At 41.7% G+C, this 261,908-nt stretch overlaps 2 protein-coding genes across 2 annotated transcripts; both read right to left on the bottom strand.

The window, feature by feature from the left end:
* Positions 1-31,926: 31,926 nt before the first annotated feature.
* On the bottom strand, positions 31,927-151,380 carry LOC122556571 (organic cation/carnitine transporter 2-like). The gene is made up of 10 exons (XM_043703391.2): positions 150,576-151,380; positions 126,772-126,875; positions 117,731-117,885; positions 102,530-102,701; positions 67,427-67,553; positions 52,225-52,325; positions 49,423-49,637; positions 46,023-46,205; positions 39,805-39,940; positions 31,927-36,489 (listed from the first exon to the last, which is right to left on the bottom strand). The coding sequence occupies exons 1-10, from the start codon at positions 150,963-150,965 to the stop codon at positions 36,396-36,398; spliced, it is 1,677 nt and encodes a 558-aa protein (XP_043559326.2). The 5' UTR covers positions 150,966-151,380; the 3' UTR covers positions 31,927-36,395.
* A 29,455-nt stretch (positions 151,381-180,835) lies between these two features.
* Positions 180,836-248,712, bottom strand: LOC122556567 (organic cation/carnitine transporter 2-like). Its single transcript, XM_043703380.2, has 10 exons — positions 248,224-248,712; positions 240,916-241,019; positions 234,294-234,448; positions 227,146-227,317; positions 215,130-215,256; positions 212,622-212,719; positions 207,989-208,203; positions 203,968-204,150; positions 197,434-197,569; positions 180,836-187,783 (listed from the first exon to the last, which is right to left on the bottom strand). Exons 1-10 carry the CDS (start codon positions 248,611-248,613, stop codon positions 187,747-187,749), a joined length of 1,617 nt encoding a protein of 538 aa, XP_043559315.2. The 5' UTR covers positions 248,614-248,712; the 3' UTR covers positions 180,836-187,746.
* Positions 248,713-261,908: the final 13,196 nt, after the last annotated feature.

Here is a 261,908-nt window from a genome sequence, read left to right as displayed (position 1 = left end):
ATGGGTCTGGGTAGGATAATCTTCAGAGGGATGGTATGGACTTATTGGGCCAAATGGCCTATTTCCACACTGTAGGGATTCTATGATTCTATGCCCACAGCCCCATTAACAGACATTGGCATTGGACTCATACCAGCCTCACTATAACTTCATGGCAAGCATGCTATCTTAGTGCTCCCTAGAGCTGAGATGTACTGAATGCATCCTACCCAGAGGCAGGTTCACCCTCCTCAGCTTGAAAACAAGGTTGGGGATGGTCAACAGGATGGAAGTGGAACACTCAACCATTTCTGGATGTCATGAGAGATTCTTTTGTGGGACCTGCATTGGGTTCCTCCTCTGGTTGGGTACTTCTGATACAACCCTGTCTCCTAGGGGCACCTAGAGTGAAATCAATATTCCTTGTGCCCTGTTGCCTTGCCACTGATGCTGAGCATCATAGACTCATGCAATGGAGTTCAGGTCTGTGTATATCCCCAGCAGACACGGAGTGTGCAGAACCTGGATCTCCAGAGAAGCTCTCTATGGCAATAGCCATACACTCACATTCCAGAGGTGGAGAGAGAAAGCACGATACAAACATCTGTGCAGTCTTCCAAACTTCAGGTCAGTTAACCCTAAACCTCTGACAAACCTCCTGATGCTCCAGTGTCTGTGTGCATTCCTATGAAGCTGTTAGTTTCTGCCAACATAGGGTCCGTGTCAGCCTGGGAGTGAGCAGGTATGTAGTCTCTGGCAGTCCTCCAAACACCTAACTCTGCTACTGCACCCACCCTCACAAAGGCTCATCATGGATCATTCTTACTGTGAATGCAATATCTTCCATCAAACACTCTCACCCCCTCAACACCGGGGGACTATTAACCCTGCGTGGCCTCTGCACCCGACTCACTTGCTTTCCCCCACCTGCACCAGCACGGACATCTGTGCTAGATACTTTGATCTCACTCAATTCCTCCTTTTTTCTTATTCCAGGAGAAATGGCCCATGATAGGACAGAACAAGCCAAGACAGGGAAGTGGTGTTCCCAACATTCAGCTCCTTATACACTACAAAGCGACCTTCCTTGACCTAGCCAGTGATGACCATGACCGTTCCAGTGATTAGATTAGATTACATTACATTACAGTGTGGAAACAGGCTCTTCGGCCCAACAAGTCCACCCACCGAAGCGCAACCCGCCCATACCTGATGCTGAAACTTCCTTGACCAACTGTGGGACATTCCTTCTTTGACCAACTGTGGAGATGTGGCAGTGAGGTTCTCAACAGAAAATGTTCCCAAATTTAATCTCGCTGAAGTATCCACTGTGGTGTCCATACCTGAGCTGGTGGTTGGTAGAGAAGGCAGCCTTGCTGCTGATTCCTTAGAGATGGAGGAGGAGATGTCTTGCGGAGCCACCCTCTTGCTGGCAGAGACAACTGGTGCTTGCAGGTCACAGAGGAGAGAATGAGATGTTGAAAAAGGACAGCATTTCGTGCATGTTAAGAGTGCAACTAGAATGATAGCAATGAATGAATGAATGATTTTATTGTTATGTGTATTTTACAGTGAGAAGAACAGTAAAATACAGTAAAAAGTTCTTCCATTGTCACCATGATCCAAAGTCACTTTGAAAAGTTTTAAGAACAAAAGGAAAAAGAATAATATAGCTTAAAGAGAGTCCATCAGTGCGGAACCAGCTCATCATCAATGATACCTGTGCCATCGTCCCTCCTCCACTGCCTCGCCACCGTTTACACCAGGCCCAACCAACACTGAAGTCCCCTAACATCAGGCTCCATCTTTCGCTGCTGGGCCTATTCTCCTCAGCCACCACCTGTGCCGGGTACACCAAGGCCAGAGTTGCATCTCTTTCTACTCGGCCCACCTTGTCAATGTTGCTGTGATGTCCTTCCGACTTCTCCACTGCCGGTGCTGGACCCAATCAAAGATGAAGTTGCCAATCCTTTGGCCCCATCTTTCACCGTTGCGTGTCACCCACACCAATATAGCAGAGCACCAATTTCAGTGCCAGGTCCCAAGCTTGCCCTAGGAAAGTAAGTAGCAGGCCACTTGGGTCCACGATGGGATCACCTGCTGCTACAAGGTCTGCGCTGGGATCACTCAAATCCATACTGAGCTCATTCCCTGCTGACAATGCCATCTGAGCTCAGGGCAAGAAGGAAATTAAGGAAAGTCGAAGAAAGAAAACAATAGAGAGAAAAAAAAGAAAAACAGTCAGAGCAGATGAGCCCCAACTCAGGAATCCTACTCTGCCGCCATCTTGGGAGAGCAGCACAAACTATGGACAATGATCTGTTACCTGGACAAGGAAGTTTCAGCATCAGGTATGGGTGGGTTGCGCTTCAGCGGGTGGACTTGTTGGGCCGAAGAGCCTGTTTCCACACTGTAATGTAATGGAATGTAATCTAATCACTGGAACAGTCATGGTCATCACTGGCTAGGTCAAGGAAGGTTGCTTTGTAGTGTATAAGGAGCTGAATGTTGGGAACACCACTTCCCTGTCTTGGCTTGTTCTGTCCTATCATGGGCCATTTCTCCTGGAATGAGAAAAAAGGAGGAATTGAGTGAGATCAAAGTATCTAGCACAGATGTCCGTGCTGGTGCAGGTGGGGGAAAGCGAGTGAGTCGGGTGCAGAGGCCACGCAGGGTTAATAGTCCCCCGGTGTTGAGGGGGTGAGAGTGTTTGATGGAAGATATTGCATTCACAGTAAGAATGATCCATGATGAGCCTTTGTGAGGGTGGGTGCAGTAGCAGAGTTAGAATGAGCGTGAGGTGGCAGAAAGAAGTCAGTGTCAATTACCCTCATGAAGTACAGAACATTATTGACTTACTTGAAGCATCACTGTGCTTTCCACTGACTGTGGAAACAGCACTGACCCAGGTGGCAATGCTAGGCTAAGCTGGCAAGGCTTGATGGCATGGTCTCTGCTGGAAAGGACCGAAGGAAAGGGACAGCCCACCTCTACACCACCTTGTCCATGATGACCTCTAGGCCTCTGTTGGCAAATCAGGATGCTAATTGTCCTCTGTCAGTGTTATCTAGGGAAATTCTTAAGATAAGGGTATGGTGTAGGCCGGCTCTGGGATGGCAGTGCTTAACCTAGTGCACAGGCACATTTTAAATATGACATGTGCAACGGGAGTCCTGGAAGGATCTGGCTAGGGTGAATTCTTAAGCCTGTGGCAGGAGGGAAGGTACGCTGACTGGAGTGCCTCAGAGGTTTGACGTAGTGTTAATAAAGTGAGTCTTGGAATAGCTTGAGAAATCTTACCAGGCCTTACGTAGAGGAACCTTCCAAGAAACTCTTCAAAATTGATACTGTAAAATTCTGTCTCTTTTAAAGGACCCAGCACATAGAGGCACCGAACATTAAACAGGAGTGCTGTGAAGATTATTGCATGGATTGGATTTTCAAAATAGCTTCAAATGTTACTGGGATATTTTGGGGAGTGTGTCTGAAAGAGGCTTTGAAAGAGCCTTGGTGATTATCTGCAGTGTATCTGTGTTAAACTGTGCTGTTATTGAGTTTCGTGGCAAAATGAGTGAATATTTGGGGATGTTGTGCAGTCAAGGGGCCTACTTTATCCTTGGTAATATCAGCTTGAGTTTTGCACTCATCTACGCAAGTGGGGAGTAATTTTTTATACTCCTGTCTTGCGCCTTGAAGATGGTGGCCTTGTGTGTCAGGAGCATCTTTAGCCTCTGACCTCTCTTGTCGCCAAAATATTTGTATGGCTAATCTTGTTCAATTTCTGGTCAATGGTAATCCCCAAGCTGTTGAGAGTGGTGGTTTCATCAACATTTGATTGCCAACAACTCAATGTTTAGATTCTCTCTTGCTGGAGATCACCATTTCCCGGTACATATGTGCTGCCAATGAGACAGGATAATATTAAGCTAGAGAAAGTTCAGAAGACATTTACCAGGATGTTGACAGGTGTGGGAGGTTTGAGTTATCAAGAAAGGCGAGATAGGCTAGGACTATTTTTCTCTTGAGTAAAGAAGGTTGAAAGGCAACATTATGTAAGTTTTTAAAATAATGAGAGTATAGATTGAGTTAATGGTAGTTGTCTTTTTCCGAGGATGGGGGATTTCAAGACTAGGTAGCACACTGTTGAGTTGAGAGGAGAGATATTTAAAAAAGACACGGGAAAAATATTTTTCACAGAAGTGGTGCTTGTGTGGAGTCAACTTCCTGAGGAAGTGGTGGATGTTGGTACAATTACAACATTTAAAAGGCATTTGGATAAGTACATGAATAGGAAAGGTTTGGAGGGATATGGACCAGGAGCAGGCAGGTGGGATTAGTTTAGTTTGGGATTATATTTGGCATTGACTGGTTGGAAGGAAAGGTCTGTTTCTGTGCTGTATGACTCTATGACTTTAATGCCTAAATTCACAATTGATAGAATGGAAGATATTTCCACTCTTTGAAGTGTCAACTATGGCCAGAACTTGGACCTTAATGTTACAGAATGTTTGTGAGGTACAGCTATGACATGTATGCCAGCTTGTCAGAAGAATGATCAGACATTTGTAGAATTTGCAATAGGAAGAAAATTTTGTGGGATCTCTGAAGTTACATTTAAAAAATGGAGATTGTAGTCATGGTTATGAAATACTTCAGATATGTTATTCCGGTTAACATTAAAACTTATTTCCATCAGCTCCAGGTGCCAATGATCTAAGAAGCAGTAGTTCTGGCATACACCTATGATATCTCAACTAAACAGTTCCACATGGGGAACTGGTCATTTGGGAATCCAGAAGGAATTTATCAGAATAGAAAATCTGTGGATCAAAAAGCTGTTAGTGTGAGAGAAAAACAAAAGGATGTGGAAGTAATAAAGCAGAAAGGAGGCCTAAAATGATATAAAGAAAATAATATGCTTTCATGGTAGCAAGATTTGATATAGCATGTGCTGGGGTTAAATGGGAGGCCAATTGTAGTAGTATTTTCAAAGACGTTGTCCATAATGGTATCAGGAAAGGAAATGGATATTAAAACTGTCGCTGTAGTACAAAGAGAAAATCTATTAAGGAGGGAGAGATAGCTCAAGACCATCAAGAATACTCTCTCCCAACTATTGATAAAGTGAATTGGGTCACTGGAGGTTATTTTCCTCAAAGACTGCACACTTGCTAACAGAAATATTAGATGATGGAGCAAGAGACACTAAGCTTTGGGTTCACTCGACAATAACCCATACTTAATTATCCAACAACTTTGCAGTGATAGTTATTTATACAGACCAGAATAGTTTGATGAATCATACAACAGCTTTTAGTTCATAGCAATCTGTCAATAAAGCTGAATTGTTTTAATTCAGCTTCCAAGTTGAGAGAGTTACAGAGTCATAGAATCATACAGCTGAACAGGATGGAAACAGACCTTTTGGTCCAATTTGTCCATGCCAACCAGAAATCCCAACCCAATCCAGTCCCACTTGCCAGCACCTGGCCCATATCACATTCAACCCTTCTTATTCATATACTTATCCAGATGTCTTTTAAATGTTGCAATTATACCAGCTTCCAGCACTTCCTCTGGCAGCTCATTCCATACATGCACCACCTTCTGTGTGAACAAGTTGCCCCTTAGGTCCCTTTTAAATTTTTCCCCTCTCACCTTAAACCTATGCCCTCTAGTTTTGGATTCTGCTACCCTGGGGAAAAGACTTGTCTATTTACCCTACCCATGCCTCTCATGATTTTATAACCTCTATAAGGTCACCCTCAGCCTCTGCTGCTCCTGGGAAAACAGCCTCAGACTATTCAGCCTCCTCCTTTACCTCAAATCCTCCAACTCTGGGAACATCCTTGTAAAACTTTTCTGAACTCTTTCAAGTTTCACAACATCTTTCCTATAGCAGGGAGACTAGAATCGCAAATAATATTCCAACAGTGGCCTAACCAATGTTCTGTACAGCTGCGAAATGACTCCCAGCTCCTATACTCAATGCACTGGCCAATAAAGGCAAGCATACCAAATGCCTTCTTCATAATCCTGTCTACCTGTTACTCCACTTTCAGGAAACTATGAACCTGCACTCCAACATCTCTTTGTTCAGCAACACTCCCCAGGACCTTACCATTAAGTGTATAAGTCCTGCCCTGATTTGCCTTTCCAAAATGTAACATTTCACATTTATCTAGATTAAACTCTATCAGTCGCTCCTCCACCCATCAGCCCATCTGATCAAGGTCCCATTGTACTCTGAGGTAATCAGTTGAACTATCAACTTTGGCAGGTGCGTAAAATGAGCAATATTTCACATCAAGCCAAAGCTGGAAGTTCCATCCTAATACCTAAACTTAGAGTTTCCTATTCTTGAATCATCAGTATATCAGCCACAAAACATGGAGATGTTGTGGCTGATATCTCTTGCAAGCCCATCCACTACATGCTACGCTTATCCCTCTTAATACTCCACATAAGTGAACATGATGATCTGCACATTTGTTTTGCAGCTAGTAAAGTTGTTTCTTGGCAAATTCTGCAGCAAACTACAAAATAAAATCAATTTACATTATCTGTTTCCACAGAATTTCAAAATAAGAAACTGATTTTTTTTAGAATGTGCTCTAAGAGAGCCTGGGAGGATTTGAGGGTAGAAGATAGGGAAAACATTCAGATTTCAAAGCTCTAATGATGAATGAAAATGACTCTTCTCATTGCTAATAATAGAGGCTCAAGTTACTTATCATTATGCTATGTAACTGTTCAGTTTATATCTTGATGATTTCTTATATATTAAAAAATCACAACACTACATTCTCAACATTTAGAAAATAATCAATGTTACAAATATATAAAAGTGGTATGAGATCAGTAATGCATTCAGAAGCACATAGTAATTGTGAAAAGCTGATGTGAAACTGATTGTGTTGCTATAATTATCTGTTGCTGAGTTGGTGGAATGAACTTGTCTACTACATCACCAATTTTGGTGTCATCTGCAAACTTACTAACTCTACCTCCTATGTTCACATCCAAATCATTTATGTAAATGACAAAAAGCAGTGGAACCAGCAATAAGCCTTGTGGCACACCACTGGTCACAGGTCTCCAGTCTGAAAAGCAACCCACTACCACCCTCTGCCTTCTACCTTTGAGCCAGTTCTGTATACAAATGGCTTGTTCTCCCTGTATTCCATGTGATCTAACCTTGCTAACCAGTCTACTATGTGGAACTTTGATGAATGCCGTTTGGATAGAAAAATTCACGTTGCTCAAACTGGAAAGCAACATAGAACTGTATGCCTTTTTTACCACCTTACCCTCTTATGTTGCTAGTTTCTTCCTAAGGGTCTGCCATTTACAGCATACTTTCTTCTTGCATTTGACCTCCCAAAATGCATCACCTCACTCTTGTCCAGATTAAACTCCATCTCCATTTCACTACTCAGCTTTTTAGCTGATCGATATCCTGCTGTATTCCTTGATATCGTTTCTCACAATCCACAGTTCCATGAATTTTTATGTCATATGCAAACTTAATAAGCAGGCCATCTAAATTTTCATCCAACTGAATAATATATATTGCAAACGACGGAGAGCCCAGCACTGATTCTTGTGCAACACAATTGTGGACATAGACATCCAATTGGAAAATCACCCCTCCATAACTACTCTGTGTCTTCATAAGCCAATTTTGAATCCAGCTTACCAACTCACCATGGATCCCATGTAACTTAATCTTCTGGACCAGCCAATGATGAAGGATCTTGTCAAATGCTTTGTAGACAACATCCACTTCCCTACCCTCGTCAATCATCTTTGTCACTTTCTCAAAAAACCTAATCAAATTTGTGAGTCCAGATCACCTCCCATACAAACCTATACTGACTTTCCCTAATAAATGTGTTTGTTTCCAAACGCAAGTAAATCCTTTTCCTAAGACTCTTTACCAATAATTTCCATACCACTGATGTAAGGCTCACCGACCTATAATTTCTTGGATGATGCCTGTTACACTTCTTAAACAAAGCAACAACATTGGCTATTCTTCAATCTTCTGGGACCACACCTGTGGCTAAAGAGGATACAATGATCTCTGCCAAGGCCCCAGCCTCACTTATCTCCTTCAGTATCCTGAGATAGATCACATCAGGTCCTGGAATAGATTACACCTTTCTCATCCCCGAGCTCTACCCTTGCTGGATAAGCCCTCCAAGATGTCCTCACGTAGTGCAACTGTGACATTCTCCTTAACTAGAAATGTCACACTCCCACTGCTTTAACCTCCCTTTCTTTCATGCCTGAAACATCTAAATCCTGGAACATTGAGCTGCCAGTCCTACTCTTCAATCAAGTGTCTGTAATGACTACCACATCATAACCTCATGTATTAATCCAGGCTCTACATTCATCTGTCATACCTGTTATAGTCCTTGCGTTAAAATAAATGCACTTCACACCACCAGTCACACCATGTAACCTAGCCTGCATATTTTTCTTAGTAGCCTTGACTTAACCTCTACGTTTTCCTCAATTACTCCACATGCTGACCTACTGCTCTGGTTCCCAAACCCCAAACTACTTTAAGTCATCCCAACAAGAGGAGTGGTGCCCCTCCGGTTTAGGTGCTAAATATTAGGTCATCAGAATTGTGAAAGGTTCACACCAGCTGACTAGAAAGAAACCATAAAATTGTGTTGCCTGTCTAAGGAGAAGAACTGAGTCATTTAAATAAAAATTTAGAGTTGAGATTGGATTTGAGTATTTCTGGATTTGAATATCTGTAAAAGGACAGTGTTGGGGAATAGGTTGAAACTTGTTTTGTGGTTTATATTAAGATCATGCTAACTGTACTTTGTTTTCTTCTTCTTTTGTGTAATAACGTTAGATACTGATAAAGAACATATGCACCCTCATATGAATAAGTTTCAATGACTAAGCACCATGGTAACCAACTGCAGAAATCAAACATAAAATCTTTCAAAGCCAGTTTCATGCTGAGATGTGACTTGTCCGGTCTTACCATCAGCTGGTATCATAACAGGTGATAGATAACATTTTGAAGATATTAAGGGGAAGTGATTGAAGAGTTAGAAAAAGACTATTTCTGCTCATTGGGAAATCTAAGACTCAGAGGCATAATCAAAACAATCAGAGCTAGACCTTTCAGTTGTGAAATTAGGATACACTTCAAAACGCAACATTTGATCAAAGTTTGGAACACTGCTTGTATTGATTGCTGTTACATCAATTGTTAATTTTAAATCTAAGATTGGTTAACAAAAATCTATCAAAGGTATTCAGGAACATGACACAAAAACAAGGCTGTTAGGTCATTGCCAGTTGTGATGTCATCACATAGTGGGACAAGATCAAAGGGTTAAATGGCCTACTTCAATTCCCAATCTTTATAGCCCAAGAACAGAAGGAGAAGCAAGCACAAACAGAAAATGCTGGAGAAACTTACCTGTTAACGTTTCAAGCTTGATATGACTGTTTTTCAGAACCATGGAAGAAGATTCAAAATGAATATAAGGTCACTGTGCAATTTAATATTTCATCAACAAGGCAATGATTAATGAAACCGTTACCTTGAGCACATAGAGGTCGTGAATGTTTTTGATGGAACTGCCCACAGCAAAATGTTAGCAAATCATAAACTGTATTCACAAGTTAGAAAACAACTTTTAACATTAACACCTGCATCAGGTTCATTGGGTTAGGCACATTCCAGGATCAATACAAAGAATGCAATGTACCAAGTCTTTGCAGTAATGGGTTCATGATATTCTTTCCTAGATCAGCATTATTTGCTTAATTTAAAATTACTTGATGTGGCCATTTAAAATAGTTGGAGCTGACTCTTTGATTCTTTAAATAAGGATATAACATAATGCATAAGATTGATTATTATCATCCTTTGTTAGCAGATATAAGCATATCTGGACTCAAACAACATGGATGATGGTGATAAATCTGGGTGACTTGCGAGAGAAGTCCCAATGAGGTCTATTTTGAGGGTTGGGATTCACTAGGTTCATTGTGAACACAGTTACAGGCCCCATAAAAGATTCTCGCTGGGCACTAGTGAGATGTGTTTTAACAGGGAAAAATGTTTGATGTCAGCCTAATTAACTCCACATCAAATTAACAGCCAGTGTCCTATCCTAACATTACCAAGGAAAACTAGATATTAAGAATTCTCACATAAATGTCTGAGGAGGGATCTGGCAACTCCAGCTCACTGCTTCCTTCTAAGGGCATCGATATTTCCCCTTATCCACCATGTCCAAAACAAATGTCAGGAACCATGCATGGTGTCCACAGCCTAACAGTGCTTGTTCAGGTGCACAATGGCCTTTTAAAGATGTTGCCCATTCCAGGGATGCTCGTCCATTTGGGGATATTCTGACTGTGGCAAGTTCTTCTGAGCACAGCCAGTGGTAGATTCAGGACAACAGTACAATAGAAGTACAATAGGAGTGGGTTAGGTAGTTAATGAGGCAAGTTTGAGATTATAGCAAGAAAGACTTGGTAGACCTCACAGCAAGAAACATTCTAAGAAACCTTATGAAATTGACACTTAGCCAACAAAAATAAGATTCGTGTAAACATGCCCATCATCTGAATCTCTATTAGCATTGCAGTGGGTACATATACAACTTATAAAATCGATCTTCAAAGTTGGATGTGTAGTTTGCCTTTAAGAGTTCACCTTTTTGGACTCTGCCAAATTTCTGCCTGCCCATTAGTCAGTGTGGGTTTGTAGACTGTACAATCAAAAATCAGTTGATTTGTTGTAATGCCTGCTCCATAACTTGACTGTTCTAAAAACATCTTAACTCACAGAGTTCATCAATTGCTGATGAGTGACTGATTATTGGATGATTGTTATCTACATGACAATGTGCAATGTAAAATTCCACATGATTTTTCTAAATTTTATTTTGGCAGAAAATCAGCAGAAACGTACAAAAATAGCAGAAACAACTGTTTCTGTTTAGCATTTTTCCAGATTTTTTCTCATGTCTGCCTCAATTTGGGAAATTGGGAGGAATCCTACCTAAGTTTTGGTGGCACCCAACATTTCTCTAAACACTAAGCCAGGATACATGTTCGGTCAGGACTTCCTAGGCTTCTTGTAGTGCAGTGGTTGTGTCCCTACCTCTGAGCCAGGAGGCCTGGGTTCAAGTCTCATTTGCTCCAGAGGCGCATAATAACATCTCTGAACAGGTTGGTTAGAAAACATATAGGACAGGGCTTCCAAAACTGTGGATCTTGGGCTCTGATGAGGTCCTCAGATTTTAGGGTCATGACCTCCAAAGCAGTAAGGGCTGTCATGTTAGTCAGACTTACTCTTGACAATTGCATGGCCCTTTTAAAATACTCTCACTTGTTTCTAGTGAAAGGCAAGGCCTAATCAATAACTTATTGAGGCATGATTCCTGCTGTTGGGTAAACCTGTGTGAAAAGGCACGTGTTTTTAACGTCTGTGTTTTCATTGACTCTTTCACAAGGGAGATGGGAGAAGGGTGGGCCTGAAATGGGGGAGCAATCCGGTGGTGTTGAGGGGACAGCAAAGATATTTGGTGAAGGTAATGTTGAAATGGTGAAGGGAGGAACTGACAGAGGGTCATGCTTATCTCCTGTTTCCACTGCTGTTACAATAGAAGCCCCCTCATCTCCAGAACCCTGCTCAGCAACTCCTGTGCCCACCCTAAATTTCACCTGGAGGTCTGAGGCATAAAAATGAGGTCAATCTCCAAAAATGTTTGGGAAGCACTGACTTAGCGCACAGTAACTTTTTCAAATTATCATCCAGTGAAAATATATAGGTAGAAATTACAAATAAGAAAGGAAAGATCACTTTGATGGGATTGTATTAAGGCTCCCCCAGTAGTAAGAGGAAATTGAGAAGCAAATATGTAGGGAGATCTCAGATATATGTAAGCATAATAAGGTTGTAATAATGGGAGATTTTAGTTTTTTAAATATTGATTGGGACTACCATAGTGTTAAAGGTTTGGATGGTGAAGAATTTTTTGAGTTCAAGAAAATTTTCTTTATCAATATGTGGATGCTCTGACTAGAGAAGGGCCAAACTAGACCTTCTTTTGGGCAATAATGCAGGGCAGGTAAAAATGGGGGAACACTTTGGGTCTATTGATCATAATTCTCTTAGTTTCAAATGGTTATGTGCTGAAAATGTGTTGCTGGAAAAGCGCAGCAGGTCAGGCAGCACCCAAGGAACAGGAGAATCGACGTTTCGGGCATAAGCCCTTCTTCAGGAACAAATTCCTGAAGAAGGACTTATGCCTGAAACATCGATTCTCCTGTTCCTTGGATGCTGTCTGCTGACCTGCTTAGCTTTTCCAGCAACACATTTTCAGCTCTGATCTCCAGCATCTGCAGTCCTCACTTTCTCCTCGAAGATTTTAACCTACTGCGAATCCTCTTGCAAGGATGCCTTCCTTGAAGAAGCTCTCTTCCTCCCTCTACAAGATTCCTGAAGAAGGGCTTATGCCCGAAATGTTGATTATCCTGTTCCTTGGATGCTGCCTGACCTGCTGCACTTTTCCAGCAACACATTTTCAGCTCTGATCTCCAGTATCTGTAGTCCTCACTTTCTCCTCAAATGGTTATGTGAAAGGATAAGCTTTTTACAAAAGTTGAAGATTTTAATAGGAGTAAGGCAAATTTAGTGAGACAAAAACTTTCAAAAGTTGATGAGAGTAGACTGTTCGCAGGTAAAAGGATATCTGACAAGTGGGAGGTGTACAAGAGTGTGATGAGGAGAGTTCAGAGGCATTATCTTCCTCTTAGACTGAAGGGTAAGGCTGGTAAGATTAAGTAACAATGGATGAATCAAGATATTGAGGTTCTAGTTAAGAATTAAAGAGCATCTTATTTTAGATAAAGACAACTTGGTTCAATTGAATCTCTTAAGAATGTTCCCACACTCTTGTATTGATCAAGAAAGAAGTCAGGAAGGCAAAGAGGGGCTATGAGATAGCATTGGCAGATAAGGTTAAGGGATAATTCAAAAAGATTCTACAAATACATTAAGAGCAAGAGGATAACTTGAGAGAGGATAGGACCTCTTAAATATCAAGGAAGTTGTCTTTGTGTTGAACCTCAGGAGATGGGAGAGATATTAAATGAATATTTTGCATCAGTTTTTACTGTACAGTTTTTAAGACACAGACTCTCAGGAATGCCGAGAAATAAACTTTGATGTTTTAATAACAGTTCACATTACAGAAGAGGAAATTTGAGAGGTGTTGAAGAATAGAAGTGTGGATAAATCTCCGGGACCTAATCTAATGGGCGGTGTGGGCTTGTTGGGCCGAAGGGCCTGTTTCCACACTGTAAGTAATCTAATCTAATCTAATGTATCCAGAATATTGCAGGAAGGGAGGAAATTGTGAGACCCCTTTCAGAAATATTTGCATCTTCTATAACTACGGGTGAGATGCCTGATGACTGGAAGGTGGCTAATGTTGTATCTTTGTTTAAGAAAGGTTGTAAGGAGAAACCAGGGGATGATAGACCTGTGAGTCTGACTTCAGTTGTAAGTGAATTATTGGAGGTGATTATAAAAGATAGGATTTATGGACATTTGGAGAGTCAAAAACTTATCAGGGATAGTCGACATGGTTTTATGTGTTGAAAATCATGTCTCAAAAACTTGATGGAATTTTTGAGAACTTACCAAAAAGATTGCTGATGGTAGTGCAGTAGATGTTGTTTATTTGGAGTTCAGTAAAGCCATTGACAAGGTTCCACATTGTAGATTAATTAGTAAAGTTAGGTCAAATGGAATTCAGGATGAGCTTGCCAATTAGATACATAACTAGCTTAATGGCAGAAGACAGACATTAATGGTGGAAGGTTATTTTTTGGATTGGAGACTGTGACCAGAGCTGTTCCACAGGAATCAGTTCTGGGTCCTCTTTTGTTTGCTATTTACATAAATGATTTGGATGAGAATATGGAAGGCATGGTTAGTAAGTTTGCAGACAACACCAAAATTGGTGGCACAGTAGACAGTGAAGAAGGTTTTCTAAGATTATACAGGGATCTTGGTCAAGTAGGTCAATGGGCTGAAAAATGGCAGATGAACTTCAATCTCAATAAACACAAGGTATTGCATTTTGGTACAACAAACAAGGATGGGGCTAATATAATTAATGGTAGGGCCTTGGGCCTTGTAGAACAGATGGACTTATGAGTGCATGTACATAATTTTTTGAAGTTTGCATCACATATAAACAGGGTGGTTAAAAAGGTGTTTCACAGGCTTACCTTCTTTGCTCAGTCCTTTGAGTTTAGGAGTTGGAAAGTCAGGTTGAAGTTTTACAGGATGTTGGTGAGGCCTCTTCTGGAATATTCTGTCCAGTTCTGGTCCCTCAGTTATAGGAAGGACATTATCAAGTTGGAGAGGATTCAGAAGAGATTTACCAAGATGTTGTCGAGTATGGAAGGTTTGAGTTATAAAGAAAGGCTAGATAGGCCGGGACGTCTTTCACTGGCGCACAGGAGGTTGAGAGGCAACCTCATAGAAGTTTATAAAATAATGTGAGGTACAGATAGAGTTAATAGTAGTTGACTTTTCCCTAAAATGGGGCAATTTCAAGACTGGGGAGCACATGTTTAAGATAAGAGGAGAGAGATTAAAAAAGAAATGAGAGGTAATTTTTTTACACTGAGGGTGGTTCACGTGTGGAATGAACTTGCTGAGGAAGTGGTGGATTCGGGTACAGTTATAATGTTAAAAAGACATTTGGACAGATACATGAATAAGAAAGGTTTGGAGGAATATGGGCCAGGAACAGGCAGGTGGAACTAATTTAATTTGGGATTACATTCAGCAGGGACTAGTTAGATCAAAGCATCTGTGTCCGTGCTGTTTGACTCTATGACTCAAAACTCAGTTGTAGGTGAGCAAAATTGATTGCATAGACTGCAGTGTAAGAAGACAGCTCACCACCTACTTCTGGATGATAATTGAGATTGGGCAACTAATGTCAGTGACACTCATAACCTTTGAACAAATGTAAAAAAAATACTGAATGTGCTATATCATGCTAGCACCCATGCATTGCCAGAGAAAGTATCATTTTGAATTGGAGTTGTGACTTAGCTTCACAGTATTGCTCAGCATGGTCGCTGTTTGCTCTATCTACATAGACTTGATTAGCATTGTGGCAGTGAGTGTAAACAATTTTGTTCCCATTTTCTTGAGATTTTGTCATGCCGCAAGTCAGATATTAGTTTAGTCCTCAAATTTGTTTAACATCCAGCCATATTTGGATGGAAAATGTATTGTCCACAACTGTGTGCAAGCATTTTCCTTCATAAAACATAGTCTTAAAGTTTTTATCCTTCAATTTTTCAATGAAATTATGTGAACAGATCATGAAATGAAATTTAGTTAGGCTCTGTAAAAGATGGGAGATCCCTCTATCACATTGATACTCAGAAGAGGAAAATCTAACGCCTTAAGGATCTCCCATCGACATAGAACTTTCAAATCCCTATGCCATCTTCTGAAATTCCGCAATCCCTAGTGTAAATATATTCCACATACTACATATTGACAACAGCCCCAACTCTTGATGTATCACCAAATGCAACATGGTAACTGACCTAAATGATGAAGAAGGGCTTGTGCTCGAAACGTCGATTCTCCTGTTCCTTGGATGCTGCCTGACCTGCTGCGCTTTTCCAGCAACACATTTTCAGAGTAAATGATGAAGCTCCAGGTTTCAATAGTATATGGAAAATCTGGATAACCCTCAAAGATTTGATGAGGGAAGATGTGAATACTTACTGCAGAAATGCAATAGGAAGAACAGCTCAAGTTAGGACTATAACTATCGAGGCAGGTTGTTGCCCATACACTGGTCTCCTGCTCTGAGGGATGTGTTTCAGGAGGTATGACAACCATTCACACAGCATCAGGTGAAGCCATTGAATAGAGTGCTAAATTCAACATTGAACTGCAACTCCTTCCAAAGGCATACAAATGAAGATAAATCCCACTGGATATGCTTTTTGCACCAGCAATTGCCTGTGTGGCATCACAGCAGTGACTAGATTGTGGATTGACCTAGGCCTTGGAAACTGACTGAACAAATCCACAGCATTTTCCTTATAGTGATGATCTAAGTGTTATAAGGACCATGAGTTAATATCAGACTTAAGTTTTCTGAAATATTAAATTGCTACCCATTATAACTGGTCAGGTCTAAGTGTTGATAGATATTGAACCATACAGATAAGATAGATCTCACGTTCAATCCCATTCCTATGGCTAAGTAACAAATCTCAGTCAAGACAGTAATGAAAGCTACAGGTCAGGTAGTTCCAGGTGGTTAGTAAAGCATATTGGATACTTAGAGAAAGTGAGGACTGCAGATGCTGGAGATCAGAGTAGAGAGTGTGGTGCTGGAAAAACACAGCAGGTCAGGCAGCATCCAAGGAGCAGGAGAATTGACGTTTTGGGCATAAGCCTTTCATAAGGAATGCTTCTTGATGAAGTGCTTATGCCTGAAATGTCAATTCTCGTGGTCTTCAGATGCTGCCTGACCAGCTGCGCTTTTCCAGCATCACGCTCTCAACTCATATTGGATATTTGTCCTTTATTAGTCAAGGCATTAAATACAAGAGCAAGGAGATTGCAGTGGAACTGTATATAATGTTAGTTAGGCCACAGCCTAACTGTGTGCAGTTCTGATCACCAAACTATATGAACAGTGCAATTGCAGTAGAGAGGTGTTGACTGGGCTGGAGTGATTCAACTACAAAGAGAGACTAAATTTTCTTTAAGGCATAGCACCCTGAGGGGGGAGTTGATTGAGGTGTACAAAGTTCTGAGTGGCACAGACAGGGTTGCTAGGGAGAAACCCTTCATCTGAGTAGAGGGGTCAATTGCCAGGAGGCACAGTTTTAAGGTAAAGAGCAGAAGGTTTTGCAGAGCATTTGAAGAAAATGATTTTCGCCCAGACGATTATGGGCATTGGTAACTCATTGCATAAAATGGTGGTAGAGATAGGAACCTTTAAGATATTTAAGGACTATGTAGATGAGCACTTCAAATACTGTAGGACATAAGGCTATGTACTAGAAAATTGGATTAGAAAAGAAGAACATTTTATGATTGTAAAGACATAATAGGCCAAAGGTCTTTCCATGTTGTAAAATCCATATGACTCTACAAATAGTTACAATGGTACTGAGCAAGAATATGTTGTGGAGAAAGTATAGAGAATCACCAGGAGATGCAGAGAGTTCTTCAAGAAGTAGGTCTTTTATTTGCAAACAAAAAACCGTGAGACTGAGAAAGCAGAATCTCGAATGCCCCTGAACCTCAGGGTCTATGGATTTTTATTTTTTTTATCATGTTTTTGTTAGCTTATCAGCATGTCCAACTATATTAATCAAAGTACCTCACTCTAGCTACACAATAAACCAGTGATGTTAGTTCCTATTATCTCTTTAGTTGTACATTCTACTTAATGTTATTCTAATGTCACGGTTAGATATTTATTGCTAACTGTGCTACAGTGATCTTCAATTCCAGACTAACCTGTCATGATAGATATTTAGCTATTCCATCTGTTACAATAGTCTCCTGTCTCAAGCTGACTCTACTAACTATTAATTAGATATTTTAATGTCATGTCCCAAATATTTATTGTCCCAATCCTGCCATAATAACACTTAACATAGAAACTTGCTTTATTACTTGTGTCATCTCATCTCACCATAGTGACCTTTCAGCCTTAACCTCACTCTGCTAATTGGTGTAAGAATGTTCCACTGTGGTTATCCCATCCCGCCTTCCACAGAACACAGATTGCCAGTGGTCTTCATGCTTTAACCCTTCCCATGCTTTGATGTTCTTTATTTTCCATAAATACAGCAGACTCAATTGGAAGTCTTCAAGTGATGCCCATTGAGTGCTTGATACAACATCATACTTGTCTTACCACAGAGTGGTAGTATCCCTGTCTGAGCTAGAAAGCCTAGGTTCAGGTGCCATCTGCTCAAGGTGTGTCATGACAAGTCTGAACAGGTTGAGTAAAAATATCAACACCAACATCAACAGTAAACCAGAATTAGATAAAGTTTAATTGAGATGATTCCTACAGTTGAATGATCTGTTGGCACTATGCATGAAGAATATGTTGCATGAATATGAACTACTCATGGAACTTTACCTCAATGTGTGTCAATACTTCCAGAATAAAAGGGGGAAAATAGGGAAGCAGTGGCTTTACAATTGTTCATCCACTAACAGTATGTGCTTTTGCTCATTTATAAATATTTGTATTGACAAATTTTTTGCAATTAGATTGAGAAATCTATTCTTTAAATCAAATTTCAAACTATCAAATCATAATTCTAATGCTTGTGCTAAGTATATAAATTTCTATAAACATCCTCCCATGAAACTATGAAGCAATGTATTATAATAAAGGAAAGGCCCCAAAAGCTGCACAGGGCTCTGCCTATTCTTGTAAATCACGTGCCTTTCAGAAGGCTCGTCTTTTGGACACGCCCACTTTATTTTTAGCAGCAGCTTTTCCCCTGTCAGCAGCACTGCTGTACGTCTCCAGGCATGACACAGCTATTAGCAATGACTGACTGGATATTTGCTATGACTGTGTTACATGAGAGGATTTTACATTACAGGCAGCGAGAGACCAGCTACATATTCAATATTAAGGCAAATGGGGTTAATACTGGAAATGGTTTTTGAACAAGATTTTGTTGAAGCTTTGTCAAACCAGGCAAACTAAGGCAGAGTCCAAACATTCTGCTGTTCAAAGGGTGGGTGTGTGGTGCATTAGTGCTTCAGTACAGTGTAACATTGGACCAGAGGTCAGACCTACTACATTTCAATTACTTGCCAATTCCCACATAAATTATACTGATAGAGCTTGGTCTGGACAGTGCTTTCTCTGCCCACTCCACTTACATTGAAAACAAACTCTACGGGAATGTTTGAGGGAGATCCTTAACCACATCAATAATTCTTTCCAGCCTCCTCTCAGAAGTCCAGAGGAACCTATGCTTGTTGGGAGCAGTTTACCTACCGTACCTTGGCAGAAAGAAAACTAAAATGAGAGAAAACTGGGATTCCAACCTTGCTGATCAAGGGAAATATTTTATCATTATTTACCTAATCATGAGCTTTCATCATCATAATGAACCTCTATCACACCTTAACATTCTTGACTCCAGTGTAAAAACTCTTACATCTCAAATCTTTGCACAGTTGTAATTCCTCATTCTTAGTTGTATCGCAGTTAATAAATGTTGCACACTTTTTATATGTTTCCTACAATTAGGACACTGAGAAGATCAACAGAATATTCTAATAGCAATCTGAATGAGATACAGTACAAGTTTAACACTGCCACCTTGTATTTTAAGAGTAGAAGTTAAAGCTTTATCCCACAAATGTCAAAAGTTGAAGGGTTTGAGATCCATACCGTATCAGAAGGTTATAAAGTGGTCTATAAATATTGGGTTGATGGCTGGCTAGAATGATTTATGATTCAGTGGTAGTATTTGTGCCTCTGAACCATCCTGGCTTTCGGCCCACTCAAAGTAGCCCTGTTAAGTAGGCTTCTCAATTGACAACTGACTGACACCCAACAGGATTATTTATTAGACCAATACTAGGTGACATGTTAAACTGCAAAGATAGCTTTTTTTTTAGCTCTGGTTGTGGCCTCATCAGGAGCAGCTCATCTAATGAAGAATTCAATGGGACCCCACTTTTGATTCATTTTAACAGCATTATGTCATATAAAGGGCATGGGAGCAAAGAAGATCTTTCCTATTGATATGCAGATATAATTAAAACTAGATTTGCATCCAGAAATAAAAAGGAGAAAACGTGCTGTGAAAGGTTATGTTTTACATTGGTTTTAACAGGCTTGGAGATGACTTCATGGATTGTTTGCTGTATTGACAAAAGTCACTGTGATATTGACAATGGCACAATGAGTTGTGAATAGAAATAAGCACTGTTTGTAAAAATGTCAGTGGAAATTATTATCACAAATATCTCAGCACAGAATAGGCAAGAAAAAGTGTGAAGAGACAATGTCTCTGGTTGAGACAAGGACATTGGTTAAGTTCCTTTCAAAGTTGAAATTAAACAAAAACGTTCATTGTCTTAGCATTTCCTTTTGAAACTCTACAGCACGAAACTCCCTGATTTGGAATAATAAAACCATTCCAGATGAGGTTTTGGAAATTCCAGCTTGCATTGTTACAAGTTATTTTAAAATTCAATACATCACAGCACCCTCTGCAGAAATTATTTGATCATTACAAATCGCAAGTGCACAAAAATCGATGTGCTGAAAATCCGAAATAAAATAGAAATATTCAACTGAGCAGTCAGTATTTGACACGACAGCTGCTAAGTTTTTTTTGTGCTATTTGAAGCATTCTGTCAGGTGGAAGTTCTATATTTGAAAAGTTCATTTAACATTCTCACACAGATACCGGCTGATCCATGGGAAAATGTCTTATAACAACATCTGCATCTGTATACCATATTGGAGAGGTTTGAGCTCTTTACAAGGGGTGATGCTGAAAATATGACAGGAAGGTGGGTGGGGAAAGCTATCCGCTGTCAGTGACTATACTAATAGCTCCGTCTTGGCAGATTTCATGATGTCGCTTGCATTAGAAGCTTAAAAGAAGGTTGTCTAAGGTTAAAGGAAGTTCTTAGTTTATTAAAATACATAAAAAAGTAAGAACACAAAATATAGTTTAAATGATTGTAACTTTATGATGTCTGCAATAGATTTAATTATGCTACCCATGCCAACAGGTAAAGTGGATAGCACTGCTGCCTCAGAGCACCAGGTCCCAGGTTCGATTCCAGCCTCAGGTGACTGTCTGTGTGGAGTTTGCACATTCTCCCCGTGTCTGTGTGGGTTTCCTCTGGGTGCTCTGGTTTCCTCCCACAGTCCAAAGATGTGCAGGTCAGGTGAATTGGCCATGCTAAATTGCCCCATAGTGTTAGGTGCATTAGTCAGAGGGAAATGGGTCTGGCTGGGTTACTCTTCGGAGGGTCGGTATGGACTGGTTGGGCCAAAGGGCCTGTTTCCACACTGTAGGGAATCTAATCTAATCGAAAAAAAAAACTAAAAAGGCTATTAACTAAAAAAAAGAAGTAAATTTTCTTCATGCACCTAAACATTTGATGTAAATATTTGTAGCTCATTAGAAACTGATCAGGGAAAGTCAAAATGGATTTAAAAAAGAAAAAACATTTCTGACTAAATTAGTAGAATTCATTGAAGACATTACTAATGTAGTGTATAAGGCATCCTCTATGGAGGTTACCTTTTTGAAATTCCAGAAGGCATTTGATCGGGGTCAGTGTCAATGATTATTAATAAAATTGAAAGTGGATGGAGTTGGAGGCAACTGGAAGTAACTTGGGATATAGGATATAGTATGGATAAAGGCATGCACTCTGATTGGCCAGATGTAGAGACTGAGGGGTGACCTTATAGAGGTTTACAAAATTATGAGGGGCATGGATAGGGTAAATAGGCAAAGTCTTTTCCCTGGGATTGGGGAATCCAGAGGGCATAGGTTGAGGGTGAGAGGGGAAAGATATAAAAGAGACCTAAAGGGCAACTTTTTCACACAGAGAGGGTGGTTCGTATATGGAAGGAGCTGCCAGAGGATGTGGTGGAGGCTGGTGCAATTGCAACATTTAAGAGGGTATATGAGTATATGAATAGGAAGGGTTTGGAGGGATATGGGCTGGGCTCTGGTAGGTGGGACTAGATTGGGTTGGTATAACTGGTTGGCATGGATGGGTTGGACTGAAGGGTCTGTTTCCATGCTGTACATCTCTATGACTCTATGTAAAAAGTGGTGGATCTTGGGAAACATATGAATGTTATGAATATTCTTCACATTTATCAAAGGTTCACAGAGTTATTTTTGCAAATAGTACTGAGCTAGGTGTCACAGACGTTGGACAAATGAATGTAAGTTACAAAAGGTTCAGACAGATTTAAGTCCTGATATTCCTATGTGAAGGTAGCTGTTGCAGCTGAAGAGAAAGGAGTTGTGCATTGGGAGAATGTGGAAGTCCAAACCAAATTGATTTAGCAGGAACTTGAGAAAATTAAAACTTCTCATGGGTAATCATCCAGAATCTGAAAAAATCCATAACTCTGAATGAGGAGTTGGAGACACATAAATGGTTCTATCTGACATACCTGAATAGTTAGCCAGGAATAGATAGAGGAATTAAAATCTTCTCTACCACTTGAATAACAATAGTACTAACCCCAACAGTTCATCATTGATGTCTTCCACTGATCACACCCTGACACCTGCGCTCTTCCTCCATCCTGGTACCTTGCTCACTTCCCTCCCGTCCCCAACACAGCTGCAAACCTACCATTCCTACTCCTAGAAAGGAACAAAACTGAATGTTACTTGCAGACTTTGAACCTTTGATGTTGCGGTGCCAACCAGGTCTTGCAAGCCCCAATTCCCAGCAGTGCTTAGTGATTTTCCTGGATTTCTCTGCTTCTGGGACTCCTGGACATTAAGGATAGAATCTGATATTGACAGCCCAATCAGAGAAAGTCACTACTACTGCAGGTCAGAAACCTTAAAGAATGAAAGAACAGGATAAAGTTTTTAAAAAGTAATGCCCTAGGGTGAAAGGTCCTCCGAATCAGCAGGAAGACCTCTTATAGGTGGGTGGTGTTGTCATTGGAATCATAGGAATTAGCTTTCCTGCCACTGACATTATCTGGCTGAGGTTGTTTACCAGGCTACCACAGGGAAACTGCGTCCATAAAGCTAGCAGCACCTCCTTCTGGTGGAAGATCATCGCACTGTCAGGACCTTTACAGGGTGTTTACTTCAGCTAGCTGGCTGTCTGATTTGGTGGAGTTAGCTGATGATACGTACCTCATCCCATCTCCTCTGGGAGACATGAACAATGTCAGAAGATGTCCCAGTTCAGCTTCTTGTCATTTCTCTGTCCCCTGCCCCATCCAACATCTCTGCTCATGCAGGGGGCTGGTAAATTCAGCCCAGTATTTCAGACAATATGCCAGATGCATAAAGCCAAGGAACAGCATGGTTAGTGCAGACTACAAGCATCATCATTCAAATGAACAGGCAGCGTGAAACTGCTCCTCATTCCTGAAGAAGGGCTTATGCCCGAAACGTCGATTCTCCTGCTCCTTGGATGCAACCTGACCTGCTGCGCTTTTCCAGCAACATTTTTCAGCATGAAAATGCTGCACTGTTTATATTGCCTTGACTGTCCACAAGTTAGCATAATCCCTATGCCAGTTTTTAGGGTTATGTAAATTATTCCACATAGAAGGTTTTTCCTGTGTTGTGGAAATTGAGAAGGGGAGTCCGAGCATCGACACTGGGACAGAAGGGGAGACTGATGATCAGCACAGGGACTGAAGGGGAGACTGAGGATCGTCATGGGCAGTTTAATGAACAAGCATACTATCAGAGGCGGAACTAATTAGGTGAGGCAGATATGACGAAAATTGAGCAGGGTACAACTTTGCCACCTAGTGGATATATATCGACATAAATACGGCTAACTATTGTAAAAGAAAGACAAAAAAAAGGTAATTCAGCTCCTTGAGAAGTACAGTGAAGATGTTTCAATGCCACCATCAATAGATACGAGTATCCAGGTGCAAAGACTCAATAATAAAGTAGAAAGAAATAAGAAACAAAGTTAAAAGTTAAACATTGCAGTCACTCTTAGAATGAAGTTGAAAAATAAAGAAATAAAGCTAAAAGTTCAAATATTGCATTTTTTTCCTAAGTACTTAGACATGTTGGGATTGCACTTCCTACAAGGGCTCAATCTCCTCCGCATTGGCACATTTTCCCTGCACTGGCTCAATCTCCCCTGCTCCTGTTGGAGGAACCTCCATCGCTGAGTTGATTTGCTCCTGGGAACTCAGGCATCTGCGCCGGGCCTCGGCCTCCCCTTCAGTCCCTGTGCCGATCCTCAGTCTCCCCGTCTGTCCCTGTGCCGATCCTCAGTCTTCCCGTCTGTCCCTGTGCCGATCCACGGTCTCCCCTTCAGTCCCTGTGCCGATCCACAGTCTCCCTTTCTGTCCCTGTGCCGATCCACAGTCTCCCTTTCTGTCCCTGTGCCGATCCACGGTCTCCCCTTCAGTCCCTGTGCCGATCCACAGTCTCCCTTTCTGTCCCTGTGCCGATCCACAGTCTCCCTTTCTGTCCCTGTGCCGATCCACAGTCTCCCTTTCTGTCCCTGTGCCGACCCACAGTCTCCCCTTCTGTCCTCGTGCCGATCCACAGTCTCCCATTCTGTCCCTGTGCCGATCCACGGTCTCCCCTTCAGTCCCTGTGCCGATCCTCAGTCTCCCTTTCTGTCCCTGTGCCGATCCTCAGTCTCCCCTTCAGTCCCTGTGCCGATCCACGGTCTCCCCTTCAGTCCCTGTGCCGATCCACAGTCTCCCTTTCTGTCCCTGTGCTGATCCTCGGTCTCCCCTTCAGTCCCTGTGCCGATCCACGGTCTCCCCTTCAGTCCCTGTGCCGATCCACGGTCTCCCCTTCAGTCCCTGTGCCGATCCTCAGTCTCCCTTTCTGTCCCTGTGCCGATCCACGGTCTCCCCTTCAGTCCCTGTGCCGATCCACAGTCTCCCTTTCTGTCCCTGTGCCGATCCACGGTCTCCCCTTCAGTCCCTGTGCCGATCCACGGTCTCCCCTTCTGTCCGCGTGCCGATCCACGGTCTCCCCTTCAGTCCCTGTGCCGATCCACGGTCTCCCCTTCAGTCCCTGTGCCGATCCTCAGTCTCCCTTTCTGTCCCTGTGCCGATCCACGGTCTCCCCTTCAGTCCCTGTGCCGATCCACAGTCTCCCTTTCTGTCCCTGTGCCGATCCACGGTCTCCCCTTCAGTCCCTGTGCCGATCCACGGTCTCCCCTTCTGTCCGCGTGCCGATCCACGGTCTCCCCTTCTGTCCCTGTGCCGATCCACGGTCTCCCCTTCAGTCCCTGTGCCGATCCACGGTCTCCCCTTCAGTCCCTGTGCCGATCCTCAGTCTCCCTTTCTGTCCCTGTGCCGATCCACGGTCTCCCCTTCAGTCCCTGTGCCGATCCACAGTCTCCTTTTCTGTCCCTGTGCCGATCCACGGTCTCCCCTTCTGTCCCTGTGCCGATCCACGGTCTCCCCTTCTGTCCCTGTGCCGATCGTCAGTCTCCCCTTCTGTCCCCGTGCCGATCGTCAGTCTCCCCTTCAGTCCCTGTGCCGATCCACGGTCTCCCCTTCTGTCCTCGTGCCGATCCTCAGTCTCCCCTTCTGTCCCCGTGCCGATCCTCAGTCTCCCCTTCAGTCCCTGTGCCGATCCTCAGTCTCCCTTTCTGTCCCTGTGCTGATCCACGGTCTCCCCTTGGACCACGTGCTGATCTACGATCTCACTTTCGGTGTGTGTGCCAATCTTTGGTCTTCCCTTCTGTCCCCGTGCTAATCCTCGTCACTCCTTCGGTGTGTGTGCTGATCCACAGTCTCCCCTTCGGTGTGTGTAGTGAGCCACAGTCTCCCCTTCTGTCTCCACGTCCATCCTTGGTCTCCCCTTCAGTGTGTGTACCGATCCACAGTCTCCCCTTCTGTCCCCATGTCCATCCTTGGTCCCCCCTTCAGTGTGTGTACCGATCCACAGTCTCCCCTTCTGTCCCCATGTCCATCCTTGGTCTCCCTTTTAGTCCCCGAGCCGATCCTTGGTCACCCCTTCTGTCCCATGCTGATCCTCAGTCTGTCCTTCAGTGTGTGTTCCGATCCATGGCCTCCCCTCCGATCCCTGTTCCGATTCTTGGTCTCCCCTTCGGACCACGTGCCAGTTATTGGGAACTCACCAAGAGTCCCAAACCAAGCCCACGGCCACTGTCTCAGACTGGATATCTGGCTGACTTAACAAATTCAAAGAGCCCAATGCAGCCGCCACCCCTACTGCAGCCTCCCTCCAAATGGTGAGTTAGTAGAAAAAAACTAAAAATATATCAAAACTGAAAAGATCAAAAAATGAGAAAATAAAAAAAAAGAAAAGGAAGAGAGCAGATGATATGGACGACGCCACTTTGCCTCCATCTTGCAGAAATGTGTACAGAAATTATATCATTATTAAATTATATCAATTAGATTATAGATCTTAACATCATTTACCCATCTGATTCCAAACCCTTTAAAATATTTACCTAATAAAACATTATGAATCTTTGCTATGAAATGTTCTCAATGCCAACTCCTCTTTAAGGTATGCTTCCTGTCATCACTCTAGTTCTGATTTCAAGTTTATGTCTGTTATTCCTGACCAGAAATAATAGTCTGTCATATTGTTTAATTGTTTTAAATGACTTCATTTAATCATGTCTGAATCTATTCCCAAGGAAATAGATTAGATTCCCTACAGTGTGGAATTAGGCCCTTCGGCCCAACACTGATCCACCCAGACATCATTTGCCTCTTACTAATGCACCTAACACTATGGGCAATTTAGCATGGCCAATCCACCTGACCTGCATATCTTTGGACCATGGGAGGAAACCTGAGCACCCAGAAGAAACCCATGCAGAGAATGTGCAAATTCCAAACAGTCACTCAAGGTTGGAATTGAACCGGTGTCCCTGGCGCTGTAAGGCTGTAGTGCTAACCACTGAGCCACCGTGCTGTCCTAGTCTAGTCTAGTATATGTAAAATATAATCCTTTTAGTGTGGAAGCATTAATGGTGAATCTGGAATATGTAACATTTACTTATTTGATGTTTGATTATGTTAATCCGATATTGGTCCTTTGTTCTGTGTGTAATCAGTTATCCCTGGGAATGGATGCTGCCTGATTTGAGAAAAGTACATGAAATCGCGGACAACCTGCTGAACACATAAGAGCAGACATTTTAAAGCATGGAATAAAATTCCTGTACACAGAATATGAAGTGCATCTCTCTGCATATTTCTGAGATATAAAACATGATTTTCTGGGCAAATACATTCTTTCAGGGGTAGCTGCCTGGAAGACAGCAGTATTTCAGAGGATGTATCCTTGTCTAATGCAATCCTCTGGTGAAAACTATGAGATATTAAATTGATATGTACATGTGATGAAAGGTCATAAGCTGATGGTGGATAACTCAATTTATATGTTAAATATGAAATGCGGCAGATGAGTACTGGAGTTGGAACTTCATGTTGTGGCTGTACAGGACATTGGCAAGGCCACTTGCAGAATACTGCTCACGATTCTGGTTGCTCTGCTCTAGGAGGGATGTTGTTGAACTTGAAAGAGTGCAGAAAAGATTTACAAGGATGTTGCCAGGGTTGGGGGTTTGAGCTATAGGGAGAGGCTCAAATATATCTGGTTGGCGTGTATAAGTTGGATTGAAAGGTCTGTTTACATGCTGCATGACTGTTTGATTCTATGACTCTATGTGTGAGGGACAGAACCACTGTGCTGCCAATTGTACTGTAGTGATAGCTGTAATGAAGTGATAGACATTGATCACACACAGGGCATCTGATGGAGATACCTGCCACCCAACCTTTTGTGTGACAGTTCTCTACGTTGCCAGTCTTACAATGCTGACTCACACTTATAGGTGCGTGAAGCTTTGAGTAGACTGTTTTCCATACTGTGTCAGAGTGCAGCAGTTCATCCTTCGTTATGTGGGTGTTGGCAATACATATTATTTACCAATTTTGAGAAAGTGAAAATGGAAAATTTGGACAATTCCTCAGTTACAAAGGATTTACCATGGGACTTTCAGGAACTCAGAAAGTCAAGGAGAACTTTGGAATGGCTGCTATTTAAAGAAAACCAAGTGACTTTGCGGAAAAATATTTTAACAGATAGATAAGAGATTGTTTTATGACCTGCAATGGTTGACCAAAAGAAGGGATTTAGGGAGGGTCCAGTACTGGAGGTTTCCTAGCAACAACCTCTGAAATTGAAATTGTTGTATCTTCCAGTACAATAGTTTTAGTCAGTTGGAAAAAGACCTCCAAGGGGGGAAATAACACATTATGTCTCTTCTGAAAAATGGCAACTGGAACATTTCCAGAAGGAAAACATTTCCTCGATCTCTGTCAGTCAAAGAAAAAATGCCCTTAGACTACAACCTGTTAGGAAGCTCCTTTCCCATAAGTAATGAGTTTGAAGAAAAAGATATGGTTTCAGATTTCAGAACATCTAATGGATTTCCAGTTAAATTTGAAATGTGATCTGAGAATCTTGCATTCCTTTCAATCACAGCAATTTATCTTGTTAACAGGAAACCTAAGGAACTATGAGAAGTCAACTCATTTTACCCTATTGTTTGAACTCTTGATCAACTATGGTGCTCTTTGCTACAATTTTCTCAGACCTATTACACTCTGAAGAGCTGGGTTATGTTGTCATGGCTGTCTATGAATATATGTGTGTTGGATTAAGGGGATACAAGTCGGCATAGTATCTTAAATTTGTCACGTTTTTAAAGATTAACTTTGTTCTTAATAAAGATTTTCTTGAGTTTATTGAAGAAACTTGATGAAAGTCTGTTTTGCACTAGGTAGCAGTAATGAAAGGAAACACTTTGATTATTTTGATGACAAAATAAGACATTTACATTTTTGATACCCTTCATGGAGTAGTGGTGCTTGATTTCCAATGTACCCCTCTCTGAGTTATGACACATCAATAAGCCTGGTCCCCTGAACTGCCACAGGCACTGACCTCTGCAGTCCCTCCTATCCAGGCTGCCTTCCTCCGTTGGGATGTTCTCCTGTTGCCATCCACTGGGAAAACCACACACCTTCTCTCCCAGACAGCTTTAATGAGAACCACGAGGGAGACATCTGCAAACCTTTTTCCTGGTCATTGACATCTCCAGGGGTTGGCTGGAGTGATGAGCAGAGGTTGTGTAATGTTGCGATCTTGTTGAGTGGGCGCTGTCAAGTTTCCTTTTAAATATGGTTCAGGATGTTGGAGTTAGAATGATCCAGATGAGTTTTAAAACTGCCTTCGGCCAACTGAGAAACATTTGGTTCTTCATGCATGCATGAATATACAGTGTGCTGCGAAGAAAATGGGCTGGATCTGCCCTGCTCCTGCTCAGAAGTCCCTCCTGCCTTTATGCCCACCTTCACAATTAGTCTTGAATAAAGAATATCCTGCCCAAAGAAAGAGGAGGAATTTCTAAAATGAGTTCAGGAGAACCATCTTGGCTAATCTGCAACTAGGCAGGAGGTATTGTTGGATCTGGGGGAATGAATGTCATAGTGACTCAATGGTAAGCACTGCTGCCTCCCAGTGCTGGGGACCCAGGTTCAATTCCAGCCTCAGGTGACCATCTGTGTGGAGTTTACACTCCGTGTCCTCCCGCAGTCCAAAGATGTGCAGGTTAGGTGGATGGGCTATGCTAAATTGCCTATAGTGTTCAGGGACGCCTAGGATTATAAGTAGAAGGTGTGAATTTGGATTGGATGCTCTTTGCAGAGTCGATGTGGACTTGTTGGGCCAAATGGCCTGTTTCCACACTGTAGGGATCCTATGATTCCATTCTATGAAAATGAATGTCTATCAAAGAACACAAGGGAAGGGTAATCACTGAAAAATAAGGCTCAGAATAGTAATGAAAACAGGAGGAACAAGCTAAAGTTGAACTTGGAAATTGGATGACAGATGATTTTAATGGGATAAGAGGAGATTTAATCAGCATAAAATTGAACCAAAGACTGACAGGAAAACCTGGCAAACAATGGGTGATCATTGAGGTAGAACTGATTCAAGTGAAGATTCAATCTACTTCAACAACAGAGGAACTGGGGGGAGTGGGGACCAAGGTCAGCGTTCCTTTAATTACAAAGGAGATATAAAATGTAAAGCAACAAAATAAAAGATATATGACACATCCGTTTAAACTTTTAAGCTTAAACTTTAAGCAAGGCTAAAAGCAATACATTGAGAGGATAAGGTGAAGAGGGAAATAAAACTGCCAAAGAGAGAAAAAGAGAGAATAATGAGAGTTAACATGTAGCATAGAATGTAACATAAAAATCTTCTGACAGCATATAAATAATAAGTGGATAGAAAGAGTTGGGTGGGGCCTATTTGTGGAAAAGACAGTGATGTATTTTAAAAGTGTATGGCAAAATACATGGCAAGGCACGATGACTAGTTGGTATGATTATTTACTATGGAAGAGGAAGCTGGTAAAATATGGGTTGAAGTGGACATTGGTAAAGTTGATGGGTTGAAAATTGTGAGGCAGGTTGTACAAACAAGATTGGGGAGAGTCAGAGTGGAAATGTTGACTGATTTGGATGACTTGGTTTTCAGGTTGCTACGACGAATAAGGACAGACAGACTGGAATGCGCAAAATCATCTCATTTTAATGTAGGCATATGCCGATGTCCTTGTTAATGAGAGTTCACATATATTACTACGGTTTCCATATAGATTGAAAGGAGAAAGTGAGGACTGCAGAAGGTGGAGATCAGAGCTGAAAAATGTGTTGCTGGAAAAGCGCAGCAGGTCAGGCAGCATCCAAGGAGCAGGAGAATCGACGTGGTCATGGTTTAACTCCCCCTCCCACTCCAAGGACATGCAGGTCCTTGGCCTCCTCCATCGCCAGACCATGTGGGCAGCACGGTGGCACAGTGGTTAGCACTGCTGCCTCACAGCGCCAGAGACCCGGGTTCAATTCCCGACTCAGGCGACTGACTGTGTGGAGTTTGCACGTTCTCCCCTTGTCTGCGTGGGTTTCCTCCGGGTGCTCCGGTTTCCTCCCACAGTCCAAAGATATGCACGTCAGGTGAATTGGCCATGCTAAATTGCCCGTAGTGTTAGGTAAAGGGGTAAATGTACGGGAATGGGTGGGTTACGCTTCGGCGGGTCGGTGTGGACTTGTTGGGCCGAAGGGCCTGTTTCCACACTGTAAGTAATCTAATCTAATCTAAAAAATAAAAAAATGACGCCTGGAGGAAGAGCACTTCATCTTCCGCCTAGGAACCCTCCAACCACAAGGGATGAATGCAGATTTCTCCAGCTTCTTCATTTCCCCTCCCCCCACCTTATCTCAGTCCCAACCCTCGGACTCAGCACCGCCTTCTTGACCTGCAATCTTCTTCCCGACCTCTCCGCCCCCCTCCCCCTCTCCGGCCTATCACCCTCACCTTAACCTCCTTCCACCTATCGCATTCCCAACGCCCCTCCCCCAAGTCCCTCCTCACTACTTTTTATCTTAGCCTGCTTGGCACATCTTTCTCATTCCTGAAGAAGGGCTTATGCCCGAAACGTCGATTCTCCTGCTCCTTGGATGCTGCCTGACCTGCTGCGCTTTTCCAGCAACACATTTTTCAGATATGGATTGAAAGGAACTGATTAGAAAATTAGAACATGTCTGTATCAATAAAATAGAGAATTGGGAAATGAATAGGATTAGCATTTGCAAAGTGTGGAGCTTTCGTAAACCAACAACCTCAGAAAAATACAGCACAGTTGGAATAAAGATGTCTCTGTACAATGCTTAATTTCATATGTGCCAAAATAAACCTAATTTAGTGTTAAATCATATTTATTTATATTAAAGAGCATTTCTCTACAGTCAGGAGGTACAATCACTCATGAGGAAATTATTTAGAACAAACGACATTATGGTCACATGAGCTCGATAAGTTTGCCTCAAAACTGTGAACTGTGATATATTATTAAACAAAGTAAAACAAAGTTAAAAATCACACAGCACCAAGTTATACTCCAACAGGTTTATTTGGAAGTACTAGCTTTTGGAGTGCTGCTCCTTCGTCAGGTAACTAGTTACCTGCCGAAGGAGCAGTGCTCTGAAAGCTAGTACTTTCAATTAAACCTGTTTGACTATAACTTGGTGCTGTGTGATTTTTAACTTTGTCCAAATACCGGCATCTCCACATCAAGAATAAAAGTATAAACATAAACATCTATTCACTTAAAAAGGTGTAATCTCGGTTTGCATTGAACTTGCAAGTAAATCCCAGACAAAATTAAGTTCATAGTAATCCTACATCATTTTCAATTACTGTTATTAAGTCTAAATTAATTACAGAAATTAGTCGCTAAATAAGTGAAGAGGTTTCATTGAATTCCGTACATCATGTTAGACTCTTACAATTTACCTTAACAATTGAAACACTCAAAAACAGTTGAATTATTTATATTCATTTATCCATTATTGCATATTTAATAATCAAACTCCTAAGGAGAATAAATAATCATCCTGCGATCATAGCAAAAACATTGCTTAAAAGAATGAAGGAAAATGAAATAAGAATTAACCAAGCATTATCAACATAATCAAATAATGGCTGCCAGCAATCATCTAGATCTAGTTCTGGGAGATGAGTAATGTTTAAAGAAATTATGTTTACAATGTGCACCATGTCTGAGATAGACACTGACCCAAAATATTTGCACAAGGTATATTATTATGCTTTAATTCAAAAAATGGTCACCTTCATGTTGTTGACCACTAATGTAATTTTTTCTGCTCTTTTTCATTTCAGCCATAATATTTTGTGTCTGTTATCACTCCAATTATGTAATAGTATTTTGAACAAAAGAACGCATATTTTGTTTTAAATTTAGCATGGGTGGGAAAACAATGTCCAGCCTTTACATGTGTGCATTTAAATGCAGAAACCCAAATGTTATTGTCAGTGATTCTCTTCTCCTCTGAACATGTATGGTAAACTTCAGAAATCTCTGTATTTACAGGAACTTCCTCAACACTGAAATATTAAGCAGAAACGAGGGCAGAGCATAGTCAGGGGCATATTTTTAAGGCGAAAGGACAGAGATTTAAAAAAGACATAGGGGCAATTTTTTTACACTGAGGGTGGTTTGTGTGTGGGTTGAACTTCCCATGGAACTAGTGGATGTGGGCACACTCACAACATTTAAAAGTCACTTAGATAAAGACATGAATAGGAAAGGTTGGGCAGAATATGGGCGAGGAGCAGGCATGTGGGACTAGTTTAGTTTGGGATCATGTTGGGCATGGATTAGTTGGACCTAAGGGCCTGTTTCTGTGCTGTATGATTCTACGACTTGATGCCCTCTGCAACAGACTTCCAACATTACAAAATATACTTTTTATTTCAATTATAATAGAAAATTAATATCTTTCTTTAAAAAAAAACTTGATTTAATATATTCCAGCTTCTAGTGTGTATAAACCAATCTTTACTTTGCCCTCTGTAAATTTAGATTAGATTAGATTACTTAGATTACTTAGTGTGGAAACAGGCCCTTCGGCCCAACAAGTCCACACTGACCCGTCGAAGCACAACCCACCAGACCCATTCCCCTACATTTACCTAACACTACAGGCAATTTAGCATGGCCAATTCACCTAACCTGCACATTTTTGGACTGTAAGAGGAAACCGGAGCACCCGGAGGAACCCCACACAGACACGGGGGGAATGTGCAAACTCCACACAGTTAGTCACCTGAGGCGGGAATTGAACCCAGGTCTCTGGCGCTGTGAGGCAGCAATAATATTTTACTTCTGAGTTTACTGATTATGAGAAATCTTCATTATGATAGGTTGCAAATATGATATCATTATTGTTAGATACCTGCAGATCCCTTGAATTGTCATTTTCAAATTGAAGGTGTTAGGCCAATGTGAAATTAATGTCTTGGTGATGATAAGATCACTGTACTCAACTTCCTTTGAGATCAGTGTGTGATGAGTGTTGTCACATTGTTATTGAATGCAAATTTTGAGTCAGGAATGCCCAGGGAGAAATAAAAAGTGAAGCAAAAATCATCTAAGGAGGAGAGCAAGGGAAGACTGCAAGATATGTTCTTTATTGTAGTGTGCTGCCTTTATTTTAAATGCAGGCTCTTCAAATTAGTACACATGGACAATAAATTAAAGAGGCTGATTCACATACACTTGTGTGGGAACATTAGCTTTGCTGCATGACAGTGTAGCTGTTATGGTAAAACTTTGGATAAAAGCATACTCCAGGTCACAAATGGTATAGAAATAGCTCAGATGCAGAAAAAGTCAGGAAACCAAAAGAACTGATAAAAATGAAAACAGAAATGGTGAAAAATTGTGAATAGAATAGTTGAAATTTTGAGAAAAACAATCTCAGGTCAAAAAGGTTTAGAAGGATCACTTCATGAAATAAAAACCAAAAAAACAAGCATGGGTGATAAAACAAGCAAATTAGAGGCACTAACCACAAATACAGGCTGTAATATAACGATTTTCACTGAGATCTCGTAATCACTGAGACTGGCTACAAGATGGGCATTACCAGGAGATAAATAATAAAAATAACTTTAAATGGACAGGGGATTTGTAACAGATGGAAGAGCAGCAATATTGATAAAGGAATCTATTGTAATACAAGAAAGAAGAAGTGTGAAGAAGCGATCAGAACTGTTCTGGGGAGATTTGGGATGTGGAGATCTTGTGCAGTGCACAGCTTCTCTGCCTCACAGCCAAATCTTCAGGTTTGAGTGCCACTTCAGGATTTGGTGACCATGGAAGATGCATTTGTAATGTGGCCAAACAGGCTGATACCAATCTCTAAGTATTTCTAATGCTTCTACGGCAAGCAGTAAGAGCAGAAATCTCTCCTGGTCACTCATGCTTGATGAAGCGTGTAGCCTCTTGGCAATGAGAAAGCCTAGACATAGTAACAGATCTAAGCACATGTTTTGTCTGCCTCATGCATCATCAGGTGTAGGAATTATAAAAAAAAGATTTGTAATAGAAAAAGCTACAAGACTTGGAGGGAATTACCAAAATATCCCCTGAAGCACAAATATGCCAGAGATGAGCACTGAAATGATGAGTCAAGATTCTATAGACCAGACTTGAATTCCCTTTAATGTGGAAGATCCAAGTGAAATGCTTAAAATAATTAAACAATTTGACAAGATAGACAGAGAGAAATTATTTCTTCTGGTGGGAGAGAGCAGAATTAAGAGGCATAAGTCTGAAATTAGACATAAGCAGACCTCAGTGGTGATGTTAGGCATTCTGTGGTGAGCAACTCACTTCTTTACTCCCCAAAACTTGTTCACCATTTACAACACACAAGGGCAATATTCTCCACTTGCTTGGATGAGTGTAGTTCCAACTTGGATGAAGAAGCTTAGCATCATCTACATGATTCACTACAGCAATTCACCAAGCCTCCTTTGACAGCATCTTCCAAACATGCACACTTAATCGTCTTGACAAGGTGGATGTGGGAAGGATCTTTCCTCTTGTGGATAAGTCTTGAAATAGGGGTACTGTTTAAAAATCAGGGGCCAGCCTTTTAGAACAGTGATGACGAGAATTTTTTTTTCCTCTCTCAGAGGGTCTTGCGATTTTGGAGCTCTCTGCCTCAGAAGATGATGGACAGAAGGTCATTGAATATTATTAAAACATAATCAAAGGTTATCCTGGGTAGATGGAATGTACAGTTCAAAATGCAAACAAATAGGTACAATCATATGGAATGGCGGAACAGGTTTGAATGGCTGATTGGCATACTTCTGCTCTTTGCATGATCCCTCCATGTCTCACACATTCCTCACTTAGAATCATAGGTCAAAACCCCAGGAAATTGTCCCAGGAAATTGTGGATGTATCTGCACCACATGGACTGCTGCTGTTCAAGAATGTAGATAATTACCATGCCAAAGGGAATTAACAATGGGCAATAAATGCCAGTGGACTTCATAAATGAATACAAAGCAGTTGAAACCTTCAACTCTTACTCACAAAATGTATAAGCTGAAAATGATAGGTTTTATTTAAGCATGACAAATAAGGAGTATCAGGAGGTGGTTGAATAGATGGAGTTAAAGTTAATGTCAATCATGATTTAATTGAATGCTGAACTGAATGACATTTATGCCCCAAGTTCTAATCTGAAAACATATTTCTAATCTTACACCACCGGTGAGGTTTAGACCCAAAGTTGGTTGAATGGAGCTGAGGGGACAGTTGACAGATAGCAAAAAGCACTGACTGAAATAATTTTATTTCTCTGGTGCTGATATTTGTTTCAGTGTCTTTAGCAAAATTGTATGATCAGGAGGAACCTATCCAATGAGCAGAGGCAATGAGACGTAAGTTAGCAAAATAAAATGCAACAAACTGTTTGGCTAAGACCCCATAAAAAGTCCAGGCCGGTGAAGTTTTTATTAAAACCTTGTATAACATATGAAATAATGCTGCATGCTTGGCATTTGAGAATTTGACTATGGCCATGGATTGTCTATGTTGCATTTTTAGATATACTTACCATACAGTGAACACTGTGGCATAAATTGAAAATAAATGATGAACATCTAGTGCTCCATTGCTGAGATCTTTCACCAAAACTGGGTCAAAGTTCCTCTTTCTTAATAGCCATACAATTAACTTCTGTGGTTGTTTCGTTTGTATTAAAATAGTAGCGGTGCTTCCAAGCATTTTTGAATCTGCAATAGAGTAAACAACAACTGTGTAAAGGAATAGACATTATCTGTAATTTTTGTATCACATTTCAATTGTAGATACAGTCACTTTTTTTTGCTTTATTTCATTAATTCAAAAATGCTCAGTATCAGGTTGTATGAAAATGTAGTGTGCAAATGCCCTAATACATGATTATTCCAGAGAAGAGGTGGATCATGCACAACCATGAGATTTTCACAGAAATTTATGTAATCATATGCTAAGCCATTCCAATCTGGTTCCTGTATGAGGGAATTGCAGTACTGAAACATGTTAGTGAATGCCCAAGGTACTTATTTAGAACTAAATCCACTCAGTCATAATGATCTTGGCACTTGGAGTTTTTCCAGCAGTGTTTTCATGTTTTATTTTGAATAGAATGAATAGAATTTCCTTTATTGTCATGTGTACTCAACATACAGACATACAGAAGTACATGAAACATTTTACAATGTCACCTCTTATGATGCCATCTGAGGTACAAGTACCGAGGTACAAATCTTAGATACAAAAAGAGGAATGAAAAAGAAATAAGACATAATTAAAAAGATAGTCAATTACAGTCATATAAAGAAATTTCAAATAAACATTACATTACGGTAGCTGAACACAGGGGCTTCCACATGAGCACTCATGCTAGACCCCACTCCAGTAACTGTCCCTGCTCCACTCTAAGCGTCCACTCCACTCCGCACTGGTTCTCAGTTGCTCCAATGTAAGTTTTCTCTGGGACTGAATTCCCCTCACTGGCCCCTGCTCCGGGACTTGATTCCCTTCGTTGGCCTCCCCTCCAGGACTGGCCTCCGCGTTGGGACTGAATTCCCCTTGCTGACTCCCGCTCCGGGACTGGATTCCCCTCACTGGCCTCTGCTCTGGGACTGGATTCCCCTCACTGGCCTCCTCTCCAGGTCTGGATTACCCTCACTGGCCTTTGCTCCAAGACTGGATTCCCCTCACTGGCCTTCGCTCCAGGACGGGATTTCCCTCACTGGCCTCCACATCGGGACTGAATTCTCCTTGCTGACTCCTGCTCCAGGACTGGATTCCCCTCACTGGCCTCTGCTCTGGGACTGGATTCTCCTCACTAGCCTCTGCTCTGGGACTGGATTCCCCTCACTGGCCTCTGCTCTGGGACTGGATTCTCCTCACTAGCCTCTGCTCTGGGACTGGATTCCCCTCACTGGCCTCTGCTCTGGGACTGGATTCCCCTCACTGGCCTCTGCTCTGGGACTGGATTCCCCTCACTGGCCTCAGCTCTGAGACTTGATTCCTCTCACTGGCCTCCTTTCCGGGTCTGGATTCACCTCACATGAGTAAAGTGCAAAAAACTTTTCATATTGCCTTTAACATAAAGTTCTACAGTGATTTGTTTCAACTGTGTTAGCAAAAGAATACAAAAAAATTATAGTTTGGGAGGGATAATGGGGTTCAGACTTTGCACTTGTGGGATCTACATTTCTCAATTAAGTTCAGGGTGATAGGAACTCAACTCAAATGAGAGAAAAAAACAATCACAAACCATCCACATTCAATAGTAAATGGGCAGCTGACTAGCAACTGGAAAAAAATCAGGCTAGTGTTGTGAAGGTGCATTTTCAAAAATACTAATTTATAATAAAATTGACTGCACAGATACTTATCGTGATTATTTTGTGGAGAACGCTTAGCAAAGCAAATGACACACGCTTTAGCAACAGTAATGTTGCATTTTCAAGGATTAAGCTGCTAGGGTGGATGTGCCAGTTGGCACACTTTGAAAATGAGATCACATTACCCAGCTAGTGTTGGAAAAAAGTTGCATTTGATCACACAGAGTAAGAGCGATAAATTCCCTGGAACAATATCCTTTGCTCCCCCTTTCTCTCTTTTATCCGAAACCGCTCTCATCCAATCTCATTGGAGGATCTGATCACAACAAGTGGAAGGTTCCTAAAAGAGATGCCTTCATTGTTGCAATCTACACCATAAGCACCAAATTATCCCAAGCTCTGCAATATGCATCCTGTTCTCTAAAACACTTTACTCACCTATTATTCCTTCCTTACTGAGGTATATTGACACTTTGGAAAAAATGAGGAATGCAGATGCTGGAGATCAGAGTCAAGACATGTGGTGCTGAAAACGCACAGCCGGTCAGGCGCATCTGACGTTTCGAGCGTAAGCCGTTCATCAGGAATGTGGGGGGAGGGGGGGTGGTCCAAGAGGGCTGAGGGATAAATGGGAGAGGGGTGAGGCTGGGATGGAGGTAGTTAAGAATACGATAGGTAGATGAAGGTGGGGGCTAATGGTGATAGGTCGGAGTGGAGGGTGGAGCGGATAGGTGGGAAGGAAGACGGACAGGTAGAACTGTTCAAGAGGGCAGTGCTAAGTTGGAGGTTTGGATCTGGGATAATGTGGGGGGAGGGGAAATGAGGAAACTGGTGGAATTGACATTGATCCTGTGTGGTTGGATGGTCCCAAGGTGGAAGATGAGGTGATCTTCCTTTCAGGCATTGGGTGAACACCTCCAGGATCTCCTCCACCGCCAAATCCTAACCACCTGACGCCTGGAGGAAGAACACCTCATCTTCCACCTTGGGATCCTCCAACCGCACAGGATCATTGTCAATTCCTCAATTCCTACCACCCTCTTATCCCAGATCCAACTGTCTAACTCGGCACTGCCTGCTTGAACTGTGTCTTCCTTCCCACCTCTCCACTCCACCCTCCTCTCTGACCTATCACCATCACCCCCTACCTTCATCTACCTATCATATTCCTAGCTACCTCCCCCCACCGGCTCCGCCCTCTCTCATTTATCTCTCAGCCCCCTTGGCTGCCGCCCCACCATATTCCTGATGAAGAGCTTATGCTCAAAACCTCGATTCTCCTGCACCTCGTATGCTGCCTGACCGGCTGTGCTTTTCCAGCGCCACATGGCTTGACTCTATATTTCCACTTTGTTTGATTGTGGATTTTGTTTAATATTGACAATCTTATATGAAAAACCACCCACAACTTCTCCTCACCATAACACTGCAATTTTCTCCAAACCAATGTATCTTCTTCTGATTATCTAATCTTGACCTGTTTCCTTCCCTCTCGCCCTGCCACTCTGTCTCTAAATACTCTATCTCTTTGAATCTCTGCCTATATATAGAAGACATGTATTTATCTGGTCTTTTCACCACATAATTATGGCGAATTAATGCCGTTCTTTGGTTTCTGTGAAGCACCTGGGAAATATTCAACATTAAAACATTGCATGATCACTTAGGAAAGAAAGTTTAAAAAACCTGAATCATAGAGACTACTCTTACCCTTTCATTCTCTGCATCTGGTCAATGGTGTCTGGGAGAGGGAAATTTATTGTTTCAGGCAGTAACAAGATCAGAAGTGCTGAAAATATGGTCAAACTTCCCATCAGAATGTAAGGCAGAAACTCATAGTAAGCTCCTGTGAAAATATAGAACATACATTGAAAGGTTAATATTAATTCATCAACATAAGCCTATTGATAGTAAGGTTAACACAATGCTTATAGTCAACAATGTAAAGACCATATCTCTATAGTTCTGTATTTTTGACTGTGGACAGAAATGGGGAAAAGCCTATGTTAAAAACGAAGGATGATGGAAATGATTCCTACATTTTTTTAAAAATAAGCTACCATCACTTATTATAAGTGCTGCTGCTTGTTTAAGTAGTGGGGAAGGTTACTATAAATGAGCTGGGGACAAGGGGATGTGCACAAAGGGAAATTTGGTTGGCAATAAGTTATTGATTTGTCTGTGGAATAGTGACCGGTTATCTATGGCAAAGGCTTTCTGTCTGCGGCCAAGTATGTGTTTGGTTCCCAGGTAGCTGAACAGTTTGTGTGTGACTGTGTGGTCACAAGTAAGTGGACCTCGTAAAGAAAGGACTTGCCCTTTGCTGTGCAGTAAAAAAACACTTTCAGCCTGAATAAAGCCAAAATATTTCCCTTCATCAATTGCTGCAACCTGTGGCTTTAACCAATAAATCAGGGATTTATTAGAGTGAACAAGTCACTCTGTCCCTTCTGCGAGCAAGTTAAACCAACTAGAAAAGATCAAGGACAATAAGACCTGACAAGCATCTCAGAGAACCCTGTTGACAAGTAAACTGTGTTCCCAGTCTTTCCTTTCACCAATGACATCCAACTTGTTTTTTGTCCGTATATCTGTGTAGGCGAGTTCTATAAAGGGAAAGAGTTTTAACTAGTAGAGTTTTATATTATCAGTTCATAATTGTTTACCTGTAGCTAGAATCTATCTATTTGCAATAAATAATCATGCTTGTTAAGTACAGAAACGAGGTCTGTGTTTTTTTCTCAACTTGAGTCTAAAAGATAGGTAAATTCCTGAACTCCCTTTAACTTTTTTGACAACCCCAGGAATAGCAGGAAATAAGGAGCCCACCACTCTTGTCGGATGTAACAACAATCACTTTTTAATGTACATAAGTACATTAAAAAGGGAAGTATTTTGTTCATTTCCATTTTTGAGATTTATTATTCCTGTCTGTTTTGACGTGTTACCCGTCAACATTCCCAGTGATGATTTATGTAACTTGCTCCAAAGAACAGCCAGAGATGTCAGTCTATTGGTTTGGAATAATTTTGAGTTTTCTTTGCAGGCTGTACAAAAGCACCAAAAGTCAGAGTCATACAGCACAGGAACAAGCCCTTTGGTTCAACTCATCAAAGCCAACCAGATATCCTGAATTAATCTGGTCCCATTTGCCAACTTTTGGCCAATATCTGTCTAAATCTTTCCTATGCAAGTACCAATCCAGATGCCTTTTAAATGCTTTAATTGTACCAGCCTCCACTACTTCCTCTGGCAGCTCATTTCAGGGCATCACCCTCTGCTTGAAAAAGTTTTCCCTTAAGTCCCTTTTAAAACTTTCCCCTCTCACTTTAAACAGATGCCCTCTAGTTTTGGACTCCCCTACTCTAGAAAAAAGGCTTTGGTAATTCACCCTATCCATGCCCTCATGATCTTATAAACCTCCATAAGGACACTACTCAATTTCCGATGCTCCAGGTAAACAGCCCCAGCCTATTCAGCCTCTCCCTATAGCTCAAACCCTCCAAACCTAGCAACATCCTTGTATATCTTTCCTGCACTCTTTCAAGTTTAACAACATCTTTCCCACAGCAAGCAGACCAGAATTGAATGCAATATTCAAAACGTGGCCTTACCAATGTCCTGTACAGCTATAACATGATATCCCAACTCCTATTCTCAATGCACTGACCAATAAGGGCAAATGTACCAAACACCTCCTCCACTACACTGTCTTGTGAATCCACCTTCAAGGAACTGTGAACCTGCACCCCAAGGTGCCAAAGACTTTCGTTTGGCAACACTCCCACCTCCAGGACCCTACCATTAAGTATATGAGGCCTGTCCTGATTTGCCATAACAAAATGCAACACCTCACATTTATCTAAATTAAACTCCATCAGCCACTCCTCGGCCCATCGGCCCATCTGATCAAGGTCCTATCGCACCCTGAGATAACTTTCTTCACCGCCCACTATACCACCAATTTTGGTGTCATCTGCGAATTTACTAATCATACCTCCTGACAGGCCTTGACAGATTAGAAACTGTTTTAAGGGTAATTATAAGATCAAATCATATCCTATCATTTTATTATGCAGTCCAGCTGGACACTAATATGTTGTTTTCAGATAGTTTATATGTTTGGTATGGAATGTTCAGCTTGCAGTGAATGCAGTCATTGACTTGTTTATTGTTTTCTTTGAGGGCATGAATGCGGAATCTGCCACTTTTGACTGTAGATTGTAACAAAATGCTAACTGACAACAAAATACTGTTTACAAAGTTTCATCACAAAATTTGTCACAGTATGTTGGGTCCCTGCCTTAGAATGCAGCCCCGAATTCTGTTCCTTAACTATTGGACAAACATCTTTTACAGGGCACCAATTTATAATATACAACATGCTGTATATCATTTTCTGCACACTGTAGACCAATTCAACTCTTCTATGTGTCAAATCTCAAATAGGATGATGCTGTGACCCAGCAATCCACATGGGTTGAGAGAGTGTCAGGAAATTGGAGGGGCATCAGATTGTGAAGTCATCCCTTCATTCAACATAAATGTGTTTCCACTGTAAATACTTTCGATATGAACGTTGCATCTAACATACAGTAGTAACATACAGTAAGATCATGATGTATCAAGTTTGGATCAGCCACATCTCCAGATGTGGCAAAATTGTCAGCAGTTCATCGCAGACCAGGAAATACACGAGAAGGATGTCTTATCATAAGCCAAAGTGCTGGACTCCTCACTTTGGATAATAGAACTTTGCAGGTTTTAACATGCAGTGGTATAAAGCCACACTTGAGTGCAAATCAGCAGTGCTGGCTGCAAAATGGTCTCACCCACATCCTGAACAAGTTTGCAGCAAATGACATTTTTAACACAGATGAAATTGAACCTTTTACTGTGCTTTGCCAGATCGCTCTTTAATATTTAAAGATGAAATGTCAAATGGTAGAATGTGAGACAACAAAGATGACATTGTTATGGTGTGTGCCAGTATGGATGGCACTGAATAATTGCTGCTTTTTGTGATAAGTAACTCCAAGAAGCCACATTGTTTTGTGAATATCAAAACACTATGCAGGATGAGGCTAACAAAAACACCTCAGTGTCCTTCAGCATTTCAGAGGTGTGGATCAGGAAAGTGGACTACATCAACAGAATAATAGAAAGATTATCACATTGACGACTCTGAAGAATCCAGTGAATACCTGCCTGCTCACCTGCCTGTTTCCTTAACTGAAGCCACAAAAACCATAGAGATGCAATGAGATCACATAAAAATATGGAATACGTTTTACTGCATTGAAGATGTGGCAAAATGTTCAAAGACATCATGCTGAGCAGAAAATAATTACTGGATTTTGCCAGAGCTAACTCCCAATACTTTTTAATGACTTTTACTGTACAAGATCAGGCCAATGCAAGGTATTAACAAATTGAAAAATGAAGAAACCAAAAGAGAAAATGCTGGAAAATCTCAGCAGGTCTGGCAGCATCTGTAAGGAGAGAAAAGAGTTGACGTTTCAAGTCTAACTGACCCTTGGTGAAGACATTTTTTCAGAAATTTACTATGTCAATGTGTTTTGATATTTTTCCCATAGATTGCATTTATAGGAAAATATGATTACATAGGGACATCATCAGCTATCTCGAAGTTCTACTTAATGTAAATTTCTGGGTAATCCGTCTTATGAATTTACTGTAAATAGATGAGGAATTGCAAATCTTTTAATCATAATCTTTCAAAAATATCTTGATTCAGGTAATAGCCCCTGAATTTAAAAAAATCAATACTACTCCCTTATTTTGTTTAATTTCATTGAAAGATAAGTGAGAGAAGACATGTTATTATAGACCTAGTAGTCTAACGTCCTGTAGAGAAGTTATTGAATCTGCATTAGAGACAGGTGCCAACCTTTTTAACGGTTTCACTAAAGTAATTAAATATCTATTTGCTTAATTCCCCTTTACGATAGGCATTGCCACAGTCAAAATCAAATTAGCAAAAGTGCTTGTTGTAAGGGCAGCAAAATAATAAAATCTAAACAAAACAAGAGGTAACATATTAAGTCAGAATATTATTCCATGAATCGACTATGAGTGTCAGTCTCTCTGGTGTCCACTCTTTGGGGAAATACTCAAATGTGAAGGTGGACAATGAGTGCTTCCTTCCCAGGAATGCCTGGATCAAAAAAAAATGTTGATTAATTTCTGCCTCAACCTGGTGTTATTGGTCACTTTGTCCTGACTCAATTGCAGAGTGAATTTAAACTGCAGTTCAGCCAAATTGAAGTGGCAGCCCCTTCAGTTAGTGGAACCAGGGTTGCAACTTCTCAGTCCCTATATAAGTATGAACTGAGGATTCCAGCAGATTTCAAAAAGTCTGGGAATCTTTGAATAGGCTGAAAAACCAATTGGAAGGGAATTCTGTATGAAACACTCTGTTAGACTTCACCACATTGAACTATTTGTATAAAGTTATAGGCTAAAGTTATCAAATTGTCCTGTATAAACTTAATAATAGAATACTCTACTTATAGTATTGGAATGTTGTTAAGAAGTCTTTAAGTTGGGATTTCTTTCACTATCAAATACAGAAGTGTATCTTTAGGGAAGTTCAAACACAAGAGCAAACTGGGTTTTTAGTTAGAATACATTTTCATTCAGTTTCCAGTGAGTCTGGAATAGCAGTAAACAGAAGTCAAAACAGTGGTACTGTCAAGAACTAGGTTGTTCACCCTCTTTGTGCACACATTTTTTCTCTCACTCTCTGGGGTTGGGGAGGGAGGATGGTGAGCAAACTTCAAAAGCGGAAGGTTTGGTGTAACAGGAATTTCAGAGAAAAAAATATCGAGCAATGCATTAACAATTTGAAATAAATGAGTAATTAATGAAAATAACCACTAATAAATATCAAGTGGCAGAACTAACTCATACTTTTTATTTACCTTTCAAGTTAAGAAGCCAAACTAGAGCTGGATTAAGCCCCAAAGTATTAATTGCAAGGGAAAAGGGTGGGGACTGGGGTGAGCTAAGGAATTACTTTAATCTAAAGTTCAGAGTGGTGCTGGAAAAGCACAATAGGTCAGGCAGCCCTTCCTCCTGATAAAGGGCTTTTGCCCAAAACGTCGATTTTCCTGCTCCTCGGATGCTGCCTGACCTGCTGTGCTTTTCCAGCACCACTTTAATCTTGACTCTGATCTCCAGCATCTGCAGTACTCACTTTTGCTTAATCTAAAGCTCATCTTGTGTTCACCTTTGTCGGTGTACACTGTGAGTTTGCTTTGGCAAAATTCATTCAAAAATAAGGGTTGGAAACGGGAAGCATTTCAGTCTGGGTTTTTTGCTCCACTCCCAGACTGCATTGCAGATAAATTTTTGGAGATGGTTAAGTCTGCCTCTGGGTCACACTCAAAGTTCAATCACTCTCCTCTTTTTCCTTTTCTACTCGTGCACGCACTTGTTCCTTTTCCCACTTTCTGTATTTCTATCCCTTTTAGTCACACTGTCTCTCCCTCTGTCACTCACTCATGAACCTTGTCCACACCCCCCTCCCAGTGCACCTATCATCATCCCACCTACCTTCCCCCCCAATTTATCTCTCAACCCCCTCTCCATCCCAAAACATCAATTCTTCTGCTTCTTGGATGCTGCCTGACCTATGCTTTTCCAGCGCCACGCGTTTTGACTACAGTTCAGTCATGACCAATATATAATCACAGATCACCACAGCTGAAGAAATTTATGACTATATTAAAATTTGGAAAGGATAGAAGGTCCATTCTAATGGGATTTGAAGTTGATATGTGAAAGAGTGTCCGAACCGATGGTACAAAAAGATGCCTAGGTTTTATGAATGGCCTGAGGGTATCAGAATAGTGCCAAAAATCCTTACATTAGGCCTACATATAGAGGAAAAACTGTTATCTTACCAAGGTAAAAAAAGTAAGGTGAGATGATACTGCCCAGCCTGGAGGCCGTCAAGCATACTCCAACACTTGTGTTTCTTATCACAGTTGCATAGAGTTCAGCAGTATAGGTATAAATTATGGCAAAAGCACATGTGTTTGCTAATTTTCCAATCATCACCAGCATTGTAGCGAGTATTGAAATACCTAGAAAAAAAACAATAAGCAACAGGAAGCTGAGTGAAATTTGCATTGGTTTACACATCCCTATCTGTATTGTGCTTTGCACACAAGACACTTCGGCTGATTTTCCCATTACAGTATGTGGTTCTGGTATGCCACTTCATCAGCTTGGAATACACATTGGGAATTCATTTTGAGGACCCCCGTTAAGTAAAGTAATGAATGAAAAGTCATGCGCCCACAATTTCCTGATGTATCTTGTTAACACAAGTTTGGGTGAGTGGAACTAACTGACTTGTTCATTTAAGGAGCCAGCTCAGATTCAATGGACATTCTTCTGTCATGCAACTACCCTAAGATTCTAGCAACAAGTGCTATAACATTGGTAGTATAATTAATTAACAATGTGGAAAAGAGACACATTGAATAAAGGTACTTCACCCATTTTTACCAGGTCCAATAAAATTGATAATCACAATAACAGGCATTTATGTAGCACCTTGTAATGAGAAAGTCTCAATCTGATTCACAGAGACATTTAAACAAATACACACTGAACTGACGTGGAGAAATTAGAAAAATATTTCTATGGACAGGCAGCAGGATTTAGGGAACAAAATACAGGCAAACAAACAATGCAGAATATTCTGGAGAAACTCAGTAGGCCTGGCAGCATCTGTGGAGAGAGAAACGGTGTTAAAGTTTTGAGACTGGTATGACTCTTCTTCAGAATGTTGGCCTCTGGGACAGGGAGTGAGAATGGGTTACAGAGAGGAAGTGGTGAGGCTATAGAGAGAACTTTAACTTTGAGGCATTGGGAACTTTTGTCAATATAAGTCAGCCAGGGCAAGGGTAATTGACCTGAATGGTGTGATAAACGAAATAGGCAGAAGAAAAATGAACTAAAGAACATAGAGGGTATATTTTGGGAAGCTGGTCAGGACAAAAATTGAAGTATTTAACAATGCCAGTGACAAGAAATGATGGCTTTGCTTGTAGAAGAGTTGAAGTAGGGCCATAGATGGTCATTCACATGGAATAAAAACTGGTCTTTGCAATGAGAAGGCTGCAAATGTGACAGACACCACCTCCAGGTGACAGAAAGAAATAAACAAAAGCAGAAATTTATTGAAAAACTCAGCAGGTCTGGTAGCATCTATCGAGATAAATCAGAGTCAATGTTTCGGGTCCAATGACTCTTCTTCAAAGGTCTGAAACATGAACTCTACTTTCTCTCCACAGATAATGCCAGACTTGCTGAGTTTTCCCAGCAATTTCTGTTTTGTCTCTGATTTCCACAGTTCTTTGGTAATCTTAGTTCAGACAAAAGGAATGCACTTCCACAAAAAGGGTCCCAATGCTATTCTAAAGGAATAAAAAGTAGCAGTCAGCCTCAAAGATGGTGCTAACAGACTATCTGTGTGGTCCAGGACTTTAAAGCCTGGATTATAACCTGTATTGCATGTGAGTGTTGAAGTCAGATTATGATGCTCCAAAGGGTAGCTGTCTGAGCAGTGGCACTATACCAGTGACCATCCATGGATAACCTGGAGATTGGATGAGGGGGTGGTGATGGGGAGCAGCAGATAAGATCAGTAAAGATGCAATACATGGGCAGATATTTCCTGTGGCCTTTTGTGGTGAGCTGGTGTTGCAAGCGTGATGGCGATTTGGCATCATGGATGATCATTATTTAGAAATACACGTTAAGAACCTCAGCTCTAGATCAAATAAGAAATCAAAGGCATGAACAGTATGGTTCAGCCAGAGACTGAAGGAGGCTAAGAAGGAGGAGGGAATCAGTATTGAGCACTTGGTGAGGCTGGAAAATGATTACTTTGACCTTCCTCATCTTTACCGAGAGGAAATGATGACTTGTCCAAGATTGATTGCTCAACAAGCAATATGATAACATAAACACCAGTGACAAGTTTGAGGATGGGTTGCATAGATATGAAAGCTGACCCCAATTTTGTGGATGATGTCAACCGTGAGCTAATGAGGAGGAGGAGAGTCTGGATGAAACCTTGGGTTGTTCTGAGGTGATGCTGTGAGGTGCAAAGTGAATGATATAAATTCTCAGGTTATGATCAGATTAGACAAGAGCTCAACAGTGCATGAGAGACACTGAAAGCTCATGGATTGTTTGGCTTATGGCTACGTGGAGGCTGGGGAAGGTAAGGAAGAATAATACACCACTGTTATACTCTCAGTGAATGTTGAATGTGACTTTGCTTACAGCAGTTTTGGTCATGGAGCAGATATTAGGTTGTCACAAGCATGAATTTGCAGCAAAAATAATTCTAAATCCTAAAGGAGAAATACATTTAATGAAGGCAAGATTAGATGGTAATTTGCAAGGGTAGAGAGCCTACTGGAGATACTTTAGAAAATGGAAACAAGAACTATGATTTTTGTAAGGAGTGGTATCGAGAAAGAAGGAATTGAAGCCTAAGAAGCAAAGCTGTGCGTTCAGGATAAACATATGGTTTTCCTCAAATAAAGACAAGGCTTCTTGCCAATAGACTTCTTCCTATACCATTAGACATCTTATGGGCATGTCTATCCTTAAGTGTCAGCCCTGTGAAACTCAATGGATATCAGAGCACATTGTGTTCATGGCACTGTTCTCCCAAGAAAACAGATGCCTGATCTGTTTACTGATGTAAACCAATAGCATAAGTTACACCAAGGGCATTGTGAATGCATCATTAAATTCATTAAATAAATGCACAAAATTTACTGCTTCATGTGGATCCTCTGTAGCTGTGTGACATGCAGTTAATGGTCAGATCATGAAAGCAGTATGCACTAGACAGTTCAATGCAAGAACAGCAATTTAGATGTTGATGTTGTTGAATCCCAATTTCCATTTTGAATAGGCTTAATGTTTGAATACTGTGGCTGCCAAATGGTTGGAGAAGATGCACATAGTTAAAGGGGGTAGATCATTGCCAAACATTTTCAGACACTATCATGATTTTTCTACTAGGTAGAAGAGCTAAAACTTTGGCCAGGAGCTCATCTTAACAACATGGCTAAGGGCATTGAAGTTCTGATGGGTGAGAAAGAGTAGAGGAGTTCTTAATCAGTTTGTGAACTAGTGCGCCACAGAGTTCTGAAGAAGTATCGGACTTGAAATGTTAACTCTGTCTCATACAGATGCAGTCAGTCCTGTTGAGTTTCTCTGGCATTTTCTGTTTTTATTCAGGACAATTCCAGATGCAACGTAAACATTTACTTGAAGGTATGAGCTGGACAAAGAAGAGGACAATTCCACCAAAAAAAAGTGAGCCCGAGAGGCTCAACTTGCGAGTAAACTTCTGGAGGAAAAACCAAGCTGCCAGGTTGGCCGGAATTTCGATGGCACCAGAGATGAAACAATTCAAATAGTCATCACCATGGAGATTGGGTGTGTTCAAAGACAGACCATAGTATCCAATTGCTAAAATGAACCTGCAACAGAATTACAAATGTTTCTTGTAACACTGTTCTTTAAAAATATACTGTCCAGTTTTGTTTAGCTGGATTTTCTCTTTCATTCACATCAGTGTCACCCAACTGACCTGTCTTGTGTTGCTACTGTGACATTGTTTTTGCTACAACCACTGACAGTAGTAGAACATTTATTACATTAACACAATTAAGTAAATGCAATTTAATGCATAATTACCTCAAATTCTCCACTGCCATCATGACACAATGGGCAGTTCCTCTGCCTCACCAGGAAGAAAAAGATAGACAAACATCTTCATAAATATGATATATTTTACATGTTGAATGCCAGTTCCATTTTTGAGGATTACAGGCAAAAAGGAGAAATTGAGAACAATAGTAAAAGCAAATGAGGAAAACCTGGACAACTGAACTCCAACAGTGTCTGAGATCTCTGTGCTTCAGGGTTACATCTACAGAAAATGAACTCATTCATTCAATGTGTTCAGACTCAGGAATTCCCTCCTAAAGGAGTTGGGATGGGTTTCACAGGGGTTGGGGATTGGGTAGTCAGATACAGTGGGGGCAAGATGCTGGCAGTTGGGGGGAGCAAATCAGGTTCCGTGGTTGAGTTGGGATGGGTAGGAGTCGGGTCTCAGGTAGGTGAAAGGGTGTTCTCAGGTCCCAGGGCGTGGATATTGATATCCAGATCTTGTGCTGGGTCTCGAACATGGGTGTTGACCCCTTGGTGGGGTATCAGGTTCCAGGAATAGGGTATGTCAGGGCTGAGGTGGGGGACGGGGGGGGGGGGGGGGGGGTATTGTGCTATCAGCTCCTAGAGTGGGGTATGTTGGGTCAAGGGAGTGGTGTCGAGTCTCCTGTGGGGGTCTCAGTTCCTGGGGTAGGGTGTCATAGTTGTATTTAATTTTACTGGAGACATTTGAACAATTCCAGGTACAGAGGAATTACCCAGAGGAAAGTTAAATTTCCTGCAAAATTAATTCAGAATCTGCTGTAATGGGATTCAGCTGAGTCCCTTTTATTTCACGGGCACAATGACTGTCTGGCCAATGGAAAATCTGCCTCAATATTTATTTGTCTGTGAAAACTGAATTTCACAGGTTTTATATCTGTAGCTAAATTGAGGGGACACTGTGATCTGAACTTGACATGACTAAAAGTGTAGCAAACTGAATTTGAGGAAAGAACATGGAATCCACATTGTTTTCTAGCAGTAAAGTTAGAAACAATTCAAACAAGGAATCACAGAACCACAGAAAGAGGCCATTTGGTCCATTTTGCATGTATTGGAATTAGTCTAATACAGGCCCTATAGTACAATATTGATTTTCGAGGTGTAGTGTGAGAAGAACATAAACCAGAACATTTCAATTTCTGATTTCCTTCGTTTTTTTTACACTTCATTGTTCATTGTGTAACCTAGAATGAATTAATCATTGTTAAATATTAAAATAAGTGTAAGGATTCCTAAGATTTTCAACTGAACACAACAGAAGAGGCTTACATGGATTCAGGTTGAATGAATTAATGATGTATGTGCTAATAGTTTGTGATACTGTGGACATTATGAGGTGAAATCTATCCAGTTCAAGGATGTCAATTCAGATTTGTTCAGCTGACTATTTTTTCTGGTTTAATATCATAATCGCTATTAGTCCCTCATGTCTGATAAATCTTGCCACACATTGAAAATGTTGAAGTGAGATGATTTCAATGTTGAGTTGGGTCTCGACGGAATTCTAATCTAATTCTGACACAGATCTTGCTATTGTCCAAGTATCTCAGAAATCTATAAGATTCCGTGCATTGAGTTTATATCAGCAGAATCTTATACAGGCCTGAGCAATGTAGACTATGGTAAGATTTGTTGCAGAATCGGATTAGGAGTCGGATGAGACCTATATCAACAGTGGAAGGCACTTGTTACATTTTTATATATTCGCTGGTGGCAGGCCAGTTTCTCACTAGGCAATGTAAGTTGTCAATTAAGGAGGAACTATAGTTTGTTAATACCTGATTAACAGTACAACTCATCTCACTAACATTCAACATTTTAGCTTACCAAACTGAAAACTGAACAAGCTAGATATTGAAAATCCTTGACATGGAAGGATTTTGCAGGGCAGCTCTGGACTAACTGAGTACACAACTGCCTGTTAAAGATGGCACCTGGGCCAGGCATGTTGATCAATTCTGGGATATCCTGGCAGTAGCAAGTTGTTCCAAAAATGATGCATGGTAAGATGAGATTACAATCGGGCATGAAGGCACCATAGCAGGGGTTAGGTAATTAATGAGGTGTGTTTGGTGAGATATGACAAGAGCATTCTCTAGGCCTCACAGTGAAAAGTCCTCCAAACCCTCAATGCAACTGACATTAAGCAAAAGAAATGTAAGATTCAATCCTAAATATCTTTTGTTCAGGAAGAAAATAGAGAGGTGGTTTAGTTTTCTGTAGCCCTTTTGTGTTGATACATCATTGAATCCTTAAGATATCTATGAATGACCCTCATGATATCCTGAAGGCAATGGACAAGAAACATATATTTGATAAACATATTTGCTTTCTCTTAGATCTAATACTTACCACACTATAAGGTTTGTAATGGTGATGCTTCGAATGTTATGAGTTTTTATCAAGTGAGTAATTGAAAAAGACTTTATATTTTTATCCTTTATATCTTCAAGCTAGGAAAAAGAAACAGAAGTTTCAATATGATTAGAAAATATCAACATTATCTATTGTTATTAGTTTGTTTTGAGTGTGGCTGATCCAGAAGTCGGTTGGCTGGATGGATGGCTTGTGATGCTGACAGTGTGGGTTCAATTTCCGCACCGACTGAGGTTACCATAAAGGATTCACCTTCTCAACCTCTCCCCTTACCTGAGGCCTACTGACTCTCAGGTTAAATAACCATCAGTTGATTCTCTCTAATGAGACAGCTGTCCTATAGCTTGGTAAGACTATGACATTTTTCCTTTTACCTCAGAGTTGAAAAAGTTCCAATTCATTTGATGAATGTTTCCTGATTCTGCATTTTAATTCAAAATAGAGCACAGAATGACTCCAAATATTGTGCATCAGAATCAATGCTTAGAATTCAGTAACTCATTGAAAATGGTGCAGTACAAACTCTCTCCATGGTGATTTTTTTCTTTCCCTTCCACCATCACATATTGCAATGACTCAACATCACCTGGAGGTGAAAAAACTGGATCTCAGCACAGACATAATAAAACCCCGATTTTAATGATGTGTTGCTGCAGCACAGTTCATGATACTGGTTCAATTTTCAGAGACTATTATTCACATCATATCATTTTCAGTGTGTGCTTGGGCGAGTAAAGATTTTTCTGGGTAATAGAAATTGTAATGATAGTATGGTCTCACTTCAGATTGTTTCAATACAGGCAGAAGAGATACAAGCAGGAAGTAGAAAACATCTTTACTGGCTTGAGAAAATTCTGAACATTTGAGCTCTATTTGCATTTGTTTCCTGTTGTTGTGGTGGAATTCTTTCTCAGATACTTATCTCTAACAGTATAATTCACAAGAGTGTAATATGATCAGTAACACAATGACATTCGCAAGTGACACGTATTTTTAGATCCTAAATGTTATAAGGGGAGGGGACATTTTGTAAATGACTGTGGCAAGAAAAGTCTTGAAACTATTGATTTGTAGTAACTGCAATTTTGCAGTGTTGTATTTGCCATTTGGACTAACTCTAGGCTTAGGAAGAAAATCTTCACAATATCATTTGCTTATCAATATGATTGCAATTATAGAATTAATCATGTATCTAAATGTGCTTCTTCTAAAAAAATGAAGTAGCTACTTTAACATATCATTGGTTAAAGAGCAATCAAAATTAGAATTGTCTTAGGTTCAGTTTCCCACTCTATGGGTAGTTTAGCTGAGATGGAATTATAGTGGGAATGAGAAATAATTTCTGTATCTCTGGGAGAAATTATTTGGAATAGCGATTTTGTGAAATTGATGAAAAATAAATCCTTAGAATTCAAGCAATGAACTACAATTATTGAATGAATTGGTGAGTATAAATATCTGCTAAAACAACATTGTCTGAAAGTATGAGAGTTATGTGTGATGAAGCAAAAGGAAAGCCCCTAACAACTGTGCAGGGCACAGCCTATTCCTGGAAATCATGTGAATTTTAGAAGGCCAGGCTTTTGGATGTTTGCCCAATTATTTTCCCAGTAGCAGTCTCCACCCCGTATGCAGTGCACAGCACAACACAAGGCATTACTCAGCATTGTTAATCATTTATAAAAAAAGAAAACTTACAACTTTCTTGTAACAATTAGAAATGCTCTCTCTGGATGTACTTTTGGAGATTGCCTCTCATAACTTCCTATTTGCCCAGTTAAACAGTCTTTCCCAATCTCCAGTATTTTTATAACTAATAAACAAACGTTTTGAAAGAAAATGTATAGAACACACAGGACTAAAAATTTAACTGATCTAGAGAATAACGCATGATTAACCTATGTTCATTCAAGGTCATGCAGGCAGCCTGGTAATTGTAATGATAGCTATGTGTAGTTTAATGCTAATCACATTGCTGGGTGGCTGCATTTCTCAGCAGTAGGCATAACTAGAGCCAGTTAAAGCTAGCCTGCACTGCAATGCACTGAAGATGGGGTGGAAGTCACTGTGGAAAGGTTTATGAGATGAGAGTGGAAATCGTGCAATGGGCTAGAAGATTCAGGTGAAACCTGCAATGAGGTAGAGTACAGAAAGAAGTCATTGGATTGTACACATGGCAATAACCGTTCATTGCCAGGCCTTGGCAGAAAGCTTATTGTCACTGATAAAGATGATTGAACAATCCAGTTCCAATTTGGCACAGGACTTTGGATAGAGATTCGAGACCATTCTTTCCAAAGTGCAAGTATTAGGTACCTCCATGAGAGCATTATGGACCATCATGGCTCCATTCTCAGTTTCCGTAGTAGCACAAAAAAAATTACTCAACACAGTGGGAAACACAGACTGTCAGGCCCCCTCAACCTTTAATCGACTATCCTCCCAACCACCCAACTACACCCTCAACTCCACATTATCTTCCTTGGCCCCCAACTATTCCACCTGGCTGTTTTACTGCATCTAACCACACTAGCCCCTGATGACCTTACCACTCCCCACTGCTCTCCTCCCAAGGAAACCTGACTCGCTCCTTATCTGATGACCCCACCCTATCTGAAGGCTATCTCTCCAGCCACAAGATTGCCCCCTTGATCCAATTAATCACACCCAGCCCCTGTCAATGTATCCACCTCATCCCAGCACCTGTCATTTCATCCAGCTGGGATGTTTATTTACATCAGCCAGCATACCCATTTATCAACATACGAATGTAAAATTAGGTGCAGGAATAGGCCACTCAGTTTCTATAGCCTGCTCTGCCATTCAATAAAATCATGGCTGGTCTAACTCACCCATACTACTCACTTACCTCTACATTTACCCAACCTGCTCATTCACTCAACCATTAAATAACATTTAAGAATACCTTTAAAAAGGGAGCATGTCCATCAACTCTCCCCAACATCCCAACCTTCCCCAACTCCCCAATCCTCCCAAACTCTAACCTTCTGTGCCAAAGTGCCTCAATGAGTGGTGTGCTCCACATTTCCAGAAGAGCCAGGCTGAGAAAACATGTCAAGAGATTGAACCGTCAGTGGACTGCTTGATCTGAGCAGCAGTCCAATGATGATTAGACTCTTGACGGATTCAGAATACATGTTCAGAAGTTGATGGCCTTCAAATTGTTTGTCCTGTTGAGCAGGTGACTTGCTTCTGTCAGAGGCTCTGATGAAAGGAGGAATAGCCATCTCTACGGGTTATCCCTTGTCCCCTAGGATCTGCTCACAGACTTGGGGGTGGAAGTGAAAACCTGTGGCTGCCTGGCTTGAAAAGGATAAATGAATCAAGGCAGATAGGACAGCCTACGCGGAGGAAACTCTCACATAATCACTGATCAGTTGATCATTGAGAGAGCTGAAACGGTGAAAAATATCACTGGCTTAGCTTAGTGTTCACGTGAGCAGAGTCCATCATGAACCTGAGGAGCTCCAGCAATTGCAGTGAAGCCGGTACTCTAATGGGGTTAACATCAGAAATATGTATAATGATAATGTGTATTGATGTAACAGGCAATGTTGGAGTCACATGATTAAGTAGAAAGAACCAGAAGGGAGCTGGAGCTCTAACCTACTACTGACAGAGTTTGTGTACTGATTGAACTGTAACTTTACAATTCTTCCACAAAATTCCATGGACTCTAGCAGCATTAGTTTTAGAGTCATAAAGTCATAGAGATGTACAGCATGGAAACAGACCCTTCAGTCCAACCCGTCCATGCCGATCAGACATCCCAACCCAATCTAGTCCCACCTGCCAGCACCCAGCCCATATCCCTCCAAATCCTTTCTATTCATATACCCATCCAAATGCCTCTTAAATGTTGAAATTGTACCAGCCTCCAACACTTCCTCTGGCAGCTCATTCCCTCTGTGTGAAAAAGTTGCCCCATAGGTCTCTTTTAAATCTTGACCCTCTCACCCTAAACCTATGCCCTCTAGTTCTGAGCTCCCTCACCCCAGTGAAGAGACTTTGTCTATTTATCCTATCCATGTCCCTCATGATTTTATAAACCTCTATAAGGTCACCCCCTAGCCTCCAACGCTCCAGGGTAAACAGCCCCAGCCTGTTCAGCCTCTCCCGATAGCTCAAATCCTCTAACCTTGGCAACATCCTTGTAAATCTTTTCTGAACCCTTTCAAGTTTCACAACATCTTTCCGATAGGAAGGAGACCAGAATTGCACGCAATGTTCCAACAGTGGCCTAACCAATGTCCTTTACAGCCGCAACATGATCTCCCAACTCCTGTACTCAATACTCAGACCAATAAAGGAAAGCATACCAAACGCCTTCTTCACTATCCTATCTACATGCGACTCCACTTTCAAGGAGCTATGAACCTGCACTCCAAGTTTTCTTTGTTCAGCAACACTCCCTAGGACCTTACCATTGAGTGTATAAGTCCTGTTAAGATTTGCTTTCCCAAAATGCAGCACTTCACATTTATCTGAATTAAACTCCATCTGCCAATTCTCAGCCCATTGGCCCATCGAATCAAGATCCTGTTGTAATCTGAGGTAACCCTCTTCCCTGTCCACTACACCTCTAGTTTTGGTGTCATTTGCAACCTTACTAACTGTACCTCTTATGCTTGCATCCAAATCACTTATGTAAATGACAAAATGTAGAGGACCCAGCACCGATCCTTGTGGCACTCCACTGGTCACAGGCCTCCAGTCTGAAAAACAACCTACCACCACTACCCTCTGTCTTCTACCTTTGAGCCAGTTCTGTAAAATGGCTAGTTTCCCTGTATTCCATGAGATCTAAACATGCTAATCAGTCTCCCATGGAGAACTTTGTTGAACGCCTTACTGGAGTCCATATAGATCACATCTCTCGCTCTGCCCTCATCAATCCTCTTTGTTACTTCTTCAAAAAACTCAATCAAGTTTGTGAGACATGATTTCCCATGCACAAAGCCATGTTGACTATCCCTAATCCGTCCTTGCCTTTCCAAATACATGTACATCCTGTCCCTCAGGATTCCCTCCAACAACTTGCCCACCACCGACGTCAGGCCCACTGGTCTATAGTTCCCTGGTTTGTCCTTACCACCCTTCTTAAACAGTGGCACCACGTTAGCCAACCTCCAGTCTTCCGGCACCTCATCTGTGACTATCGATGATACAAATATCTCAGCAAGAGGCCCAGCAATCACTTCGGTAGCTTCCCACAGAGTTCTAGGGTACACCTGATCAGGTCTTGGGGATTTATCCACCTTTACCTCTATAATTTGGACATTTTGCAAAATGTCACTATCTATTTCCCTATAGTCTATATCTTCCATATCCTTTTCCACAGTAAATACTGATGCAAACTACTCATTTATTATCTCCCCCCTTTTCTGCGGCTCTACACAAAGGCTGCCTAGTTGATTTTTGAGGGGCCCTATTCTCTCACTCGTTACCCTTTGTCCTGAATGTATTTGTAAAAACTCTTTGGATTCTGTTTGATTCTATTTGCCAAAGCTATCTCATGTCCCCTTTTTGCCCTACTGATTTCCCTCTTAAGTATACTCCTACTTTCTTTATACTCTTCTAAGGATTCACTCAATCTATTCTGTCTATACCTGACATATGCTTCCTTCTTTTTCTTAACCAAACCCTCAATTTCTTTAGTTATCCAGCATTCCCTATACCTACCAGCCTTTCCTTTCACCTTAACAGGAATATACTTTCTCTGGATTCATGTTATCTCATTTCTGAAGGCTTCCCATTTTCCAGCCGTCCCTTTACCTGCGAACATCTGCCCCCAATCAGCTTTCGAAAGTTCTTGCCTAATACCATCAAAATTGGCCTTTCTCCAATTTAGAACTTCAACTTTCAGGTCTGGTCTATCCTTTTCCATCATTATTTTAAATCTAATAGAATTATAGTCGCTGGCCCCAAAGTGCTCCCCCACTGACACCTCAGTCACCCGCCCTGCCTTATTTCCCAAGAGTAGGTCAAGTTTTGCACCTTCTCTAATAGGTACATCCACATACTGAATCAGAAAATTGTCTTGTGCACACTTAACAAATTCCTCTCCATCTAAACTCTTAACACCAAAGCAGTCCCAGTTTATGTTTGGAAAGTTAAAATCCCCTTCCCATAACCACCCTATTATAAACCCCAAAGAAACAACAAATCAAAACCTAATGTAAGTGCCTGCAAGGACCCACTTGCAATGGAATTTATATAATTCCAGCTCTGGCGTATAGGGTATCAGTAACCATTGGTTTGATGCCACTGTGATCAACAGCCGATCTTGGAAGGAACCAGAACTGAAGAGGTCGAAGGTTAGTGACTTTGCTGGCTACTGGTGGAACATGCTAACTGAAACTGGAATGTTCAAGATGTTCAGTCAAGAGTGCCTTTGTCACTCAGGTTCCTTCTTGCTCTCCTGATGTTTGGGGCTTTGTCCTTCATGTGGAAGGTGCTCCCTCTCAATGCCACTGGATACAAAATCCAAGAGCCATGTCCCCATTGTCAAATATTGGGCTCAATCTTACTTTTTTTTGGTCAACAGTCAGTTCCTGGAAAATATTTTTGGAAGATGTCTTACAATGTAGCTGAATGAGATTTTTCACTGTGTTTTACCAAATCTGCCACATTAAATACTTGCCCTGTTCTGTCTTGTCAGATTCCGGCCGCATCCCACCATTTCCCATACCCGGAACAACTTGCCACTCAGTGGATATCTGCTGAAAGAGTGGCATCCTTGGCACTCCACGATCTTTAAAAGAGTGCTGCACATCTGGACAAATATTCAGAATCCTGTGGTGCCCTTCACTGGCAGTATAATAACACAGCAGCCACATTGCCCATGGCACAGAGCTGGGACAGTTGCTACTCCTTCCTTGATACATGGAACCCCATTCTCTCAACCTAGACACTTTTAAACCACCAAGTCACACTTGCTTGAACAGACTGACAGCCGGTCCACAGAAACTTAACCTGTTAATTCCTTTCTATACTGCTGAAGAGATTAAGTAATCTATAGACACTGACTCTGTCCCCTTCCCTACTCAATGTCTTAAACTGAACTAGACCATTCAGATTTCAGGGATAAATATAACTGTTTTAAAGGAAGTTCCTGATGATAGGTTGAAAAGCTAGGACCACCTCACCATTCTGTTGGATCCTGCTCATCTTTCAGGGATGACCCTACTGAGTAGTTGAAATTGAGGTTGACATCCCTTTAAACCCGGGGTTGTGGCCTCTGCTCAGACTCAGCCTGGAAGAAGAGGACCTTGTCAAAGCAGATCAACCTCCTCATCAGGTAAGTGGGTGTGGGGGATCTAGGACCAGTCAGACAGGTTCCTTCACAGAGACTGGGTGAGGTGAGAGTAGGAGGACTGTCATAGAGTTGTCACTGCTTCCGGAGGCACTTCACTGGGCTGCAGAGCACTAACTAACACTGAGAGGGGATTCTCAGTCCAACTGGGCCAATGCACAGGCATGTCAGAGAGTGATCATAGGCACACTGTGCATTGAAAGACTCACAGCCACCTCCTCCTGTCATTATTCAAACATTTCCCAGCATACAGCACCTCCCAATCCCTACTGGAGAGACATTTGAACCTGGCATATTCGTAAAACACTCATGCATCTATTTCCATCGTATCAATCCTTCAGTTTCTCCTTTAGCAGGACAAAATTAGCCCCAAAGGAAGGAGAGGGCCCAGTCTGGTGGAGGGATCACACATTTGGATCATTACCTCTTTCAAAGTGCAGGCTTCAACACTGACAAGGGAGGACAAAGTCTACTCCTGAATGGATGAGGAGACAGGAATGTTACTCAAAGCCAATGTGGATGTTAGCAGTCTGCTCTTTCCAGATGTTCAGACATTGTCAGACTTCGGTCTCCATCAGGGACCCTGAATCTTCACCAACTGAGTCTTTCTGTTCTCCAGCAGAAGAGATCAAAGCACAAAAAGCCAGAGCATCACCCCAGCAGCAGCTCCACAACGATTCCTTATGAGGACGAAGTATTTGATACCTCTGAGGAAGCATTGGCCTGGCACTCTCCACCTGGCTTGGGGTCACCGTCTGGTGAACATATAACTGACACAGATCCACAGTCAGTAGGCCAAACAAGGCCCAAGGTCTGTGACCCTTGGAGAACTCCTGGAGACCAAGCAGGACCTCTTGCTGAGGCCCATGTTGAAGACATGTCCTTTGTACTGGACATAAGCAACATGTTGAACATGCAGGAAGGAATCATCAGAGAATTATACAAGATGCATTCACTACATGTGAGTGAGAGATAGAGCAATTTGACCAATTTCTGTTGATTTTTATGGTCCTGAAAGCTTGCTTCCCACCATTGAAAGGGTGATAGCCATCTTACAGTCTGCAAGAGGGTCAGAAGATCTGTAGAACATTCATTGGCTGCCAGATATGTATTTGGACCTGCAAACCATCACTGTGGCCATGGTGGTGCACAACATCAATGACAAGGCAAGTGGAAGATGAGGCACCTTAACTGCTCTCCAGGTGCTCCTTCATCTCAGGGGGATATGGAAGTGGCAGCAGGCACACACTAAGAGGAAGACCATCTGCCAGAAACCCCAGGAGCTTCATCTCAGGAAACTCTGGAGATGCCCTGCCTCTTCGTTTTCCCATCACCCCACTCTCTGTGGCAGGTCAGGCTGAGGATGGTGCACCTGTTTCTGTGCAGGAAACTCTCAGTGTGCCTTGAAAGGATGCCTGCTAAAGCGGGCACAGTCACTAGGAGGCAGCAGTCAGTAGGCTCCCACCACCTCAACTGGGGATTTTGGCAGCACCTAAAGGTAAGAGTAGGCAAAGGAAGAAAATCATGATTCGAGAGCTTATGGTGGCATGGGTTCTCTATGTTTTATGCAGCTAGTCTGCACTTCTGTAAATAAATATTACAGTTACATTGCTGTAATATTTCTGTCATCTCATTATGTCACTACATGACTTTCTGAAGTGAAAAGGATGGAGCATTTTCCATCATAAGGAAATGCTGTTCCTCTATCGAGTTCACCTTTTAGTGTCTGACATCATTGCAATGTCCAAGGATCTAACATTTAGGAATTGTGGTGAGGCTTTCTGAGATTTTCATCAGGGCGACTGACTGACCTGAAGAGGGCAAAGTGAGGACACTGGGCTTGGGATTGTGACATTTCAGACACCTCACACTTTATCTAAGTAACACAGAAATGAGGCAGGGATCTGCAGCGTGTAGGAAGGAAAGATTTTTCCCTTGGCCTGGAATTCTATAGTCATGTAAAAAAATCCTAGTGTATGAGGTAGACAATGTACAACACAAGATTTGAAGGAATGCATTCTTTCAGGCAGATGGGAGGAAAAGATTTGGATTTGTGAAGCCCATAGAAACGGAAGAACATTCACTCACAATGTTAAACCTTTACAATAGTTCATTCCAGAAGATTGTGAGGATGGTGAGGGAGAAAGTCAACTAGCCTCATCAGCATGATGCAGGATGCATGCTTCCCAAACTGCCCTTCTCTGCTTCAGGCAAGGCTCATCATCCTGCTTCCCTGTAGGGCCCCGTTCGCAGGAGTACATTTGGTGCTGCAATCATAGTCAAGTGCATAGCTCAAAGGCTAGGTTTGTGCACACGGGTTGACACTTCTAACTGATCACAGTGCCAGTACATTGACATTAAAAAAGAGACTCCACTTATTAACAATTGTGCAAAATGAAAAGGTTCCCAATCAATGAGTGACGTCCTAAAGAATAAACAATGTTCTTCTAAATAGCTGGGTTTTCAAACAACAGAATATGAAAGCAAACTTATCCACGTCAATCAATTGCCCAAGAATCAATTTGCTACAAAGGTTGTCACAGTCCTTTTGCCCATTTTCCTGGCTTCTTCTTGTCTGTGAGTGACATGCTCACCCATGTCAGGGTTTTCACCTTCACCTTCCTCATTGGAGGAGACCTCTCACTCCTCATTTCTTCCAGGACATCTCCTTTCTGTTGAGAGAGGTTGTGGAGGGTGCAGTACACTGTGATGATACGGTGTACCCTTTAGGGTATGCTGCAGTCCACTGGCTGAGTGGTCTAGGTACTGGAATATCATTTTCAGGCCATCTATGGTGTGTTCAACAATGGTCCACGTGCAGAACTTTACTTCTCCTCAGCATCAGTTTGAGGTTTACTAACAGGTGACACAGCCAGGGGTTGAGAAGTAGTCCTTGCCTCCCAGTAACCAAGCCTGTATTCATTGAGGGGTATTGAAAGATGCAGTTCCCGAGATATCATGGACTGATCTAGAGTATTTGTGAATGTGGACATGAGTGATCTGCGCATTTAGGTAATGAAATGACTTTCTATGAACAAACATAGCTGGCTATGATGATAATATGGGTACAGCTGTGAGATGCCAGCTATGGCAGCAAAGCCAACTGCCATGACTGCTTGACTCCCAGCATGAAAGAAGTGCACAGCTTGGTGCACTTTAGTTAGGTGGTCATCAGTAACCTCTCAGATACACCCACGAGTGCATACCTGAGAAATTCTGCAGACGTCCTTAGTGGCTTCCTGAAAGGTGTCGAGTGTGGTGCTGGAAAAGCACAGCAAGTCAGGCAGCATCCAAGGAGCAGGAGAATTGATGTTTTGGGCATAAACCCTTCATCAGGAATTCCTGAAAAGAGCCAATTGCATAAAAGTTGAGGGCGGTTGTTATCGTCAAGGCAACTTGCACAGGACTTCTACCAAATCATCAGGACTGCAGGTGCCCTTTTGGCAGCTGAAAGGTGTAGTAGACATTGACTTTCTGTCAGTTACAAGTAGCTGCATTGACATGTGTGGTTGCAGTTTCTGGCCAATGCTTGCTGACAGTGAGGCCCCTTCTGCCCGGGTGTTAACCCTCTGCAGACTGGACTGCAGCTGATAGCATCTACTCTGCTCGATCCGATCATCTGCAGCAGCAAGATCACCAGCAGACCAGGAGGATTGATCTATGCCATTGTACTATGGGTTTCAGAAGAGCTGTGAAGTTGGTAATTTGACATAAACAGTCTTCCGTCTGTACAAGATCCACCCTGCAATTTTGTTCCATGATACTCTTGTTAAGTCCTTCACCTAGCACTTGGCCTTCTCATCAAACATCATGCATATCATGAAAAGCCCCATTTTGTATCTTTTCAGAGGACGTTTTTTAAAACAAGATTGTCAAGTAAATGGAGCCAGTCCACATAGGTCTGGGTGCTTTAAGTGTATCAGTGAACCTTCAGGAAGGTTGCAGGATAAACCCTTTTAAAGTTGCCTTGGTACATAGAGCCACTGCTGCCTCTCCCCCACTCTTCTTGTTGCCTGGTTGGAGATTCCAATTGGATCTTAAGAGCTTGCAATACTTGTTGGCCTTAATGGCCTCTGCCAATGGTTAGATTGTGGGTTAATTGCCTTCATCCTTTCACCCCTGGCTTCATGCATTTCTGAGATATCACAAAGTGGACGTCTGGCTACATTATACTTTGGCTCCATGATGTTATGGAATCTCAGAAAGTGATGCAATGAGTTGTGAAGATATTATTTATGAAGTGAACCCAGCTGACCATTATTTGCCATCCACGGGACAGATGATTGACGGCGTGCCTTTCAACTGGCCTGAAATTTTGCGTTTTAACTCTCCCTGTTCCAAAAAAAAGTATAGTTTTCCCTCCCACTTTGAGTAAAGCCTTTTTGAAACTGGAAGAGATTTGTGAAGTTGTTGCAACTGGTAAAGTTCCAGTTCTATATTTTTTTTTCCTATTTCTTATTCCCTGAGTGACTTGTTATCCCTGATACCCCAGTGATGCTGTTCCCTTTGCCCATTTTGGCCAATCTCATTCATGTGTTTATTAACTTCCCCATTTTGCTTCTGAGCTCATCATTGGTGCTTTTCCCTTCATGTTCGAGGTCACCTTCACATTTCAGTCTTTGAGTCTGTTTAAGGTAGAGATTGATAGAATTATATAATCTCTATAGTGTGGAAGCAGGCTATCCAGTCCATTCTGACACTCCAAAGAGCATCCCATCCAAACCCACCCCCTACTCTAATCCCTGTAACCCTACATTTACCACGGCCAATTCACCTAACCTGCACATCCCTAGCCACTATGGGCAATTTAGCATGGCCAATCCACCTAGCCTGCACATCCCTAGCCACTATGGGCAATTTAGCATGGCAAATCCACCTTGCCTGCACATCCCTAGCCACTATGGGCAGCATGGCCAATCCATCCTAACCTGCACATCCCTAGCCACTATGGGCAGCATGGCCAATCCATCCTAACCTGCACATCCCTAGCCACTATGGGCAATTTAGCATGGCAAATCCACCTTGCCTGCACATCCCTAGCCACTATAGACAATTTAGCATGGCCAATCCACCTAACCTGCACATCCCTAGCCACTATGGGCAGCATGGCCAATCCATCCTAACCTGCACATCCCTAGCCACTATGGGCAATTTAGCATGGCCAATCCACCCAGCCTGCACATCTCTAGTCACTATGGGCAATTTAGCATGGCCAATCCACCTTGCCTGCACATCCCTAGTCACTATGGGCAATTTAGCATGGCCAATCCACCTAGCCTGCACATCCCTAGCCACTATGGGCAATTTAGCATGGCAAATCCACCTTGCCTGCACATCCCTAGCCACTATGGACAATTTAGCATGGCCAATCCACCTAACCTGCACGTCCCTAGCCACTATGGGCAGCATGGCCAATCCACCTAGCCTGCACATCCCTAGCCACTATGGGCAATTTAGCATGGCAAATCCACCTTGCCTGCACATCCCTAGTCACTATGGGCAATTTAGCATGGCCAATCCATCCTAACGTGCACATCTTTGAACTGTGGGAGGAAACCTGACCTCCTGGAGGAAATCCACATAGACACAGGGAGAATGTGCAAGCACCACACAAATAGTCGCCCGAGGCTGAAATTGAACTTAGGTCTCTGGCACTGCCAGGCAGCGATGCTAACTACTGAGCCACCATGCTGCCCCACATAGATATCTGATTACAAATGATGCACGGGTTTGTGGGGATGGTCTGGGTAAAAGGCAGTGAAGTATTTTGCCAGCCATGATTGCATGGAAAGGCATGCCATGCGTTACAGGCTGAATTGCCTCTTCCTGTTCCTGTGTTTCCATGCCAATACCTCCACTGTGAAGTTGCTTAATCTCAGACCCTGATATACCAACTCTCATCCTAGCACATTTAATTTTCCCCGCCCAGACACATTTCTATACTTGAGCTTCTCACAACAAGGTCCACTCCCTGGACACCAATCACTTTGTGACTCCTCCTTTCCAGCTATGGCTTCAAACTACCCAAGACACGACAGAAACTGTCGTGCTGTGCACCTGTCCGCACTCCCCTGGACAGGCATTGTCCAATTTCTGGACTGAATGTACCCACCCATGTCCCACTGATACTCCCTCCCCTTTGCTGTTTATGTTCTACCATGTCCTTCAGCCATAACCTTCCTCTTTCCTTTCGTCATTTGGGCGATATGGACTCAGCCTACTTTCCTCTCCTTTGATGCCTCAAATGGACTGGCCAGAATATATACAGGAAGGATGTTCCTGAGGACTGAGGAGGCCAAAACCAGGGTCGCGTTCGAAATATACAGGCTCAGTTATTTAGGACTCAGATGAGGAGAAATGTTTTTCACACAGAAGGTGATGAATGTCTGGAACAGGTTGCCAGAGGTAGTGGTGGAAAGCGAGTACAATTTTAAGAAACATTTAGACAGGTACATGGATGGGATAGTTATGCAGGGATATGGACCAAATATAGGCAAATGGGACTCGTTTAACTGTGAAAACTGGAAGCCATAGGCCAGTTGGGCCAAAGGTTCACTGGAGACATTTTTGAATCAATGACTCTATGAGGGAAAAGCATGTAGAATTCTTTGGCTCAGAAAGTGGTTGAGCCCAAAACGCTGAATATTTTCAAGAAGGAAATTGATTTAGTTCTCAATGCTTAAGAGATCAAAGCATATGGGTTGAAAGTGGGAACAAGATACAATGGATTGAATGGTTAGCCATGATCATATTGAACTGCAGAATGGGCTGGAGGGGCCAAACAGCCTACTTCTGTTCCTATTTTCTGGGTTTCCCTCAGTAATTTACCCAGAAGTAAAACATGCATTTATGGATGAAAAATGGAGGCTGACTCCTAAACATCAGTAAAGCAAATTCCGCATGAAAAGGGAGATTGACTTGAATGCTGAGTATATATAAGAACAGATGGAATTGAAAACATGACAGGTCACCTCATATACCAGGGCAACATTGTGTTTGAGAGTGAGAGACAGAGATGATGGGGGAGGGGGTATGATGGTACCAGTTCAGAATAACATTAAAAACTTGGGTTCAATCTTTGTTCTGGCTGACGTAAAGCAGGGTGCTTGCCTCCTCACCCTATCCCATTGCAAAAAATCACAGAACAGGCCATGGTTTGGTGAACCTCAAATAATCAAGAATGCCACTGGTTCAATAATCGTACCTAATAAACAGGTAAGATATAAAGTACAGCCCTGGGGCTGTATTGAATTATTTGTAGTTGGGTTAAGATGTTTGGCTTCCATAAGAGAAAGAATGAGAGAAAATTCTGTGTCAATATAACTTGCTTGTGCAATTGTTGGCACTCCAGTTGTTTTAAGAACCTCAGGAATCTCAGTTCTAATGACCTTGTGTTGAATTCTGCTGGAAATGTGCATTTGCTTTTGGGTGAAGGTGGAATGGGGCTTTATTGTGAGAACCTGGATAGCCAAATACCCTGATTATTTAGCACTCATTATTTAGACTCATATATGAAAAAGAATTGTCATGTGGACAAGGAGATAGCTGACATCTACTGAATTCTAACATAGCAAAAATGTATTCAATGCATTTAGTGCAGAAGGTGGTTAAAAAAGTTGGACAATTAAAGAGCCAGATGAAGGATGAAGGACTTATGCCTGAAGCATTGATTCTCCTGCTCCTCGGATGCTGCCTGACCTGCTGTGCTTTCCCAGCACCACACTCTCGACTATGATCTCCAGTATCTGCAGTCCTCACTTTCTCCTAATTAAAGAGCAGGCTTATGTTAAAGAGCTGAAAGAAAGAAAATGAAACATAAGCAAGCATTATGTGTGCTAATACCTCCAAATCACTGAAGAGCACCTCTGGTAGAGTGATACCATTTTTTTTTGCAATGTGATGGAATATTGCTTCTGCCTCCTGTACCCTCCCCTTTGATAGCAGCCAGCGTGGAGATTCAGGAATAAACCTGGGATTAAAAGTGTTATTTTAATAAATGAAAATTGCATAAAGGACTTGCAAAGATACTATCAATATTAAAATTGTATTTAGTAACGTACAAACATGTAATTGCATTCCAACTCAGAACCAGCAATGGCTTATTTGATATGGAGTTTGCCATAAATTTTGGGACAAACAGAAATATTTGGACAAGTGCACCATGACGAAGGGTTTCCAAATTTTGGACGTACTCAAACCACAACATTTAATTTGGGCCATGCTTGCCTTGCTCACTGGTTGGAGAACAGGCCACCATCACTGGCCAGTGGTGGGCCCTTTCTGAGAGTTAGGAGCTGGGAGTTTACAGGTCGCACACCTAATCAGAGACTGGCACCTCCTTAATGATGCCAGTGGGAATGCTGACAACTGCTGCTTATGCCTTCTGGGCTACTGTAGGGGTTGTCACCAAATCTCCAGGCGCAGGTGAGTGAGGAGGGATGTGAGTTTTAAGAAGTGGGATGTCAGAGAGGGTGTCAAGAGATAAGAGACAAGGTGGTTTCCCATGGGCCATCCCTTCCTAATGCCAACAGGGTTTTCTGATGATCTTTGGTAAGCATGGGAGAGCCGTGCAACTCTCAGTTAATCACTACGCTACTCATAAATTCTGGTGGGCTTTGGGTTAATTCATGAATGAACCAAAATGGCTTCCTGCCATGCGTGGATAAATTGCACACACTGGACACTTCCCACCTTCGATTTAATTCTGTGAAGGTTTGAGACCACCCATAGACTGATACACAGCCTTTCCTGAGACTTAGTAGATCTGGGCTGCTTTAGTTTCCCACCATGACAGGATAGATCCAATTTAACACTGTGTGTGTGTGTGTGTGTGTGTTGGGGATGTTGGTGATGCTGCAGCTTGATAAAAGTGAATAATCAGAATAAATATTGCTTAAAAAAAGACAGGAGATTAAAACTTTTCATCCTGACTCATATGAACTAGGGTACAAGAAACAGACTTGACCAAAAGAGACACTGATTTAAACAACATGAGGGGAGGGTTGTGTTTGGCTGGAGATGCAGCAAGAACAGTTTGCTGTTAGTCTTAATTCTCAGACCAGGCATGGTAGATTCTGATTGGTCAGGGCACTACTAATGGAATGCAGCAGAGTTTCAGAAGGGCAAGTTCAAGCAGAGAATTTCATTTTCTTATATTTCCAGGAAGAACCACAGGAAAATTCCTAAGTAATTATGCATGGCACAAGAATAAATCCTCAAATAGCAGAACTGAGGAAATATGAATGATGCTGTCAGTTGAGGAAATATAAATGGTGCTCTAATACAGGAACCCCTGAGGCCTAATGAAAACATCCAAGCTCTCATCAACAAGTTATACATTCTATAGGCAGCTTTCCCATTAAATTGAGAACAAAAATCTGTAGACACAGATTGAAGTGCTGCATACAATCCTATGGAAACCACCAATGAGAAGGGAGGACCAATGTCCAGAGATCCAGGATAAGGTCAGGGACAAATTACAGATCCAGGATATAGCAGGAAAGATGAAGGGCTTTTGCCTGAAACGTCGATTTTCCTGGTTCTCGGATGCTGCCTGACCTGCTGTGCTTTTTCAGCACCACTCTAATCTCCAGCATCTGCAGTACCCACTTCCGCCTAGGAAAGAAAATTGCCTGAGTCAACAGGAAAGCTGTCCTTCACTAAGGAAATATTAAACGTTTTCCAATTGTTGCAGTGGAACAATTGCCTGTTATGTCAGGGAAGACACATCTGTGAAAGAACTAATGACATTCAAGTGCCTCCAGTCAAAAGTGATATTCAACCTCACACTGTCAGGAATGGAAATAAAGTCAACAGTTTTCAACAAACATTCCAAGGCCAAATAAAAAGCATTCTAGGAAAGTAATGAACCACCCAGAACAGCTGAATTTGGAAAGCCAGAGATGTAGGGTGGAAGTGGGTGGGTGGTAAATTTATTTATATATGCCAATATATAACACTAAAAATGAGAAATAAAAAAACACTTTGAGGGGGAATGTTGTTTTGGGGTCTGAAAGGATTAGTACCAAAGAATACCTGAAGTATCACTCACTATGAAGATGTCATTCAGGTCTGGTGAGAAAACAGTTTAAGATCTCAAAGAAATTAGACCTGCCATTTAAGTCCTCCTCATAGTCTCTGTAGCAATGCCATCATGTCAGCTTGAACTTAGTTACTATCAATGCAATGAACTACATTTTGTTTAAGGAAGGGTCTCCTTTCGTTAGACCAGCAAGTGGCTTTTCTCTATCACATTTGACCAAACAAGCCCTGCAGATCCAAACAAAGTGTTAGCAGCAAACATACCTAGCAGCCGTGACAGCGGCGAGGAGAAAATGGACCCGATGACCGATATCCAAGACATCATGCCAGCACTCCACAGTGGGTGGTGGGGTGGCTCAGTGGTTAGCACTGCTGCCTCATAGCACCAGGGTCCCAGGTTCAGTTCCAGCCTCAGTTGACTGTCTGTGTGGAGTTTGCACATTCTGCCTGTGTCTGCATGGGTTTCCTCTGGGTGCACCGGTTTCCTCCCACAGTCCAAAGATGTGCAGGTCAGGTGAATTGGCCATGCTAAATTGCCCATAGTGTTAGGTGCATTAGTCAGAGATGGGTGGGTTACTCTCTGGAGAGTCGGTGTGGACTGAAGGGCCTGTTTTTAATGTTGTAGGGAATCGAATCTAATCTAATCTAATACCCCCGACAAGCAATAATGCACACAGCCTACTACGACACAGTGAACTGTTGTAAAGATTCTCATACAACAAATAGTGAATGTTGAGAGGGTGTTCCCACTTGTGGCAGAGCCTCAAAAAATAACTGAGAACACAGTTTCAAAGTAGGGGATGATCCAAGAGAGATAAGGAAAAATAACTTCTTCCAGGATTGTTGGTCTCTGGAGTTCTCTTCCATACAAAGCATTGGAGGCAAGGGCATGTTGAATATGAGAGGGACCGTATTATTGATGAGGAGATTATGGAACGGACTGGTAAACTAGAGGAAGGAAGATGTGTTGGACATTTTGAAAAGCTTGAGGATAGACAAGTCCCCTGGGCCTGACGGGATATATCCTAGGATTATGTGGGAAGCAAAAGAGGAAATTGCAGAGTCGTTGGCAATGATCTTTTCATCTTCACTGTCAACGTGGGTGGTACCAGGGGACTAGAGAGTGGCGAATGTTGTGCCCCTGTTCAAAAAAGGGAATAGGGATAACCCTGTGAATTACAGGCTATTTAGTCTTACTTCGGTGGTAGGCAAGTAATGGAAAGGGTACTGAGGGATAGGATTTATGAGTATCTGGAAAGAGACTGCTTGATTAAGGACAGTCAGCACGGATTTGTAAGGGGTAGGTCTTGCCTTACAAGTCTGATTGAATTCTTTGAGGAGGTGACCAAGCATGTGGATGAGGGTAGAGCAGTGGATGTAGTGTACATGGATTTTAGTAAGGCATTTGATAAGGTTCCCCATGGTAGGCTTATGCGGAAAGTCAGGAGGCATGGGATAGTGGGAAATTTGGCCGGTTGGATAGAGAACTGGTTAACTGGTTGAAGTCAGAGAGTGGTGGTAGATGGTAAATATTCAGCCTGGAGCCCAGTTACAAGTGAAGTTCCACAGGGATCAGTTCTGGGTCCTCTGCTGTTTGTAATTTTTATTAATGACTTGGAAGAGGGATCGAAGGGTAGGTCAGTAAATTTGCAACCGATACGAAGATTGGTGGAGTTGTGGATAGTGAGGAGGGCTGTTGTCGGCTGCAAAGGGACTTAGATATGATGCAGAGCTGGGCTGAGGAGTGGCAGATGGAGTTTAACCCTGTCAAGTGTGAGGTTGTCCATTTTGGAAGGACAAATAAGAATGCGGAATACAGGATTAACGGTAAGGTTCTTAGTAAGGTGGAGGAGCAGAGGTATCTTGGGGTCTATGTTCATAGATCTTTGAAAGTTGCCACTCAGCTTGTAAGAAAGCCTATGGTGTATTAGCGTTCATTTGCAGAGGGATTGAATTCAAGAGTCGTGAGGTGATGTTGCAGCTGTACAGGACCTTGATAAGGCCAGATTTGGAGTACTGTGCGCAGTTCTGGTCACCTCACTTTAGGAAAGATGTGGAAGCTTTGGAGAGGGTGCAGAGGAGATTTACCAGGATGTTGCCTGGAATGGAGAATAGGTCATACGAGGATAAGTTGAGAGTGCTAGGCCTTTTCTCATTGGAACGGCGAAGGATGAGGGGTGACTTGATAGAGGTTTATAAGATGATCAGAGGAATAGATAGAGTAGACAGTCAGAGACTTTTTCCCCGGATACAACAGAGTGTTACAAGGGGACATAAATTTAAGGTGAAGGGTGGAAGGTATAGGGGGGATGTCAGGGGTAGGTTCTTTATCCAGAGAGTGGTGGAGGCATGGAACGCGCTGCCTATCGGAGTGGCAGAGTCAGAATTATTGGTGACCTTTAAGTGGCAATTGGATAGGTATATGGATAGGTGCTTAAGCTAGGACAAATGTTCGGCACAACATCGTGGGCCGAAGGGCCTGTTCTGTGCTGTATTGTTCTATGTTCTATGTTCTATGTTTAAGCCTGAGTTATTTATTGACAAGGCACTGGCTGTGGGGAATTGACAAGAAAGTACAGTTGAGGCCACAGCCAGATTAGGGCCTACTCCTGCCCCTATGCATGTCCATTTATATATTGGTTAGCTGGAGATGAGCGAATCAGTGGGAGTAGTGACTAGAAATTTTAAATTAACATCCAATTGCAAAGAGAAAAATGATAGAATGCTGTACTGATGAAGAAAAGATGGAAGGGGAAATTGGCATTTGTTTTTAAAGCAAATGTGAAAGGACTAAAGTATTTTTAATGGAATATATGAAAACTACATGCAGATTTCAGATGTCAGGATAAGTAAAAACAATGAAATTTCAAGAAGAGGACCTATGAAAATTATACGTAAAATAATTTTTTTTTTCAAAGAATAACAGGTGAGAGGAAAACTTAAGTGTATAACATGAGAAACTAAAATCAAAAAGGACTAGTAACTTACTTTAACAGTTCCAGTGAAAAGAAAATTACTAAAGGTCAGGTGAGACTGCTGAGATGAGAGAATTGTCAACTTGTGATATTCAGTAGTTCTTCTGTCACAGCAGGACCACAGGGAGGGCGTTCTCTGTAGATGAGCAACATAAGAGTTCAGACTCACAAGCTAGTCCAGGGTCTTGCTTAGGTCAAGCAGGTAGGCCCAGGTGAGAGGGAGTGAAGGTCAGAACTCATATGGTGGGTGCATGAAATACCTCAGATACCTTAGTGAGGAGAGGCCTCTTCGACATCACTTCCTTGCTTTATACTCTTATTAATAGTACTCTATACTCTTATTAATAGGGCCAATGATATAGTCTGACACCTTTCATGATCTGTGCATAACCTTAATCCAGAATGCTTGCCATATTTTAATGGGGGGCTTGGACACTTGGTGTCATCCTTCTTCACTGTGACTAAGAGCCTAGTGGCAGTGGAGGTGGGTGGTGAGGGGCACCTTTAAAGTGGTCAAAACTTAAGGAACTAATTTGAGAGAGTGGACTGGAAGTGAAATGCCTATTGGCAGGGATGGGTGGTGTGAGATTACACCATTACTATGGCACCAGATTCCATACCATACCTTTGACCGACCACCTGGCCCAGAGTATAAAGTATTGCCTATGTTTCACGTGACTATTGAGTATGACTGTGTGCAGGAAAATGTCCAATGTTAATAACGGAGACCTAATTTCAGTGATTAGAGTCCAGCTGGCTCAACATCAGTGGCAAGAAATATTTTAGAGATTTCTCGAGGATAACAAAGCTAGATATAAAAAAATGAAAAAATTCTCGCTGCAACTTTTCAGTGTTCCATTAAACATGCTTCTAGCACCCACTGCTGGAATGTAGCTGAACATACAACCATCCACATACAACACAATGAACAATTTGAATTTATTTGTAATGCTGACATGTATCTTTGAGTGCTTTATACAGAATGCTGGAGAATATGAGCCAGGCAACAGAAGATGAATTAGGATGGGCTATAGGTGGTGGGAGTGGGAGTGGGTACGAGAGGGAATGATCAAAGCCATATTTGAAGAGAAAGATATTTTATATAATTTGGAAGGAAGGAAGTCCCTTAGCCAAGCAAAGAGGTTTTGAGGAGAATTTAAAAAGCTTGGATGGAGCAGTTAAGTTTGGAAAGCAGGCTTTAATTTCACACAATCATAGAATTGTTTTGGTGCAGCAAGAGGCCATTCAACCCATCAGGCATCATTACTTGGTGCCAATCTCTTGGTTTCTCCCCACACCCTTTCATATTATTTCTAACCAAATACCATCCACTGTCCCCTCGAATGTCTCAATTGAACCTACCTCCTCCACACCGCCAGACCTTAACTACTTACTGAGTGAAATGGTTTTTTCCTTAAATCACATTTGCCTGTTTTGCACATCTTTTCCAATCTATGCCGCCCTGTTCTTGGCCCTTTTCCAAGTGGGAACAACTTCTCTACTCTGTCCATACTATATTATTTTAAGAAGCTCGATGAAACTTTTTCTCAGCCTTTTTTTCTCCAAGAAGAATGGCAATATAACATCTTAAAACTATTCTCATTACTAAAGTTTCTCAGTCCTGGGACCATACTTATAAATCGCTTCCGCACTCTCTCCAAGTCCATTCCTCATGGCCATAATGGCTGTGGTTTTAGTGTAGGCTTCACTGTTGGCGGGTCTGGTCCGTTCCTCCTGGTGGCTGTGCTGCGGGTTCTGTGGTGGTGACATGGTGGTGCTGGTTCATTCCCCGTGGCTATGGCAGCAATGTGGTGGCTTCAGGCGATGACTGAAGTGGTGATGGTGAGTTGGTAGGTCCGGTCTGTCCCTGTTATGGTGGTGATGCAGCAACTTTGGTATCAGCTTCGGCAATGGCAGTGTGGTGGGTCTGCTCCGGGAATCCTTGCTTCGGCAGTGGCAGTGTCGTGGGTCTGGTCCGGGAATCCTTGCTTCAGCAATGGCAGTGTGTTGGGTCTGCTCCGGAAATCCTTGCTTTGGCAGTGTGAGGAGGTTTGGCAGCGGTGTCTCATAGCCACTCCAGAAACCCAGAAGCCGTGGAGAGAACAAAAGATGAACTGTGATCTAACTTTGTCTCAATGATTTCTTTTTGTAACTTCAGTAATTAAAATGGTGCCAAATTGTGCTGACTTACATACATCTCATGGTATCTTCATAAATACAAGGGACAATAAATTGCTATATGTCGCTATATTACAATGTAACTCATGACTCTATGCAGTACTCCGGCTGAGGTCTCACAAGTGTCTTGAACAAGTTCAACATCACTTCCTTGCTTTTGTACTTTATACTCTTATTAATAGGGCCAAGGATATAGTCTGCCACCTTTAATGATCAATGCACATATACACTTAGGTTCCACTGCTCCTGCACCTCCTTTAGAATTGTATCCTCTGTTTTACATTGTCTTTCAAATTTCCTCTGACCAAAGTGCACCACCTACACATCTTTGCATTGAAATTCATATGCAATTTATCCATCCACCCCACCCATTAGGTGATGTACTCTTGGAGTTCTACACTGTACCCTCACAGTTTACAATTTTTCCAAGCTTTGTGTCATCTCCAAAGTTTAAAATTGACCCTGCGCATCAAGATCCAGATCGTTAATATATAACCTGAAAGCAAAGGTCCCAATTCTGACAGAATTCCAGACAAACACCATCCAGCCTGAAAAATATCCATTGGCCATACTCTCTGTTTACTGTCACTCAGCCAGTTTTGTATCAAAATTACGACTGTCCGCGACCTGTAACTTTCCTCAAAAGTCTGTTGCATGGCACTGTATCAAACACCTTTTGGAAATTCATGCATACCATATTAACAGCATTACTCTGATCGACCCTTCATTCTAAATTGCAAAAAATATGCTTTATTCAAGAAATAAAATGTATAAGTACACATAAAAAGATTTCCATTCTGATCAATACAATTTTTCCAATGAGGAAAAAGAAACACAAATCATACATTGAGATTTTACCTCCCAAAGAACTACAGTGCATGTGCAAATATCAAGGGCATTTTTACCTCATGCCGGAATAAAATATTTACAGCTTGAGATACCAAGAGGGTCCGATAACTGAACAGACCCTCGTTTTACTTTGGCAGAAAGACCTTAGACAGTGGTCTTTCCCCACTGTGCCTTGACGGCAGCTGCCCCAAGCTTTAGCTTGTCCTTCAGCACCTTGTCTTGGATCTTGGAATGTGCCAGCCTGCAACACTCGGTTAAGGTCAACTCTTTACGCTGGAAGACTAACATGTTTCAGGCAGATCAAAGAGCATCTTTCACCGATTGGATGGTCTTACAAGTGTAGTTGATGTTCGTTTCAGTGTGCGTCCTGGGGAACAGACCGTAGAGCATTAGGTCCTGTGTCACGGAGCTGCTTGGGAGAAACCTTGTCAAAAAGAAGAAGGCTAAGAGGCAATTTGATAGAGACATACAAGATGATCAGAGGATTAGATAGGGTAGACAGTGAAAGTCTTTTTCCTAGGATGATGACGTCAGCTTATATGAGGGGGCATAACTACAAATTGAGGGGTGATAGATTTAAGACAAATGTCAGAGGCAGGTTCTTTACTCAGAGAGTGGTAAGGGCGTGGAATGCCCTACCTGCCAATGTAGTTAACTCAGCCACATTAGGGAGACTTAAACAATCCTTGGATGAGCACATGGATGATATTGGGATAGTGTAGGGGGACGAGCTAAGAATAGTTCACAGGTCGGCGCAACATTGAGGGCCAAAGGGCCTGTTCTGTGCTGTATTGTCTTATGTTCTATGTAAAACCACTGCATCTTTCTCCAGGCCTTGGTTGCATAGGCACATTCCTGTAGGAGATGTGTGTCAGTCTCTTCACCAACACAGCCACTTTGAGGGCAGCGTGTGATGGTCAAGAGAGTTTGGGTGGACATGATGATTCTGACGTGTACTTCCCTTCTAAAAACCAGCCAAGCTATGTTGATCCTTTCTGTTACCTCTTCAAAAAGCTCCATCCAATTAATTAAACATGATTTCCACTTTAGGAAGCCATGCTGACTCTCTCTAATCAACCTACCTTTTCCATGTCACTACTAATACTATTCCAAATAATTGTTTCTCGTAGTTCTCCCCTGGGCTATAGATTGCTAGGAATCTCCTTACAACTTTTCTTGAACAAGGTTGTAATATTTGCATTTAAATTGAAAATTCAAAGAGGTATACTGGGATGCGACCAGAATTTCTGAGGATGAAATGTTTGCTCAATGATGAAAGGGTGAGTAACTTGGACCAAAGCACACTGGAGTGTAGAAAAATAAAGGGTGACCTCATTGGATCTGATAAGATCTGAAAGGGGTTTGGTAAGTTTGATGCTATTTCCACTAGTTGTGGAATGAAGAACATGGGGCGGGTGGGCACAGTCTCAGAATACTGGATGGCACAGTGGCTCAGTGGTTAGCACTGGTTCGATTCCAACCTTGGGTGACTGTCTGTGTGGAGTTTGCACATTCTCTCTGTGTCTGCGTGGGTTTCCCCCAGGTGCTCCGATTTCCTCCCACAGTCCAAAGATGTGCAGGTCAGGTAAATTAGCCATACTAAATTGTCCATAGTGTTAGGTGCATTAGTCAGAGGTAAATGGGTAAGGGTGGGTTACTCTTTGGAGGGTTGGTGTGGACTTGTTGGGCCGAAGGGCCTGTTTCCACACTGTAGGGAATCGAATCTAACCTAAATGAGGTAAAATTTCTTCAAAGATCTATGAAACTCTCAAGGGCTTTTGATGCTTCCTGGATCAGTAAATTCCGATCCAGGATGAGCAGGTATACAGCGGTGCCAGAAAGTGAGATTGAGGCAGAGTTCAGCCACGATCATATGGCATAATGGAATAGATTCAAGGATCTATCGTCTTAAGAATGTGGAGGAACTGGATAGGTCCTTAAAGTTGATACAGAGTCATAGAGATGTACAGCACAGAAACAGACTCTTCGGTCCAACCCATCCAAGCTGACCAGATATCCTAAATTAGTCTAGTCCCATTTGTCAGCACCTGACCATATCCCTCTAAACCCTTCCTATTCATGTACCCATCCAGATGCCTTTAATGTTGTAATTGTACCAGCCTCCACCACATCCTCTGGCAGCTCATTCCATAAACGCAACACTCTTTGTGTGACAAATTTGCCCCTTTAGTCTCTTTTAAATCTTTCCTCTCTCACCCTAAACCTACGCCCTCTAGTTCTGGACTCCCCCAACCCAGGGAAAAGCCTTATCTATTTATGCTATCCATGCACCTCATGATTTTATAAACCTTTATAAGGTCACCCCTCAGTCTCTAACACTCCAAGGAAAATAGCCCCAACCTATACAGCTCAAATCCCCCAACCCTGGCAACATCCTTGTAAATCTTTTCTGAACCCTTTCAAGTTTCCTTCCGATAGGAGGGAGATCGGGATTGCATGCAATATTCCAAATGTGGCCTAACCAATGTCCTGTACAGCCACAACATGACCTCCCAACTTCTACAGTCAATGCTTTGACCAATAAAGAAAAGCATACCAAATGCCTTCTTCAATATCCTATCTACCTGCGACTCCACTTTCAAGGAACTATGAACCTACACTCCAAGGTCTCTAAGTTCAGCAACACTCTCCAGGACCCTACCATTAAGTGTATAAGTCCTGCTCTGATTTGCCTTTCCAAAATGCAGCATCTCACATTTATCTAAATTAAACTCCATCTGCCACTCCTCAGCTCATTGGCCCATCTGATCAAGATCTCATTGTACTCTCTGGTAACCTTCTTCTCTGTCCACCCCACCTCCAATTTTGGACTCACCTGCAAACTTACTAACTATACCTCTTATGCTCACATCCGTTATATAAATGACGAAAAACAGTGGACCCAGCACCAAACCTTTGATAAGGTTAGATTCCCTACAGGCCCTTCAGCCCAACAAGTCCACACTGACCCTCTGAAGAGTCACCATCCTTGCCCTATATTTACCCTTGACTAATGCACCTAACACTGTGGGCAATTTAGCACAGCCAATTCACCTGACCAGCACATCTTTGGATTGTGGGAGGAAACAAAAGCACCTGGAGGAAACCAGGTGCATAAGTCACAGGGTGACATGCAGACACAGGGAGAACGTGCAAACTCCACACACACAGCCTGAGGTGGGAATCAAACCTAGGTCACTGGCACTGTGAAGGTGCAGGGCTAACCATTGAGCCACCGTGCCCCCACCCCCTTGAGGCACACCACTGGTCACAGGCCTCCAGTCTGAAAGGCAACCCTCCATCATCATCACCCTCTGTTTTCTATCTTTGAGCCAGTTCTGTACCCAAATGTCTAGTTCTCCCTGTATTCCATGCAAAAAATAACCTTGCTAACCAGTCTACCATGAGAAAACTTGTCAAACACCTTACTGAGGTCCGTATAGATCATGTCCATCATTCTTCTCTCATCAATCCTCTTTATTACTTCCTCAAAAAACTCAAACAAGTTCGTGAGACATGATTTGCCATGCACAAAACCAGTGTGACTATCCCTGATCAGGCCTTGCCTATCCAAATACTTGTAAATCCTGTCCCTCAGGATTCCCTGCAACAACTTGCCCACCACCGATGTCACTGGTCTATAGTTCCCTAGCTTTTCCTTACCATCTGTCTTAAATAGTGGCACCACATTAACCAACCTCCAGTCTTCTGGCGCCTCACCTGTGACTATTGATGATACAAGTATCTCAGCAAGGGGCCCAGCAATTACTTCCCTCACTTCCCACAGAGTTCTAGGATACACCTGATCAGGTCCTAGGGATTTATCCACCTTTGTGCATTTTAAGACATCCAGTACCTCTTCCTTTGTAATATGAACATTTTTCAGTATGTCACCATCCATTTCCCCATATTTTGTATCTTCCATGTCTTTCTCCAGAGTAAACACTGATGCAAAATACTCGTTTAATATCTCCCCCATCTCCTGTGGTCTTTGAGGGGTCCTATTCTCTCCCTAGTTGCCCTTTTGCCCTTAATGTATTTATAAAATCCTTTGGATTTGCCTTAACCCCAAAGCTATCTCATGCCTCCCTTTTGCCGTCCTGATTTTTCTCTTAAGTATACCCTACTGCCTTTATACTCTTCTAAGGAATCACTCGATTTCTGCTGTATATACCTGACATGTGCTTCCTTCTTTTTCTTAACCAAAACCTCAATTTCTCTAGTCGTCCAACATTTCCTACACCTACTAGCCTGGCCTTTCACCCTAACAGGAACATACTATTTTATGGCTTTCCTCCAATTTAGAACTTTGACTTTTAGATCCTAGTTATCTTTTCTCCATCACTAATTTAAAATTAATAGAATTATGTTCTCTGACCCCAAAGTGCTCCCCCACTAACACCTCAATCACTTACCCTGCCTTTGTTCGCAAGATTAGGTCAAGTTTTGCACCTTCTCTCATACTAATCAGAAAATTATTCTTGTATGCACTTAACAAACTCTGATGAACATGGAATCAGAGAGGCTGGGGTGGTCTATGTGTGGTGGAAGACATGGAATACAATATTATAACCAAAGAGGGTGGTTCAACATTTCAGGACTTTGAAAACTGATGTGCCAAAGAACCAGTATACCATTCTATTGTGCCTGCTTTGTAGGAACAATACTTGCAAATTGTTATAATGCAATGTCAACTTTGGTTGGGGAAATGGTCTGAAATGTCTTAAAATTTTGTTTAAGCTTGATTACTGGGAGAAAGAAAGGACTGCAGATTCTGCAGAAGTTCGAGTCGATAAAGTGTGGTTCTGGAAAAGGCACAGCAGGTCAGGCAGCATCTGAACAGCTGATGAAGAGTTAAGCCCGAAACATCAACTCTCTTGCTGTTCAGATGCTACCTGACCTGTTGTGCTTTTGCCAGTGCCACACTTTATCAATTCTAAGCTTGACTATGCCATATAGAATGCGGATACTATACTGGGTGCTGGGAAATGGATTTGAGCTGACACAAATGCTTAGCTTGTGTAAATTATTAGCTGACTTGTACGCATGGTGGCTACAAAATTCAGCTTCGTTGTGTTTCTACTGCTCATGCTACAGAGGCCCAGAACAATCAAAGAGTTAGATGGATCACTCAGAGTCATAGACCTGTCAGTCCAACTCCTCCATGCCGACCAGATATCTTAAGTTAGTCCAGCATTAATTTGTCAGCATTTGGTCCATATCCCTCTTAACCCTTTCTATTCATATACCCATCTAGATGCCTTTTAAATGTTGCAAATGTACCAGCCGCCACCATTTCCTCTGGCAGCTCATTCCATTCATGCACCGCTCTCTGTGTGTAAAAGTTGCTCCTTAGGCCCCTTTTAAATCTTTCCGTCCCACCATAAACCTATGTCCTCTAGGTCTGGACTCACCCACCTCCTGAAAAAGACCTTGTCTATTTACCCTATCCATGTCCCTCATGAACGTATAAACCTCTATAAGGCCACCCCTCAACCTCCGATGCTCCAGGGAAAACAGCCCAAGCCTATTCAATCTCTCCCAATAGCTCAAACCCTCCAACATTGGCAACATCCTTGTAAATCTTTTCTGGCACTTCCGCAATAATTGTAATGATATGCTGGTAACATACAGTTATAAGGTTATGATGGCACAGACGGAGGCCATTAACCTCATTACATCTAAATTTGCAAAGTGGGATTAAATATATTTGTGCTTTTGTTACATGATATGCCCCCATGCTTCAGGCAATTACACAATTATGCACCAATCCTTGTGCTGCTACATTGTCATCTTATGCTGTTTGAAAGGCAAGTGGGATTCCCAGGTCTTCTGGGTGCCACTGACTGTTGGACCTTTGTTCTGCCATTTTACCAGCCCTTCCATTTAGGAGCTCATCTCTGCAGAACTTGCAAATTTTTACCCTTGTGTGACTTCTTCCTGTGTAGCAAGGGGAGCGGGGCATTGGTCACTGGATATTACATCCTGTAAGCTGTCACGGGGTTGGACGGCTCTTTGATGTTCCAGAGGTGCTGTGGCAAATTGGATCTGGACTCCTCCATTCTCACTGTCAGCAATAAGAGCGTCTGTGTCAGGCCAACAAATGCACTATGCATTTGTAGCATTTGGCTCTACTGCCAAACAGCCCATACAAGTCTTCAGTCTGCTGCAGAAGACCTGCATCTTTGCTGTATGGGAGCTGCCAGATGAACAGCTGAAGTTGATGCCATCTAGTGGTGGGATTAAGTTGTGGATGCCAGTTTGATTGGTTGAGATGCACAGGGTGCGGATCTCACCACCTCCCCACTTCATCCCAATTATATTTATGGAAAGAGGCCTTATGGTGGTCTTGCAGATTCCAATGGTGACCCTTAATTGGGCAATTAATACTTGCTGAAAACACTTGCCCCACCTTTTCCTCCAACCCTCCCCTCGATTCACTATGCCCCATCCTGCTGTTACTCACCCTTCTCCATGGATTCGAAGATGAATCCTGGTGAATGCTCAAGTTTCTGGCAACAGCCACTTTTCCTGATTTTGCTGCCAACCTCTGTTTTTCCAACAACTCTTGCAGGCACGATTCCGTGAGGAACTGTGGTTCCACTAGCCCAGTGGCAGTGGGGTGCCCAGAGATCAGGTGCTTCAGCTACCACCAGTTTTGGTGATGAATGTTTCGTCCTCCACTGTCCTGTTTAAATGCCACACAAACTGTCCTTACTGCCTGGCCTGGATGTGGTCCACTCCTGAATAATGACTTACCACATAGAGATCCCAAAACTCTAAACTCCCCACTAATGTGTATTCAGTACCAGTTCCTGCGCTCCAAGTGACTCTGCTTCTTTAAAAGACCTCTGCTGAAGCATATACCACTCATGATGAGGATGTCTTGACAGACCTGAAGGCTTCAGACCTGAAGTAATTAGAAAGCAGAAATACTAACACTGTTGTATGGAACATCATCTCCTCCAAAGGCATCAGGCAACTGTTTGCTCCATGGGCTCCTAGCTGATCTCTCCCGCAATGTCTGACCTTATTCTGCACAAAAGGTCATGGAATGTGTTGCGATATCTTTGGGTGATGTGCTTGCCATAGCTAAATACATGTGGAAGTTACAAGAGGTGAATGAGAGGTTGGTAGAACATGGTCTTTGAGGCTGAAGTAGAGCATACCGATGCTAAGCATGTTTGATTGATGTTGGGTGGGTAATGGGGAGGTTAGCAGTGTGAGAATGATTTGATTTGCATAGTGAGTAGGAGATGCCAGTGGAAGATGCATTGGCCACCTCCATTGGACATGTGAGATGGGTGTGGAAGTCTCTCTGCCATCCTGGGCAGGTAGTCAGCATGAGACTCTCAGAGTTCACCTGCTCAAATTCTGTCTGCAGATTGTGCGTTGAAGGAGGGGAACTGATCAATGACATTGCCATTGCACTGGATGTAAAAATTCACAGTCCGTGGCAAATCCCAAAATCCCACTGATTTTCTAAGCAACCAGATCTCTGAGGTAAATGAAAAAAATCAGTTCTATACTCCAGCAGCTCTTCGTCACTGCTTATGTATTGATCAGATTTTATTGGCAGGTGAATAAGTAATGTCAGCCTGATTTCTTAAACAATAGGTCCCTTTATAAATTAACATATTGAAGGGAGTACTCTGTATCTTTCCAGTTTATTAGAATTGAACAACTTGTAGTTGTTAATAGTTAAGCCTGTTGTTATCTTTTATATACAGAGAATATGCTGTCCATCTTTAGAACATAGAACATAGAACAGTACAGCACAGAACAGGCCCTTCAGCCCACGATGTTGTGCTGACCACTGATCCTCATATATGCACCCTCATATCTCTGTGACCATATGTATGTCCAGGAGTCTCTTAAATGTCCCCAATGACCCTGCCTCCACAACTGCTGCTGGCAACGCATTCCATGCTCTCACAACTCTCTGTGTAAAGAACCGGCCTCTGACATCCCCTCTATACTTTCCTCCAACCAGCTTAAAACTATGACCCCTCGTGTTAGTCATTTCTGCCCTGGGAAATAGTCTCTAGCTATCAACTCTATCTATGCCTCGCATTATCTTGTGTACCTCAATTAGGTCCCCTCTCCTCCTCCTTTTCTCGAATGAAAAAAGTCCGAGCTCAGTCAACCTCTCCTCATAAGATAAGCCCTCCAGTCCAGGCAGCATCCTGGTAAACCTCCTCTGAACCCTCTGCAAAGCATCCACATCTTTCTTATAATAGGGCGACCAAAACTGGACGCAGTATTCCAATTGCGGTCTAACCAAAGTTTTATAGAACTGCAACAAGATCTCACGACTCTTAAACTCAATCCCCCTGTTAATGAAAGCCAATACACCATATGCTTTCTTAACAACCCTGTCCACTTGGGTGGCCATTTTAAGGGATCTATGTACCTGCACACCAAGATTCCTCTGCTCCTGCACACTGCCAAGAATCCTATCCTTAATCCTGTACTCAGCTTTCAAATTCGACCTTCCAAAATGCATCACCTCGCATTTATCCAGGTTGAACTCCATCTGCCACCTCTCAGCCCATCTCTGCATCCTGTCAATGTCCCGCTGCAGCCTACAACAGCCCTCTATAGTGTCAACGACACCTGCAAACTTGCTGACCCATCCTTCAATCCCCTCATCCAAGTCATTAATAAAAATTACAAACAATAGAGGCCCAAGGACAGAGCCCTGTGGAACACCACTCACCACAGACTTCCAGGCAGAATATTTTCCTTCTACTACCACTCGCTGTCTTCTGTTGGCCAGCCAATTCTGTATCCAGACAGCTGTGTTCCCCTGAATCCCATTCCTCCTGACCTTCTGAATAAGCCTATCATGGGGAACCTTATCAAATGCCTTGCTGAAGTCCATATACACCACATCCACAGCTCGACCCTCATCAACTTTTCTAGTCACATCCTCAAAGAACTCGATAAGGTTTGTGAGGCATGACCTGCCCCTCACAAAGCCGTGTTGACTGCATTTAATCAAGCCATGCTCTTCCAGATGGTCATAAATTCTATCCCTCAGAATCCTTTCTAACACCTTGCAGATGACAGACGTGAGACTTACTGGTCTGTAATTGCCAGGGATTTCCCTATTTCCTTTCTTGAAGAGAGGAATTACATTTGCCTCTCTCCAGTCCTCAGGTATGACTCCAGTCCTCAGGTTTCCTCCCACAGTCCAAAAATGTGCAGGTCAGATGAATTGGCCATGCTAAATTGCCCATAGTGTTAGGTGTAGGGGAATGGGTCTGGGTGAGTTGCTCTTCAAAGAGTTGGTATTGACTTGTTGGGCTGAAGGGCCTGTTTCCACACTGTAAGTAATCTAATCAAATGGTAAATCTTGCATTTGATCAATCCTTCAGAAGTAATACCTATGTCCTACTCAGAAAGAAAATTGCTTTTGTTGTGTGCTCCATAATAAAGATGTCACATAAATTCTGAACTTAGTCATTTAATGCAGTTCCCAATAATAGATCCTCGAAAATGTGTGGAACATTTTCCATGTCTTGACTGCCTCCTTTCATTGAAGGTGGCCAAAAATGACAAAACTCATTATTGTCTCCAATTTGCTAGCTCAGACTTTGGCTAAATGATGAAAAGAATATTTGATGAAATGCATCTTAAATCTGAAACTAAAGTCTTGTATTACCACACATCAGTGATCCCCAAACTCCTAAATGCCTTGGAGACTTGGACAACCTGCTGTTGGCTCTTCAAAGCACTGCTAGTGCAACCATACTCCCCTCTCCCAGGGACATTGGAAACTCTTTTGTGATGTCCTCAAAGCATTTCTGAAGAGGTCAAACACCCCAGTTGACTCATGAGAGTCCCTGGCTTGTAACCGACCAAGATGGGAAACTCAGGGGGCACTGGACAAATTGAAAGAATCCTTTAAGGTTTGTGGAGGTGGAGTCAAAGTGTCATCCATCCATCCAATCCTGCATGCACCATCTGTCCCACATGTGGAAAATCTGCAGATTATGCAGTGGGCTTTTCAACCATTTCATAACCTATCCAAGTCAAATGGAAGCAAGTCCCAAGGAGGAAGACGAGCGGATTGGCCATTTAAAGCTGCTACCTTGCCAGCTATCAAAGAAAATATTCCTAAAGTAACCTCACCAACATTATCCTGATTACTGTTACAGTCAGTGCTTATTTGTTGCTTGGTTTATTAACTCAAACCATCCATTACAACTTGCTGTTCAACTCTTACACTTGCTTATTTGACTTCATATTCCCAAACTTAACTTTCCTATTCGCTGTATGTCTCATTGTCTCCCAGACAATTTGGAAAAAAAAGGAATGAACCACCTATGACGAAGCTTGAGGATAACTTAATAGAGGATTATAAAAATACAGTAATGTTTATTCAAACTGGGTAAAATATAACTCAGTTCATGAACCAAGTCAGGTAGCCCTTCACTGGCAGGTTACTTGCTGAAGATTCAAAGGATAATATATTATAATATAATATAATACAATAATTCATCTTTATATAGTTCTTCAGCACATATATCAGAATATCAAATCACAGCTTTCTTCGGCCCATGAGGTAAACAAAACATTATAAATTTTAAGCTATTGCACAAAGCCATTCTTAATAAAAGATGATTAGTGAGTGCTTGGCTTCAGCATTCAGTGCTATACCAGTAATAGAGATATATACTAGAGGAGCAGTCCCTTTAAGCAAAGATTCAAGTAGGTTAATCAGTAAATGTTAGCCCCTTACCTGGTTTATACAGGCTTATGATCTTTGCCCAGCACCATTCTACCACTGCTACATCACTGTGAAAGATGCCTATCGCTCCATCCCCTGCCCTCATTTTGGGAACTCTGACCACAATGCTATGTTTCTTCTCCTGGCTTCCAGGCAAAAGCTCAAGCAGGAGACCCCCTCACGGATACAGGTCCAGTGCTGGTCGGAGGTGACAAAGGATCAACTCCGGTGCTGTCTGGAATCTGCTGATTGGGCCATGTTCAAACAGTCCGCAGGTACCTTGAACAAAAACGCCACCTCTGTCACAGACTTTATCAACAAGAGTGTAGAGGATTGCATACCAAGGAAGTCAAATTAGGTGTTCCCCAACAGAAACCCTAGATGAATCAAGACATAGCTGCTAAAAACCAGGTGAGAGGCCTTCAAATCATGAGAACCACTCAAGTATAAGGAATCCAAGTATGACCTTCGCAAAGCCATTAAGACAGCCAAGAACCAATACCGATATAAACTAGAGACCCAGACAGACACCCGGAGACTATGGCAAGGACTGAATGACATCACAGGTTCTTAAAAGGGACAGTGCAAGATAGCAGACGATTATATATCCCTCCCAGATCATCTCAGTGCCTTCTACGCTTGCTTTGAGCAGAATTTCGGCGGAAAGGTAACACCTATTCTGACAAATCCTGACGAACCTATCCCAACAGTCACTGCATCAGAGGTCAGATCAGTTTTCCTTCGTGTGAATCCAAGGAAAGCGATTCACACACTGGAGTATCAGGCCGTGCACTCAGAGCATGCGCAGATCAACTGCAGAGGTCTTCTCGAACATCTTCAACCTCTCCCTGCAGCAGGCCACTGTTCCTGCCTGTTTAAAGAGGGCCAGCATTATCCCTGTGCCTAAGAAGGCTCACGCAACATGTCTCAATGACTACCGCCCAGTGATCCTAACTTCGATGGTAATGAAGTACTTTAAAAGGCTGGTCATGGCATTAATCAACTCCAGCCTCCCCTCTACTCTTGACCCATGCCAATTTGCCTATTGGACCAACAGATACACATCAGATGCCATATCACTTGCACTTTACTCCTCCCGAGAACATATTGACACCAAGAACAGCTACGCAAGAATCCTACTCATTGACTACAGTTCAGCCTTCAACACTATTATCCCCTCGAGACTAATTACTAAACTTAGTGATCTCGGATTAAGCCTTTTAAGAGTTGGCTGATGACACTACCACAGTTGGTCAAATCTCAGATGGCGATGAAACAGACTACAGACGGGAAGTGGAAGACCTGGAAAATGGTGCACTGAGAACAACCTAGCTCTCAAGGTGAGCAAAACCAAGGAACTCATTATTGACTTTCGGTGGAATGTTACTCATGCCCCCCTACACATTAAAATCACAGAGTTGAACGAGTGGAGAGTGTCAAGCTTCTGGGAGTGCTCATCCACAACAAGCTTTCTTGGATTCTTTATGTGGACGCACTGGTTACAAAGGCCCAACAACGTCTCTTCTTCCTCAGGCAGCTGAGAAAATTTGGCATGACAGCGAATACCCTTCCCAACTTTTATAGGTGCACCATCAAGAGCATTCTGTCTGGATGTATCACTACCTGGTATGGCAACTGTACTATTCAAGATCGGAGACGGTTACAGAGAGTGGTGAACTCGGCCCGGACATTCACAAAGGCCAACCTCCCATCTTTAGAATCCGGCTACCAAGCCCGCTGTTGAGGAAAGGTCACCAGTATTCTCGAAGATCCATCCCACCCTGGCAATGCTTTTCTACAACCTCTACCATCAGGGAGAAGGTACAGAAGCCTAAACACATGCACCAGCCGATTTTGTAACAGTTTCTACCCTATTGTTGTTAGAATACTGAATGGACTCACAAAATCTTAACATTCACCTGTACTAGTGTTTTTGTTTTTGCCGTTGTTTACCTATTATTTACTTATCTACAGTATACTATTTAACTCTGTGATCTGCTTGTATTGCTTGTAAGACAAAGATTTTCACTGTGCCTCGGTACTTGTGACAACAAATTCAATTCAATTCTGTTGGAATTTGGTCATCAAGGCTGACAAAGTGACATCCATATACAACCTTATGGACCAGAATTTTTGAACAATTCAGGTTTCTGAAACTATCTTTTGTTTACTCATTCATGAGAATAGGTTGTGGACACCATTGGCTTAGGCAACATTTACTGACCATCCCTAATGGCCCCCGAGGGCAATTAAGAATCAGCTACATTGTTGTGGATCTGGAGTCAGGTAAGACCAGCAGATTTCCTTCCCCAAAATACATGAGTGAACCAGGTGGGTATTTACAATAATCGGCAATGGTTTCATGAACACCATTACATTCCTAATTCCAGATTTTTATTGAATTCAAATTTCACCAACTGTTATGGTGAATTTTGAACACTGTTCACTAAAACATTCCCTGGATCTGTAGATTAATAGTCTACTAATGATACCACTCAGCCATTGCCTCCTCAAATGCATCCCTCAATGTAGAGGAAAACTCGGATGGTTATGAGGGTTGGAAAGGTTTTGGTTTGGGGCATTTTTAGGACATGACTGGCAATGGTAGTGAGAGATGCAGCTAATCAATTCTATTCTGAGGGAGTTGGAATTATATGCAGACTGTATGTGTTATATAAATAATTTGCTCAGATGAGGGACTGATACAACCTTAGGCAAACTAGCAGTGGCCGAGAGCTGCAAAACTTGAGTGCAGTATAAAAGCTAAATGAATTATTCATGAACCTACAGAAGTAAACAGGCTTCCGGTGCGGGAATGAAATCTGGAATGATCTAAATCCATGTACTCTGATATATATATATATAGATTTGCAGTATTTATATATCAATCTTTCCCAAAGCTTCTTGTGAGAATTTTGAATTAGAATTCCTACAGTGTGGAAACAGGCCCTTCGGCCCAACAAGTCCGTACTGGCCCTCCAAAGACTATCCCACCCAGACCCACTACCCTACATTTCCCCTGACTAATGCACCTAACCTAAAGAGCCCTGAACACTGTGGGCAATTTAAGCACAGCCAATTCGTCCAGCCTGCACATCTTTGTGACCATGGGAGGAAACTGCAGCACCCAGAGGAACCCCCCACAAGACACGGGGAGAATGTGCAAATGCCACGCAAACAGTCACCCAAGGTTGGAATCGAACCTAGGTGCCTGGCACTGTGAGGCAGCAGTACTAACCATTGAGCCACCATGCATGTTGCTCCTTATGTGTAAGCAAATGTTTTACTAATGTGAACATTTACATGACTACTCCAAAACTGCAAACCAGGAAACAATATCAAACATCTTAATTTAATCTTGCTCACTCTATTGTAGTGGGAAAAGTGAGGACTGCAGGTGCTGGAGATCAGAGTCGAAGAGTGTAGTGCTGAAAAAGTACAGCCGGTGAGGCAGCATCTGAGGAGCAGGAGAGTCGACGTTTTGAGCATAAGCTCTTCATCAGGAATGAGGAGGTGGCCCAAGGTGGCTGAGAAATAAATGGGAAGGGGGATCTGGGGGTAAAGGAGCTGAGAATGCAATAGGTAGATGAAGGTGGGGGTGAAGATGATAGGTCAGGGAGGAGCATAGAGCAAATAGGTGGGAAGGAAGATGGACAGGTCAGACAATTCAAGAGGACGGTGCCTTCTTGGAAGGTTGGATCTGGGATAAGGTGGCAGGAGGAGAAATGAGGAAGATAAGGCATTCTTCCTCCAAGTGTTGGGTGGTTAGAGTTTGGCGGTGGTGGAGGCCAAGGACTTGCATGTTCTTGGTGGAGTGGGAGGGGGAGTTAAAGTGCTCGGCCAAAGGGCAGTGGGGTTGTTTAGTGCGTATGTCCCGAAGATGTTCTCGGAAACGTTCCCAAAGTTGGCGTCCTGTCTCCCCAGCGTAGAGGAGACCACATCAAGAGCAACGGGCACAATAGATGATGTTTGTGGAATACAGGTAAATCTTTGATGGATATGGAAGAATCCTTTTGGGCTTTGGACGGAGGTGAGGGGAGAGGTGTGGGCACAGGCTTTGCACTTCTTGTGGTGGCAGGCGAAGGTGCTGGGGTGGGGTGTGGGCTGGTGGGGGACATAGACCTAACAACGGAGTCACGGAGGGAACGGTCTCTACGGAATACAGATAGGGGTGGGGAGGGAAATATATCTCTGGGGGTGGGGTCTGTTTGTAGGTGGCGGAAATGACAGAGGATGATGCAATGTATTCGGAGGTTAGTGGGGTGGAAGATGAGAACCAGGAGGGGTCTGTCGTTGTTGCGATTGGAGGGGTGGAATTCAAGCCTATTCGAGGGAGGAGGAGAACTTCTTCAAGGTAGGTGATAAGTCGGTGGCCCAAGGGGACTGAGAGATAAATGTAAAGGGGGAGGGGCTAGGGGGAAGGTAGCTGGGAATGCAAAAGGTAGGTGAAGGTGTGAACATGATAGGTTGTGTTCCCAGCTAGCTTCCCCCCAACCCCACCACCCTCCCATTTATTTCCCAGCCCCCTTCACCCACCCCCTCATTCCTGATGAAGAGCTTATGCTCGAAACGTCAACTCTCCTGCTCCTCGGACGCTGCCTGATTGGCTGTACTTTTCCAGCACCACACTCGTCTACTCTATTATAGTGATTATTGGTTGTGTGGGTTGTGCATATAACCATCTACTAACTTGCAGCATCACACATTAGTACATCATATGAGCCATTTTGCATGTTTCAATGTGCATTTCTTTTAGCACATATCCTGTGAAAAGTATAGATCAATGAGAATGGATAATCAATGTCAAAATATTTTTAAATGTAAAATCACCATGTAATTATAAGTATGAATTGATTTTTTTTTTATTTGTAATACTGCACAATATTCACTTTTGAAAATGGGATGGTGGCGATAGTGGCAAGTGATTAAGGCTAAAAGTTTACTTGGTGCAATTATATTCTTGCACCATTCCCACTTACAGAAGACTTTTCTTTTCATTCATAGGATGTGGGCATTGCTGGCTGGGCAAGCATTAATTACCCAGAGGGGAGTTTGGAGTCAACCACATTGCTGTTGGTCTTGAGTCACATGTATGAAGATCAGATAAAGATGGCAGTTTCCTTCCCTAAAGGACATTAGTGAACCAGATGAGATTTTCATCAATGGGTTAATGGTCATCGATAGACTCTTAATTTCTGACTTTTATTTCATTCAAATTCCACTATCTGCCATGATGGGATTCAAACCAGGTTCCCAGAGCATTACTTGCATCTCTGGATTAATAGGCAAGTGACAATATCATTTGGTCATCGCCTCCCCAAATATCAAAGGACAAACATGGTCCATTTTTGTCTGACATACAATCAGGATTGAGAGGACCTTGATTGAGTTTTTGCTCTCCAATCCAGCCATATTTGAGGTAATAACACTGCAGATAACTCAGTGTACATCAGGTATTCCAAATGGAATAATTTTCAAAGAGACAGAGAAACTTGATCAATTTGTCTTTTAATGAAGTGAAGGAATGTGAATCTCTGATACTGTTTTATCAATTAAAATTTCAGAGATGGTCACTACCTCATGTCAATTGTGAGTGGATTTCTTTTATATTCACTAATGGAATATGGGCTTCTTTGACTGTCAAGGATATATTGTCCATCCTTAGTTGCCCTTGAGAAGATGGTGGTGAAATGCCTTCTTGTACCACTGCAGTCCATAGGCTGCAGATAGATCCGCAATGCTGGAAGCAAGGGAATTTCCAGGAATTTGATGTAGCGACAGTGATGGAACAGCAATGTGTTTCCAAGTCAGGATAGTGAGTGGCTTTGAGGGGAACTTGCAGCTCTTTTGGGGCACTAAAACCAACAGCACAGCGTGCTGGAACTGGATCAGACCAGACAGATATGCAAACCAGTTACCTTGATTGATAACATTGAATAGGTGTTGATGCAACAGTGGAACTGAGATATTAAAGCCAGGTAGTTTGCAACATTCACTGTTAGATTGTATCAAGCCAGACAGATAGGCAAGTCATTCAATTTGATTGACTACTGAATGGGCTGTTGATGAGGCAATGCTGCAAGCTTTCAGGTGGAACAAGAGATCTGAGTTTCAATAGAATTGTTTTTGAGACAGCCCAATTCCTAGGGCTGATTCAATCAATAGAGAACCTTCAATATCCAATACTGTCTTTTGTAACACCCTTCCTGAGATAGAAACTCAATTTACATGGAATACCTAAATTATGCTAGTTACATTGTCACGTGAAACTGCTGTCATGAAACGATAGAATGACCCAGATCATTATTAAAATGAGGGGCCTTACATACTCCAGGGACAACATCAGCATCAAAAAGCAGGAATCTTGGGAACAGGAAGAACAGCCTCAGCTTCAGTTCGACTATGGGTAATCAGGGTTGTATAAATCTTTTTACCATCTTGTGCTTCTAAAGGACCTTTTGAGCCAGGTCATAGACATTTAAGAACTATAAAGCTACTCAGGTGATTATAGGGAAAGACAGGTTTCAACAATACTAAACCTCATCTCATGGTAAGCCACGTTTCATTATTAATGTAAAACATGTCCCACTAAGTAAGCAAGTGGATCAGACCATACGCTCTAAGCTGCCCTGGACCTTTCAGATGGAAGTGGTTGTGGGTTCACAAGGTGGTGTCCAAGGATCCTTGGCAAATTTCTGCAATGCATCTTGTAGATAGTACACACTGGTGCAACTGAGCTTTGGTGGTGGAGGAAATGGATATTTGTGGATGTGGTCCCAATAAAGGTGATCTCTTTGGCTGGATGATGTCAGGATTGTTGGAATTACACTCATCCAGGAGTATTCCATCATATTCCTAACTTGTGCTTTGTAAATGGTGACAGGCTTTGGAGGGTCAGGAAGTGAGTTACCTATGGCAGTATTTCTAGCCTCTGACCTGCCCTTGTAGTCACTGTATTTATGTCACAACTCCAATTGAGTTTCTGGTCAAATATTAACCCCCAAAACATTGATAGTGGGGAATTATGTGAAACTACTTTGAAAATATAGTTGACAAAATTAAAGTAGGTGATAATTGTTTCTGTAAATATTCATCTTGTGTAAATTAAAAGTAATTTTATCATCGGGACATAGGAATTAGGTGTGGGAGTAGGCAATCCAGTCCTTCCTGCCTGCTCTACCATTTAATATGATGATGTTTGATTTTATCTTGGTCTCAACTCCACTTTCCTGCCTGCTTCCCATCATACTTTATTCTGCTTTTCATCAGAAACAAATCTGTCTCTTTTCTGAATCTGTTGATTAGTTCTACCTCCACTGCACTCTATGACAGTGAGTTCCACAGATTCACTACCCTCTGAGACAAGTAGTTTCTGCTCATTCAGTTTTGAACCTACCTCCTCTCACTCTATATCTATGACCTCTTGTTCAAGTCTGTCCCACAAGGATGAACATCTGTTCAACATCCACCTTATCAATACCTTTTAGCATTTTTACATACCTCAGTCAAATCCCCCCGCTGCATTCTTCTGAACTGAAGTAACTACAAATCCAAGCTTTTCAACCACACCCCCATACGAAAGCCCTTTCATCCCTGAAGTCAGCTTTGTGAACCTCCTGTGAACTACCTCTGGTGTCACCACATCCTTCCTCTTTCTCAAGTAAGGAGACCAAAACTGGACACAATATTCCAGATGCTCTATCAGCAATGCCTTATATAATTGTAACAACATAGAGTCATAGAGATGTACAGCATGGAAACAGACCCTTCAGTTCAACTCGTCCATGCCGACCAGATATCCCAACCCAATCTAGTCCCACCTGCCAGCCCATATCCCTCCAAACCCTTCATATTCATATACCCATCCAGCTGCCTTTTAAATGTTGCAATAATACTAACCTCCACCATTTCATTTGGCTGCCCATTCCACACATGCACCATCATCTGTGTGAAAAAGTTGCCCCTTAGGTCCCTTTTATATCTTTCCCTTCCCACCCTAAACCTATGCCTTCTAGTTCTGGACTCACCCACCGCAGGGAAAGACCTTGTCTATTTATCCTATCCATGCCCCTCATGATTACTTATTTAATTTTAATCCAGTCCTTTATCATCCACCTCCATTATGGAGTGATTCACTGCAAGTTCCATCTCCTAACATCAGAGATGATCATTCCATGCTTCCACAGGGCTTGTTTAATTTAGTAAACTGAATGTGACTGACCACCAAAATGAACAAAAATAATGGAAAAACATCAGTGCTTGGTCTGCTTTTGTTTCAAAATGTCCTTTATAAAGAGTTGACTTCACTTAGCAAGCCTTCCATTGAGCTGTGCTTGCTGGATTCACTCTTCAATTGGCTTTGTGCCTCCTATAATCATCTCTAAAACAACCCACATGAAATCCAGTCTTAATTGTTACCAGCCTTGTAACGTGGACTGGCAGAATCATTACTGCAAGTGCATTATCATGTAAATTCCCGTTTTCATGCCTGTGTGTACATTTTAGAAGTAGCGGGACTTGTATGGCAAAAATCTCATTCATAAAGTCTAGAGTAAAACAGCATGGAAACTGATCTCAGTCATAGAGTGTAGAGTTATACAACATGGAAACAGATCCCTTGGTGCAACTTCCCTATGCCAACCAGATATCCTACATTGATCTAGTCCCATTTGCCAGCATTAGGCCCATATCCCTGTAAACCCTTCCTATTCATGTACCCATCCAGGTGCCTTTTAAATGTTGTTTTTCTATCCACCTTCACCTCCTCTTCTGGCAGGTTATTTCATAAATGGTCCACCCTCTGTCTGAAAAAGTTGCTCCATAGGTCCCTTTTAAATCTTTCCACTTTCATCGTAAACCTATGCCCTCTAGTTTTGGACTCCCCGACCTTGTCTATTTACCTTAACCATGCTTCTCATGATTTTATAAACCTCTACAAGGTCAACCCCTCAGCCTCTGACACTCCTTGGAGTACCAACCACTACCAGCTTGTGGTTGGACTGGTTTTCTGTTACCATTTCCTTTAATTTCCAGTGGTAGAGGAAAGCCACCAGTGAATCTTAATAAGGGGCACTTGGAAACAAAGAGTAATTCACCACACAACAGCAATCAAGGATAAGTTACATTAATCATTTCTACATTGTTATTGAGACCACAAAGAGATCAAGGATAACCATCCGTCATTTTTGAGGTCCTAAGATTTTCTGCCTTTTTCTCACCCAAGTTGTAATGATATCATCAGATTTGGTGGAACGGTATTGCAAACTCTGACATTAACCCTCTCAGAATCATTACCTTGTACAATGTGCACCACTATTGGGATTTCACAATCAGGGATAATAAATTTGTCAACATGGACATGAGAATCAATTGCTTTCATTACAGGTAGAAATTCTGCACTGGGTTTCATTTGATCAGTGATGCTGTACTGCAGCAGTGTAAATACAGAAACCAGCATTATGGGACTCTTCTGCTTCAGCTGTCTTGGCATATTCCATGTTTAGGGCACAAACCAAATCGATACTAATATAAAAATAGAATCAGTTTTGGGGAAAGTAAGAACATCTGCAGCTGTCAAAACACTTCTATTAGACATTGTTATTCCTACAATATTTTGAATGAGAGTCTGTTTAGCACAAATTTCCAGCAAATTGTGGCACGACATTCAAAAATCATAAGTCACTCACCTATTATTTCCATAACAATGGCACTCAGCACCTACCTTCCAATGGTCATTTTAAGCAGATTATTTGCTATTCCCACTCAATTGAACCAGATGGGAAGTGAAATGTTGGCTGTTAATTTGATCAGGAGATAAATGAGTCTAACTTTGGACAGCACCAGGACCGAAATATGAAACACCAACTTGGGAACGTTCCAACACAAAACTACTTGCATGCTAAAACGCTGAGAGAGAGTGTGTGTGTATGAGAGAGAGTGTGTGTGAGAGAGATAGAGAGAGTGTGTGTGAGAGAGAGAGAGAGTGTGTGTGTGAGAGAGAGAGAGAGTGTGTGTGAGAGAGAGAGTGTGTGTGTGAGAGGGAGAGTGTGGGTGTGAGAGAGAAACTACTTGCAGCAGAACGCTGCTGACCAAGCTAGATGATCCCATGACCAACAGATCAAATCAAACCTCTACAGTCTTGCAATATCCAGTTGTGAATGATAAAGAAAATTCAAAAAGAACAAACGGAGGAAAGAGGCTCTGCAAACATTGTCAACACAGCACAGTACATCATGTAAAACCCACAATGAAGCATTTGCAGTCACCTGCAGCCAGAAGTGCCTCTGGAGCTGCCCACCACCACAGATGCAAGCTATCAGCCAATTTGTTACGCTCCACTTGATAAAGAATTGGCCAATGCAGATGCAGCACGAACTATGGCCCTAACATCTTAGCTATAGTACTGAAGACATGTGCTCCAGATCTAGGTGCATAACTACTCTGCAGCTTGTTCCAGTATAACTACGACACAGGCACCTTCTTAGAATCATAGATTCCCTACAGTCTGGAAGCAGGACATTAAACCCATAACTGACCCTTTGAAAAGCATTTAGAACACCCCTTACCCTATCTGTGTCACCCTGCATTTCCCATGGTCAATCCACGTAACCCAGTCCACACACCCCCAACAACCCACCCTCCCGTCCTGGCACCCTCCACTGCCACCGCAGGAATTGCAAAACCTGCACCCACACCTCCTCCCTCACCTCCATCCAAGGCCCCAAAGAAGCCTTCCACATCCACCAAAGTTTCATCAGTACATCCACCAATGTCATTTATTGTATCCATTGCTCCCAATGTGGTCTCCTCTACATTGGGTAGACTGGATGCCTCCTCACAGAGTGCTTTAGGGAACATCTCCGGGACACCTGCGCCAATCAGCCCCACCGCCCCGTGGCCCAACATTTCAACTCCCCTCCCACTCTGCCGTGGACATGCAGGTCCTGGGCTTCCTTCACCGCCGCTCCCTCACCAACCGACGCCTGGACGAAGAACGCCTCATCTTCTGCCTCGGAACACTTAAACCCCAGGGCATCAATGTGGACTTCACCAGTTTCCTCATTTCCCCTCCCCCCACCTTACCCCAGTTCCAACCTTCCTGCTCAGTATTGTCCTCATGACCTGTCCTATCTGCCAATCTCCCTTCCCATCTATCTGCTCCACCCTCCCCTCTGACCTATCACCTCCATCCCCACCCCCATTCACCTATTGTACGCTTTGCTACCTTATCCCTAGCCCCACCCCTCCCATTTATCTCTCCACCTTGGAGGCTCCCTGCCTCTATTCCTGATGAAGCGTTTTGCCCAAAACGTTGATTGTCCTGCTCCTCTGATACGGCCTGACCTGCTGTGCTTTTCCAGCAACACTCTGATCTAAAATCCACCTAACCTGCACACTTTTGGATTGTGGGAGGAAACTGGAACACCTGGAAGAAACGCACACAGACATAGGGGGAATGTGCAAACTCCACACAAACAGTCACCTGAGGCTGGAATCAAACCTGGGTTCTTGGTGCTGTGAGGGAGCAGTGATAACCACTGAGCCACTGATCCACCCTGAGAACGTGTAAAACAGCCCAGCAATGTAGTATCCATCAAGAACAGACCAGATCCAATTACTACCCCACTAGTCTATTCCCAATTATCATCACTTTGATGGAACCATGACAAGCGACTATTAAATAGTATTTAACTCACCAATAATGTACTCACTGACATGCAATTTGGGGTTCACCAGGAACATTGAGCTCTGGATCTTCAGATTTGGAAAAAAAACAAATTCCAGAAATGAGATGAATGTGACTGCCCTCAATATCAAGGCAGCCTTTGACCCAATGTGGTTTAATGCAGCCCAAGCAAAATTGATATCACTGGTAATCTGGGGTAAAAGTTTTCACTGATTGAAATCAGACTTAACATAACATAAAGAAATATGGTGGTATGGTTGCAGGGAGGTAAATCATCCCAGGGCCAGTACATCACTGCAGAACTTCCTCAGGGCAGTGTCCTAGACCCAAGATTCTTTAGTTGCTTCGTCAACATTAGATCAGAGATGGGGATGTTCATAAATGCTTGCAAGGTGTTCTGTAGTATTTAGACCTTCTTAGATAATCCGAAGACACACAAGTGCCTGACAATGAGCATCTCCAAAAAGAGGGAACCTAACATTTCTCTTTGTCAATTAATGGCAAAAGTTCTTGCTGAATCCTTCAGTTGCAACAACCTAAGGCTCAACATCAATAGGGAACTTAGCATTACCGGACATATAAACACTGTGGCAATCAGAATAGAACACAGTCTGAGTATTCTATGCTGAGTAACTCACATCCTGTCTCACCCAAAACCTGAACACAATTTGTAAGATAAGTCAGGAGGGTAATCTAATATTTTCCACTTGCCCTGAGAAGTTTAGCTCCACAACACCCAAGAAGCTGATGGCAGCTACTTAATCATTACTTTATCCATTATTTTGAACATTGACTCCCTTTATCAGCACACACAGGTGAACGAATGTGTACCATTTACATGATATCCTAAAACATTTCAAGGCTCCTTTATTAGCACCTTACAAATCTGCCATCATCAATTAGAAAGACAAGGACACCACTATTGCAACTTCCGAATCACACAATAAAATGACTTTGAAGTATGGTGGAATTTACTAATAAATGGGATCTCATGCTTCCCAAAAGGGTTAATCTTCATTTTGCCTAATTAAAAAAGAGAAAACTGGAGCTTTCTTATTAATGTGATCCAGCTGTTAAGACTCAAACATTTGCATTAAAAGGAATTTCTACTGTATATTGTTTTTCCTTTACTGTCTCCAAGGCAAAAATTTGAAAACCCCTCCTTAGTTTAATCATGAGTTTATCTATTCTGCAGCAGTTCAAGAATGCAGCTTATCAGCACCTTCTCAAGGGCAATGTTGAACCTTGAGAAGGTGCTGATATGTGCTCCTATGATATTTAACAAAATAACCCACTGGATTTGGGTGGATAGTTTAGCCTTAGGTTCTGGACAAGAGACCAAGGGTGTAAAGGGTAGCTTTCGAAAGAAAAGTTATTAAAGGACATTTCAACTGCCCAAACATTACTCTATACTCCTGTTTCTACCAGGCAAAGAAGGTTAAAAATGCAGTTTTAACATCTTAGGAAAAGACCTAACTAATATATGTGTTGACATCAAAAGTACAGTTCAAAAATTATGATATGAAAAGTCACATTCATGAGACAATGTTTTGACTGTTCATAGCTTTGGTTGTGTACATTTAGAGGTATTGATCTTTCTGCTATAGAGATACTCTATTTCTATTCCATTTATTGTGCACTATCTGACATGTGCTGCAAATTTCCTCTTGTGTTCCAAATGCATAATTTGCTCTGTTGCATTTCATCACTTTGAATTCACTATCACATCTCCTCTTAAGTCATGTGTCCATTTTTCCAAAGGCCTCATTTTCTTATATTCTTTGTTTTCCACCGCTGAGACTAATTTTTTTAGGTTTTAGCAGCACCAATAAAATATTTCAGAATACCTTGATTAAATTTACCTATAGAATTAAGATTTGTATGTGCCAATACGTTCATTGAAAGGTGTATTTCCATGACTCAGTATATATCAAAAGCTTGAGATTCTACTGGCTTTTGTTCAGAGCCACATGTGCCAGAGGTAGAAGGTGGGTGAATGACTGATGAGATCTTTATGGGCTAGGTAGCAACAGATCAGCATGAATCTTAGGGTAGTTATTATTGAATTGATGGAGCTATCATCAGTGGGGAAGAGCCTGTCAAACTGGTAGCACTGAATAGACAATTTCCAGGATCTGATGCTTTTAATCAGTTGGTCAGCATTTCATTGAATCATAGAATCCCTACAGTATGGAAACAGGCCATTTGGCCCATCAGGTCCACGCCAACCCTCGGAAGAGCACCCCACTCAGACCCACCCCTCTATCCTATCCCGTTAAACTTACATTTCTCGTGTCTAATCCACCAGCATGTACATCCCTGGACACTATGGGTGATTTAGCATGGCCAGTCCGCGTTACCTGCACCTCTTTGGACTGTGGGAGGAAACTGAACAAAACACATGCAGACACAGGGAGAATGTGCAAACTTTACACAGATAGTCGCCCGGGGCAGGAAGCAAACCCATATTCCTGGCACTGTGAGGCAACAGTACTAATCAGGTGTTTAATTGTTCTCATAAACATGTGACATTTACTATTGAGGTTTTAAGAATGTTTTCACCTCCAAACTCACACCCAACAATTCATACAGGCAGATGAAGCTGGTGTGTCACAGGAGGATAGATACAGTGTGATTTTAGATCTCATTCTCTATTCAAATTTGGAAACCTTAATACAGGCAGTTCCTAGGTTGTGAACACATTCCACCCTTGAGTATGTTTGTAAGTTGATTTGTGTGCAAGTTGGAACACAATATGGTACAACATAAAACATCTCTTTGTAAAAGTGAGAAAATATTTGTAAAAATGAGGATCTTCTTCACAGGTACAACCATTTGTAAGTTGGTCTTACAAACCACCTATCTATCAGTCTGACTGATTCAGACCATTCATGCTATTATTGTGTAAACTTCTCACATATCCATAAAAGCATCAATTACTAATAATTTGTTTGTTCAAATAAAAAATAATATGGCAGTATAATAATGCATCACAGTAATAAATGTGCCTAAAATATTCTAACAAATTGAAACAAGCTTGTGATTTCATGGTCAATTACACATGCAAATAGGAGCTGAAACAAGACAAAATGAGCATGTGCAACTGTAGAGACAGTTACAGAAATTACCTTCCAAATCATACCTTCCTACTTGCAATTTCTCTCTCTCTCCAATTGAACTGTACCTTGCATTTTATCGTTACAGGTTGGGCATTGTTCCTGGTTAAAGGAAATTAATGAGGAGAAAGTGAGGACTGCAGATGCTGGAGATCAGAGCTGAAAATGTGTTGCTGGAAAAGCGCAGCAGGTCAGGCAGCATCCAAGGAGCAGGAGAATCGACGTTTCGGGCATGAGCCCTTCTTCAGGAATGAGAAAAGTGTGTCCAGCAGGCTAAGATAAAAGGTAGGGAGAAGGGATTTGGGGGAGGGGCGTTGGAACAGATCGTATTTCCAACGCCCCTCCCCCAAGTCCCTCCTCTCTACCTTTTATCTTAGCCTGCTGGACACACTTTCCTCATTCCTGAAGAAGGGCTCATGCCCGAAACGTCGATTCTCCTGCTCCTTGGATGCTGCTTGACCTGCTGCGCTTTTCCAGCAACACATTTTCAGCTCAGTAAAGGAAATTAATGTTAACTGTTTCTTAAGGCTATATAACTTTGCCTTTATTATTGTGACATTACATACTGGTGGGGGGCGGGGGGGGGGGGCGAGCGGGCAGGCTTCAGATATATTATTGGGATGTCTTCCAGGGAAAGTGGGACTGGTACAAGAAATACAAACTGCACCTAAACTGGAGGGTTATGCATTAGCAAGGCATTTAGAGGACTTGCCTTCATTGCTCAGATTTTTGTGAGTATAGGAGTTGGGATGTTATGGTTGTACAGGATGTTGGTCAGGCTTCTTCTGGACTACTGTATCCATTTCTGGCTGCTTTGTTATAGGCAGGATATTACTAAAGTTCAGAAGAGATTTACCAGGCTGTTGCTAGGAATAGAGGGTTTGAGTTCTCAGGACAGGCTAGATAGGATGGGGCATTTTCCAGTGGAATGTAGGAGGTTGAGGGGTGACCGTATCGCGGTTTACAAAATCATGAGGGGTCTAGATAAGGTGAATGACAGGCATCTTTTCCTGAGGGTGGAGGATTTCAAGACAAGGTGGCATATTTTTAAGGTGAGAGGGGAAAGATTTAAAAAAGATACAAGGGGCAATTTTTTACACAGAAAATGGTTTGTGTATGGAATTAACTTCCAGAAGAAGTAGTGAATGCAGGTACATGTTTAAATGTTTAAAAGATATTTAGATAAGTACGTGAATAAAGAAATGCTTGGAGGAATATGGGCTAAGTGCAGGTAGGCGGGACTGCTTTAGTTTGGGATTATGTTCAGCGTGGACTGGTTGAACCGGAGGGTCAGTGTCTGTGCTGTATGACTCTATGACTATGACTGTACTGATTAAATAGGTTAGGTTTCTAATATCCACTTACCACCATAAAGGTATGTATATCAGGCCAACAAGAGACAGGATGAAAAGCAACATCTTCCAGCTTCGTATAAAGTACGCAACCAAAGGCAAGAACATATACCCGAATGCATAGGAAATGCCAACTCCCAGTGTGCAGTATGTAATTCTAATGGATTTTCCAAGAAGTTCTGATCCTGTCAAAAGAGAATAACCAGGTCAAGAACAATGGTAATTATGATTTATTTGCTAAATTTGTTCCACTTTCTACTATTGCCATTGCGATAGAAAAATCACTTTCTGTTCATTTATAACACTTAAGTTGAATGCTCTTGAAACTTAATCCACATAGCAAGTTATGTGGAGGCAAAAACAGAAGTTGCTGGAAAAGCGTTAACATTTCGGGTCCAGTGACCCTTCCTCAGAACTCAAGTAGGTAGTTCTCCTTGAAGGAAGGGTCACCGGACCTGAAACGTTAACACTGATTTCACTCACAGATGCTGCCAGACCTACAGAGTTTTTCCAGCAACTTCTGTTTCATTTCTGATTTACAGCATTGCAGTTCTTTCGGTTTCTATTAAGTTATCTGGAGGATTTTATCACCTTGGCTTGTTTCAGACAACTCAGAGAAGGCAGTGATTGCACAATTTAAGCAGCGATGAGGTGAAAAATGGAGCTTGACCAGGATAGGGAGGAGAAAGAAAATGATGCAGTATTTTTGAATATCAATTGACAATAAGATTAAATTTGAAAGGCAATGGAAACAAATAAAAGTGCCTTTTCTCTTTTACGTAAATCATTGTATCAGTTTGTATAAGGTAATGGTTCTGAAAGGGCTGATGTTGGCGATTACCTTGGGCTCTCACCAATCTGCTGATCTCTCACAGTACTGAGTCGGAATTGGGGAGTGCAGCTTTAGATCCTGATTAAGTTAGATGTGTCATCCTGATAGTCTTAGCAATTATGCCTAACTAGCCAATGTAAATTGTATCTGTGAACAGAAAACCTCTGTTTGTAGATTTAATAACATTTCACATGGAACAATACTCGTGAAGTCTTATGGTCTGTGAGTTACAATCATATCAGCTATGGTTGTTTGACTTCTGCTCCTATTCATAAATATTTTCTAATCAAGCTGTTCAGAAATGTTATTACACACCTCTGAGCTCCTGGCTCAGTAGTAGGGACACTACCACAGCACCACAATAGCACATTATCATGAGGCCACTACTGCTCTGGTGTAACCCAGTTCATATTCTGATCATGTGTTAATTTGACTTTTAGGTTTAGGACCTGTTAGCATAAACAATGGCATAAGTAGTATTTTGGGAAGTCATGTAAAATTCCTTCAGAGAGTTGATGTTCAGAGAATTGATGAACCATGGAAGTAAATCAATTGAAGAATTTTGTCTAGATTATATGCCACAAAAAGGATACAAAGACAATGGAGAAGTTAACCCTCATACAGCCACAGAAGTATAGAGATATAAACCATGGAATTGGTCTCCTGTAGCAGGGAGACCAGAATTGAATGCAGTATTCCAAAAGTGGGACAGAGTGACAACTGCAGATGCTAATGATTAGAGATGAGAGTGTGATGCTGGAAAAGCACAGCAGGTCAGGCAGCATCTGAGGAGCAGGAGAATCGATGTTTCAGGCAAAAGCTCATTCCCGATGAAGGACTTTTGCCCGAAACACCAACTCTCTATTCCAAAAGTGACCTAACCAATGTCCTGTACAGCTGTAACAAGACATCCCAACTCCTATACTCAATACACTGACTCATAAAGGCAAGCTTACCAAACGCCTTCTTTACTATACTATCTATCTGTAACTTCACCTACATAAACCTTATCCTAATGCCAACAATATACAAGGATGATACTCAATCTGAAAGTTTATAATTATTAGGGAAGACTACAGAACTTCCCTCTGCTCTGGAAAAGAGAAGTTAAATCCAATAAAGAATTTAGCAGAATCATTTTTACCCAGAGAATGGTTAGAGCATGCAACATGCTACCACATGGAGGAGCTGAAGTAAATAACTTGGATACAGTTAGGGGGAAGAGAATTAGTGCATGTGAGAAAAAGAATGTTTAGGATATGCTTTAGAATTAAATGAAATAAGATGGGAACAGGCTCAAGCATAAATAATGGCATAGACCACTGAGGCCAAATGTCTGTTTTTATGATGTAAATTCATTAACACTGTTTAAAATTTCACTCAATGACATCAGATTTTGGAGCAACTAATACAAAACGGGTGCTCTACAAACCTGATCCAACTACTTTAAATACTGAACACAGCCTAAGTACTCTTCCATTGGACGTTTTGTATCAGCAAATCTTACTATTTAGGAAACAGAGGGGTGGCATGGTGGCTCAGTGGTTAGCACCACTGCCTCACAGTGCCAGGGATCTGTGTTCAATTCCAGCCTTGGGCGACTGTCTGTGTCTGCATGGGTTTGCTCTGGTTTCCTCCCACAGTACAAAGCTGTGCAGGTTAGGTGGATTGGCCCCACTAAATTGCCCATAGTGTTCAGGGATGTGTAGGCTAGGTACATTAGTCAGGAGAGATGTAGGGTAATAGGGTGGGGGAGTGGATCTGGGTGGGATACTCCCCGGAGGGTCGATGTGAACTTGTTGGGCCAAATGGCCTGTTTCTGCACCGTAGGGATTCGATGATATATAGGAGACTATTTAGGGATCCACAAGAAAGTACACAAACAGTAACATGTTCTGTTGTTATGAAACAAGCAAAATAAAGTTGCAATATTTGGATTAATTATTAACATAATAAATAAAAATTAACTAAGAGTTACATGTCACAAGAGCGTTAGAGATCCAGTGTCTAAATATTTGAAATGCAACAGAATCAGGAAAAGATTCCCAAAAATGTGCTTGTCTGAGGGTATTGAGGGTGTTTCATTGTGGTTGTGGTATTAATGTGGAATCTAATGTAGAGTTCCCAAGTGGGAAATGAGGTGCTGTTCTTCCAGCTTGCGCCATGGCACCTTCTCTTGTAACCCCAGAAGGTGTAATATCTGTCCATTTATTTTCTCCCTCTTCACTATCCAAGGGCCCAAACACACCTTCCAGGTGAAGCAATGCTTTACATGCACATCACACACTCTAGTCTACAGTATTCGCTGCTCACAATGTGTAAACTGGGTAATCACTTCACAGAACGCCTATGTTCGGTTTGAAGAAAGACCTTGAGCTTCCAGTTGCCTGTCACTTCATCACACCACCTGTTCCCTGGCCAATATTTCTGTCCCAGGCTTGCTGCAATGCTGGAAGAACGGCACCTCATTTTCCGCTTGGGAATTCTACAGCCTTCTGGACTCAATATCGAATTCAACAATTTTAGGTCATGAGGCACCTATTCCCATGTCCTCACCCGAACCAATATACACTAGGCGTTGTTATCACATGGTCTGTTCTTACACATAACCCATTGTTAATCATTAATAGTCCCCATTAGCAGCTATTAATTCTCAGGCTGACAATTATCTATTCCTTTGTTTGTCCAACTGCTCTTCTCTCTCTTTGGTTTATTTCCACCGATCATTTACTCCTTACTCCCTCCTCCACTCTACCTTCTGCATAAATTCTAACCTTTTCCTAGCTAACATCAGTTCTGAAGAAGAGTCACTGGACCTGAAACATTAACTCTGATTTCTCTCAGGCAAAAATCACACAACACAAGGTTATACTCTGACGGGTTTATTTGAAAACACTAGCTTTCGGAGTGCTGCTCCTTCATCAGGTGCTAGGATCAACACTGGCATTTCCACATCCTGATTTCTCTCCGCAGGTGCTGCCAGGTCTGCTGAGTTTTTCCAGCAATTTCTGTTTCTGTTTATATTTCTGATTTCCAGCATCTGCAGTTCTTCTGGTTTTGTTTTAGCTAACATCTAGATTTTGGTTACTTCAATACATAGAGCGAGAGAGAGCTGAAGAGAGTGTGCAGCCTGGGTGGTTTATTTTCTTGTACGGTAAATACACATGCCATTCACCTGCCCAGGTGCCAACAGAGATTTGTTGTCATGCTGATGACTTCTGGCATCCTGAACAAATCCCAACTGCACAAACCAATCAGTAATCTGTTGCTGAATGAATCTTATTCTGCACACAAACATTCCCAGTGCTGCGGCATCTCAGATTTCATTCACCACTACTTGAAGGAAGCAACATTGAAGTAACAATTCACAATGATTCCCAGTAACCTGTGTTTAAATACGTGGCTTTTCCTTCCACTGCCCTTTTCCTATTTTGTCCCATAATCCTAAAACAAAGCAAAATAAAATATGTGCATTTTTTGTACATATTTACCTTAATTTCAAGGGCTTGATTTTTGTGTCACTATCTTGAACTACTTCTAATAGGTCCATAAAACACATGATGTTGCATTAAGCACCAGTATTTATCTGACATTTCATATTCACTTGCTCCTCTCCTACTGATGCCATCATTTTAGCAGTCACATACCATTTAGCACCTTTCAACCTGATGATTAGATTAGATTATTTAGATTAGATTACATTACAGTGTGGAAACAGGCCCTTCGGCCCAACAAGTCCACACCGACCCGCCGAAGCGCAACTCACCCATACCCCTACATTTACCCCTTACCTAACACTACAGGCAATTTAGCATGGCCAATTCACCTGAATGCACATCTTTGGACAGTGGGAGGAAACCGGAGCACCCAGAGGAAACCCACGCAGACACGGGGAGCACGTGCAAACTCCACACAGTCAGTCGCCCGAGGCGGGAATTGAACCCGGGTCTCAGGCGCTGTGAGGCAGCAGTGCTAACCACTGTGCCACCGTGCCACCCACAATGATTCATAATGTCATGTAAATCATCTGACATTTCTCCACCATCAATCGTTATTGGCTTATTTTGTTTCTTCCTTGTGAAGCACACAATGCAATATGATTCAGCTTGCAGTTAGAGCACTGCTTTCTTCACATGGATCCACTTTCTTCTCTTATGTTTGTGATGTCATCTGCTATATTTATATCCTGCCCTATGGCCCTGACCTACTTGCTGACCCTTCTGCATTTTTTTCTCCTTCTTTTCAATATTAGAGTCATAGAGTCATTATTCTTCTGTCATTTGTCCTGGAATGTCTCTCAGCATAATACAAACCCAATCTGTTCTTCCATTAAAATACTATACCTGATGAGTGCCAACTTCAAGGCCTCTGCAAGCGCCAATAGCTTTCTTAACATGTTTCTATTCCCTCCATGGATGTGCTGTTCCACAGGATCTCTTATTCTTAAGACAATCACATCTCTGATAACATCATCTTTCAGTTGTCTCAGCTCACAGGAACTGTTAGCTCTGTCAGCTCCATCACATACTGATTAGTAGTTTTCCTCTGCCACTGAGCTATGATAATGAACACATACTATTCATAAGTGTGGGGTGGAAAAAATGCCTTCAAAGCCTTCCACTCTTCTTTTGTCTATGTTCTCTGCTTGTCAGTGAGGTTTAAACTGCATTACTGCTTGTCACACTCTTCTCCTAGCACAGATACCATGGCTGCTGCAAATAATTGCCCAAGCTTTTCATTCAATTCTGTAGGTATGTCATAGCTTTGCCACTGAGGTTGGATGTTGTGTTTTACATCTCCTTTCGTTTTCACACCAGCAAGAAGTGACAAATTCACAGCCATTCTAATCTTATTTAGCACCTTAAAACTGTAGATTACCTTTTTGATTCCTGTTTACTGGATTTTTCCAGTAACTGGATTACTTGCAGCTCTGCAAATTCACTCAAACACACCTTCAACACTGATACTCTGTTTCATGGACTGAAATTAAAGCAATTTACAGCATAGGTAGAGGTCACATGACTACGGCAGGCAAAACAATACATTATGTTCAGAGGCATTTGACAAACACTTTGTCTTGGAAAAATTAAGACTTGCACACATGTAGGGACTTCAAAACTACAAGACACCCCAAAAGTGAAAGTGAAGTTGGTTTTTAAGTGTAGTCACTATTGCAACATAGGAAGCAGAGGAACTCATTGGTATTTAACAAGCTCATGAAATACAATCATTTGAAAATGTGCACATAATATGTTTCTTGCTAGGTTTATTAAGGGATAACTATTGGCCAGGACACTGGAGGTGTCTCCCTAGTTCTTAGAATGTCACATGGTCTTTCACATCCATCTAAGCATGCAAACTGGGCATCAGTTTGATATCTCACCCAAATGGTGTCTGGGCAATTCTCCCTCAGTACTGTGCTGAAATGTTAGCCAAGAGTTTTGTGCTTAAAGCCTTGGAATGGAACTTTAACACAAAATCTTATAATTTAGAAGCAAGTGTGCTTCCAAATCATATGTAATGGACATGCTCTCAGTGGGCTTTGTCTGAATGCATCCACATTATTGCTTCAATATTCTGTGTGATAGCAAGTTCTACATTCTAATCACTCCATGGACACCTGAATTTCTTAGAGGCTTTATCAGTGACTATCACAGTGCTAAAACCCTAGTTTTGAATTATTTGTAATTCTGTGCAATTCATGCCACTCCATAATGTCCTGTGACTGATGTTGCTCTAACATTGTGTTTACTGAAAATAGTTCAGCATCATTGTTCATTTTAAGATTGATTGCTAATTCAGGCTTATTTTTATAACAAGACTCCAATTCACTTAGAATATAGAACATTGAACAGTGCAGCACAGAAATAGATCCATTGGCCCACCATAATGTTATTCTAAACTAATCCATCTGCTTGTGCACAGTTCATATCCTTCTATTCTCTGCCTATTTGTCTGTCTGTCTAAATGCCTCTTAAACTTTTTACTCTAAGAGTGGTATATGCTCAACCACTTCCTCTGCCTGCATGTTCCAGGCATCTACTACCCTCTGTGTAAAAACTTTATTTGTACATCTTTTTTTAAACTTCCCTCTCTCACTTTAAACCTATAAACACAAGTATTTGATACTTTTGCCCCAAGAAAGAGAATTAGACTATCCACTGTATCCATGCCCCTCATAATTTAATATTCTTCTATCAGATTGCCTCTCAGCCTCTAGAGCTCTAAGAAAAACAATCCAAGTTTGCCCAACCTCTTCTTATAGCTAAAATACTCCAATTGAGGCAACATTCTGGTAACCCTCTTTTGCACTCTCTCAAAAGCTTCAACAATCTTCCAATAATGTGGTGACCAGTGTAGCACACAGTACTATAAACCACTGAGCCACCATGCTGCCCTTAAACAGGGAGCTATGGACTTGGACCCCAAGATCCCTCTGTATATCAATGCTCCTAAGGGTACAGTCATGTACAGTATCCTTTCCTCTTGCATTTGAGTTCCCAAAACGTATCATCTTATACTTGTCCAGGTTAAACTCCATCTCTCATTTCTCTGCCTAACTTTGCAGTTTATCTATAACCTGCTGCATCCTTTGATAACCTTCCACACTATCCACTACTCTATCAATTTTTGTGTCATCTGCAGACTTAATAATCAGATAACTGATATATTAATATATGTAAATGATTTCATTCAAATTATTTACATATGTTACAAACAGCAGAGGTCCCAGCACTGAGTCTTGTGGGACACCAAATCTCCAGGCAGAGAAAACACAATCACCCTCTTTCTTCTGTGGCCAAGGCAATTTTGCATCCAACTTGCCAACCCACCACATATCTTCTGGACCAGTCCACGAGGAGGGATCTTGTCAAATGCTTCAGTAAAGTCCATGTAGACAATGTGCACTGCCTTATCCTCATCTTTGGCACTCTCTCAAAATTGACGTACCCCACAGTATCAACAAGCCCCCTCTAAACTAACCATCATCCATGTCTTTCTCCTTGGTGAACACCATTGCATAGTACTCATTAAGAACCTCACCAACTGCCTCTGGCTCTATACATAAATTCCCTCCTTTTTACTTGACTGGACCTCCCCTTCCCTTCATGAGCCTTTTGCTCCTAATATAAGCATAAAATACCTTGGGATTCTCCTTAATCCCACTTTCCAAGAACATTTCATGGCCCCTCCTCACCCTCCTAATTTCTTTCATACTTTTCTTTCCGGCTTCCTTCATATTCCTCATGGGCCTTGTTTGATTTCTGACTCCTAAACCTTGCCTATGACTCCTTTTTGTTTTTAACTAAACTTACAACATCTCTTGTCCACCAAGGTTCCCGAAACCTATCATCTAAATAGAAAGGGAGCTGATTAGAGGTTTGATCAGTTTTAATAATGTTATAGTTTTAGATGGTGTTGTCCTGCAATCCATAATATATTGAAATATATTTCACTTACCAAAACCTCTAAACTGAAATAAAGGATGAGAACTATTTTATGAACTTTTGAGATTCTTATATGTTATATATATAAGCTCCAGGGTAAAGAATATTCTGGTTTGGAATGGTGTGCTTATGATACATTGATTTTTGAGATTCTCAACATTTGTTATATTAAATATAGATCTTGCATTGCTGATAGTTATACACATCTTGCTGAGCAGGTGCTTGAAGAGCTTCTTGAGGAGCTGTTGATTAAACAATAGTGCACGGAATGTACCAATTTACAAAACTGACATTTTATGTTATCATTTCTGCCATTACATAAATATGTGGGTCAACAAAAAAAACTTGTCAAATTAGGATAATAAAATAATAGCACAGTGGCTGTGGAGTGGGCACTGGAGCAGCAAGTCAGTAAGTATAGAGACCCCTAAGGGGAAGGAGCTTGAGTCGAAGGCAAATATGGTTAAGAGGAAGAGCAGTCGGGGAGGGATTGCTGACCTCAGTGGAACTGGAGGCTTGGACTATATTTGCTTCAATGAAAGAAGTATAACAGGAAAGACACTTGAACTTAGAGCCTGGATTAATGCATGCAATTATGATGTTGTTGTTAGCACAGAGACATGGTTGAAACAGGGACAGGAGTGGCAGCTTAACGTTCTGTTATATTGGTGTTTTAGACAAGACAGAGGAGAAAGCACAAGTGGTGGGGGAGTTGCAATACAGATTAGGGAACATATCACAGCTGTGTTGAGGGACAGAGGGTGGTGGGTGGGTGCCTGGAATACATTGCCAGTGGAGGTGGGATAAACAGCCAAGTTAACAACATTTAACGTGTATCATTTTTTTGTAAATATTTTTATTTGAGAAAAAAAGATATTAAATTTTTTTACAAAATTACAAAATCACTACAAATAGTGTGACAGCTTTATCATATAATGACAATAACAGAAAACAAACTACTACTCAACTCCACAAACCACTGAAGAGAGAGAAAAAAACCTACAAAAACTACAATTCAATAAATAACTAAGAAAAAATAATGAAACCAAGTTATACCAAGGTAACAAGTTATGTTCAGTTAAATTACTAAACTCAGTGCAATCCCACCAAAGTTCTCCACCACTCGGAGCATTAGTAAGCAAACCCGTATTTGTTCAGGATTCTTCCACCCCAGGGGTCCCCGGACCGCCAGACATAGCTCTCATGACTACTCAAAGGCCCTGATCAGTATAGCTGAGAAGTCTGCATCTATATAATTCAGAAAGGGCCGCCATGTTCTATAAAACAGCTCCATTTTCTGGTGAACTATACTTGTAAGGAAGTCCAGGGCTAACTAATCTATGCCAGCCCAAAAGTTCCGGGGGATTCTCCCATGTCGAGCTCATTAGAATGTTCTTTCTCGCACAGAATGCAAGAATATTAAACAATTTCTTCCCATGCACATCCAAAGAGGGTAGATTTGGAAGATCCAAGAGGAGGGACACCGGATCCAACTTAACCTCAGTTCCAAAATCTCTTCCAAAACACTCGTAATGGCATTCCAATACCTGCGAAGCTTGTGGCATGACCACAAGCAATGAGTAAGAGTGCCAACATTTGTTTTACATTGGGGCACATTGGGGATGTTCCTGTCTTTAATTTTGCAAACTGCTCCCGTGCCAAATGAGCCCTGTGGAGTACCTTCAGTTGCACAGCCTGCGTCCTGTTACAAATCAAAATCTTCCTTATGTTCGCCCAAATATCCTCCCACACCTCTGACAAGATTTCTACCCCCAATTCTCGAGCCCAGATTCTGCATAGCCACTCAATGTCCTTTGAAATATTACTTCCTAACAAGTGATAGAGGGCGCTGACCGAGAGAGCGCCCGTGGACCGAAGCACTCTCCTCTCCATATGCGACTTATAGGGACTAACTGTCAATGTCATCTTTTATTATAAAGTCCCTAACCTGAAAGTAACAAAAGAGGTCTCTCCTAGATAGCTCATATTTCTGACTCAGCTGCTCGAAAGACATCATGACCTCCCTGTCAAATAAATCTCCCAAACAGGAGACTCCTCTAGACTCCCAGAACATAAAGCCAGCCGTCGACGCCAGCCGGAATCCCAACATTCCCACGATGGAAGTGAAAGGGGAAGTTTTTTGTAAGTTGCCCTCACCTTCCCGCATCATTCTCCATGCTTTAACAGTGTTGAGGACAATTGGGTATCTGCAATGGTCCATAACAGTCCTCATCGTGCCCAAAAACAACAAATTGATGAGGGAGCATTTTGTCTGGGAGGCTCGATGTCCAACCAAATTGATCGCGGGTCCTGGCAGGTCCAGTCAGCCATATGGGATAGTAAGGAACTCAACTGATAGTTCTTAAAGTTTGGAAATCCAAACCTCCTATTCCCTGCGGAAGCTGCAATTTATCCAGCTGAATAAGAGGCCACCTGTGATGCTGGATGAAAGATCCAAGCCAACTGGAAAGCCTCCGTCAAAGGGAGCATTCACATGGGATATAATAAGCGAGGAAGAACATTCATTTTGGCTAGAGCTATTCTACCCAACCAAGATATCGAAAGATCCCCCCAACTTCGAAGGTCATGCCTGATCTTCTCGAGCAACTGCACAAAATTAGCTTTATATAATTGATTGAAGGCAGGGGTGATAAAAATACCTAAATACAGGAAATCTCCCTTGACCATCCCCAAAATCGGATTTTCTAGTAAGGTCCCCCACAGGCACGACCTCTGACTTCATAAAATTAATTTTATACCTTGAGAACAAACCAAATAGATTAATCACTTGTATTAAATGAGGCACAGACGTCATTGGATCAGTTAAAAAGAGAAGAACGTCATCCACATAGGGAGTGATCTTATGCCTGCCTGAACCTACCTCCAGCACAGTTATGTTGGGATCCCTCCAGATAGCCTCCATCAGCGGCTCAATCACCAATGTAAATAATAGCGACGAGACAGGGCACCCTTGTTGGCTGCCTCTGCTGATACTAAAATTATCTGACCGTATACCATTAGTGAGAACCGCTGCGTTTGGGTCAATCTATAATACTGTCACCCACTTGGCAAAATCCCCTCCAAGACCAAACTGCTCCAGGACATAAAAGAGGTACAGCCATTCCACCCAGTCAAACGCTTTCTCTGCATCAAGGAATCGACTCATGCTAGAGTACCTGGACCATGTTTAATACTCTTCTAATCTTGCTGGTAGACCTACAACCCTTGATAAAACCTGTCTGGTCCTCCTTTACAATGAAAGGCAAAAATCTCTCCGACCTTAATGCCAGCATTTTCGATAGAATTTTAAAATCCACATTCAGTAATGATATGGGCCTGTACGAAGTGCAATCCTCTGGGGCTTTTCCTTTCTTAAGAATAAGAGAAATATTTGCTTCTCTCAAAGAGGATAGGAGGCAGTCCTCCCTGTATGAGTAGTTGTATATATCTAAGAATGGCCCGGCCAGCATGTCTACAAACTCCTTATAAAACTGACTTTGAAATCTATCTGGACTGGGCGCTTTACTACTCTGGAGCTGCCTCATTGCCTCCTGTGCTTTCTGGGTTATCGGGGGGCATTAAGAAAGGACGCCTGCTCTGAAGTTACACCTAGAAGGTCCAGGGTCTTAAAAAAGGATTCCATCTTTGTTAGTCTGTCCTCACAGCCCTCCGAACGGTACAGCTCAGAGTAAAACTTCCTAAATGCTGCATTAATCATTTTGGCATTGCAAGTAAGAGAACCAGCACTCACTCACATGGATGTGATAGATTGGGGGCATTCTTCTTTCTGGCCAGGTATGCTAGATATCTACCCGGTTTATCACCATGCTCAAAATACCTCTGTTTTGCAAAAGAGATTTCCCTCTTTGCTATCTGGGTGAGCGCAGCATTCAAAGTAGCCCTAAGAGCTGTAATAAGCTACAATTTGGTTACAGACGGTCTGTCAAAGTGTGCTGTCTCAGCTGCCTTCAGGTGAGCCTCGAGCAAATGCTGCTGCTCTCCTCTCTATCGCTTCTGGGTCGCAGAGGAAGAAATAATCAAACCCTGTGCATAGGCCTTGGCACTCTCCCAGAGCACCGATGGATTATTGGCTGTACCCAAATTAATGTCCCAAAAGATTTTAAATTCCCAAGAAAAATCCTCGATAAACTTGCTATCTTTGAAGAGGAAAGGGTCCATGTGCCAGTGCCGGGAGCCTATCCCGTTACCACCGACCTTGACCTCCATGTACACTGTTGCATGATGGAAATGGCTATGTCCCCTATTCTGCAAGGCAGCAGCAATTTCAAGAAAGGTCAATGGGACAAAAAACATGTTAATTCTGGATTAGAGAAAAGGGTGAAATCCCTACCTTCGGGGTGAAGATATCTCCACATGTCCACCAACCCCAGCTCCCTGTTTGGGTCCACCAACTGCCTGATTTGCAGGAACATCCCTGAAAGACCCCTAGACCCTGTCCACTTCAAGGTAAATAAGATGATTAAAGTCTCCCCCTATAATTGTATGACACACCACAAGGGCCATCAACCTGGAAAGCACATCCGTTAAAAATTTAAGGGGGTGTGCCAGGGGGCAATATACATTCAAAATCCCATATTCCTCTCCATGTATTAAAGCTTTAAGAATTATAAATCACCCATATTCATCCTTAATTTGGTCTAACAATTGAAATAGGTTCTTCCAGATGAGAATAGCAACTCCTCTACTTGTCGAATTAAAGGATGAGAAAAACATCTATCTGAACCCTTCCTGTTGCAACTTCAAATGCTCCTTATCAGTTAAATGTGTTTCTTGAAGCAAGGCTACATTGACCCTCTCTTTTCTAAGGCTTCACAGTATCCTTTTTCTCTTAATTGGTGAATAACTCCCCTTAACATTCCAGGTGCACCATTTAAACGAATGGCTAGCCATAACTGTCCAAAACAGTCTGTGACCCCACGAGAGGAAGAGGAGAAAGTGAGGTCTGCAGATGCTGGAGATCAAAGTTGAAACTTTATTGCTGGAACAGCACAGCAGGTCAGGCAGCATCCAGGGAACAGGAGATTCGACGTTTCGGGCACAGGCCCTTCTTCAGGAGGGCCTGAAGAAGGGCCTGTGCCCGAAACGTCGAATCTCCTGTTCCCTGGATGCTGCCTGACCTGCTGTGCTGTTCCAGCAATAAAGTTTCAACCACGAGAGGAAGAACCCCACTCATAGCATGCCAAGTGAAAACAATAAACAGTTCGTATCAATTTTAAAATACAACTTCCAAAACTACCAAATCAAAACAGCTACTCCTACAACATACCAACATCTAACACAAATGAAAGGAGATGTTCCCCCTTGCCCACAGGGGCGCTCATACCATCCATTAACCCCACCATGGCTCCTTCAAGCTGAAACCATGCCCCCGCCCCAGACAACACAAAGTGAGAAAAAATACACACATCTTATAACAAGGAAGTTAAAAGTGGGCACTCAACTCATCCCCTCCATACTGTTGCCCTAGGCATTCCTGGTAGACAGAAATATATAACCTCTCCCTGCTTCCCCATCCCATACCAGAAAGGAAGAATAAAAGGAAAAGATAAGAAAAAAAGGGGGAGCAAAGGATGATGGGAGGGGAGAAGGAAGAAGAGAGAGAAAAAAATGAAACAATTATGACCATAACATATATTTTAAAAAAAGACCCCTGACAACCAGATAAACCAGGGAAACTACAGCAAAAAACAAAATAAAACATTATTGTCCATTCAAGCCAATCAATCTATTTTAAAACATCCAGGAAGTCCTTTGCCTTTTCCGTTGAGTTAAAATTGAAAATGGACCCTCTGTGGCTGAAACATTAAATTGCCGGATATACTGGATATTCAAGTCCCTCAGCTGCCTTTCTACCTCATCAAAGACCTTCCTCTTATGAATCACGACTGCAGAAGTCTTGGAAAAGCATAATTTGTGATCCTTTGTTTATCAGAGCCCTGGATCCTTGCCTAGTGCTCCAGAGGCTTCCAGCATCATTTGCTTATCTCTAAAATGCTGGAGTCGCACTCGGACTGGGCAGGAGCACTGGTCCAACCTGGGCCTGCGCACTGCGACCCAGTGAGCCCACTCGACTCGCACCTGGTCTACCTTGACTTCCAGCTTCAAAAACTGCGGGAGCCATTGCTCCAAGAAGCTGATGAGCTGGCCTTCCTCCTCTCATTCCAGAAACCCCACCAGACGGATGTTCTTCCAAGAATCTCGATTTTCGAGGTCATCGACCTGCTCCTTCAAGGCCCATACCTGCCGTTTCAAGGCCTGGACTAGACCCGCTAAGGATTCTGCCGCAGTTTTGGAGGCCTGGTCCATTGCTCCACCTCCCTGACACACCGTCCGATACGCTGGATCTCCTGGTCATGCTTCTGCAGCATGTCCAAGATCGATTCGAGCCTGGCCTGGGTCTCATCCATCGATGAATCGATCTTCTCTCAGAGTTTCACAAAATCCGGGGTCAGGCTCTGCTCCATAAGTAAGTCCCCTGAGGTGATCGCGGAGGCTGACACTGTGGCCACGGATGTGTCTATTGTTGCAAGGGGTGTCCCTGCTTGTTGCAATCCTCGCAGTTCCTTCCCTTTGGTCATTTTCCTAATGATTTTAAACTGACATTGAACAATTCTATGAGTCAATAAAAAAATTATATCTACCACATTGAGTAATAAAGGGAGGATGAGTGCACCACTTTGTCTGGGTTCTGGTGCAGAGCTCACCATGGCAGACCTACTGGGTTGCCGCCTTCGTGGATCCCCGCTAATACGTATCTTGATGGACACATGAACAGGAGGTGAACAGAGGGATGGAAACCATGTATGTGTAATAGATAGGGGGTCCAAATAAGGATTAGCATTGGCGAAGGGTTAGTGGGCCAGAAGGACTGTTCCTGTGCTGTTTTGTATTGTTTAATGGTTCAGACACTTACCCAGAACAAAAGCAGCCACGTAGTTTGAGATTTGTCCAATACCTATCAGGAAGTTAACCAGGCAGAATATTTCCCAGGGTGATGAGAACACTTGAAGTACATTGAAGCCAGTCTGTACAGCCATGGTCGCAAACAGAATTGCCTTTCTACCAAACCTGCAAACACAATCAATCGATATTTTAAATATTGAGAAGCTTTGTATACTTACTAAAAATAATGCACATAAATCCTTGCATGTAATTATATAAATATGAAGTCATGCATTTGAAAAAAACTCATAAGACACATGATAGATAGTATGCTGTTACAAAGACTCTTCGTATTATTAATTTTTATGAATGAGAGTTTGAAGAATTGTGGGCACCTGGATTTTCTTTTAATACTGTATGACCACAAGACCATAAGACATAGGAGCAGAAATTGGGCCATTCAGCTAATTGAGTCTGCTCCGCCATTCAATCATGGCTGATAAGTTTCTCAATTCCATTCTCTCACTTTCTCCCCAATCAAAAACCTATATATCTCAGTCTTAAATATACTCAATGACCTGGCCTTCACAGCCTTCTGTGCAATGAATTCCATAGATTCACCACGCTCCGGCTGAAGAAGTTTCTCCTTATCTCCATTCTAAAAGGTCTTCCCTTCACTCAAAGGCTATGCCTTCAAGTCCTAGTCTCTCCTACCAATGGAAACATCTTCCCAACATCTACTCTTTTCAGGCCATTCAGTATTCAATTAGATCCCTCCTTCATCCTTCTAAACTCTATCGAGTATAGACCCAGAGACCTCAAATGTTCCTCATATGTTAAGCTTTCCATTCCTGGGACGGTTCTCATGAACCTCCTCTAAACCAGGTCCATGGTTAGTACATCCCTCCTGAGATATGGGGCCCAAAACTCCACACAATGCTCCAAATGTGGTCTAAACAGAGCCGTACAGAGCCACAGAAGTACAGCCCTACTTTTATATTCAAGTCCTCTCAAAATAAATGCCATCATTGCATTTGCCTTCCTAACTACTGATTCAAGCTGTAAGTTTACCTTGAGAGAATTCTAGACTGGAGCTCCCAAGTCTCTTTGCACTTCAGACTTCTGATTTTCACCCCATTTTGAAAATAGTCCATGCCTCTATTCTTCCTCCCAAAGTGCATGACCTCACACTTTCCCACATTGTACTCCATCTGCTACTTCTTTGTCCACTTTCCTAATCTGCCTAAATCCTTTTGCAGCCTCACCACCTCCTTAATGCTACCTGTCCCTCTATCTATCTTTGTATCATTTGCAGAATGCCCTCAGTTCCTTCATCTGGAACGTTAATGTATAAAGTGAAAAGTTGTGGGCTCAACACTGAGCCTGACGGAACACCACTTATCACTGGCTGCCATCCTGAGAAAGACCCTTTTAACCCCATTCGTTGCTGTCTGCCAGACAGCCAAGTCTTATCCATGCTAGCACCTTGCCTCTGATACCATGGGCCTTTATCTTACTCAGTAGCCTCCTGTGCAGCACCTTGTCAAATGCCTTCTTGAAGTCCAGGTAGATAACATCCATTGGCTCTCCTTGTCTAACCTGCTCATTACTTTCTCAAAGAATTCTACCAAATTTACCAGGCATGACCTACCTTTGATGAAACCATACTGAATTTGCCCCATTTTACCAAACACTTCCAAGTCGTCAGAAATTTCATCCTTCAAAATGGATTCCATGATCTTACTCACAACCGAGAATAGGCTAAGTGGTCTGTAATTTTCAGTCATTTTGCTTTACTCCCTTTTTAAACAAGCTTGTTACATTATCAATTTTCCAGTCATCTGGGACCCTCCCTGACTCTAGCAATTCCTGAAAGATCACCTCTAATGCCGCCAGTATCTCTTCAGCTATCTAGCTTACAACTCTGGGGTGTAGTCCATCTAGTCCAGGTGACTTACCCACCTTCAGGCCGTTCAGTTTTTCTAGCACTTTCTCCTTGGTGATGGCCACCATATTCCGCTCTGCCCCCACACTCACTTGAATCTTTGGGATATTATGTCAACGGTAGGAAATTAACTTTTCTTTAACAGACATCTCTTGAAATTCTCTCATGAACTGTGGTGAATATTTGTTTATTGCAAACCCTTGGATTATGACGATCAGTTTGAAGCTTCTGCTTTAGAGATTTTTTTTAAAAGTTGGTGGCTAACCAGGGGAAGGAAATCAGCTTCTCAACCCAGATCTCCATTTTGTCAGAAATCTTTAGATGTCGGTCCAGAATGTTAGCTGGAGTCTAGGTCCAGTTTGAATTTTTGCTGTCCTGCTGAAGTGCTTCTGGAAGAATCCTCAAAGTTGTAGTTCTTGAGCAAGCTGTGATGGCCTATATCTGGTGACAAACTTCCATAAATTTACAAGGTCCTGCCAAGACAATTCTGAGAGCTGGATAGTAAATCAGAAAGCAGGAAGTTTAGGATAGTAATCGTAGGACTGCTCCCCATGTCATAGGCTACTGAGACTTGGAGCAGAGATAGAGTATAATTGAACAATTGGTTAAAGAGCTGGTATGGGGGGAGGGCTTTAGATATATGGATCATTCGGATGACTTCCAGGTAAAGTGGGACCTGGACACGAAGGACCTAATCTGGAGGGGCACCAATATCCTTCGCAGGGAGATTTGCTAGTGCCACTTGGGAGGGTTGAAGTTGGAGTGGCAGGGGTTAGGGTTGGGAACCAGAATAGCAAGCCAGTAGGTAGAGAGACTGGGAAAGAGCTTGAGTCTAAGGTAAATATAGCTAAGAGGAACAGCAGTCAAAGAGAGGTTGCTGATCTCCCTCAGTGGAACTGAAGGCTTGGACAGTATTTGCTTCAGTGGAAGAAGTTTAACAGGTAAGACAGATGAATTTACCGCCTGGATTAGAGCATGCAATAATGATATTGTTGCTAGCACAGAGACTTGGTTGACAGAGGGACAGGATCGGCAGCTTAACATTCTGTAATATTGATGTTTTAGATAAGACAGAGGATGAAGTAAAAGAGGTGGGGGCATTACATACAGGTTAGGGAGCATATCACAGTTGTGTTAAGGAAGAACATCCCAGAAGGATCTTGCAATGAGGCATTGTGGGTAGAGCTCCATAATAGGAAGGTGCAATGCCAAGCTGGGTTGTCCTACAGACCTCCTGGCTGCCAGTGGGAGACAGAAGTCAAAAAGTGTGGTGCTGGAAAAGCACAGCTGGTCAGCCAGAATCTGAGGAGCAGGAGAATTGATGTTTCAAGCATGAGCTCTTCATCAGGAATGTGGAGAGGGCCCGGGGAGCTGAAAGATAAAAGAAGGGGTGGAGCTGGGGGGAAGGTAGTTGGGATTGCGATAGGTGGATGAAGGAGGGGGGGTGATGGTGATAGATCAGAGCAGAGAGTGGAGAAAATAGTTGGGAAGGAAGATGGACAGGTAGGACAGCTCAAGAGCGTGGTGCCAAGTTGGAAGGATGGATCTGGGATAAGGTGGGGAGAGGAGCGTTGAGGAAACTGGTAAAATCAACATTGATCCCATGTGGTTGGAGGGTCCCAAGGCGGAAGATGAGGCGTTCTTCTTCCAGTCGTCGGGTGGCTAGAATCTGGTGGTGGAGGAGATAGAAGAGGAAATATGTTGTCAGATTCTGGGAAAGACTGGAAAAAGGGCTGTTGTGGTGGGTGATTTTAACTTCCTCCATATTGACTGGAACTCCCTTAGTGCTGAGAGTTTGGAAAGGGATCAATTTGTTAGGTATGTACAGGAGGCTGTTTTGAAACAGTGTGTGTGGATAGTCCAACAAAGTAGGGGGCCACACTGGACCTGGTATTGGGAAATGAGCCTGGTCAGGCGATCAAAGTTTCAATGGGGAGCATTTTGGGAATAGTGACCATAATTCTGTATGTTTTCAGATACATATGGATAAAGGCAAGAGTAGACCTCAGATGAAGGTGCTAAATTGGAGGAAGGCCAACTATAACTGAATTAGGCAAGAAATTGAGAATGTGGATTGAGAGTGGTTGTTTGAAGGTAAATCCACATCTGACATGTGGGAGTCTTTTAAGGACCAGTTAATTAGAGTGCAGGACAGGCAAGTTCCTGTGAAAATGAAGGACAGGACTGGTAAGTTTCTAGATTGAATGACAGATGAAATTATCAGCTGAGTCATGAATAAAAGGAAGCATACCTAAGGTCTAAGCAATTATAAACAGACAGAGTGTTTGAAGAATATAGAGAAAGTAGGAAGGAGCTCAAGTGCAGAGTTGGAGGGCTAGGAAATATCCTTGACCAGCAGGGTTAAAGAGAATCCCAAGGCATTTTATACATATATTAGGTGCAAGAGGGCAGCTGGGGAAAGAGTGGGCACACTCAAGGAAAAAGGGGGAATGGCCTTAATGAGTCCTTTACATCGGTTTCCTTCAAAGAGGGGGATGTTGAGATTAGGAAAGGTTATGCGTATATTCTTGGGCAGGTCAACATAATGAACGGGAATTCTTGCCACCTTGAAATATATTAAGGTAGAAAAGTTCACAGGGCCAAATGGAATCTATCCCAGGATAGTGTGGGAGGCAAAGAAGGAAGGAGCTGGAGCCTTAACAGATTTCTTTGCATCCTCATTGGCCTCAAGCAAGGTTGCACAGGACTGGAGAATGGCCAATGTTGTTCTTTGGATTAAGAAGGACCCAGAGAAAATCCAGGTAAATATGGGCCAGTGAGACTGGTGTCAGTGTTGGGGAAGCTGTTGGAGAAGATACTGAGAGACAGGATTTATTCAGATTTGCAAATGAATGGACTTGTAAGTGGTAGGCAACATGGGTTTGTGCAGGGAAGGTCAGGTCTCACCAACTTGGTTGAGTTTTTTGAGGAGGTGACAAGAGTCAGGTTGCAGGAAATTGCTAGAATGTATTACAAAAGGATTTGATAACTAGAAAGTTAGAAAACAAGGATTGGAATAGCAGAGTCAACTTGGACTTATGAGAGGGAAATCCTGTTTAACAAACCTAATCAGAGTTATTGAGGATGTAACTAACAAAATAGAAAACAGAAGCCAATAGGTGAGGTGCATTTGAACTTTCAGAATCCTTTCAATATAGTTCCATACAGGCAGTTAGGAAACCAAATAAGAGCACATGGGTTTGCAGGTTATATTTTGGCATGAATCGAGAATCAGTTAACATGCAGAAAATGTCTGGGAACGGAACGGAAGAACTGGGTCATTTTCAGGTAGCCAGACTTTACTGGTATTGTATTACAATAGCAGTGCTAGTGACCCAGCAATTCGCATTTTATGTCATTGATTTTGAAGTGGTGGTCAAATTCAATATTTACAAGATTGCTGCTGACACAAAACCAGGTGAGAATCTGAGTTTTGATCAAAGTTAAAAATCACACAACACCAGGTTATAGTCCAACAGGTTTATTTGGAAGCACTAGCTTTCGGAGCACTGCTCCATCGCGTGGTTGTAGAGTAAAATATCGTAAAACACAGAATTTATAGCAAAAGTCTACAGCGTGCTGTAACTGAAATTATGTATTGAAAAAGACCTGGATTGTTTGTTAAGTCTCTCATTTTTTAGAATGACCACATTGGTTTCATATGTAAATCGCAAAACATTTTTAAAAAGTTACATTCTCAAGTGAACTTTAACAATTGGTGTCAAGTTGGCCCAGATGATGCATTGAAGGTGGGAATTACCCTGTGTGAGACTGTTACAATGTGCCACAATGGTCAGACTGACTCTAAATGGATTTACAGAATCTTAAATGAATTCATGGAGTTTTTGAGCAGAGTAAAATATATTTCTGCAAGTACAAATTCACCCCACAAACTTATGAGTAGATAGATTAGATTACTTACAGTGTGGAAACAGCCCCTTCGGCCCAACAAGTCCACACCGACCCTCTGAAGAGCAACCCACCCGGACCCATTCCCCTACATTTGCCCCCTCACCTAACACTATGGGCAACTTAGCATGGCCAATTCACCTAACCTGCACATTGTTTTTTTGGACTGTGGGAGGAAACCCACGCAGACACGGGGAGGATGTGCAAACTCCACACAGACAGTTGCCTGAGGTGGGAATTGAACCCAGATCTCTGGCACTGTGATGCAGCAGTGCTAACTGCTTTGCCACCGTGCCGCCCACAACTGTAACTGTGAGACAGTGTGTATGTGTGTGAAAGTGTAAAGGGATATAGGTCTGTGACAGGGTGCATGTGTGAGTGTGGGAGGGTATGCGTGAGCGTATAAGACAGGGACTGCATGAGCATATGGGTCTGTAGAGGTGTGTGTGTGTGCGTGTGTGTGTGTTTAGGAGTATGTAGGAGGTGTGATCAGGATGCAAAGAGGCTTCAAACGGGGTTTAAACAATCTGAGCTAGTGGGCAAGAAATTGGTACAAAAAACATAGCATAGGAAATTGCAAAGTTATCTACTTTGGTAGGAAAATCAAAAGTGCAAAGTTTTTCTTATGTTTTGCAACTTGAACTTACATGTCCTTGTTCAGAATTTTACTGAATTCAAATTTCAACAAGTGTAATGATGCAATTGGAATTCTTGTCCGCAAAATGTTGCTCTGGTGTTCCAAATTAGCACCACCACCCTTGCTCATTTGATTTTCTTCTATTATATCCAGGAGTGCTGTTGCACACAACTGAATAATGCTTTTCCCATTACCAAAGCAACTATGGTACTTTTCTTCACCTATTCGCCACCACCTGTAAATCACATGTTTACGAACTGACAAGTCCTAGTTCATAAGCCACTGAGAGATTATATGCAGGTGCAGAAGCCATTGGCCTTTGTTGCAAAAGGAATTGAGTATATGAGCGAAAACGTCCTTCTGCAATTGTTCAATGAGATCTCATTTAGAGTATTGCATAACGTTCTGGTCTCCATACCAAAGGAAAGATATCCTTGGTATAGCAAGATTGCAACAAAAGCTTACAAGATTAATCCCCAGGATGGTGAGTTTATTCCATGAAGAGATTGAAGAAACTAGCCCCACGTGCTCTCAAGGTCTAAACACTGAGAAGAACTGTCATTGAAATATGCAAAATTCTCATCTGCCTCAATAGGGTAGACATAGGAAGGGGGTCTAGAGCAGGGAACATGGTCTCAGAAGAAATAGCATGACATATCTGACTGAGATGAGGAGAAACATCTTCAATCAAGTGTGGCAAATCTTAGGAATCTTGAACTTCTGAGGACTGCAGAAATTCTATCATTGAATATGTTTATGATCAATGTATTTCCAGATATTAATGATATCAAGGGTGATAAGCACATGAAAATGACAATGAGATAGAGGATCAGTCATGTATTGTTGAATGATAGAGCAGGCTAATCTGCGAGAGGGGACCAGTAAAATTCAGCCTGCATAATAAATATGATACTCTACCCTTTTATTCTCACATGGCATTTTAACCTGGTACAGAAATGTTATCCATTGTAACACAAGAACTGGTATTGAAAGATCCAACAGATGTTTATTATAGCTCACTCAAATGTACAACGATTACATTCACAGGCAGTTCAGTGTCTGGGCTAGCATTTAGTTATTCACTTACAAACAGTAGCGTGCTTTCATCAGTGTGTCATGCTTCAAGTGGCCCAAGTTAAGAAGGAATTTGAGACCTTTATAGTTTCAAGTGATGTTTGTTTATTTTTATTCACTAGTTTTGCTCCTTTCTCCTTTTATCGCCTTTTCTCAATTTTCTTGGCCTTAATCCCTTTAATGTTGGATTAATGTCGGATTATACCTTTGTGTTCAAAAAATGGGAGCTTGTAATTTGAGATTTCAGCCTCTAGGTGTTCACATTAATTAAGGAAAGTTGGCAACTCGATGGCTTCCCTTCATTTCGGCACTGATTTGAAGATAAAATGGCCAATTCAACTCATTTTTAGATCCAGGTAAACCTTTTTAATGTAGGGAACTGTTTTAAGTTTCTTTTTAGCTGATTTTGTTTCAGATATGTTTGTACCTGTGAGGACAACCGAATTGTTCGTTTTGTAAAAGATCAGAACAATAGGCAGTAAATTCAATTTGTTTGAAGTGTCAGAGAAACATAATATTCACTATCTTAATTTTGCTTGTATTTGCAATAAAGTTAGAAATGTTAGAAATTTCTTACCATTTGATAGAGTTTTGATTTTAATCAGAAAGAAGTTAATAAATCTTCTGGTTTTGTGATGATAGTATTCACAGTAACTAATGCTGCTGATTGCTTGAATTCTTTGATGCCCAGGGCTATTGCCAAGTTGATCTTTAATCCAATTTCCAAATATCTTGGAGTGGTTCCTTTATTGACACATGTGCCAGTGGACCTTGATGTGCCTTTTGCCTCTTGCTGTGTATTTTAGTTAATGTGGCATTGTTATTGTTATCCATTGCAACATGGAAAGTAGACATGGATTATGTGGTATTTACAGATTCAGCAAATGTTTATTATTAGATTAGATTAGATTAGATTAGATTACTTACAGTGTGGAAACAGGCCCTTCGGCCCAACAAGTCCACACCGCCCCGCCGAAGCGCAACCCAACCATACCCCTACATTTACCCCTTACCTAACACTATGGGCAATTTAGAATGGCCAATTCAGCTGACCTGCACATCTTTGGACTGTGGGAGGAAGCCGGAGCACCCGGAGGAAACCCACGCTAAGACGGGGAGAATGTGCAAACTCCACACAGTCAGTCGCCTGAGGCGGGAATTGAACCCGGGTCTCTGGCGCTGTGAGGACCACTGTGCCACCATGCTGCCCACTATGAAGATATTATAGCTCACTAATATCTACATAGGCACTTCAGTGTCTGGATGAACATTAAGTTTTGTGATTTTAAAGAGTAACATGCTGTCATCAGCATGTTATTCTTGAAGTGACATCAATTAAGATAAATCTTAAACATTTATAGTCTCAGGAGACATTGTTTGACACAGTGATGATATAATGAGTGTGTCTCTTCTACAGATATAGTATGTTTCTTCACGTTATACTGATATACTAATTGTGAGGCAATAACACAACAATAGTCAGGGTTAATTAAATGAAATAACTCACCTATCCGACAAGACACCAGAAACAAATGAACCAGTCAGCACTCCCAGAAAGTATACTGACATAGAAAACGGCATTTTCCAGGCATCGTTACACACCAAATCCCACTGAAATACAAAGAGAAATTAAAAGCTCTAAATATATGTATTTGAGCAAAATTAGAGGTAAACAATTTTACTACACTGGGTTGGAGAAGGTTCAATCTAAATCATCAGAATGGATGGAAATAGGTCCTCAGCTATAATTACAACAGCCTAAACTCAAAGACAACAATTTAAACCTCAAAACCAGGAAGTTGAGAAAGTTACAATTGTTGAAGTTATGCAATTTAATTTCTGGAGGAGCGATGAATTTTTCCAGCATTTCAGATGCAAGACCATTACACTTGCTCAAAATGATCATGAGATTCTGTTTTCCATAAATACTGCATCCCAGAATTAATCCGTACCATTTTTGCAAACATGAAAGATACTACATACATGTTGTTTATTTGTTCATATGCTGATGGCGGAGTCGAGAGCATTGGCTGTAAGATGAATATAGCTGTATGAGGTTTTTGTTTGAACAAAACCTCTAAATATTGGCACAAATACCCATGTTAAGTGAGGAGGATTTATAGGTTGACAGGGCAGGGTATGCTTTCATTATTCCTCGTGTCGAGGTTAATGCTGGGTGGTCCATCATATTGTGTTCTTATTTGAGTCTATATATTGGCTTGATTCAACTCAATGGTTTGGATAGGCCATTTTTGACAGCATTTAAGAGTAAACCACATTACTGTGAATCTGCAGCCATACATAGGTGAGACCAAGTAAGGAGAGCAGATTAATATTAAAAAGACATTCAGTGAAGCACTACATTATTCTATCCACTTGAGGAAGTTCAGCATCGCTGGAAAGGCCTTGCTGTTGAGAAAGTGATGGGGCATTGTCTTATTGAATTGCTGCAGTCTATGTGATGCATGCACAGTGCTATTAGGGAGGGAGTTCCATGTGTTTGACCCAGCCGCCGTGAAGTAACTGTGTTTTGGTTCAAAATTTGGGTGGTGTGTGGCAGAAGTATTTTTGGTGTTTCCATGCCTCTATCTAGGCTGATACATTACCCCAGTCCCATTAATTCTATTTTGATTAATAGTCTCTTGTGTACACCTTATCAAATGCTTTTTAATATCCAAATAGAGTATGGTTTCCCTTATTGTTTATTGTTATACGATCCTCATTACAGACGAGTTTGTTGTCTGAAACGATCTGTTATTCACTTTGGGCAGATTTGCTACTATCATTCTCTATTAAGGTAGGGGTTTGATAGGACCCAATTTTTCTGATATCATTGAGCATAACCTTGTGCTAATATAACCAGTAGTTTATTACATGGTTGCAACTTTGTACAAATTGCATTAATGTAATAGGCAATGTTACAGAGGCTGTGAGAAAGACCTATTGGATGGTAGGTCTTTACTCCTACCAGGTCTTGAGTTATTTTCCCTCACCAAGTCCCTATGATGTAACCATAGTGCGTAGTGGTTAAGGCACCTCTCAGTATTAACCCTTATAAACTTTACACCATTAAATAAAAGTTACATTGTCAAAAAGCTCCATCAGATTTGTGAAATATGATTTTTTTCATAACCTGCTCTGACTCTCATTAAACATGTTGCCCTTGATAGTCTGGTCAGGGTTGGAAAGCTTATTTCTGACCCTGAATGGACTAAAGATTTACCCTCTCAGCTTTAGATATCTTCTGTGCTGGAGAGTCTTGAATAGGGGCCATTTCTTTTCAACCCTGTCCAGGAATCCGTGAAACTAGCAAGACATCTTACGAGAAACCACTACTCCTTTTGCAGCAGTGTGTCTTGTTTAGTGATTCAAATGTCCAACGGCACATTCAGTTTTGTGACAGCTCCTGTGAAATGGTAAGTATTACAGTAGTTGTGGGGTAAGGCGAGCAGTTGTTTAAGGGGCATAGTATTAAGAATTGAGCGAGGGTGGAAGGTGGGTGAGATGGTTAGGATAGGATGCTTGCATGGCAAGTAATTGAATAGTACTGCGGGTAGGTCAGGAATGTGTTGGGTCCAACTTTGAGGTGCTGATCTGTTGAGTCGGATAGTTGGAAAGGGCTATTGAGTCTGTGAAAGGGGTGGGAGATGTCAGGATGTTGAGGGGGGAGTGTTGGTTTGGGTCTGGGGTTGAGGCATCTAGTGGGGAAAGGGTGCTGATGTGGAGATGGTGATAGGAAGGCTGCTGGTGGTCAGGACCAAGGTCAAAGCAAGGTGAAGGAGTTTTGGATCTGAGAAGTGCGAGGAATTGATGGGGGATGGAGTCCAAGTGAGACAGGAGTGGCTGACTTTGGATGCAAACTAATTTCAGCTAGGCTGTGTCTTGCCTAATTCCATGTTTGTTTCATAACAACTGATTAACCTTTCTCAAATGATGCCTGTGGTCATTTTAAATCACTGGTATTGATGCCTTTTTTTAAAAACAGTTTGTCAATAGAGCTCTCTGCATTAACAATGGAATTCAAAAATTACTAACCCATTTTTTATATCATTGTGACAAGTCACTGAATTTGATTTGATGTCACAAAGCTTTAATTTACATTTTTGGGACAGTCTACAACTCTGATATTGTGATACGAATATTCCTTTTTTTAAGAAGAACAATATCACTGGCTTTCTGTAGAAAATGGCAATTGATGAAATTGTCAACCTTCAGCTAAAGGTTACTTAAATCTCATTTTACAGAGTGTTTTCATACATGCGTGTGTTCATATCCCATCTCTTCACTGTTATCTCATGTTTGGTGCCATGGGAAGAAATATTATCGCTTACTGCACTTGTTGTGGAACTTGTAGTGAGTTTGAAACAGTGAAATTTGAATAGCAAATGTGAAAAACATGCTCAAGGTCTACCATAAATGATTCTAGCCGTATATCTTGTTGCAAAAGGCAGTTGGCCAGAAACGTAAGGAGTCTTTTTGTAACTCTGCCAACTGAGGTATAAGTAAGTGTCTCTGTGAGGAGCTTGTCAGGTCTAGTTGTCGATAGTAGTTTTATTCTGTTATATTAACTGTACCGTTAACAATCATATAACTTATTTGACTTATATTTTCTATCTGTGTAATTTAGTCATTTGGACTTATTATGCTATAACTTGCTATCTTATCACTACACAATGCAGCTTTCTTGTTCCTCAAGAATGAATCCCTTTTCTCAAGATTTTGTAAGATTGTCCTTCACCACCTTAGACTTGTACTAACATGAGGAAAATGGTGGCAACAAATGGTTGTGAAGAAAAGCCTCTCAGAATCAGGTTACTATTGTGGGTATCCCTTCTGACATGCTGACAGCGGCACAGATTTTAGCTCACCACCTTACCACATGGCTGGGCAGCATTATGGTGTAAGTTGCTTTTAGACTGATGAAATCATCAGCAGTGCAAGAATTCACAGTTCATAGAGTCATAGAGATGTACAGCACCTTTAGTCCAACCCGTCCATGCCGACCAGATATCTCAACCCAATCTAGTCCCACCTGCCAGCACCCAGCCCATATCTCTCCATACCCTTCCTATTCATATACCCATCCAGATGCCTTTTAAATGTTGCAATTGTACTAGCCTCCACCACTTCCTCTGGCAGCTCATACCATTCACGTGCCACCCTCTGTGTGAAAAAGTTGCCCCTTAGGTTTCTTTTATATCTTTCCCCTCTCACCCTAAACCTATGCCCTCTAGTTCTGGACTCCCCCACCCCATGGAAAAGACTTTGTTTATTTATCCTATCCATGCCCCTCATGATTTTATAAACCTCTATAAGGTCACCCCACAGCCTTCAATGCTCCAGGGAAAAAAAGTCCTAACCTATTCAACCTCTCCCTATATCTCAAATCCTCCAACACTGGCAACATCCTTGTAGATCTTTTCTGAACCATTTCAAGTTTCACAACATCTTTCCGATAGGAAGGAGACCAGAATTGCACGCAATATTCCAACAGCGGCCTAACCAATGTCCTGTACAACTGCAACATGACCTCCCAACTCCTGTACTCAATACTCTGACCAATAAATGAAAGCATACCAAACGCCTTCTTCACTATTCTATCTACCTGCGACTCCATTTTCAAGGAGCTATGAACCTGCACTTCAAGGCCTCTTTGTTCAGCAACACTCCCTAGGACCTTAACATGAAGTGTATAAGTCCTGCTATGATTTGCTTTCCCAAAATGCAGCATCTCATATTTATTTATGGCACTCCACTGGTCACAGGCCTCCAGTCTGAAAAACAACCCTCCACCACCACCCTCTATGATCTACCTTTGAGCCAGTTCTGTATCTAAACGGCGAGTTCTCCCTGTATTCCATGAGATTATATTAGATTACTTACAGTGTGGAAAGAGGCCCTTCGGCCCAACAAGTCCACTCCGACCCTCCGAAGAGCAACCCACCCAGACCCATTCCCCTACATTTACCCGTTCACCTAACACTACGGGCAATTTAACATGGCCAATTCACCTAACCTGCACATTTTTGGACTGTGGGAGGAAACCGGAGCACCTGGAGGAAACCCACGCAGACACAGGGAGAATGTGCAAACTCCACACAGAGAGTTGCCTGAGGCACGAATTGAACCCGGGTCTCTGGCGCTGTGAGGCAGCAGTGCTAACCACTGTGCCACCGTGTTCACCTTGCTCAAGGTCTAACCTTGCTCACCAGTCTCCCATGGGAAACCTTGTCAAATGCCTTACTGAAGTCCATATAGATCACACTGACCGCTCTGCCCTCATCAATCCTCTTTGTTACATCTTCAAAACTCTCAATCAAGTTTATGAGACATGATTTCCCATGCACAAAGTCATGCTGACTATTCCTAATCAGTCCTTGCTTTTCCACATACAGGTACATCCTGTCCATCAGGATTCATTCCAACAACTTGCCCACCACCGACATCAAGCTCACTGGTCTATAGTTCCCTGGCTTGTCCTTACCTCCTTTCTTAAACAGCGGCACCATGTTAGCCAACCTCCAGTCTTCCAGCACCTCACCTGTGACTATTGACAAATATCTCAGTAAGAGGCCCCACAATCCCTTCTCTAGCTTCCCACAGAGTTCTAGGGTACACTTGATCAGGTCCTGGGGATTTATCCACTTTTATGCATTTCAAGACATTCAGCATGTGCTCCTCTGTAATCTGGACATTTTGCACGATGTCACCATCTATTTCCCTACATTCTATATCTTACATCTCCTTTTCCACAGTAAATACTGATGCAAAATACTCATTTATTATCTCCCCCATTTTCTGCGACTCCACACAAAGGCTGCCTGGCTGATCTTTGAAGGGCCCAATTCTCTCCCTCGTTACCCTTTTGTCCTTAATGTATTTGTAAAAACTCTTTGGATTCTCCTTAACTCCATTTGCCGAAGCTATCTCATATCCTCTTTTTGCCCTCCTGATTTGTCTCTTAAGTGTACTCCTACTACCTTTATACTCTTCTAAGGATTAACTTGATCTATCCTGTCATATACTTCCTTCTTTTTCTTAACTAAACCCTCAGTTTCTTTAGTCATCGAGCATTCCCTATACCTGCCAGGCTTTCCTTTCACCCTAACAGGAATACACTTTCTCTGGATTCTCATTATCTCATTTCTGAAGACTTCCCACTTTCTGGCCGTCCCTTTACCTGTGAACATCTGTGCTCAATCAGCTTTCGAAAGTTCTTGCCTAATACCATCAAAATTGGCCTTTCTCCAATTTAGAATTTCAAATTTTAGATCTGCTCTATCCTTTTCCATCACTATTTTAGAACTAATAGAATTATGGTCATTGGCCCCAAAATGCTCTCTCACTGACACCTCAGTCACTTGCCTTGCCTTATTTCCCAAGAGTAGGTTAAGTTTTGCACTCTCATTGGGACATCCACATACTGAATCAGAAAATTGTCTTGTACACACTTCACAAATTCCTCTCCATCTAAACCCTTAACACCATGGCAGTCCCAGACTATGTTTGGAAAGTTAAAATCCCCTCCCATAACCACCCTATTATTCTTACAGATAACCGAGATCTCCTTACAAATCGGTTTCTCAATTTTCCTCTGACTATTAGGGGGTCTATAATACAATCCCAATAAGGTGATCATCCCTTTCTTATTTCTCAGTTCCATCCAAATAACTTCCCTGGATGTATTCCCAGGAATATCCTCCCTCAGCACAGCTGTAATGCTATTCCTTATCAAAAACGCCACTCCACCTCCTCTCTTGCCTCCCTTTCTCTCCTTACTGTGGCAGTTGTATCCTGGCACATTACGTTGTCAGTTCTGTCCATTCCCTGAGTTAGGTTTCTGTAGTCGCTATGATATCCCAGTCCCATGTTCCTAACTGTGCCCTGAGTTCATCTGTTAGACCTCTTGCATTGAAATAAATGTAGTTTAATTTATCAGTCCTACCTTGTTCTCTGCTTTGTCCCTGCCTGCCCTGACAGTTTGACTTGCCTTTATTCTCAACTGTTCCAGTCTCAGATTGAAATCTTTTCTCACTCTCTCCCTGGGATCCCCCCCACCCCCCCCACCTTACTAGCTTAAGTCCTCCTGATCAGCTCTAGCAAACCTCCTTGCCAGTATATTAGTCTCCTTCCAATTCAGGTGCAATCCATCCTTCTTGTACAGGCCTCTTCTATCCCAAAATAGCTTCCAATGATCCAAAAATGTGAATCCTTATCCCGTACACCAGCTCCACAGTTGTGTGAAAGGAAGAGAAAATAAAAAAAAAGCTACTAAAAAATGACTGCACCTTTAAGAACTGCTTTTGATGCAGAGTACAGATCCAAAGGACAGCTGCGACAGTGGCACTGAATTAAGTGGACAGCAGCTTAGAACTAGAAAAGCTATATAAACAGAAACAATGTGCTGTGGTCTGGTGTGCATGAAAACTGTCCAAATGTGCCCCAACAATTTGTACTGAAGGCAATGAAAATCAATGTGAAACAAATTTGAAACAATAATGCATTTGATCCTTCTTTAGCTTGTAGTGCACACTGTTGCAAATACTCTAGTAAGATTGTAACCGTAGTAAATACAAGGAATGGTAATGCTTCTGAACAATCAATCCAGCTGAAAAAAAGAGTATGTGCCATGGAATTATTTATCTCATTGAAATGTGCTGCATTACTGAAAAGGCTGGGAACCATTGACCTGGAGGAGTAATCAAGACATGGACCCTGAGACAAGCAGTCATTATCACTTACAAGAGCAGACGAGGGCTGGATCCTGACAGTCAGTGAGAGGCTAAGCCAGATTTAGAACTGCTTGGTGAGACATTTTACTTTCTGCTTTCTCATCTCCAGTTTAAAGTAAATAGTATGCAAGTAGGCTTAACACATGGCAGAATAGCTCAGCTGCTTTGACAGCTCAATGCGCATTATTTTGGGAGTCATGGAAACTTGTATGGCCTAGGCAATCACATGAAAGTTAAATGCCTCCCTAGGAAACAGTCAGCTCTGGATTTTGGTGCTTGAGTGGCAGTTGGTATTACTGTGGTGAATCAAAGAAGCTGAGAGCTATGTCCATGGCATGCTTAGCAAAACGGTTATACTACTGGCTGGCAGAACGAGAGTAAGTGACCAATAAGCAATTCTGGGATTCTGAGATGGGGAATTGGTTGGGAGGCGGGGAAGAGGTGCTGGTGTACAAAGGGGAAAGGTTACATCTTAGCAGAACTGGAGCAAGTTTCTTCATACTGTTGGGGAAGGTTTGATGTATGTTATCAGGGGGATTGGGGTGACTTAAGAGGAAATTCAGATAGAATCAAAACAAAGCTGGTTCTGGAAAGTGGAAAGACAATAAAACTCGAGAGCAGCAGAAACAAATCCTAGAATCAACTAGAGTCAATTTATTGAATACCGTTAAAAAGACAGAATTAAAAGCACTTGATCCAAACGTACAATAAAGTAGCTGAATTGACGGCACAGTAAAAGTAAAAGGGACGATTTAATCGCCATATCAGAATCATCACTTCAGGATAATCAAAACTGGAAACTGAATATTAAAAGTTATTCATCATTTAGGAAGGATTAGCAATAAGGAAAATGAGGTGGTACTGTGCTGACAATAAGGGCCAGAATCAGTGTATTGCCGAGAGCAGATCTCTGATGAAATAACAGGATTCAGGATCATTTTAGGTGGAGCTAAGAAATAGCGAGTATCAGCAAACATTGGTTGGAGGTATTGATGTCCAAAGGGACCTTGGAATTGAGTACAGTAATAAAGAATTCTCGGTCTAGAATGCAGGTCAGAATGCACTGTATGCAATTCTGGCCCCCTTGCCAAAGGAAGGATATCCTTGTCATTAAAGGTATGCAGTAGAGGTTCATCAGATTTAATGCCAGAGGTAATGTAGAAAGGATGTTTCCCCTGCTGTGTGATCTAATATCAGAATAAAAACAGACGGAGGAACTGAGGAGCAAAATGTTGGGCAAATGCAGGTCAGCACTGACAATGTAGGATGTAGTTTGGGATTGCTCCTCAGGAATGTGGTAAATTTATATATTTTGGTTTCTTAAATTTGGCCGTTACATGCCCTCTACACTCCGTTTGGCTATTTTTTCTAAACATGACCCATTTTTACCTGCATCCTTTCAAATGGCGACTTACAGAGTCATAGGGATCACATCCAAATCATTTATATAAATGACAAAAAGTAGACTGACATAGAAAAGTACAGCGCAGAACAGGCCCTTTGGCCCACGATGTTGTGCCGAGATTTAATCCTAATGTAAAATATAGTAACTTAACCTATGCACCCCTCAACTCACTGCTATCCATGTGCATGTCCAGCAGTCGCTTAAATGTCCCCAATGACTCTGCTCCCACTACCACAGCTGACAACGCATTCCCTGCGTTCACAACTCTCTGCGTAAATAACCTACCTCTGACGTCTCCTTTATACCTTCCTCCTAATATCTTCAAACTATGACTTCTTGTACTAGTTAAGCCTGCCCTGGGGAAAAGTCTCTGGCTATTGACTCTATCTATTCCTCTCATTATTTTGTACACGTCGATTAGGTCTCCTCTCTTCCTCCTTCTCTCCAGAGAGAAAAGTCTGAGTTTATTCAACCTTTCTTCATAAGGCAAGCCCTCCAGACCAGGCAGCATCCTGGTAAACCTTCTTTGCACCCTCTCCAAAGCTTCTGTATCTTTCCTATAGTAGGGCGACCAGAACTGTACACAATATTACAAGTGTGGTCTCACCAGGGACTTGTAGAGCTGCAGCAAAACCTCGCGGCTCTTAAACTCGATCCCCCTGTTAATGAAAGCCAAAACACCATATGTTTTCTGAACAACCCTATCTACTTGGGTGGTAACTTTCAGGGATCTATGTACTTGCACACTCAGATCCCTCTGTTCCTACACACTGCCAAGAAACCTGTCTTTAATCCTTCTTGAACAAAAACTGAGTTCGTTAAGTCCAGTCATGCTAGGTTGTGCCATTCGCCTGAGTCTAAGTCTCTGGAGAAGCCACATACTAATGAAGCCATGCTATGTAGCATTAAGAACATGATGGACAATATGAGGGTTGAACTCATTACCGAGTTTGAATGTATAATTTCAGAGATGGTTAAAAAGGAGGTAACAACTGCTCTGAAGCTGTCGGAGGAAAACGTTTCTTCACAATATGGAACTATTTTGGACCTGGAACATTTGGCTAATGAATATGATAACCAGATAGCAAGCCTCCAAGCAAATGTTAGTGTGTTATCTGCTACGGTTGAGTCTTTGACCAAGAAATGTGAAGATTTGGAGGCCCGCTCCAGGTCAAATAATATTTGACTTTTGGGTTTAACTGAGGGTTTGGAGGGTCCTTGCCCCACAGAATTTATGGCCCAACTTTTACAGGACTTGCTCAGACTTGAGGCTAAATCCGTGTTGGTCAGGGGTTGTCACATGCTGCATGCTAAACTGAATGAGGGCGAGTTATCTCACCTGATGGTCATCAGGGTGAACCAGTTTCAAATGACAAATCACATTCTATGCTGTGTTGGAGATGCTTCTCCCATTGTATATAATGGAAAGAGTGTACACATTCTTCTGGATTTCACCCTGACTGTGGCTAAGAAGTGTACAGCTTTTGCCAAGGTAAAGAAGGAGCTACATTCATGTCCTAATGTGGCATTTGTTATCCAGCAATATTACATATCATCTTATCGAGCAGTTTAACTTATAGGCTTGGTGACGTGTGTCGGGCTATGGACTTTGTGAATAAAAACCTTAAAAAGATCATGGTTCCAGAGCTGGGTTGATGGTTGGGCCTAACTCAGTTGATTAGATATTAGCTTTATGCTACCACAGACCACATTTCCCACTGTGGAAATGAAGATGGACGGTATGCTGTATTACAGACTTGGATTTGATATTCTTCTTATATTTGACTTCATTCACCAAGAAGTACATATTTTCTTACTCAAGACTTTATTCATACCAAAGAATTTAGAATTTAATTGTTTAACTATATATAGTATATGTTTTTATAACATTTACATTTTTACTAATTTTTGGTTGATAGTTTTTGCACAGTTAACTTTTACATTCCCCGAGGTCACCGTGTAGTTTGCTTGAGCTACAAAAGACAAGTTTTTTTTTATTGAATGGAAAAAGTGCATCTAAAAGCTGCTTCTGCTGGAGGGGGAGGAGTTCGTGGGCAGGTATTCCATTTGGGAGGATACTGCTATGGGGGGTGGTGGAGTTTGTTTTCTTCTGATGGGCATAGGGGTGGGGGGGTGGCACATACCTCACTTTTACAAGGTTTACATTTGTTTATCTATTATTGCACACTTGGGATTTTACGTGTGATTATTACACATGACACAGGTTAATGCTTCACCATCTTCGGTTGGTGGGACATTAAATTTGCCAGTCTGAATTGCAAAGGCCTGAACAACCCAATTAAACGTAGTAAGGTTTTACATTATTTATGCCATCTTAATGCCCATATAATTTATTTACATAAACCCACTTGAAAAATATAGACAGTCCTAAGTTGAAACAAGGTTGGATTGGTCAAGTGTATTTTTCCTCCTTTTCTAGCAGACCTAAAGGAGTTGCTATTCTTTTATATAAATCTATTCCTTTCATCCAGGCTAAAACTATCCCTGACTCTACTGGCAGATTTATTATTATTACTGGGCAGACTTTTGACATTCTTGGCTAATGTTGATGCTCCCAACTGGGTTCCTTTCAATGTTACCGGATTTATCTTCATACCAGTTAATCTTGGGAGGAGATTTTAACTGTTGATTGAATCCTCACTTCGACCGTTCTTCCTCTGTTCCAAGTGCCCAGTCCAAATGTGCTAAAATAATTACAACTTTTATGGAGGAGTTTAACATTGTTTATCCCTGGCGGTCCTTCAAGCCCTCTAAAAAAGAAGTCTTTTTTCACATGTCCACCACACTTTTACATGTATTGATTTCGTTTTGGTGGATGACAGACTGCTCACATCCATTTCTGGTTGCAAATATGATGCAATTGTTTTATCAGACCATGCATCTGTTACAATGAATGTTCGCTTTCAGAACTTTCTTAATACATGCCCACCTTGTAGTCTCAGTACATGCTTACTCTGAAAGGAAGATTTTATTAATTTTGTCTCTCAGCAGGTAGATTTTTTAAAAAAAAATAACATTGCAGCTTCCTTGCTGTGGGAAGCCCTGAAGGCGTTCATCAGGAGTGAAATAATTTCTTACGCAGCACATAAGAATAGACTCAGGAGAGAGAAACTGGCCTGGTCAGTATGACGTCTGTCTCAGTTAGACTCTCTTTATGCAATCTCTAAGTCTTCAGAAGTAAATAAAGAATGCATATCCCTTCAGGCCAAGTATGATGTTGTAATGTCACAATACACCACCGAGCTCTTACTTCACTCTCGGTCTAAATTTTATGAACAAGGAGACGGGACTATTGAATTGTTGGCACATCAGTTGCACCAAATGTCCTCATCTCAATTAATCCCACAAATTAAGGCTAGTTCCGGAGTCATATCAGACCCATTAGAAATCAACAAGACTTTTAAGGAATTTTACATTTCACTTTATTCATCCGAATGTTCTTCCGCTACAGCAGATTTTGATACGGTTTTTGATAAGATTAGTGTTCCTCTATTGATCAAGATTTGGCAAAGGAATTTGAACAACCAATCACAGCAATAGAACTTGAGGCTGCAGCTAGACCACTACAAAGTGGTAAAAGTCCTGGAGCTGATGGTTTTCTAGCCGAGTTTTACAAAACATTTTGGAAAAAGCTGGCTCCGCTTTTGGTAAATGCATTTGTTGAAGCGTTTAATTCTGGCTCTGTTCCTCAATCTTTAATTCAGGCATCAATTTCTTTGCTTTTAAAGAAAGGCAAAGATGCCTTACTGTGTGGTTCATACCATTCTATAAGTCTGCTAAATGTTGACTTTAAATTATTGTCAAAGCTATTGGTCCGACGTTTGGAAACCATCCTTCCATCTATCATATCCTTGGATCAAACTGGATTTATTCGCAATAGGCACTCCGTTTTAATCTTAGGTGGGTATTTAACATTGTTTACAATTCTCCCCATCCACTCTCCCTGAGGCTTTGATATCTTTCGATGCTGAAAAAGCCTTTGATAGAGTGGAATGGAATTATCTTTTTTTTATGTTGGAGAAATTTGGCTTTGGGGAAAAGTTTATTTCTTGGATCAAACTACTCTATGCATCATACAGGCTTCTGTTAAGACCCATAACATGAATTCTGATTATTTCCACCTTTATTGTTCCACTTGACAAGGTTGTTCTTTGGGTCCATTGCTGTTTGCCATTGTATTGAACCTCTGTCTATTGCTCCACAGACTCATCCTGATTTCTCTGGATTTACTAGAAATTGTATGGAATTGAAGGTTACCCTCTATGCAGATGACCTTTTGCTATTTGTCTTGAACTTGTCTCTCTCCATTCCCATTGTACTTTTAATTTTAGAATCTTTCAGTAAGATTTCTGGGTATAAATTGAATTTTAGCAAAACTGACATATTTATTATCAGTATGCCTGCCAGGGAATACCCACTAGATAATTTACCATTTAAACTTGCCATCTCTGCTTTTGTTTATCTTTATGTACATGTGGCAAATATACTTGGCAAGTTGTACAGTAAAAATTTTGAACCATTACTGGTACAAATTAAATGAGACTTTGCAGGATGGTCTCTCCTTAATTTGTCTGTTGCTGCAAGAATTCAATTAAAATGTATATTTTTCCATGATTTTCTTACATATTTCAATGCATACCAATTTTTCTCCCTCTTTCCTTTTTCCATAAAGTAGATATTCCAAATAAATTCAAGAATGAGACTAAGAAAATTCCTGGGTTACGAAAACAATTGTTACAGAGGCTAAAGGTACTGGGTGGAATGGCACTGCCGAATATTTTGTTTTATTAATGGGCAGCAAACATTAGACATTTGAACTATTGGGTCCAGTATGAGAGCCTTGGTGCTCTCCTAATTTGATTGACTATTGAAGCAAATTCCACCCATCTGGTAATATTTAAGACTTTTTTGCATTCACCTCTCATTTCTTCAACCTCTATTTATACAAAAAATGTAATTGTTTTATCTTGTCTTAAAATTTGGTTTCAATTTGGCTTTCAGTCATTTTCTACTAAGGCACTGTTGGCGGCAAATCTTATTTCTCCCCCATCTTTAGAGGACAGTGCCTTTTCTGGTTGGGCTAAGTTAGGAATAAAAACTGTGAAAGATTTATATGTTGATGGTGTTTTCACATCTTTTCAACAATTAGGTGATAAGTTTTCACTTCCTAAAACCCACTTCTTTAGATACCTCCAAGTTCGCAGTATTGTCTGTAGTTCATTTAGGTTGTCTCCACCCTTCCAAATGATTCTGATTTTGACATCTTTCTAGAACCTCTTTCTTCATTAAAGAGGGTTATTTCGGCTATTTATTCAAACATTCATAAAATACGCTCAGATTCTCTTGGTTCTATTAAAGCTATCTGGGAGGCAGATCTGGAAGAGGTAGTTCTGGGTATTGTGTGGGATGAGATTTTGCAAAGGATGCACAGATCTTCTATTTGTGCAAAACATTGTTGTATTTAGCGCACAATTCTACATCACGCTCACGACACCAAAGCTCGACTTGCAGAAATATTTGAGGAGGTATATCCATCCTATGATCGGTGCCAACAAACCCCAGCAAATTATATGCACATATTCTAGCTTGGCCCTTCTTTAAGTAGATATTGGACTGATATCTTTTACACCTTAACGAAGATATCTGGTGAATATCTTACTTCTAATACTATTGCTGATTCGTTTGGGGTGTCACCCTCTTAACCTAATCTTTTTTTCTCTAAAAAATGAAATGATAGCATTCACTAGCCTATTGGTCAGAAGATTGATATTGTTCAAATGGAAATCCCTAAATTCCGCCTACTCATACATACTGGGTTAGAAATGTGCTATCCTTTCTTAAATTAGAAAGGATTAAATTATCCTTATCTGGCACCTCTGACAAATTTCCAATAATGTGGAACCCTTTTCTTTCATACGTTAAGGGTGTTGTCTTTTTAACTGTTCTAGACTGAGGTATCTTCTGTTATGGCGATATATTTCTTTCTTTTTGTTTTGCTAATGCAGTTATCTTCCTGCTGGTCTATTTTATTATGGTTCTGTTAATGCTGAAATTTGTCATTTTTGCTTTTTGTATTTTGTGGGAGGTATGTGGGGAGGGTGGTAGGGGTTTTGTTTACAGTTGTTTGTTATTTGTGATTGCACCTTGTTCTGCTGTCAGTTTTTTGGAGAAAATAAAAGTATTTTAAAAAAAGAATAAAAACCAAGCAACCTAGTACTGAAATGAGACGGACCATTTTCACACAGAAGGCAGTAAATCTTCAGAATCATCGACTTCAGACTATAGGAGTTCAGTCATTGTGTAAGTTCAAGCTGAAGACTGATAGATTTTTATGGCGGAATCTTACAGTAGCCTGGATGATGTGGACTATAGTGAAATTTGTGGCTGAACTGTGAAAAGTCCAGCAAGGCTTCGCTTGACGTTGAGAGCATATCGTGTTACCTTTATGGGGTTGCCGAGTAGCAAGTTTATGACTGGACAGTAATGAATTACAAATGAAAGGGGATTGTAACATGTTAAATATCCTTTAAATGGCCCAACTAACCTCATTAATATTCAGCTTCTCATCTTAGTAAACATATCAAACAGGTTGGATGAGGGGAAATCTTGACAAGAAATCAGGGCAGGTACCTGGCAATTTCAGCTTGCTATTTTCTTTGAAGAATTTCCATGATGGACACTGGGCACCAACTTTATCAGAGCAATCTCTATGAACACCAGCTACACACACCCCACATCCAAGGACATTGCCATCCGACATTTGACAGCCTCTAAGGACCTCGAGGCACATTTCCGATCCACTTACAGGATGCTTCTGCACTTCAATACTGCATCAGCAATTATCGTTGTAATGCTGCTGCAAGAACATTGTGCGCTCAGGGGAATGGACCCCCAGCTCATGCACTCGACCATGCTGCATCTCTGTGCTCTTCGCTTGCTGTCATTGTGCTGACTGACTCTGAGCTTACTGCAATGCTAACAGCTTGTCTTTGTGCACTTCTCCTCCTCAGCCAGAGTACCAGTTTCAGATTAGTTCTGTCTTGCCCATTTCATTTAACACAGACATAAAACCAGGAAGCTTGTCATGACTGCGAATAGGCCTTGGTCTCGTCAAGGTGAATAGCTTTTGCTCAGGATGTCCTGGCACAGTAAGTCAAGGGTGGCCTCCAATACCAGTCCAGGAGTTTGGACATGATCAATCAGCTCCCTTGGGCAGTCAAAGTCAGAAGGCTGTCTGTATCGGGGTGAGATGTCAGACAGCCCACCATCTGTCTTGACTCTTTCCACTCTATAGTGGACTGCTCATCTCCTGAAAACAGTTTTAAACAGCTGAGACTGCTCTAACCTGGCTGGCATGGTCTGGTGATGTGGCCTTTCTTGCTGATCCTGGGGTAAGACGTAGTCCTGCATCAGCAACAGACATTTTAGCAGGATCTCCGTGTCCCTGCCCCGCAAAGTAGGGTGCCAATTCTCTCTTGTCTTCTCACAACACCAAGATTCGGGTACAATTCCACCTTGGGCCACTGTCTTGTGTGGTGTTTGCATATTCTCCCTGTGTCTGTGAGTTTCCTCTGGGTGCTCCAGTTTCCTCCTGCAGCCCAAAGATGTGCTGGTTTGGTGGACTGGTCCTGCTAAGTTGCCCATTGGGATCAGGGATGTGCTGGATAGGTGGATTAGCCATGGAAATTGCAGGGTTACAGGGGTAGGATGGGATGATCTTCGGAAGGTCGGTGTAGACCTGATGGGCTGAATGGTCTGCTCCCACACTGAAGGGCTTCTCTGATTCTGTGACTCTAAGACTGTGGGCGGCACGGTGGCACAGTGGTTAGCACTGCTGCCTCGCAGCGCCAGAGACCCGGGTTCAATTCCCGACTCAGGCGACTGACTGTGTGGAGTTTGCACGTTCTCCCCGTGTCTGCGTGGGTTTCCTCCGGGGGCTCCGGTTTCCTCCCACAGTCCAAAGATGTGCAAGTCAGGTGAATTGGCCATGCTAAATTGCCCGTAGTGTTAGGTAAAAGGGGTAAATGTAGGGGTATGGGTGGGTTACGCTTCGGCGGGTCGGTGTGGACTTGTTGGGCCGAAGGGCCTTTCCACACTGTAAGTAATCTAATCTAATCTAATCTAAAGACTGGGGTAAATGGCAGAAATCATGTAGGGAGCTCCAAACTAGCATTGTTTATCTGGGTACTCAATGAGATTTTAAAGATGGTGTGTGCGCAAAGGATGCTGGTTAATTCTGGAATATCCTGGAGGTGGTGAATTGTTCCAGAAAAAGGATGGAATAAGATGGAGTTAGAATTGGATGTGGGGCAGGCCACAGAAACAATTGGTTAACTTGAGCATCCAGCATTGTCTATCTTTATCTCAGATTTCCAGCCAATACAGTATTTTGCTTTTACACACTACTTTATTCTGTATGACCATTAGCAGACCATGCTATTAACTGAGAAAAAAATTTAAAAAGCATGCTTATATTTTTGTTGATGTCTTCAAAGCAGTTGACACATTTTACATTAATAGCTAATCCTATTAGAGAAATTGCATCCATTAAAAGAATAATTGCAGAAGAACATGCTGACAAATTTAACAATGAAGTTTATCTTCATATTAATGATTTGAATGTCAAGAATCATAACAACAGGTAACTGGGATAGAATTGTCAGAATTTTCGATTTATCTCTTTCGGATCTTTTATAATCAAAGGAAGATCTCAAACTAGAACAGTCTATCTAGATTATGTAAGAAACTGAGATTAAAACGTAGAAAACATGGTGCCCAGATGGACAAATTTTCTCCAGAAGACCTATTAACTTCAAAAGGTAAATATACTTCTCCTTTGTAATGTGGGTTTATGCCCATGTCTAAGTGTTTGAGTTTGGGACAGACTAGTTGAGGAGAAGGCAAGGTCAAGAACTGTCTTTAGGTTTAAGCTTCCTTAGAATAGCATTTTTTTTAACAAATTATGACTAAATACAACAAATACATGATCAGATTTATACCAGACTCTAGTCTTACGGTTACATCATGGAATGACGATTTCATAAATTCTACCTTTTCTCTCGCTTCTAACTCAGCCCACACTATGTCCTTTCTGTCCAATGAAAAGCAACTTTGTAATTATCATCGCAAGGCTGCACTAAGTCTTAAATCCTGAGATAGCAATTTTGATGAACTATTTAAAAGTCAGTGTTTAAATGCTTTGACGCTAGGAGCCATGGTCTAAGATTGTTGAATGTTTCTCCTGCAGAATGTGGGAGGTAAGGGTCACCACTAGTGTCCCTGCTGACTACATCTGCAGGAAGTGCACCCAACTCCAGCTCCTCGAAAACTGCGTTAGGGAACTGGAGCTGGAGCTGGATGAACTTTGGATCATTCGGGAGGCAGAGGGAGTTATTGAGAGGAGTTACAGGGAGGCAGTCGCTCCTAAGGTACAAGAAAAAGGTAGATGGGTTACAGTCAGGGGATGGAAAGGGAACTGGCAGGCAGTGCAGGGATCCCGTGTGGCCATTGCCCTCAACAATAAGGATACCATTTTGGATACTGTTGGGGGGAACAACTTACCAGGGGAAAGCAGTGGGGCACAGGGCTCTGGCAGAGAGTCTGTCCTTGCTGCTCAGAAGGGAAGGGGAAGAGGAGCAGAGCAGTAGTCACTGGGGCCTCCATAGTTAGGGGGACAGATAGGAGGTTCTATGGGGACAAGAGAGACTCATGGTTGGTGTGTTGCCTCCCAGGTGCCAGGGTTCGTGATGTCTCTGATTGTATTTTTGGGATCCTTAAGGGGGAAGGGGAGCAGCCCCAAGTCGTGGTCCACATAGGTTGGGAAGAGAGATGGGGATTTAAGGCAGAAATTCAGGGAGCTCAGATAGAAGCTTAGAGCTAAGACGAACAGAGTTGTTGTCTCTGGTTTGTTGCCCGTGCCACGTGCTAGTGAGGCAAGGAATAGGGAGAGAGAGGAGTTGAACACGTGGCTACAGGATGGTGCAGGAGGGTGGGTTTTGGATTCTTGGCTAATTAGGACTTTTTCTGTGATGGTCTGACCTCTACAAGCAGGATGGTCTTCATCTGAACCAGAGGGGTACCAATATCCTGGGGGGGGAATTCGCTAAGGCTATTGAGGTGGGTTTAAACTAATCCAGCAGGGGGGGTGGGAACCAAAATTGTAGTTCAAGTATAGAAAAGGTTTGAGAGTAGGGAGGTCCGAAATCAAATTCTGGATTTGTGGTGCTGGAAGAGCACAGCAGTTCAGGTAGCATCCAAGGAGCTTCGAAATTGATGTTTTGGGCAAAAGCCCTTCATCAGGAATAAAGGCAGTGAGCCTGGAGCGTGGGGAGATAAGCTAGAGGAGGGTGGGGGTGGGGAGAAAGTAGCATAGAGTACAATGGGTGAGTGGGGGAGGGGATGAAGGTGATAGGTCAGGGAGGAGAGGGTGGAGTGGATAGGTGGAAAAGGAGATAGGCAGGTAGGACAAGTCCGGACAAGTCATGGGAACAGTGCTGAGCTGGAAGTTTAGAACTAGGGTGAGGTGGGGGAAGGGGAAATGAGGAAACTGTTGAAGTCCACATTGATGCCCTGGGGTTGAAGTGTTCCGAGGCGGAAGATGAGGCGTTCTTCCTCCAGGCGTCTGGTGGTGAGGGAGTGGTGGTAAAGGAGGCCCAGGACCTCCATGTCCTCGGCAGAGTGGGAGGAGGAGTTGAAATGTTGGGCCATGGGGCGGTGTGGTTGATTGGTGCGGGTGTCTCGGAGATGTTCCCTAAAGCGCTCTGCTAGGAGGCGCCCAGTCTCCCCAATGTAGAGGAGACCGCATCGGGAGCAACGGATACAATAAATGATATTAGTGGATGTGCAGGTAAAATGTTGATGGATGTGGAAGGCTCCTTTAGGTGAGGGAGGTGAGGGAGGAGGTGTGGGCACAGGTTTTACAGTTCCTGCAGTGGCAGGGGCAAGTGCCAGGATGGGAAGGTGGGTCGTAGGGAGGCGTGGAACTGACGAGGTAGTCACGGAGGGAACGGTTTGCAGCTTGTCAACTTGGGTTTCTTCCACGTATTGCGGTTTTCTCACAGTCTACAGATGTGCAGGTTAGGTGAATCGGCCATGGTAAAATTGCCCATATTGCTTAGGGGTGTGTTGGTTGGGTGCATTAGTTAGTGGTGAATATAGAGCAATAGGGTGGGTTAATGTGGACTTGTAATGCCAAATGGCTGGTTTCCACACCATAGGGATTCTATGATTCTGATTCTTTAGTAAGATACTTCATTAGTATTAGGATTGAAAATACCTTTTCAAGTTATACTCAGGATTTTTAGGTTTGATTTTGTTCTGCTTTACATGCATAATTTTCCACATTTCCCTGTACACCTCCATCCCCCATCACGAAGGACTTAAAGCCCTCCGCTTCCTCCTTTTCCGCCGTACCAACCAGTACCCTTCTACTGACACCCTCCTTCGACTGTCTGAACTGGTCCTCACCCTGAACAACTTCTCTTTCCAATCCTCCCACTTCCTCCAAACCAAAGGAGTAGCCATGGGCACCCACATGGGCCCCAGCTATGCCTGCCTCTTCGTAGGATATGTGGAACAGTCCATCTTCCGCAGCTACACTGACACCACCCCATACCTTTTCCTCTGCTACATTGATGACTGTATCGGCGCTGCCTCGTGCTCCCACGAGGAGGTTGAACAGTTCATCCACTTTACCAACACCTTCCACCCCTACCTCAAATTCACCTGGACCATCTCAGACTCCTCCCTCCCCTTCCTAGACCTTTCCATTTCTATCTCGGGTGACCGAATCGACACGGACATCTACTATAAACCGACCGACTCCCACAGCTACCTAGACTACATCTCCTCCCACCCTGCCCCCTGTAAAAACGCCATCCCATATTCCCAATTCCTTCGTCTCCGCCGCATCTGCTCCCAGGAGGACCAGTTCCAAAACCATACAACCCAGATGGCCTCCTTCTTCAAGGACCGCAATTTCCCGCCAGACGTAGTCGACGATGCCCTCCACCGCATCTCTTCCACTTCCCGCTCCTCCGCCTTTGAGCCCCGCCCCTCCAACCGCCACCAGGACAGAACCCCACTGGTCCTCATCTACCATCTCACCAACCTCCATGTACAACGTATCATCCGCCGTCATTTCCGCCACTTCCAAACGGACCCCACCATCAGGGATAAATTTCCCTCCCCTCCCCTATCAGCGTTCCGAAAAGACCACTCCCTCTGTGACTCCCTCGTCAGGTCCACACCCCCCACCAACCGAACCTCCACTCCCGGCACCTTCCCCTGCAACCGCAAGAAATGCAAAACTTGCGCCCACACCTCCCCCCTTACTTCCCTCCAAGGCCCCAAGGGACACTTCCATATCCGCCACAAATTCACCTGCACCTCCACACACACCATCTATTGCATCCGCTGCACCCGATGTGGCCTCCTCTATATTGGGGAGACAGGCCGCCTACTTGCGGAACGTTTCAGAGAACACCTCTGGGACACCCGGACCAATCAACCCAACCACCCCATAGCCCAACACTTTAACTCCCCCTCCCACGCCACCAAGGACGTGCAGGTCCTTGGACTCCTCCATCACCAGACCATGGCAACACGACGGTTGGAGGAAGAGCGCCTCATCTTTTGCCTGGGAACCCTCCAACCACAAGGAATGAACTCGGATTTCTCCAGTTTCCCCATTTTCCCTCCCCCCCCACTTTGTCTCAGTCAAATCCCTCGAACTCAGCACCGCCTTCCTAACCTGCAATCATCTTCCTGACCTCTCCGCCCCCACCCCACTCCGGCCTATCACCCTCACCTTGACCTCTCTCCACCTATCGCATTTCCAAAGCCCCTCCCCCAAGTCCCTCCTCCCTACCTTTTCTCTTAGCCTGCTGGACACACTTGCCTCATTCCTGAAGAAGGGCTTAAGCCCGAAACGTCGATTCTCCTGTTCCTTGGATGCTGCCTGACCTGCTGCGCTTTTCCAGCAACACATTTTCAGCTCTAACTTTCCACATTGTCTAGTAGATGCCAGTGTTGTAACCCATACTAGAAGAGCTTAGATACGGGATCGGCAAGTTCTGGAACACATGTTTTCAGTACAATTGCCAGAATGTTGTCCGGCCTATTGCTTTTGCAGGACCCAGTGCCTCCATTTGATTGGATTTGATTTAAGTACAGGCACATATACCATATATACTCAAGTAATAGTCAAATGTTTTCATTACTTTTAAGTTTAAATTTATGGGGTCAACCATTACATGGATATTACTTTTGAGGGGCTGAAATTCATGCCTGTCAAAATTCATACAATATCATTAGCAGAAGCCCAACTGATTTCTAAAGGAATAAAGAAGTTAAAACCAAAGAATGAAAACCCGGCGTGGCACCCACCAGGCAGCGGATTGGAAGACTGGGAGTGGAGTGGAACAACTGGCAGACTGGAAAACTGGAGTGGGACTTTTATATATGGAAAATTCCAAGTTATTTGGTCAAAATTTGAGGGTTGACCTTTACGTGGGTTTGACTATTGCTCGGGTATGTATGGTACCTAAGTACAGTGAAAGGTTTTGTTTTGTACAGGCATATCATAGCAAACAAGGGCATACAGATCATAGGGTGCTTAGACAGAGTGAGGCACACAAGGTTACAACTGAACAGAAGGTGTACAAAGCAAGATCAGCTTTCCCAAGGTCAACATTATTTGAAGTTAGAGAGGTCCATTCATCAATCTAATAGCAGGGAAGAAGCTGTTCTTGAATCTGCTGGCATGTGTGTTTAAACTTCTGTAATTTCTGCCTGATGGAAGAAACTGGAAAAAAGTATAACTGAGGTGGGAGGGGTTTTTGATGATGTAGGCAGCCTTTCCATAACAATGCTAAGTGTAAATGCATCATTTCTTGATATCATGCGAAGTGAATTAAATTGTTTGAAGACTGGTATCTGTAATGCTGGGGACCACAGGAGGAGGCTAAGATGAATCATCCACTCGGCACGTCTGGCTGAAGATTGATGCAAATCTTTCAGCCTCTTCTTGGGTTCTTCTGTCATTAAGTGTAGGGATATTTTTGGAAACTTCATCGCCAGTGAGTTATTTAATGATCCACTATCTTTCATGAGTACTGAGAGCGCATAGATCTGATCCAGTGGCTTTGGGATCACTTAGCCTCTGTCTATCATTTGCTGTTTATCCTTTTTCACATTAAACTGTTTGGTAGATTCACCATTTTCAGGTATGCCTGGTTCTACTCCTGGTATGGCCTCCTGCACTCTCCGTTGAACCAGGGTTGATCTCCTGGCTTGATGGTAATGGCTGATTGGGGACTATGCAGGGCCATGAGGTTACAGATTGTGCTGGAGTACAATTCTGTAGCAGTTGATGGTCCAAAGTGCCTCGTCAATGCCCAGTCTTGAGTTGCTAGATCTGTTGAAAGCCTGTCCCATTTCGAATGCTGCCTGAACTGCTGTGCTCTTCCAGCACCACTGATCCAGAATCTGGTTTCCAGCATCTGCAGTCATTGTTTTTACTCAACTGCAAACTCAACACAAGTCACCCAAGGCTGCAATCGAACCCGTGTCCCTGGCGCTGTGAGGCAGTAGTACTAACCACTGAGCCACCCTACCACCCTATACACAGGGTTCCAGTGTCCTTTTTTGTTGAAGCTAGCTTTCCGAAAAAAAATCTATATCCAATTATCTTTTAAAACTACAATACTGGTGATCAGCTTCCTTCACAGCTTCTCCCCTAACTTATACCGTGCACAACTCTCAAACAGTTTGCTCTGAACTGACTTCTAACAGGCTGTCTCCTAAGTTTGAGGGGATGACCTTTTCTTGTAGAATATCTGATTGTGTCAAATGAATTAAGTTGGCGATGGAACATTAGATAAATTAGGAATTTGTTTTCGAACTGGAGAAAGGTTGACGCGGGTATAAAGTTAAAACCAGGTTTTCGGTGCAAATTTCCAATGTATAAAGACGGGAAAACATCAAGGTAAAACAATAAAATTAGTCTGTCCCCAAGGCCAGTCAAAATAAAGAATTATGATCTCTTGGCCATGTTTGAAAACAAAGACAGCTTCTATGGTTTTTGGAAATATTTACCTTCACAAACTCCTCCCTGTCACAATCACAAACACTGTGGTTGCTCCAGCCGCTTACCTCGCTGACGATGGTGGAGATGTACTGCTCCTTACTGTACACCCATCCATCCAAACAGGGCTCCTGTCCCACCTCAGAAATATTGACGGAATCCGGGTCAGGGAATATCTCCGAGAGGTTCTTGATCACATCCAACCGGTACCGTCTACATTTGCTGTACTGGAGTTTGTCCCTGTCTTGTTCCAGAGGGATCGTGCGGTTCATCCACGCTTCACTGAGGTTGAGGTGCCCGGGAATTAAACAGCGGTGTTCAGGAATATCCCCGACAAAAACTATGGACATTCCACCGAAGCCATTGGGAAAGACACTGAGGCTCAAAAGGAAGAAGGTGAGGATCTGGTAAGGTCCCCATTCTCCGAGAAAAGCGGTGATTTCATCGTAATCCCGCATGTTAGTGACTGTGGGAGAACGGGCAGTAACTCTCTTCTGTTAAACTGCAGCGATTTGGCCGTTGGAGGGCAGACACAAGTTTGCAGAACTGCATCATTTCAAAATCTAAATAATTCTAGATCGCTTTAAAGTTGTCCAATCTTTATCCGGCACTACCCTTGCACTCTTAAAGCCGATTCTTTTGATAACACCTACCTTCTTATTCTTTTCAATTGGAACCACAAAATGAAAATTCTGTTCACATACAGGTAACAAGACTTCGTTCCATTAAGCGTTGATAACGTCACACACATGCCTTGGATGCATCGACTCTTCTACTGCAGTGGTAAAGTCCATACCTCTGGGCTGGGACACCTGCACCAGTAGGTGGTCATAACATATCTGAACAAACTCAGGTAGAATGCCTGTCGCTTGGACCTTGGCTGCCGGAGATATGCAAACAATCCCGTTATCATAACCATCCGCTATGCTTATGAGCACATATTTATATATAAATATTTCAAATAACATTGGCACGGAGCCAAATAGGACATTTGAGAATAAATGATACAAAACTTGGTCGAACAGGTATATTTTCAGGGGGTGGAATTCCAGTGTTTTTGCCCAAGAAAGGTTGTGGATGTAAATGTACAGATAAAGAGTCTCATCGGTGGATATACTGAGGCAGGAGCTGACATGGCTAATGGATAAGGAATAGGTATTTGGTGGGAAATTCACCTCAGGATTAAATGGAATACCAAATGATCTGGCACAGTCTCAAACAGTTGTCAGGAAGAAGGAAGAGTGAATTTTCTTTAGAGAATGGATGTATGGAATCTCAGATGTCTACGACAAATGGCAACTCAAATCAACCTCACGGATGTAATGTCTTTTGTTTTTCTTGGTTAAGTGGAAACATTTCTGATACTATTTGATATTTCCGATTTTCTTCCAATTGGGATATTCAGTTTGTTTCCAGGTTTCCCTGAATTGACTGTTGAGAGCAAAGTCCTGTTTTGTAAATGTCTTCCAAATGTCTATCCAATCGTGTGTAGACTGAAACACCAGTTTATAAACATCCACCCTCCACCAGACTGAATCATACCTTCCATCAATAGTGGACCCAACATCATTTCTGCACCTCACCATACCAAGACCCGAGACCTCTACCCTTCTGCCAGATTTAACATCTCCCCTGTCCCACTCAACCCACCAACAAATCCAGCAGCCACCCAGGGCCCTCTATCCCCACAGTGAAGTCAACACCCTGCCCTCTGTTGCCAAAGCTGACCCCTTTTCCTGTGCCATCGGACCTGAACATCTCCTGCCAACACACCCTGTGCCTCTTCCAGAGGCAATATTTCCTTTTGTTCTGACCTCATTTAAACAATTCATCTTTAAACTGAAACCAAAACAGAAATTTCTCCTGAAAGTCAGCAGGTCTGGCGGGAAGAAAGCAGAGTTAATGTTTCGAGTCTGATGACTCTTCCTCAGAAGATGAACCTGACCCAGTTGCCACCATTTGCTCTGGCAACCTAGTTACCTGACACCCTACACTTCTAGCACCCTTCTTTCTACCCACTTAGCACGCAAACTCACCTGACATTCTACTTACCCGATACCCTTTTCCTACCCACCCAGCAGCTTACTGACCTGGCAACTATTCCCAATCAACCTAGCCCTCTCTTTGGCACTGAATCGCTTATCCACCTGGAACCTGGAACCTTACCCTCCCAGCAATCTCACATTTATCTTGCATACTTACATTTTTCACGGAGCTGTCAAACCTTGAAATAAATACTCATTCATATCCTACAGTGGACCAATCTGTCAGAATTATTCAATTTGTGACTAATTTACTGATTATCAGCACTTTATTTGTTTCTGGTTTTAAATTTTATATTCTGTACAAGATACCTTGCAACCATGATCAGAATTTGGTTATTATGATATGATAAGTGCAAAAAAATCTTGTTTCAGTACCTTATAGTTTGAGCTATCGTTATGAAATTAAATATTTTCTGCACTCATTTTAATGATTAAATATAACTTCCTCAATATAAAACTTATTTATTTAATGTTGAAAATGCCACATTTTGAATGATCTTGAATAGCTTGCTGCTGTGTTACAATCTACATTGATTTCTCAAAATGTCATACATGGATATTTTAATTTAAGAGATATAGATCGTTTCTGTCTTGCTGGAGATGTGAGCAGAATTTATATGAAGCTAAAATTGAGGTCAGGTCAAAAACTATACTTGAGAATCATTCAGATATTAATTATGGTATAAATCAAGTGTCATGTTATCATTCATCTCTACCTTGCAGTGATTCAGTGTGGGCTATATCACCCTTCACAAGACATAATGCTTCATGCTTTCACTGGGCAATAACATTTTTTATTTTAGCACATGGATCAAGAGGCTTCCATCATGGGGAAGAAAGGCAGTGGAAAAACACACAAGTATTTTACTTTCCTTTCGAAAAAACTGAAAAACTGCAGATGCTGGAAGGATCTGAGGAAGGGTCACTGGACTTGAAATGTTAACTCTGATTTCTCTCCACAGATGCTGCCAGACCTGCTGAGGTTTTCCAGCAATTTCTGTTTTTGTTTTATTTTTCTGTCATTGTTTTTATTCAGTTCACAGTAAATAGCTAGCTCTTCTTGTCACCCCTTTCATGGACAGCCATGTTTCCAGGGAGACACAGCAGCCATTAAGGTGCTTCTCCTCTGTGATAAATTGAGATGTTAGCGAAGATGAATTCAGATTCTGTAATGAACATGCCATCTTCCAAGATGAGGAATAAATACAACACCTTAAAAGAATTTTGTCAAATTACCTGACTTAAAAGTTATTTTCAGTGATTTTGTAATTGCATGCCTGTAATTGATATTTGTGGTAAGATGAGGTCTCTTCTCAGGTGAATGAACTTTGTTAGGTTTTATAAACATAGCTATGTAGAAAGATGGTAAGAGAGGACATCTTTTGGAACCCTACACATTTAGGCTCCAGTTCCATGTGATATAACACCACAATGATGGCATTTTACCTGCAGACTAGAACTCCATTAGAAATGGATTAGTGGTGTTGGAAGAGCACAGCAGTTCAGGCAGCATCTGAGGAGCAGTAAAATCGCTGATTCGGGCAAAAGCCCTCATCAGTTTCCTGATGAAGGGCTTTTGCCTGAAATGTCGATTTTACTGCTCCTCGGATGCTGCCTGAACTGCTGTGCTCTTCCAGCACCACTAATCCAGAATCTGGTTTCCAGCATCTGCAGTCATTGTTTTTACCTCCATTAGAAATGCACCATTAGATAAGGATGCAGACTTCTGGACCAGGATTCAGAAGAGACGTTCCTGTTTAGCGCTATCATCGGCAAGCTGCTGACAAATTGGTTTATTTGCTCATTAACATTTAAGCCCTTTTTTCCCCCAAAATATCGTCTTTAATCTGCAAGTGATCTGTCATTAGGAAGGGTTTGTTTTGTTTCCTGAGATCATTTTAAACATTAATATTAAACTCATTATTGTTAGTGGAAATGTTTCCTTAGCTAATGGTGCACGGGGGAGTTCTGAATATTTCCAGAGAAGAGAGTTTTTTTTTCACCATCAATGTATTTCTTTGTTGTGGCAATTGCACGACAATACAGGTATCTTTGTACAGGATTTTTGGAGATTTATTTTCTCTTATATTGATTGTTATATGTGACTGTAAATAACTGGGTTTTGAAGTCAAAGTATTGTTGAAACAGGTTCCATTCTTGTCTAATTTTGACCACTGGAGCTTCTTTTGATGCTGAGAGAAAAACCAGTAGGGGTTGCTTTTACAGCACAGAAAAGATAAAACTGACCAAGTGTCTGCAAGTCCCTAAGCATTAGGCCACACTGAGGAGCAAGATGAATTATTCTTTAGGATGTAAAAAGCCCACGGAGACAGTGACTCTCTGATTTTGCAGATGCCAAGGACAAATTCTAACATGGTGAAGCCATTCTAAATGGCAATAAGCTATTTCAAGTACAATGGCACATGCACATATTCATGGGGTGGCATGGTGGATCAGTGGTTAGCACTGCTGCCTCACAGCACCAGGGTCCCAGGTTTGATTCCAACCTCGGGTGACTTTCTGTGTGGAGTTTGCATGTTCTCTGGTTTTCTCCCACAGTCCAAAGATATGCAGGTCAGGTGAATTGGCCATGCTAAATTGCCCAGAGTGTTAGCTGCATTAGTCAGAGGGAAATGGGTCTGGGTGGGTTACTCTTTGGAGGGTTGGTGTGGACTTGCTGGGCCAAAGGGCCTGTTTCCACACTGTAGGGAATCTAATCTAATTATGTCAGTCATGGTTAAGATCAAAAGTATTCAACCATTCTCCATTCAATCTCGTGGCACAGGAGCTATTAACATTGTGGTAAGGGGCAGATACATTTTACACTTCACTGAAATGGAAAGAAGCTCACAGACACAATGTGTGCCATGCATCGTCAGTATGCTTCTTTGATAAGTAGAGCTATTAGGATAGCTTTGAATACAGTATTCTACAAATAGTAACCATCAAAGATACTGAGTGTAACAATCACGAAACATATACAAACCTCTTGGTTCTCATGACCTTCTACAGTAGTAGTTGGGCCAAGCTCCTGCTATTTGGATCCTTTACCCCGTTCCCTGGCATACTTTATCTTGGAGGACTTTGAGTGCTCTTTTCTTCCCTATAACAACTTCCAATTCATCTTAATATATTATCCACTGTGACTGATTAATTTCTTTGTTGCTTTCCATGTTTTCTGCTGTGGTCTTTCTCCTGTGCTTTTCTGGTTTTTGTGCAGACTTTCCCTCACCATAGTCCACCACCTAGAACTTTCTGAAGAAGGGTCACTGGACTTGAAACATTAACTCTGTTTTCTCTTCACAGATGCTGCCAGACTTGTTAAGTTTCCCAAGCAATTTCTGTTTTTGTATGTTTGTATGTTTCAGGGGAATGATCTTCCTGCTGCCGTTCTGCTGAATTCATAGGAGTTGGTAGATACTGGAGGAAACATTAGAAGTACTTATTATTTGAGAAAGACTATATGGCTGGGGTGCTTATGTCAATGATAATTGCATGATGAAGTTAATTGGAATGAATGAAAGACTTAACTGAAATTCTTCAGATTCCTGGGCTCTAGTTTGTTGCACCCTCCATTCTCCTTGTTAATACCTTCAAAGTAAATGTTATGATCAGCTGTAATGCAGAGCAAAGGGTATGAGTGTCATGACTGACCGGTTGAATACTGAATTGAAGAGTGTTTTGAGGGTAGGGAGATCACAGAGCCAGTCAGCAATGGTTTAACACATATGTAATAAATAAAACATGCCCGGATATATCTATAGCAAGCTTCCCTGGCAGGCAGCTGAACAGCTGCAGGTTTCATGACTGCATGCGACTCCACTTCCTGATCCTCCTTTTCATCCTCAGGCATTTAGACTATTGTTGTGAACATTTCTTCTGTTATGCAGTGAAGACTAACAGCAGAGAAATTGAGATGTCATTGAGTGTAATCCAAGGCATTTAGAAATAATGCTCGCATTTTGAATTTGACATGCAAAGTAATGATTTCAGGTCTATGGAAGGAGTTCTAAGCACAGAAGCCTTTCAACGTAGTTACAAGATAGCTGATAAGAGTTACCCAGCAAATTTAGTATTCAATTACTTTCTACTGTGCTCTCACCTTGTAGACTCTGGCATGATTCAGAGAACTTGAGTGCTGGCTGTTAAAACTCAAAATGTAGGATGAAAGTGAGACCTAATGACCTCTGCATATATTAAATAGCTTCCTGATATCTTCCTAGAAATTTGTTGTTCCCTCCAAACTTGCCAAGATGAGGTTCCCTTTCCAAATCCACTTTCTGGCTCTTGAATCCACCAGCTCCACCCTGGCTACATCCCCTTAAAATTAAATGTTCTGCCTTAAAAAGACTTTTTTAAAAATTGCACACTCATGTAGAATGTTTCTTATCTTCATACACCCATTTCCTCAGTTTTCTCTTTAGGAGGAGGCAACCATGAGAAAAATACAATTTTATCAGTAGAGATAGGCCATTTCAATTCATGTGTTTATTATCAACAGCTTGTGCAACTATCCTTGTACACATATGTCAGGAGGCTTTTGGCTCCTATACAGATCTTATGTTCACGTGATAACTAGACTGAACTAGATTGATGTCATGAGGAGGCTATGAGCTGCAGAAAACACTGAAAACTCTTTGAAAGATTGGCATAAAACTAAGCAAATGTCCCATTTTACATTTGAATGCACTTCATTTACATAATACAGACATAAACTTTGAATTTTGAAGGAATTTACAGTGAACTGGATAAACATGACAAGACAAGGCCCATTTGAGATCAATCATCTTAAAACCTTGTAGATATTGGCAGGTTATTTTCTCCTTTGTATCTTAACTCTTTGCTTCTTGTATTATGACTTATCTTATAACTAACAGAAACTATAGGAGAGATATTTTGCAGTTCCGCTATGCAGAATTATGTAAATTCTCCAGAGGCCAGTAGGGCTATGAGCTGAAACATACATGTCCTATGTGTCTTTCTTTGTTAATGGCATTGAGGCACTGTGCGTGAGGTATGTAGAATGCAGATGTACACACAAGAAATGGAAGCAGGTGTACGCCATTTCTCTTTGGGAGGCCTAGTGAGATTTGTCACCCTATTTTACCAATCTCATTGCATTAATATCCTACCTCCCCCTTACGTCTTCCATCACATTCAATTCTGGCCCCATTTTACAATGCATTGTTACCAGAAAAATATGTCCCTCAACGGCTATCTGCCAAAAGACTAGCATCCCTTGCAACCATGCCATCTTTGACAAAACTGAAAATGTGTTGCTGGAAAAGCGCAGCAGGTCAGGCAGCATCCAAGGAACAGAAGAATCGATGTTTCGGGCATAAGCCCTTCTTCAGGAATGAGGAAAGTGTGTCCAGCAGGCTAAGATAAAAGGTAGGGAGGAGGGACTTGGGGGAGGGGCTTTGGAAATGCGATAGGTGGAGGGAGGTAGAACGTGGCTGAAGAGCTTCTGTGCAGAGGAGATGACCTGGGGTGTGCAGTGAGAGAGGGACTCACTGAAATCCTTGTAGAGGGAGGAAGAGAGCTTCTTCAAGGAAGGCATCCTTGTAAGAGGATTCGCAGTAGGTTAAAATCTTTGAGAGAAAGTGAAGGCTGCAGATGCTGGAGGTCAGAGCTGAAAATGTGTTGCTGGAAAAGCACAGCAGGTCAGGCAGCATCCTATCGCATGAGAATCCCAGGTCTCTGGCACTGTGAGGCAGCAATGTTGACCACTAGCCACCATCCTACCCCTCTTACTGTGCCATTCATCACCATGCTGCCCACTCACCAAGACAGCAGCCTGTCTGTGTGTCTGTGCTAAACAGACACTCAAAATAGCAGCAGTGCTAGTCTTTGGCTCTGCCTGAAATACCAATATGTTAGTAAGCGTGGCATAGCATGGCATGGATGGTGCAAGCGCACAGGTTGGCACAAAATAAGTAAACACTTTGATAGCAAGCAAAATACCCTGGGATATAGCATGTTATATTCTGTGAGCTGGATGGCTGTCTGTGAGTACAAAGTATCTCTGCTGCAACCTTTCAATGCTAATTACTGATGTGCCCTGCAGTACAAGTCAGTGCTTTGTGTATGGCCTGCCTGTGCATTGCAGACATACTATGATGATCATGGTGGGTTGACAGATGTTGGATATTAATGTCTGTAGGTGAGGCACAAGCTGGTGCTGCAGAGATCTAGCCCAGTATTCAGCTTGGAGGTCGTTTGGTGCAAACCATGAGCTGAAACCACCAACAGCACACTCTGGTTTCCTTCTTGAGATTTCCTGATGCCTGATATGTTTGATAACTTTGGTACGATAGAAGGTTGAATATTAATGAGATGAGTAGTTTGAAGCATTAACAACGTCAAGAAAGGTCTTGCTGGGCATCCTGTCCAATTCTGTCACGTATCTTGCCATAACCCACAGTACTTCTAGAAGATTCGTCCCATTGAATTTTACAGAACAGAAAGAGGCCCATCATGTCTGCACCAGTCATTGAGCTTTTATCTACCTCGATCCTCCAGCAATTGAACTGTAGCATTGTACGCCATGGTATTTCAAGTGTTTATCTAAAATGTTGCAATGATTCTGATGTCTATCACACCTTCAGACAGTGAATTCCAGACACCCACTACCCTTCCAATGAAAGATTTCTTCGTTAAATCCCATCTAAACCTCTGCCCTTACCTTAAATCTTGGTTATTGACCCTACAAATATGGAGAAAAGTTTCTTCCTATCTATGTTATCTATGCAGCTCATAATTTTGCAGACTTCAATCAAGGTACCCACTCAACATTCTCTCTGTTAAGGAAAACAACCCTGGCTTATCAAATCTATCTTGAAAGCTGAATTGCTCCAGCCTACAGTGAATCCTCCCTGCACCCTCTCCAGAGCAATCATATCCTTCCTATAGGATGGCATCCAAAACTGCACACAGTACTCTAGCTATAGCTTAATTAATATCTTATACAGCTTCTTCATAATCTCCCTGCTCATGTACTAAATGTCTTAATAAATAAAGGCAAGTGTCCCATATGCTTTCTTAACCATGTATCTTTTTTGCCTTTAGGATTTATGGGCATGGACACTAAGAGCCCTCTGATCTTCTCTACTTACCAAAGTCCTGCTATTCATTGTGAACTCCCTTGTTTTGTTAGTCTTCCCAAAATGTATCACCTCATACTTTTCTATATTAAATTCCATTTTTCATTGTTCACACCATTTGACAAGCCCACGCATATCATCCTGTGAGCCAATGTTTTCCTTCTTGCTATTTATCATTCCCCTTATTTACATATCATTTGTATACTTGAAGTTCAAATTGACTACATTCATGTCTAGGCTATTAACGTATACCTCAAACAGCAAAGGACCCAGCGCCAAACTCTGTGGTACGCCCCTGAACACAGGCTTCAACTCACAAATAAAACATTTGACTATCACTCTCTGTTAAACTTGAGGGGGTATAGAAAAGATTTACAAGGATGTTGCTAGGATTGGAGGGTTTGAGTTATACAGAGAGGCTGAATGGGCTGGGGCTTTTTTCCCTTAAGTATTGGAGGCTGAGGGGTGATAGAGGTTTATAAAATCATGAGGGGAATGGAATAGATGAAAAGTCAAGGTTTTTTTTCCCTGGGGTAGAGGAGTCCAAAACTAGAGGGCATAGCTTTAAGGTGAAAGGGAAAAGATTTTAATAAAAAGACCTCAAGGGTAACTTGTTCATGGAGAGGGTGGTGCATGTCTCGGATGAGCTTCCAGAGGAACTGGTGGAGGCAGGTACAACATTTAAAAGGCATCTGAAGGGGTATAATAAGAAGAATGGCTTAGGGGTATATTGGCAAATGGGATTAGGCCAGTGTAGGATGCATGGGCAGTGCAGACAAGTTGGACTGAAGGGTTTGTTTCCATGTTGTTTGATTCTATGGCTTTATGACTCTGTCTCTTGCCACCATGTCAATTTTCGATCCAATTTGCCAAATTACTCAGCATCCCATGGGCTCTTACCTTCTTGATCAGTCGCCTCTGAAACCTTGTCAAAAGCATTACTGAAATCCATGTAAATTACTACAGCTGCACCACCCTTGTCGACAAGCTGAGTCATGTCCTTGAAAAACTCAATCACGTCATTTAGAAATGATCTCCCCCTTACAAAGCCATACTGTTTATCTTTGATTAGCCCATGGCTGTCCAAGTGGAGATTAATTCTGCCCTCAGAATCTTTTCTGAAAGTTTCTTTACAACTGATGTTAATCTCACTGCCCTATAATTCCCTTGTTTATCCTTACCCTATTGCAAATTAATATCCTACTAGCTGTCCTCCAGCCCTCTGGCACTTCTTCAACAACCACAGAGGATTTAAAAATTATCAGGATCTTTACAATCACCCTTTTTGTCTCCCATAGCAACTTTGGATAACATCTTGACCTCAAGGTTATTCAAATTTAGGTCCACATACAATGCAAATGCCTTTTTTCAATTGTAATTTTGCAAATATATCACAACCCTCATTCCCGATATTTATTTATTTATTTATTTATTTACATAATTGGTCTCTGTCGTAAATACAGATGCAAAATAACAATTTATAACTTCAATGGTTGGAGGTGTCGTTGACAGTATAGAGGATTGTTGTAGGCTGCAGCGTGACCTTGACAGGATGCAGAGATGGGCTGAGAGGTGGCAAATGGAGTTCAACCTGGATAAATGCGAAGTGATGCATTTTGGAAGGTCGAACTTGAAAGCTGAGTACAGGATTAAAGACAGGATTCTTGGCATTGTGGAGGAACAGCAGGATCTTGGTATGCAGGTACATAGATCCCTTAAAATTGCCACCCCAGTGGACAGGGTTGTTAAGAAAGCATATGGTGTTTTGGCTTTCATTAACAGGGGGATTGAGTTTAAGAGCCGAAAGATCTTGTTGCAGCTCTATAAAACTTTGGTTGGACCGCACTTGGAATACTGCGTCCAGTTCTGGTCGCCCTATTATAGGAAAGATGTGGATGCTTTGAAGAGGGTTCAGAGGAGGTTTACCAGGGTGCTGCCTGGAACAGAGGGCTTATCTTACGAAGAGAGGTTGACTGAGCTCAGACATTTTTCATTGGAAAAAAGAAGGAAGAGAGGGGACCTAATTGAGGTGGGCAAGACAATGGGAGGCATAGACAGAGTTGAAAGCCAGAAACTTTTTCCCAGGGCAGAAATTGTTAACACGAGGGGTCATAGTTTTAAGCTGTTTGGCAGAAAGTATAGAGGGGATGTCAGAGGCGGGTTCTTTACGCAGAGAGTTGAGAGTGCATGGAATGCGTAGCCAGCAGTAGTTGTGGAAGCGAGTTATTGTGGATATTTAAGAGACTGCTGGACATGCATATGGTCACAGAAATTTGAGGGTTCATACATTAGGTTTACCTTACATGAGGATCAATGGTCGGCACAACATCGTGGGGTGAAGGGCCTGTTCTGTGCTGTACTGTTCTATGTTCTATGTTCTAACTATGTTGCCTGGCTTACAGAATATCACTTACAGAATATCTGCAGGAGGAAGAAATGTTTATTTTTGCAAAATACACATTAAACAGTTACCCATGCAAAGAAGCCAATAAGAAAGAACAGTTCCCAGGGGAGAGAAATCTTCTGGACCTTATATTTTGGCAAACTGATATTTATCTCAATGGCCAACTCAGGAATTTCAAGTTGGACACTCAGGTAAGTGTACTATATAATCAGATAGGAGGCTGTAGTTAAGAATATTAGTCTACAGATGACAACTATACAACCACATGGTCCAGTTGGCATAACATTTAATATGAAAGGCATTTAAAAAAACCCATTATTTTTCATTCCACCAAATCTTAGTGTTTATGAACCCATGTTGGATGGGTTATTGATCTTCTGGCTGGATTTCAGTGAACATTCCTATGAGACCTTAATTCTATTGTCATATGTCATCGGGAAGTAGAGCTTGCTTTTTCAGATTTCAACATATGATAAGGCATTTAAAACTGTTTTCAATAATTTGAGGACAGTAAAAGCTAGCTAGATTGTTATTTCTATATTAATTTAAAATCCTGATACAAAGAACTAAGTTGAAGAATTGGCACCATTTTACCCACCTTCTTGGTGGGTTTTCCTGCTTTTTTCAACAATCTGAGATTTGCTTTATTTCTGCTTCTTCCTCAACTGATATATGCAATTATAACGAGAACAAAGCAGCACGGCAGATATCTTGTGCCCTTGAGACTTACATTTTGTACAATAAAATTAATTTAAACTACAAAATGATTAATTCTTGTGATCACTTTGTTAGATTTTAAACTCTTGCATTATATTGATAATTTGAAGCATCCTTTAGAGAATGACCCCATTTTAGAAGATTTTTATGAGGCTGTTACAATGGGTGGAATGTCATGAAAATCTGCATGATGTGGGCTATGGTGAGATGTGCAGCAGAATTGGATAAGCAGTCTATCTCAGCAATGTGGGTCTACCTACAGCATATGGAGCAGTGGTTCAAGAAGGCAGCTCATTCCACCATCTCAAGGGCAACTAGGGAGGGTCAATAAATTCGAGCCAGCTAGCAATGCTCATGCCTCACGAGTGAATTTTTTAAAAATCATCTTGCTTCAGCTTTTTGTGTTTTTCACAACTGGTATGGAAACCCTCTTGCCAAACAGTGGCAAAATGTGAATCAACAGGGACTGATGCAGATTACGTGACTTGTAAATGCTGGAACACCTCCAATGTTGTGAAATTCATCAAATGTAGTCAGTGTCACAATGGGGTGGGTGGTGATGAGGAGGTGGTAGAGTCAAGACAAGACATTGCTGCAGGACTGAGATTAAGTAGTTTAGTCTTTGAGACTACGCACTGAAAGTTCTAGGCAAGGGTGTAGTACTATTCTGCAGGAGAGAGCAGAATTTGCAAGGAGTAGAAATATGGTAAAGAATAGCTGTGTAATGTGGGAGAGAGGTCCATCAACGGTGACTAGCACCCTGGCTTCAGGTGGGGGTGGAGGAGGAGCCAGTAAATTGCAACAGCAGGCATGGTTCCATAATACATTGTTATGGACAAGGCCAGACCACTCAAAACATTCATAAGCAGGCAGCCCAGACCGTAACCTTGCTATTCGTTTCGGTAAGTGTACAGTGAAAATTACCCAGAGTAAGTTAGCTAGGTTGACTATCAGGTTTTAAAACAGACAAAACATTATTCACAAATTACAGAATGAAACACAAAGAACAGAATTTAGAATACCCACAGAACTCATTCTATCCAAACTAGACTTAATTATGCTGTTCCGAAAATACACAACAGTCCCAATAAACAAGCCCCTTAAACACAGTAAAAATGAAACACAGGCTAACAGGTCAAAGTTAGAAGGACAGAAGGCGAGAGAGATTAGCAGCTTGTTTCCAAACAGCCCACTGCTGAACTGACTCAAACAAGACTTCAACTGTTAGCACTGACCACTGACCTTTCATTCTACAGGTTACTTCTAAAACATGAAAGCTGTAGCCTAAAGTCTCATCTGTTTACATATGAACAAAAAGGCCTCCCAATACCCTTTGATATCTGTACCAACCCAGCCAATTCGGAACCCGGACTGTTTTGTGACCCCTCTGATAAATACCACGGACACAATATCATTGAGAAAAGGAACTGCTTTTAGAAAATATAACCAGCTTTGTGACAATATCAAGGGCTGAAGGTGAACAACTGTAGGTATCGGCCCATATAGAAATACCTTTGGTGATTTGAAGGTGTGTGAAGTATGTGGGATGAAAGAACAGGTTACTGCAAAAAGAATGTGAATGTTTGAGGGGGTCACCAGCACATTCAGGCTGAGGCTGGAAATTACTGAAAGAGATGTGCTTGCTGTTACCTTCCATGGAGCTGGAAGTCAAAAAGTGTACAATGGGAACAAAAATAGCTGTGACTACACTTGAAGTGGGCAGGGTAAGTGACTTGACCTGTGATGCAGGAGCTGCACTGAATATGAAAGATAGGGCTTTGAAAGAGAAGCAATTTGGTTACAGGCCTACAAAAGATAGAACACGCATGCATGCAGAATGCCTACTCCCTGGCTGCCCTGCAGCATTGGCTGTCTATATGTTGCATCTCGCTGACACGGACACTGCCGAACAACTCTTTGAGAGCTACACCTTGTGCACAGAGGAACCAAACATTCGGGCTATTGAACGAAGAGTGACAATGATGTCACCATGACCTAGTCATGTGTATGCATTGTTCTCCTGCTTCCAGATGGTGTAGTATGTTCTGAACAAATTGATTCATGGAGCCACATCTGTGGCCATGAAGTGCGGTTAGACGGAGTGAAAACGTATTTTCACAGAGAGACTCCAAACCACATATAAGTTAACATCGGGAACATTAATACATAAACTGAGAGTAGTATGCAAGCCATGTTCACTCATTCCACCAATGTATCCTCAATAGATTTCTTCTTTCTGTCCAACCTACAATGTCTTGGTTCAACTCCCTGCTTCTACAGCTGGGGATGGAAGGAGTCAGCTTGACTGGTGAGCCTGTAGGCCCTGAGGGTTTGGTTTAGGAGCTGACCTCAGGGACACGTCTAGATCGGATAGATGTGACAAGGGTCTTCTTGCCAGAGGCAAGATGATCTTCCTCGGCTTGAACTTCCAAGGTTCTGAGGGAACCAAGCAGGATGGAGCTGAAGCATCCTGAAGCAGATATTTTTCCTTCCACCAAATATTTATGAATTCATACCAAGTTGGATGAGTTATTGATCTTCTGGCTGAGTTTTAGTGAACATTCCTAAGAGACCTGTAATTCTAGTGTTATATGTCATATTGGGAAATAGGTGTTGTTTTCTCAGATTTCAACATATGATAAGGCATTTAAAACTGCTTTCAATATTTTGAGGACTTTAAAGCTATCTAAATTGTTATTTCTCTATTAATTTAAGATCCTGATACAAAGAACTAAGTTGAAGAATTGGCACCATTTTACCCATCTTCTTGATGGGTTTTCTGTCTTTTTCAGCAATCTGAGATTTGTTTTATTTCTGCTTCTTCCTCAACTGATTCATGCAATTATAAACAGAACAAAGCAGCACTGCAGATATCTTGTGCCTTTGAGACTAATCCCTGCTTTCATTTTGTAAGATTTTAAACTCTTGAATTATATTGATAATTTGAAACATTCTTTATAGAATGACCCCATTTTAGAAGATATTCTATGAGGCTGTTACAATGGGTGGAATGTCATGGAGATCTGCACAATGTGGGCTATGGTGAGATGTGCAGCAGAATTGGATGAGGAGTCTATCTCAGCATATGGAGCAGTGGATCAAGAAGGCAGCTCATTCCACCATCTCAAGGGCAACTAGGGATGGTCAATAAATACCAGCCAGCTAGCAATGCTCATGCCTCACGAATGAATTTTTAAAAAATCAGCTTGCTTCAGCTTTTGTGTTTTTCACAACTGGCATGGAGCCCTCTTGCCAAACAGTGGCAATATGTGAATCAACAGGGACTGATGTAGATTACGTGACTTGTAAATGCTGGAACACCCCCAATGTTATGAAATTCATTAAATGTGCTCAGTGTCACGATGGAGTGTAGGCCCTGAGGGTTGAGGAGGTGGTAGAGTCAAGTCAAGACATTGCTGCAGGATTGAGATTAAGTAGTTTAGTCTTTGGGACTACACACTGGAAGTTCTAGGCAAGGGTGTAGTACTATTCTGCAGGAGAGAGCAGAATTTGCAAGGAGTAGAAGTATGGTAAAGAATAGCTGTGTAATGTGGGAGAGAGGTCCATCCATGGTGACTAGCACCCTGGCTTCAGGTGGGGGTGGAGGAGGAGCCAGTAAATTGCAACAGCAGGCATGGTTCCTTAATACATTGTTATGGACAAGGCCAGACCACTCAAAACATTCATAAGCAGGCAGCCCAGACCGTAACCTTGCTATTCGTTTTGGTAAGTGTACAGTGAAAATTACCCAGAGTAAGTTAGCTAGGTTGACTATCAGGTTTTAAAACAGACAAAACATTATTCACAAAATTACAGAATGAAAGACGAAGAACAGAATATATAGAATACCCACAGAACTCACTCTATCCAAACTAGACTTGATTATGCTGTTCCGAAAATACACAACAGTCCCAATAAACAAACCTCTTTAACACAATAAAAATGAAACAGAGGCTTATTGGTCAAAGTTAGAAGGACAGAAGGAGAGAGAGAGATTAGGTGCTGAACTGACTCAAACAAGATTTCAGCTGTTAGCACTGATCATTATGTAGGAAACTTCTAAAACATGAAAGCTGTGGCCTAAAGTCTCATCTGTTTACATATGAACAAAAAGGTCTACCAATACCCTTTGATATCTGTACCAACCCAGCCAATTCGGAGCCCGGACTGTTTTGTGACCCCTCTGATAAATACCAAGGACACAATATCATTGAGAAAAGGAACTGCTTTTAGAAAAAATAACCAGCTTTGTGACAATATCAAGGGCTGAAGGTGAACAACTGTAGGTATTGGCCCATATAGAAATACCTTTGGTGATTGGAAGGTGTGTGAAGCATGTGGATGAAAGAACAGGTTACTGCAAAAAGAATGTGAATGTTTGAGGGGGTCACCAGCACATTCAGGCTAAGGCTGGAAATTACTGAAAGAGATGTGCTTGTTGTTGCCTTCCATGGAACTGGAAGTCAAAAGCGTGCAATGGGAACAAAAATAGCTGTGACTACACTTGAAGTGGGCAGGGTAAGTGACTTGACCTGTGAAGGCAGGGCTTTGAAAGAGAAGCAATTTGGTTACAGGCCTACAAAAGATAGAACACACATGCATGCAGAATGCCTACTCCCTGGCTGACCTACAGCATTGGCTCTCTCTATATGTTTCATCTTGCTGACACAGACACTGCTGGACAACGCTTTGAGAGCTACACCTTGTGTAGAGAGGAAACAAACATTTGGGTTATTGAATAAAGAGTGACAATGATGTCACCATGACCTAGTCATGTGTATGCATTGTTCTCCTGCTTCCAGATGGTGTAGTATGTTCTGAACAAATTGATCCATGGAGCCTCATCTGAGTCCATGAAGTGCAGTTCGATGGAGTGATAACGAATTTATTGTTCACACAGAGAGACTCGCAACCACATATAAGTTAACAATGGGAACATTAATGCATAAACAGAGAGTAGTGTACAAGCCATGTTCACTCATTCCACCAATGTATCCTCAATAGATTTCTTCTTTCTGTCCCACCTACAATGTCTTGGTTCAACTCCCTGCTTCTACAGCTGGGGATGGAAGGAGTCAGCTTGACTGGTGAGCCTGTAGGCCCTGAGGGTTTGGTTTAGGAGCTGACCTCAGGGACATGTCTATCTAGATCAGATAGACGTGACAAGGGTTTTCTTGCCAGAGGCAAGATGATCTTCCTCGGCTTGAACTTCCAAGGGTCTGAGGGCACCAAGTAGGGTGGAGCTGATGGATCCAGAAACCACTGCAATGTCCTGAGTGGAAAGAATAGAACGGCCTGTTTGTGTGATTGCACATTTGACTGGGTGCCTCCTGGCTCTGCCATGTTTCCTTGTGAGGATGGGGCACTTGTTTTGACGTCAAGGTTCCATATTCCCCACCACCAATCCTTCAGTCCTGAGGACCAATGGCTGGGGAAATGTATTGCACTTATGTGCACATTTTCAGTAGCTTCGGAGTGTGGACACATTAGTTGTATGACTTACTGCCCCATTGCAGTTTCTGGGCACTGAGGGCCACTGAATGCCACACTCCTTTCTGTCACTTCTTCCCCCATGCATTTCGATGAAGTCATTGGTTGCTGATGCCACCAGGACAGCTCAATTGCCAGGTCTCCAGCAGTTTTCTGAGTGCCTCGTTCAGTGGTGGGGCTGTCATTCCAAGATGCTGACCAGATTGTGTATCCACACTCTATATCCATATCTTTGTCTACTGTTTCCCATGAGGTGTCAACTTCAAGCTGGTTAGTGGGTGCAGGAGACAGCTACGGTAATGCTTCCTCTGAGGCCTCTGTACTCACATCCCTCAGAGATCCAGGGGGCTCCTCCTGGAGGAGCTGGCTGCTTCTCACAGAGGTTTTGGAGAGGCTAGTGGAATTTGCAAATCAAAGGAGAGAGAAGACATCATGGCCAGTGTTAGCAGTGGTGCAGTAAGATTCAGACTATCAACAGAGTCAATGGGAGTGGCATTCAGAGTGGTACTTCCCCATGTGGCAAGACGTGTAGTTTGGCATTCTGCAGGAGAGATCCTGGTCTTTTCCTGCTTGGGCCAAGGTTCTCTCCTCACTGGTTTAAGACACAGATGTTGCACATCCTTACGCCCGTACAGGCTCTTCCTGCACTTTTGTGGGCTGTCTTTCTATGTACTGCTAAAAAGCAGGGGAATGAGGGAAGATTACATTTGATGGCATAGCTGTCAGTAGTGGTGCATGTGGGGGCAAAGGTGGTGAGATGTACCAAAGGCATGAAGAGGCTGAAAAAAAGAGTGTTGGAAGTTGAGGGGAGAATGGGTGAAAGAAGATGTTGCAAGAAATAGGAAGAATGTTTGTGTCTGAGCCTTTGTGGGAAGTGGGTACCACAGCATTGGTATACAGTGTTGGAGAGTAGTATGGCAGAACAGAAGATCACTGACTTTCTTTTTACATTATTGATCATTCCTTATAGCCTGGAGACAGTACTGACCCGGATGGCTACCTTAGACCGGGCTGGCTGGCTCTCGTGGCACAACCTGCTCTGCAAACCTCATGCACTCGTGGTGATTTCTTCCGACAAGGAACAGCTCGAAGCATATGACCACCAAGTTATAAGACGTGTCCAAAGCTTGCACCTGGTTCAGTTAGCATCTCCTTTGGGTGGATATGCTGACACCAATCCTTTTTGTTCACTGGTCTATGGGCTTACAATTATTAAGTGGTGAATTATTAACCACTGACAATTCTTTGACAGGGGAGACATGTACTTGAGTAACAAGAAGGATTTTACCATCTACTAGCCAAAATAACTTTATGTTAGGGTTACAACTGGTCAATTACATTGCACTTGATAGGGGACATTGGTATTTCCTCAGAGATACCAGGCTAACCTAAATAATATAAAACATGGAACAGCAGATGCTGGGGATCTGACGCAAAAACAGAAACTGCTGGTCAAGCCCACCATTTTGGATACAGAGTCACCAGACACAAAACGCTAGCTCTGATTTTTGTTTCCCACAAACGCTGCAAGATGTGCTGAGTTTTGCCAGCAATTTCTGTTTTAACTTAAGTAATATGTCTATGAACAGCAGTGGCAAGACTAATAGACTACAGCAACAGACTAAGACAGATTAGCACCTCCCAGAGACTGTGACCAAAATTATCTTAGGTCAAGCTACACAAAAGCTTCCGAGTTAACCCTTTCAAGTCAACTGTCTGATACAACATGACTTAGACTCTATGCTCACAAGAAAAAACTATGGCCAGACTGTCAAGGCCCAACTGGGGATAGAGATGGGGAAGTGGGTGGGCTGGAACTGGGATAATTCAGAACAGGAGCTGGGGCTGGTATCAGTTGAAGAAAATGTTTTCCAGTGATGGCCAATCATTCCTCTTTTTTTTACCAGGTGGACTAACAGCTGAGTCTTCCAGTTCTTACCCAAGAAATACAATACAACGTTATTCCAGAAGGAAACATGATGCGACACTCAGGGCAATCAGTTCAACTACAGGATGATTCCAGAAATTCAGTGTGATTGAGAAACCTGGGTTTTCAGCTATTTGTTTCAATTAAGGCCCCAATGAAAAGCCATTAATCAATGATAATTGAACCTTCTGAACATCAGAGAGCTCCTCACCCCTTGCCTCAGGCATGCCCTCCCCCCACACAGAGGTTCTCTGCTTAGAGGCAGATTCCTATTGGTCAGTATGAGAGCCACCAGACCCTCTTCCCAAACCCGGAATGACAAAGTTGCAAGGACTTGATCATGTCTGAGGAGGAGCTTTCCCTCCACTCTATTGTTGTAACCCTAACCTGAACTCTACATTATCCTCCTAATTGTTGGATTTCACAATATTATCTGGCATACTATGGTCAATGCCACAGATATCGGTCAATAAAAATATTGTTTTGTTTAGTTTCTGTTGGCATGTTACCAGCTGGTTGAACTTGGCACTGGGATTGTCATTGCGGCAAATGACAGCTGATGCAGAGTTGATGAGACTGAATCTTTTTAATGAGCTGATAATAAAGTGAACTAATAGTTACATAATACAAACTATCACCCTTTGACCATTCACTGGTTAAAATTTAACCTGTTATATAGCTGAGTATGTTAAACTGATTAATGATGAGCATTGAGTAAATACGTTGAGGGGATAGCAGAGAAAATGCTTATTTATAAATGTTCTCAACAAGATATAATTAACAAGGAATGTGAAGGATTAGAAGTAAGAGAAATAAGAAATGCCAAAAGAGGGAGCACAGTAAAACAGGAAGTAGGATAAACTGGGACAAAAGTAGGTTCAATAAGGAAAATGTTTGCTAAGAGAACATGAAGGCCTCACAATCACTTCCCAGAGTGAATATTTCTCTATCAAAACATTATATTAACTTGAAAATCTCAATAAAGTCATCTTTTAACCTTTTAATTATTCAAACCCCATTCTAACTGAAGTCCCTGATCCCTGGTAACACCTTTGTAATTCTCTTCTGCACGCTTCTGAATACCTTCACATCTTTCCACAATGCAGTGTCCAGAATTGTCCACAATACTCAGGCACTGGCTTGAAGAGTAATTCATGTCCTTTTATCTTGTGTTCTCACAATTTCCAATACTTTCTAGTATTATACAATTTACAAACTTCAAAACTGTCTCTTCCACACCAAGATCTAAATCGTTAATATGTATGTACATGAGGAAAAGCAAGAGTCCCAATACTGACCTGGGGGAACTTGACTGAAAACCTTCCTTCAGCCTGAAAAATACACATTAGCCATTACTCTGTTATCTATCTCTGAGCCAACTTCATCCCTTTTATTCCATGACCTATAACTTTCCTTCATCTGATTATGGGGTTTTTGGAATTCCATGTATGCCACATTAACAGCAGTCCTTCAGTTCCCATCATTACCTCTTCAAAAAACTCCAGGAAATTAGTTAGACAAGATTTTCTTTTAACAAATCCATGCTGACTCTTCTGAAATATTCCTTCTCTTCCATGTGATTATAATTTTATTCATCTTATTGTTTCAGGATGTTCCCTCACCGCCAGTGATAAGCTGAATGATGTAGAGCTGCCAGGCCTAACTTCCAAACCTTTTCTGAATAAGGGTATAGTGTTTGCAATTCTCCTGTTTGTCACCACTACCCTTGAATCTATGGAAGACTGAAAAATTATGGCCACTGCCCATACAATTTCCACACTTACTTCCTTCACACTCCTGACTTGTGCCAGAACAGGCTTTGGGGAGTCAGCAGGTGAGTTACTCAGCAAAGACGTCCTAATATCTGATCAACTCTTGTAGCCAGTATTGATTCATATGGTTGATCCTATCAATTTCTAGTTAATGGTAACTCCCTGAATGTTGATACTAGTGGATTCAGTGTTGTTATTGCCATTGAACACGAAGAAGTAATGATTAAATCCTGTCTTGTTGGGGATGATGATTGCTTGGCATTTTTGTGTCATGAATGTTACGTGCCATGTAGCTTTGCCCATGCCTTACTATATTCAGACATGAGTTGAAAAGTGTGACACTGGAAAAGAAATTCCTGATGAAGGGCTTTTGCCCGAAACGCGATTTTTATGCTCCTCGGATGCTGCCTGAACTGCTGTGTTTTTCCAGCACCACTCTAATCTAGAAACTGGAAAAGGACAGCAGGTCAGGCAGCATCCATGGAGCTGGAGATGCCTGATCAGGATCAGGAATTCCTGATGAAGGGCTTATGTCCGAAATGTCAATTCTCCTGTTCCTGCTTTTCCAGTGCAACACTTTTCAACTCTGATCTCCAGCATCTGCAGTCCATACTTCCTTTTATGTGCTACTTGATAGCACAGTTGATAACACCTTCAATTATTTTACTGAAGACCAAGTTTAGACTGATGGCAGTAATTGGCTAGATTGGATTTGTCCTGCTTTTTATGTCCAGGACATGTCTAGGCAACTTTTCACATTGTTGGGTCAATGTCAGCATTGTAACTGTACTGGAAGAGCTTGACTACAGGACAGTGTTCACATACTTTGCCTGACTGCATTAGTTGTCCATGCTTTGCCAATGTAAAGGAGGTACTGAGAACACATGTCTGGCACACACTTTGTGTTTTTCGTTAGTTTGCTGTTAGATCCCATTCACCTTCTCAGCATTGAAATGGCAGCCTTGAACTTTGGCCATCCTGATACTAAATACTGCATCAATGGACAGGTTTTTGGAAATTGTTAATCTATGGATGTAAAGCTGTTATCAACCTCAAGAATGAAGTTGTCAATTTTGTTGGAAGGCGAGGACTATGCACCTGACAATGATATTCAGTCCAAACACCTTGCATGCCTGAAACAAACAATTATAAGCTGTTCCAAATGAACCTTAGCTTAACAATGCACTATGAACAATAGAGGAAACCTCACAAACTTGGACTTTAGACACTGTGTGCAGACTTTCCAAGTTGGACAGTTTGCTATTAGATTTGGCATGAGGATAAAACCTGTCATTTGAATTGCTGGAAGATTTCACAAGTGGCAAATAGAAGGGATTATCCTGATATTATTACGTTGTTCTGGGTTTTACCATAAGAAAGGCTGATGAGCAAACCCTACTGAGAAATTAGAAAAGAGAAAGACACTCTTGAAATGAATTGGTTGAGAAGCTCCAATGATAATTGTATGATCAGAGTTAAGATTTTCCTCGCCTAAATAATTTGTAAATACCTTTTCAAATGTTTTCAACAATCATTTTTCCAGTCTCATGGATGAGTAGCAGAGGTAAATTGAATTAATTCTGTACTCTGCTGCCATATCAGAGGCTGTTTTAAATTATTTTTTCCTCTCTCAAAATAGCTTTTCCCAACACTATGTGTGCAGTCCAATTTAAAAATAACTCACAGCAAAGTCTTTAGTGCCAAAATTAAATGGGATTTATTCCTGCAATGCAATAATGCAAAGGAGACTTGTTTGCAACAGTCTTGTGCATGTATATTCAAGAAAGAAAAAGAAAGGTAAAGAGACAAGCTTCAAATTACTTCGATCAAAAATATTAGAATGAGTTCAGGTGAATTAAGAGTCCGATAAGTCAATATCTAGTGGAGATTGTTTCAGGTGGACAGAAGTCTACTTCCCAGAAAAAGAGTAGAATTGACTGCTGATGAAAATGTAGTAGTTTTAAGCTGGGACTGGTTCACTTTTTAGACAGAAACAGATTGGTCTTGAAAAATCAAACCTTTGAGTAAATTCAGCTACAGGCATGAGCTGGAGCAGCTTCTGGTGTTCCAAGCAGACTGATGAAAGAAGTGAAATTTGTATGATTATAGGTGATTCAAATAAGCCTGCAGATTCAGATGTCCAGCTTAGTCACTCAGCCAATGTTCTGTCGCAGCTTTGATGAGCCAACCAAAACCTATTGTGATTTGTGGCAGGCAATTGTGAAGTAATCAGCACCAAGTCAAGCAGTGATGATAGTCTTTGATGGTCTTCTTTTTCCAGAATATACTCAGGTAGACATCTTATCTACTATACCTTTGTGCTGGCATCCTACAATGCAAGGACCATGACTTGCTTGTGAGAATCATGTAGTATTTTGTCCTCTGATTGATGCTGGTCAGAACTTTCCACTGAAAGTGGAAAGCTAGCTTTATGTGATGAGTAACCATGTTGTCAGTTGAGCACAGTGTCTATCTTTAACAAATCGGATTTCCACAAAATACTGTTGTTTCGTAAAACAAATCTAGAATAACCCAGTGCCTACCCTTTTGGCATTACAACAGATAAATGCAGAAATACTGAAGTGCAGTCCAATTGGCAAGATTCAATGGCAGTCCAACATTATTTGAGCAGCAGTGCTAACCTGGAACATTATTTTAATCCTAGAAAAGTGCAAAGTGCAATGTATGATATTGTTACCTGTGCAATAATCTATAGTTTGTTGTCTTTGGAGATCAAAAGGTTTTGGCTTCCATTAAATTGGTTCCAAAATGTAAACTGATTTCTGACCAGATCATGAGATTGGTCTGCCATAAAAGCAGGATAATACTGAATCATGGCCACAAAATTATCATAAATTCTTCGGCTAACAAATTTGAAAGGGCTAATAAAATGAACATGGGGATTATAATGCATGATTAAGCTACATCATCTACCTCTGATGGGGGATAATGCAATTGGAAGCATAGATTGTGTGAGCTAAAGCAATACTGAATGATGCCACAAATGACACAGAGTGAACTTCAAGATTGTCTGGGCTATACTGAGAGCTTAGTTGAGAAAGTGCATGGTAGGAAAGATGCAAAGTTAAGAGACCTTAAACACAAACTCTCAAATGACAATGGGATTAGATAATGGTGGCAGTCCATGTAGTGGCACTACAGATGTTGATACAATGCCAGAAGAAATTGAATGATCCATTATGAGTTGTCAAGGCCCGTAAATGAATTTCCAAAAGTCTTGCTCTATCGACTGTTCCACTAAACACAGGAGGAAAATGAAAGCATAGGACCATGGAATAGCTAAGATAGGATTCAGTCCTCTGAGTCTGATCCGCCATGCTAGATGAAGGCTGATCCTTAACCTCACTGAATTATTTCCATGCTACTTCCATATCATAGGATGTTCTTAGTAACTATAAACCAATCAATCTTTGTCTGGAACTTACTTAATGATTGAGCTTTCACAGTTTTCAGGGCTAGAGAATTCCAAAGATTCACCACCCTCTGAGCAGAGAGGTTCCTCCTCAGTTCAGTCCTAATTAGCTTGCATTTTATTCTGAGAATTCTATGTAGTGATTTAAGCATGATGTATGTTTTCATGAGATCACTTCTCAGTCTTCAAAATGATAGTGAATACTGTACTGTCTCCTCAATCTCTTGTCAAAGGACAAAGCTACCATCCCAGAACCAGTCTGACAATCCTCTACTGCACGATCTCTATGGAAAGTATATTCTTCCTAGGGAAGGGTTCCAAAACTTCACACAAAACTCGAGGTACTTCTTATCAGTGTTCCATGCAATTGAAGACTTCTTTTCCTGTACTCCAGTTTCTTTGCAATCAAGGCTAATGTACAATTTGCCATCTGAATTGCTTGCTACCTTTCAGTGAGTTGGGAACAAAGATATCTAGGTCCCTTTGGGCTTGAACACTGTCACCATTTAAGAAATACTCTGCACTTCTGTGCCTCCTGCCAAAGTGGACAGCTTCGCACTTACACTTACACTATGCACATTACATTCCAGCTGTCTTGCTGTTGTCTTTTTAAATCCTCTTGACACTCCTTTGCATCTTTCTCACAATTCACATTCCCATCAAGTTTTGTGTCATTGACAAACCTGAAAAGGTTTCTATTGGTGCCCATATCCAAATTACTAATATAGATTGTGAATAGCTGGTGCCCATGCACTGATTTTGATGGCATCCCACTGGTCAGTGCCAGACTGAGAGTGATACAATTATTCTTAATCAATGTTTTCTGCCTGTTTACCAATCTTCAATGTCAATAAATTACTCCAAATCTCACATGCTTTATTTATTGTGAGTAACTCCACCATAAAACCTCATCAAAGGCCTTCTGAAAGTTCAGATACACAACATTCACTAGTGCTCAATTAATTACTGTACTAGTAACATTCTCAGAACATTTGACAGGCTTTTTGAATGTAATGCCCCCATATTAATCTGATCAGTAGAACAATTATTTTCTAAATGCCCACAATTCCCATCTTTTAGAATATATTTCAGTATTTTCTCTAATACTGACATCAAACTAACAGGTTTGAGCTTTCCAATTTTCTCTCTCTCTTTTTCCTTACACTTTGGAATTAGATTTTGAACTTCTGCAGGTACCATTGCAAAATTAACAGAATTCATGTCCTGTGTAGCCATCTCTTTCAACTCTCTGGGGTGAACAGCATTGGGAATTTGTCAAGTTTTAAACACATGATTTTTTCCAATACCATTTTATTATTAATGCAAATCTACTTGTGTTCCTCACTCTCACCAGACCTTAATGGGTTTTAATTATATCAGAGAGATTTCTTGTATCATCATCCATGAAAACAGACACAACAGGTGGAATCTTAAAGGGGTCTGAGTAACATGGGCTATAGTGAGAATAGTGGAGGAACTGGACAAGTTCAGTGAGACCTATCTGAATGTTGGAACTGTATTGAACCATTTTTATGCTTTCCACAAACAACATAGTGAGTATCTCACTAGGGAGCAGAGAGTTGACAATTAACAGAAATAATTGGAATCCTACATAAGAGGTTTGAATGTAAAATTAAAGTACGTGGAATTGAGGATAGAGTACTGTCAGTGGTTGGCAGACAGGAAACAAAAAAGAAGGAATAAACTGGTCATTTTCTGAGTGGCAGCCAGTGACTAGTGGGGTACCATGAGGTCAGTGCTTAGACCCCAGCCATTCACAAACTGTATTAATCATTTAGATGAAGCAAGTAAATGAAAATCTCCAACTTTGCTGGCAACACAAAGCTGGACGGCAAGATGAACTATAAGAAGGATACAGAAATGCTTCAGTGTGATTTGGACAAGTTGAGTGAATGACCAGTTGCATGGCGGATTAAGTATAATGTGGCTAAATGTGAAGTTATCCACTTTGGTAGCAAAAACAGGAAGGCAGATTACTATCAGAATGGTGATATTTCTGGAAAGGGGGAGGTGTAATGAGACCTCAGTGTCCATGTACAGTCACTGAAAGTAAGCAAATAGGTGCAGTAGTTAGTAAGGGAAACAACTGGTATTTTGGTCTTCATTATGAGAAGATTCAGGGATGTCTTGCTGCAATTGTACAGGGCCTTGGTAACACCACATGGAGTATTGTGTGTAGATTTGCTTTCCTTATCTGAGGAAAGATATTCTGGCTATCAAATGCAACAAAGCTTTACCAGATTGGCTCCTGGAATGGCAGGACTGATGTGTGAAGAGAGATTGGATTGGTTAGAACTATATTTACTGGAGTTTAGAAGAATGTGGGGGTCTCATAAAAACCTTTAAAATTTTAACAGGACTAGACAGGGTAAACAGGATGAGCAGGGAATCCTGAACCAGGGCACAGTTACAGCCTAATATTAGTGAGAGTGAAACTATTGGAGATAATATTGAAGGAAAATAAATCTCTATTTAGAGAGCTAAGATTTAACTAGGGATAGTCAGCATAGCTTAGTTGGAGACAGTCATACCTAACAAATCTGGTGGAATTTTTCAAGGACATGGCCAAGTGTTTGGATAAAGGTAGGACAGTTGATGTAGTTTATATGGATTTTGGTAAAACCTTTGACAAGGTACCACATGGGTAACTGGTAAAGAAGATAATAGTTCATGGGATCCACAGTAAGTTGGCAAGTTGGATCCAAAACTGACTTAGTGACAGGAGACAGAAAGTGGTGGTAGAAGGCTTTTTGTGTGATAGGAACTTTGTGTACAGTTGCATACCCGTAGGGATCAGTGTTGGGTCCCTAATTGTTTATGTTATTCATGAATGAAATAAATCAGAATGTGGGAGATGATAAGTAAGTTCGCGGATAACACAAAGACTTGCTGGATGGTTGATAGTGAGAAAGGAGGTGTTAGATTGCAAGAGGATATAAACAGATTGGTCAGATCAATAGTGGATAGAACTGAACCCTAATAAATGTAAAGTGATGCCCTTTGAAGAAGTAACAAGTCAAGGGAGTACTCAATGAATGGTAGGACTCTAGGAAGCTCAGAGGAACAGAGGGATCTTGGATGCTTGTGCACAGATTCCTGAAGATGATAGGACAGTTTAATAGGGGCTATATACTTGCCTTTCTCAGTTGACGCATAGATTATGAGATCAGGGAGGTCATGATGGAGCTGCACAGAACTTCGAGTAGTTCATTGTTGCAGTACTGTGTGCTGTTCAGGGTATCAGAAAATAGGAAGGATGGGATTGCAGTGGAAGGGGTGCAGAGGTGATTCACCAGGAGGTTGCCTGTGGTGGAACATTTCAGCTATGAAGAGAGGCTGCACAAGCTCTTGTTGTTTTCTTTGGAACAGAGAAAGTTGAAGGGGAACCTGATAGAAGTGTATAAGATTATGAGGGGCATGTACGGGTGAACAAAAAGCAGCTGTTTCCCTTAATCAAAGAATTAATAACAAGTGTACACAATTTTACAGTGAAAGGTAGGAGAGTTAAAGGGGATTTGATGAAAACCGTTTTCACCTAGAGGGCAGTGGAGGTCTGGAATGCACTTCTTAAGCGGATATTTGGGGTGGGAAGTCTCACAACCTTTAAAACTTGCTCAGAAGGGCACTTGAAGTGTCATAACATTCAAGGCTTTGGTGCTTGTGTGGGAAAGTGTAGGTAGCAGTATACTTTTGGTGGTACAGACTAAATAGACAAAAGCACCTCTTCCGTACTGTATCATTCTAAGGTTCTATGTTATGGGGTAAGCTGCTTAGGACTGAGATAAGGATAAACGTCTTCACCCAGACAGTGTTGAGACTGCGTAATTCCCTGCTACAGAAAGAGCTGAAGCCAAAACAGTGAATATTTTCAAGGATATACTTCTTAGGGCACAAGGGATTAAAAGGATACAGAGTTCGATGATCAGCCATGATTATATTGAATGGTGGAGCAGGTTTGAATGGCTGAATGGCCTAGCTCTATGCCTATTTTCTAGATTCTGCTGCTTTTACACACTTTGTTGATGGCTGAACTACCTCCAATAAACTTAGGATCCAATCCAATCAAACAAGCTAGATTTCAAGGAAAATTGGCATTAAAACCAGATCAGTTACCCGGTAAATTCAGCTCATTGCAGCTTCAAGTTCCAGGTTGTAGACTGTGAGAAGAACAAAACTTTGCCTGAGACCTCTAAGACACACGCAATAGATACTCTGATCTGGAGATGATAATAATTCATAAACATGCAAATGTTAGGCCAAACAATTAAATAAGAAATAATGACCAAATTAGAAATGGAAGAAATACATGCTCAAACGTCAGACACTAACCTCTGTTTCCCTCCTCATTATGCCCTAAAAATGAATAGACAGATAGGAGTGATAATTGAGAACAAAACTCCTTCTGAATTTGAAATAATCTTGTATGCAGCAATGGGAAGGAAGGACAGAATAGCAGGATGTGACTAATGCTTTCCCATATAAATTGTGTTTAGCCTCAAATGTTTACTGTATTCAATAATGATTTAGAGAATGGGATAGAAAGCCAGGTATCTAAAATTTACTAATGTCACAACTGTAGGTGGTTATGTAATCATTAGAGATAGAGTTAGGAAATTATGGACATTTATGGAGTTGGACTCCTGATTAACTTTGTTACTCCAGTTTAATACCATTTAGCAAATACTTTGATCTCTCTCTCATAGAAATGAAATGGATGATCTCACACTGCCCCACACAGACTTCCATTTGGCACATCTTTTTCACTCTCTTTATCTATTAATGTACCTTTACAACTTCCTGTTTCAAACTACTCTTCTTACTGTGCCATCGAAACTAGCATCAGAAGTCAATTTGGACATTTAGCTGTCTATTACATCTGAATATTAAAGGGCTATGCCACTAAAACCTACCTATGAATTGAATAAATGTGTGAACTTAAGAATTCCTTGAGACCTAATACTAATATTATTTCAACTGGCATCTTATTCCTCGAATTTATATTAGCAACCTTTTTACATAAATTGCAACTTTGCACATCCATTAGGGCAAGTTAGCTCAGTTAGCTAGACAGCTAGCATGTGATTCAGTACTACATCCAGTTCTGAATGTTACACTTTAGGCAACATATGATAGCATTAGAGAGAGTGCAAAAATGATTCACAAGGTTGGTTGAGGTAATTGGGAACTTCAACTGCGTACATTGATTCGAGTAGCTGGAACGGTTTTCCTGAAGAGAAGTTTAATAGGAAGTTAATAGAGATATTCAATCTAATGAGAAATCTGAACAGAAAGGATAGGAAATCCTGTTCCCGCTGGCGATGGAGCAGAATTAGGGTAGTTGGCAAATTAAGCAAGTAAACATAACGAGAACCATTTTCATACTGCAAATAGTCATACACTGATAAAATTTGTTTATTAGCTGAAAAGGAGGGATGGGAAGGGTTATGGGAATAAGATGGGGGAATAGTGCAATGTGCACTGTTCATTCAGACAGCTGACACAGACAGATTTGAAATCAGTTTGGTGTGTTGCTTGGAGGGGAACTTGCAGGTGGTGGTGTTCCTATGTACTTGATGCCCTTGTCCTTTTAGATGGTAGTGGTCATGGGTTTGGAAGGTGAAGGATATTTAATCCGATATACATACCGTGTATCTCTTAAATACTCCTAGTCCCCAGTATTGTCTAAGGACTTTTGGTGAATTTCTGCAGTGCATCTTGTAGGTACTGCACGCTGCTGCTGCTGAGGGTTGGTGGATGCTTGTGGATGTGATGACAATCAAATGGGCTGCTTTGTCTTGGATGATGTACGTTTCTTGAGTGTTGTTGGAGCTGCACCCATCCAGGCAAGTGAGGAGTGTTCCATCACACTCTTGACTTCTGCCTTGTAGATGGTAAAAAGCTTTGGCAAGTCAGGAGGTGAGTTGCTCAGAAGTATTCCAAGCTTCTGACCTGCTCTTGAATCCACTGTGTTTATGTGACAAGTCCACTTGAGTTTCCAGTCAAAGGTAACAGTATGTTTACAGTGGGGTATTCAGTGATGGTAAAGCCAATGAATGTCAAGAGATGGTGGTTGTATTGCCTCTTATTAGAGATGTCATTGCTTGGCATTTGTGAAGTGCAAATGTTACCTATCACCTGAAGTCTGGATATTGTGGACATGGGCTGCTTCAATATCTGAGGAGTCATGAATGGTGCTGAACATTGTGCAATCATCAGCGACTATCCCTACTTCTGACCTTATGATGGAGAGTAGACATGATTCTATTGTTCTGTTTGTTTCCCATTCTATCTGAAGTATGTTTGGAACCTATCTCCTTGTCCTGCTTCTATGAGTGGAATGTAATTGAAAGCCATCACTGATAAAAACTGACAATGAACCAAACATCTGCCTTCAGGCAGAGCATAAACAAGTGAATGAGATCCTCATAACAACTTCATTACATACAATTATCAATCACATTCTCCAGTCCAGTCCATCATCCTAGATTCAACACTTACACCTCGAAACAATTGCAATCCTGAGATCGACAAGCAAAATATAATGTCATCATTAATGATTTACAATTCAAAATCAAACTTTGACTGCAGGCATATTTTAAGATCTTGGTCATATTCAAAAAGGCACTATAAATGTTGCTTTATAATTAGTATTTATGTGCAATCCCAACATGTTCACAGAAAACGATGGATAAAATTGTCTTCTTTTCATCAGAATTCTCACCAATGTTATCATTATCCATAAATATTTGCTGTCATTTATAAATCAATTAGAATATATATACATCCTAATGAATATATAAACAAAGCAAGTAAATGTGTGTGTGTGTGTATGTGTATGTTAACACTGGCACCTCCAAATCACAAAGGATCACTGACCTTCTCAATTTTAGTCCCAATCCTTGTTCTTTATTTTTGATCTCCTCAGTTTTATTTTAACCTGATGATTTTTTTTTTTATCCAGTAGTGAGGTTTGGAGGATTAAACCAGAGTAAAAGTGGATATAAACAGTTAAGAGTATCAGGTGAAAGGAAAGCATTGTTTTATTGCTGCTGCTTGTTTCACAGTCATTAGAAAAATTGGCCTCTCTAAAGGATAAATCAGAAGGTGGATATAATCCATATGGGATCAATTATCATTTCTATTACCTGTATGAACAGGGTATGATTAGACTCAATATGATCTGTTAAGCCTTGTTGCCCCATTGGCACTGCACAAATGAAGAACTTGGTAACACTTGGAAAGGATCCAATAATTAAGTATCCTAAATTCTTGTTTGTTTTCAGAGGCACACTCCTTTTCATGTGTGAATCAGTAGTTGTTGGATCAGGATTGTCATTTTAGAATTAAACTCACTGAAGCATGTGCCAGAGAAAATGGGAGCTGATGAGGGACATTGACAATGATTTTTATCAGGTCATGTAGGTTCCATGAAAGTAATCTGAGTTGCTTCTCAAGGATCCCCCTCTGTAATTGTGGCCTCACTCAGTGTCTTGCTGGCACAGAAGACAGATATCTCAACTGGAAGACTGCTATCAGAACACTCCTTGGTCCCCCACAGCACAGATAAAGGATATAAATGAAGTTTGCTTGTTAACACTGTAGTCATTGCATTGCTGTTGTAGGAAACCAGCAAGCCAGTGTGCTTCTTTGACCAAATGTCAAACTTGACCACATAATACATTTGTGGACAAAACAGAGGTACAAACATTTGTGTTACATGACAATACATTGTTGGTTTCAAATAATAGTCAGAAACATATAAAAGTGCAGCATTCTGTTTATCTAAGTACTTAGCTTCAGTCCTTGATGATTTTGATTGCATTGTTAAGCAAATTTCAGATAACTTCAGGAATAATTTCAAAAGTCAGAGCTACGTGGATCTTGCAGCTTATCCTGGGTTTGCAGGCTTAGTTAAAGATTTATTATAGCTTTTGATGCAGTCAGTATAGTCATTATAGTTTACTAATATAAGATTTTTTTTTCCATTTTGTTTTATTAACATTGGGGGGACAAAAAACAAACAAAAATATTGTGACTTTTTTTCTCAAATGGACATTTTCTTAATACAAGGTTTTTAAAGGTCTCCAGTGAATGGCTGGTTTCTTTTATTTGTCATTCAGAAATTAACAAGTCTATGTATTTTAGACAGTTTTTTTGTTTATATTGCAAAGGTTTTTTTGTTTCAGAAACCAAACCGTTTCCTTTTATATAAAGAGTCGTGTTTTTGTTCTGGAGGGTCCTACATGTGGTCTGCTTTGAAGAAGATTTTTCTTCTTCGTCAAGTTTATTGAAAAATAATTGTTTTTATTCAGTTAATCAGCTAAGTGATTTTATTTTAAGTGTTTATATGTTTGATATGTATATATATATTTAGTTTTTTTTTCCATTTTAACATTCATTTCTGTAAGTAATGAAAGGTAGTTTGTTTTACATATAAGGTGTTATTGAAACATCCTCTTTTTAGGCTTAAAGTTATTAAGGCCACATCTAAGGTACAGAGTGAGATGGCTAGTAGATTTAGATAAGTTATTACTCAGCAGGATCAGTCAGATAGATGGGTGACTGTTAGGAAAGTTAAGGAGGTAGTTCAAAAGTCTCCGGTGGCTATTCCTCTATCAAATAGACATTCAGTTTTTGGAACTGCTGAAAGGGACAGTCTCTCTGAGCAAAATGGAAGGGCCAGTCAGTTTTTGGACTGATTCTTATGTTAGGCAGCATTTGACAAGATTTAATAGAATTATTATTATTATAGGGGACTGTCCTGTCAAGGGCACAGATAAGAGATTCTGTGGCAGTGAGCATATATTTAGGATGGTTTGTTGCTTTCCTGGTGCTAGGATTAATGATCTCTCTAAACTTTTCAAGTATGTTGTTAAAGGTGAGATTGAGAAGCCAGAAAATATTTTACACGTTGGTAGCAATTACGTTTTTAGGGAAAAGATTAAAGCAGTACAGAGACAGATGTAAGAGGTTAGATAGAAGACTAAAAATTAAAACTTGCAAAGTAGTAATTTCTGGTTTACTCCCAATGCTAAACTCAAATGAGGGAAGGTTAAATGAGAAATCAATGATTGAAGACCTGGTTTATTGTTCAGGGATTCAGGTTTTTGGACAATTGCAATGTCTTCTGAGATAGAAACGTCCTGTTCAAAAAGGATGGTCTTACCTAAACTGGAAAGGGACATATATATATATATATATATATTTTTAAGCCTTAATGTTGTTCAGGCCACATTTAAGGTGCAGCATGAGATGGCTAGTAGATTTAGAAAAGTTATTACCCAGCAGGATCAGTCATATAGATGGGTGACTGTCAGGAAAGATAAAAAAGTAATTCCAAAGTCTCCGGTGGCTATTCATCTATCAAATAGATATTAAGGAAGATTTTACATTGTTAGAGCGGGGGAGTGGAGGCATTCTAAGTAGCAGTGTAAATGAAAGGATTGATGGGGAAGGTACTGAATGTGAGGAGAGCATGTCAATTAGAAAAGAAAGACGAGAGAGAGTTGAGTATGTAATAACTGAAGAACTAAACTGCATTTATTTCAGTGCAAGTGGTCTTAGAGGAAAGGCTGATGAACTCAGGGCACATTTAAGAACATGGGATTCACACGTCATAGCTATTACAGAAACTTGGATGAGAGATGGACAGGACTGGCAGCTCAATGTTCCAAGTTGGAGATGCTATAGGAAGATAGGAAAGGAAGTGGAGGGTGGCGTTTTTGATTAAGGAATACATTACTGCTGTAACAAGGAAGGTATTTCTGAAAAATTGTCCAGCGAAAAATATATATCGGTAGAAATTACAAATTTAAAAAAGGAAAGATCACTTTGGGATTGTACTATAGAAAAACAAATAAAAAAAGGGAGATCTGAGATATATGTATGAATAATAGAGCTGTAATAATGGGGGATTTTAATTTTCCAGAAATTGACTTGGATTACTACATTAAGGATTTGAATGGTGAAAGATTTGTCAAATGTGGGCAAGAAAATTTTCTTTATCAATATGTGAATGCTCCTGCTAGGGAAGGTGCAAAACTAGACTTTCTTTTAGGCAATAAGGCAGGGCTGGTGACTGAAGTAAAAGTAGGGGAACACGTTGGGTCTAGTAGTTATAATTCTATTACTTTGAAAATGGTTATGCAAAAGGATATGCCTTCCATAAAAGTTAAAGATTTTAATTGGAGTAAGGCAAATTTTTAATGCTATGAGACAAGAAGTTGATTAGGCTGTTCGCAGATAAAAGGACATCTGACAAGTGCAAGGCATTCAAGAGTTCAGAGGCATTTTGTTCTTGTTGGAGTGATAAGATTAAGGAACAATGAATGAATAAAGATATTGAGATTCTAGTCAAGAATAATAGTCTTTATTTTAGATATAGACAATTTGGTTCATTTGAATCTTTGAATAAGGGCATTCTTGAGAGAAATCAGTAAGACAAAGGACGATATGAGATAGCATTGGCAGATAAGATTTAAGGATAATCCAAAGAGATTCTACAAATACATTGAGAGCAAAAGAGTAACTAGAGGGAGGGTAGGGCCTGTTAAAGATCAAGGAGGTTGTCTTCGTGTTGAACCCCAGGAATGGGAGAGATACTAAGTGAATAATCTTCACATTACAGAAGAGGAAGTTCAGGAGGCCTTGGAGAATATAAATGTGGATAAATCTCCAGGACCTAATCTAATATCCCAAAACTTTGTGGGAAGTAAGGGAGGAAATTGAGATCCATTGCAGAAATATTTGCATCATCTATAAATATGGGTGAGGTGCCTGATAACTGGAGGGTGGCTAATCTTGTAGCTCTGTTTAAGAAAGGTTGTAAGGAGAAACTGGAGAACTCTAGGCCTTAGAGTCTGACTTCGGTTGTGGGTAAATTGTTGGAGGCAATTATAAAAGATAGGATTTAGGGACATTTGGAGAGATAAAAAATTATTTGGGATAGTCAACATGATTTTGTGCAAGGAAAATAGTGTCTCACAAACTTGATTGAGTTTTTTGAGGAAGTTACCAAAAACACAGCAGTGAACATTGTTTATTTGGATTTTAGTAATGCCTTTGACAAGGTTCCGCATGGTAGACTAATTCATCAAGTTAGGCCACGTGGAATTCAGGGTGAGCTTGCCAATTGGATACGTAATTGGCTTACTGGCAGGAAACAGAGAAATGGTGGAGGGTTGCCTCTTGGACTGGAGGCCTGTGACCAGCAGTGTTCCACAGGGATCGGTTCTGGGTCCTCTTTTATTTTTCATTTATATAAATGTTTTGGATGAGAATATAGAAGGTATGCTTAGTAAGTTTGTGGCTGACACCAAAATTGGTGGCATTTCAGTGAATAAAGGTTTCTGACATTGCAAAAGGATCTTGATCAAATGGGTCAATGGGCTGAAACATGGAAGATCACGTTCAATTTGGATAAATGCGAGGTAATGCATTTTGGTATATCAAGCAAGGGTAGGGCTTATAAAACTAATAGTAGGGTCTTGGGTAGTGTTGTAGAATAAAGGCATTTAGGCATGCAGATACATAATTATTCAAAGCTTGTGTCTCATATAGACAAGGTGGTTAAAAAGGCATTTGGCACGCTTGTCTTCATTGCTTAGTCCTCTTGAGTATAGGGGTTGGGACGTTATGTTGAGGTTGTACAGGACATTGGTGAGGCCTCTTCTGGAATACAATGTCCAGTTCTGGTTGGCCAGTTATAGGAAGTATATTATCAAGTTGGACAGGATTCAGAAGAGATTTACTAGGATGTTGCTGGGTATGAAAGGTTTGAGTTATAAAGAAAGGCTGGATAGACTGGGATATTTTTCCACTGGAGGTTAGGAAGTTGAGAGGTGACCTGAATGAAGTTTACAAAAGTTTGAGAGATCTAAATAAAGTTGATGGTAGTTGTCTTTTCCCTAAGATGGGGAATTTCAAGACGAGGGGACACATTTTTAAAGTGAGGAGAGAAATTTAGAAAAGACATAGGCAAATGTTTTACACAGAGGCCGGTTTGCATGTGGAATGAACTTCCTGAAGAAGTACAGTTATAATGTTTAAAAGACTTTTGGATGAATACGTGAATATGAAAGGTTTGGAGGCGTATGGGCCTGGAGCAGGCAGGTAGGTCAAGTTTAGTTTGGGATTATATTCAGCATGGACTTGTTAAGCTGAAGGTTTTGTTTCCATGTTGTATGCGTCTATGACTCTAAGATAGTAGTAGTCCATAACACAAACTGTCAGTAAATGAATGTCCACTTCTCTGTTTCTGCCAATCAGTTCCCAAAGTTGAGATAAATCTCCTTCTTATTATTGACCATTGTAATGTGTTCTCCTGTTTTATGAAATTGAGTTCTGAGTATTTACACAATTGGCCCTGCAATCAAATCAAAAACAGCAAAGAATGTAAGTCATTTTCCACTTCCTGTCACATCTGAGTAAATATAATTTAAAAATTTCAAAACAGATTTTATTCTTAATTCTGAAATATTTATTGTCAGATGATAGGCATTAGTACATTAACAAATTTCCTTACCATAACTGTACTGTTAATTATTAAAGATAAAGCAAATACATATTATATAAACTGATAGTTCTGAATTCAGCTTCACACAATCGGATGATATCATACAGTCTCGAGGAGTAGGGAAGCTTCGCATCTTGATCATAGAATCTCTACAGTATGGAAGCTGGCCACTCAGCCCACACTAACCCTCCAAAGAGCATCCCATCCAGACCCACCCCTCTGTAACTCTGCATTCTCCATGACCAATCCACCTAATCTTTGGACTGCAGGAAGAATATGCCAACTCCACACAGGTAAGTCACCCGAGGCTGGAATCTAACCTGGATCCCTGGCACCATGAGGCAGCAGTGCTAACTGCTGAGCAACTGTGCAGCCCCACATATAGAGTCAGATGTGTCATCATTGTATCCTGATTTTATTAATTACTACGGCTACCTAGCCAAATAACCTATACCTATTACCTTCAGGCAATAAACTATATCTTGCTAAGACAAGTGTCTCTCTTGTTAAGACTCATTTATGATTCATCATCGACTAGTATTAACCAGACAGGTCTTTTGGCTCAGTGTAGAATCTTGATTTGGTGCCCACAATCTATCCCAATAATTAATGGTTGTGGTTAATTTCACAGCATATAAAACAATTTAGGGTCTTTAGGAAAATAGACATGAAACATTTCTATGTGTTAGATTCACAGTTTTCAGTCAATTGGAAAAGAGTCGTCAAGAGACTCAAGCACAAACAATCTAAGTTCAATAATAAGTTTGTAAGAGGAAAGGAATATCTCCAAAAGTTAAGACATTAAAGCATATCAAACTAATAAATGCAATAGCTTATTTTCTTCCTTTGGTATATCAACATGTCTCCCTGTTACTCAGAAGGTGGAGCAGCAGCAGCACAGAGTGAGCATAAAACTCAAAGCTTGGGGAGTGCGGCCTAGACTGTGAGGAGCATTTGGAGAAGCAGCAGCAGTGAGTGAGTAAGTATGTATAAAGGTCACTGAGCTTGGGGTGTGCAGCCAAGTCTGCAGGGAACAGTCGGAAGGCAGAACAATAGCAGCACAGAGAGAGTATAAAACTCCCTGAGCTCCGTGTGTGCGGCCTAGTTATAGAGCCATAGAGATGTACAGCATGGACTTCGGTCCAACTCATCCATGCCAATCAGATATCCCAACCCAATCTAGTCCCACCTGCCAGCACCCGCCCATAACGCTCTAAACCCTTCCTATTCAAATACCCATCCAGATGCCTTTTAAATGTTGCAATTCTACTAGCCTCCATCACTTCCTCTGGCAGCCCATTCCATACACGCACCACCCTCTGCGTGAAAAAGTTGACCCCAAGTTCCCTTTCATATCTTCCCTAAAGCTATGTCCTCTAGTCCTGGACTCCCTCACCCCAGGAAAAAAGACCTTGTCTGTTTATCCTATCCATGCCCCTCATGATTTTATAAACCTCTATACGGTCACCCCTCAGTCTCCAACACTCCAGGGGAAAACAGCTCTTGCCAATTAAGCTTCTCCCTATAGCTCAAATCCTCCCAACCTGGTAACATCCTTGTAAATCTTTTCTGAACCCTATAAAGTTTCACAACATCTTTCCGATAGGAAGGAGATCAGAATTGCACACAATAATCCAACAGTGGCCAAACTAATGCCCTGTACAGCCCAACTCCTGAACTCAACACTCTACCAATAAAGGAAAACATAACAAATGCCTTCTTCACTATCCTACCTACGTGCAACTTCAAATTCCAGGAATACTGAACCTGCACTCGAAGGTCTCTTGTTCAGCAACACTGCCTAGGACTTTACCATTAAGTGAATAAGTCCTGCTAAGATTTGCTTTCTCAAAATGCAGCACCTCACATTTATCTAAATTAATCTCCATCTGCCACTCCTCACCCCATTGGCTCATCTGATCAAGATCTCGTTGTAATCCAAGGTAACCTTCTTCTCTGTCTACAACACCTCTCCGTTTTGGTGTCATCTGCAAACTTACTAACTGTACCTCTTATGATCACATCCAAATTATTTATATAAATGACAAAAAGTAGTGGACACAGCACCGATCCTTATGACACTCCACTTGTCACAGGTCTCCAGTCTGAAAGACAATCCTCAACTCCAACCTCTGACTTCTACCTTTGAGCCAGTTCTGTATCCAAACGGCTAGTTCTCCCTGTATTCCGTGAGATCTAACCTTGCTAACCAGTCTCCCATGGGGAACCATGTCGAATGCTTTACTGAAGTCAATATAGATCAGGTCTACCACTCTGCCCTCATCAATACTCTTTGTTTCTTCTTCAAAAATCTCAATCAAGTTTGTGAGACATGATTTCCCACGCACAAAGCCATGCTGACTAGTCATACACTGTTGCTGCAAAAAACACTGAAGTGACGTCACAGGGAGGCTGTGACCTGATTGGCTGGTAGGAAGTGGGTGGAGAGCTTGAAAAAGAGCATAACACAAGTATTAGAAATTAATTAACTCATCAATTTAGATAAATTAATAAGTAACTAAGTAGAAATAGCTGGGCCGATGATGTGCTGTAGCCATATGATGTGAGAGCTGGCTAATCACATTGTGATCACATTTATCTCTTCAGCCCAGAGGTTCCCTGCCTCATTCCTAATCCCATTGTGAATGGCAGTGACCACATCTGCAACAAGTGTTAGTTGCTGGAAGAACTCAGATCAGAAGTAATGATCTGGTATCTGAGCTTCAAACATTCCGGCACATCCGGGAGGGGGAAAGTTACCTGAGCACTTTGTTTCAGGAGGCAGTCACACCTGGTAGATTAAGTAATTCAAATTCAGTCAGTGATCAGGAACAACAGGGTGTGACTGTAAGTGAGGCAGATGGGGGATTCTGAGTTCAGGAATGGAGGAGCCTCAGCTCTTGACCTTATCCAACAGCTACAAGATGCTTGCTCCCTGTATGGATGAGGAAAAGGGCTGCGGGGAGGATGAGCCAGCTGACCATTGCACCATGGTGCAGGAGGCCATTCAAGAGGGGGGAGCAAAAAGACAAATAGTTGTTATAGGGGTTCTCGAATTAGGGGAATAGACAGTATCATTTGCAAGCCAGATTGGGAGTCTGCGTGGTGTGTTGCCTGCCCAGTGCAAGGGTGCAGGACATCTCTGACTGACTTGAAAGGATATTGGAGTGGGAGGGGGAGGATCCTGTTCTTGTGGTCCACGTTGGGGCAAGTAATATAGGCAAAGCTAGAATGGAGGACCTGTTTAGGGATTATCTTGCACTAGGAATGAAATTAAATGACAGAGTCTCAAATGTCACAATCGCTCGATGATTACCCAAGCCACGTGCTAATTGGCATTAGGGATAAGAAATTTAGAGAAGTAAACACGTGGCTAAGGGAGTGGTGTGGGAACGAGGGGCTCCATTTCATGGGGCATTGGCATCAGTTTTGGAACAGGAGGGATCTGTACCAATGGGATGGTCTGTACCAGTGGGACGGTCTCCACCTGAACCGATGTGGAACCAGTGTTCTAGCGAAAAGGGTGGTCACTAGGGCTTTAAACTAGTGAGTCGAGGGGAAGGGAAGGGGAAAACGACAGGAAGTATGATGGCAAATAAAAAAGTAAGTAGCAGGTTAGGATGTGTGGGTTTAAGTTCAAGGTAGACTATGAAAGTAGAAAGGAAAGATAACTCAGGAGGTATTATTAGAGATGCTGTGGTTTGAAAACTAGCATAAGGGCACTTTACCTGAATGCTCACAACATTCGTAACAAGCTTGATGAGTTAACGGCACAAATCATCGGGAATGAATATTGTTTAGTAGCCATTATGGAGAGATGGTTACAGGATGTTCATGACTGTGAGTTAAATATCCAAGGGTAATAGACTATTTGGAAGGACAGGTAGGTAGGTAAGGGAGGTGGTATAGCTCTGATATTCAAGGACAACATCAGGCAGGTGCTGAGAGATGATATAGGTTCTATGGCAAACCAGGTTGAATCTATTTGGGTGGAAATTAGAAATTCTAAGAAGAAAATGTCACTGACTGGCATAGCCTATGGGCCACCAAATAATATTGCATTGGGGTGGGCAATAAACAAATAATTAACTAATGCCTGTCAAAATGGTAAGGCAATTATCATGGGAGATTTTAATCTGCATGTTGATTCATTGAATCAACTCAGTCAGAGTAGCCTTGAGGAGGAGTTCGTTGACTGTATCCACGATAGTTTTCTTGAATAATATGTAATGGGACCGATGTGGGAGCAAGCTATCTTGGATTTGGTCCTGTGAAATGGGATAGGAATAATTAATGACCCCCTAGTTAGGGATCCTCTTGGAAGGAGTGATCACAGTATGGTTGAATTTAGAATATGGATGGACAGTGTGAAAGTACCAGTGTTCTGTGCTTAAATAAGGGAGATTACAATGGATGAGGGAGGATTTGGCTAAATTGGACTGGAAACAAATACTTTATGGTGGGACAGTTGATGAGCAGTGGAGGGCTTTCAAAGTAATTTTTCAAAGTGCTCAGCAAAAGTGTATTCCAGTAAAAAGGAAGGACTGTAAGGAAAGGGGTAATCTGCCATGTGTGTCTAAAGAAATAAGGGAGGCTATCAAACTCCAAATAGAAGGCACACAAAGTGATCAAGATCAGCAGGAAACTAGAAGATTGGAAAAGCTTTAAAGCTCAACAGAAAGCCACAAAAAGAGCTATAAAGAAAAGTAACGTAGAACATGGAAAAAACACTTGCACAGAATATAAAGCCAGATAGCAAACATTTCTATAAATATATAAAATGAAAAAGAGTGCCTAAAGTAAATGTTGGTCCTTTAGAGGATGAGAAGGGGCATTTAATCATGGAATATGATGAAATGGCCAAGCATTAAACAGCTATTTTGTGTTGGTCTTCACAATGGAGGATATGAACAACTTGCCAGTAATTGAGAAAGAGATAAAGGTAGGTGAGGACCTGGAAACCATCATTATCACAGAACAGGTAGTGTTGAACAAGCTAATGGAGCTAAGGATAGTCCAGTCTCCTGGCCCTGATGGAATGCATCTTGGGGTACTAAAAGAGATGGAAGGAGAAATAGCAAGTGCTCTTATGGTAATTTTCAAACATTCGTTGACTCTTGGGCAGTTCCAGCAGATTGGAAACAGCAAATGGAATGCCACTACTTAAAAAGGTTTGTAGACAAAAGATGAGGAATTATAGACTGGTTAGCTTAACTTCTGTAGTGGGGAAGATTTGGGAGTCTATTATCAAGGAAGAAATAGCAAGGCATTTCGATAGAAATTGTTCTGTTGGGCAGACGCAGCATCGGTTCATAAAGGGCAGCTCACACTTAACTAATCTTTTGGAATTCTATGAACAGCATAGTGCACAATCGGACCCAGTAGATGTGTTGTACCTTGACTTCCAAAAGACCTTCAACAAGGTGCCACACAAGAGGCTGCTGCATAAGATAAGGATGCATGGTGTTATGGGTAAAGAATTAACATGGATGGAGGATTGGTTAACTAACAGAAGCAAAGAGTGGGGATGACTAAGTGCTATCCTGGTTGGCAATCCGTAATCAGTAGTGTACCTCAGGGTTCAGTTTTGGGACCACAATTATTTACAATTTATATAGATGATTTGGATATGTAGTGTGTCAAAGTTTGCAGATGACACTAAGATGAGTAGCAGAGCGAAGTGTGCAGAGGACTGTGAAACTTTGCGGAGGAACTTAGATACTTTAAGTGATTGGGCAAAGATCTGGCAGATGGAATACAATGTTAATAAATGTGAAGTCATCCATTTTGGTAGGAATAACAGTAAAAAGAACTATAACTTGAATGGTAAAATGTTGCAGCATGCTACTGTGCAGAAGGACCTGCGTGTCCTTGTGCATAAATCACAGAAGGTTGGTCTGCAGGTACAACTGGTAATTAGGAAGGCAAATGGCATTTTGTCTTTCATTGCTGAAGAGATAGAGTTTAAAAGTAGGGAGGTTATATTGCAGCTGTATAGAGTGCTGGTGAGGCCACACCTGGAGTACTGTATGCAGTTTTGGTTTCCTTACTTGAGAAAGGATGATCTGGCACCAGAGGGGGTGCAGAGAAGGTTCACTCAATTGATTCCAGATTTGAGGGGGTTGGCTTATGAGGAGAGACTGAGTAAATGTGGGATTACATTCATTGGAATTTTGAAAAATGAGGGGGGGACCTTAAAGAAACATAACAATTATGAAGAGAATGCTCCCACTGGCAGGTGAAACCATGACAAGAGGGCATAGCCTCAAAATTATAGGGAGCAGATTTAGGACTGAATTGAGAAGGAACTTCTTCACCCAGAGGGTTGTGAATCTGTGGAATGCCCGGCCCAGTGAAGTAGTTGATGCTACTTCAATAAATGTTTTTAAAGCTAAGATAGATTTTTTGAGAGAGAGGGCGTGAGGGGGCGGGTAAGTGGATCCGAATCCACAAAAAGATCAGCCATGATCTTATTGAATGGCAGAGCAGGCTCAAAGGGCCAGATGGCCTACTCCTGCTCCTAGTTCTTATGTTCTTATGTAACATACTTTACCAAGCATGTTGCATTAACAAGTCAATGTTGCTAGAAGGCCAATTGATATCTCAATCCAGTGATAATATGCAATGTTCTTTGTTTTACAAGAAGATTTGCTTTAAAATGTGATATTGAGACCTAGAGTCATCGGAGATAGTACATTCACTGCCTGATCCATATTGTGATCAGTAATACAAGTGGGGGTTGTGCTGTTTGTCTCAGTGAAAGCTAAATTTGCCTTCATCCTAAGAGATGTAAAGAATTACTAAATGTTACTATAAGTAACATGGGGCAAATTAATAGGGGAATTAAAAATGTACTTCTTCAAAGATAAACAATTTATGTATTACCTTTCAGGACCTCAGGGTATAAGACCATAAGATAAAAAGAAGCAGGAGCAGAAATAGACAATTCAGTCCAATGAATCTCTTCCATCATTTGATCATGGCTGATGCGTTTCTCAATTCAATTCTCTTGCCTTCTCCCCCCCACCCTTAATCCCCCTAACCAATCAAGACCTATCCATCTCTGTCTTACATACAATCAACGACTGGCACCCACAGCACTCTGACAATGAGCTCCACAGATTAACCAGCCTCTGACTGAAGAAATTCTTCCTCTCCTCAGTTATAAAATTCCCTTTTTTCTGAGGTTGTGACCTTGGGTTCTTCCCCACATACAAAATATCCAGGCCCCTCGGTGTATAATAAGTTTCAATGAGATCCACCACATCAACATTCTGGACTCTATCAAGCACTGATCCAGAATCCTCAACTGCTCCTCATATGACAAGCTCTTCATCGCTGGGATCATTCTTCTAAACCTTCTCTGGACAGTCCAAGGCCAGCACATTGTTAGATACAAAGCCCAAAATTTCTCTCAATATTCCAAACGTGTTGAGACCAGACCTTTGTGCAGCCTCACAAATACACCTCTGCTTTCCAAATGAATGCTAACTTGCATTTGCCTTCCTGACTGCCAGCTGAACCTGCATGTTAACATTAAGAGAACCTTGACTTAGGATTCCCAAGTCTCTTTGTATTTCAGATTTCTGAAGCCTTTCCCTTCCTAGAAAGGGAAAGGCTCTATTCTTCCTAAATGCATAACCTCACATTTTCCCACATTATATTCCATCTGTCAGTTTTTTGCCCATTCTCCTAATTGCCCATGTTAACATTAAGAGAACCTTGACTTAGGATTCCCAAGTCTCTTTGTATTTCAGATTTCTGAAGCCTTTCCCTTCCTAGAAAGGGAAAGGCTCTATTCTTCCTAAATGCATAACCTCACATTTTCCCACATTATATTCCATCTGTCAGTTTTTTGCCCATTCTCCTAATTGCCCAAGTCCTTCTGCAGCCTCTGATCCCTCAACACCACCTGCCCCTCTACTATCTTTGTGTCATCTACAAATTTAGCAACATTTTGCCATCATGTCCTTTGTCAATATCGTTAATGTATAACATGAATAGTTATGGTCCCAACATGGACCCCTGTGGAACTCCAATAGTCACTGGCTGCTGTCGTGCGAAATACTCCTCCATCACTCTGCCAGTTAGCCAATCCTCTTTCCATGCCATGTTTTTGCTCCTAACACCATGGCCTCTTATTTTAGTCAATCAATTTGTGCACAGCAATCTCCCACAAACAGCAATGTGATAATCTATTATAGTTCTTAGACTTGACTTGAGAATATACACTCTTCTGACTCAAAACTGTGAAACACAAACTGACCTCATGTGGTATTTTATAATTAATAAAAAAAAAATGAAAAAAAAAGGAGATGCAGGGGGATTGTATCTGACTGAACAGATTGGGTGAAGACCAGAAGTTACTTGATAGATCTTCTAGGATCATGTCCAAACAGAATTGGCATCCAGAAGGTGTCAAGGGCACAGGCCATGATTTTATGTCAGCATTCTTCAGGAGATCCTGACTGGCCAGTGCAAGTGAGGAATTCAGATAAGCTCCCACAGCCAAATCTTCCATCATTACACAATATTTTGGCTATCTGGCACTGAAACTACCGAAAACACACAGTAAAATAACATAAAACAGGAGTTACAATGAAGCAGCCTCATGCTATGATAAAGGTATATCAACATACTGAATATGCTGATCTGAAGTTGTTGTTATGGAGCAGCACTGCTGGCACTGTACACTGGGCTGCATTGGCCAGTTTTTGTGCTGTAAAGTACAATAGCAGAATGTAATAAATGGTGGAGTTTCCTGCCTCATCAATTAACAAGTCAGCAGGCAATGATGCCAGCAACCCCTCAGCTATTTAATACTTGAAGGCTAAACGCTAAACTTCCAACTCGCACTCAGCAGTACAGTCAGTATTGCAACAGGACCTAGAAATGAAAATCAGCCATTGAGCAAGGAACCCGGTTAGGTGAGGCTGATTTACTCGGGCCAGTCAGGAAGTGAGGGGTTGGGGGTAGAAATGTTGCATTAAAGACTGGAGTCATTCTCCTGCTGGCTTTGGCCCTTGCTGCCATCGAGTCACTCTGTTGGGCCGAGGGTGCCCAAGCATGATTGACTCTCCGCTGAGCCACCAGCAACCCACCAGGGTATAACTGACAGCTTGTCCACACAGTATGGCCACCCCATCACCACTAGCAGAATACCAACCGGGCCATGTGATACCCTTAATTTTCTATCCCTGATCATTCTGGTTGTGGACTTAATTGGGAGGAATTCTTAAGGTCAAAGGAGTTCCACGACGTGTTTGCTGTCAAATTTCATATCCGATCTCCTTGCTGTTCTGTGGGTGAGGAAGGGATTTACTCAAACTCTACCCAACTTGTCCAAAAGGAAATCTTATGAGCCTCTCCAGAAACCACCACTTTATTCCGTTTGAATTAAATCCCACTCAGCCAAACCGCCCATCATTGATCTCTTAAACCCTCACAGAATTAAAATTAACATTCTCATTCTTACGCACAAAATAACTTTACTCACTTACCCCTTAATTTTCTGCATCTGGTTAATGGTTTCTGGGAGAGGAACATTGAGTGTTTCAGGCAGGAATAAGACCAGAATTGCTGAAAACATAGTCGAACCTCCAATCAGAATGTAAGGCAGGAAATCATAATGAATACCTGTGAAAATATAAATAATTTCTGTGCAATGCATTTTCGATAGATGAGAAATTTATTGCATAAGAAATTATAAGACCTAACCCAAAATTTTCTATTCTGTGATGTGGTGCATGGCATGAACATACTGAGCCATGCTTTTGGATATTTTGTGCACTTATTCCAGAATCTCTTGCCTTCCAACATTAATTTGTTCATAGTTCCCATCTGGAACAAAGAGAGTACTATAGAAATGCACAATATCAGATTCCACATTGGTATTGACGTTATTTAGTTCTAACTCAAAAGCACCGCTCTCAACACTTCCACCATCTGATTTGCCATAATGCTTGTTTGACAATGCTGAATGAGCAGGAACTTCTTCCCTCTGAGTTAAATGAAGAATCATCATCTGAATGTGAAAAGGCCACTGATTGCCGAGCACGTAGACTGGTAAGATACAAAAATAGAAGTCTAGCTGAAACACTCAAGCCCAAACACCCCATCTTCTATGAATTCCTTCTTTGTTGGAAAGAAAGATGCATTCCACAGGATCTTTGTGATCATCAACAACTATGGAAGCATCTCACTTCTCAGTGACACAAGGACAACCTGTACTTGGGTTATGCTTGAAAGACTCTACCCATTTACAGACTGGGTGTATTGTAGCAAAGTGTGGTTTATGTTTTGTCAGATCTTCAGTGCACATGATCTTCTCTAAACACCACGATAAGAAAAGTGTAGGGAGTAGAATATTTCTCTTTACCTTACTTTAGTAATTCTCGCCAATTAAATCTAATCAGCAAAGCAGACCTCAGCAAACTTCTGAGGAAATTTGGCCACCAATGAAAGCTCCTCGCTCTCATCTGGTTCTTTTCTGACAGCATGCACTGTAATGCACAGTGTGATGGCTCCATTTCTGATGGTTTCAGGGTGAAGAATAGAGTGAAATGGGACTCTGTTTGGTATTTTCTTCTCCATCTTCTTGAGTTTTTCCTCCTTGCAATTTTGGGTAGAGTTTAACTAAATTTTAGGTCAGAAGGAAAGTTTTGGACTTGTCCATATGAAAAGCAAAGACAGCATTTGGAGAACTCTAGCTGAAGATGCCATGCTAGTTGTTCACACACAAAGTTAGCTACTTAGGTCAAAGAGCATCATTGTCAGGCCTGTAGCCAGTTCTTCCTGGTCATATGCTTCAAGAGAACTGTGGTTATCTCAAAAGTAGGGAGTGTTGCTGACCAAAGAGACCTTGGAGTGCAGCTTCATAGCTCCTTGAAAGTGGAGTCACAGGTAGATAGGATAGTGAAGAAGGCGTTTGTTATGCTTTCTTTTATTGGTCAGAGTATTGAGTACAGGAGTTGGGAGGTCATGTTGCGACTGTACAGGACACTGGTTAGGCCACTGTTGGAATATTGCATGCAATTCTGGTCTCCTTCCTATCGGAAAGATGTTGTGAAACTTGAAAGGGTTCAGAAAAGATTTACAAGGATGTTGCCAGGGTTGGAGGATTTGAGCTATAGGGAGAGGCTGAACAGGCTGGGGCTGTTTTCCCTGGAGCATTGGAGGCTGAGGGGTGACCTTATAGAGGTTTACAAAATTATGAGGGGCAAGGATAGGATAAATAGGCAAAGTCTTTTCCCTGGGGTCGGGGAGTCCAGAACTAGAGGGCATAGGTTTAGGGTGAGAGGGGAAAGATATAAAAGAGACCCACTGGGCAAGTTTTTCACACAGGGTGGTACATGTATGGGATGAGCTGCCAGAGGAAGTGGTGGAGGCGAGTACAATTGCAACATTTAAGAGGCATTTGTATGGGTATATGAATAGGAAGGGTTTGGAGGGATATGGGCTGGGTGCTGGCAGGTGGGACTAGATTGGGTTGGGATATCTTGTCAGCATGGACAGGTTGGACTGAAGGGTCTGTTTCCATGCTGTCCATCTCTATGACTCTGACTCTATCTTTGCCCTTGATCACAGTAAACTACAAGAAGTGGTTCTAATTCTGTTAAGTCCAGGTTGCCCCTGGATGAAGAACTCTGTACATGCATAGTGAAAGCAGCTAGCAAATTTGAGCGATTCGCAAACATGTATGGAATAACATCAAGCTAGCTGTTCAGGCTAAGATCCTGTTTATGAGTCCTGTGTTTTCAGAACTTTGTAAGTTTATGAAAAATGAGCAACTTTCAACTATCAAGAAAGGAAGCTGAACAACTTCCATCATTGCTGTTTGTATGCGTCCGGGCATCTCGTGGATAAAATCGTGACTGCATCCGTTTTCTCAGAGGCAAATCTCCCAAACCTGTTGGCAGTCATCAAGACTTAGACATGTCTGAAGACTTAAAGCACAGTCACATATGTAATGATTTTCTGCTTGATGAGAGCTGGAGACAAACAAACAGTAGGAAATCTATAGCCCCCGCTTCAAAGATACTTGTGAGCCTGAGCTGAAGGCTGTAAGCCTTAGCTTTTTCACCTGAGACATGTACTAACAACAGAGGAAGATGTTGACATCATCTATGAGGATATGTGCCACCAAGGCCAAGCAGCTTGGCAACTGGCATCGTTAGATGTAGGTTTGCTCACTGAACTGAAAGGTTCATTTCCAAACGTTTTGTTACCTTACTAGCTAACATCTTCAATGGACCTCATGCAAAGCAATGCTGAAAATTCCTGCTTTCAATTTATATGTTTGGGTTTCTTTGGGTTGGTGATGTCATTTCCTGGCACCATTATTGGAAAACAACTTACATTGGACACTTCAATCATTAGCAAAAGTGCACACTACACAAAACTATCCAATTCCGTATGGATTTGATTTTACACATATCCATCATCTTACAAAGATGTAAGCATGCAAACATTTCTAAACCAAACTTATCTTTTTAAAAAGTATTTCTTTAAACCTGTCTTCAGAGTATTAAAGAAAGTGGCCCTGGAAAAATTGGATCTTGCAAAATTCTACAGACACTGAAGGAGATGCTACAGATTGCAGGATGGTAAATGTAACCATAATATTGAAAAAGGGGGAGAGAAGAATAAAGAGAATCACAGACTTCTTCACCTAACATCAATCGAGGTGAAAATGTGAGTCTATTATAAAAGATGGCAGAATATTTGGAAAATAGTAACAGGATTGGAAAAGTCAGCATGAGTTTATGAAAGGCAAATCACAGTTTACAAATTTACTGAAGTTTTTTTGAGGATGTAACTAGTAAAATAGATAACGGGGATCCAATGGATGTAATGCATTTGGATTTTCAGATGGCTTTTGGTCAGGTCCCTCATAAGAGGTTAGTGGGCAAAGTTAAAGCAGATGGAATAGAAGCAAGGTATTGGGATAGATCAAGAACTGATTGACGAACAGGAAACGAGAGTGAGGATCAATCAAGGAAAGATTGACTCAAAGGAGAATACTCCAAGACTTAAATGCTCACTGCCTCTTGAAAAAGAATCCAAGGAATTAGATTTCTCATTCCTTTCTATCAGCTTTGCTCTAGGTGTTGGAGGTGAATTAATTTCTCTTTCTACAGGTACTTGTTTCACTTCAACACTTGCAGCAATATGTGAGTGCTGAGGTGCAGCTAGGAACATTTCAAGGATTCCATGAGAAAGGACAATTTTGTTCCACAGGTAATCTCTGTCATTAACCATGGACTAAAGATTCTTATTCCCTCTCTGTGGTGTGTCTGTTTGAAGGATTAAGTCATCAGTCATTAACAGTAACAAGAATGTTTGTTTAGCTCGGCATTCACTGCGATCTTGAAGTTTTTTGCATTTTTGAAATGAAGAGACTTCTTTCTCTCCATCAAACTATCTCTCTATTGAATCAGCTTGGACAAGACGTTTCCAAATCTTCAGCAATCTTTCATTTTCAGCCTCCAGGGCTTGATTATGCTATTTTCAGCCAAGAGCTTGACTTACATACAATAGTCTCACTGAGGGAGCTAGACTGTCAATTCATAAGATCTGAGCTTTTCAATTTGTTCCTCTGTTCAACTTTAATCTTGGTGAAGGCATGCTGTGTCTCTATCAACTCAATAATCATGTCTTGTAAGCTTTATTTGAAAAAAACCTTTTGCGTGTTTTGGGCTCGATGGTGGGTTTCACTTATAGCTATGGTCTCTGCAGATCAACAACTTCTGAATGTTGCATATTAATCTGATCCAATTTGCACTTTAAGGTCTCTTTCTTCCTGACTAACTTCTTATTCTTTAAAATTGTTGTACTTCTTCTTGATGGTCCTTGCCTTAAGATAATAGCTTTTCTCCAAGCATTTCCAATTCCTATTGATTTTCTCTCTACACGGTTACAATATTTGTTGCTTAAATTAGTTTCTGTCTTTGTAGGTGTGACTCATCCATCCCAACTGAAGCTCCAATGGTCTTGAATTTATTTTGAAGCTCCAGACCTCTTCCTTTCATGATTGAAGATGCTTTTTTAACTCCATAATTTTTGTTATCTCAGATTCTAGGCCAAATATTTAGACTGTAGATATTTCTCAAACTGCGCTTGGTTTAATTTCTGATTCAAATGGTGCAAGATCATTTTCTTGCTTCTTAGCTGTGATCTGAATATATATTTAAACTCACAACCACTTACATTTCAAAGGACAAGGGCAGCAGATGGAAACACCACTACCTGCAAGTTCCCCTCCAAGGCATTCACCATCCTGACATGGAAATTCATCGCTGTTTCTTCAGTGTCACTGGGTCATTCCCTCTCTAAGGGCACTGTGGGTCTACCAATAGCACACTACTGCAACAGTTTAAAAAGGCAGCCTTTGAAGGGCAAATAGGGATGGGCATCAAATGCTGGCCCAGCCAGCAATACCCACACAAAAAAATAATAAATTGAGATGAACTGAATGGACTTGAGACAGTTGTACTGAGATGGGATATGCACATAGTGTGCCATGATGCCAAAGAGATGGCGTGGGTGGAGTAGCTGGAAAACATCAGAACCTGCAGCAATCATGTCTGAGAGCCCTGGAGTGATTCTATGTGCTTCAGGCAAGTAATGGTCTATCATTGGGTCTTCTACCGCTTTTAGGGAAGAGAAGCCTTCTCCAAGAGTTCCTGGCCAATTGGAGAGCTGGCAGTTCTTCAGGCCCAGGACCAGTAACAGTGGAGCAGGAGTTGGTCAGGTTCACTGAGGCAAGTGAGGCAGACGGAAAGGGGTGAAATTGTTCCTGAGGGACGTGGAGAGCAGTTGCCATTTTCTCTGACAGTCACAAAGAGGCTTATCCTCCCATCCCCCTTGCTCAAACCCAGAACATCGAAACAGGCTACTAGAGCTTACCTGACATTAACCTAATGTGGCAGAGGTATCTAATCACTCTACACCATCCCCTGCAACCCCTCCCCCAACAATGCCATGCTTATTCAATATACTCAGTGGGAGACAGATCCATTAAGAGGCCCTTACTCTGCCACTTAAGGCCTCACTGGTCAATGCATAAGCAGGAAAACTCTATTCAACCTTACACACCCCGAATGAATTGCAGAGTATGGAGAAGATAAGGGCACTCCTTCCTACTTGAGTCTCAATTCTGCAGTGATCCCCACCTCCAGCCTGCATCAGAGAGAAATTGTTCAATTATTGAATTCCACCCAATGAATCAACGAGCATATGTAGTTGCAGCCAGGTTGGAGGTAAATGATTACATACTGCCTACAGAGCAATATCATTGACAAATTCTTCTGCTGAGAATTCAGATGAGGGGAGGGCTGATGGGCATGCACAGACAGGTTTTGAGGGCTTTGGCAGACTTAGCACAAGAACTGTTTTCACTGCAAAGGAACACAAAGAAGTCGAGCTGTACCTGGGCACAGACATCAGTGCATTGCTTGGAGCACATTCTTTCCAGTTTGGAAGTGATGGCTAACACAGGACAGCACCTTGGATAGAGCTATGATGCAGCATTCAATAGTCAATGTCTCCGCTTCCAATACAGCCTGAGCATTTGCCACTCAGCATCTCAGTGCTATAGGGGAAGCTCAGACTCTGGTTATGAGATCTGTGCTTATTGTCATGCAAACCCCATGTGCCATTGGAGGCTCAGACTGCTACCAAGGAAGACAAGGATTTCAGTGTACAAAGGGGCTTGCTCACTGTTATAGCAGTTTCAGTTCCGACATATTATTTGGATAGCTTAGGTTTTGCCACAATGGATTGTTCATAGTTCTGTGATGTATAATCCCCTATTCTCTCTCAGAATTCTACCAGTGGATTTCATCACATCAATGCCAGTTCATCAAAGTCCTTGCTATTGCTGTCAGCCAGCTAACCCAAACTGTTGCCATACCTGACATGGTTACATTGAATGAAACTACGTTAGTGATATGAATGGTGTGGATTTGGGAATCACCATTGCTTAGGCCATCTATGTATTCTCATTTCATACAGAATGTAGACTGACAACTTACCAAGATAAAAAATGTAAGGTGAACAGATGGAACCCACCCTAGAGAACATGGAGCTCACTCCAACACTAAGGTTTCTTATCGTGGTTGGATACAACTCCACAGTGTAAACATAAAGAATGGCGAAGGCAATCGTGGTGCAAAATTTGCCAATCATCACCAGTGCTGTGGAAAATGCTGAGAGATCTGGAAAAAAATATACACAAATATAATTTAATAGAAGGTGCACTGGTTTACAAGACAACTATCTGTATGATCTTGAAGGGTTTAGAGAGGCAATACCATAATGTGAAGCAAAATCAGAAATTGATGGAGACACTCAGCAGGTCTGGCAGCTTCTGAGGAGACAGACAGAGAGAGAGAGAGAGACAGAAAAACAGAGTTAATATTTTAAGTCCAGTGACCCAGAGGCCTTGGTATTTGAAAAAATAATCACCAATTGGAAGGGAAAGAGATGGGCATTGGGCAACTGGTTGCCAATGTGAATAGAGAGTTTGTGAGCATTCGAGAGCTAAAGAACATTACAGATTTATCAAAAGCTGAGGCTTCACATGTTTTAATTTTAAGGATGAGACTTTTAGTCTGAACAAAAGGGCTGAGGTAGGAACCAAGACAGATGATGCTAAGGAGGTGGAATGAACCATATCTATAAGATGAGTATGAACACACTAGTTCTCCTTGTGACTCTGACTGATGGAATTTGGAAATGGATTTAGGACCCAGCTGCACATTCAAGGACTTTGGAGTGCAGAGGGAGGTTAGAGGTAGACAGTAGGTTGCAAGGATAAGGTGTCCACATTTTGATTTTGAGGAAGATGGTGATGACAGCAAATGTAAAAGAGAGAGAACAATTTACAATTCATGTAACAGAATCGGGGTAATGTCGCGTGACCAGAATATTGAGTGGAATTAGATCAAGGTAACTGGAGCTGGAATTCATGGATAAGATGAGGTCAGAGGGGGCATGAGAGGAGATGCAGAGACACTAAAGAAAGGTACAATTTCAGGGAGAGCATGTCAGACCATCAAATAAAGATTGGCCAGGCAGGTCACTAGAAAGAAGGCTCCCGAGAGAGATAGCTGATCAGATTGTCAAGAAACTTGTGAATTCCTTACACACTGCTGGAGGTGGAAATAAATCAAAACTGTTGATTCTTCTCTGAAGATTTCAGTGTCTATTATCATGTGGGATTCCTTAAGTTCTGAAGGATATAATGCCCCATCACCAACATCTGTGGAGCAGAGGTCAGGAGGCAGGGTGTTAACAATGTTACTCACTGCACCCATTCTCTGTGCTTGAAGGGAGGGGAGGGGCTTATTAGCTGTATAGTAACACTCCAAAACACAGAGTGCAAATTCACGCCCAAAGCACCCAGGAGCATTCAATCAAATGAGCATCTTGTGTGGAATAGGCAGAGTTTCTGAGGAGGTGCTCCTCCAATCACAGACTGGTTCTCTCTGTGCTTGCTGCTGCTAGGTTCATTAGCAAATCCATCAGCAGCCAACATGGAATAGAAGCAGCTTGTGATTGGAGGAGCAGAGAGAGAGAGGAGAGGGAGAAATTGTGAGGGAGACTATAGGGGTCAGTAGCAAAGAAAGAGAGAGAACAAAAGGCTGCAGGAGTTGAGTGTAAGAGACAGAGGCAGGGACAGGTATGAGAAATTGGTAGGAAAGACAAACATGGGGCAGGCTCCAGGGACTGGGATGTGGGGAGACGCAGGAGTTGGGGGAAGATAGAAAGACAGAGGGTTACCCTGGAGTTGGAGGAGGAAGTCAAAACAATTGTGGAGGCTGCAGGTAGGGGAGAGAGATGGGCTTCAAGGAAGTGAGAGAGGGAAACTGCAACATAGGGACAAGGCCCATGAATGAATGTAAACAGTGTCAATCACGGGGCCCATTCTCTGAGGTTGAGGGGAGGGGCGGGAAGGGGTCTATCGTCACATATATCTTGGAAGATGTAGTAAAAAGTCACTACTAACCGGTGGTATTTGGAGGTACAAAAGGATAAAAAAAAACTTAAATACAGTTCATCTTCATTGGCTGGAGTCCTAAACACAGTTCCAGGACCTATGCAAGGTCTCTGCAAGGTTCATTGGCTGGACTTACCACAGCCAGGAATCCCCACTCCACCATCACTGCAGCAGATGTCTCACTGCCAATTCCAGGAATCCATGCATCAGGCCTACGAAGCCAGGAGTTCCCACTCCAGTCACCCCTGACACCACTCTGGCCTCCCTGCAATATCAGGGAAGATGAAGAAAAGAAGAAAAAGGAAAAAAAAAAGGAGAGAGAACAAAAGGATTTGGCCGACCTGGAGTGGGCAGGCCTATTGTGCCAGAGTCGACATCTTGAATAGTTGAATGAGGCTGCAAAAGAGAAAGAAGAGGAAGCTGCAAGGTGGAGAAGGGAGGTTAGAAGGCGTGGGAAAGCTGCAATGGATGGAGGAGAGGCATGCAGGTTGCAGAAGAAAGTGAACTACTTCAAACTATTTTAAACAATATAATTTTCAACAAACTAAGCCAGGAAAACTGTATATCAGTAGGTAATACATATTTTTTAAATTAATGTGAAATATTGAGCTTAAGGCTACATGTGCTCAGAAGCTACTACACAGCTGAGAACTGTAATGGATTCTGTTATAATGAGTACTGCATCAATCATTAAATTTAAGTCTGAGATGGAGATCGGAAATGCAGTAAAACTGATAGTCTCTTCCTGGTTAAAATGTTCCAGCTTTGTGCATAGGTGATCAAAATGGATTACTTGTTACCTCTCCTGTTTGTTGAAGATCTATTTGGGGTGTTGGCTTTTTTTGTGTAGAAGTGTGTCAGATATCTTGAATAGAAACTTTTGTTGCTAACTTCTGCCTGTTGTCTCATGCCAATTTAAAATCTATAGGGGCCAAGAAATTATTGCTTTCCTTGTAAGTTACAGGTTTAATGTTAATGGAGTAGAAATATTTACTGAGGAAGATGGTTCATTGCCACAGTTAAAGGATACAAAGACGGTAAGAAAAATGAGAAGGAATACAAAGACTCGTCACGTTCACATTGAATGTTGATAATGAACAATGGTAAAATCAGTTTCTCTATCATGGCAGAATGAAAATCTGATTGGTAGGAACTAAGAATGCATGAGAAACAGGCATTAGTATAGGAGGCCATGGCAAATTGAAATCTTTGGGGGAGGAAAGAGAAGTTGAGAATAAGACAGAAGTTTAATGGTGGGTAATGGAGATCTAAAAGGAAAGAGCTAATGGAGATCTAAAAGGAAATAGGAACAGTGTTAATTGAGAAAGATCCAATTACTGTGACAGTTATTATGGAAATGAATTTGGGTGGTCAGCATCTGAGCAATTAAAGCTGAATTATGATATGTGAGGGTTCTCAGCAGTTGAATTCCAACAAATGTCTACCACATCTTGTGGAAATACCTGTATTTGCACATTGTCACTCTAAAAATTAATGAAGATCACAACACATTGACAACAGATGATGCATCTGATATGAATCAACAGCATGTGGTTGGAGGAATGACATGTTACAGGGTTATAGGGATGCAGCAGCAAGTGAATACTAGACTGATTTGTTACTGATCATAATGTATGTCATACTCTAACAGTCTGTTGTCTCCAGATTGGAAAAACATAAATGTTCCATATTATGACAATACACTTCGGTTAAAAAAAAGGATTTTTTTTATCATTTGTTTGGAACAGAAATGAAAAGTTGGTTTGTCAATTCATCTCTTCTTCTGCCAGTTATGATGTTAAGTAATGTATGAAGTACATAAAACTGGCTTGATTAGTCAACCATCAACTTTCTTCCCTCACTGTTCTTCTCCCAGCATCTCATTTTTCAAGTGCAGCTGAAATTAGTTTGTGGAACAGCACACTAATGTCTGAGGGATTACACTGCTTATATATAAATATATCTATATATATTTCAGTTTATCATAAAATGTTGCTTTGAAATATTTATCAAGACTTTTTTTGTTCCTTATAACTGTGTTGTAAAAAAATTACTTGAAGACATGAGGCGAATGAAGAAAAGGACAACTCCACCAAGAAAAAGTGATCCCGAAAGGCTGAACCTTCGGGAAGATCTCTGGAGAAAAAGCCAAGCAGTCACATAGGCTGGAACTTCGACTACAGCAGAGATGAAACAGTTCAAATAGTCATCACCATGGAGATTTGGTGTGCTCAAAGACAGAGCAAAGTATCCAGCTGAAGTAAACATCCTGCAAAATAAAATGGAGAATCTTCTTGTAAAATGACTTTTTTAAACTTGCCTCCCTGAACTCTCCTCTTCCATTACAGTTTTGCTCAGATTTTCTTACTCTCTCATTTGTTCTTCCTGTTCAACCTATTTTTCCTCCAAGGGTCAGGCAGTATATTTGCTCTCTAGAGTCTATGGGAATGTCAAGAACGAGAAGCTGATCAGAAACATTCTCTGAAGGCAACTTGTATTCTAAATTTACCTCCTTTGTCCCAGAGAAACTGCAGCATGCGTATTGGAGATTGTTTAGAAAATCAAACATTGCACACAAAGCTGTATGAATGGTCCCATTCTGACTTTTTTCCTTCCATTTTTCTAAGAAATAGCATATTGGCTACCAATGATCCACCCAGCTCCTGAGAGGCTGAGCAAGTGAGTTCTTCTCTTTCCTACTCTCAGTGCCACTGATTAGAGAAAGAACTGTTCAAGGGTCACAGCTCAGAAGGCAGCTATTTGAACTATCATATCCCTGAAGAAGCAATTCACCGAGTGTCACTCATCCTCCTTGTCCACATAACCATGCACATTTTTCCTTTCCAGGTAATGATCCAATTCCCTCTTGAATGCTTCAGTTGAACTTTTATCCACCCTCTAGCACATTCCCAGGTTGCACAGTTGAGATCCCAATTATTCACTGTGTGCAAAAGATATTGTCCATCCAGCCATTGCTTCTTTTGTCAATTGTATCACTTCTCACTTATATTCATTAAAAGTTTTCCATTGTATAGGAATATGAATCAATTAATTGCTTGAAAGTCCTGAAATTGAACACTGCTAAAAAGAAACTCAAAGTCAAAATTTTGTTTTCTATGGCATAGGACAGATGAATTAACACTAAAGTAGCTTTGTCATTATGAAGGCCAGGGAAAATAATTAGGGGCATAAGAGTGTGAGGGTCAGGAGGATGGATGCTGGGGCACAGGGTGGTGCAGGAGGTATGAAGGGACATGCAGAGTAGTTGATATAAATAGATCAGCATAAAGGTATTAGAGGCTGTGGAGGGATAGGTATAGTTTCATATGTTGACACAGGGGTTCTGAGGCACAATGGTAATTTGATAGAAGAGCATAGACTGGTGCAGGGATTATGAAAAGTGGGGGGGGGGGGGGGGGAAGAGCCATTTTGGGGACGCAGTCAGCATAGTGAATATGTGGGACCATGGCAGATGGATGGATGGACATATTATGGCAACAAGAGTATGAGGAGCCATGAGGAATGGGTTTCTGGGCATACAGTGGTTATTAAGAACTTGGGGCATGGATGAAGTATTGATAATGAGGCAGTAGGAGTAGGCAGTTGTTTTCTGGTTTATTCTTCATTTTAAAATTTTGCATATAGTGCCAGACTCCTCAGGTAAGCTATCTGCCCTGACCAGCTCAGGAACTAGGTAGTCTCTTAGACAATTCCTGGTCACCAAAGCAGCCTGCTCCATTATGGCAAAAATAGGAAGTTTGGGAAGCTATGTTTAACAATCAGTGCCGCAAAAATAGTAATTCTCCAGACCCTACACCCTGCCACTGTATGAAAAGTGGAACTAAAAGAGCCTAAAAGTATTTATGAAAGATGTAAAGGCTTTTGTGGGGACACAGAAGAATTTATTAAAGTGATTCTAGAAATAAGGGACTATTGTCACATTGATAGACAAGATGGCGGAGCTTTAGAATAGAATAGAATAGAAAAGTAATCTGTTGTTATGTGCAGTTTTACAATAAAAAGTGAGAAGTTTTATATGTTGCCATATTACAGTGCCTAAATTAATGACAGAAGTCATGAATAATAAGAAAACAACTTAAAAATTCATCACAGTTCAATGAATGACTAGATTAGATTAGATTCCCTACAGTGTGGAAACAGGCCCTTCGGCCTAACCAGTCCACACCGACCCTCCGAAGAGTAACCCACCCAGACAAATTTCCCCCTAACTAATGCACCTAACACGATGGACAATTCAGTATGGCCAATTCGCCTGACCCACACATCTTTGGACTGTGGGAGGAAACCGGAGCACCCAGAGAAAACCCACGCAGACACGGGGAGAATGTGCAAACTCCACACAGACAGTTGCCCAAGGCTGGAATTGAACCTGGGACCTTGGTGCTGTGAGGCAGCAGTGCTAACCACTGAGCCACCTTGCTGCCCTGGGCTCCTGGGTTTGGGGTGCACTGGGAAAACAGACCGAGCTGAGAAGGTTAAGAGGACATTTGTGAGGGCTTCTTAAATCATGATGAGTTTAGATATTGTAAGTAAAGGGGAACTACTTTCGATAGCTGGAGGAACAATAATCAGAGTGCAATGACTGAAAGCCAAAGAACCAGAGTTGGCATGCGACATACAGTTTCAGTGCAACAAACGATGGTGTTTTCGGATGCAATGCCTGATAATCTTCAAAAAGGAATTGGATAAATACCTGAAGTAGAAAAGTTAAAAAGGCATTGGGAAAATGCAGAGGAATGGGAACTGGATTGTTCTTCAAAAGGACTTTGAACAAAGAACTATTCAGTATAGGAACAGGCCCTTCAGCCCTCCAAACCTGCACCAATACATTTTGCACTCCATACTAAAATTGTCTTCACTTGCAGGATCCATATCCCTCTAGTCCTTTCTTGTTCATGTATTCGTCCAGGTGCTTCTTGAATCCTGCTATTATGTTTGCTTCCACCACCTCTGCTGGAAACGCCTTCCTGGAACACACCACCATTTGTGTGAAAAACCTGCTTCACACATCTTTTTTAAACTTCACCCATACACCTTGAACCTGTGAACCTTAGTAATTGACCCTCAATGCTAGGAAAAAGCCTCATACTTTCCACTCTATCCGTGCCATTCACAATCTTATAAATTTCTATCAGGTTGCTCCTCAACTCCTGTGTTCCAGTGAAAACAAACCCAGTCGAACCAATCTATCTGGCCAAAGAGGATACAAAGATGTCTGTCAATGCTCCAGCGATTTGGTCTCTTGCCTCCCTCAATATTCTGTGATCCATCCTGTCAGGACCCAGGGATTCATCAGCCTTAATACTTTTTAAGATGCACAATACCTCTTACTTTTTAATAGCAACTTAGCTTAGAAACTCGACACTCCCTTCACTGAGATCATTCTCCACCAATTCCTTCTTTTTGTTGAATACTGAGACAAAGTATTCATTTAGGAACTCACCTACGTCTTCTGGCTCCACATATAGATTCCCTCATTTGTCCTTGAGTGGGCCAACTCTTTCCATGGCTACCCTCTTGCTCTTTTTATATATGTATAAAGAGCTTTGGGATTCTCCTTAATTCTGTTTACTAATGACGTTTCATGACCCCTTTTAGCCTTTCTAATTCCTTCTTTAATTTCTTTCCTACTTTCCTTATATAATTAAACGGCTTCATCAGTTCTCATCCTCCTAGACCTTACATATACTTCTTTTTTCTTTTTGACCAAGGTCATAACATCTCTAGTCATCCAAGGTTCATGTAACTTGCTATACCTATCTTGCATTCTTGCAGGAATGTGCTGCTCCTGAACCCTTATCAACCTATCCAATATAGATTTACCCTCAAACAGCTCCCTCCAATTAGCATTCTGCAGTTCCTGCCCAATATTGTGGTAGTTTGCCTTCCCTAATTTAATACCTTCACCCAAGGACTGCTGTCATCCCTATCCATCAGTACTTTAAACCTCACAGTATTATGGTCACTACTCCTGAAGTGCTCCCCCACTGAAACTTCACCTGGCCGGCTGATTTCCCAAAACCAACTCCAGTATAACCCCTTCCCTGGTTGGTCAAGAAACCCTCCTGAATGGTCTTTACAAATTTTGCCCCATTCAAGTCCCTAATGCGAAGTGGGTCCCAGTCAATATTGGGGACGTTAAAATTGCCTACACAGCTCTGCTGTTTTTACATCTTTACAAATTCTATCCACATATTCTCTCCTCTCTCTGCCACTGGCTGTTGGGGAGCCTGTAGTATATGATAAAGAAAAGGTTCACAGCAATTTTTCATTTTTATATTATCATCTAAATAAAGTATAGAGTTTGAGTTAAATGTTGGGTCACAATTACTCGTCTTTTAGATTTATGTTGAAATCTATACACAGCTACCCAATGGCTTTGTGCATAAATATAACATCTAGTCCAATATTAAAATGTATTAATGATAAAGGACTCATGACTTTATGTCAAGCAATACAATGCATAAAAGTTCAGGGATTCTTTGTTTCCATGACAGTTTAACAGCAGAAATAGGGCCCATTGTATCAGGCAAATCTCATCCAGCTCATTATTTCTTCGGTTCTTTTACCTGTTATGGTATTATGAATGCTGGAGTAATTTTAACTCATTGGATCAAATGGCCTACTTCAGTGCTGTTTTAGTCTATGATTCAGTTAAATACTTACCATACTACAATGTTTATGACACCAATGGCTTGCATATTCCGGTTTCTAAACATGTCAATAACCGAATAATGTTTTTTTTCATGTCTCATAACTTCAAGCTGGAAATAAGGAGGATTCAGTATTAGTCCCTATTAGAAACTACCAATATGACTTTCTGATATTATCAGGTTATTCAAGATGTGATGATCCAGAAAAATCATTTGAAAACAGTGCAGATTAAGTTATTACATTTCCCTCCCATGTGACTTATTACGTTGAATCTGCAGTACCTGTAACAAATAGAAAGGAGGATCTCTGGATAAACATAATAAAGCACCCTTTTATTGATGCAGAGAATGTCATGGTTCATCATATTGTCTCAATCTTCAAAGATGACCACTGCTGCAGTCACTGCAGTATGTTTTTGGATTTTGTGAATTAGGACAATGCATACTATAATAATCTGTATATAACATTGCTGTTTTCTTTGGAGCATCAGAAGCTGAGGGGTGACCTATAAAATCATGAGGGGCATGGATAGGGTAAATAGACAGGATCTTTTCCCTGGATGGGGAAGTCCAGAACTAGAGGGCATAGTTTAGGATGAGAGGGGAAAGATTTAAAAGGGAATTAAGGGGCAACTTTTTCATGCAGAAGGTGGTGCGTGTATGGAATGAGTTGCCGGGGAAGTGGCGGAGGCTGGTACAATTACAAACATTTAAGAGGCATCTGGATGGATATATGAATAGGAAGGATTTGGAGGGTTATGGGTCAAGTGCTAGCAAATGGGACTAGATTAATTTAGGATATCTGGTCGGTATGGACAAATTGGACTGAAGGGTCTGTTTCCATGCTGTACAACTCTATGACTCCAAGATTCTATTTCAAATACAAATCACAATAATGTTATACATTATAGTTTACTCTTAAAACTTGTTCAGAGTTGAGCAGTTGGAGAGTGCATATTTTACCCACAAAAAGTTCTTTTTTTACTAATATGTTTTCATTAAAGATGGCAGGACAGATTGACTGAGCTGTCAACAAAGCATGAAAGCTTTACTGATCAGGACATAGAGAGTAAGAGTAAGAAGTTCAGTTGAATTTGGATAAGACACTAGTTTGGCCTCAGCTGGTGTATTGCAACTCGTCTGACCATTGGATTTTAGGAAGGAAGTCAAGACATTGCAAAAAGTGCAGAAGAGATTTCAGAGAAGAAGAATTTTTGTTGTTAAGATATATCAAGAAGCTGGAACTGCTCTCTATGGAGAAGAGAAGGCTGAGAGGAGACCTAAAGAAGGAAAGCTTGCAAAGACTTTAATTGACAACCCATTAGTAAATGGGTCATCGAGCATGCTGAAGGAATGGATCTCATTTAAATAGGTGGCAGGGTGGCCCAGTCCGTCAGGGACCTGGGTTTGATTCTAGCCTTGGGCGATTGTCTGTGTGAAGTTTACATGTTCTTGTCATGTCTGCATGGATTTCCTCCCACAATCAAAAGATGTGCAGTTTAGGTGAATTGGCCATGCTAAATTGCCCATGGTGTTCTGTGATGTGTAGGTTAGGTCCTTTACTTAGGGGTGATAATAGGGTAGGGGAATGGGTCTGGATGGGTTACTCTTCACAGGGTCAGTGTGGACTTGTTGGGTGGAAGGGCCTGTTTCCACACTATAGGGATTCTATTTCACTTCAAAGGTAAAGTTGAGTGTATGGTGGATTCATTATCTGTGTATCTAACATTTTACTAGCACCTGCAGATTCATTTGGTGAGGCAAGAGTAAACATACTTTGCCTTGATGATTTTCATGGTGTACATTTGACTAATATAATGACTACTCTGTAAAAAGAAAATTGCAAATATTAAAGTGGGAGGAAAACATAATGTAAACAGTGAATCTAATCATTGTGTGAGAGTCTGGGGACACTTCAATGTAGACATGTCTCTATGAACTAATGGAACAGTGGCCTCATGCCTAAATACTACTAAATTAAGTAAAGACTCCAAAGTGACTCAGTAAAGTTATCCAGTTGGGTGTTAAGATAGAAGATCCAGTCTCAGAACTCGGCTGAATTAGTTACAGTTGGGACAAGATAATCAGCAGCCATGAGATAAAGGTTGTGAAATGGCTCAATGAGTGAATGTGGAATGTACTGTGGTAATGAGCCAAGCAAATCATGCTTGATGGCTTGTTTGTGCAGTTGGTAGTAACAAAATTGTTCCGATACCCCAGGGAACTGAAAACAAATCAGCAAATCTTCCTACTTGCTGAGCCCTAAATAATCTATTAGGCAAAGGAAGAATGAGTCTCTGAGGCCTGTAAGACAATTCATGATATCACTATCTGGACTCCCATACAAAAAAAAGTCACTTGCATGAGGAAGTTACTAACACTTCTCTTTCCCTACCACAGGAAGAGATGACTCAGAAGATGCCATGGACAATGGATCATAACATGGTAGTGAGTCTTCAGAACAGAAAGGCAATTAGAATAACTGGGTATAAAACAGCAAGAAATAAAGGTATGGCACTACCTTAAGATCATTAATGAGCATCACGGGTGGATTGACACCATTTTTCTTTGCAGCATATCGGAGTATTGCTTCAGCCTCTTGTATCCTCCCCTTTGAAATCAGCCAGCGTGGAGATTTGGGAATAAACCTGGGATCAAAGTATTTTATTTAAATACCTCGATATGACATATGGTGCAAAGAGATCTAAAAGATTTCAGCTTTGTCTGCATCTACAGTTTTTAATGAAGATTGTGTGGAAATAAATATCGCGGATCAGAATTGTTTATTTCTGACACAGTAAGCTGGGTTTTCACTCCCTTCATGTAAACCTTTGGTTAGCTATCAGTATTCGGCATTTAATTCAGCCAACGGATAACACTCATCATATTGATAAAACATCTGTCTAATCGATTTTAAAATAATTTCCTGAGGAAAATGGACATCACATCTATCGAGAGGAGAATCACAAGATTGTTTGTTTTCAAAATCAACAGACTGAAACACCATAAGGATTGAGACCCATCTCAGAATATTTGATGAAGTATACATGATCAGAAACTTTAATTGAAATGATCCAAGGCATTTTCAGACAGAATGCATCTTTGGCACTCTCTGCTGGAATGTAACTGGACTGCATACCTCCTTTCTGAATGAATGGTAAAGATAGGAGTCACACTAATATGCCATGATTTAATGTAGCAATATGGATGCCACCCACCTGTTTGAGAAGTGGTGGGAACCCTGTGTTGTATCTCTTCAGGAAGCCTGGCACATTGTTGTTCCCAACAGGCACTTAGCTCCCATCTGATTTAGCCCTGAACAGGCCAGAATTCCCAATTCAACAACTGCCATCCAATCAGAGCCTGGCAGCTCTCCAGTATGGGGCTTCATCAACAGAATGGTTGCAATTGCTAGTGCCACGCTGGGGACTACAGCAAGATCAGCAGGTAGAGCTGAATATGGGCAGGATATGCATTGTGAGGGTAAGTGGGAGGAAAGGGAAGGGGTTATGAAGTAAAGGTAAGGAGGGACTTTATCCAGGGCTCCCCTTCCCTCAATGGAGCAAAGTGACCCCTTAAATCAGGGACTGGCTCCCTTGTTGCCCACTGGTCTTTTTCCTCGTTTCCCCTCCCCTCTTACCCCAGTTCCAACCCACCAGCTCAGACCATCCTCATGACCTGTCGCACCTGTCAATCTTCCTTCCCACCTATCCACTCCACCCTCCTCTCTGACCTATAACCTTCACCCTCACCTCCATCCACCTGTTGCATTTTCAGCTACCTTCTCCCCAGCCCCACCCATCTCCCATTTATCTCTCCACCCCCCGAGGCTCTTGGCCTCATTCCTGATGATGATCTTTTGCCTGAAACGTTGATTTTCCTGCTCCTTGGATACTGTGCTTTTCCAGCACTACTCTAATCTTGACTCTAATCTTCAGCATCTGCAGTACCCACTTTTGCCCACTGTTAAAGATAACAGAATTAGCTGGGCAGCACATGAATCTGTCATCTGCCGTTGTTTAAATACTAATGGTGATGTGATGCAGCACATAATTAGCCTTAAGTAATCAGTTAAGCAACTCAATTGGCTTCTAGCTGAGAACATTGTCCACAAGTCTTCTGATCTGGAGATGAATGGAGGTAAGTAGGAGGGTGACAAGATTTCTATCCCATGCACTTCTCACCCAAATACATGGCAACCCCTTCCAAGAAGGCATGAGAGGCAGAAAGGCAAGTGCTCATTTACCTTCTTAACCTCTGGCCCTACACAGTAATGCATTTTCCATAAGTCTAAAATATCTCTCTTTACTCTCTCTACTGAAATGCATCATCTTGCACTTCTCCATATTAATTCCATTTTCCGTTTTTCTGTCCATTCTGCATGTCTATGTCCTGCTACACCTCTAAGTTTGATATCATCAACAAATTTTGAAATTTCACTCTCCAATATGAAAGTCATTTAGGTTGTCCTAGAATTGATCTTTGCTAAATACCACAGTCTGTCAACGTCTAGTTTAAACAAAAAAACACTTAACAATATGCAACTCCTTCTTTTGAAGTCAATTTTTCAATGAAGTTGACTCTGAACCTCCCATTCCATTAGCCAAATTTTGTTATCCAAACTTCAATCAAACATCATCTCAGAATTCACTTAAGCAACACTCTATTCCCTTCATTAATCTTTGCTGTTTGTTCAGCAGGAAATTCATTTCGGTTAGAAAAGCATGACAAGTCTTTTATAAATCTGCACTCATTGCCCTTGATGTACTCAAACCTCGTCAAGAGCTGGCTGATTTTTGTTCCATGATATTGTTTCAAAAGGTTACCCATCACTGATGTTAAACTGACTAACCCATAGCTATTAAGAAAGTCCCTAAAGCAATTATTACATAATGATTTTAAATTTGAAAGCTTCTCAGACTTTGGCACTGTCTAGAATCTCAAGAAGATTGGGAAGCTATGTTGAGCCCTTCCAGTAGATCCACACAGTTGCTTTATCAGGTCACCTACCCATTGTAAAATCTACTTAATTTTCAAACATCAATTTCAATCTGGTAAAATTAGGCAAGTATTATAAAGGACTGGATGTAGGTTTGCTCCCTGAGCTGAAATGTTCGTTTTCCCACGTTTCATCACCATGCTCGGTAACATCATCAGCGAGCCTCCGGTGAAGCACTGGTGTTCTCTCCCATTTTCTATTTATGTGTCTTGGTCTCTTAGGGTGGATGATATCATTTCTGGTTCATTTTCTCAGAGGGTGTTAGATGGGGTCCAAATAAATATGTTTATTGATGGAATTCCGGTTAGAATGCCATGCTTCTAGGAATTCCTGTGCATATCTGTGTTTAGCCTGTCCTAGGGTGGATGAGTTGTTCCAGTCAAAGTGATGTCCTTCTTTGTCTGTATGTAAGGATACTAGTGATAGTGGGTCATATCTTTTTGTGGCTTGTTGATGCTCATGTATCCTGGTGGCTAGTTTTCTGCCTGTTTGTCCAATGTAGTGTTTGTTCTTGCATGGTATTTTGTAAATTACATTTGTTTTGCTGGTTGTTTGTACAGGGTCTTTTAGGTTCGTTAGCTGCTGTTTAAGTGTGTTGGTAGGTTTGTGGGCTACCATGATGCCAAAGGGTCTGAGTAGTCTGGAAGTCATTTCAGAGATGTCTTTGATGTAAGGTAATGTGGCTAGAGTTTCTGGACGGGTTGCGTCTGCTTGTTTGGTTTGTTATTGAGAAATTGGCAGAAAACTAGACACCAGGATACATGAACATCAATGAGCCAAGAAAAGTCATGACCTGCTATAATTAGTATCCTTCCATACAGACAAAGAAGGACACCACTTCGACTCGGCCAACATATCCATCCTAGGACAGCTAAACAGAGATACACACAGGAATTCCTAGAAGCATGGCATTCTGACTGGAACTCCGTCAATACATACATTGATTTGAACTCCATCTACCATCCTCTGAGAAAAAGAACTGGGCATGATATCACCAACCCTAACAAACCAAGACACATAAATAGAAAGCGGGACAAAAACAAGCTTTTCACCGGAGACTCACTGATGATGTTACCTAGTGTGATGATGAAACATCTGAACCTTCCAGCTCAAGGAGCAAACTTATACCCAGAACCTCAATCTGAGCTACAAATCTTCTCAAAAATTGCTATAAACGACTGGGTATGGGTTCCATTCCATTACCTCAGCAGTGGGAGTTGAGAGAGTGTGGGCCAGGGGCCAGCAGTGAAAGTAGGTTTGAATATTAAATACTTACCTCATCAATCAGCAGAGTGAAGGCTGTACAGGAGTGGAAAGTGGACACAGGGACTACTGGGTAAGTGAACTAATATATTCAGGCAGTGGTATGTTGCTTCGTGGGTGCCAGGGTCAGGGATGTCTTGGATCGAGTCTATAGGAGCTCGAGCAGCCAGACGTCGTGGTATACATCGGTACCAAGGACAGAGCTAGGAAAAGGGATGAGGACCCGAAAAGTGAATAGAGGGAGTTAGGTTGGAAGCTTAAAGGCAGGATGAGCAGTGTAGTAATCCCAGGATTGCTACCAGTGCCATGGGGTAGTGAGGCTAGGAACAGAGAGCGAGTGCAGCTGAACACATGGCTGCAGAGCTGGTGTAGGACAGAGGGCCTCAGATATCTGGATCATTGGGATACTTTCTGGGCAAAGTGGGACCTGTACAAGGAGGGGGAGCGTGGTTGCACCTGAACTGGAGGGGTACCAAGATCTTGGGCAGCAGATTTGCTAGACCTCTTCAGGAGGGGTTAAACTAGCTGGCAGGAGGATGGGAACAGGCTTTGAGGAAGGATAAACAGTTTATATAGCCAAGTTGAAGTCAGTGTGATGGGTTGAAGTGTGTCTATTTTAACACAAGAAGTGTCAGGAATAAGGGTGATGAAATTAGATCGTGGATCAGTACTTGGGGCTACGTTGAGGGCATTATGGAGACTTGGATATCGCAGGGGCAGGAATGGTTGTTGGATGTTCCAGGGTTTAGATGTTTCAAAAGGAATGTGGAGGGAGGTAAAAGAAGTGGGGGAGTAGCATTGCTAATCAGGGATAATATATTGGCTGCAGAAATGGAGGCTGTTGAGAAGGGTTTTGTCTACTGAGTCATTATGGGTGGAAGTCAAATACAGGAAAGGAACAGTCACTGTTTTGGGAATTTTCTACAAACCCACCAATAGCAACAGACACATGGAGGAACAGACTGGGAGGCACAGTTTGGAAAGATGCAGAAGTAACAGGGTTGTTATCATATTATGCTCCATTTTTACAGAGTGGCACGGAGAGAAGCGAGAGCTGCCGGGAAGGGTTAGTTTTCCCACTCAAAAAGGGACTTACCTCGGGAGTTGGGCCTCCATTTTTACAGAGCAGCGAGGAGGGAGGGCGAGAGAAGTGAGGGCTGCCGAGAAGGGAGAGCGCGAGAACCGTTTTTAAAGGAGCAGCAGAGTAAGAGGTCACAGGGAAGAGCAGAGGCTGCTGGGTATATATTTAGGTAGCAGCTGAATCCTAAGACACTACACGTGTAGTGTCTCCCACCCGCCCTCCTCCTGCAACCAGAAAAAAGGACTGTCGTGCGTTGTTAGGTAAGGCGTTTCAATTGATATTTCTTGAGTATTGTGTGATTAATTAAGTTTACTGTTAGTTGGTCAATTGAATAAGACTATAGAGAAGTACTAGAAATTATTCAACTCATAAATTTGTATAAATTAATTAAATAAGTAGAGATGGCTGGATAGGTGATGTGCTGCAGCTGTATGATGTGGGTGCTGGCTGGTCCCATTGTGAACTGCAGTGACCACATCTGCAGCAAGTGTTCTTTGCTGGAAGAACTCTGGATCAGAATTGATCTGAAATCTGAGCTTTATATAGGAGCACATTCAGGAGGGGGAGAGTTACCTGGACGCTTTGTTTCAGGAGACAGTCACACCCGGTAGATTAAATAATTCAAATTCAGTCAGTGATCAGGGACAACAGGGTGTGACTGTAAATGAGGCAGATGGGGGATTCTGAGTTCAGGAGTGGAGGAGCCTCAGCTCTTGACCTTGTCCAACAGGTTTGAGATTTTTGCTCCCTGTATGGATGAGGGAAAGGGCTGTGGACATGATGAGCCAGCTGACCACGGCACCATGGTGCAGAAGGCCATTCAAGAGGGGGGAGCAAAAAGGCAAATAGTTGTTATAGGGGATTCTATAATTAGGGGGACAGATAGTATCCTTTGCAAGCTGAATGAGGAGTCCTGGATGATGTGTTACCTGCCAGGTGCTAGGGTGCAGGACATCTCCAACCGGCTTGAAAGGATATTGGAGTGAGAGGGAGAAGATCCAGTTTCTGTGATCCACGTTGGCACTAACAACATAGACAAGGCTAGGAAGGAGGACCTGTTTGAGGAGTATGAAGCACTAGGAAGGAAATTGAAGAACAGGTCCTCGAGGGTCATAATCTCTGGATTACCTCCCGAGCCACATGCTAATTGGGCATAAGGATAAGAAAATTAGGGAAGTAAACACCTGGCTAAGAGATTGGTGTGGGAAATTTCATGGAACATTGGCATGAGTTTTGGAACCGGGGGATCTGTACCGATGGGACCGTCTCCACCTGAACTGATCTGGAACCAGCGTTCTCGCGAAAAGGATAAATAGGGTGATCACTAGGACTTTAAACTTGTGAGTCAGGGGAAGGGAAAGGGAAAGCAACAGTGCAGCAGGATAGCATGTGTGCAGGGTTTAAATTCAAGGCAGACTAGGAATGAAGCAAAAAGGAAGGATAACTTAGGACATATTACTAGAGATGTAAATCATGTGGTTAAGAAAATTAGCATTAAGGCACTTTACCTGAATGCTCGTAGTATTCATAACAAAGTAGATGAATTAACAGCACAAATCATCGTGAATGATTAAGATGTGATAGGCATCACAGAGACATGGTTGCAGGGGCTTCAGGACTGGCAGTTAAACATCCAAGCATTTACAACTTATTGAAAAGACAGGGAGGTGGGCAGAGGGGGTGAGGTTGCCTTGTTGGTTCAGAATGAAATTAAATCTGTGGCACTGAATTACATAGGGTCAGATGATGTGGAGTCTGTGTGGGTGGAGTTGAGGAACCACAAAAGCAAAATAATCATCACGGGAATTATGTACGGACCTCCCAACAGTGATCAGGACCAGGGGCACAAGATGTAGTGGGAAATAGATAGGGCATGTCAGAAAGGCAAGGTCATGGTGATCATGGGAGACTTCAATATGCAGGTGGACTAGGTGAATAATGTTGTTGGAGGATCCAAAGAAAGGGAATTAATGGAATGCTTACAGGATGGCTTTTTGGAACAGCTTGTGAAGGAGCCCACAAGGGAGCAGGCTATTCTGGACTTATTGCTATATAATGAGCCAGACTTTATAAAAGATCTTAAAGTCAGGGAACACTTAGGAGGCAGCAATCATAATATAGTAGAGTTCAGTCTGCAGTTTGAAATAGAGAAGACAAAATTGGATGTAATGGTGTTACAGTTAAATCAAGGTAATTAAAGGGTATGAGAGAGGAACTGATGAAAATCGAATGGAAGCAGAGCCTAGTGGGGAAGACAGTAGAGCAATAATGGCAGGAGCTTCTGGGTGTAATTGAGGACACAGTACAGAGGTTCATCCCAAAGAAAAGAAATATTCTCTGGTTGGGGTGAGGGGGAGGGGAAATTAGACAGCCATGGCTGACAAAGGAAGTCAGGAAATGCATCAAAGAAAAAGAGGCGGCCTATAAAGTAACCAAGAGCACTGGGAAATCAGAAGATTGGGAAGGCTACAAAGACAACATAGGATAACAAAGAGAGAAATAAGGAAGAAGAGGATCAAATATGAAGGTAGGCTAGCCAGTAATATTAGAAATGATAGTAAAAGTTTCTTTCAATATATAAGAAACAAACGAGAGACAAAAGTAGACAGTGGGCGCTCCAAATTGATGCAGGAAGGCTAATAAGGAAATAAGGATAAGGAAATAGCTGAAGAGCTTAATAAGTACTTTGCATCAGTCTTCACAGTGAAAAACATGAGTAATACCCCAACAATTAAGGAAATTCAGGGGTAGAGTTGAGTATGGTAGCCATTACAAAAGAGAAAGTGCTAGAAAAGCTAAAAGGTCTAAAAAATTATCAAATCTCCTGGCCCCAATGGGCTACATCCTAGAGTTCTGAGGGAGGTGGCTGAGGAAATAGCGGAGGTGTTGGTTGTGATCTTTCAAAAGTCAGTGGAGTCAGGGAAAGTCCCAGATGATTGGAAAATCACTGTTGTAACCCCCTTGTTCAAGAAAGGATCAAGACAAAAGATGGAAAATTATAGGCCAATTAGCCTAACCCTGTTTGTTGGTAAAATTCTAGAATCTATCGTTAGGGATGGGATTTCTAAATCCTTGGAAGTGCAGGGTCGGATTAGAACAAGTCAGCATGGATTTAGTAAGGGGAGGTAATGCCTGACAAATCTGTTAGAATTCTTTGAAGAAGTAACAAGTAGGTTAGACCAGGGAAACCCAATGGATGTTATCTATCGAGACTTTCAAAAGGCCTTTGATAAGGTGTCTCATGGGAGGCTGCTGAGTAAGGTGCGGGCCCATAGTGTTCGAGGTGAGCTACTGGCATAGATTGAGGATTGGCTGTCTGACAGAAGGCAGAGAGTTGGGATAAAAGGTTCTTTTTTGGAATGGCAGTCAGTGACAAGTGGTTTCCCGCAGGGTTCAGTGTTGGTGCGGCAGCGGTTCACTTTACATATTAACAATCTGGATGAAGGGACTGGGGGCATTCTGGCGAAGGTCGCCAATGATACAAAGTTAGGTAGTTATGAGGAGGTGGGGAGACTGCAGAGAGATTTAGATTGTATAGGCGAGAGGTCCAAGAAATAGCCGATGAAATTCAATGTGAACAAATGTGAGATCTCGGACTTTGGAAAAAAGAATACAAGCATGGACTATTTTCTAAATGATGAGGAAATTCATAAAGCCAAAGTACAAAGGGATCTGGGAGTGCTAGTTCAGGATTCTCCAAAGGTTAACTTGTGGTTGAGTCCGTGATTAAGAAAGTGAATGTAATGTTGTCATTTATCTCAAGAGGGTTGAAATGTAAAAGCAGTGATGTGCGACTGAGACTTTACAAAGCTCTAGTTAGGTCCCATTTAGAATACTGTGTCCAGTTTTGGGCCCCACATCTCAGGAAGGACATACTGGCACTGAAGCATGTCCAGGGGAGATTCACACAGATGATCCCTGGAATGGTAGGTCTAACATATGCTGAATGGCTGAGAATCCTGGGTTTGTATTCATTAGAGTTTAGAAGGTTGAGGGGAGATCTAACAGAAACTTAGAAGATTATGGATGGCTTAGAAAGGGTGGACGCTGGGAATTTGTTTCTGTTAGGCAGGGAGATTAGGACCTATGGGCACAGCCTTAGAAATAAAGGGGGTCAATTTAGAACAGAAATGAGGAGACATTTCTTCAGCCAGAGAATGGTGGGCCTGTGGAATTCATTGCCACGGACTGCAGTGGAGGCCGGAATGTTAAATGTCTTCGCAGCAGAGATTGATAAATCCTTGGTCTCACAAGGAATTAAGGGGTAAGTGGTGTTGAAATGCCCATCAGTCATGACTAAATGACAGAGTGGACTCGGTGGGTTGAATGGTCTTACTTCCATTCTTTTGTCTTATGGTCTTATGGTGACTTCAACTTCCCTAATATCGATTGGAACCTCCTTAGTGCAAATAGTTTGGATGAAGTAGAGTTTGACCGGTGTGTCCAGGAAGAATTCCTGACTCAATACGGAGATAGGCTGACCAGAAGGGAGTCCACATTGGATTTGATGCTTGGCAATGAACCAGGTAAGGTGTCAGATCTCTTGATGAGAGGGCATTTCAGTGTTAATGAACATGACTCCTTGACTTTTACTATAGTCATGGTGATGGCTTGGAGCAGATGGTATGGGAAAGTATTTAATTTGGAGGGGGAATTACAATGCTATTGGCAGGAACTGTGGAGTATAAATTGGGTGCAGATATTCTCAGGGAAATGCATGACAGAAATGTGGATATTGTTAGGGAGCTCTTGCTGCGAGTGTTGGATAGATTTGTTCCACTGAGGCAAGGAAGGGATGGTAGAGTGATGGAACCTTGGATGACAAGAGATGTGGAACGTCTTTGAGGAGAAAGAAGCTTACTTAAGGTTTGGGAAACAATGATCAGACAGGGCTCTAGACGGTCAGAAGGTAGCCAGGAAGGAACTGAAGAATGGACTTAGAAGAGCTAGAAGGAGGCAATATAAAGCCTTGATGGGTAGGATTATGGAAAGGCCCAAGGTATTTTACAATTATGTGAGGAACAAGAATGAGAGTTGGGCTTATCAGGGATAGTGGAGGGAACTTCTGCCTGGAGTCGGAGGAGGTAGGGGAGGTCCTTAATGAATACTTTGCTTCAGTATTCACTAGTGAGAGTAACTGTGATGTTTGTGAGGAAAATGTGAAACAGGCTGATATGCTCGAACAGGTTGATGTTAAAAAAGAGGATGTGCTTGAAACTTTGAAAAACATGAGGATAGATAAGTCCCCTCAGCCAGAGGGGATATACCCAAGGTTACTACGGGAAGTGAGTGAAGAGATTGCTGCACCTTTGGTGATGATCTTTGCATCTTTACTGTCCACTGGAGTAGTACCAGATGATTGGAGAGTGGCAAATGTTATTCCCTTGTTCAAAAAAGCGAATAGTGATAATCCTGGGAATTATAGACTAGTCTTAGCTTTGTGGTGGGTAAATTATTGGATAGAATTCTGAGATACAGGATTTATCATTATGTGGAAAACCATAGCTTGATTAGAGATAGTCAGCATGGATTGGAGGGGCAAGTCATACCTCACAAGCCATACTGAATTCTTCAAGGATGTGACAAAACACATTGTTGCAGGTAGAGCAGTGGATGTAGTGCACATGGATTTTAACAAGGCGTTTGATAAGGTTCTGCATGGTAGGCTCATTCAGAAAATAAGGAGGCATAGGATACAGGGAAATTTGGCTGTCTGGATACAGAATTGGCTGGCCCATAGAAGACAGGGAGTGGTAATTGATGGAACGTATTCAGGCTGGAGCTCGGTGATCAGTGGCGTTCTGCAGGGATTTGTGCTTGAACCTCTGTTCTTGGTGATTTTTATAAATGAGTTGGATGAGGAAGCGGAAGGGCGGGTTAGTAAATTTTCCAATGACATGAAGGTTGCTGGAGTTATGGATAGTATGGAGGGCAATGGATAGTATGGAGGGTATAGGTTGCAATGGGACATTAATAGGATGCAGAGCTGGCCTGAGAGGTGGCAGATGGAAAGTGTGAAGAGATTCATTTTGGAAGGTCAAATTGAATGCGGAATTCAGGGTTCTTGGCAGCGTGGAGGAACGACGGATCTTGGGATCCACATCCATAGATCCCTGAAAGTTACCAACCAAGTTGGTAAGGGTTGTTAAGAAGACGCATAGTGTGTTGGCATTCATTAGCAGGGGGATTGAGTTTAAGAGCTGTGAGGTTATGCTGCAGCTCTATAAAACCCTGGTTAGACCACACTTGGAATATTGTTTTCAGTTCTGGTCACCTCATTATGGGAACGATGTGGAAACTTTAGAGAAGGTGCAGTGGAGATTTACCACGATATTGCCTTGACTGGAGGGCCGATCTTATGAAGAAAGATTGAGAGAGCTGGGGCTTTTCTCATTGGAGCGAAGAAGGATGAGATGTGACGTGATAGAGCTGTACAAGATGATGAGAGGCATAGCTAGAGTGGATAGCCAGAGATATTTTTCCCCAGGGCAGAAATGGCTATCACAAGGGGGCATAATTTTAAGGTAATTGGAGGAAGGTTTCGGGAAAATGTCAAAATTAGGTTCTTTACACAGAGAGTGGTGGGTGCGTGGAATGCACTGCCAGCAGTGCTGTACAGTCAGATACATTAGGGACATTTAAGCAAATCTTGGATATGCATATGGATGATAGTAAAATGTAGGGTATGTAGGTTAATTTGATCTTAAAGGTCGGCACAACATCAAGGGCTGAAGGGCCTATACGGTCCTTTACTATTCTGTGTTCTATTTCCTCTGTGGTCAAGATGAAAATTGCTGCCATTGAATGCTCAGCCTCCCATCACAGTTAAGGAGAAAAAGCATAGAAGCAGGAGTAGGCCATTTCACCCTTCAAGTCTGCGCTGTGTGATCATGTCTGATGATCCAATTCAGTAGTCTGTTCTTGCTTTTCCTCCCTATTCTTTCATTCCTTTAGCCCCAAGGGCTATATCCAACTTTTCCTTGAAACATAACATCCTTACTTATATCCAACTCTATTGTGAAGTTTACAACATTAATTACTACATTTCTTTAAGATACTGTTCATGCTAATAAGCCATGCACACTCCTTTCCAAGAAGCACTCATCTTATTGGATAGAATCATTGACATAATTAGAAGCAATAAATGTCTTCACATTGGTGATTATAAAAGGTAAGGCTCCAAGTCCTACTTACCACCATAAAGGGATATACACTAGGCCACTGAGAGACAGTGTGAAAAGCAATATCCGCCAGCTTCTTAGGAAATATGCAATCAAAGGCAGGATCATATAGCCAACTGCATAAAAAATGGAAATTCCTACTGTACCGAATATAACCCGAATGTTTTTCCTCAAATGTTCTGATCCTGTGAAGTGAGAATAATCAGATCAAGCACAACATCATTATCTGAATGTATATATTATATATATGTATACATATATACACACAAAATAAGATCAGATAGAGACCAACCAGCCCGTCAAGCCTGCCCCACCATTTAATAAAGGCTTGGCTGATTGTTTTTGTATTTTGAATTCCACATTTCCAGTTATTTTTGGTAACCTCTGATTCCATTTCCTCTTAAGAATCTATTCTCCTCTGTCTTAAAAATATTCAATGAGCCTACTCACACCACCTTCTGAGACTAAGAGTTCCAACAACACACAACACTCTGTGAGAAAATCAGTTCTCCTCATTTCTGTCATAAAAGGAGACCCCTAATTTTGAAACAGTTCCCTAATCCGGAGTTCATCCACAAGAGGAAACATAAATTCCATGTACACCGTGTCATGATAATTCAGTTTCTTATACACCTCTCACATCACCCTTTACTCTTCTAAAACCCGAATGGATATAAGCCCTGCCAGTCCAACCTATTGCTATACAAAAACCTGCTCATTCCATGTATCAATCTAATAAAGTTCCTCTGAACTTTCCTCCAATGTATTTTGATCTTTCCTCTAACAAAGAGACCGAAACAGCACAAACAATGTGCAATGTGGTCTCACAAATGCGCTGGATAACTGAAACATAACATCCTTACTTTTATGTTCAATTCCATGGATGGACTCCATTAGATTTCTGAATGACTTGATGCATAGAAATGTAAAAGATACATAGAAAATAGGAGCAAGAGTTGGCTATTTGACCTTTCAAGCTTGCACTGCCATTCAGTGTGATCATATCTGATCATCCAATTCAATAGTCTATTCTTGCTTTTTCTCCATATTCTTTGATTCCTTTTGCCCCAAGTGTTATATTCAATCTTTCCTTGAAATTCACTATGGTTTGGCCTTGACTGCTTTCTGTGAATGTGATTTCCACAGATACACCACTCTCTTTGGTGAAGAAATTTCTCCTTGTCTCAGTCCTAAATCATTTATTCCTGCACCAACCCTATCTAGTTGTGTCAGAAGATAATAGGTTTCTATGAGATTCCCCCCTCAATCTTCTGAATTGTGGCAAATATAATTCTAACTGATTCAATCTCTCCTCATACATCAGTCCCGCCATCCTAGCGATCATGGTAAACCTTCGCTGCACTCCCTCGATAGCAAGAATATCCTTTCTCAGATAAAGAGACCAAAACTGCATGAAATATTTCAAATGTGGTCTCACTCAGGCCCTGTATAATTACAGCAAAACATCTCTGCGCCTGTCTTCAAATTGTCTCACTTTGAAGGCTAACATAAACTTACACTTATCCACATTGAACTGCATCTAACATATATTTGCCCATTCAATCAACTAGTCCAAATTGCACTGTATCATCTCTCCATCATCCTCACAGCTCAGCCTTCCATCCAGCTCTTCGTTAAATCTTCTTGAGTTGGACACATTTATTCCTGACATGTTTGCCCTGATTGTACTGACATCTAGGAGATCCCACATATTGTAGCCTTGACATACCACTTACCTTTCCATTTTTAAGATTTTTTTTTACTTTAACTATTTAAATAATTTATCCAATTATGTGACTTCACATTAGCAGAAACATTAACACTTCCTTAGTGAGATTCTTTCTGTAAATCTGTCGATAATCGTAGGCATTGACACTACTGACATGCTTCCTGGTCCCTGATAATTGCAGGATTTTTGTCAATATGTATCTGACATCCTGCCTTAAGATGCAGGTGAGTTGACCAGATTTTCATTCCCATGTTCTCAGTCTCTTAATCCTTGTGTTCCCACAACATTTAAGCAAGCAAAATAGCCAAATCAACTTAATCTCCCTGCACCTTGTTAGAGCATAATGGACAGAACTACAGTCATATCATGCAACTGAAAATCTAACATTGACATGTCATTTCAGGCTTTTAAGTCCATTCTAGAGTATGTGCTAAGCGCTCATGCATATTTGTGTTACTGAGATTGAAACTATCCAGTTAGGTGCTCTGCCATCTACAGTCCCTTAGGGACAAACTTTTTTCAATGTTTCCTCTTGCCTTAGTGTGAACTCACACCACTTCTGACTTTCTCTTCCATTACTCTGAACCCACAATCTGTGCGACGTTTACAATTGTACATTTTATACTGCCTCTGCTTATTTCTCCTATCAAAATACATCATTTTGTATGTCTCTTCATTTACATTTATGGATATATTTTCATCCATTTCAGCAGCCTATCTGCCTTCTCTTGAAGTCTTTCTCTATACACTTTGAAGTTCATATTAGCTACAGGTTTTGTGTCATCTACAAATTTTGAAACTGTGCCCTGCACACTTTAGTCTAGGTCATTCATATATATCAAGAAAACAATGGCCCTAATAACATAATGTGGACAACTCCACTGTCTACCTTTCTCTCATTTTCAAGATGGCAGTAGAGTAGCAGGGATCTGCTCTTGCCTGGGGCTCATCCGCTCCCATGTGCTTTCTTTCTTTTTGTTCTTTCTTTTTACTTCTGATTATTTTCTTTCAGTTTTCTTTCATTTTCCTTTCCTTTGGAGCCTTTTGTGGAATGGTTAGTCAGCAAAATAGGCATGGCAGCGAGAGTGGAAGTGTGTGGATAGGCGGCTCCTCCTGGTGGTCAGAGGCGGCGGGGGAACGCAATAACGGGAGTGTCCTCCTGGTGTTCGGGGCCTGTGAGGGATGCAGCAATGGGGAGTGTCCTCCTGGCGTTCGGGGCCAGTGGGGGAACGCAACAATGGGAGTGTCCTCCTGGTGTTCAGGGCCGGCGGGGGAATGCAACAACAGGAGTGTCCTCCTGGCGTTCAGGGCCGGTGAAGGCAAAGCTCCTCCAGCAATTGGAGGCGGTGGCAACAGCAGACTATGCAAAATGGTGACTCCAGCAAGGCGACATCTCGGAGGAGGATAGCTGGAGCAGGACTCTTGGTGAGACAGTATCAGCTACCTGGTCTGGCAGCACAGCCAGGGCCTCCTGGTTGGAGTAAGTTGAGAGCAGGAACTTCTGGCGTTGGTGAGATGACAGGTGCAGCATGGTATGCAGGAGCCAGGACTTCTGGTATCATCAAGGTGTCAGTGGAGCTGAGAACTCCTGGTTTCAGGGTGAGTGTGGGCTCAGCATGGGATCTGGCATTAGCAGCAGCATCGGTGAGGTGAACCCAGCGGAGAAGAGATGGCACCTAAAGAGTGGCAATTCCTTTGTTTGTGGGTTGGGCACAGGCGTCAGCACTGTTCTGGTTCCTGTCAAGTTTGTGTCCTTGATGCTTTTGCACATTTTATTTCTTGGGTTTCAAATTTACTAGCAAGCCCAGTACGTGGAACCTTTTTTTTAGATTCGCTACAGTATGGAAACAGGCCCTTCGGCCCAGTAAGTCCACACCTACGCTGCAAAGAGTAACTCACCCATTGCCCTTTCCTATATTTACCCCTGACTAATGCACTACGGGCAATTTAGCAATGCCAATTCACCTGACTTGCACATCTTTGGATTGTGGGAGGAAACCGGAGCACCCGGAGGAAACCTACGCAGACACAAGGAGAATGAGCAAACTCCACACAGACAGTCACCCAAGGCAGGAATTGAACCCAGGTCCCTGGCACTGTGAGGCAGCAGTGCTAACCACTGAGGCACCGTGCCACCCAAACTTCATCAGACATCTTTTGGAAAACTGCAGGTCCATCATATGAAATACACTACCTTCCTCAACTCTCTCTTCTATCGCATCAAAAAGCACTATCACGTTGGTTAGATAAAATTTGTCAATCACAAATCTATGTTGACTTTCCTTAACTTATCAATAATTGTCCAAGTGACAGTTAATGCTGCACATTTTTATTACTGGTTGACCAATATATAGTTCCTGGATTTATCCTTACATCCCCATTCTGAAGAGTTGAAAAATGTGGCACTAGAAAAGCACAGCAGGTCAGGAAGCATTCCTGATAAACGGCTTATATCCAAAACATCGACTCTCCTGCTCCTTGGATGCTTCCCAACCTGCTGTGCTTTTCCAGCGCCACACTTTTGACTCTGATTCTCCAGCATCTGCAGTCTTCACTATCCCTATTCTGAATAAAGATATTGTATTTGCAATTGACCAGGCCCCTGGCACTTCTACCATTTCCAAAAAATGGAAAATTATGGCTAGTATCTGCAAGTTTTCATCTTCACTTCCTCAGCATCATTGGAAAGGGTCATAGTATCACAGATGTATGCATGACTCCCATATATCTCATCTGGCCCTGGTGACTTATCAAGTTCCACCAAGATTTTGAATAATTTTACATCAATTTTAAGTTCCCTTGGTATCTCAAATATTTGCACTTCCTCCAAACCCTGAACAGTATCCTTTTTACTTGATGAAGGCAGGTGCAAGTACTTATTTAGCATCATAGCCTTTCCTTGCCTCAAAATATGATTCTCCTACTTGAGTTCTAATTTGTCCCACACGTCCCCTTACTAACTTTTCATTTTTTACTTGTTAATAGGAGACATTTAGATTTTCTTATATGTTAGTTGCTAGTCTCTTCTTACATACTCTCTTTACTTCACTTATTTCCATTTTCATATCACACTGTGCTCACTATATTTGGCCTGGTTCTTATACGTATCATTAACTTCACACCTATCTTACATCATAACTTGTCGTCTCTTCCTTCTAAGAGCTTTTGGCCATTTGGAAGGACTGCAACTTAACTAGGATTCTAGAAACAGACCCTGACCTTGCAGCAAGGTAACAAGAGCCACATATTGAAGGAAGGATGTGCTGGATTTGCAGAGGTTTCCAAAGGAGGTTTACAAGAACAAACCATGGGATGAAAGTTTTGTTATATTTGGAGTGGTTGAGGACTCTGGGTCTGTACTCAGTGGAGTTTAGAAGGATGAGGGAGGACCTCATTGGAAACTTACAGAATACTGACAGACCTGGATAGAATGTGGAGAAGATGTTTCCACTAGTAGGACTGACCCTTTAGGAACAAAAGGGAAAATTTCTTCAGCCAGAGAGCAGTGCATCTACAGTACTCAAAAAACATAGGAAGCCAAGTTACTGACTGTATTTAAAACAGAGATAAATTGGTTCTTGATTGGTAAGGGATCAAAGGTTACATGGAGAAGGCAGGAGAATAGGATAGAGAAATTTATCAGCCATGACCGAAAGGTGAAGCAGACCCGATGGGGTGATTGCTCGAGTTTTTCTCTTATATATTTTATGGTAATAGGGTGTTATGGGGCTAGCCCATAGTGTGGGACTTGGGAAGATGTATGGCCGATGAGGATTGAGTTGACTTGTTCTACTTAAGGAACTGCCATTACAACTTTCCATGAGCCATAAAGGATCTGATTAGGAGGGAAACCAAACCCACTCAAGAAACCTGACTATTTTTCTTGTATTTTTCTCTTTTTTTGATGGAACTAAAGAGTTGAAGTTAGGATCAGTTAAATTTGAATAGCTATGTGTTTTAACAGAGAAGAAAACAACTGTGTATGTTTGCTGTTGGGGACTCATCTGGATAATTATGGAATTAATTATGGAACCATGGAACAATGTAGACAAATCAGAACTGGTTGTTGATTGTTCATGACTGACTGCCAACTGGATGTAGAATTGGCCAATCAGTGGAGGAGGGTTTGAGCTATAGGGAGAGGATGAATAGGCTGGGGTCTTTCTTCCTGGAGTGTCAGAGGCCGAGGGGTTACCTTATAGAGATTTATAAAATTATGAGGTGCATGGATGGAGTGAATAGCCAAGGTTTTTTTTTCCAGGTAGGGGAGTCCAAAACCAGAAGGCACAGGTTTAAGTTGAGAGGGGAAAGATTTAAAAGGAACCTACAGAGCAAAGTTTTCACGGAGAGGGTGGTGCATGTATGAAATGAGCTGCCAGAGAAAGTGGTGGAGGCTGGTACAATTACAACATTTACAAGGCAAATGGATGGCTATATGAATATGAAGGGTTAGAGGGATATGGGACAAATGCTGGCAAATGGGACGAGATTAATTTAGGATTTCTGTCGGTGTGGATGAGGTGGATAGAATGGTTTGTTTCTGTGCAGTATAACTCGATGTTTCAATGACTGGTGTTCACAAGGCAACTGTAGAGAATGTTGATTTTAAAAGAAATTGAGTTTGAGAACTGATTCTGACTTGTTTTGACAAATGCAGTCGAGTTTCTGAAATTTCAAGAGGCTGCTGTTCTGTTTTACTCTCTCTATTTTTATATCCAGTTCCTGGATTGTTGAATGCTCTGAGAAAAGAAATCCCAGTTTGCAAGACAGAAGCAAATATTTCTGGAAGCTCACTAAATTTTTGACAAAAGTAAATAAACAGTTTTTACTGCCTGTGAACAACTCATTATTCAAGGATTTCACAAATGCTTGGCATTCATCATTTGAAATTGTTTAACTGAACTGGCAAATTACAATTCTTTTATTTTCTTTTTAACTTATCCCTTTACTGTGTCTGACTACCTGTGTGTGAATGGGGTTTATATTTAAAGAACATCAAGTTAAAATCCTAAATATTATTCAGCTTACATAGTAGTTTATCTTTGTCCTGCTAAAGTGGCAGTATGAATAATAAAGCGTTAATATTTGCTAATGTTACAAAAATTGGCATCCAAGATGTCTAATTCATAAAGTCTAGTTATGAACAATTAGATAATTGTGAAGGGCATTGAATATTACAATTTCCCTATGTTGTAAATCCAAGAATAGTAGGTATCATGTGTTTTTGCTTGCTTTCCCTTGTATTTAACACCAAGGTACCAGCTGAGGTGGGAACATGTCCTTAATTGGCTACTTAAGAGTGAATTCAAATTTCAGGGTATTATACCAGAATTCTGGGCCAATATCCAGAACATAGTGCCATACCAGGAGTGACAGAATCAGCAAAGATTTTGAGGAAAGGAATAATAAAAGTACTGAGGGTAGATATTTACCAAGAACAAATGCAGCGACATAGTTTGAAATCTGTCCAAAGCCCACAAGGAAATTTAGAAAGCAAAATATTTCCCAGTTTGGAGAGAACATTTGAATTATGCTGAATCCACTCTGTATAGCCATAGTTCCAAACAGAACTATCTTTCTCCCAAACCTGTAAAGCAGAAGCAAATAAAGATCATCTGGTTAATCATATGCTGAAACATTTCTCCATATAAGCACACTAACTGGTATCTCAGTTAAATATAAGTCATAGACATTATTGTGGACTTCTTCACTTATATGTAGGTTTACATCAAAAAGAAGGATTAAAAAAAAAACCCTCTGATCTTTCTGTCTTATGTCTGCAACAACTTTGGCAAGGATTTGCCATAAGGAGTAAAAATTTGTGACCCAGAAAGATCTCAGTCTTATATCTGGAGCTGTGAAAAGACTCACAAAAACAGCAATTAGTACAAAGAGAACACGTCAGGAGGTGGAGTCAGGTTCCCATATCTCTTGCCCTGAAACATACCATAGTGATATATTTGGAGGGGTTTTGTACACCTACCTGACAAAAAAACAAAGCTGAGGTTTGCTTGAGAGTGAGGATGGCATAGGTATAATTCCTGCTTGATCGCTGAAGGAAAGGGTTTCAAGCTTTACTTTTAACTTTAATGCTCCCTTTATAGAGTCATAGAGACATAGAGATGTACAGAATGGAAACAAACCCTTCAGTCTAACTCATCCATGCCCACCAGATATCCTAACCTAATCTAGTCCCATTTGCCAGCACTTGGCCCATATCCCTCCATCCCTTCCGATTTGTATACCTCTCCAGTTGTCTTTTAAATGTTGTAACTCTACCAGCCTCCACCACTTCTTCTGGCAGATCATTCCATACATGCATCACCCTTTAAGTGAAAAAGTTGCCCCTTAGGTCCCTTTTAAGTTTTTCCCCTTTTGTCCTAAACCAATGCCCTCAAGTCCTGGACTCCCCGACCCCAGGGAAAAGACCTTGTCTATTTACTCTATCCATGCCCTTCATGATTTTATAAATCTCTATAAGGTCACTCCTCAGCCTCTGATGCTCCAGGGAAAACAGCTCCAGCCTATCCAGCCTCTCCCTGTAGCTCAAATCCTCCAACCCTGACAATATCCTTGTAAATCTTTTCTGAACCCTTTCAAGTTTCACAACATCCTTCCAATAGCAGGGAGACCAGAATTGCAAGTCATATTCCAAAAGTGGCCTAAGCAATGTTCTGTACAGCTGCAAAAGTGGCAGATGGAGTTAAATTTAGATGAAGGTGAGGTGCTGCATTTTGGAAAGGCAAATCAGAACAGGACTTATACACTTAATAGTAAGGTATTGGGGAGTGTCGCTGAACACTCCAAGACTCAATCCTCTGTCCAGTAAAGGAAAGCTACCAAATGCCTTCTTTACTATCCTATCTACCTGCGACTCCACTTTCTAGGAACAATGAATTTGCACTTCAAGGTCTCTTTGTTCAGCAACACTCCCCAGGACCTTACCATTAAGTATACAAGTCCTGCTCCGATTTGCATTTCCAAAATGCAGCACCTCACATTTATCTAAATTCAACTCTATCTGGCACTCCTCAGCCCACTGGCCCATCTGATCAAGATCCTGTTGTATTCTGCGGTAACCTTCTTTGCTGTCCACCACACCTCCAATTTTGTTATAGAGGACCACAGCAAACTTTCCAAGATATTTACTTGGATAGATCCCTGTACCCCTTTCTAGTCTACTATTTCTTTTATGTCCTTTCCATACATGTAATGAAATGATAGACCTTTCTGTCACAATTCCAGACCCTAACTGCGTGACATCACATTTGTTACTTTGCCAAATTACTTTAAACCTATGCTGACTCATTTCAACCCTTTGAGTGGGAATGATTTCTCCTCATCTACTCTGTCCAGATTGGTCATGATTATGAAAACTTTTGTCAAATCTACGCTTAGCCTTCTCTCTGAGAAAGATGATTCCGATCTCCCCAGTCAATCTTCATAACTGAAGTTTCTCATCTGTGGAACCATTCTCATGAGCAATTTCTGCACTCTCTCCACTACATTCACTCTTTTCCTGATGTGTAGCACCCAGAAAAATATTCCAGCTGAGGTCTAACTGGCATCTTATATCCAAGCTCTTGTACTCTATACTCAATTTGGTTACCAGGCATAACTGTTGAGTCCAAAACAATGCATACTTGGAACATGGCCATCATTGGCTAGACAATAAGTTATTTTCTATCTGAAGCTATGAGTCAAAAAGTGTGGTGCTGGAAAAGCACAGTCAGTCAGGCAGCATCCAAGAAGCAGGAGAGTCGACATTTCGAGCATAAGCTCTTCATCACTTTCTTTTTTCTATCTTAAGATCTTCCAAGTAACAATTTGATGCAACTAACTGGTGTATTAAAACACTTCAGAAGAAATTTAAGAGTCAACATCATTGGTGTGAGACTGGAAATATATGTAAAAGCTAGACCTAGCACCGATTGCAGTTTCCTTCTCTAAAAAGACTTACTGAACTTGTTAGAATTTAATGATAATCCGAGTTTCACCAATATAAGCAGTTTATTTCCATTTATTTAACAGCTATTAATTCCCTGTGCCGGGCTTTGAGTTCACAGTCAGACAAGATCGCTGGTATCCTAATTCAATAACATAACCATCACATCATTCTTCAATTTCACTGTGTCTACCTTTGCTTCAATAGTGATGGACTAGCATTTTCTATGTGAATTTTGACAATTTCAGAGACAGAGATATAAAAGCAGATGCAATTCTGTTCAAAGTGGTGCCATTGCTAAAGCTTGTGTCCTTCTTTCCAGATTTCCCGTTTTAAATGTTCCAATCAGGTTTTTCCATGGCAATGTATTGAAACAACTCTTTCTTGAATTTATAACGGTATCCTGTGTTACAAAATGAACTGTCCCTTCATTTCTTTCAAAACCTGACAAACATTTGATAAGGCTGATCACATGATCCTTCTCCAATGCCTTTCCACTATCATCCATCTGGGTGGAGTTGCACGTATTTATCTTAGCATAGCCAGAGAACGGATTGCCTTCCTGTTCCTGCACACTTACGCCTGATGATCCCCAATGAACTTGCCATGGTCCCTGCTGTGTCTCAACTATAAGCTGCCCCTCAACAACATAGCACTGTGTCAGTTTTCACAATTTCATCTCTGCCATCCATGATTTCTACAGTATTGTGCAGCTAACATGCAGAGCTGGATGAAGAAAAGCTTCGTCCAATTAAACATTGGAAAAACCAAAGCCAATGAAGTTTCACAACTCTGCTCTCTGGTTACTAATTTCCATCCTCTGTATTGCAAATAACTAAGACTGAATCAGACTTTTCACAACCTTGGTGACTTATTTGGTCATGAAATGAGCCATAGTTCCACATGATTATTAAGACTACTTATTTCCAGGTTCACAACATTTCTCAATTCTGTCCTGCCTTCCCTTATCTATTGATGAATGGATATTTAATGCCTTCGTACATTAGATCTTGACAATTTTAAAGAATGTCAGGCTGGCCTCTCACATTCTACGATACTGAAACTTATGATTATCTAAAACCACACTCCATGGTCTAACGCATACCAAATTACATTAATCTGTCATCCTCTTGTCAGTAACATACTGGTTCCTATTTAAGCTTTGCCTCAACTTTATTCCTGTTTTCGAACCCCGTTATGGCTTTGCCTTCTCTGTATCACCATTGGTTCTTCTAGCTATACAACCGTCTCAGAATGTTTAAAGAATTATTTCATGAGCTGTGGGCATCACTATGAAAGAAAGGACATGGATGAAGGGCCCGAAGGTATGGCAGCTAAATCTGCTGATAACACAAAGAGGAAAGTGAGTTGTGAACAGGAGGTCATAATGTTCTACAAGTGGCACAGGTAGATCATGTGGGAGGGAAAAGATCTGACAAGTGTAGTACACTGTGGGAAAGTAAGTGAAAACAGCCTCTTTTGACAGGAAGAGTAGCAAAAAAACATTTAAATGACGAGAGATTGCAGAACTTTGAGATAGAAAGTAATCTGATGTTTTGGTGAACAAAACACAAAAGTTTACCATGCAGGTGCAGCAATTAATAGGAAAGCTAACAGAATGTCATTGTTTTTTATGACTGAAGTTGATGATAAAAATATAAAAGGTTATGCTCCAGTTGTCAACAGGATCCATGGGACCACATCCATGGATTGTAGGGAACAGTGTGGTTCTCTTGTAGGTAGGCTAGATTTCAATCCACTAGTGTTTTGAAGAGTAAGAGAAATCTTGTGTGTATCAGATACAATAGTGAAGGTCTTGACAGGATGGATGTGGAAAGAATTCTTCTCTTTGTGATTGAATCTCGGATTAAGGGTCACCGCATAAAACTAAAGGGTTACAAATTTAATGACAAAGACAAGGAGCTTATTCTGTCATTGGGGGTGTCATGTGTTTTTGGAAATGTCTTCTTCAAAGGTAATGGAAGCAGAATGTTTGAATATTTTTAAGGCAGATTCTTGATAAACAAGGGATAATAGGTTAGCAGTAGTAGGCAGGATTATGCAGTTATCAGATCAGCCATTATCTTATTCAATGGCAGATCAGGCTCAAGAAGCCAAGTCACTAATCCAGCCCCTGATTTTTAGGTTCATATGTTCACATGTTGCTTATCCCTAATTATTCTTCAGAAGGTGGTGGTGAATCACCTTATTTTTCTACTGCAGTCCATCTTCTCTCAAGATACTTGCATGGCTACTTAATAAGGCAGTTCTAGGTTTTGATCCTATGACAGTGAAGGAATGGTAATCTGGTTCAGGATGGCATGTGCCATGGAATTGGTGTGCTACTCTTGTCTTTCTAAGTGATGTAGGTTATGGCTTTGGAACATGGCATTGAGGATCTTTGTTGATTTGATAATTCAGGTGTTAGGGAAAACAGGAGGGAGATTACACACCATGGAATTCCAGGCCTCTGACATTTTTTTATTCATGATGTGAAAGTGCCGGTGTTGGACTGGAGTGGACAAAGTTAAAAATCACATAACAACAAGTTATAGTCGAACAAGTTATACTCTGAAAGCTAGTACTTTCAAATAAACCTGTTGTACTATAACCTGGTGTTGTGTGAGTTTAAAAAACTTTTTATTCATTCTCTAATGAGAATGATGCTGTTCATATGGTGCTCTAGCCATGGTATTTTAAAATTTATTTATTAAGTCAAGTTCAGTTTTATGGTTATTTGTAATCCCTAACTTGTTGATAGTATGAAATTTAACAATGATATCAATGTCTAGAGGCATTCTCTCTTCTTGGAGATGGTTGTTGTCTGATACATGCGTGACACAAATGTTACTTTTCACTTGTCAGCTCAAGCCTAAATCTTGTCCAATCTTGCTGCATATAGATATGACTGTTTCAGTATCATAGCATTTAGGAATAGTGCTGAACATTGTGCAGTCATCAGTGAGCACACCCACTTCTGACCTTATGATGGAGGGAAGGTCAATAATGAAGCAACTGAAGTTGGCAGTGCCAAGGATACATGAGGAACTCCTGCAGAAATGAGGGGGTTAACTTCACAAAACCTCAGCTACCCTGAATAGTTTTAAGTCTAAATAAATTAATGGAGAAACTTTCCCCTGAATCCATTGGCTGCTGTTTTCTGATCAGGCTACCATATAGAATTTTGTCAAAAGCCTCACTAAATTCTATGAAGTCTCCATCGTCCCGCAACAAACACCACACCGTCCACTCTTACTGCCTCAAGAATGTTAGATTTGTCAGAAATAAGCTTCCCTTAAAAAAATATATTGACTGTCCTTGATTAACTTGTAGAAAGCACAGGAGAGTCAACGTTTTGGGCATAAGCTCTTCATCAGGAAGGCTTGATGAAGAGCTTATGCTCATAAAGTTGACTCTTCTGCTCCTTGGATGCTGCCTGACCAGGTGTGCTTTTGAAGCACCACACTTTCTGACCTTGATTAACTTGTGCCTTTTTAAGTGACTTATACTGTGCTTGAGAATAGTTTCTAATAGTTTTCCTATCATCATTGTTGGCTGATTGGTGTGTAATTGATTGGATGAACCCTTTTCATTTCAAATTAATATTCACAGGCTTTTTATTCTTAAACAGAAATTATTTTGCAATGTCAATGAGGATTAAGGAGGTGTAATGGCACTGCATTGATTGCAAAAGCATGAGCACATTTGGTCAAATATAGCATCCTAATATGTAGAAATGCATTTCTCCAATCAAAGTGACTTTATTTTACCATATCTTTAACTCTGGAACCTGTTCATTAGAATTTCAATACTGGTTGATCCCAGGTATGGAGGGGCTGATATCAGATATGGAGGGACTGTTTTATGGGGAGAGATTGAATAGATTTGGCCTGTATATAGAATGTGAGGTGACCTTAATGAGACATTCAAGTTTCTTAAGGGACTTGATGGGGTAGATGTGGAAAGGTTGTTAAGGCACTGGATATTGTGAATTATGAATTCAGTTCTTGTTTTACCAATGCCCTCCCTTCCACCTATTCTATTTCTGTCAAATGTGAAGAATAAATATTAGGCTCAAAACCACAGAGTTCAATACAAAAATAATTTACCTGTCTGATAACTGTCCACAACACAAAGAACCAACCAGCACTCCCATGAAGAATACAGACATAACAAATGGTCCTTTCCAGTCATCATTACACACCAAATCCCACTGAAAGGCAAAGCAAATAGAAAATGTTATAAATGTAATTTGAGGAAAGTTACGGAGAAATTGTTTAATTGTATTGGATCTAAGAATAGTAGGATATAGGCAACCTGAACAACATATTTGGTTCAACAATCTGGCTGCACCATTAGCATGGGTTAAGGGGAAGCATCTACACTTAAAACCTGTGGGTTGAAATCACCGTCCAAAGCCTTCAGCACATGATTCATCTCGGCTACTGCTTTAATTCAATACTGAGTTTGTCCAGTTTTTTGGATTGGGATATTAAAATGCCCTCTCAGGTAGATAGAAAATATTCTATGGCACTAATTAAAGATAAGCAGGATAGCTTTCTGGTCAATATTTATTTCTCAACCAATATTACTGAGAGAGATTATTGTTTTGGTCAATTCATTCTTTGTGAATTTTGTTGCCACATTTGTCAATAGGAGAACAGAGTTCATTTTTCACACTTAAGTATTTTCAAAATAAGTCATGAAAGAACATGTGAAAGGCAGTTCTTTCTAATTCTAACAGATAATATGCAATTTGTACTGTATGATGGACACAATGTATTTCATAAACCAAATGACACAAATGCCAGTCATTTGGTTTATTTCCAGCATGACCTTATTTTAATTTTCTGTAATTATCTCTCTGCCTCAATTAATCAGATTATAAATCACGCCTTCAGTTGTTATTCAGCTGTTGACACTTTACTCACACTGTCTGACACTCTTATTCACCTGCAGAGACCGATCATTCGACTTGTTGTCACTTCACTCACACCACTTATATGTTTTTTTATCTCTGTGATTATAAAGTCCATACCTGGCTGCTCTCTTCACTTCATCTGATGTGAAAGCTTGCGATTTCAAATAAACCTGTTGGACTATAATCTGGTGTTGTGTGACTTTTGATCAAATGTATGTAGATAAAGTCTTGTATATGTAAAAAATGTCTTTGCTTTGTTTGTTCTCCAGATGTAAAGATTGTGCAGAATTGACCTGCTGTGGTGACTATGTATGTATATAAAGATTTTCTACAAATAAAGTATATTTTTGAAATTACAAAAATTGAAACTCTAGCTCTCCAGCACTTCAGAGGCTGCATGCAGAACAGTCCTTTACAATGTACCTTTGTACATTATCAGATGTGGAGAGTAAACATTGAGCTACAACTCTTCTGACAGAGTTCAACGGGAAAAACAAAACTATCTAATAACTGTCCACAACAAAAACAACTAATTAGCAATCCCATGATGAATGCAGACATAACAAATGGCCCCTTCCAATCATTGATACACATCAAATCCCACTGAAAAGCAAAGAAAACAGAACATTTTATAAATATGGTCTAGGAATATTACATTGCAGAGTGTGATGCTGGAAAAACACAGCAGGTCAGGCAGCATCAGAGGAGCAGGAGAATCGACGTTTCGAGCATAAGCCCTTCATCAGGAGTGAGGCTTGTGGGCCAGGGGGCTGAGAGATAAATGGGAGAAGGGTGGGGCTGGGGGCAAGTTCGTTGAGAATGTGATAGGTAGATGAAGGTTGGTGGGAAGGTGATAGGTCGGAGTGGAGGGTGGAGTGGATAGATGGGAAGGATGATGGACAGGTCAAGAGAGCACTGCTGAATTGGAAGGTTGGGACCGGGATAAGGTGAAGGAAGAGAAATGGGGAAACTGGTGAAATCCACATTGATCCCTTGTGGGTTGCAGGGTTCCAATGCACTCCAACATTACATTGCACCATTGTAACTGAGCAAATGGCTAAGAAAGGGAAGCTGGCACCACAAATCAAACATGTGTAACCTGGATTGTAACAAGGTACAAATAAGCTATTCCTGATTGGAAGGCAAGTTACAAAGTTGATGACAACAGAAGTGTAATCAATGTGATCTTGTGTTGATGAACGAATCTAAATGATCATCAATAATGTCACATCACAAACTTCACAAGGTAGAAATTCCTACAATAAATCAGGATTCTTCAACATCAGAATTCTGGAGAATTACACTGCACAAGAATTGAACCCTAAACATATCCACACACAGATGCTGTTGGTTGGAATCATAGCTAAATTCCACCACTCATCAGGTAATGATTAGGGTGGGTTGTGAGGCTTAACTTGCTTGCTTGTAGGGTCTTGATTTTGGTTGTTACATGCAATAAAATTCAAGTAATTGCTTTAGCATTTGTTTGTGAGAATTCTCAGTAAGTAGCAGAAGTAAAGGTAGCGTATGGTAATTTACTCACAACAGATGTCTCCCTAGCAGCTTGACTGACCTAGTCCCTATCCCCAGGTTGGCTTCTCTTTGACCTGTAGGACTGAATGTGGCCAATACTCTGGATTAGCATTGAGCAAGCTCCTTGACTGTTTGTGACATTGCCCACCCGCGCTCCTGACGGTAGTCTCACTTTAACCCACAAAGGACTGGTCTTATTTTAGTTTCAGGCATCTCCATTTGGTTGAAGCAATGTGCCTTGTTTCTCTGGCACATGCTTCAAGTGTGGCACTGACATAGCAAGTTCCTTGTAGTAATATATCTGTCCCCTTAACTGTTCAGTGCTCTGAACCAAAATGAGCCGCTGCCTCTCCCATTGCACAAAAAAAGTGCAGAAGCCTCCAAGCAAGTGCAAAGTGAGCAAGCACAGAGAAGCATGTGTTCCTCTGCAGGCTGTGTCATCTGAAAGAAACTTGCAAGTCTTGAATGCCCCAAAGCTCCAAAGTGAATTCCTGAAGGGCTGAAATGGTGGGCCAGTTTGTCTGGCATGATGGTGTGGTTTGCTGATGCCACTTTGCTTGGACAAAGGCTGAAGGAGAATAGAGTCCACAAAGCATGTAAGGACAATGTGGTGAAGCCAGAATTGGTTGAAGGTTGTAAAGGCAAACAGCAAACTGCTGCTACCAGGTAATTGGTCACTTTCATGTGGAATTGCGTCATCTAGTTTATCTGTATTGTAATTAAATGACTGTTGTTTGCTGCAGGGAAATGAGATGAATTGGATCGTTAATGGGACACAAATGCATCGAAATAAGGTCGTCTCTGTTTGTTGTTGAGGTTCGGAACTTCCCATTGAAATATTCAGAAGAATATCAGAATTTTCCTCTTTGGCCAGACTCTGACAGTGCTTCTCTTTTGTTGGGTTTTTCCTCATTTCTCGCCCATTGGCCATGAGCTCAAGGGAACGGAAAATGCAATCAGATATTGAGACTGTAGAATTTTCAAACTTCAGGAGATGGTCGATCTTGTGGGCCCATGGGCCGTCAGTTTGGCTGGGGGGCAACGATAGCCGCGCCTCCGGCCTGGGTATCCTGTTGCAAGGAGGCAACTTTACCATCTCCGAGGTTAAGGAGATGGTAGGCGGGCGCCTCCTCGTCACCGACGTCATGTACAGGAATGCTCCCCTGAGACTGATTAATGTGTATGCCCCAGTGGGTAAGAGTGAACGGTTGGCCATCCTGCAGCAGCTTCCACTGTTGCTGGCTACATCCAGGCCGGTCATTCTGGCCGGAGACTTCAACTATATCATTGATGCAGATGGACAGTCCGGCGGGGGGGACAGTAAACTGGACGCCACGTCCAAAGCCCTGATGGACACGGTAAAAGATGCCAAGCTGCACGATGTCTTCAGCACCCCTGCAGACGGAGTGCAGAATAGATACACCTGGTCACAGGTCTGTCCGCTCAAGGATAGATTACCTGTTTGTGTTCCGAATGCTCTCAGTCAGATCCACCGACGTCAAGCCGGTGTTCTTCTCTGACCACTGCCTCCTGCTGGCCGACGGTCACTTACAGGACGAGCAGCGGGCTGGTAAGGGAACGTGGAAGCTGAACACAAAGCTGTTGAACCCAGGAAACATTGAGAAGCTCAAGAGGGACTATGCAGGTTGGAGAACCATGAAGCCCCTCTTTGAGTCCCCAGCAGACTGGTGGGAAACAGTAAAAGGGAACATCAAGAGGTTCTTCATCCTCAAAGGTGTTCAGGAGGCGAGAGAGAGGCGGGAAAACTGTCCCAGCTCCAGGAAAGTATGCAGAACCTACTCCTGCTGCAGATGATGGGGGTCGATGTCACGGAGGACCTCAAGGAGGTGAAGGGCCAGCAAGCCTCGCTCCTTGCCTCGGAGGCCTCCAAGATAATCTTCCGGTCAAAGTGTCCACTCGGTGGAGCAGGATGAGATCTGCTCACGTTTCTTCTTCCAGAAGGTGCACAAAGAGAGCTCCGTGCTCAGCAGCCTGAAGGAAGAAGATGGCTCGATAACGTCATCTCAGGCTGACGTGATGAGGATCAGCAAATTCTTCTATGCCAGTCTGTATGACGTGAAGCCAACCGACAGCGCGGCCTCCCAGTCATTCCTGTTCTCTATCACAGAAGTCTTAGACGACAGAACACGGGAGAGGCTGGACCAGCCGCTATCTCTGGACGAGCTGACGAAGGCCTTCGAGTCCTTCAAAAGGAATAAAACTCCTGGAAGCGATGGCTTACCGGTTGAGCTCTATTCTGCTCTGTGGGACTTGATTGGCCAGGACCTGCTGGAGGTGTATGTCAGTATGCTTCAGGCAGGTACCTTGAGTGAATCCATGAGGAAAGGCATTATCACCCTCGTCTACAAGAGGAAGGGGGAGAGGGAGGAACTCAAAAATTGGAGACCAATCTCACTGTTGAATGCGGATTACAAAATTCTGTCAAAGATTATCGCCAACCGGGTGAATCACTGCTCTGGGATCAGTGATTCACCCTGACCAAACCTGTGCTGTACCGGGCAGGAAGATTGCTGAGAGTCTCGCACTACTCAGGGATACGATCGCCTATGTGCAGGACAGAGGGTTGGACACCTGCCTGATCAGCCTGGACCAGGAGAAAGCCTTTGACAGGATATCACACACATATATGAGAGATGTTCTCTTCAAAATGGGCTTTGGGGAGGGAATCTGCAATTGGATCAGACTGCTCTACACCAACATTGTCAGTGCAGTCCCAATCAATGGGTGGGAATCAGATAGCTTCCCAGTCAGATCTGGAGTCAGGCAGGGCTGCCCTCTCTCTCCTGCCTTGTTTGTGTGCTGCATAGAGCCATTTGCCGAGTCCATCAGGAAGGATGTGAGCCTGAGAGGGGTGACTATTCCTGGCAGCGGGGGCCTGCAGGTCAAGGCCTCCCTGTACATGGATGACGTCACCATTTTCTGCTCAGATCCGCTGTCCGTGCGCAGACTCATGTGCATATGTGACCATTTCAAACGGGCCTCGGGGGCCAAGGTAAACCGAGGCAAGAGCGAGGCCATGCTCTTCGGGAACTGGGCCGACCAATCTTCGGTCCCCTTCACCGTCAGGACCGACCATCTGAAGGTGCTGGGTATTTGGTTCAGGGGGCTGGGGCGTGGGCCAAGTCTAGTGGAGGAGCGTATCAGCAAAGTGAGGCAGAAACTGGGCAGATGGAAGCTACGGTCACTCTCCATTGTGGGAAAAAACCTGGTCATCAGGTGTGAGGCACTGTCATTGCTGTTATACGTGGCACAGGTCTGGCCTATTCCCAGAACCTGTGCCGCTGCAGTCACCTGGGCCATCTTCCAATTTATATGGAGGTCAAAGATGGACCGGTTCCGAAGGGACCCGATGTACAAAGATCTGGGCAACGGGGGAAAAAATACACTCAATACCACCCTCACCCTGATGGTCACCTTTTGTGTGGCTGCATCAAGCTGTGTGTGGATCCCCGGTATGAAAACACCAAGTGTCACTACGTACTGAGGTTCTACCTGTCCCCGGTGTTGCGAAGGATGGGCCTGGCCTCGCTGCCGCGGAACGCTCCGAGTAGTTGGACCGTTCCGTATCACCTGTCCTTCGTGGAGAAGTTTATGAAGAAAAACACCTTTGACCACAAGTCCATCAGGAAGTGGTCAGCACGTAGTGTCCTTGAGACCCTTCGGGAAAAGGAGAGGGCGGATCCTATCAAGCAGTTCCCTGAGCAGACTGTCAAAGCCATTTGGCAGAATGCCTCATCGCCAGAACTTTCCAACAAGCACCAAGACATGGCTTGGCTGGTGGTGAGAAGGGCTCTGCCTGTGAGATCCTTTATGCACGCCCGGAGTCTCAGCCGCGCCGCACTCTGCCTTCGAAGCAGCTGCGGGGGGGACGAGACTGTCACACACCTCCTTCTGGAAGTGCCTACACAGAAGTCTGGAGAGGAATGCAGTGGTGTTTGTCGAGGTTCGTCCCGAGCAGCGCCGTGACACGGGACTCCGTGCTCTACGGCCTGTTCCCCGGGACGCACACCGAGACGAACATCAACTGTGCCTGGAGGATCATCAACTCGGTGAAGGACGCTCTCTGGGCGGTCCAAAACCTGTTGATCTTCCAGCTGAAGGAGTTGACCCCAACTGAGTGTTGCAGACTGGCACATTCCAAGGTCCAGGACTGCGTGTTGAGGGGCACGCTGAAGCTTGGGGCAGCTGCCGCCAAAGCATGGTGGGGAAAGACCACTGTGTAACGTCTGCCTGCCTAACGAAGAACAGGGGGCCCATGCAGTCATTTGGGCTCCGCTGACGCCTCAGCTAACTATGTAATCGTACAGACCTGTATATATGAATGATTACTCTGTCTCTGTACACCAAGAAATGGAATGTTTACGGATGTATGGCATGACCAGTTGTACAGATCATCAAAATATTTATGAATAAAGTATATTTTTGAAATAAAAAAAAGTAGAATTTTCAAACTTCCTTTTCTACATGTGAGGTACATTTGACCCTGCAGGATCTATGGCGGTGTTAAACCAAGTGAGATTAGGAAATAAAAATTTTAATTGAGCCAAATTAGGCAAATGTTTTAAGACGAAAAATCACACAACACCAGGTTATAGTCCAACAGGTTTAATTGGAAGCACACTAGCTTTCGGAGCGCCGCTCCTTCATCAGATGGTTGTGGAGAAAGATACGTTTTAAGACTGGATAGGGAGCTAGACTGAATTTGGAGGGAAAAAGAGACGTAGGATTTAATGTTTAAACTTCCAATACTGAAAAAATACAACAAGTTCTAAAGTGAAATATTAAGGTATATGTGGTCCAAGGTAAGATACAAGATAAAGAGCTGCAGGTTATGTCTAACTTCAACCGCGTCTGCTTTTTGGTAAAGCCCTTCTATGTTCGGTATATTCACAAACTCCTCCCTGTCACAATCACAAACACTGTGGTTGCTCCAGCCGCTTACCTCGCTGACGATGGTGGAGATGTACTGCTCCTTACTGTACACCCATCCATCCAAACAGGGCTCCTGTCCCACCTCAGAAATATTGACGGAATCCGGGTCAGGGAATATCTCCGAGAGGTTCTTGATCACATCCAACCGGTACCGTCTACATTTGCTGTACTGGAGTTTGTCCTTGTCTTGTTCCAGAGGGATCGTGCGGTTCATCCACGCTTCACTGAGGTTGAGGTGCCCGGGAATTAAACAGCGGTGTTCAGGAATATCCCCGACAAAAACTATGGACATTCCGCAGAAACCATTGGGCAAAATGCTGATGCTCAAAAGGAAGAAGATAATTTTCTGGTAAGGTCCCCATTCTCCGAGAAAAGCGGTGATTTCATCGTAATCCCGCATGTTAGTGACTGTGGGAGAACGGGCAGCGACTCCCTTCTTAAAACTGCAGCGATTTGGCTGTTGGAGGGCACAACTGGAGAATTTCAAACTCCTACCAAATGACAAGAGTTGCCTTATAAATATTAATCAAACTTCATCCGGCACAGAGAGCTCCACCCAAAGCCACTTGTGCCTCGATTATAAAGGGTCTTTTTCAGTAAACAGCCGGTTTGTCAGCACTGAAGTGTTTTTCTTACTGTTTCTTTGGAAGGAGAAACTTTTTGTCCTTTTTTGTAACACCGTGAAGATGCCATTACCAAGACTGTTCATCCTGATTACAGACTGACTATTAACAAACGATAAAAAAAAACATTGTATGTACTGAGGCAGGCTGTGTGGAATACAGAGGCAGTCAGGCATTCCAATTGTACTGCTGCTTGAATTCTTTTTTTGGAAAGAATTCATTTTGAAGAAAGCATTTGGCTCAACATTTGGCACATACTCTGCTGCCCAAACGCAGTAAGTCTTATTGTGAACTACATCACAGCACAGAGAATGTGAATTGTTGGCTGTGGTTGAACTGGGGTTTTTCCTCCCCAGAATTAACTTTCATGATGTTCTTCCAGTTGAGGCAGGCACATTGAAGTGTTCTGAGGGGCCCAGGAGGCAAACCACTGCATATGTTATTTATGTTTAACATCTCTTCTTCATATTAGTTATCATGTGACTTGGGCAGTGAATGGGGAGAAGATAAAATGAAATCTTCTTGCACCTAAACAGAGTTGGCATTCTTTCAGTCAAAGCAGATAAATTAATTACTCAAAATGTGTGTTGTCTTCCATGAACCATACAATAAGTGGCAAGTCCAGGCCATCAGCAGCATATCTTCCAAAGTCAGAGGTTGGAGAAGTGAGACAAATGATCTCTTGCTGTTTTCATTTTGTTTTTAGCAAACTTGTGCAGGTATATTTTGACCTGCTGATGAGATTTGAATCCAGGCACAGCTCTTGGTTAGTATCTCCATCTGTTACATGGGAGACCCCCAACTGGGAGTAGCTGATACCTCTGAGATGGGCAGTGTGTAAGTTAGGCGATGCATTTTTTTGGTGATTGAGGGCAGAGAATTGTTGTGGAACGGTGTTTTTCTGGGAGGTGATACATTTTGAAAGGTCAAATGCAACAGGAAAGTTTACAGCAAATGATCGGATCCTTGATATCCAAAGAGATCTTGGTGCGCACTTTCATAGCTCCCTGAACGTGGCAACGCCAGTGGGTAAGGTGGTAAAGAAGTTGTATGGCATGCTAGTCGACATCAGTCAGGTCATTGAGTATAAAATTTGGCAAGTCATCTTGCAGCTGTATAAAACTTCAGCCTGAGGCCCATTTGCAGTTCTGGTTACCACACTATTAGATTATAGATTTACAGTTTACCACACTATAGGAAGGATGTAGAAGCTTACAGGTTTACAGGATGTTGCTCAGATTGGAGTGTATTAGTTATAAAGAGAGTTTGGATAAACTCACAATATTTTTGCTGAAGTGTCAGAGTCGGAGTGGCAAGCTTCCATAAAATGATAGTCAGAGTCTTTTTTGCAGGCTGGAAATGTCTAATAGTAAGAGGCATAGGTTTACGGTGAGGTGGGAAAGTTTAAAGGAAACATGCGAGGCAAATGTTTTACACAGAACATTCTGCCAGGGGTGGTGGCAGAAGCAGTTACAACAGCAAAGTTTAAGAGGCATTTAGACAGACACATGAACTGGCAGAGAATAGAGGGATTTAGACCATGTGCAGGCAGATGGAACTTGTTTAGAATGGCATTATGGTTGGCACAAGCTTGGTTGGCTGAAGGGTGTGCTCCTGCGCTGTACTGATCTATGTTCAACGTTCACTGTCCCACAGGATAACAGAGAGGCAGGACATAGAATTCATTACTACAATGCTGCAATTGATTATAATTGAAATATAGAAAATGGAAGCAAGAGGAGGCCATTCAGCCTTCAAGTCTCCTCTGCTATTCACTATGATTGTGGCTGACTCATTCAATTCAATACAGTGTTCTGAAATGGCCTACCCTGTATCCTTCATCTGTGACCACTGGTTCTCAGCCTTCTGGTCATGGGAATCATCCTTCCTGCATTTATCCTGTCTAGTCAAGTTAGAAATTTATAGGTTTCTTGTGAGATGCCCCCCCCATTCTTCTAAATTCCAATGAATATAATCCCAGTGACCCAATCTCTCTCTCTTTGTCAGTCATGCTGTCACAGGAATCAATGTTATTAACATCGCTGTCAGGATTACTCAGTGATCAGGATGCAGTAAAACTCTGCACTAGGAATATTTCTACATTGGTATTGGAGATTACTTTGATTTCTTGGGATGTCAATATATTTGTTATCCTGCCAATGATTCCTGCAGCCATCCATGCTGTAACAAAGTGATACAGTCTGCAGTAGCTTTACCTCAGTATGCAGCTGCCAGCAGACAGGGTATATTACTAATCCAAAAGACACTTATACACTCAAAGCAGTCAGCAATGTACCTTCATGTTAATATTTTGATTTATGCACAATAGTACCCAATTCAAAGCTCTTCAATCTCCCACCATTTTGCTAACTTTTTAAAAAAATTCCTCCTGTCAAAATTGGCAGTACCATATTTTCTCTCATTATACTCCATTTGCCACAAATTTGTCCACTGGTATATTTTGTAAACTTCTTGTTACCACTTTGCACCTTATTTTCTACCTCGAGAACATAGAATATAGAACATTACAGCACAGAACAGGCCCTTCAGCCCACGATGTTGTGCAGACCATTGATCCTCATGTGAGGTAAACCTAATGTATGAACCCTCAAATTTCTGTGACCATATGCATGTCCAGCAGTCTTTTAAATATCCCCAATGACTTCGCTTCCACAACTGCTGCTGGCAACGCATTCCATGCTCTCACAACTCTCTGCGTAAAGAACCCGCCTCTGACATCCCCTCTATACTTTCCCCAAACAGCTTAAAACTATGACCCCTCATGTTAACAATTTCTGCCCTGGGATAAAGTCTCTGGCTATCAACTCTCTTGACATCAGCAAATCTTGGAATCATGTTCATTCATCTAAGCCATTTATACAAATTGTTGAGGTGCCAGCACCAATCTCAATCTGCAAATCCTTCCAAGATATGCCACTAGGACACGGGAGGAGTGGGACAGATTCCTTCTTGACAATGTGAGAGAAAGTAAGTCCTGGCAGCCTCTGTCATTAAGATATGCATGTAACACTGCATGCTGCCACACAGCAACATGGACTCCCTAAATGATCAGTAACAGACCCATGTTAAGTGTAGAAAAAAGTTACAGGAATGTAGGCTTAAGAGTAGGAATAGGCTGTTCAGCCCTTTCTAAGTTTGCATTGCAAGAGAATAAGATCAATGATCTGGTTGTCATCTCCTCTTTCTTGTCTGCCCCTTAATCTTTGGTTCTCTTCTCATTCAGATATTTATATGAATGTTCCTTGAATATACATAATACGTCTGGGGTCACAAGAACCTAACCATTGCTGTTTTGATTAGAACAGTAATTCTTTTGCCTTATGGGTGATTTGCCATTGTGATTTTCTTCTACACTGCATTCATATTCCATGGTTCTGGTCATTCTGAGAAATGCTGATGTTATTTTAATACAGTGAGACATCATCAAAAGCATATGCAACAGATGCTCTCCACAGGGAAATGTTGGCTAATGCAGTCCCCAATGTATCATTGTGATGCTATATTTGCATTAGCACATCCAATAGTGAATTACATTAATCTGAAATGTTATTTCTTTTCTGACTTTTAAATATGATGGTCGCAGGTTCTGAACTTCTTGTGGTGGTAGGGGAAGGTGCCGGGAGTGGTTTGTGAGCTGGAGGGGGGCGTGGATCTGACGAGAGGGTAGTGGAGGGAATGGTCTCTCCGGAATGCTGATGGGGTGGGGAAAGAAATATGTCCCTAGTGGTAGGGTCTGTTTGGATGTGGCAGAGGATGATGTGATGTATACGGAGGTTGATGGGTGGAAGGTGAGGACCGGGGGGTTCTGTTTTTGTTGCATTGGAATGGGTGGGGTTCAAGGGTGGAGGTGTGGGAAGTGGAGGAGATACACTGGAGGGCATCATTGACCATATGGGAGGGGAAATTGCGATCTTTGAAGAAGAAGGCCATCTGGGATTTTCTAAGGTGGAATTGGTCAGCCTGGGAACCAATGCGGCAGATGCAGAGGAATTGGGAATAGGGGATAGTGTTTTTACAGGGGCTAGGGTGGGAGGAGGTGTAGTCTAGGTAGCTGTGGGAGTCAGTGGGTTTGTAGTAGATGTCCGTGGTTAGTTGGTCACCGGAGATGGAGATGGAGAGGTCCAGGAAGGGGAGGGAGGTGTCCGAGATGGTGAATTTGAGGTTGGGGGTGAAAGGTGTTAGTGAAGTTGATGAATTGTTCAACCTCCTTGTGTGAGCATGAGGTGGCACTGATACAGTCATTGATGTAGCAGAGGAACAGGTGGGGGGTGGTGCCAGTGTAGCTGCAGAAGATAGACTGTTCCGCGTACCCTTTCACCTTTCACCCTGACCTCAAATTCATCTGTCCTCACTTTCTCTCTGCTTTTGTGATATTATTTGAGGATAAATTTTATAAAGGACACTGGGATAAACCCCCTATTTTTTTTTACAAAGCATTATTAAATCTTAATGTCCACCTGCGAGGCTGTACAGGGACTCTGTCTGATGTCTCTTTGAAAAAAGTAGCACTTGATCAGTTCCTGGAGTGATATTTGTGCTCAGTTCCTGAAGTGGAAATTGAACCCACAGTCCTCTGACTCAGAAAAGAAGCACTACCACCTGTGTCATCACTGACAACTAGGGAGCTTGCTAGGATACACAGTGAGAGAAAAACATAATGGCCTGATTAGATCAAACAAGGTAAAAGAAGCCAGCATATTTTCCAAGAATATACTGCCTAAACAGTCTAATATGAGTTAAGATAATCTTTGTTGCATTGTTTTAACAGATATGAATGTTTATGGTCAGTGACCATCAGGTAATATGGCACCCTTTGCACCTTAGTCATTACTTACTAAATTGCATTCAGCCAAGCTCTTGCCTGCTTTCATCCACAAAAAGCGTCATTTGCGATCTAATTCCTTACTCTGTACACATCTTTGTACTGACTAGGCACTTTTGTGGTGGAATGGTAGTGTCGCCACCTTTGGGCCAGAATAACTTTGTTAAACTTCCAGCTGTTACAGAGTTATGTTATAACAGATTGATAAAAGCACTGTAAGGGGAAGGGGCTTGCAACACAGTAGAGTGTTGGAGTGGCAGTATGCTAGATTCATAACTCAGAAGTTGATACATTGAAAGCTGGAGCTATCTGCATTCTCATGAACACTGAAATGCAGCATTTAAAATGAAGCGACTTTGGAGCCATGGCAATCTCCCTATGTCTGAACCAGAAGTCTCAGTTCAAGTCACACTTGCCTGAAGGTCTGCCATAATGTGTCAAACAGGTTGATTAAAGTAGCTACCCACTATGGGCTGCATGTGAGAAAAGTATTCTAACCTATTAAAACATTTGAAGTAGCCATCGAGTAGGTCAAATACTTTTTCTTGGTTGAATTTGACAGCTCCTCCTTTCTTGGAAATTTCATTGAGAAAGGCCATAAAAATGTTGTCAGAGATAAGGAAGTTGGCGCCTCCTTAGCAGTTTTTTGTCTATGATAATACATTCAGAAAGTACTGGACAAATTCAGTATGTCTGACAGTATCTGTGTGGTGAGAGACAAGTAATGTTTTGAGTACCTTGACTCCTCAGAACAGTTCCTCCTGAAATTCTCCAACACTTTATACTTTTATTTCAGATCTCCAGCATCTGCGGCGTTATACTTTTATTTGAATGTTAATGATAGTATTGTCCTTCCATTAAAACCATAAATCACATTGTTTTAACTTATCACATTGCTGTTTGTGGGAATTTGCTGTGCACACCACTAGCTGCTGTTATAACAGTGACAACTCCATAATTACTTACCATTCTGCGAAGACTTTGGTGGCCGTGAAAAATATAGTGTAAATGCAAGCTTTTCATTTATTACATTACATCCTGATGATTAGCCCCTTGAAATGCTCACTGAAATTAAACTTGATGACCTAATCATCAAAATGCAAAACTTGGTGCCTGAATGAATTATAGAAGTTACTACATTTAGCCATGAAATGACAAGAAGGAGGGGGGAAAGGCTGCTGTTATTTGGCACTTCCATGCAACAATAGTATGAATTTGTAAGGTCTAACTTAAACTACAGCATATGTACTGTAAATATTCATAGAAACTTAACATTATCAGGCAATAGCTTAAAGTGTCATGCCCAGCAATGCTTACTTTCAGCTATTGATAATTATGGCAGAGAACAATGTTGGGTTCTTAGTCCCTATTTCAGTTTGGTTCAGGGCCTTACTTCCAATTGCCAATACTTGCGGCTCACACAGTTACTTGTGGCTCACACAGCCAACTAGTTACTCCACACAGATATTTCTGGTTGGTAAGCTCTTCCTACTGATGAACTTATGCTCGAAACGTCAACTCTCTCTCTCTTCGGATGCTGCCTGACTAGCTGTGCTTTTCCAATGCCATACTTTTTGACTTTTATTACATAGCACCAAAGCAGAAAGATCAAAAAACTCATGCTTCTGCTCCTGGGTCTCTGCTTTAGGGCAGTAAGCACTGATCTTTGAGGGTCAGAGTTCAGTTAAGATTGACTGTTACTCAAATATATATGGTACATAAATGCACAAACCCTGGTAAAATAATGTTGATGAGTTGCATGTGCATAATACCCCAAGGAAATATAATATTACAATAAGTGAGACCTGATTCAAAGAAAGGGCAGGATTGACATTAAATATTGCAGCGTGCAACTGTTGAGGAAAGATAGGGATGGAAAGTATAAAGGACCAGGTGCAGCACCATTGCTTCAGAAGAAATTGCATTGTTGGAGAGAGGAAATGTCTTAGAGCAATTCAGGACTGAATATAGCATTAAGGCACCAATAAAAGCCTGTACACAACCCAGGGCTGAATTTTCCAGTGGAAAGTAATACTTGTCATACAGTCATAGAGTCGTACAGCATGGAAACAGACCCTTCAGTAGAACTAGTCCATGCCGACCATGTTCCCAAAATAAACCAGTCCCACATGCTTGTATTTGGCCTATATCCCTCCAAACCTTCCCTGTTAATGTTCTTATCCAAATGTCTTTTAAGTGTTGTAACTGTACCTGTATCCATCACTTCCCCGGCAATTCATTTCACACACGAACCAGTCTCTGTGTAAAAAAGATATCCCTCATGTCCTTTTCAAAACATTCTCCTCTTACCTATGTCAGGAAGATTTCATTCAAAGTGTATTCTGTGTGGTTTAATTTCAGCTCACTAGTATTTGTTAGATCAAGTCATTGCCTTACATTAGCAATAGTAGCTAATGGTTAAGTGATTCAGCAAATTTAGGTCTCGTGAGCCTCACAAGAGCAGGTATTCGTGTGTGGAGCCCATGTAAATAATATGGAATACTGGTGCCTTGGGAAGCTGTCTACCCTCTGGAGAAACTAATTTGCTAGTGGAATCTCAGGATCATTTACTTTAGCCTTTTTAAGGTGCTGTAGATCAACTGACAAATGTAGTTGAGGCTGGAGCCTGAAAATAGGAGGGACAGTTTCTGGAGTAGCTGGTCAGTCACAAAAGACAACCTTGTAAAATCAATTAGTAGGTAATGCTAAACCGTAACACTTCTCCCCAAGATTTAGTTGTATTTTTTTCTTCTTCATTCATGGGTTGTAAGCATCTAAAGAAAAGCATGTCTTGCCCATTCCTCATTGCCCTTGAACCCAATGGCTTGCTAAGCCATTTCAGAAGGCAGTTAAGAGTCTCCCACGTTAATTTTGATAAAGAGTTTCATTTAGGCCAAACCAGGTAAGAATGATAGATTTCCTTTTCTGAAGGACATTTGTGAACTGGATCATCTTTGGCAACAATTGATCATAAATTCACAGTCATCAAAATGAAAGTGAAGACATCCACAGCAAGCTTTATTCTCCAGTTTATTGATTGAATTCAAATTCTACCAGCCATCATGATAGAATATTAGCCCATTTTACTAACCTGGGTCTCTGGATCACTAGTAGAGAGGGTGCAAAGGAGATTTACCAAGATGCTGCCTGGACTGGAGGGCATATCTAATGAAGAAAGGCTGAGGCAGCTAAGGCTTTCTTCATTGGAGCGAAGAAGGATGTGAGGCGATTTGATATTGGTATGCAAGATGATGAGAGGCATCAATAGACTGAATAATCAGAGACTTTTTTTCCAGAGCAAAACTGGCTATCACAAGGGGGCATAATTTTAAACTGATTGGAGGAAGGTTTAGGGGAGATGCCAGAGGTCATTGCCAGAGTGTGGTGGGTGTGTGGAATGCATTGGCAGCGATGGTAGTAGAGTCAGATACATTAAGGACATTTAAGCAACTCTTGTGTAGGCACATGGACGATAGAAAATTGAAGGGTATGTATGTTAGTCTGATCTTAGAGTAGGGTAAAAGGTTGGCACAACATCAAGTGCCAAAGGGCCTGTGCTGTGCTATACTGTTCCATGTTCTATGTACCACCTCCTCCACTTCCTCTGGCAGCGCATTCCATACACAAACCACTCTCTGTGTGAAAATGTTACCCCTCAGGTCCCTTTTAAATCTTTCTCCTCTCAACTTAGACCTATGCCCTCTAATTTCAGACTTTCCTATCCTGGAAAAGAGAACTTGACTATTCACCCTATCTATGCCCCTCATGATTTAATAAATCTTTATAAAGTCACCCCTCAGCCTCTGACACTCCAGGGAAAATAGCCCCAGCCTATTCAGCCTCTATAGCGCAACCCTCCAGCCGCAGCAACATTCTTGTGGTTTCAAATGCATTTGCACATGTTTTTTATTCCTAGTTTTGATGAGTTACCTTCTCAAACTATTCTCTGGCTACCTACCACCATTGTGAGCACTGTATTCCTTCAGCTGCTTACCTTGCTGATGTTGGTGGAAATGTACTGATCCTTACTGTACATCCATGCAAACAAATAGGGCTCAGAAATATTGACCGAATCGGGGTTAGGAAATACCTCCGAAAGATTCTTGATTATATCCAACCGATACTGTTGACATTTGCTGTACTATTCTTGTTCCAGAGGGATATTCCAATTCATCTGCACTTCACTGAGTTTGAAATTCCCAGGAATTAAACAGTGATATTCAGGAATATCCCTGACAAAAAGTATGGACATACCACAGGAACCATTGGGAAAGATCCAAAATGAAGAAGATTAACTTCTGGAAGGGTCCCCATTCTTTTAAGAAAAGCAATGATTTCATTATAATCCTGAATGTTAGTGACCACGGGAGAAATAACACTGACTGTTTAAAACTGTTCAAATCTCAATTGGTGCTACCTATTAATATTAATGCAATCTTAATTTCCTCAGCACTGATAAGTCCTCCCAAACTTAACCGACAATTTGTTTGCCTACACTGAAGTATTGTTTATTCTTTCTCGGTGGGAAAATATTTTCCTTGTGATGCCATGGCCTCAGCTGACAGTAATATTGGGAAATTCAAAGTGAAAACTGCATTGATAGAGCATCAGTTTGATCTCTGCAGTCTTGTTTCCATGATTGTCAGTCACTGAACATATTCAGAAGCGGCTGGTGATGTATTTTTAATAAAAGTTTATTGCAAACAGGATAATAAAAAGTGAACAAATCTACACAAACATGGGAAAGATCTCTGTGCAAGTAACAAAAAGATTCAATCCTTTTCCCCATAAATGTCTTTGACAGACAATCAAACCCAGTGAGAGATCACTTCTATCTTCACTTGAAATGGCTTATGACCAAAAGATGTAGCAGCAGAAGGAGACTATTTAGCCCACCAAGTATATTCTGCCATTCAATGTCATCATGGCTAATCTGATCATTCTCAACTGCATAATAATAATAATAATGATTGCCACATAATCTGATGGATACAAATGGAGAGTGTGAAGATCAAATCCAATACCAGGGTCCTGTGCTTAAACAAGGGAGACTACAATATGATGAGATAGGAGTTGATTAAAGTAGGCTGGAAACAAAGACTTTATGTCGGGACAGTTGATGAGCAGTGGAGGACTTTCAAAGGAATTTTTCAAAGTGCTCAGTGAAAGTATATTCCAGTGAAAAGGAAGGGCTATAAGAAAATGGGTAATCTGCCATGTGTGTCGAAGGAAATAAGGGAGGCTATCAAATCGAAAGAAAAGGCATACAAAGTGGCCAAGATCTGCGGGAAACTGGAAGATTGGGAAAGCTTTAAAGATCAAAAGAAAGCCACAAAAGAGCTATAAAGAAAAGTAAGATATAACATGGAAAAAAAAACCTAACACAGAATATAAAGAAGATAGGAAAAGTTTCTATAAATATATAAAATGAAAAAGAGTGGCTAAAGTTAACATTGGCCCTTTAGAAGATGAGAAGGGACATTTAGTCATGGAATATGATGAAGTGGACAAGGCATTGAATAGGTATTTTGTGTCAGTTTCCATAGTGGAGGAAATGAATGACATGTCAATTATTGACAGAGACGAATGACGTGAGGAACTGGAAACAATCCTTATTGTGGAAAAGCTAGTGTTGGACAAGCTAATGGAGCTAAGTATAGACAAGTTTTCTGGACCTGATGGAATGCATCCCAGGGTACTAAAAGAGATGGAGGAAGAAATAGCAAGTGTGCTGCTAATAATTTTCCAAATTTGCTGGACTGTTGGGAAGTTCCAACAGATTGGAAAATAGCAAATGTGACGCCACTGTTTAAAAAGGGCAGTGAGATGGGGAATTATACACTGGTTCACTTAACCTCTGAAGTTGGGAAGATGCTTGATCTATTATCAAGGAAGAAACAGCAAGGTATCTCGATAGAAATTGTCCCGTTGGGCATACACAGCATGGGTTCATGAAGGGCTGCTCATGCTTAACTAATCTTTTGGAATTCTATGAAGATGTCACGAGCACGGTGCACAATGGGGACCCAGAGGATGTATTATACCTAGATTTCCAAAAGATCTTCAACAAGGTGCTGCACAAGAGGCTGCTGCATAAGATAAGGATGCATGGCATTACGGGTAAACTATTAGCATGGATAGAGGATAGGTTAACTAACAGGAAGCAAAGCATGGGGGTAAAAGAGTGCTATTCTGGTTGGCAATCCGTAACTAGTGGTGTGCCTCAGGGATCAACGTTGGGACCACCATCATTCACAATTTACATACATGATTTTGGAGTTGGGGACTATGTGTAGAGTGTCAAAGTTTGCAGATGACATGAAGATGAGTGGCAGAGCAAAGTGTGCAGAGGACTGTGAAACTTTGAAGAGGAACGTAGATACTTTAAGTGAGTGGGCAAAGGTCTGGCAGATGGAATACAGTGTTAGTAAATGTGAAGTCATCCATTTCAATTGGAGTAACAGTAAAAAGGACTATTACTTGAATGTTAAAAAGTTGAAGCATCCTGCTGTGCAGATGGACCTGGGTGTCCTTGTGCATGAATCACAGAAGGTTGGTCTGCAGGTACAACGAGTAATTAGGAAGGCAAATGGAACTTTGTCCTTCATTGCTGAAGGGATTGAGTTTAAAAGCAGGGAGGTGTTGCGGCTGTACAAGGTGCTGGTGAGGCCACACCTGGAGTACTGTGTGCAGTTTTAGTCTCCTTACCTGAGAAGGGATGTACTGGCACTTGATGGAGTGCAGAGGAGGTTCACCAAGTTGATTCTGGAGTTGAGGAGGTTGGCTTATGAGGCGAGACAATAGACAATAGGTGCAGGAGTAGGCCATTCTGCCCTTCGAGCCTGCACCACCATTCATTATGATCATGGCTGATCATCCTCAATCAGTATCCTGTTCTTGCCTTATCCCCATAACCCTTGATTCCACTATCCTTAAGAGCTCTATCCAACTCTTTCTTGAAAGTATCCAAAGACTAGGCCTCCACTGCCCTCTGGGGCAGAACATTCCATACACCCACCACTCTCTGAGTGAAGAAGTTTCTGCTCACCTCTATTCTAAGTGGCCTACCCCTTATTTTTAAACTGTGTCCTCTGGTTCGGGACTCACCTATCAGTGGAAACATGCTTCCTGCCTCCAGAGTGTCCAATCCTTTAATAATCTTATACGTTTCAATCAGATCCCCTTTCAGCCTTCTAAAGTCAAACGTATACAAGCCCAGTCGCTCCAATCTTTCAGCGTAAGATAGTCCGACCATTCCGGGAATTGACTTTGTGAACCTACGCTGCACTCCCTCAATAGTCAGAATATCTTTCCTCAAATTTGGAGACCAAAACTGTGCACAATATTCCAGGTGTGGTCTCACCAGGGCCATGTACAGCTGCAGAAGAACCTCTTTGCTTCTACACTCAATTCCTCTTGTTATGAAGGCCAGCATGCTATTAGCTTTCTTCACTCCCTGCTGTACCTGCATGCTTGCTTTCATTGACAGATGTACAAGAACACCTAGATCTCGTTGTACTGCCCCTTTACCTAACTTGACTCCATTTAGGTAGTAATCTGCCTTCGTATTCTTGCCACCAAAGTGGATAACCACACATTTATCCACATTAAACTGCATCTACCATGCATCCGTCCACTCACCTAGCCTGTCCAGGTCACCCTGTATTCTCCTAACATCCTCCTCACGTTTCACCATGCCACCCAGCTTGGTGTCATCAGCAAATTTGCTAATATTACTTTTAAAACCTTCATCTATATCATTAATGTACATTGTAAAAAGCTGCGGTCCCAGCACTTATCCCTGCGGCAAACCACTGGTCACCGCCTGCCATTCCGAAAGGGAGCCGTTTATCACTACTCTTTGTTTCCTGTCAGCCAACCAATTTTCAATCCATGTCAGTATTTTGCCCCTAATACCATGTGCCCTAATTTTGCTCACTAACCTCCTATGTGGGACTTTATCAAAGGCTTTCTGAAATCCAGGTATACTACATCCACTGGATCTCCCTTGTCCATCTTCAGAGTTACATCCTCAAGAAATTCCAGAAGATTAGTCAAGCATGATTTCCCCTTCATAAATGCATGCTGACTCTGACCTATCCTGTTACTGCTATCCAGATGTGTCATAATTTCGTCCTTTATAATTGACTCCAGCACTTTTTCACTCCACTGAGGTCAGACTAACTGGTCTATAATTCTCTGTTTTCTCTCTCCCTTCTTTCTTAAAAA

The sequence above is a fragment of the Chiloscyllium plagiosum genome, unplaced genomic scaffold (assembly GCF_037043375.1).
Source record: "Chiloscyllium plagiosum isolate Xiang-an unplaced genomic scaffold, Cpla_swu_hap1 HiC_scaffold_16, whole genome shotgun sequence".
Lineage (NCBI taxonomy): Eukaryota > Metazoa > Chordata > Chondrichthyes > Orectolobiformes > Hemiscylliidae > Chiloscyllium > Chiloscyllium plagiosum.
This window is presented reverse-complemented; position numbering and strand designations above follow the sequence as displayed.

Bases quoted from the DNA above. Each gene is read 5' to 3' on its own strand.
- LOC122556571 (XM_043703391.2), bottom strand. From the start codon at position 150,965: ATGCGGGATTACGATGAAATCACCGCTTTTCTCGGAGAATGGGGACCT. The intron at 117,886-126,771 runs GTGAGTTATTTC...TTGTGTTTGCAG, and splicing joins TCTGGTGTCTTGTCGGATAG to GTTTGGTAGAAAGGCAATTC. The intron at 49,638-52,224 runs GTAAGTATTAGA...ATTCTGTTGCAG, and splicing joins ATTACAAACCTTATAGTGTG to GTTCATTTTAGCAATTGGAT.
- LOC122556567 (XM_043703380.2), bottom strand. From the start codon at position 248,613: ATGCGGGATTACGATGAAATCACCGCTTTTCTCGGAGAATGGGGACCT. The intron at 241,020-248,223 runs GTAAGCGGCTGG...TTTGCCTTTCAG, and splicing joins TCTCCACCATCGTCAGCGAG to TGGGATTTGGTGTGTAATGA. The intron at 227,318-234,293 runs GTAAATATCTAC...CTCACTTCACAG, and splicing joins TGTCGCTGCATTTGTTCTTG to GATCAGAACATTTGAGGAAA.